The 288358-nt window shown below is 44.8% G+C and overlaps 11 protein-coding genes, 1 long non-coding RNA gene, 1 other non-coding gene and 2 pseudogenes across 17 annotated transcripts; 12 read left to right on the top strand and 3 right to left on the bottom strand.

Annotated features, from left to right (window-relative positions):
• The first annotated feature begins 5360 nt into the window (after positions 1–5360).
• On the top strand, positions 5361–9678 carry CD1D (CD1d molecule). 3 transcript variants are annotated; one of them, XM_038586406.1, is made up of 6 exons: positions 5361–5585; positions 5724–5844; positions 7469–7747; positions 8084–8362; positions 9268–9370; positions 9469–9678. In XM_038586406.1, the coding sequence occupies exons 2-6, from the start codon at positions 5802–5804 to the stop codon at positions 9488–9490; spliced, it is 726 nt and encodes a 241-aa protein (XP_038442334.1). In that variant the 5' UTR covers positions 5361–5585; positions 5724–5801; the 3' UTR covers positions 9491–9678. The 3 variants fall into 3 exon arrangements, with proteins under 3 accessions (XP_038442334.1, XP_038442333.1, XP_038442335.1); XM_038586405.1 differs by having other exon boundaries at positions 5361–5844; XM_038586407.1 differs by lacking the exons at positions 5361–5585; positions 5724–5844 and adding an exon at positions 7110–7367.
• Positions 9679–32831: 23153 nt separating this feature from the next.
• Positions 32832–34354, top strand: LOC100687704 (T-cell surface glycoprotein CD1b-like). Its single transcript, XM_038585940.1, is given in 6 exon segments — positions 32832–32835; positions 32991–33095; positions 33098–33345; positions 33488–33545; positions 33914–33929; positions 33931–34354. Coding segments are annotated over 6 exon segments (519 nt in total). The 3' UTR covers positions 34019–34354.
• Positions 34355–35999: 1645 nt separating this feature from the next.
• Positions 36000–36884, top strand: LOC111089995. Its single transcript, XR_005385853.1, has 3 exons — positions 36000–36050; positions 36520–36610; positions 36754–36884. It is a non-coding gene; the product is annotated as an uncharacterized LOC111089995 (long non-coding RNA).
• A 4394-nt stretch (positions 36885–41278) lies between these two features.
• Positions 41279–44758, top strand: LOC608848 (T-cell surface glycoprotein CD1a). 3 transcript variants are annotated; one of them, XM_038586403.1, is made up of 6 exons: positions 41279–41551; positions 41946–42212; positions 42901–43179; positions 43377–43655; positions 43989–44079; positions 44223–44758. In XM_038586403.1, exons 1-6 carry the CDS (start codon positions 41506–41508, stop codon positions 44317–44319), a joined length of 1059 nt encoding a protein of 352 aa, XP_038442331.1. In that variant the 5' UTR covers positions 41279–41505; the 3' UTR covers positions 44320–44758. The 3 variants fall into 3 exon arrangements, with proteins under 3 accessions (XP_038442331.1, XP_038442332.1, XP_038442330.1); XM_038586404.1 differs by having other exon boundaries at positions 41282–41508; positions 43377–43520; XM_038586402.1 differs by having other exon boundaries at positions 41285–41508.
• A 14684-nt stretch (positions 44759–59442) lies between these two features.
• On the top strand, positions 59443–183319 carry CD1A8 (CD1a8 protein; the record flags this gene model as incomplete). Its single annotated transcript, NM_001128838.1, is given in 6 exon segments — positions 59443–59503; positions 170539–170805; positions 171483–171761; positions 171957–172235; positions 172568–172658; positions 183309–183319. Coding segments are annotated over 6 exon segments (988 nt in total), but the record flags the coding sequence as incomplete, so codon positions are not given.
• Positions 60426–62716, top strand: LOC610726 (annotated as a pseudogene).
• LOC100687567 lies at positions 72325–75451 on the top strand (annotated as a pseudogene).
• CD1A6 (CD1a6 molecule) lies at positions 113796–116717 on the top strand. The gene is given in 6 exon segments (NM_001128837.1): positions 113796–113856; positions 114446–114712; positions 115378–115656; positions 115824–116102; positions 116436–116526; positions 116672–116717. Coding segments are annotated over 6 exon segments (1023 nt in total).
• A 15928-nt stretch (positions 183320–199247) lies between the features above and the next one.
• On the top strand, positions 199248–202130 carry CD1C (CD1c molecule). The gene is given in 6 exon segments (NM_001128836.1): positions 199248–199308; positions 199560–199826; positions 200795–201073; positions 201287–201565; positions 201893–201983; positions 202109–202130. Coding segments are annotated over 6 exon segments (999 nt in total).
• Positions 202131–210571: 8441 nt separating this feature from the next.
• On the top strand, positions 210572–214125 carry CD1B (CD1b molecule). The gene is given in 6 exon segments (NM_001130830.1): positions 210572–210635; positions 210829–211104; positions 211692–211970; positions 212192–212470; positions 212805–212898; positions 214104–214125. Coding segments are annotated over 6 exon segments (1014 nt in total).
• An 8082-nt stretch (positions 214126–222207) lies between these two features.
• LOC119868097 lies at positions 222208–222311 on the top strand. The gene has a single exon (XR_005385866.1). It is a non-coding gene; the product is annotated as a U6 spliceosomal RNA (small nuclear RNA).
• Positions 222312–232360: 10049 nt separating this feature from the next.
• On the top strand, positions 232361–235785 carry CD1E (CD1e molecule). The gene is made up of 6 exons (XM_038585936.1): positions 232361–232517; positions 232825–233121; positions 233731–234009; positions 234212–234490; positions 234828–234924; positions 235044–235785. The coding sequence occupies exons 1-6, from the start codon at positions 232457–232459 to the stop codon at positions 235207–235209; spliced, it is 1179 nt and encodes a 392-aa protein (XP_038441864.1). The 5' UTR covers positions 232361–232456; the 3' UTR covers positions 235210–235785.
• Positions 235786–246092: 10307 nt separating this feature from the next.
• On the bottom strand, positions 246093–247040 carry OR10T2 (olfactory receptor family 10 subfamily T member 2). Its single transcript, NM_001388903.1, has one exon. The coding sequence runs from the start codon at positions 247038–247040 to the stop codon at positions 246093–246095; it is 948 nt and encodes a 315-aa protein (NP_001375832.1).
• Positions 247041–264030: 16990 nt separating this feature from the next.
• OR10K2 (olfactory receptor family 10 subfamily K member 2) lies at positions 264031–264975 on the bottom strand. Its single transcript, NM_001313839.1, has one exon. It carries the CDS (start codon positions 264973–264975, stop codon positions 264031–264033), a length of 945 nt encoding a protein of 314 aa, NP_001300768.1.
• Positions 264976–276671: 11696 nt separating this feature from the next.
• OR10T1 (olfactory receptor family 10 subfamily T member 1) lies at positions 276672–277616 on the bottom strand. Its single transcript, NM_001388902.1, is given in 1 exon segment — positions 276672–277616. A coding segment is annotated over 1 exon segment (945 nt).
• Positions 277617–288358: the final 10742 nt, after the last annotated feature.

The raw sequence follows: 288358 nt of genomic DNA, 5'->3' as shown, positions 1-288358 counted from the left end.
GTGAGAAAGCAGCCATTCAAGACATGTTTTCCTCCCTCTTTTCGGTTAACCTGTGAACTTTGTTCCTTTTCTTTTCTTTTTTTTTTTTTTTTTAAGATTTTATTTATTCATGAGGGACACAGAGAGAGGCAGAGACACAGGCAGAGGGAGAAGCAGGCTCCACGCAGGGAGCCCGACGCGGGACTCGATCCCGGGACCCCGGGGTCACGCCCTGGGCCGAAGGCAGGTGCTCAACCGCCGAGCCGCCCAGGGATCCCCCTTTGTTCCGTTTCATCGGTGGCTAACACGCGTGGATTTCCAGGCCACTTGAGCCGCAGACCATGAAGGGAAGAGCCCGTGAGATTAGAGCTTTATCACCGAAACAAGGAGTCTTAGAATCACAAGACCCCCCCGCCCCCTGCGGTAACTTCTTTTCCAGCGTGTCTGGCACGTGGTCATGCAGGTGCAGGACGGGCACCGCTCCGGGCCCAGCTCACACACACACAAAATCAGACCGTCTTTTACCGAGTCCCCGTAGCGGCTCTAAGGTCCTCCCACTCTTGTGTCGAGCTACGTTGTGCCTTCGGTGACTTTCGCACCCGGGGCCTAACGCCACCTGCCAGAGCAGCCCGCCGGGTGAACGAAGGACGCGGGAAGGATCTTCAGACACGGGCTGGTCTGGCGAGCTCCCTAAATTGCTCTTTGTTTTGATGATCTCAGACTCTTCCCCGTTTTGAATGACTCCTTTTGGACAGGATGTCACTGCAAATGCTCTTCTCCAACCAACCAAACAGTATCCAACACCGTGGTGAATAGTCTCCGGTAACAAAACACAGTTAGGTAATAGGGGCTGCCCCCCCGACCCGCCGCACCCCAGCCCGGGGTTCAGAGACTTGTACGTTTCACCCGAAGATGATAAACACACAGTCAAGCCCAGACCTGCCTGTGTGAAAGAGAAGCCCCGAACCCACCACAGTAAGAGGGAGGGACGGCAGCAGTTCACGGGCGCGCGGGTCCTGCTTACACCTACGTGCTGGCAGCTGGCTTTGCTCTGCCCAGGCAGGGACCGGAGACGTGGCTTGGGATCGTGGAAGGTAGAAATTTGTGAGATGGGTCCCCTTCATGATGCTGGCTCCTCTAATAGGTGTAAAATCTATGACAAGGGGCCAAGAAAACCCTGCTATTGACCCCAGGAAGTGATGAGAAAGCTCACTAGGGCTTTGTGTAAAATCAAAAAATATATATATAGGGCAGCCCCGGTGGCGCAGCGGTTTAGGGCCGCCTGTAGCCCAGGGCGTGATCCTGGAGACCCTGGATCGAGTCCCACATCGGGCTCTCTGTATGGTGCCTGCTCCTCCCTCTGCCTGTGTCTCTGCCTCTCTCTCTCTCTGTCTCTATGAATAAATAAATAAAATCTTTTAAAATATATATATATATATATATATAAATCATGCTGGAGAAATTACCCTCCAGGCCTGCGATATGCGCTGATTTGAGGCCTGATATCATCCACCAGGACAGTGAGCCTCATACTGAGGAATTACATAAGAACTGATGGGGACCACTGGCATTCCTAGGACCTTGCCAGCAGCAAAATGCAAAACAGTTCTCCATGAATTTCCCCTGCAATCTAGGTCAGATGGGACGCTCACAGGGAAACAATTATAAAACCTCAATGGAAGCGTACGGACGGAGAGGAGGACCTAAGAACAAGTGCACGTTAAGTTCGTGGAAGAGTCAGCAGTTACAGTAAGAAAATTCACGTCCCAAGAGCTGCAGGTAACGAAATAAGGCAAAAGATAATAAAACAAGTATGCCAAAAATGTAAAATCAGCTAAAATGGGGGGAAAAAAAGGAAGAGAAACCCTCACAAAAAGAAGAACAGTATGATGAAAACAGGAGGATTTCCTCAAAAATCAGATGGACCTAATTTAAGAACTTAGGAACCAGTCTCCAGTATTAGCAAGTCAGTGAATAAGTCAGTAGCACAACCGAGATAGTTGAGTTGGTGACGTAGAAGGTGGTCCCCAGAAAAGTACCCAAAAGTGCAGGAAGGGAGGGAAAAGGGAGGAAAGAATAACTGTGAGCCGAAGAGACGTGGGGGAGAGCAAGAAACTGCAGCGGGTTTGTGCTGGGACGTCTAGGGCGGACTTGCAGGGGCCCTGGAGAAGCAGCCCTGAAAATATAATAACTGGGAGCCTCAGAAACGGAAGAAATACCTGAAAGCACCACCTAAGGAAGCACGAGGGCTCCCAAGCTGGATGGCTGCAGTGCGGGGTCCTTGCACACATGGCTGCTGTGAACACGGGTCTCGGTGTGCCCGGGTGTGCACTGGGGCTGATGGTGCCGTCGGGTGTGCATGGGTGTGAACGGGGGCTAGCGGTGCCGTCGGGCACACACGGGTATGCACGGTGTCCACCAGGGCTGGCGGTGCCATCGGGTGTGCACGGGTATGCACTGGTGTGCATGGGTGTGCATGGGGGCTGGCGGTGCTGTAGGGCACGCACGGTGTGTATAGGTGTGCACCGGGGCTGGCGGTGCTGTAGGACGCACAAGGGTGTGCATGGGTGCACACTGGGGCTGGCGGTGCCATCGGGCGCGCAAGGGTGTGCATGGGGGCTTGTGGTGCCGTTGGGTGTGCATGGGGGCTGGCAGTGCTGTCGGGTATGCACGGGAGTACATGGATGTGCACAGGGGCTGGTGGTGCCGTCGGGCATGCACGGGTGTACATGGGTGTGCACCAGGGCTGGCTGTGCCGTTGGGCATGCACGGGTGTGCACCGGGGCTGGCGATACCGTCGGGCACACACGGGTGTGCACGGTGTGTACTGGGCACTGGGGCTGGTGGTGCTGATGGGTGTGCACTGGTGTGCATGGGTGTGCACGGGGGCTGGCGGTACCATCAGGCGTGCACAGGTGTACACGGATGTGCACGGGGACTGGTGGTGCCGTCACAGGCGTGCACAGGTGTACACTAGTGTGCACGGGTGTGCACCGGGGCTGGCGGTGCTGTCAGGTGTGCACGGCACCCGCGGGGTAGCCATGGGCCAAGGCTGCGCAGATCCGGTCTGTGATCTGTGACCCCAGCTGTGAATGCGGGGACCCTGCTTCACCACCGCCTCGGGCGGGGACCAAGGGCTCACCCCTGGAGCACGTGAGGAGCGTGCGCAGGCAGCGTCCACACTGGCCCGGCTCCCACTGTGCCCGTGCTGCTGCTGGCGGCGCTACCTGTACTGATGGCTGAGCAGTGGGATGGGGGACCTCGGGGCCCAGCTCCCCTTCTGCCTCCCGCCCCGCCGTCTCGGCCCCAGGGTCCCAGACCCTCACACCCTTACTCACATTCCTCTCCTGGGTGGGAAAATCCCGAAAATCCGCTGGCCCTCCCCTGACCTCCGTCGCCAGCACAGTCAGGGCCTGCCGGGGGGTCTTAGGGGCGAAGGTGCGAGGTTTGGTGGGAAGAACGTGACGCTTGGGAAGAACGCAGCCGAGCTAGGGGCCCAGCGTCCCCACTGAAACCCGCGGAAATCTCGCACCACTTAGCCCAGCAGTGAAAGGTGAGTTAATACCACCCGTCTTCGTTCTCTTTAAAAAAATATTTGCGCGCCTGGGACGGTTGTAGGTGCTGAAGACCGCAGGGGACATAACGGGCAAGACACCTTTTGGAGCCTTTAGCAGGACGGGTAAGTCACCGCTCAGACGGCTCAGAACGCCGCGGACTAGACGCGCTTAGTGACATTCTTGCCCGATACACATGCATCGGGACCTGCGGTGCGGCCGGCAGTGTAGTGGCCACTGGGCACCGTGTCGAGTCAGACCAGGGCAGGAGGTGAGAACGGAAAGGAGCCCTTTGATTTCTGAGAGCGACACGCGGGCGCCAGTTCTCGGGGGTCAGAGCGCCCACGACACTCGGGTGGAGCCTGCCGGGGTCGGCTCAGGTCAGCGGCAGGCCCAGCGCGGGAAGGAGCCCCGGGGGGCGCGAGAAGCCCCCCGGGTGGTCCCGGGGCCTCCTCCCCCCTCACCGGGAGGCCGGGGTGGAAGTCAAGCCGCAGACCCAGGTGCCCGGCCGGGCCTCCAGCGCTGGTCCTGTCTGTGGCCACTGTTGGTCAGACCCTTGTGATCCTCGGAGCGGCCTCCACCCTGCCCCGGCCGTGGTGGCCTGGGGTCACGGACCCTCGAGGCTGAAGGAAACCACAGGAATCCTGTCACCTGGTATCATCCTATCTCCTAGTAGGACGTGCCACCCCCCCCACCCCCCCCAATGCAGCCCTGAGAAAAAGAAGTCCTGGGCCAGGGGTTAGCAGACCTCAATCGGAGTGCTGGCCCACGTTGCTGTGGCCAGGCCGCTCCCTGGCCCCCTGGGGGTGATGACCCTTCTCTCCAGCAGTTGTTATGGGGGGCACGCGAAGTGGCCCATGTGACGGCTCTTGGGGAACCAAAAATGCTCTAGAAGCGAGGGTGGGCTTGATCTGGGGGCTCGGATGGTAGCCGGTTCCCAGCACCGGGGGAGCACTCTGGCCCCTCCTCCTGATGACGCCCGTGCCCTGCTTCTGTGACCCCAACCTGTGGGATGGGACCTGGCCTTGCCCCCCAGGGTCCTCCGGTGACTCCATGAGTCTCCTCCAGAAGGAAGCGGCTAAAGCTGTCGTGGCTAAACGCATCCGCCTCACGCGACCTTTGGAAAATTCGTTGGCGTATCTCCTCCATAACCCCGATCTCTGACGGTCATGCTACCTGGCTTTTGTTTCTGATAAAAAAAAAAAAAAATCACAAACAGTTCTTGAGTCAGAAAGGATGTTAGCACTAGAAAATTCGAGGATGCAGATAAACTATAAACAGATTCTTCAAGTTTGACAGGAGGCTGGACGCTGGGAGGACGCTAAGTGAGGCACCGCGCTGGGATTGGGAGAGCCTTGATCCTTTTACTTTTCCGCCTCCTCTCTGGGCTTCCAGCCACTATTTGGTCAGTTTCACAGCTTCATTCAGTCACTCTCCCCGTGCAGCACAAATAATTTTTTGGAAGATTGTATTTATCTATTTGACAGAGAGAAAGCACAAGCAGGGGGAGCAGTAGAGGGAGAGGGAGAAGCGGGTTCCCCTTCGAGGAGGGAGCCCGATGCCGGAACTCGATCCCAGGACTCTGAGACCATGACCCGAGCCGCAGGGAGGTGCCTAAGCAGCTGGGCCTCCCAGAAGCCCTCAAAATAATTTGTCCGTGTGGTCTCAAAGTGTTCTGGGGCCGCACTGAGCGCCCCGAGGCGGGCTGGGTAAGGGCTGCCTCCCAGACACAGCCCTGTCTCTGGAGGACTGTCCCTGCACCCCGCAGGCTCCGCGGGGGCCGGGAGGGCTGGGAGAGAGACAGAGCTTGGCCCTCTTCTTGTTGTAATTACCAGCAGATGTGCGCGGGGAGCGGGGAGTGACACAGCTGGCAGCGGAGAGGGGCCCCTTAGGGTCTTCCTGTCTGCCTTTGCTCATTCAGGGAGATCCGGGAAGACCCCTTGAGAAAGTGACCTTTGAGCTGAGGTCTGAGTAAGAGAAACTACGCATCAGAAGGGGGTGACAGGAGGAGCGGGCCTGGAGCTTTCCAAGTGGAGGAAACTCTACAAAGAGGTCAGGCATGAAGAAGCTTTGCATGTTGGAGGAACTGAAAGCCTGGTGGCTGGGCCAGGCACGGAGCAATGGGAGGGACACAGCAGGGCCACCGAGGTCAGGCCAGGCCCCATCCACCTCCGTGGTCTTTATCTTAAGAAACCTACTTCCGGAGATGCAGCCGCAGGTTAGGGCGGTGGTGGTGGCGCTGGAAAGGTAGAGGAGGACACACTCGAGATGCTTCCAAAGACGGGGGCTGGAGGAGTTGCCCAGGATTCAGGTAAGAGTAGTGCGGGGCTGGGAGGTGTCGGGGCGTCTAGGTTTGGACCTGCCAGAGGGGCCTGTCCTCACTAGCGTGGACGCTCTGGAGCCCCGGCCGGTTGTTCAGGGCCACTGGGAGCCGTGGGGGCCCTGCTGTCCCCGTGCAGTCGTAATGGGCTTTTGGCCTTTCGGGCAGAGGCTCACATCTGGAGGGTGACCGGAGGAGGGGCTGGAGCAGACGGGGCAGGTGGAGAGGCAGGGGGTGAGCGGGAGGGGCAGGGGGGCAGGAGGGAAACAGGAGCCTGGATGGGGGGGAAAGAGGGGCTGGGGACACTGAGGGGGATATTGATGAGATTGGGGGGTGCGAGGTGGGGGCAAGGAGATTGGAGGGGCGGGGGATTCAGATGTTGGAGGGGGAGGATGGGGGCGGGGGACGGGAGCTTGGGGGGAGGATGGGAGCTTGGGGTGGAGGATGGGAGCTTGAGGGGGGAGGATGGGGTGGGGGATGGGAGCTTGGGGGAGGATGTGGTGGGGCATGGCAGCTTCAGAGGAGGATGGGGAGGGGCATGGGAGCTTGGGGGAGAGGATGGGGGCAGGTGCTGGGAACTGGTGGGGGATGGCAGCTTGGGGGGAGGATGGGGCGGGTGCTGGGAGCTGGGGGAGGATGGGGCAGGGGATGGGAGCTTGGGGGGAGGATGGGGACGGGGGATGGGGGCTTGGGAGGAGGATGGGGATGGGGGATGGGAGCTTGGGGGAAGGAGGGGCGGGGCCTTGGGGTTTGTGGGCTCGGATGGGGCCAGAGATGTGAGCTTGTGGGCTCGGATGGGCCGGGGATGGGGCTCTGGGGGAGGATGGGCCGGGGACGGAGATTGGAGGAGGGGACGGGGAGGGGCGTCGCGGGGGGCGCGGCCCGAGGAGCGGCTTTAAGAGCGGCATCCTGCCGGGGGGTGCGGGGGAGGGCTGGGGCGGAGGGGCCGTCCCGCGGGGAGGGCGGCGAGGTGGGCTCCCCAGCCCGTGCCCTGGGCGCTCCGCGGCCGCCGCTGGGTGGGGGGGTCGCCCCGTGGGTCGGGGGAGCCCTGGGGGCGCGCGGGGCGGCGCGCGCGGGGGGCGCCGGAGACCCAGGGTCCCGGGGCCCCCGACGGGCCACGGCGCAGGTGCGGATCCCGCGCGGCTGGTGGCTGCTGTGGGCCGCGTGGCTGCCGCTGGGCGCCGGCGATCCGCCCGCCGCGCCCCGGTCCCCGTCCGCGCCCCCGTCCCCGTCCGCGCCCCCGTCCCCGCCCCCGTCCCCGTCCCGGCTGCGCTGCCTGCAGGTGTCGGTGTTCGCCAACGGCAGCTGGGCGCGCACGGACGGGCAGGCTTGGCTCGGGGAGCTGCAGGCCTTCGGCTGGAGCAACGGCTCGGACGCCGTCCGCTGCCTCCGGCCCTGGGCGCGCGGCGCGTGGGGCGCGGGGAGGTGGCGCGCGCTGCAGGAGCAGCTGGGCCTGTACCGCCGCAGCTTCACCCGGGACGTGCGGGAGCTCGTGAAGATGCTGCAGCTGCGCTGTGAGCCCCCGGCCCCGGCGGCCGCCCCCTCCCCGGGCCCCCGACCCGCACCCGCACCCGCGCCCGCGCCCTGACCTGGTCCCCGCCCCGCCTGCTCGCAGACCCCTTGGAGATCCAGGTGTCCGCCGGCTGCGAGGTGCGCCCCGGGAACACCTCCGAGGACTTCTTCCACGCAGCCGTCCAGGGGGAAGAGATCCTGAGTTTCCAAGGGTCTCACTGGGTGCCCGCGCCCCAGGCCCCGCGCTGGGTGCACAGGGCCACCAAGGAGCTCAACAAGGACCAGGGGACCAGGAGGACGGTGCGGGAGCTCCTCCGGGACACCTGCCCCCCGTTTGTCAGAGGCCTGCTGGAGGCAGGGAGGTCGGAACTGGAGAAGCAAGGTGAGCCTGCCCCTCACCCCTGCCTGCACCCCGGTGCATGGGCGCTGGGGCCAGACTCTGGGGTCACCGGGGAGTGGGGTGGGGGCCTGAGGCTGTTTACTCCTCCTGCAGAGGCTCACTCAGCACCCCTGGGGTCCCAGGAGCTGAATTAGGTAGACAGTGGGGGTCAAGCAGGGTCTCTGCCCAAAGAGACCGGGGAACAGTTAGAGCAGTACACCTCACAGGGCTCTGCAGGGGATCCCGGAGGATCTGTGAGGGGCTGTGAGGGAGAGTCAGGAGGGCCTCCACCCCAGCGGGTCGCCACCTTGAGATCCCCCGCTTCCTCGTTGGACACAGAGCGACCCGAGGCCTGGCTGTCCGCGGGCCCCGCTCCCGGGCCTGGCCGGCTGCGGCTGGTGTGCCACGTCTCCGGCTTCCACCCCAAGCCTGTGCGGGTGACGTGGATGCGGGGCGAGCAGGAGCAGCGGGGCACCCGGCGAGGCGACGTCCTGCCCCATGCTGACGGCACGTGGTATCTCCGAGTGACCCTGGACGTGGCTGCCCGGGAGGCAGCCGGCCTGTCCTGCCGGGTGAAGCACAGCAGTCTAGGGGGCCAGGACATGGTCCTCCACTGGGGTGAGGAGGGGCTGGGGCCCCACTGTGCACGAGGAGGGGGGTCTGCGAGCATCCAGAGGGGCCTGGGCCACAGGTGGGTTTGGACACACAGGACAGAGGAGTTTCCAAGATGAGCCCGCTCCCCGCCAGGAGGGCAGCCACTTAGAGGAACAAAGTCTGCACAGGAGAAGGGTCGGGATGGGGCACCGTCCACCGTGGGTGGGGGCTCAGTCGGCGGAGCGTCTGCCTTCAGCTCAGGTCGTGGGATCATAGGATCCAGCCCTGGGTGGGGCTCCTGCTTGGTGGGGAGCCTGCTTCTCCCTCTCCCTCTGCTGCCCGCCCCCCCCCCCCCGCTTGTGTTAATGCACGCTCTATCTCTTTCTCTTTCTTTCTCTTTTTCTCTGTCAAATAAATAAAATCTTAAAAAAAAGGGGGGGGGGTTGAGATAAATGTCCCATATTTAAGAAAAAAGAGACCAAACAATTTGCAGGTCCAGAAGTAGGTGTCAAATAAAGAATCCCAGGAGGGGTCCCTCCCCCAGAGAGGCAGGGTTGAGGGCTCCCTGACTGTGCCCCGCCTTGGAGGCCCCTTGTCCCCAGCTCCTTTGAAACCGGTGCCATTCTTCTGAGTTTAGGGCTGAAGGGACGGGCACTGAGCTGGGTCGGGTCCGCTGGCCCTGATCCCGCGGGGGGAGTGGAAGAGCTGACCCAGGTCGGCCTGGCCGCTGGGGTCCTTCCTCTGCGCGGGGTCCCGCCTTGTGCTCCAGCGCGGGGTCCTGGCTCCTAGGCCCGGAGACGAGACGGGCTCCCTGGATTGCAGAGGAACAGAGTGGGCGCTCCCTGGGGGGAGGCGGTGAGAAGTGCTTCGACACCCTCCTGTGGGCGTAGGAAGGGGTCCTGGGGTGAGAGCCTGTGATCCCCACGCAGGGAGGAGCCGCTCCTCCGCGTGGCTGGTCGCCGTGGCCGTGCTGGGGTCCCTCCTGGTGATCGGGTGCCTTGGATGCTCAGCCGCCTGGTGCAGGGCGCGCCGGTAGGTGTCCCCTTCCTGACCCCCCTTCCCTCAGCCTCTCTCCGTTGCCTCGCCCCCTGCGCCCCCCTTAATGCCTTCTCCCCCCTACACCTTCTCAGCTCCTATCAAGACATCTTGTGACTGTGCTCGCCGCACCTGCCCGTGTGGGACTCAGGACCCCAAGGGCCCAGGACGTGGGCGCAGCGGCTGAGGGTGAAGAAAGGCTGCCTCGGGGACACAGGACACTCACAGGGCAGCTCGCATCACGGCCCTTTAACAGTCTAAGGTCAAAGCTCTTTCTCAGTAAACTGCAAGTTTCTAAGCCGCAAGGGGTTCTGTAAACCAGGGCGTGCAAAGGTCCGGGGGCACGCAGGGAATGCCGCGCGAGGCCGTGTGCGGCCGTCAGTGTCGGGTGGCGCCCTCGGCCGCGAACTGGGAAGCGCTCGCGCCCCAGGAAGTCGGAGAGGAAGGGGCGCATGAATAGAGGAAGAGCCTACATTTTCCAGGGGAGCCGATGGCTAGGTTCTCGCGCGAGCCCGTTAACACGCGCACTCGAGCTCTTCCAAGACGTGTGCCCCGCGCCGCGTTCCCCTGGGCGGCTCCCGGATGGCCGCGGGCGGGCTCAGAGTTCGGGTCTCTTTTGGAAAAGAGCTGGTCCTGAATGACAGGTTGGTAGTTCGGGGGCACAGCTGCTTCTGCGAATCCGGCTTTAACAAGGGGGACATGTTCCTCTTTCAGAGAAAGGCTGTGGGAAACGGGGGTGTCTCAGGGTTTATTTGCTGTAACTGATTTGCGAAGGGGAAATGGGAGCGGGTTAGGAAAAAACAGAACAAAACAAAGTTACTCTGGGTGGGGCGGTTTTTCCCAAACGGCCACTTTGTTGAGATTGGAGGAAGGGAGTCCTGAAGGAGTCAGCTTGGGCCGGCTGCGCTGGTCCCGCCCAGTTGGGGACCCTCGAGTGTCTCCGGGAAGTGGGGCTAAACTTTGGAGAGTGTTTGCTGGAGAGAATTAGGATATTCGGCCTCTTGTACGCTGGGCCCGCAGGTGGAGCCTTGGATGTGGGCGAGGACCTCCCGGCTCCCAGGGCCCTGGTTCCCAGCTGCCTTCTCCTGACCGGGACCCCGTCTCGGCCCTACTAAGTGAGGGACGGGAGCGGGGCCCCCGGAACGTGTGTCTGAACAGGCCTTTGGGGGGTTCTGACATTCAGACGCGGCGCCTTGGCTTTGGGGAACGCGGTGCCACGGATTCCTCCGACGGCTAGTGGGGCCCCGGGCCTGGGCTTAGTCGGTGGGGGGGGGGGGGGCTTCCTGGAAGGGGAGGCTGGAGGCGAACCAGCAAGGGCCTTGGCTGCAGGGTCCTCCTGTGTCAAGTGGAAGCAGGATCCTGACTCAGGCGCCCGGCCTTGGACCCCCAGCCTGCAGAACGGGGTATAAGCCACCCCTTCCTGGCATCTGGGCACAGCACCCGGCGGGAGACGACAGGTGACCTCCCGGGGGTGGGGAGCAAATGTGGACCAGCGTGTGGTGTGTAACGCCTTCACAGCAGGGACCTGGGGGCGCCTGGGGGCCCCGTGGGCCGGCGCCTGCCTTCAGCCCAGGGCGTGACCCCGGGGCCCTGGGATCGAGTCCCACATCGGGCTCCCTGCATGGAGCCTGCTTCTCTGTCTGCCTGCGTCTCGGCCTCTGTCTCTCGTGAATAAATAAAATCTTTAAACAAAAACAAGGACCACCCCCCCTCGCCCTGTTACCGTCCCTGATACCACCTGACCCAGGTGCCCGGTTGGCTCATCCTCCTCCCGCCGTGGAGGCTGTGGACCCTCCCGGTGGCCGGTGCACACTCAGGCCGCACGTTCCAGTCCCTTCTGAGATCGGTGGGGGTGGGGGGGCCCTGCCCGAGGGAGGGAGGGGCTGCCCCAGGTCCCGGCCAGCGCAGTGGGTCTGAGAGTGGGTGCCCACCCTGCCAGGCCCCTCTCACCTGGAACGCACAGTAGGTACACGGATGCCCGCCCTGCCAGGCCATCCTCCCACCTGGAACACTCAGTGGGTGTACGGGTGCCCACCTTGCCAGGCCCCTCCGCCCCCCCGGGCTGGGAGCGCACAGTGGGTGCGCAGGTGCCCACCCTGCCGGGCCCTGCCACCTGCCCAGAGCACCTGGACACGGCCCTGTGCCCTCAGCCGGGCCATAACCTTCCCATGCCCTGTCTGCACGACACCGGCGCCCCCAAGGATCACTGGCACGTTGTCCGTCGGTCCGTCCGGGAGCCCACTCCACCTGCAGGGCCTTGCCCGGCCTATGCTCGTGCCCCTGCCGTGTCTGCAGAACTGCTCCAGCGTGCGCACCGACTGCAGGCCGCGTGTGGCCCTCTCGGCCTCCACCTGCTCCGACGACGCCTGCGCTCTAGCCCTGGAGGGGCAGGGTCACCTTTCCAGCCGTGCCTCCTTGCACATTCTTCCCCGGCCCTGCAGTTTTCCGTAGGGTCTTCTTTTTATCTTAGTTACCGTCTTCTCACGTTTACCGATTCTACTAACCCCCGTCTGTTTTGCTCATGCTGTGGTTTCTGCTTCCTAACTGGACTCGGGTGGGTGCCCGTGGTGCGTCTGTGACCATATGGAGGCCTTGGCGCGCTCTCCGAGGCTGTCCCTCACCTGACCCTTGCTCTTAAGTCTGGCACAGAGTCGATGGGCTTCGCGGTGAGGCCGTGGCTTCCCCTCCCAGAGCTTCCCTGCCAGGCCATGCTGGGGTTAGGAGGCGACCCGGTGATAAACCAAGCAGGGCAGGCGTGACGGGGCACAGGCTTTTGAGGGATGTACCGTTTGCTGTGCGTGCACAGCCCCGGCTTCCAAGCGCCACCTCCCGGGATGGGCCTCTGTTCTGCGGAGGCCACGGGGACCCTCCCGTGCGACTGTCCACTCCTCAGGCTCCCTGCCCCGACGGTCTCCCCACGGCTTCTGCGCCCCCTGCCCCGTTGGCTCAGTGCGGCCGCTGCCGTGGGGCGCTGCGCGGGGAGGCTGGGCCCTCCGGCTGCGGTTTCCAATTCAGACTGGCTTCCCCCAGGGCTTCTGTGATCCTGCTGCACCGTCCCTAGAAGGCTCTTCTACATTTAGTCCCTTGGCTTTTCACCCTGCACCTGACCGTCTTTTCTATTTCCCTGGGAAAGTCAGGATTATCCAGGAATGAGTCCCACATCTTCCTCCTTCTGGCTCACGGGGTGAGGGGCTTTCCCCTCACGTCTATCAGCGGACACACGTCCACCTTTGCTAAGCTGGACCCTTCCACCTGGCCTTTGTGCAGCACAGCCCTGGGGCTTGTGCCTGGTGTCTTGACCCTGCGGGCTCCCCACCTTGAGCGCACCCCTGTTCCTAGACGGCCTGGGACATTTAAAACACAAGCAAAAAAAAAAAAAAAAACCCTAAAAATAAATAAATAAATAAATAAATAAATAAATAAATAAATAAATAAATAAATAACAAACCATAAGTGGAAAAACTTTGTGGGCCCAAACTCATTTTTTTTTTGGAAAAATTCTGAAGTTATGTATCTGGATAATATTTCATGTTTGAACGCATGTCTTCATTCCTTTCCTTGAGATTTTACTTTTCGTTCTTACCCACGCACGCAAGGTGCCCGTGCATTCCCGTGTGCCCCAGGGAAGAATGTTGCAGAACGGGGAGACAGGAACCCCAGGTTGCGTCGCCGAAGGTTCAGTGATGGCAGACGGTGTAGGACGTGGCAGGTTAGACTGGAAGATCTTCGCAAGCCAGAGCAAGGTGTGTGTGAGGGCTCTAGCTGCCCGTGACACGTGTGCCAGGGCAGCGGCAGGCCCCGGAGAGAGTGACCAGGGGGCAGTCCTGGGCGGTGGAGCGGGGAAGCTGTGACACATGCTTGTGACTGTGGCACCGAAAGGTCAGGACGGACACCGGATCTGAGAGGCGGTGCGGGAAGCGAGGCGAACATTTGAGCCTCGCTTGTCTGCGTGGCTCAGGGGACAAGCACCGGGGGTTGTTGGATTCGGGTCAGGACTCCGGGAACCGCGGCAGAGACTGGGGAAAGCTGAGGTTCTGTGTCCCCCCCCCGCCCCCGCCAAGAGGAGTGAGGCTCAGACCTAGAAGTTAGAGGTCGAGCATGGAAGCCAAGCAAAGTGCTGTGCGCTCAACCTGCAGTCGAACATGTACACCTGCCACCTGTGGGTTGCGAAGCATTGTCTGCAGCCGCGTCAGGGATGACCCCCAGCCCTGAGCCAGGGAATGTTGAGCCCCCCGCCGGGCCTGTGCTGGACAGTGTGTCTGACGTCGGGATGCACACGGACATCCCCGTGGGTTACGACGTGCTCCGTGTGAAAGAGGCCTCCGAGGGAAGCCTCGTTTGCGTGCGGACACGCAGCGGCTGCGGGCAGAGGAACCCGAGGGGGAAAGCAGCCTGGTCAGAGCTTCCTGAGAAGATTAATTTCAAGCTCTAGCTTGAAATGGAGGGAAGTGGGAAGTCACATCCGCGGCCTGGATCTCGGATTCCAGATTTCAGCAGCGCCGGCCACATCAAGGCCTGACAGCTCCGGGATGGCGCTGGCCTGGGGGCAGTTTCACCTTAGAAATGTAGAGTCCACTCCCGGGAGCGCATTTTGGAGGGTGCAGAGTCGCACGCCCTGCGCTGCACTTCAGACGTTTAAGGTCGTGGTGCTGGCAAAAGAGAAACGGGAAGTGGGGCCAGTTTCTTGCTGGGCAAAGAGCGCTCGACACAGAGAATGTGCTGGGAGGCCCGGGCCAGGCCGGGTGAGCCGTGAGGAGCCCGAGTTGAGATGCCGGCCTCGTGGCCTTTGGAAAACCAAGCAGAAGTCCTCTTCTCTCGAGCCCGAGACCCAGCTGGCAAGGCAGAGGGACCCTTGTGTCCTCTATAGATGTGACGAGAAGAGCTAAGCTTAACTCTTCCTGCAGATGGTAAGACCTTTCATACATGGAAAATCCAAGCAACAATGTGGAGAAAGGGGAACCCTCTTGCCCCGTTGGGCTGCCCCTCCGACCCTGGGTCAAAGCACATCAGGTCGCCACGGCAACCCCAGTGACGTCAGAGGCCTGGCATGACGTCACGCTGTGGCCCCACGGGGGAACCCACCAACCTTGCCAGCTTTTTTGAAGAAGGAGGACTGTATGGGAGACTCTGCTGTGTTCTAGCTTTGGAGGGGACGATGTGAGCTGGTGCAGCCACTCTGAAAACTGTGTGGAGGTTCCTCAAAGAGTTAAAAATAGACCTGCCCTACGACCCAGCAATTGCCCCGCTGGGGATTTACCCCAAAGATACAGATGCAGTGAAACGCCGGGACACCTGCACCCCGATGTTTCTAGCAGCAATGGCCACGATAGCCAAACTGTGGAAGGAGCCTCAGTATCCATCGAAAGATGATGGATAAAGGAGCTGTGGTTTATGTACACAATGGAATATTCCTCAGCCATCAGAAACGACAAATACCCACCATTTGCTTCGACGTGGATGGAACTGGAGGGGATTATGCTGAGTGAAGTAAGTCAATCGGAGAAGGACAAACATTATATGGTCTCATTCATTTGGGGAATATAAATAATAGTGAAAGGGAATAAAGAGGAAAGGAGAAAAAATGAGTGGGAAATCTCAGAAAGGGAGACAGAACATGAAGACTCCTAACTCTGGGAAACGAACTAGGGGTGGTGGAAGGGGAGGTGGGCGGGGGGTGGGGGTGACTGGGTGACGGGCACTGAGGGGGGCACTTGATGGGATGAGCACTGGGTGCTATATGTGGGCAAATTGAACCCCAGTAAGAAAAAGAAAAAGAAAATCCAAGCAACGGTATTTGACAGAGCAAAAAACGACTTGCATTTAGATGGGAATTTTTGTCATGGGGACAAGGTAAGTGTATGCAAATCAAAGCTATTCTCTCGGGAGGTGGGCGGGGAGTGGGGGTGAATGGGTGACGGGCACTGAGGTGGGCACTTGACGGGATGAGCACTGGGTGTTATTCTATATGTTGACAAATTGAACACCAATAAAAAATAAATTTATTAAAAAAGCTATTCTCTCTATTAGCAATAACCAACTAGACCTGAAAACGGGAATAAATAGTCCATTCAAAAAAAATGACAGAATTATAAAATTCTTAGGAAGAGATTTCACAAAAATGGTACAGACCCCAAATGAAGAAAAGGCACGGAGTCCTCTGAGGGGCAAAAGACACGTTCTGAATGAATGGAAACATACAGTCTGTTCTTGGTTTAGAAGAGTTAAAATAGGGATCCCTGGGTGGCGCAGCGGTTTGGTGCCTGCCTTTGGCCCAGGGCGCGATCCTGGAGACCCGGGATCGAATCCCACGTCGGGCTCCCGGTGCATGGAGCCTGCTTCTCCCTCTGGCTGTGTCTCTGTCTCTCTCTGTGTGACTATCATAAATAAATAAATAAATAAAATTAAAAAAAAAAAAAGAGTTAAAATAATCAAATATCAATCCCCAAGATGTGTAAGCTAAATGACATTCTTGGTATTAAAATAGCCAAAAATGTGAAAAAAAAATGGTCTGAGTATGGGATCTGCGGTACTAAATGTTAAAACTCAGAGGCAGTGTCATCAAAATACGGTTATGGGCAGTGGGGGTGCGTGTGGGGGGACAGGACGGATGTGAACCTGGACAGAGATTCTAACTACAGTAGAGCGAATACAAATCATCAAACTGGCTAAGACTCTAGCTTTTAATTATTCCAACCACTAAAAAGCTATTAATTTTGTGACATGAAAGAGGTGCTAATTATTGGTACAATGGCAATCGTATTACAATATACAAACATATCGAATTCAAGTGTTACATACCTTAAATGAAGGCTATGTTTTGTGTCAGACGTGTTTCGGAGAAAATCTAATCAAATCATGAAAAGCTAAGAAGAAAGGACTCTGGTGATAAAATTGAGCAATAGTTGAGTAGAGGAGTAAAATAGGCAAAAGATTTATGCAATCTGAAAAGAAACCAGAGTATAGAGGAGTAAAAGAGGAAGGCAGGGAAAGGAGAGAGTTCCTGTCACTGCAGAAGCGTGATCAATGAGGGCGCTGGCTCTCCGTCTAGGAAAACCATAATATTGGAAATCTCCCTCGCAGCGTAAATAAATTCCAGATATATTAAACACGGAAGTTTTGAAGTCTTTTTTTTTTTTTACCAAAATAGGAACAAGTAAACTATAAAATAAAATAAATAAAATAAAATATGCATTTTATTTTAAATATATAAATGAAATATATTTATAAATATAAATTTGAATATAAATTTAAAAATTAGAGTTTTGTATGGCAGGAGACAGATTGGGGAAAATATCTATATTAAATCACAGATGGCCTTGCACAGTGTTAATAATGGGAAACACCTCTTACTCATTTATAAGAAGCAGCTCAGAGCTCCAAGAGTAACAGGGCAGACTCGACGGGTAACTCATAAAGAGCAAATCTGAACTGGGTAACAACCATAAAAAGAAATAACCAGCGTCGTAGTTGTCGTGGGACCGCAGGTACAAGGAGCTGGCCTTCTCCGCAGACTGGCAGCCGGGAGGAGACTAGACGTGATTTTTCAGAACAGCCCTTGGGAAAGCTCTTGGACAAGGTCTCGTCACAGGAAGAAACCGTAGACGTCTCGCCCCACAGATGCACCCCTGAGACTATTTTGGGAAAGCGAAGGAAGCAGCCCGGAGGCTGCAGGCGAATGCGGTCCCGCAGAGAAGGGTGCAGGGGGCCGTGGGCTCCCCAAGGCGAGCACCGTGCAGACACCGATGCGGGCTCGGGGGGTCCTGGACCGGGACAGGCCGATCACAGAGTTCGGCGGCCGAAGCAAAACCGAAGTTGACTTGTGTCAGAAGATCGACATCCCCAGGTAGGTGCCAAGGGGGACCCACGAGGAGGGCGGGGACGCGGGCTTCCTGTGAAGTGCCACCGGTGTAGGCACCCCGAGCGCAGGGCCGGGCCTGGAAAGGGGACGGTGGTTTCTCTGTAGGAGGACAGGGCGGCGCAGCTGTGTGGCCTCGTGTCCCCGGGAGCAGGGCCAGTGCGATGGGCGGGAGGCGGCCACTGTGCTGGTGACCGCGGCCTCCTGGGCTCGGCAGGCCGGGGGTGGCTGGGTGGCCGCCACCGACGAAGCCACGCGGTCTGTTGCCGTCCACTTGGCTGGGTCCCGGCAGCATCATGAGAATTCAACTTACTTCTCTGAACTTCCCCTTCCTTTCTTCATGGGGATGACGACTCACACGTGTGTGAAGCTAAGAGGGACTCAAACACCAGAGCGCCACAGGAAGCAACGAAGCGCCGATGTGCTGTGGCTCCTTGGCCAGCTTTCCATTCCCTAAGGGAAGCTAAACTACCATGCCTTGGGGGGGGCACCCCAGCGGGGAGCAACAGGATGACGGTTTACGGTAACACGGGGTGGCTCGAAGCAACAGGGGGACAGCGGGCCGCGACTCTGACAGCACCCAGTACTCTCCGGAGACTCTGCACCATTTTGACCATTGGCCGTCACCCCCGACGGAGCCGCAGCCCTTGGGAAGCTCTGCGATCCTCTCGAGGGGAGCTCCTAAGTTCATGACAGAAAAATGGAATCCACGAGGCCACGCTGAGGTTTATATGTGACTGTATTCTTTCTTTCCTTTCTTTTAATCAAGCAGATCGAAGCTAGAGGTGAACCAGAGCAGTCGTAGGAAAACAACAACAACAACAACAACAAAGAGATTATCCTTTTCTTTGCAATTTGGATATGCTGCAAACACGATGAGCAGCTTTCTGACTGGGATCGGAAAGGAGGTGGAAGATCCTTGTTACCATCATAACAGTAAGAATTAGACATTATAAAAGGGGTATTTATCTAGGAAGCTATTGAAGAGATGTGGAAGCAAGAAAACGCCCAACGGACTGATCTTCAGAGAGAGGTCACCTTACCCGTGAGGAAGGAAGCAACACTGGAGAAGAAAGCTTGGCAGCGTTCAGAGAGACGAGGAAGCGATGTCGGGGGCGGGCTGGGGTGCTGGGGTCTCGAGACTCTCAAATGCAGCAATAATTTACTTGACCTAAAAATTCTCCCTAGCTTCCCAGTCTCCTTGTGCTGAGAAAAGGGGAAGTGCGGGTGGGACCGTCAAATAGAAAAGAGTCTAGTCTCACGTCTTCTTGTGATTTTACCCTGTCTCAAAAGATGAAACGTGTCTAACTCCCGCCAGGCTCCAGGATTGAATATTGATGAGACCAAAGAAATCAGACTTGGCGAGAAGCACTGTAGCTCTGGGAGGACAGGATGGTTGAAAGGCAAGGTCAATTTTAAACACTTGCCTAGGCTAACGTTCATGTTATACTTAAGACAATCGGAGCAGTCACCTCCTCACTTCAGCAGCCCTGCACTGGAAAGAGATTGCATGTTCTTAGAAATAAAAACAAAGCAAAAGAGCTGAATTATTATTTTTTTTATAAATTTACTTTTATTGGTGTTCAATTTGCCAACATACAGAATAACACCCAGTGCTCATCCCATCAAGTGCCCCCTCAATGCCCATCACCCAGTCACCCCCACCCCCCGCCCACCTCCCCTTCCACCACCCCTAGTTCGTTTCCCAGAGTTAGGAGTAAAAGAGCTGAATTATCAAGACCCCATGGTATCTATGTACAATGTAGAACATCATAAAACAAATGGAAGGTATTAGAGGAAAATGGGACACATTAAAAAAAGATATCAAGAGAAAGGGATCCACTGATAGCCGAGATGTTGAAACTAACAGGAAAGGAGTTCGAAACTAGGACCAGCAATAAGTTTGGCTCGGGGCACGGCCGTGGGCTATCTCTGGCCCTCAGGTAGGGATCACGGCTCCCCTCAGAGTGGCTGGCTCTGCATCACTTTCTCCTCCTGGGTTCCACTAATGACTCCCTCTACTTGGCTAGTAGGGCCTAGAGCTGGTGATGGCTCTGTGGCCACTAGCTTCAGGTTACTTTACTTGAGGTTCACTTACACTGCATCCATAGTCCTTTATAAACCTCTCTCTTCAAAGGAAAACACATAATATATATTTAGAAATTTAAACGTCAAGATAAAAAGAATGTGTGAAAATGGGGAATCTCATAGATTACTGGAAAACTTTTAAAATGTACAGAACTAGGGAATCCCTGGGTGGCTCAGCGGTTTAACACTTGCCTTCAGCCCAGGGCATGATCCTGGAATCCTGGGATGGAGTCCCAGGTCGGGCTCCCTGCATGGAGCCTGCTTCTCCCTCTGCCTGTGTCTCTGCCTCTCTCTCTCTGTCTGTCTCTCATGAATAAATAAATAAATAAAGTCTTTTAAAAAATGTACAGAAAGTGTTGTGAGAAAAGCATAGTGTAGGATCTTAACAACAGAATAAACACTACGGAAGAAGGAGTTAGTGATGTGGAATAAAGGACCACAGAAATGATCTGAAATAAAACATTGGGGGAAAGGGCTGATAAGTTAAAATAATTGAACAGCACCTTTGATTTGTGTTATAATCATTGGATAGAGGCAGGAAAACTATTTTTAGAAATAATGGCCCAATTTTCCCCAAGACTGATGAAAGAACATCAGCTCGAAAATTCAAACATCCTAGCAGTCCCAAGCAGGATACACTCCAAGGGAACCACACCAGCATATGTCCTCATACACGCTGAAATCCAAAGAGAACGAGAAAATCCTAAAAGCAGCCATGAAAAAAGACACTGCGTACAAGGACAAACGTAAGAACGACATCTTCCCAGTAGAAATAAAAGCTGAAGGGCAAAGAATGGTATCTTCAAGCACAACCTTCAACTTAAAATTTTATGGAATGCTAGATACATTCAGCAAAACTATCCTTCAAACATAAAGACTAAGTAAAAATATTTTCTGATAAATGAGGGCTGAGAGGATTACTGCCAGTGGACCTATTAAGAAATGCTACTGTGAGTCTTTTAGGATGAAGAGAAAAGATACCAGGTATAAGCTTGGAAAAACTGAAGGACCAGGGAGATCTGGGAATAGTCTATAACAGAAATACCTCATAATGATAATATTATGATCAATTCATTAAGAAGGCATAAAAGTCCAGTCAATGCACCTGATAACAGAGTTTCCAAATTCTTGATGGAAAGATTGGTAGATCCTCAGGGAGAAAAAGATAAATCATGATTGGAAACTTTAACACACTGTATCTATATTATTATTTATATTATTATTTATATTATTATACTATTACTATTATTCATATTATTATTTATTTATTGTTTATATACACACATTGTATTTATTAATACAATAAATGAACAAAAATCAATAAGGGCATAGAAGATTCGAGTATAACACCTATTGAACATTACACCTTGCTCATTCAGGATATATGTTTTTTCCCCGGCACATGAAACAAGTATCATTGTAGACCTTGTGCGAGGCCATAAGTGGTCTCAGCAAATACCAGAGAATTGGAATTCCTCGGAATGTATTCTCCGATCATAACGGAATTGAATTTGAGATAGATAGTAAGAAGAAATTTTAAAAAATACCCAAATGTTTGAAAATTAAGCAGCACAATTCAAATAATTCATTGGTTAATGAAGGATTCAGAAGGGAGTTTAGGAAGTTAGGAGTTTAGAGTCAAGCAGACTCTCCACCGAGCGCAGAGCCCTCCTCAAGGCTCAACCCAAGACCCTCGACTACCACCTGAGACCGTGACCCGAGCCGAAACCAAGAGTGGGACTCTCAACTGACTGCGCGACCCGGGTGCCCCTGCTTTATTTAAATTTTAAAATAAATGTACGTGGTGGTGAAACCAATACAAAAGAAAATCGAGTAGTGAACAAGACCGCATAGAGCAACATTCAGGTACGTGCAGTTTAATCTGGGAACGTTGCATTTTGGAAGAAACAACAGTTACGAAAGGAAACTCACAAAAATAAATCCTTTACAAGTGAAATTTAACATTTGAGTTGCCAGTTAGTTTTTACCACATATAATTGTTTCATAGGAAAAAGTGTCAATCCAATGAATATACTTTCAATAAGCTATAAATAAAATTGGGAACAATAGGAATCATTTCATTGCCGCTTTAGAATAAGGGAATTAGGTTGGACTAATGGAAGTTACTTGGTATACTTTCTCCTAAATCCTTAAATGTGCAGCCTGAAGTAGAATGCCTCCCCAAAGCTGGAGAAATTAGGACGTTTAGGTTACAAAGGTGACACAGATATCTCATTTAAGGCTGACTGCAACTGTGGGAAAAAATGGGGGTGGGGGGAGTAGCCCAGAGTGAGATAAAACCCTGCACTTACAGCAGAGTCTGACTACAAAGCTCCCCACATCAACGTAGTTTACTTACAAGGTACTGCGATGAGTTGTCTGGTCTTTTAAGAAGTGTTGGGTTAAGATAAGGTCCCAACCAATGAACAGATGTCACTGCAGGTGACTGTGCACACCAGGCACCGGGTTTTGAATTCAGATCAAGTGCGTCTGAGCAGCAGAGGAGTGGGGGGCGGTTGGGGGTTGGGGGCTGGGGGTTGGTGTCAGGGGTGGGGTCCCCCCCCCCCCCCCCCCCCCCCCCCCCCCCCCCGCAGACACCACCCAAGCCTGGGAAGTCGATGCCCCTGGATGTGTGTAGTTCACCACTAGGTGTCACTGGGTGTGAGTTACTGAGCAGACTGGCGCCTGGAAGGCTCCCCATGAAAGAAGTTGACTTTGTGTGTCGATTATCTCTTTTCTTTGTTTGCTCCCCAAATCCTGAAGGTTTCAGGGGCCTCCTGCATCCTGCCTCACAGCTTCTCAGCCCCGCCCTGAGAACCAACTGCAGCTGCCTTGCTTATCTCCTGCATTTGGGCGCTAAGGCTTTTCTCAGGATGTGGTTGGGACGCCTGTGAGAAGCTGCTTATCACTAGTGGATGCAAGCGTGGGGGTAATTCAGGCCCCACGGGGTATCCTGGGCCAGTAGGGGGAGGGGGGCTGGTACGTGCTCCCCTTGCACCCTCAGGCGCACCATAGAGGATCAGGGCTCCCTGTGACCCGTTGTACTGGCCTTTCCTTTCCTGGTCTAACTCCCGGGGTTCCACCGCTAATGCCTGGCGTCATGTCTTAACCTATCAAGCTTTTTGTGAACCTGAATCTTCATTTCTCTTGGGACCGTATGTGGAATTGGAATCGCTGGGTCACAGGTCACACATTGTGCATTTGACGGATACTGGTTAACAGCTTTTCGCGGTGATCCACCTTCCATCGTCCCCACATTCTCACTTATATTTGGTGCTCACTTTTTTAATTTAAGCCATTCTGGTGGGGATGTAGTGTATCCAACTGTTGTTCTAGTTCGTGTTTCCCTGTTGACTAATGGTTCTTAACCTATTTTCATATGCCTGTTAGCCATTTGGATTCCGTCTTCGGTCAAGGGCCAGTTTAGGTTTTAGCTATTTGTGTGTGTGTCTAGGGGAGGAGTCAGTCATTTTCTTATTGAATTGAATTCCTCTATAATTTCTGTACACAAGTACTTTGTTGGATTCGTGATTGCGAATATCACCGGAGGCTCTGCTTTACTTTCTACTCTCATAAAGTCACATTTGGATGAGGAGGATTTCTTTTTGACAGCACACGGTTTGTGGATGTTTTTCTTTACAACCATCATTATCTAATCCCATAAATTATTCACTCCTATGCTGAGGTCACAAGATTTTCTCCTTAATCTGTGGTTCTCAAATATAAGTGGAATCCTCCAGAAGGCATTTTAGAGCACAAATTATTGGGTTTGTAATTCTTTAGGTCAGGGAAGAGGTCCAGAAATTTGCATTTCTTATAATTTCCAGATGATGCTGTTTCTGTTGGTCTGGGGTCATCACTGAAAACCACTGTAGTATTTTACCTCTGAGAACCTGAACTATTTAACCTTTTACATTTAGATGCACAAAATACCTGAACTGATGTTTGCGCCTGGTGTGAAATACGGTAACGCTATGTTATTTGTGATGTCAGTCACTTGACTAACACCACCGATATGTAGGACCAGGTACCTTGGCTGTATGTATGGATCTGCTTCTGAACTCATTGTTCTGTTGCTGTCTTCTGTAAGCCTATCCTTTTGCCAATGAAATGTAATAAAGTAATTATTTTAGATTTTTAAGATATCTTAATATTCATGAGAGTGACTCTTCCTTTTTCCTCTTCCTCAAGTGCATCTAGTAGAAGAGGAAATATGTTTGTTTTTGCATTCGATTGAAAAACTGGAATTATGAATACAGCCAGAGCCCTCCCCCTAGTAGCCCAGGATGCCCTGTGGGGCGTGAATTTCCCCACACTTGCAGTGCTGAGCATTCCCTAGTGATTAGATCATAGATGTTGATTTAATCCTAAACACCAGAGCAGCAATTTATTTTTTATTTATTTATTTTTTTTCAGAGCAGCAATTTATTAATAAAAAGACAATGCAGAGTTACAGGCTTTGGGGAGGTTAAAAGTCACTTTCACAAGAGAGCAATAGTCTCTGCAGTCTAGAAATCAATGACAACCTTGTTTTTTTTTAAAAAAAAAACACACATTATTGGGGTGCCTGGGGGGCTCAGTCAGTTGAGTGACCGAGTCTCGGTTTTGGCTCAGGTCATGATCTTACAGTCATTGGTTTGTGCACCGCATCAGGCTCATTGCTGAGCTTCGGATTCTCTCTCCCTCTCCACCCTGTTCTCTCTCATTCTCTCAAATAAAGAAATAAAATTTAATAAATCACATTTGAAAGTGAAGAACATTTTGAAAAGTGAAATATCCAGGGTCATGGGCTGCGCTGTGTCTCCCTGTATTTGCATGTTGAAGCCCTATCTCTAGTGTCTCAGGATGATACTGCATCTGGAGATAGGGTCTTTAAAGAGTAATCAAAATGAGGCCATGGGGGTGGGGGGGGGGCCGGTCTACCCTGGATAGTGTCCTTAAAAGAGGAAATTTGGACATAGAGGGACTCCAGGGGTGCCCTGAGGAAATGTGATGTGAGGACACAGGGATAAGGAGGCCATCTGTCTACAAGCCTGAGAGAGAGGGCTCAGATGGAACCAAACCTGCCGACACCTTGGTCCTGGACTCCTGGTCTCTAGAAATGTTAGAAATACTTGTTTGAGCCCCCCTGTCTATGGTACTTTTTCATCCAGCCCCAATAGACTAACACAAAGTTTTATTTTAAAAAGTTAGGCATTAAGCAAGAGGAAAAGTAAGCAAACATAGAGCAGTCCTTGAAGGATAATATTAAATCCTTAGGTAGCATTTTCAGATCTTTTTATGGAAAATTAAAGTCTTCTTAAGATAATTTTTGTAGGGGCAACTGATGACTCGGTGTTTGAGCCTCTGCCTTTGTCTCAGTTCATGACCTCAGGGTCCTGGGGTCAAGACCCACATCGGGCTCCCCGCAGAGAGCCTGCTTCTCCTTCTGCCTGGGTCTCTGCCTCTCTCTGTGTGTCTCTCATGAATAAACATAAAATCTTTAAAAAATGATAGTTTTTGTAGAAGATAATTTTAAGTAGAAATTTGAGTAAACATACAGCAAAGAGTATCTTCACATACTTTCTATCTGATAACAAGAGTCCTGCCCCCTCCCCCCCAAAAAAAACCAATATTAAATGCAATCAGTCCATCTCTTTTGTTACCTACTGCACCCACTGAGTTTTTAATTACAGTGGTTAGAGGTTTTATTCCTAGAAGGTTAATTTGCTTTAAAAAAATCTGTCTGAAGGCAAGGGAAACAAAAGCAAAAATGAACTATTGGGACTTAAGATAAAAAGCTTCTGCACAGCAAAAGAAACAGTCAATAAAACTGCAAGACAGCCTACAGATGGGAGAAGATATTTGCAAATGGCGTATCAGATAAAGGGCTAGTGTCCAAGATCTATAAAGAACTTATTAAACTCAACACCAAAGAAACAAACAATCCAATCATGAAATGGGCAAAAGACATGAACAGAAATCTCACAGAGGAAGACATAGACATGGCCAACATGCACATGAGAAAATGCTCTGCATCACTTGCCATCAGGGAAATACAAATCAAAACCACAATGAGATACCACCTCACACCAGTGAGAATGGGGAAAATTAACAAGGCAGAAAACCACAAATGTTGGAGAGGATGCGGAGAAAGAGGAACCCTCTGCACTGTTGGTGGGAATGTGAACTGGTGCAGCCACTCTGGAAAACTGTGTGGAGGCTCCTCAAAGAGTTAAAAATAGACCTGCCCTATGACCCAGCAATTGCCCTGCTGGGGATTTACCCCAAAGATTCAGATGCAATGAAACGCCGGGACACCTGCACCCCGATGTTTATAGCAGCAATGTCCACAATAGCCAAACTGTGGAAGGAGCCTCGGTGTCCATCGAAAGATGAATGGATAAAGAAGATGTGGTTTATGTATACAATGGAATATTACTCAGCCATTAGAAACGACAAATACCCACCATTTGCTTCAAGGTGGATGGAACTGGAGGGTAGGATGGTAAGCGAAATAAGTCAGTTGGAGAAGGACAAACATTATATGGTCTCATTCATTTGGGGAATATAAGAAATACTGAAAGGCATTAAAAGGAAAAGGAGAGAAAATGAGTGGGAACAATTAGAGAGGGAGACAGAACATGGGAGACTCCTAACTCTGGAAAACAAAGGGTTGCAGAAGGGGATGCAAGTGAAGGGATGGGGTAACTGGGTGACGGGCACTACGGGGGGGGGCACTTGACGGGATGAGCACTGGGTGTTACACTATATGTTGGCAAATTGAATTCAAATAAAAAATGTAAAAAAAAATAAAAACTTGTTGGGATGAAAACAAAAAATAAAAAATAAAAAAATCTGGTATTTTTTGATAATGTGTATTTCTTTCCTGGTATTATTTCTTTTTATATCTTTATGCTTTTAAAATATAATTTCTAGGCAGCCCAGGTGGCTCAGCAGTTTAGCGCCGCCTTCAGCCCAGGACGTGATCCTGGAGTCCCCGGATCGAGTCCCACGTCGGGCTCCCTGCATGGAGCCTGCTTCTCCCTCTGCCTGTGTCTCTGCCTCTCTCACTCTCTCTCTCATGAATAAATAAATAAAATCTTTAGAAAAATATAATTTCTGGTATGTATGATTTCTTGAGGGATCTAATGTGTTATTTGTCTGCCGACTTAACTTCATGATGAATTATTTCTCTCTGTGCTAATTCAGGATTGTGGTCTCTTACTGGGAAAGGCTTAATGTGTGTGGAATCCTTTCAGCTTGTGTCGAGGGTGGTTCTCTTGAGATTAATTTTGCATTAGGGATCCCTGGGTGGCGCAGTGGTTGGGCGCCTGCCTTTGGCCCGGGGCGCGATCCTGGAGACCCGGGATCGAATCCCACGTCGGGCTCCCGGTGCATGGAGCCTGCTTCTCCCTCTGCCTGTGTCTCTGCCTCTCTCTCTCTCTCTGTGTGACCTATCATAAATAAATAAAAATAAAAAATTAAACAAAAAAAATTCACCAAGGGTCACAAGGGTGTTGCAAACTTGGAATCGTCCATTATTTTAATTTATTGGATCGTGTACTTCAGGGTCACACGCATAGAATATTTGTGAACCACAATGTCCCTCTTGTGATTAGTGATTCTTAGAATGAGGAACAAGCAAATAAGGAAGCCAACACTCAGGGAATACACAGATGGACAAACTTCCTCTTCTGTACATCGGGGTGGGTTTCTTCTGGTCCTTCCTGTCACTGAGAGGTCACAGCAGAAACTCTCATGGCAACTTTCACCAGTTTGGTTGGTCTCAGGCCTTGTCTCCTGATCCAAGCAGGGAGACCAGAACAGCCAGCCCCCAGGGGACCCACGCAGTGCCGTGTATGCTCACGTGCCCTGTTTGCCATGCCGGGTTCCCATTTCTTCTGTGTCATTCTCTGTGGGTTTCCCTTATTTCATAATGAATGGAGCTCTGCTTTCAAAAAGAACTAAAGCCTTTTTTTTTTTTTTTTTTTTTAATTTTTTTTTTTTTTTTTTTTATTTATGATAGTCACACAGAGAGAAAGAGAGAGAGGCAGAGACACAGGCAGAGGGAGAAGCAGGCTCCACGCACCAGGAGCCCGATGTGGGATTCGATCCCGGGTCTCCAGGATTGCGCCCTGGGCCAAAGCCAGGCGCCAAACCGCTGCGCCACCCAGGGATCCCCCTTTTTTTTTTTTTTTTTAATCTTGCATTTCTGGGTGTTTGTATTATGTATCTCTTCAAGTTATGGAGCATGCTGTCTTGCCAGGAATAGAATCCATATCTATTCTGTATATCTGCTCACAGGATCCCAAGGGTCACGTGAGAGAACAGTGCTTTAGGTTTGAAAGTAAGTCTGGAAGGAAGGAAGAGGTTGTATTGAATGGATGGGGAGTAGGAGGAGATGGAGGGGATGACCCGGGAGCTGAGTTGAACGCCATGGGGACCTGGCTGCAGAGCAGAGTGGGGAGGAGCAGAACATGTGTGTGGGAGGAGACAGGGACACAGGACGACATGTAGAGTGCCGGAGTGCCGAATGGTGCTAGAAAATATTCAGTTCCTTCAATCCTGTCATGTTGTAGATGAGGAAACTGAGACCAGATGCCAATACTTTTTCTCCAATTCACTGTGTCCAGTGGCTATCCCAGCCAGGAGTTTTCTTGACACTCAGTCCAAAGCTCTTTTAGTAAAAGGGATGTGATGGGAGAGGTGAGGAGCACCCAGAGCAGATGCAGACAGAGGTGCTGGAGGTCAGACGGACAGGAGACACACTGGACGGAGAGTGTGGGGGGAAGGAGAAGCTCAGTAAAGGCACATGGTTATTAGTGAACTCCTCCAGCTGAGAAGTTGAGGTTTCTTTTGTTTGAGGGGCACTCAAGGGGCTTCCTGGGGAGGTGGATCATGTCTGTGTCCTGAAGAAGGAGGAATTCAAGGGCTGTGATGGTGTTTGGGGGGCACCCAGCAAGGGCTGTTAGAGAAACTCGAGTGTGCTCAAGGCCTGAGCACAAATGAGTCAGTAGGAGGGTCCAGGGTGATCAGGGGAAATGGAAGATGCCCTGCTCCCCAGGGGAGGTTTGAACACCCCACCAGCTCACCTCCAATCACCTTCCAGAGTTCTCCATGGGGGGATTCCTGTGTCCAGGGAGTACACGGTTGTCGGTGACCTGACAGCCAGCCCTTCTCCTCCACAGTCGGCTCTCTCTTGAGAAGCTCCTCTCCTATCTCTTCCCTCAGAATTTGACCTCTCCAACCTACCCGAGAATACCTGCAGGAGTGGAGCTGGCTGGTGTTGGGAGGAAGAATTTCCTCTTCACTGCATGAGTCTTCTAGCTGGACTAAGAATCAAACTGACACGGGACAGATTAACGGAATAAAATCAAATTTAATTGTATATCCAGGGAAGCCACACGGACATGGAATTCCAAAGATGGTGAAGCAACATGCAGTTACGTGAGCTCAGGAGAGTCCTGGGGGCTGAGGATAGAAAGGGGAGGAAGACCACTAGTGGGAAGGTGAGGGGGACACGTTGGAAAACAAAGGTGCTCTCTTGTGTGGATACGTTTCTTAGGTAAAGAGGAATCTCCGCTGGTAGCTCCCGTCCCGGTACAGTCTCTGCTTTCCAATGAAAATTTAGACAGTTGAGAGAGAGACAAAGCACTTTTCATGAATTTGCTTGATTTTGCTTTCTTTTAACTCACGATACTATTCATGCCGAGGTGGCCCATCCTAGGGCAGCCTGCCCTTGACCTCTATGCTGAGAAAGCTGTAGATCCTCAGGGGAACCATGACTCATGTACCAGCTGCTTCCTGCACCCCTGATTGGAGTCCTCTCTGCCCACAGTAGCCGAGCTCTAGGCCACTTCAATTTCCAATCTTCTTCTTCTTCTTCCTTCTCATTCTCTTCCTTTCATTACCGGAAGCTGCCCTTACCTCTTGGTGAGCATCGAGCCAAGAGACACAGCAAGCCGAAGAGTAAGACAAGGAAGGGCTCTACTTGCAACAAACAAGGAGAACAAGGGGATCGTTCCCAAAGCAGTGTCTCTGCAGACAACAAAATTGAGGAAGTTTTAAGTAAGGGAATGCATACATTCTCAAGCAGGGGCTTGCCCAGTGGGGAATTCAGCATGGAACTGGGGAAAAATCATCTGAAGGTGACAGTGGTCAGGTCAGTCACGAGATCCACGGGAGCGGGCATCACCAATTCTCTGGCTGCAGTAGGGCCAGCATCTGGGTGCCCCAATAGGTTTAGGCCCTGCAGAGATGACTCAAGAGTGTGTGCCAGGTCAGCCCTCATTTTTGAACCAGCCCTGGGAGTTTCCCCACTGATTTAGTGTGATGTGAGGTTATCTCCTGGGCTATCTCCTGACTTGATGGTGGCTCTTCTTACCTTCTTTCACTGGCTGGCTAGTGGCTGAAAATGACTTTTCCTATGCCAGAAAAGCTATATTTGCCTTTTTTTTTTTTCTAGAGACCTCTAATTCTGCTTGTTTATACTCTGTCTTCTGGGTCCTTCTCTTGCATCTGTTATGCCCTTTGGTATCCCTGGCCAGTTCCAGACACTTTGTTGTCAGAGCTGCACTCCTCATTTCATTATCACTCTTCCTTCTCCTTCCTTCCCAAACCCATCCACCCACTCCCACTATCCCACACCAACCTCAAGAGTGTAAGCACTGGACACTCACAATATTCAGCCTTGAGCATAAAAAAGCATTTGTGAGTCCTCATAGTTAAAGAGTGATGGTGGGGGGAGTTGCTTTTAAAGGCCTTCCAATATCAAACTTTTGCTTTCTTTGAAGTCTTTACTGTTCAACTTGTCATAGTGCTTCTTGTTCTTGTTGCTGTGGCTTTTGCTCATTTAATGTGCAAAATGTCACTCTTCCTCGGGCACAAGGGCTCAAATGGCAAATGCAGACTCTCTTAGGTGCCTGGGGGCACCACCCCCCTGCTTTTATTTGCATGTGTTTAATAATTTTTGATCAAAATGCAGACATCTCAGGAGAATAAGACACTGAGGTACATACGATATATTTTTTTCTTTTTTGCCATGGCAATGTGTCTTCCTGTTCTTTTGCTAAGTGTTGTGTAGGGGGATCAGTCCCTCTAGTCGAGGTACCTGGGTTTGTGCTGATTGTTTCCACAGTCCTCATATTTCTCTTCCATTACTTTCTTTGTAGGGTTGAGCTGTTTGCATGAGGGTTTGATACTTATCAACTGTGAGTATTACATTTGGGTTCTGCCTCAGGTTGATTTTTTTTAAAAGATTTTATTTATTTATTTGAAAGAGAGAGAAAGCATAGGAGCAAGTGAGAGGGGCAGAAGGAGAAGCTCCCCGGTGAGCATGAACCCAGACGCAGGACTGGATACCAGGACCCGGGGATCATGACCTGAGCCAAAGGCAGACACTTCACTGACTGAGCCACCCAGGCACCCATGATTGATCTTTATAGGGACCAACAGCAGGCCATCCCAAAATGGGCCACATTGACATAAAGGTTATTTTGAGTTAAAAGCAATAAAAACCCAGCATATTAAAGAAAAGTCTTGACCTCCCCTTCACTTGCATGCCAATATCAGGAAGGGAGTTATTAACAAATATTCCTCTTTACCTAAGAAACTTATCTGCATAATAGAGCAGCTTTGTCTTCCAAACCTCTCCTCTCACCTTCTACTAATGGTCTTCCTCCCCTTTGTATCCTCAGGCCTCTATGACTCTCCTGAGCTCACAGAAGCTTCATGTTGACTTATTGTCTCTGGAATTCCATTTCTGTATGGATTCTCTGTACAAATGCAATTGAATTTAATTTTCTCCTGTTAATCTGTCTCATGTCAATCTGATTGTAGTCTAGCAAGAAGGACTGTGAAAGGCAAAGAGCAAGTTCTTTCTCCTTGACATCTTCATCCACTTGCCCCTTGACCAGTAGAGCAGCTCGTGGTAACCTGCTGGCTAGCCTGCTTGGGACAGAGAATGGGGCACCAGCTCTGTTCTGGTCCAGTCTGATCCTCAGCCAGGTGCTTTGTTTTTCAGTTTTGGGATTGGGCCTCCTAAGGTTTCCTGTGTTTACCTCAGTAGACTGAACCTCTTAGTTTGGGACAGGGGGAGGGACAGTCCCTCCCTCACTGTCCCTCCCCCTCCAGCTGCACTGTGGTTACACCTGTGCCCTGAGGCAGTGGGGCTCCCTGTCCTTTCCACTTTTGGTTAAGTCTTCTTTCTGTTGGGAGATAGTGGTCTTCCTGCCCTTCTCAGAGAACACCTGCTCTCAGGCCTTAGACTTGTACCAGGAAAAAGCAGTTCCCAGACCAGCAGTTCCTGGTCTGTATCCTGGATACCAACCAGTCAAGAGTCCTTGGTGAGGTTGATAGAAAGAAGACTAGAGATACAGAGAATTTTTAGTCTGTCGTTCTCAGGGCTCCTGGTACTCAGGCTAGCCTTCAGTCATTTGTTAACAATTTCAGCAGGTTTATTCTTTCTGACCTATAGAGCATCTTGCATCTGTCCCAAGCAAGCCAAGGATTGCATCCCCTATTTCTCTGGAGGTGACTGCCTTTCCCCAGATTTTGGGTTAACAAGTTGCCCTGATCCTTTGGCTCTTGTCAACAGACAGGATTTTTGATCATTCAGCTTTTCAAAATTTTGACGATGGGAGTGCACTCTTTCTATATTCCAATCAACTTTCCAAAAAATATTATCTGTCTAACATTAACCTGAGATTACTTCTGTTTACTTGTTAGCCAAGAAATAACAAGTAAAATAGCCAAACACATTTATCCAGGTGATGTAAAGCACAAACAAATATTGAAGTGTCATAAAACACTTAAGACCATCATGAAAAAGGAAGGTTAGCATGTCCAGCAGAGGTCAGCTCATGATAAAAGAAGCATGGAACATTAAACCAGGAAGAGTAAGAAGGGAATCTGGATACATGATTTTAGAACATTCTACTAACTTCAGTTGCCTCAAATTCTCGTGGTATTGAATGATAAACAATAGGAGATTTACAGCTGGACTCTATTTAAATTTCATAGTTATTAGCATATGGCTTTATTCTCAAGAAAAAATGGGTAAGATTGTCATTTCATCAAGTAGAATTATAGCTAATACTTTATGATGGTTAAAACATTTTTGTGTTGAACATCTCCATAGTAACTGGATCTCAGAACCGAATTATTCAATTATTCATAAATAATCATTGAGCACCTACCACTTGCCAGGCCCTCTGTTATGTGGTCATGAGGGGGGGAGAAACACTTGAGGCCAACCAGCAAGTCAAGATTATGAAGGGCAAACATGAGCAAGAGTCATCACTTTAGAAATATTGTTTCAAGCAAGCTTATTTTTGTTAGAGTGCGCATGAGTATCTGCAGGTATGTTTGTGTGGGATAGTGTAAATGTGCATATATATTGTGTGTGTGTATTTGTGTATTCATGTGCCTGTGTACCCTGGTGGAGTGGGTGCTACCATTTACCAAGGGATGGGAGTGTCAGCCTGGTTCCTTCCTTAGCAACTTGGGCCCCAGGGCCCTGTGCTCTCCTGAAAGATGGGTACGAGGCTCAGGCTCTTGGGCAGCACGTGTCTCCTGAGACAACTATGGCTTCCCTGCTCCCCATATTTTGGTTTCCATCCCCGGCACCTTGTTCTCCATTTTCTCTTTCCCATTGTCCTCCTCTTCCAAAGTGAATCTATTCTTTTCCCACAGACTTCCAAGAGCCAATCTCCTTCCAAATCATCCTGACCTCATCCTTTTATAACCATTGCTGGACGCAAGATCTGGGCTCTTCTTGGCTTGGTGAAGTTCAGACTCATTCTGGGATAGCAAGAATGGTGCTTCCATTTTCATGTGGCCTTGGTCCACTGGTCACTTCAGCAAGGAGCAGCTCACAGAGCTGGAAAGGATACTCCATACAAACTCCATGAGATTTCTTCAGATAATTCATGACAGTGTCAGTGATGGGCAGCTTGAATGTGAATTCACCACCCTCGAGGGTGGGATAGAAGAGGCAGGTCTGTGTGTGTCCTTGGATCCTTCCTCATCAAGGAAAGAGCCTCCACTGGCTTCTTAACCTCATCATGAAGCTGAATCACACCACTATGGGCAGAGCGTGGAGCCAGACCCTGATTCCTGAAAAGCTTCACATCTTCTGCTCCATCCCACTCCTCTCATTGACCACAGGCTGGGCTCTCCTGTCCCACTAGTTCTCCTATGACCACCCGTTTCCCTGGCCTCCAACCAGGCACCTCTGGTCCTCACTCTGTGACTGACTCCTTGACACTGCTTTTCTCCCCATTGTGTCCCATCATCAATGTCTGTCTATGTGACCCTATGCCCCACTGCTCTACCTTCACCCTAGATTATTTCTCACGTAGCTCTCCCACTGAGCCCTTCCCTATTCTCTGTCCACACCCTTCATGCCCCTCTTTCAACATTCTTTCCTCAAGTATTCAACTCTTCCTTCACCTCCAGCAACCACCATTTTGTCTGAGTCTCCCCTCAAACCAAATTTGCTCCATTCCCTCCAATTCCCTGAATTTCTCCCTCTGCTTCCACCATCCATGGCTTCTGCTCATCTCATTTCATCCCCTTCACCCTCCCTGTTCTGTAACACTGTCTTTCTTGCCCAGATCCCTTCCAAGTACAATGGCAGAAGCTGTGAGCTATATGTTGGGGAACCATCAGTAGGCTTTGCCCAGATTGTTTACCAAGGATCAGATTTCCTGAGCTTCTAGAACATGTCATGATCCCATCTCCAAATGGAGGAAGTAGGGCTCAACAGGTCTGCAAACAATTGACTCAGTTCTATATCATTCACAAATTAGTACACACACTCCTCTATGACACTTGCCCTGGGTTCCTGCTGAGTCTCTCTGAAGCAGGGAAGGTGAAACTCCAGCTACAAGGTCAGTCCTGCTCCCTCCCTCCAAGTATTCTGCATTCTACACTCAGAAATCTGCACCATGCCCTCAAATTCAGGGTAAGAAAGAGCCATGAGAGAGAGAGGATGATGGTGACAGTTCTAGAGGTGGAAAGGTGTGTCTATCCAAAGTGATGGCATTCAAATTGGCAAAGAAGAAGTCAAACTCTCTTCTTCTCAGATGACATGATACTGTACATAGAAAACTCAAAAGACTCCTCCCCAAGATTGCTAGAACTCATCCAGCAATTCAGCAGTGTGGCAGGATACAAAATCAATGCCCAGAAATCAGTGGCATTTCTATACACTAACAATGAGACTGAAGAAAGAGAAAGGAAGGAGTCAATCCCATTTACAATTGCACCCAAAAGCATAAGATACCTAGGAATAAACCTAACCAAAGAGGTAATGGATCTATACCCTAAAAACTACAGAACACTTCTGAAAGAAATTGAGGAAGACACAAAGAGATGGAAAAATATTCCATGCTCATGGATTGGCAGAATTAATATTGTGAAAATGTCAATGTTACCCAGGGCAATTGACACGTTTAATGCAATCTCTATCAAAATACCATGGATTTTCTTCAGAGAGTTAGAACAAATTATTTTAAGATTTGTGTGGAATCAGAAAAGACCCCGAATAGCCAGGGGAATTTTAAAAACGAAAACCATAGCTGGGGGCATCCCAATGCCAGATTTCAGGTTGTACTACAAAGCTGTGGTCATCAAGACAGTGTGGTACTGGCACAAAAACAGACACATGGATCAATGGAACAGAATAGAGAACCCAGAAGTGGACCCTGAACTTTATGGTCAACTAATATTCGATAAAGGAGGAAAGACTATCCACTGGAAGAAAGACAGTCTCTTCAATAAATGGTGCTGGGAAAATTGGACATCCACATGCAGAAGAATGAAACTAGACCACTCTCTTGCACCAGACACAAAGATAAACTCAAAATGGATGAAAGATCTAAATGTGAGACAAGATTCCATCAAAATCCTAGAGGAGAACACAGGCAACACCCTTTTTGAACTCGGCCACAGTAACTTCTTGCAAGATACATCCATGAAGGCAAGAGAAACAAAAGCAAAAATGAACTATTGGGACTTCATCAAGATAAGAAGCTTCTGCACAGCAAAAGATACCATCAACAAAACTCAAAGACAACCTACAGAATGGAAGAAGATATTTGCAAATGATGTATCAGATAAAGGGCTAGTGTCCAAGATCTATAAAGAACTTATTAAACTGAAGAGCAGAGAAACAAACAATCCAGTCATGAAATGGGCAAAAGACATGAACAGAAATCTCACAGAGGAAGACATAGACATGACCAACAAGCACATGAGAAAATGCTCCGCATCACTGGCCATCAGGGAAATACAAATCAAAACCACAATGAGATCCCACCTCACACCAGTGAGAATGGGGAAAATTAACAAGGCAGGAAACCACAAATGTTGGAGAGGATGTGGAGAAAGGGGAGCCCTCCTGCACTGTTGATGGGAATGTGAACTGGTGCAGCCACTCTGGAAAACTGTGTGGAGGTTCCTCAAAGAGTTAAAAATAGACCTGCCCTACGACCCAGCAATTGCCCTGCTGGGGATTTACCCCAAAGATACAGACGCAGGGAAACACCAGGACACCTGCACCCTGATGTTTCTAGCAGCAATGTCCACAATAGCCCAACTGTGGAAGGATCCTCGGTGTCCATCGAAAGATGATGGATAAAGAAGCTATGGTCTGTGTATACAATGGGATATTCCTCAGCCATTAGAAATGACAAATACCCACCATTTGCTTTGACGTGGATGGAACTGAAGGGTATTGTGCTGAGTGAAGTTAGTCAATCGAAGGAGGACAAACATTACATGGTCTCATTCACTTGGGGAATATAAAAAATAGCGAAAGTGAATAAACGGGAAAGGAGAAAAAAATGAGTGGGAAATATCAAAAAGGGAGACAGAACATGAGAGACTAACTCTGGGAAACGAACTAGGGGTGGTGGAAGGGGAGGTGGGGGGGTGGGGGTGACTGGGTGACGGGCACTGAGGGGGGCACTTGATTGGATGAGAAATGGGTGTTGTGCTATTCTATATGTTGGCAAATTGAACACCAATAATAATAATAATAATAATAATAATAAAAAGACATTAAAGAAAAAAAGGCCCATCTCTGAGGAGGGATGGGACAAGTGAAAGGAGGATGGGTGGTTGGTCAGGGAGAGGGTGATGGGGCGGAGAGGTCCTGGGAGGTACAGCTCAACCCGGGGTGGACGGGAAATGACACCCTCTGTGCCCAACCCCACAGAGCAGCCCCCCTCCTTGGATTTGGTCTTCTTGGTGGTGATCGTGCCTCTGGTGCTCCTGGCAGGCCTGGTGTGGTGGCTCTGGAAGTGCTGGTGAGTCTCTGGAGCCCCCTTCCTGCTCTTTCCCACATGTCTCCCCACCTTTCAGTGTGTCCTCAGCCCTCCTGCGGCCATGCCTTTCCCCCCTGCATCCTCCCCTCCACCTGCTGCAGGGGGCCTCTTCCTTGTTCCTCCAGGAAAACACACTTGAGACCTCAGTGCACGGACTTCCTTCTGGAGAGAGATCTCAGCAGCCCAGGCCCCGGGATTTACCTAAACCCAGCTCATTGGTCATGTCCTGGTAACTCTGCATGTAAATTTCTTTCAATTCCGCTTATTGACCAGTTCTCAATGTAAGCGCAGTGTGATTTAGCGTGGTTTGTTGTTCTAACATGGTTCTGGAACTTAAATCTCAAAATGTAACTCAATGTAAAATGAAGTCCCAGCAACCTCCATGAGTCACAGGCATCAGATGTCACTTCCTCCAGTGAGCCCTCCCTGTTTCACAAGTTGAATCAGTTTACATTATAAGAATTTCCACCACCTTTATTTGAACTTTGGCAATTCTATTCCTGCCCCTCAGCCCTTATTGCCCCTCATAGGTCTCTTTATCCCTCTAATTTTTATGATTTTGAAGCAAAGTCTATGTCTTTTTATTATTTGTATCCTTAGCAAGGAGTCTCACTTGTGGGGATCCCTGGGTGGCTCAGTCACCTGCCTTCAGCCCAGGGTGTGATCCTGGAGTCCCAGGATCGAGCTCCACATCAGTCTTCCTGCAGGGAGCCTGCTTCTCCTGTCTGTGTCTTTGTCTCTGTCTCTGTCTCTCTCTGTGTCTCTCATGAATAAATAAATAAAATCTTTAAAAAAATGAAGGAATCTCACCTGCATGAAACATGTCCTTAATAAAAATCTGTGTTGAAGGGTGCCTGGTTGACTCAGTTGATTAAGCATCTGACTTCAGCTCAGATTATGATCTTAAGAACCTGGGATCAAGGGCTGTGCCAGGCTCTGTGCTCAGTGAGGAATCTGCTGGATATTCTCTCTCTCTCTCTCTGTCTCTGTCTCTCTCTCTCTCTCTCTCTCTCTCTGTGCCCCTCATTTGCTTGTGCTTTATTTCTCTTTCTCTCAAATAAACTAATAAAATCTTGCAACTCTCCCCTCATGTTGAATTCATGTTAATGAAATTCATAGGTTTTCTTTTGCTTTTGCTTCCTGACATGTTTGTAGTAGTGGAAATATTTGGTGATGTTCATGTTATAGATGTTCTCATGTGGCCAAGGTCTTCATGCTTTCCCTGTTCCGGTTGACATCTCCAGGTCTTTTAGTAGAAACAAGCTTTTCTGTGAAGGTTTCTGTTCTACAGGTTTCTGTAACTACAGACACCTACTGGACTGGACCTGCTGCTCCAAGTATCCTGAATTAAAAGAGGAATGCAGGATGCTTGCTATTTGTATGGCTCAGAGACAGCAGCAGAGCTGTCACCCTGGGGATTTCTGGCAATATAGGATCTTGGCCTCAGGTGAGACTCTCTCATTGCAGATGAAAGGACTCAAAGTAAAGTGGCTTAGTCACCATAGGAGGGCACATACAGCTCACATTTCAGACACACTTGAAGTGCCAGATTCTGAAAAAGAGGGGCCACTGAACTGAAGGTCACTACAGAACCTCCTCTTCAGTAGGGTACTGCTTTAAAAAAAAAATTATTCATGAGTAACACACAGAGAGAGGCAGAGACACAGGCAGAGGAAGAAGCAGGCTCCCTGCGGAGAGTCCGATGTGGGACTCAATCCCAGGACCCTGGGATCATGACCTGAGTCAAAGGCAAATGCTCAACCACTGAGCCACCCAGGCATCCAGAGGTCACTACTTTCAATAGCAAGAGACATAGCTAACTTTCCTGACACACAGAAACAGAGTTGGACAAAATGAGGAGGCAGAGGAATATGTCCTAAATGAAAGAACAGGCCAAATTCACAACAAGAGACCTAAGTAAAAAGGAGAAAAGTAATACACCTGATAAAAAATTTAAAGTAGTGGTCATAAAGATACTTGCTAGACCTTAGAAAAGAGGAAATGACCTAAGCGAGATCTTCAGCCAAGAGATGGAGAGCATAAAAAGTATCCAATCATTCCTGAAGAACTCAATAAGTGAAATTAAAAATACATGGATGAAAACAACAGAATAGAGGAACCAGAACAGATCAGTGATCTGAAAAACAGGGTATAAAAAGCAATTAAGTTGAAGAAGGGAGAGGGGAAAAACAAAGTAAAAATAGGCTTAGGAAACTCAGCAACCTGATCAACCATAAAAATATTTGCATTATAGATCACAGAGGGAGAAGAGAGAGAAAGGGGTCAAATAATTATTTGAGAAAATAATAGCTGAAAACTTCGCAAAACTGATGAAGGAAACAGAAATCAAGAGTTCAGAGGTATAAAGAGCCTCCAGTAAAATCAACTCAAGGAGTCTACACCGTTAATTCAAATGGCAAAAATTAGTGATAAAGGAGAATTTTAAAACAAGCAAAAGAAGAGAAGAAAGTTGGGCAGCCCCGGTGGTGCAGCGGTTTAGTGCCGCCTGCAGCCTGGAGTGTGATCCTGGAGACCCGGAATCGAGTCCTATGTCGGACTTCCTGTATGGAGCCTGCTTCTCCCTCTGCCTGTGTCTCTGCCCCTCTCTCTATATATCTATGAATAAATAAAATCTTTAAAAAAAAAAAGGAAATGAGATATCTTACTGTTGTTTAAAAAAAAAAAAAGAAAGAAAGAAAAGAAGAAAGTTACATGCAAAGGAAACCCATAAAAGCATCAACTGATTTTTCATTAGAAACTTTGTAGGCTAGAAGAGAGTGGCATGATATATTCAAAATAGTGAAAGGAAAAACAAACAAACAAAAAACAAACCCTGCAGCCAAGAATATCTATCCAGCAAGGCTATCATTTAGAATAGGACCGATACAGAGTTTTCCAGACAAACAAATGTGAAAGGAATTCATGACCACTAACCCAGCCCTGGAAGAAATGTTAAAGGGGAGTCTGAGTGGAAAGGAAAGCAAAGACCAAGGAAAATAAGATGATAAGAGTAAAAATATCCATAATTATTAGTCAAGGGACTCACGAAATAAAAAGATGCAAAGTACGACAGCATATTTAAAAATTTGGGTCGAGGAGGGAAAGGAGTAAGGAGTGGTTTCAAATTTAAGTGACTTTAACTTAATATTGATAGTTCTCTACGGAAGCTGTTATATACAAAGCAAATGATAAACACAAACCAAAAATAAAAATTAATAATAGATATGCAAAAAAATAAAGAGAAAATAATCCAAGTATATCACAAAAGAAAGTGAGTTAACCAAGGGAAAATATAGCAAGAAGGCAAAGGAGCAGAGAACCACAAAACCAGTGATAGACAGCAATAAGTCCAACCCGTCAATAATCACATTGAATGTAAGTGGACTAAATGCTCCAATCAGAAGACGCAGGGTGATGGGATGGGTAAAAAAACAAGACCCATCTACATGCAAAACCTAGAAAAGATTCATCTCAGACCTAAAGACACGTGCAGATAGAAAGTGAACGGATGGAGAAGCATTTATCAAGCAAATGGGCAGCCGGGGCAGCAATACTTGTATTGGACAAAATGGACTTTAAAGAAAGACTTTAGCAAGAGACAAAGAAGGGCACTATGAGACGGTTCAGGGACGATCAAGAGTGCCTGGGTGGCTCAGTGGGTTAGGCGTCTACCTTTGGTTCAGGTCATGATCCTGAGTCCCAGAATTGAGCCCTGCTCAGCAGGGAGCAGGCTTCTCCCCTCCCCCCACCTTGCTCATGCTCTGTTTCTCTCACGTGTGCAAAGTCCTGTGGTCTCTATGATGCCTATTGGTTCCTCACTAAGAATAATGGAGGACTGGGGGTTGCTGAGACTCTTACACAGGCAATCATGGGGGAATCTGGACAAGCAAACAGAGCGACTGTTAAGAAGAAATCCCAGCCTCAGATGGGTGACAGTGTCTGGTCAGACCAAGTCCCCAAACTTTGCTTATTCCCTAACCAACTGCAGTTCCCACCTCCCCCAGAAATAAGTTCCCACCGGCCCCATCCATTAGTGAGGGATTCTCTGGTTTGGCCCAGGGAGGTTCTCTGTCACATGTGCTCTCTCCATCCCCTCGGAGGGGAGGTCATCCGCATGGTTAGACCCCCTGCTCTCCCCGTTAAGGGTAAGGGACCTTCCCTGAAACACTCCTTTCTCTTCATTTCTCTTCATTTGCCAACTTCCTTCCTATGAAACCCTCCATTTGCACCACTGCTCAGAGCTCCCCTTACCTGCCAGGTGGGAGGCTGCCCCATTCTTGAATCACTTAATAAAACCAGGTGGATATTCAGATTTTCCTGGCTGATTAGTTTTTTACTACAAGCAGTGAGAAGTCAAAGATGTGAAGGAACTGGGGTGGGGGTGGGACGGGAAAGGAAATACCTGGCGGCGGGGGGTGTCACAGGGCAGGAGGGACAGAGGGACAGCAGGTCCAGGGCTGGTGCTGGGAGCTGGGTGTTTTCCTGGGTTACTGTCTGGGTGAGAAGAAAGGGCTGAGAGGTGGGGCCACTATTCCAGGCCACACAGGACTTGTTCTGTAGCATCCGAATGAGGGGGCGGGGGCGGGATGGACGCTGGTGACAGGGAGAAGCTGGAGGCCAAGGGCAGGCAGAGCAGGAGGGGAAGTGAGACTGAGTAGGTGTCCAGGGCTGAGGGAGGAGCACATTTGCATTGTGGCAGAGACTCAGGGAAGGGTTGTGTGTGGAGAGGAAGTCAGAGGAGAGGGGCTGGGAGGGGGTCGGTGTGTGAGGACAGACGTCAAAGAGCCACTTTGCAAGAGAAAGAACATCTGCAAACACGATGCTCTTCCTGCAACTTGTGCTGTTGGCGGTTCTCCTCCCGGAGGGTGACAGCGAAGATGGTGAGAGCTCGGGTCCTGTCTAATGGCTACAGGACCAGAGAGTGTGAGTGTGTGTGTGTGTGTGTGTGATTCTGAGTCTGTATACTTGTGTGTATGTGTTTCTTTGTAGGTTCTTTTGTGTTAGTGTGTTTGTGCATATGTCCTTCTGTGCAATTGTCCCTGTGTGTGTGCACGGGTGGTATGGGTGTGTGGGTTCCCCAGCACATACCTGAGCAGGGAGAGAGTCAGCCTGCTTCCTTCCCGAGCATCCCCGGCCCCAGGGCCCTGTGCTCTCCTGAAGGATGGGTGCGAGGCTCAGGCTCTGGGGCAGCACGTGTCTCCTGAGACGCCTATGGCTTCTCTGTCCTCCAGATTCTGGGTCCGGTCCCGGCCCCGTAGTCTCCACTCCCTCTCTTCCCAATGTCCTCTTCCTCATTCTATCTGTCCTTTTCCCACAGATTCCCAAGAACCAGTCTCCTTCCGAGTCATTAGAACCTCATCCCTCTACAACCGTTCCTGGACACAAAATCAAGGCTCAGTTTGGCTGGATGATGTGCAGATTCATGCCTGGGACAACAAGAATCGAACTTTCGTTTTCCGGTGGCCTTGGGCCCAGGGAGACTTAAGCAACGAAGAGCGGATGGAAGCAGATCAGTTATTCTATTCAAACTATATTTTTTATAATCTGGTTTACCATGACCATGTCAGCCAATGGCAGCTTGAATGTGAGTTCAGGTACCTAAGAGAAGGTGGGAAGGAGGTGGCAGATGTATGTGTGTCTGTCCTTGGATCCTTCTTCCTCCAGGAAAGAGGCTCCATTGGCTTCTAAACCTCATGTGTCCCCATCACGAAGCTGAATCCCACCAGTGTGGGCAGAGGGTGGAGCCAGACCCCGATTGTTGAAAAGCTTCACATCTTCTGCTCCATCCCGCTCCTCTCATTGGCCACAGGCTGGGCTCTCCCGTCCCACTAGTTCTCCCACGACCACCCCTTTCCCTGGCCTCCAACCAGGCAGCTCTGGTCCTCGCTCTGTGACTGACTCCTTGATCTGTGTGCTTTTCTCCCCATCCTACCCCAGCAGCGATGTCTGTCTATGTGACCCTGTCACCCCCTGTGCTCCCTTCACCCTCGGTTGTCTCTAGCCCAGCTCTCCCGCCAAGCCCTTCCTTTTTTTATGCCCACATCCTTCATGTTTCTCCTCCAACTTTTGCTCCTTCCTCTATCAATCAGCTCTTCCTCTGCTTCCAGCGACCACCACTTCCCCTTTGTGTGAGGCTCCCCTCAAGCCAAACTGTGCTCCATTCCATTCAATCCCCTGAACTTCTCCCTCTACTTCCGCCGTCCATGACTTCCATTCATGTCATTTCATCTCTTTATTTCCCCCTCTCCTGTAACTCAGTCATTTCTCCCCAGATCCCTTTCAGGTACAGATGGAAATAGGCTGTGAGCTGCGCATTGGAGAACCTTTCTCAGGATTCATGAGGTATGCTTATCAAGGTACAGACCTTATACACTTCCAGAACACGTCATGGAGGCCATCTCCAAAGGGAGGAAGTAGGGCTCAACAGGCCTCCAGCGTATTCAATCAATACCATGAAGACAATGAATTCACACATGAGCTCATCACTGGCTACTGTCCGCGTTACGTCTTGAGTCTTCTTGATGTGGGGAAGGCGGATCTCCAGCGACAAGGTCAGTCCTGCTCCCTCCCTCCAAGCTTTCTGCATCCTGCGCTCAGAAATCTGCACGATGCCCTCAAATTCAGGGTAAGAGAGAGTCAGGAGGGAGAGGGGTGATGGTGATGGGCTTCAAGAGGCGGAAAGGTGTGTCTGTCTAAGGTGATGTGAGCACCTCCCCTCAGTCTGTGAATCCCTGTCATGTCTCCGCAGTGAGGCCCGAGGCCTGGCTGTCCGCTGGACCCAGCCCTGGGCCTGGCCGTCTGCAGCTGGTGTGCCACGTCTCCGGCTTCTACCCCAAGCCTGTGCAGGTGACGTGGATGCGGGGCGAGCAGGAGCAACAGGGCACCCAGCGAGGTGACGTCCTGCCCCATGCTGATGGGACATGGTACCTTCAGGTGTCCTTGGATGTGAAAGCCAAGGAGGCAGCTGGCCTGTCCTGCCGTGTGAGACACAGCAGTCTAGGAGGCCAGGACATGGTCCTCCACTGGGGTGAGGAAGAGCTGGGGCCTGGTTGGGCAACATGGTAAATGGTCATCCATCAGAGCTGGGAGCCTGATGAAACTTTTGGGAATCTAGGGACTCTAGAGCAAAAAGAAGACAATATTAGTAACCGAAAAAATGGAAGAGCTGTGGGGAGGGTCCTGCAGATGTGGGAGGATGCAGAGGGTTAGGTGGAGTGTCCGTCTCTGAGGAGGGATGGGAGAAGTGAAAGGAGGAAGGGCGGTCAGTCAGGGAGAGGGTGACAGGGGCAGAAAGGTCGTGGGAGGTGCAGTTCAACCCGGGGTGGACGGGAAATGACACCCTCTGTGCCCAACCCCACAGAGCAGCCCCACTCCGTGGGCTTGGTCTTCCTGGTGGTGATCGTGCCCCTGGTGCTCCTGGCAGGCCTGGCGTGGTGGCTCTGGAAGCGCTGGTGAGTCTCTGGAGCCCCCTTCCTGCTCTTTCCCACGTGTCTCCCCACCTTTCCGTGTGTCCTCAGCCCTCCTGCGGCCCGTGCCCTCCCCCCTGCAGCCTCCCCTCCACCTGCTGCAGGGGGCCTCCTCCTTGTTCCTCCAGGAAAGCCCACTGGAGACCTCAGTGCATGGACTTCCCTTCGGAGCAGGAACCCAGCAGCCCAAGCTCCAGCACTTACCTAAACCCAGCTCAGCACTGACGTCCTGGCCACTCCCTGTGGCCAACTCTTCCTTAGTCCTCCTTATTGACCTGTTCTCAGTGTCAGCTCAGTGTGATTTAATGGAATTTCCTGTGCTGATTGGTTCAGTATCTTAAGTCTGAAAATTTAACTCCGTGTAAATGACGTCCCAACAACCTCTATCCATTACAGGCATCGTAAGTCCCTCCCTCCAGTGGGCCCTCCCTCAGTCAGAAGTGGAGGCAGTCTACATGGTGATAATTTCCACCACTTTAACCTGCATTTTGACAATTTTATTCCTGACCCCCAGGCCTTGCTGCCCCCATTGTGTCCCTTCCCTTCTAATTATTGGATGTTTGACAGCAAAGTCCATGTCTTTTTAGTATTTGTATTCTTGGCAAAGAGAGTCCCTTGTATGGAATATGTCCCCAATAAAATTATGTGTTGAATTTGTTCTAAATTCATAGTTTTTTTTTCTTTTTCTTTTGCTTCCTGACATGGTCGTAGTAGTGGAAATGTTTCATGCCTTTTTTTGTTAATCGTCTTGTCACCTGGCCAAGGGAGTTCATACTTTCTCTGTACCCATTGACTTCTCCAGGGCCTTAGGCTGAATCAAGTTTGCCTGGGAGGGTGTCTATTATTTAACCACAGACACCCATTGGACTGGACCCTTTGCTCCAAGTATTCTGAATTAAAACTGGAAGGCAGGATGCTTGCTGTGGGGGGGTGCTCAGGGGCAGCAGCAGAGATGTTACCTATAGGGTCTTGGGCTCAGCTGAGACTCACTGGACCACAATTTCTGCTTTTGCAAAATCAGCAGAGGATTTCCAGGGACCTAAATGTGATGCCTGAGACGGAGCAGGGCAAGTGTGTCCCTGGGGAAAAGGGGTTGCTCCAGGAAAGAGAGCCGGAGCGTTGCGGTCAGGGATGAATGTGGACCCAGCGAGGAGCGTGCACACAGTGCCTCCTGGCATTCCCGGCTGCGGAGTTCCAGTCCTGAAGACAGAGACGGAGTGACAGTGAGCCATTGCTCTGGGGGGGAAATGAGGGGTTGGGTTCCTGGATCCTCTGTCCACAGCGCCTGCCATCTGAAGACCACACAGCCTGGGTAGTCTTGGACTATTTCTTGTAGTCACCTGTTTCTGTTTCAGGCCAGCTTCTCTAATACGTGTATATATTTGTAAATAGTTAATTGTATGGAGTATTTCCCTGTACTGAATAACCAGCTCAGAAGTGTGTCACATTTCCAAGTTGGGGTGCTGTGAGTACCGTGATCTTTGGCTTCAGACCCACAGCTGTACTCTCCACAATGGTTTTAGACACAAACAAACAAGAAGTAGTCATGGTCCCATGAATCCATGAATATAGCTCTTTCCCCCCCTTTCTCGTGGCATCATCACAGCATCATAGTGGTTACTTTAGCCTTTTGGGATGGATCCACATAGACTTCAAGTATGTCCTGTTCCTCTTCCTGGATTTACTGCATTGTTGACTCTCGTCCCACAACTCTGCATCAGGAGTCTGAGCGAGCTTTACATACTCAAGTATTTTGTCATGAGACACATCCCATCTTCTGCTTGGGAACCCCAGTCAGCCCTGTAGCTCTGGGCTGTTTTAAGCACTGATATCACCTAGAAAGAGCACATAAATGCAGAAAATTGGCACCCAAGGGACCATGATCAAGACCCATGTTTACAGTGTGGGAATTAACAGGGGAATCAGAGCGGCACCTGAGGTGGATGACACGTCAGGCTACTCTTTGTGTCCATGAACAGTGGTGGGTTCATGTGTCTGGGGCTGCAAATCGATGTCCCCAGGTAGGTCCATCAGCACAAACAGAGTCCACGAATAATGAAATGGATGCTTTGTGACCCATGACCCTCATGGCGGTGCAAGTGGAGACATCCATGGCTACACTTCAGTATCTCTAGATTTCATTAATTAACTCAACAAAACTTTCTCAATTCCTGTCCATGCAGCAGGAATCTTTGAGTGTCAAGTAGTGGACAGGAAAGGTCATCATTGTTTTAGGAGCTTGAATATTTGCTTTCCTGATTTGATCCTGGTTTTCATTTTTGTTCCTCACAAGTTTGTTACCGCAGCAACTTATGCGGGTTGAGCTAGGGGAAAGGGACTTAGTTCTAGTTTGTTTAGGGGCTGAGGGATGGTGATCCAAGGTCAGAGAATGTCCAGAGGGACCATGTGCCTGCTCCCAGCCCTACAAATGTGGGCTTTTCTGGAGAATAACGCACAGAGGAGAGGTGGGAAAGATGAAAATCTGGGAATTGGGAGAGAAAATCATGGGGCTTTTGGAATCTTTTCACATGGATCACAATGCTTGGCTGTGGGACCCTGGGTGGCTTAGAGATTGAGTGTCTGCTTTTGGGCATGATCTTGGAGTCCTGGGATTGAGTCCCACATCGGGCTCCCAGGGGGGAGCCTGCTTCTCTGCCTTCCTGTGTCTCTGCCTCTCTCTGTGTCTCATGAATAAATAATAAATATTTTTTAAAAAGAATGCTTGGCTGTTTCTCTAACTTGCAATCTACCTCGTCTCCCTTGTATGGCCACCATGTGGATTTTGCTTGGTTGGCTCCACCCTCATGGGTATCCCTGGGCTCTGATCACCTGGAGGCCATCAGGGGAAAGCATCCTTGACAATGAGACAGGCTGGAGGATGGACAGGTAGCCTCCAGGTCAGGCCAATCACCAGACAGATGCCACTTGTATCACACAGAGTGATGATTCAGGGCCAGGCACCCGCTCCAGGTGGCGTACCTGCTGCAGGAGCCTGATTGCTGTGGTCAGTGGAGGGGAAAGAGATGCTCTCTCTTGGCCTGGATGATAAGGTCAGCGTTTGAAGCCTGAAACAAGTACAATCCATTTTTCAGCACCAGAGAAGCAAGCTCGAGGATGAAGCCTGCCTGCAAGAAGGCAGAGAAATTATACAGATGACATTTGCCCAGAGGTTAGACCCCGAGTGTTCTTACTGGAAGAAAGAAAAATAAAAGAAAAGAAATAGAAAGAAGAGGGTTAAGATGTAAAGGGTGGCCAAGGTAACTGGGTTGGTTATACCTCAATTGGTTACTTCATTTTATGTTTTTAAAAAGAAAGTAGTTATTGCCCAGCAAAAAAAAAAAAAAAAAAAAGTATTCAAAGATGTGATAATGCTACATTAAACATTAAGTTTTTGTGATTTGCTTCAGTGGAGGTTTTCTGGACCAATCCTGCATTTTCCTTCTGAAATGCTGCACGCCTCACGGGAGGCAGGGCAGGTACGGACGTGAGCATGCAGGTGCGGCTCCCTGGATGCTCCATGTGCACCAGGCTCCTGGGATCTTCAGGCCAGCCTCTCTGAGAAGTCGTTGGAAGACTTTCTCAGGAGGACCTTCGTTCATGTGGTGTCACAGGCTCTGCTGCACCTGTTAGAGCTGGTGAGGGCCCCCATGGCCCGTGGTGGCCCCCACCTTCTTCCCTGGGCGGCTGGAAAGCTGCACGCTGTCCACAGATACAGTTTTCAGGTGTCATCATCCTCCAGTGAGTCTGAAAACAGCAGCAATAATGAAACCAAAGCATCAGAAAAGCAAAGGCAGACACACAGACCCGCAGAAAGTGTTGGAACCCCCACGACCCTGGGCTCCCCAGTTCCATCAGCCAATGTTTCTTGCAAATATTTCTTTCTTCTTTTCTTTTTTACTTTTTTTAATAATAAATATATTTTTTATTCGTGTTCAATTTGCCAACATACAGAATAACACCCAGTGCTCATCCCGTCAAGTTGAAGATATTTCTTAATCCTTTTTTTGCCTGTTTGTTTTTTTCTTCATGTGACCTTGTCTTGTGACACTCTTACCCGTCTTGCATATTATCCTGACATCTGGATAAATCCATGTCCTGGGTGTTTTCATGGATTTCTAACAGACTACCGGTCGGGAATCAAGGTGCAGGGTCTGCTGCGGGTTACATGATCAGTGAATACTTATACTCTAGGGTTTCCTAGAGACGAAGGGGCAAGCCGGACCACCATGAAATAAGCCAGCAAGTATCATGGCTTGGCAGTTAAACACTCAACATGCAAAGAGTTTTCATAGATTTCCTTCAGATCCAATGCATCAGTTCATTCATTCGTCTCTCAGCTTTTACTATTTATGTGGTAAACATATTCTTTCAGAGAAGTTCCACCATTTACAGGAAGCAGCTCTGTGTGCAGATATTTAAGATATAAAGAGCGGCGTCTGGGTGGCTCAGTTGGTTCAGCATCTGACTCTTGATTTTGGCTCTGGTCAAGATCTCAGGGTCTCAGATCAGGAAACATGTCGGGTTCCCAGCTCAGCGGAGAGTCTGTAATTCTCTCTCTCCCTCTGCCCCTCCCTTGACATTTGCTTTCTTTCTTTCTCTCTCTCTCTCTCTTAAATAAATAAATAAATAAATAAATCTTTTTAAAAATAAAGATATAAAAATAATCTCTTCCTCCGAGCTTTCTCTTCCCCCCCCCCAATGTCTACATGTAATCACCCAAAGTCAAACTTCAGAACTGTTAAATATGCAAATTCAACTATGTCTATGTGAAGATCTAATTGACTTTATTAAATGCTGCATGAATCGGGCAGTCCTCCATCTGGCATGCGGGTGGGCACTCAGAGGAGCTGTGAAAAATGGAAAATTTTTGTAGAAAGGTGGGGGTGGCCAGGGAATTAATAGTACAACAGCTCTGGTCCAGGATTCAGGCTTGTTTTCTTGGGGAAAAGCAAGAGGTCTTATCATGCATATGACCTCATCTGCCCGTGGGGGTGGAGAGGACCCAGGTGACAGACTGAACAGTTCTGCTGGAAAGAAAAATTTCCTGCCTGACTGGTTAAGGCCACATTTCTGGGGGAGGTTGAAACTGTAATTCGATTGGGTTTGAAGTCCCAATGTGGGAACTTGGCCTTGTGTCACCATTTTGGGTCTCTGATTTTCTTTTTTGTAACAATTAGCCTCTCACCTTACCTGAGACATGTGATCTAATTTTCATGCATTAAGTGCTACTCTCAGCTCCTGCTTGCAGCTCAGTTTTGGCTGCTGCTTGTGTAGTAGCTGTAGGTCATGACGTTTTCATTTAGCCTCTGTGATAACAGAGCATGGTTTCGGGGTCATGTTCTTTAGGTTGTTATTTTCCTCATTGCTAGATGTTCCAGGCTAAGGGAGGTCAATTGCCTGGTGGTTAGCAGCTGTGAACACACATTGAAGCTTTGGAGAGAATACAATGCACCGGAGAGTTGAAGATTGCTACAAGCATTATAAATCGCAATATTTGGAGTTTACTTTTATTCCTGGTCCCCAAGACCTAAACCAATAAAAATCAGATAAGTCAAAAGAAAGATCCCGAAGAAAGTGTCACCCTTCTAAAGCCACTGTCTTGTTCTTAAGCAACTGAGCTTCAGCCTCGCCAGAAGTGTCCTTCCTGGCCTAGCAGGTGATGTCAGAATTAGTACAAATAGACTTTGGCTAGAGATTTTAGGGAACTTTGCTGCACTGCTATTGCTTTCGCAGCAGATTTTGCAGTAATTTAAACAATTAAGGAGCAGTGTTTGATCACAGTCTCATTTCTGTTTATCCTTAACCAGGGAAATAGGGATCTGCTACATGGAGTCAAGGAGGATCCTATTCAACTCAACAGTATGCATTTAGGGGAGCGACCAATGAGATGGTTTATTTTGCTGGTAAGAAGTTAGGGGCATGTTAGATTATTTCCTGGCCTGAAATAAATGAGGTCTCTGCTCCCAGCAATGACCTGGGAGATGTAGACCAGGATGACAGTGCCAGAGTAGAGGGAGTCTACTTGGAGGTCAGCTACCGCCCCCCCTTCCCAGTCAATTGCATCCAAAGGCCGAGCATTCTACAGTTTTATGGGAGTGTCAGTGGTCAGGAGCACTTGGGTGAGTCCCTGTCATTGGGACAAGGGCTGCCTTCCTCTGCTGATATTTTAGAATACAACTCACCAGGCCCTAGATTGTGACCCACACGTTCCTTGGAGTTAGGACTGGGGAAAGCTTCTTCTTTTTAAAAAAATTATCTTCTGTTTGTTTCTTTATTTGTTTTTAGAGAGAGTGTGCAAGCAGGGTGCGGGGCATAGGGAGAAGGAGAAAGAGAATCTTGAGGAGGCTCCAGGCTCAGCACGGAGCCCCATGCAGAGCTCAATATCATGAGCCGGAGATCGTGACCTGAGCTGAAACCAAGAGTGGGAGGCTTCATGGACCGAGTCACTCAGATGCCCCAGGACTGAGGAAGCCTTCTTTAACCTGCAGAGGACAGGCTTGAGCATCAGTCATTAGACACTTAGGTCTAACATCACATATCATTGTACCACCTGCGTGAGACAACAGGAGACCAGCAAGAGGTCGTGCACCAATGGAATTTCTAGAATTTGTAAGGTCTTTGTTGAGGATCCTGTGGTTGTCCAGCAAAGTGAGTGCCTTGGTCACTGGAGAGGGTGGAAAGTACACCCCACATGGAAAACACATTTCAACAGTTTGTTGTAGTTGTTCTGGTTTCTTTTCCCAAGATTGCCTCATCCAAGCAGCAGCGAGAGGCTTTACTGCATCCAGAAAACACACACACACACACACACACACACACACACACACACAGCGATACGAACATGTCGATAAGCTGTACTGAGGGGCAGTTTAAAGGCGTCCAGTTGCAGGTGTGAAAATTACATAGAAGTCTCTACACCAATGTCTATTCATAATTGGAGGCATCTTAAGTGTATCAGTGTGGGTGAAGGAATGCAAACACCAAAACTAGGGGTAGGCAGGGAGCCAGGATGAACCAATGACCTTCATGGGGCTTCCCAGAACCCAGAACCCTGAATAGATTGAATTTGAAACCATTATTTCATCATAGTAATTTTTTTTTCAGAAGTATGGTTGCCATGTCACAAGGGCATGAGGATGTCAGAAGTCTGGCAATGAGGGTCAATCTTTCCAGAAGCAGAGCGTACGTGCTATATTTGTACAGACAGAGTCTTGAAAGGCTCTGGTATTATTGATTTGACAATACTTTCCACGTAAACTACATACTAAATAGTCCTAATTAGTTTAACAAATCTTTTCAAATATCATGACCCCAAAAGACCCTACCCTTCCCTTCCTTTCCCTTCCCTTCCCTTCCCTTCCCTTCCCTTCCCTTCCCTTCCCTTCCCTTCCCTTCCCTTCCCTTCCCTTCCCTTCCCTTCCCTTCCCTTCCCTTCCCTTCCCTTCCCTCCCTTTCCCTTGAATTTGATTTTTGGAAGTTTTTGTTTTGTTTTTAAAGATGTTATTTATTTATTCATGAGAGACACAGAGAGAGAGAGAGAGAGAGGCAGAGACACAGGCAGAGGGAGAAGCAGGCTCCAAGCAGGGAGCCTGATGTGGGACTTGATCCTGAGACCCCAGGATCACGCCTTCGGCCAAAGGCAGGCGCTAACAGGGATACCCCTGATTTTTGGAAGTTTGTTAAATATATCAAAAAGATTTTAAAGCACTTACGTAAATAGAATCAAGAATCTTTAAGAGGTAAATATTTAAAAGGTAAAAAAGTTATACAATCTTAGCACAAGCAAGCTGAAAGCCCAAGAAAGCCAAGGAAACAGAGAGAAGACCAAATTTTAATTTTGTAGGGGCTTAATTTTTAAATTAAAACTTATTTTTATTTTCTATTTTTTAAAGATTTTATTTATTCATGAGAGACACGGAGAGAGAGGCAGAGACATAGGCAGAGGGAGAAGCAGGCTCCATGCAGGAAGCCACCCTGATGTGGGACTTGATCCTGGGACTCCAGGATCACATCCCGGGCCAAAGGTGGCACCAAACTGCTAGGCCACTGGGGCTACCCTAAAACTTATTTTTAAATAAATTTATTTTAATTCTACCCAGCTTGATTGCATACTATTACTTCTTTTTAAAGCTACCGATGAAGGATTGTTGGGGAAAAAAAGCAGGCAAGGCCAAGCCCCCCACCAAAGCAGAAACCACCCTTAAAAGGATTTTACACCATCCTTGAAGGAGCCCTCCACCCTTTCCCACAGGACAGATGACAACCTGATTGGTTGACAGGCTCAAGGACGGTTAATCAGATTAAAACAGCCACTCCAAGAAGCCCATAAAAACCCCTAGATAAAGTCCGGGGGCATCCTTCTCTGCTCTCTTCCCTCTTTGGGAGCTTTGTAGTATCACTTTACTTTCTTTCTCTTTTTCTTTTTTCTTTTTTCTTTTTTTTTTTTAATTGGAGTTCAATTTGCCAACATTTAGCATATCACCCAGTGCTCATCCTGCCAAGTGTCCCCTTCAGTGCCCGTCACCCAGTCACCCTCACCCCCTGCCCACCTCCCCTTCCACCACCCCTAGTTCGTTTCCCAGAGTTAGGAGTCTCTCATGTTCTGTCTCCCTTTCTGATATTTCCCACTCATTTTCTCTCCTTTCCCCTTTATTCCCTTTCACTATTTTTTATATTCCCCAAATGAATGAAACCATATAATGCTTGTCCTTCTCTGATTGACTTATTTCACTCAGCATAATACCCTCCAGTTCCATCCACGTCGAAGCAAATGGTGGGTATTTGTCGTTTCTAATGGCTGAGGAATGTTCCATCGTATTCATAGACCACAGCTTCTATCACTTCACTTTCTATCTATCTCTCAATAATCCTTGCTTTGCTGCCCACCCCTATTGGTCCGGTCTACCTCTCATTCTTCCAAGCAACATGGCCCAAACCCGTAGGCACTAAAGGGGAAGAAATCCTGTAACACTACCTTTCCCACAAACCTTCTACAATTTCCTTTTTTATACTCTATTTTTGTCCTGTGTTTCCCTTCAGAGAATTAGCCCCATTTTAGGACAAAATAATTTTCTTTTCCCTCAACCAAAACATGCATTTCCATTCCTTACACCCCTTCTGACTGCAAACACACCCTATTTTCCTGGTATATGAGGATATTTCCCTCACGATTTCTAGTAGCTTTCATTACATATATTACTTAGAATTTTTTACCTTTCTGAAATTTCATTTCTGCCAAAAACTAAGAGGAGAGCCATTGTGAACTGTCTGTTATATCAACATTTTTAAAAAAAATTTGCTGATTTATGAAGACATTTAAAATTTCTGGAAGCATGTCTCACCCGAATTTTGCAGTGCAGCATTGGCATACCCACATACTCTAGTTTTTTTTTTTTTTTTTTTTTTTTTTTGTAGTAAGCCCAATGTAGAGAAGCCTGTGTTTAATTATGAATGTTCTAGGATTTTGTCTTATCTGGAAATGATCTCGATATTTAATGGTCTGAACTTAATTATTTGACTTAGCAAAACTTTTTTTTTAAAGATTTATTTATTTATTCATGAGAGAGACACACAGAGAGGCAGAGACGCAGGCAGAGGGAGAAGCAAGCTCCCAGCAGGGAGCCTCATCCCAGGACCCTGGTATCATGACCCAAGCAAAAGGCAGACACTCCACCACTGAGCCATCCAGGTGTCCCATGACTTAGCAAAACTTTTTAAAGATCTTTAAGTTACCAAGGATTTTGGAACTATTTAGTTATTTTTATTTTATTTTATTTATTTATTCATGAAAGACACAGGTAGAAAGAGAGGCAGAGACATAGGTAGAGGGAGAAGCAGGCTCCATGCAGGGAGCCCGACGTGGGACTCAATCCGGGGTCTCCAGCATCACGCCCTGGGATGAAGGCGGCGCTAAACCACCGAGCCACCCGGTTTAGCTGCCCTTGGAGCTATTTAGAGCACAGGGGAAGGGAGGTAAAAATAAAACAAGACAAAATCAGAGACAGAGACAAACCATAACCATAAATTAAATTTATAATTTAATTTAATTTAATAAATAAAACTGAGAGTCGGTGGAGGGGAGGGAGGTGGGGGGACAGGGTACCTGGGTGGTGGGCATGAAGGAGGGCCGGTGATGGGATGAGCACTGGGTGTTATATCCACTGATGAGTCACTGAAATCTACCTCTGAAACTAATACTACGCTATATGTTAATTAATTGAATATATATAAAGCTTTTAATCTTATTCACATCTATTTATTTTACTTATCTTTAACAGTTATGTTCAGATTACCCACTAAACTTCATGAGGCATCAGAGGAAGTCAACATTCATGTACGTTTTGTTGTAGTTGTTGATGGATCTTACACAAGTTAAGGTAAACTTATTCGGTTAGTCAAACAGGCAAAAGGGTAATATTTAACGCTGAGAATTCTAAACACGTGTTTGATTTAATTAATCCGTTAATCTCAAACTAGCTTTCATGTTAAATATTTTTACATTCACATGAATAACATTTGGGTCCATTTCTATTATTTTGAGTTTTAGAATGCCCAATCCTCATACCTGCAGGCCTTCAAACCCACTAAATAGCTCTTTAACAAATTAATTTTAGCAAAGTCTCCCTGAGACGGAAACACATTTCCAACTCAGATATGAACATACAAGACAGATACAGAATTGACAGCTTCTGTTTTAAAATCACTGCCATCAAAAAATAAAAAAGTAAAATAAAATAAAATAAAATAAAATAAAATAAAATAAAATAAAATAAAATAAAATAAAATAACTGCCATCATGGAGGAGCAACATTCACCACCTCTATAAGTTTCACTTGAGGTATTTTTTGTTTGTTGATTTGGGTTTTTCTTTTTCTCTTATTTCTTTTTTTGGGGGAGGGGCAGATGGAATGAACAAACTTGATTTGTCTACATGGCAAAGATTTTTTTTAAGTATTTTTTTTGAAAGACACAAGATTAATATTTATCTTTGTCATATCAGTTTTTACTTATTTGTTTATTTTTTAACTTTAAAAAATATTGTATTTATTTACTTAGAGAATGAGCACAAGCCGGGAAAGGGCAGAAGGAGAATCTGGGCAGAATCCACACAGAGCACAGAGGCAGAGGCAGGGCTCAACCTCCTGACCCTGCGATCTTGACCCTGAGACTTGAGCCAAAGTCAGGAGTCGGAAGCTTAGCCCATTGAGCCTCCAGGGCACCAGGGAAGCCCTTTCTCCCAGGGCTTTCCGGTCTTCTTTGTACTTGACAAGGATTATCTCTCTGGAATTTGCATTTGAAAAGAATTCCTGGAGATCTCCCGGCAGAACTCCTTGTATTTATAATTGGGAGACCCTGGAGAAAATACAGGCAGCCCTTTCTAGAAGGACTTTGGATCTTTTAAGGTCAGAATGTTTAGAATGCATGTAAGATGTCCCGGTTAAAAAAGGACTGTTGGTCTTTGACTTGCTTTTGGAACCACGCTCCTGGCCCCGTAGACTAGAGGTGTTGAAAGAGGAAGAGCTGTTTTTAGTTTCCCAAAGAATTTCCAAATTGCCTGACAAATATCAAAGGACTGACACATCCGTCCACCTGTGAGAAAGTCCTCTTTTCCTCTGGGGACCTTTAGCTTAGGAGAGGAGGCCTGAAGTAGTTTCCCTCAGCTCTGAACATCAGCTTTTACTTTGGCCAAAGTTCTGATGATGGATTTATGACATTTTTCAACGTATCCTAGCAGGACGTGGCTGGGACAGCGGTAAAGGGCGCTGGCAGCGCAACCTTATGGAGCTGAGAGGCATCTGCAGAAATCCTCCCTTTACCAGGCCTGGAGGCACCCCAAAGATCACCAAGGAAAGACCCAATAGGAGGGGATCCCTGGGTGGCTCAGCGGTTTGCCGCCTGCCTTTGGCCCAGGGCCTGATCCTGGAGTCTCGGGATTGAGTCCCATGTCGGGCTCCCTGCAGGGAGCCTGCTTCTCCCTCTGCCTGTGTCTCTGCCTCTCTCTCTCTCTCTCTCTCTGTTTATCATGAATAAATAAATAAAATCTTAAAAAAAAAAAAAAAAAAAAAAGAAAGACTCAATACCCCGCGTGTCCCAGGCAGCAGGAAGTCAAACCGTGATCTTAGGACGTCAAAGTGGATGAGCGGGAAGGAAATAGTTATTTTGAGAAAGGATTAGTAGTCAATGGGTTTGGATTTGGAAAGAAAGGGCTAATGCGAACTTGTATTTATTTCCCTGTCTGCTGGGCTCAGGAAGTAATCGGTTTAAAACAACTCTGGAGGACCCTCCCTCGGGTGAAGGGACTCCCTTCGCTCAGTCTTTGACCAAAGAGTCTGAGGAGCAACACCTGTAACCGCAGGAGGTTTTGTTTGAAAGGGTGGGGCCTCTGCGGAGTGGAGGGTGATTGAGATGAAAAATTGGGCTGGGAGTCCTCAGGTGAGGAAGGGTGGAGGGGCAGTAGGAGCTATAACAAGGCTTCCTTGTTTTAGACTTTTTATCAGCTTTTTGTAAGGAATCTTTTGATGAGACCATTTTTGGAATCCTGCCTTTTCCTGGAATTCCCCGCATGCCATGGCATCCGTTTCTGTTTATTGAATTTGAGGACTCTGATGTTCAAGTGCAGTTACTAAGTGAACAACACGCTCTGATTGGAAGGTTCCCCTAATGCCCACTGTAATTCTAGGTCATCATTCTGGACTTAACAATTTTCTAATAGGAAGAACCTCATGGAGAACTGTCTCAGACTCTTGCCCCCGACCAGCAGAGCTGCCCTTGGTACCCGGCTGGCTCCCTGCTTGCGATAGGGAGTGGGGCACCCGCTCTGTTCTGGTTCAGTCTCATCCTCAGCCAGGTGCTTGGTTTTTCGGTTTCAGGATTGGGCCTCCTAAGGGTTCCCACCTTTCTCTCAGCAGATGGAGCCTCTCCTCTGGGACAGGGTGTGTTACTGGCCCTCCCTCCCTGTGTCCCCGGACCCCAAGCTGCACTGTGGCTTCACCTGTGCCCTGAGGCGGTGGGGCTCCCTGTCCTTCCCACACCTGGTTAAGGCTTCTTTCTGTTGGGAGATGATGGTCTTCCTGCCCTTCTCAGGCAGCAGGGCTCCCGTAGCTTCAGGCTTATACCCGGCCTGGAGAAAGCAGTTCTCTGGTCTGTATCCTTGATTTCCACCTGGTGTCAGGAGCACCTGGAAAGGTCTAGGAGTGTGGACGAAGCCTGGAGATACAACAGTTTTCCCAGATCTTTGAATCTCAGGCTCTCAGTGAGCAATTTTAGCTGAATTACTTTTTCTGTCTTAGCATCTGGCGTCTGTCTCAAGGAAGTAAGGGTTTGCATCCCCTTTTTCCTTGGAGCAGTCTGTCTTTCCCTACATTTTGGGTTAACAAGTTGCTCTGATCCTTCAGCTCTGATGGATTCAAGAGACATGATTTTGATCATCAAGGTCTCATAAGGTTGAATGTGGGAGTGAGCTCTTTCTAGATTTCTATGTTCCAATCTTAACTTTCCAAAAATCATGATAATATTAGGCTGAGATTGTTTCTGTTGACTTGTAAACCAAGAAATAACAAGAAAAATAGTTCAAACACATTTATACCAAGTGAGGGAAAGCACAAACAAATATCGAAGAGCCTTTGAACACTTCAGAACACCATGAAAGACGAAGGTGGGCATGTCCAGCAGAGATCAGCTCATGGTAAGACAAGCATGGAGTATTCCAGCAGGAACAGTAAGAAGGGAATCTGGGTATATGATTCCAGGACAGTCTAATGACTTCACTTGCTAAAAATTCTCATGGTTTCTTATAACAAGGAATAGGAGAGATTCACATTAGGACCCTCTGTGGAAACTTGCTGATTATTAATATATGAATTTATCCTAAACACAACTGTATAAGACTGTCATCTCACCAAGTAAGAATACAGCTAATAACATTGGGATGCTTAAAAAAAATTTTATGTTGAATGCTGCCATAATATTTAAGCATAACTGGATCTCAGAACTGAACTATTCAATCATTCGGAAATAATTATCGGGCACTTACCACCTGCCAGGCCCTCTGTTATGTGGGGGTCATGAGGGGATAGAAACACCTGAGGCCAAGCATGAGGCAAGATTATGAAGGGCCTACATGAGCAAGGGTCACTGCTTTACATAATACTGTTGTCAGCAGGCTTGTTTTTGTCTAGAGTGTGTATATTATGATAAAACTCAGCGCACCAAAATGAATATTATTCAGTTCATGTTTTATTCTTCCCAAGTAGAATAAAAGCTCCTTGAATACAGCCTGCCCTGTGCACACTGTACCTTCACGAGGGCAGCACAGCGTTTGGGTCCAGGCAGGTGCTAAGTGGCTGGTGGTGAGTGAATATGTATTAATGCCAGTCAGATGGAGGGGGGACTCTTCAGATGTTTCCATGTCCTGTGGTCTCCGTGATGCCTGCTGATTCCTCCCGAAGAATAATGGAGGACTGGGGGTTGCTGAGGCTGCTACACAGGCAATCATGGGAGAATCAGGACAAGCCAATAAAGCTATTGTTAAAAAGACAGTCATAGGCCCAAAATGGTGCTTCAGGCCAGGCTGAGTCCCCAAAACATGCTTAATCCTAACCCAACTGCAGTTGCCACCTCCCCCAGAAATGTTCACCTGTCGGTGAGGAATTCCCTGGTCGGCCCTACTCTGTTCCATGGACCCTCTCCACCTGCCAAAGAGGAGAGGTCATCTGCATGGGGAGAGCCCTGCTCTCCTAATAAAGAGGTGACCTTCCCTGAAACATTCCTTTCTCTTCTTGCCAACTTCTTTCCTATAAAATCTTCCCAATTTTCAGACCTCCTTTCTACTTACCAGAAGGGATGCGACCTGATTCTAGAATCACTTAATAAAACCAGTTATATCTTCAATGGTGAGAAGTCAGAGCTGGGGTGGGGGTGGGACTGGGAAGGAAATGGGGGGTGGGTCACAGGGCAGGAGGGACAGAGAGACAACAGGTGCAGGGCCGGTGCTAGGAGCTGGGTGTTTTCCTGGGTTACTGTCTGGGTGAGAAGAAAGGGTCTGAAAGGTGGGGCCACTTTCCCAGGCCACACAGGACTTGGTCTGTAGCATCTGAATCAGGGGGCGGGGGCGGGATGGACGCTGGTGACAGGGAGAAGCTGGAGGCCAGAGGGGAGGCAGAGCACGAGGGGAAGTGAGACTGAGTAGGTGTCCAGGGCTGAGGGAGGAGCACATTTGCGTTGTCGCAGAGACTCAGGGAAGGGTTGTGTGTGGAGAGGAAGTCAGAGGAGAGGGGCTGGGAGGGGGTCGGTGTGTGAGGACAGACGTCAAAGAGCCACTTTGCAAGAGAAAGAACATCTGCAAACACGATGCTGTTCCTGCAACTTGTGCTGTTGGCGGTTCTCCTCCTGGGGGGTGACAGCGAAGATGGTGAGAGCTCGGGTCCTGTCTAGTGGCTACAGGACCAGAGAGTGTGAGTGTGTATGTGTGTGTGTGTATGTGTGTGTGTGATTCTGAGTCTGTATACTTGTGTGTATGTGTTTCTTTGTAGGTTCTTTTGTGTTAGTGTGTTTGTGCATATGTCCTTCTGTGTAATTATCTCTCTGTGTGTGTGCTCGGGTGGTGTGGGTTCCCAGCACAGACCTGGGCAGGGAGACAGTCAGCCTGCTTCCTCCCCGAGCATCCCCGGCCCCAGGGCCCTGTGCTCTCCTGAAGGATGGGTGCGAGGCTCAGGCTCGGGGGCAGCACGTGTCTCCTAAGACGCCTATGGCTTCTCTGTCCTCCAGATTTTGGGTCCCGTCCCCAGCCCCGTAGTCTCCATTCCCTCTCCTTCCCAATGCCCTCCTCTTCCTCAGTCTATCTGTCCTTTTCCCGCAGCCTTCCAGGGGCCAGTCTCCTTCCAAGTCATCCTGACCTCATCCCTCTACAACCATTCTTCAACACAAAATCAAGGCTCAGCTTGGCTGGATGAGCTGCAGACTCACGGCTGGGACAGCAAGATGGGCGCGTTCATTTTCCTGTGTCCTTGGTCCACGGGCAACCTAAGCAACGAGGAGCTCATTATAGCGGAAGAGTCCTTCCATTCAAGCACCATTCAACTTCCTCTGTGTTTTCATAACTACTCCAGTGACTGGCAGCTCGAATGTGAGTTCAGTTCCCTCTGGGTGGGATGGAGGAGGCTGGTCTGCGTGTGTCCTGGGATCCTTCTTCCTCCAAGAAAGAGGCTCCATTGGCTTCTAAACCTCATGTGTCCCCATCACGAAGCTGAATCCCACCAGTGTGGGCAGAGGGTGGAGCCAGATCCCGATTGTTGAAAAGCTTCACATCTTCTGCTCCATCCGGCTCCTCTCATTGACCACAGGCTGGGATCTCCCGTCCCACTAGTTCTCCCACGACCACCCCTTTCCCTGGCCTCCAACCAGGCAGCTCTGGTTCTCACTCTGTGACTGACTCCTTGATCTATGTGCTTTTCTCCCCATCCTATCCCAGCAGCGATGTCTGTCTATGCGACCCTGTCACCCTCTGTGCTCCCTTCACCCTCGGTTGTTTCTGGCCCAGCTCTCCCGCCGAGCCCTTCCCTATTCTCTTCCCACCACCTTCATGTCTCTCCTCCAATATTCAGTCCTCAGTCACTTACTTCCTCCTCTGTATCCACCACCACTTCCCCTTTGTGTGAGCCTCCCTTCAAATCAAACTTACATCCATTCCCTGCAATCCCCTCATCTCCAACTTTTGCATCTACTGTCCTGGTTTCCACTCATCTCATTTCATTTCTTTTTTTCCGTCTCTCCTATAATTCACAGTCTCTCTTGCCCAGATCCTTTTCAGGTACAGGTGACATTAGGCTGTGAGCTGCACTTTGGGGAACCATCAGTAGGATTCGTGCGGTTGGCTTATCAGGGGGAAGACCTTATAAGTTTCCAGAACAAGTCATGGTGGCCATCTCCAAAGGGAAGAAGTAGGGCCCAGCAGGTGTGCAGACAAGTCAACGAATTGGACCATGATGACACTGAACTCACACATGAGCTCATCACTGGCCACTGTCCGCGTTTCGTCTTGAGTCTTCTTGATGCGGGGAAGGCAGATCTCCAGCGACAAGGTCAGTCCTGCTCCCTCCCTCCAAGATTCTGCATTTTGTGCTCAGAAATTTGTACTCTTCCTTCAAATTCAGGGTAAGAGAGAGTCAAGAGGGAGAGGGGATGATGGTGATGGGCTTTAAGAGGCAGAAAGGTGTGTCTGTCTAACATGATGTGAGCACCTCCCCTCAGTCTGTGAATCCCTGTCCTGTCTCCACAGTGAGGCCCGAGGCCTGGCTGTCCGCTGGCCCCAGCCAGGTCTGGCCATCTGCGGCTGGTGTGCCATGTCTCTGGCTTCTACCCCAAGCCTGTGCGGGTGACGTGGATGCGGGGTGAGCAGGAGCAGCAGGGCACCTGGCGAGGTGACGTCCTGCCCCATGCTGACGGGACGTGGTACCTTCAGGTGTCCTTGGATGTGAAAGCCAAGGAGGCGGCCGGCCTGTCCTGCCGTGTGAGACACAGCAGTCTAGGAGGCCAGGACATGGTCCTCCACTGGGGTGAGGAAGAGCTGGGGCCTGGCTGGGAAAGGGGGCATGTTTTGTCCCACAGAGCAGTACAGCCAGATGAAACCTTTGGGAATCTAGGGACTCTGGACCAAAAAGAACACAATATCAGTAATTCAAGAAACAGAAAAGCTGAGGGTGAAGGTCTTGCAAATGTGGGAGGATGTGGCGATTTGGAGAAGGGCCCATCTCTGAGGAGGGATGGGAGAGGATAGATGAGGAACAGCGTTCAGTGAGGTGGAGGGTGATAGGGCCGGAGAGGTCGTGGGAGGTGCAGTTCAACCCGGGGTGGACGGGAAATGACACCCTCTGGGCCCAACCCCACAGAGCAGCCCCACTCCGTGGGCTTGGTCTTCCTGGTGGTGATCGTGCCCCTGGTGCTCCTGGCAGGCCTGGCGTGGTGGCTCTGGAAGCGCTGGTGAGTCTCTGGAGCCCCCTTCCTGCTCTTTTCCCGTGTCTCCCCACCTTTCCGTGTGTCCTCAGCCCTCCTGCGGCCCGTGCCCTCCCCCCTGCAGCCTCCCCTCCACCTGCTGCAGGGGGCCTCCTCCTTGTTCCTCCAGGAAAGCCCACTGGAGACCTCAGTGCACGGACTTCCCTTCGGAGCAGGAACCCAGCAGCCCAGGCTCCAGCACTTACCTAAACCCAGCTCAGCACTGACGTTCTGGCCACTCCCTGTGCGCAACTTTATTTCACTTCTGTTTGTTGATCAGTTGTCAACATAAGCTCAACATGATTTAGTTGGATTTGTTGTTCCTATTCGTTTCGGGAATTAATTCTCAAAGATTTAACTCAATGTAAATTGAAGCCCCGGCAACCTCCGTGGGTCAGAGGCCTCAGATGTCACTTCCTCCAGTGAGCTCTCCCTGAGTCAGAAGTGGAAGCAATGGTGAGAATTTCCACCACACTTTACTCCACTTTGGGGATTCTATTCCTGCCCCTCAGCCCTATTGCCCCGTTGGTTCCCTATTCCCTTCTAATTTTTATGATTTTGAGGCAAAGTCTATGTCTTTTTAATAATTGTATCCTTGGCAAGGAGAGTCCCCTGTATGGATTATGTCCCCAATAAAAATATCCACTGAATTTGTGCTAAATCCATAGTGGGTTTTTTTTGTTGTTGTTGTTTTTTCTTTTCCTTCCTGACATATTTATAGTAGTTGAAATGCTTCATTCTCTTCTTTAAAGGTCCTTTCACCTGAATGAGGCAGTTCACACTTGACCTGTTCCCATTGACCTTCTAGGCCTAAGTTGAATCAAGTTTGCTGGGAGGGTGTCTGTTATTTAACCACAGACACCCATTGGATTGGACCCGTTGCTCCAAGTATTCTGAATTAAAAGTGGAAGGCAGGATGCTGTGGGGGGGGGGGGCGGGAGGGGGGCTCAGGGGCAGCAGCAGAGATGTCACCTATAGTGTCTTGGGCTCCGCTGAGACTCACGGGACCACAATTTCTACTTTTGCAAAGTCAGCAGAGGATTCCCAGGGACCTAAATGTGATGCCTGAGAGGGAGCAGGGCAAGTGTGTCCCTGGGGAAAAGGGGTTGCTCCAGGAAAGAGAGCCGGAGCGTTGCGGTCAGGGATGAATGGTGACCCAGCAAGGAGGGCGCACACAGTGCCTCCTGGCATTCCGGGCTGTGGAGTTGCAGTCCTCAGGTCAGCAAAGGTGAGCCATTGTTCCTGGGGAGATGCTCAGTGGGCTCCTGGGAGACTCTGCTCACAACACCTTCCACCTGATGACCACACAGCCTGGTTTCACGTGTTTCAGTTTTAAGACAGTTCCTCTAATGCATACGTGTATTTGTACACATTTTATCGTATGGAGAATTTCCCGATACTGAATTACCAGCTCAGAAGTGTGTAACATTTCCCAGTTTGGGTACTTGACTGCCAGTGTCTTTGGCATCAGCCCCACAGCTGTGCTTCCCACAATGTTTTTATTTTATTTATTTTATTTTATTATTTTATTTTTAAACATTTTATTTTTTTATTCATAGAGACACAGAGAGAGAGAGAGAGAGAGAGAGAGAGAGGCAGAGACCCAGGCAGAGGGAGATGCAAGCTCCATGCAGGGAGCCGGATGTAGGACTCGATCCCGGGACCCGGGGTCACGCCCTGAGGTGGAGGCAGTGCTAAACCCGCTGAGCCACCCGGGCTGTCCCCCACAATGTTTTTAGAAACAAACAAGATATGGTCATCATCTCACCAATCCATGATCATAGCTCCTTTCCCCTTTCTCGTGGCATCATCACAGGATTCTCGTTGTTACTTTAGCACTTTCTGGGGTGGATCCACATGGACATCATGATTGTCCTGCCCCTTTTCCTGGATTTACTGCACTGTAGCTTCATTAGCACTGAGCTCATGGCCACAGCTCTGCACCGGGGTCTGAGCAAGCCCGCTGTACACACGCATATTGTCTGTGAGGCACATCTCACCTTCCTGTGCTTAGGTCATCAGTCAGCTCCGGGGCCCTGGGCTTCCGGCACTTTTTAAACAGTGACATCACCTAGAAGGACCATGCAAATGAGGAAACATGGCGGTTCACCAATGGACCGTGAACAAGATCCACGTTTACAGTGTGGGAATTAACAGGGGAATCTCAGAGGCACCTGAGGTGGGTGACACGTCAGGCCACCCTTTGTGTCCATGAACAGTGGTGGGTTCATGTGTCTGGGGCTGCAAGTCAACATCCCCAGGTAGGTGCATCAGCCCAGAGTCCACGAATAAGGAAATGGATGCTTTGTGACCAATGACCTCCATGGCAGTGCAAGCGGAGACATCCACAGCCTGACTTCAGTTACTCTAGATCTCGTTAATTAGCTAAAATAATCATTCTCAAGCCCTGACCTTGCAGCAGGGACATTTAGTGGACGTAGTGGGGAGAAAAAGGTCATCACTGCCTCTGGAGTGTAAAAGTTTTGCTTTCCTAATGTGTTTACCTGTTTCATTGTGTTTCTATCTAGTTTCTTCTTCCTTCCCTCCTTCATTCCTTTCTTCCTTCTCCTTTTCTTTCCCCATTTGCTCTCTCCCTTCCTTTTCCTTCCTCCCTTCACTTCCCATTCCTTCCTTCTTTCTTTTCTATTTTATCCTTGAATTTGATTTTCGAAAGTTTCTCAAATATATCGTTTTAAATTAAAAGGAAAAAAAAAACATTCACACAGAAGAGATTCGACTTATCTACTTTGAAGAAATATATTAAAGAAAATGGAAGGTTAAAAAAAATCACACCCCAAATATGGTTTGGCAAATGTTTTCTTAAATTTTAAATTAAGAGGAAAAAAAGAACTCATTCACACAGAAGAGATTCGACTTATCTGCTTTGAAGAATTATATTAAACAAAATGGAAGGTAAAAAAAAAAAAAATCGCACCCCAAAAATGGTTTGGCAAAATATATCAAATGGAGTTTAAAAGACTTGCTTAAATAGAATTAAGAATCTTTAAAAGGTAAATGCTTAAAAGGTCAAATAATTATGCAATCTTAGCATAAGCAGACCAAACATCCAAGGAAACTGTCCTTTCAAAAGAAGACTGAATTTTAATTTTGTATGGGGTTAATTTTGATATTAAAACTTATTTTTTAGCAAATTTATTTTAATTTCACCCAGCTTGACCATGTATTATTCTTTTTAAAGCTACCATTCCCACAAGCCTTCTACAATTTTCTTTTTTATATTTGATTTTTGTCCAATGTTTTTCTTTAAAGCAGTAGCCTCATTTTAGACAAAATTGCTTTCTTTTCTTTCAACAACAAAAAAATGCATCTCTCTTCCTTACACTCCTTCTGACCACAAACACATCCTATTTTCCCTGTGTATGAGGATATTCCCTTTGTGATTTCTAGTAGCTTTCATTATATATATATTACTTAGAATAATTAACCCTTATTAACTTTCTTTTCTACTGAAACCTAAGAGGTGAGCCATTGTGAAGTGTCACATTGGATTTCTCAAACGTCTACATTTATGAAGACATTTAAAGTTTCTAGAAGCATGTGTCACCTGAATTTTATAATGCAACACTGACATACCCAAATATTTTAATTTTTTTTGTACTAAGCCCAAAGTAGAGAAGCCTGTGTTTAGTAATAAATGCTCTAGAATTTTGTCTTATCTGGAAAAGATGCAGACATTTAATGGCTTGGACTTAATTCAGTTAAGCCAAAACTTAGCGAAACTTTTGAGATTTTTAAATTACCAAAGACTTTGGAACCATTTGAAATCTACCTACAACCCTTTTTACCTTATTCACATCTATTTAGTTTACTTGTTCTTAACAATTATGTTCAGATTACCCACAAAACTTCAGGACGCATTAGAGGAAGTCAACCACCATTTATGTTTTGTTATTGTTATTGACGACTCTTACCCAAGATTAGGTCAATTTATTAGGCTGGAGAAACGGGTAGAAGTGTTATAGATAATGTTGAAAACTCTAAACGCGTTTGTTTTAATTAAGCCATCAATCTCAAAGTAGCTTTTATATTAAATATTCTTCCATTTACATGAGCCTGAACAACATTGGGGTCCATTTCTATTATTTTGAGTTTTAGAATGCCCAATCCTCATACCTGCAGGCCTTCAAACCCACTAAACAGCTCTTTCACAAATTAATTTTAGCAAAGCCTCCCCAAGATGGAAACACATTTCCAACACAGGTATAGACACGCATGAACACACAAGACAGATACAGAATGGACAGCTTCCGTTTTAAAATTACTGCCGCCGTCAACCAGGTGCAACATTCACCCCTATAAAAGTTGCACTTGAGGTGTTTGTTTGTTTGGGGTATTTTCCGTAGAAGAAATAAATGAACATGATTTGTCTACACGGCAAAGATTTTTTTAAAAGGGGGTGACTGGGTGACGGGCACTGAGGTGGGCACTTGACGGGATGAACATTGGGTGTTGGTGTTATTCTATAAGTTGGCAAATTGAACACCAATAAAAAATAAATTTATAAAAAATAAAATAAAATAATAAAATAAAATAAAATAAAATAAAATAAAATAAAATAAAAAAGGTATTTGTGGCAAAGACACTTAAGATTTGTATTTGTCCTTGGCAAGTCCAGTTTTAAATGGGCTTTCCGGTCTTCTTTGCACTTGACAAGGATTATCTCTCTGGAATTTGCATTTGAAAAGAATTCCTGGAGATCTCCCGGCAGAACTCCTTGTATTTATAATTGGGAGACCCTGGAGAAAATACAGGCAGCCCTTTCTAGAAGGACTTTGGATCTTTTAAGGTCAGAATGTTTAGAATGCATGTAAGATGTCCCGGTTAAAAAAGGACTGTTGGTCTTTGACTTGCTTTTGGAACCACGCTCCTGGCCCCGTAGACTAGAGGTGTTGAAAGAGGAAGAGCTGTTTTTAGTTTCCCAAAGAATTTCCAAATTGCCTGACAAATATCAAAGGACTGACACATCCATCCACCTGTGAGAAAGTCCTCTTTTCCTCTGGGGACCTTTAGCTTAGGAGAGGAGGCCTGAAGTAGTTTCCCTCAGCTCTGAACATCAGCTTTTACTTTGGCCAAAGTTCTGATGATGGATTTATGACATTTTTCAACGTATCCTAGCAGGACGTGGCTGGGACAGCGGTAAAGGGCGTTGGCAGCGCAACCTTATGGAGCTGAGAGGCATCTGCAGAAATCCTCCCTTTACCAGGCCTGGAGGCACCCCAAAGATCACCAAGGAAAGACCCAATAGGAGGGGATCCCTGGGTGGCTCAGCGGTTTGCCGCCTGCCTTTGGCCCAGGGCCTGATCCTGGAGTCCCGGGATTGAGTCCCATGTTGGGTTCCCTGCAGGGAGCCTGCTTCTCCCTCTGCCTGTGTCTCTGCCTCTCTTTCTCTCTCTCTCTCTCTCTCTATCATGAATAAATAAATAAAATCTTAAAAAAAAAAAAAAAAAGAAAGAAAAACCCAATACCCCGCGTGTCCCAGGCAGCAGGAAGTCAAACCGTGATCTTAGGACGTCAAAGTGGATGAGCGGGAAGGAAATAGTTATTTTGAGAAAGGATTAGTAGTCAATGGGTTTGGATTTGGAAAGAAAGGGCTAATGCGAACTTGTATTTATTTCCCTGTCTGCTGGGCTCAGGAAGTAATCGGTTTAAAACAACTCTGGAGGACCCTCCCTCGGTTGGAAGAAATATTTTGCTGTGGCCCTTTGCTCGGTCTTTGACCAAGGAGTGGAAAAAGTACACTTTCAAGTGCACTTCTTCAATGAACGCTGTCTGATTGGAAGGTTCCCCGTAGCGCCCACTGTCAGTCTAGGTCAGTTGTAATACGTACACTTACCCTGCTCCATGACTCCAGCTTCCAGGACTGAGGTTCTTAGACATGAGCTGAGCAGTGTAGTGCCCAAGACTGCGAATCCGAGAAACCACCGAGGAGCCAATACCCATGCCAGCGCACGAGGGTTTACTTGCAAGCTCGAGCTTGGGTCCAAGTATACCCGACACAGCGGAGTAGGGACTTGGATCCCGAAGTGGGTTACAGCTGGGTTTTTTATGGGCTGGTCTAGGGGATTTTCAGGAGGGGGGGGAGGAATTTTTCAAGTTCTGTTTACATTCTGATATGGGGCTTTCATGGGCATTGAGCTCTGTTCTCATTCTAATATGGGACTTTCTGCCACGGGTGTGGGCTCTGTTGTCTTTCTGATATGGGATTCCCTGCCAAGGGCAATTCTGTAGTTTTTCCTGTAAAGTTCAGCTCTTATTCATGGGGGCCTAAGATGGCTGTACTGGTGCTAATGCTAAACGTGAGGTGGAATGGCCTTAATTTTTCTTGGCCTCCACAAGCAGGTGCTCCTGAAGGTGACATGCTTGACTGTTTAGAATTTAAGGACCTCATGAAGCCTCTGGGTTTCCTAGAGCTGCAATAATAGCTACAAAGGACGGGCCATGGGGTTGGGGTTGTGCATGGGCTACGGTGCACCTCATTGCTCAGTTTTCTTGAGGTTGGCAGGTGACCGAGTGTCAATCCGACCCATCTGGTGACCAACTTCTGTCTAAGGAACCTTCTGGGGGGTGGCGAGGGCTCTAACAGCCTTTCAGTGCTCCAATGCTCCCAACTTTGGGGCTGTTTGACCCCTGAGATCCTTCTAGCAACTGCCTTCATTTACACACACCAAGACAACAAACATGCACCTACCTATAGGATCAGTTCTGCATCTGGCCATAAGAAGGCCCCAAGCACCATCAACTCCCCTGCGACCTTGTGGAAGCTGTGCCCCCAAGAGTTTGGTCTCAAAGGCTAGGGGTGTGGCTTTGGGCAGACCGTTCTGGCAGCTCTGTGTGCTCCAGGGAAGGCTGCAGGTCCGGGTGGCTCCAGGCGTAAGCGTCTGCAAGCTCCAGCTGACCCTGCCTGGAAAAGAAAGCCAATAGGATTGGGAATGCCAGCGAACGGGGCTCCGGGCCAGGAGCTTACCTGCGGTCCTTGGGAAGGTGGGAAACGCAGTGGGGTTCAAGGGTGCCTGGGGTCCTGCTGTGTTTCTCCAGGTCCCTCAAGGATGCTGGAAGCTCACTTGGGATCCCACCGATACCACCAAATCTACTAAATAATAAAATTCAAACAAGTACTTTTGAAAATCTAATTGACTCTATTGAATGATTCATGAATCAGCAGGACCCACCTCTGAAGTAGGGAGGCACTAGGGGGAGTTGTACAATATGAAATATTTTATAGGCCAAGGTGAGGCCAGGCAGCTATTAGCAAAAGAGAAGGAGCGTTCCAACACCCAGGCCTGCTTTCTAGGCGGAGGAGCAAAGGGTGTTATCATGCACATGACCTCATCTACCTTTTGAGTGGAGAGGACTCAGGTGACGGACTCATTGGCTCTGATGGAAAGAAAAATTTACTGACACTGACTGGTTAAGGCTACATTTCCGGTGGGGTTCAGTTAGTTAGGATGGGTATGAAGCCCCCGTGTGCAGACTCCGTTCAGGGCATCATTCTGGACTTAACAATTTTCTAATAGGAAGAACCTCATGGAGAACTGTCTCAGATTCTTGCCCCCGACCAGCAGAGCTGCCCTTGGTACCCGGCTGGCTCCCTGCTTGCGACAGGGAGTGGGGCACCCGCTCTGTTCTGGTTCAGTCTCATCCTCAGCCAGGTGCTTGGTTTTTCAGTTTTGGGATTGGGCCTCCTAAGGGTTCCCGCCTTTCTCTCAGCAGATGGAGCCTCTCCTCTGGGACAGGGTGTGTTACTGGCCCTCCCTCCCTGTGTCCCCGGACCCCAAGCTGCACTGTGGCTTCACCTGTGCCCTGAGGCGGTGGGGCTCCCTGTCCTTCCCACACCTGGTTAAGGCTTCTTTCTGTTGGGAGATGATGGTCTTCCTGCCCTTCTCAGGCAGCAGGGCTCCCGTAGCTTCAGGCTTATACCTGGAGAAAGCAGTTCTCTGGTCTGTATCTTGGCTGCCAGCCTTTCAGGAGCACCTGGTGTGGTCAATGGAAGAAGTCTAGAGATAAGGATAATTTCCTGATACTGTGATTCTCGGAGTTCCAGGTACTCATGCCAGTCTTTAGTCATCTGTTGACAATTTCAGTGGAATTATTTGTTCTGACTTAATTATTTTTTCTGAGCATCTGTCATATGTCCCCAGTAAGCAAGCATCCCCTATTTCTTTTGAAGAGTCTGTCTTTCCACATATTTTGATTACCACGTTGCTCTGATCCTCTGGCTCTGATGGATTCAAGAGACAAGGTTTTGATTATCCAGCTCTTAAAATTCTTAACTATGGGAGTGGGTTGTTTCTATATTCCAATCATAACTTTCTAAAAAAAAATCTGTTTAGCATTAGCCTGAGATTACATCTGTTTACCTGTTAACCAAGAAATAACAAGTCAAATAGCCAAACACATTTATCCAGGTGATATAAAGCACAAACAAATATTGAACTGTCATAAAACCTTAAGACCATCATGAAAAAGGAAGGTCAGCATGTCCAGCAGAGGTCAGCTCATGAGAAAACAAGCATGGAAGAGTAAGCAGGAAGAGTAAGAAGGGACTCTGGACACATGATTCTAGAACATTCTACTAACTTCACTTGCTTCACAGTCTCATGGTTTCTTATAACAAGTAATAAGAGTTTCAAGCAGGACCCTCTGTGTAAACTCCATAATTTTTGCATATGACTTTATTTTGAAAAAAAAAATTGGTAAGATTGTCATCTCATGAAGTAGGAATGCAACTAATAATTTTGTGATGCTTACAAAATTTTTATGTTGAATATCTTCAGGGTTTTGAAAGTAATTGGACCCCAGAACTGAACTATTCAATCATTCAGAAATAACCATTGGGCACCTACCACATGCCAGGCCCTCTGTTATGTTGGGGTCGTGAAGGGGGAGAAATGCCTGAGGCCAAGCAGTGAGTCAAGATTATGAATGAGCAAGGGTCACCACCTTAGAAATATTATTTCCAGCAGGCTTCTTTTTGTCTAGATTGTGTGTATTATAATAAAGCTCAGCACACCAAAATGAATAGTCTTCATTTAAGTGTTATTTTCCTAAATAAACTAGGAACTCCTTGAAGAAAGTGACTGTGAACACTGTATTTTCATGAAGGCAGCACAGTGCTTGGATATAGGCAGATGCTAAATGTCGAATTGGTGTGCGAGTAGATATTAATGCCAGTCAGATGGAGGGGGTATTTTTCAGATGTTTCCATGTCCTGTGGCCTCAGTGATGCCTACTGGTTCCTTCCTAAGAAAATGGAGGACTGGGGGTTGGTGAGACTCTTACATAAGCAACCATGGGGGGATTTGTACAAGTAAATAGAGTAATTGTTTCAAAGAAACCCATAAGCTGAAAATGGCATCTCAGGCCAGGCCAAGTCCCCAACCCTTGATTAATCCTTAACCCAACTGCAATTCCAACCTCCCCCAGAAATGTTCACCATCAGTGAGGAATTCTCTGGTCAGCCCCAGTGAGTTACTCTGTCACATGTGCCCTCTCCACCCCACAAGGAGGGGAGGTCATCTGCATGGTAAGACCCCCTGCTCTTCCATTTAAGGGAATTTGACCTTGCCTGAAACACTCCTGTCTTTTTTGTCAACTTCCTTCCAACAAAAACCCCCCATTTGCACCACTCGTCAGAGCTCCCCTCTATCGGTCTGATGGGAGGCTGCCCTACTCTCGAATCACTTAAGAAAACCAGGTAGGTCTTCAGATTTATCTGGATGATTTTGTTTTTTAACTAAAGCAATGAGAGGACAGATATGTGAATGAGTTGGAAGGTTGCTGGTGAGACAGGGAAGGAAATACCTGGGGGGGGGGGAGTCCACAGGGCAGGAGGGACAGAGAGACAGCAGGTCCAGGGCTGGTGCTGGGAGACGGGTGTTTTCCTGGGTTACAAGGAAAGGGTGAGAAGAAAGGGCCTGAGAGGTGGGGTCACTTTTCCAGGCCACACAGGACTTGATCTGTATCATCTGAATCAGGGGGTGGGGGCGGGATGGGCACTGGAAGAAGCTGGAAGGGAGAAGCTGGAGGCCAGAGGGGAGGCAGAGCAGGAGGGGAAGTGAGACTGAGTAGGTGTCCAGGAGGAGCACATTTGTGTTGTTGCAGAGACTCAGGGAAGGGTTGTGTGTGCAGAGGAAGTCAGAGGAGAGGGGCTGGGAGGGGGTCGGTGTGTGAGGACAGATGTCAAAGAGCCACTTTGCAAGAGAAAGAACATCTGCAAACACGATGCTGTTCCTGCAACTTGTGCTGTTGGCGGTTCTCCTCCCTGGGGGTGGGGGGGGGTGGGGGGGGGTGGGGGGGTGACAGCGAAGATGGTGAGAGCTCCGGTCCTGCCCAGTGGGCGCACGTGTGTGTGTGTGTGTGTACATGTGTTGGCGTGTCTGTATGTGTGTTTTATTATGCGCATGTGTGTATGAGTGTGATTGTGTGCATGTCTGTACATGTTTCCCCGTGCCTGTATGCTTGTGTGCATGTGATTGTATGAATGTTCTTTTGTGTTAGAGTGCATAAATGTATGTGTTTGTGTTGATGTGTAGGTGTGTTTCTGCATGTGTACATGTGTGCACTCATGGTGAGGGTGGGGGTACATGTGTGCACTAGTGGTGTGGGTTCCCCAGCACATACCTGGGCAGGGAGTGAGTCCGCCTGGTTCCTCCCTGGCATCCCCGGCCCCAGGGCCCTGTGCTCTCCTGAAGGATGGGTGCAAGGCTCAGGCTCGGGGGCAGCACGTGTCTCCTGAGATGCCTATGGCTTCTCTGTCCTCCAGATTTTGGGTCCCATCCCTGGCCCCTTAGTCTCCACTCCCTCTCTTCCCAATGTCCTCCTCTTCCTCAATCTCTCTGTCGTTTCCCACAGGCTTCCAGGGGCCAGTCTCCTTCCAGATCATCCTGACCACATCCTTCTACAACCGTTCCTCAACACAAAATCAAGGCTCAGCTTGGCTGGATGAGCTGCAGACTCCCGGCCGGAACCCCAAGACTGGCAGTTTCTTTTACCGGCAGCCTTGGTCCAAGGGCAACTTCAGCAACAAGGAGCTGATGAAAGCAGAAAACTTATTCCATACTTTCTCCATTAGATCTCCTCTGCTTTTTCATGACCATTTCAGTGACTGGCAGCTCAAATGTGAGCTCAGTTCCCTCTGGGTGGGATGGAGGAGGCTGGTCTGCGTGTGTCCTGGGATCCTTCTTCCTCCAGGAAAGAGGCTCCATTGGCTTCTGAACCTCAGGTGTCCCCATCACGAAGCTGAATCCCACCAGTGTGGGCAGAGGGTGGAGCCAGACCCCGATTGTTGAAAAGCTTCACATCTTCTGCTCCATCCTGCTCCTCCCATTGACCACAGGCTGGCCTCTCCCGTCCCACTAGTTCTCCCACGACCACCCCTTTCCCTGGCCTCCAACCAGGCAGCTCTAGTTCTCACTCTGTGACTGACTCCTTGATCTGTGTGCTTTTCTCCCCATTTTATCCCATCAATGATGTTTAACTCTGTGTTCCCTGTAAGCCACAGCGCTCCCTTCACCCCACATTGTTTTTACCCCAGCTCTCCCGCTGAGCCCTTTGCTATTCTCTACCCACACCCATACACCCATCATGTCTCTCCTCCAACATTTGTTCTTTCCTCAGTCATTCATCTCTTTCTCCAACTCTGTCAAACAGCACTTCTCCTGTGTGAGCCTCCCCTCAAACCAAAGCGTTTCCCTCTAATCCCCTGAACTTCCCCTTTGCTTCCACCATCCAAGGGTTCCACTCATGTCACTTCATCTCCTTCACTTGCCGTGTCCTGTAACTCACAGTCTCTCTTCCCCAGATCCCTTTCAGGTACAGCTGGTATTAGGCTGTGATTCTCACATTGGAGAAGCATCAGTAGATTCACCAAGATGGCTTATCAAGGATCTGATCTCCTGAGCTTCCAGAACATGTCATGGTGGCCATCTCCAAAGGGAGGAAGTAGGGATCAGTAGGTCTCTATTCAACCAGGGCCATGTTTCCCATGAAATAGTATGCAAGCTCCTCAATGAGATCTGCCCCCCGATCCTGTTGAGTCTTCTTGATGCAGGGAAGGCGGATCTCCAGCGACAAGGTCAGTCCTGCTCTCTCCCTCCAAGATTGTGCATTCTGCACTCAGAAATCTGCACTCTTCCTTCAAATTCAGGGTAAGATGGAGTCAAGAAGGAGAGGGGGTGATGGTGATGGGCTTCAAAAGGTGGAAAGGTGTGTCAATCCAAAGTAATGTGAGGACCTCCCCTCAGTCTGTGAATCCCTGTCCTGTCTCTGCAGTAAGGCCCGAGGCCTGGCTGTCCGCTGGCCCCAGCCCTGGGCCTGGCCGTCTGTGGCTGGTGTGCCACGTCTCCAGCTTCTATCCCAAGCCTGTGCGGGTGACGTGGATACGGGGTGAGCAGGAGCAACAGGGCACCCGGCGAGGTGAGGTCCTGCCCCATGCTGATGGGACATGGTATCTCTGAGTGAACCTGTATGTGGCAGCCTGGGAGGTGGCCGGCCTGTCCTGCCAGGTGAGACACAGCAGTCTAGGGGGCCAGGACATGGTCTTCCACTGGGGTGAGAAAGAGCTGGGGCCCAAGTGGGAAAAGGGGGCAGTGGTCTTTCAGCAGAGTTGGGGAGCCTGATGAAATATTTGGGAATCTAAGCACTGCAGACCAAAAAGGACTTAAAATTAATAATTCAAGAAACGGAAGAACTGAGGGTGAGGGTCTTGCAGATGTGGGGACATGGGGAGGTTTGGATGAATGGTGTATTTCAGAAGTGGGATGGGAGAAAAAAGTGGAAGAGAGAGGTTGGTTCAGCAAAGAGGACACAAGTAAAGAGGACCAAGGAGTACAGTTCAACCCGGGGTGGACAGGAAATGACACCCTCTGTGCCCAACCCCACAGAGCAGCCCCACTCCGTGGGCTTGGTCTTCCTGGTGGTGATCGTGCCCCTGGTGCTCCTGGCAGGCCTGGCGTGGTGGCTCTGGAAGCGCTGGTGAGTCTCTGGAGCCCCCTTCCTGCTCTTTTCCCGTGTCTCCCCACCTTTCCGTGTGTCCTCAGCCCTCCTGCGGCCCGTGCCCTCCCCCCTGCCGCCTCCCCTCCACCTGCTGCAGGGGGCCTCCTCCTTGTTCCTCCAGGAAAACACCTGGAGACCTCAGTGCACGGACTTCCCTTCGGAGCAGGATCCCAGCAGCCCAGGCCCCAGGACTGACCTAAACCCAGCTCAGCACTGATGTTCTGGCAACTCCCTGTGTGCAACTTTATTGAACTTCTGTTTATTGATCAGTTGTCAATATAAGCTCAGCGTCATTTAGTGGGGTTTCTTGTTCTGGTTGGTTCTTGAACTGGAGTCTGAAAGTTTAACTCAATATAAAATGAGGTCCCAGCAACCTCTATGGGTCACAGGCATCAGATGTCACTTCCTCCAGTGAACCCTCCCTGAGTCAGAAGTGGAAACAATCTCTGCCCGGTGAGAATATCCACCACTTTAACCTGCACTTTGGCTAAACTATTCCTGACCCCAGGTCTTGTTGCCCCTTTTCCTTTGTAATTCTTAAAATTCTTGAAAGAAAGATCATGTCCTTTCTATATTTGCATCCTTGCCAACGAACCTCACCTATATGGAATTTGTACTCAATAAAAATATATGTTGAATGTAGGACAAATTCATAGTTTTTTTTTTTTTTTCTTTTGCTTCCCAATATGTTTGTAGTTGAGACATTTGATGCTTTTTTTTTTGTAAAAGTCCCCTCACTTAGCTAGTGTCTTCACTCTTTCTCTGTTCCTGTTGACATCTCCAGGTCCTTAAGTAGAAACAAGTTTGCCTGGGAGGATGTCTATTACTTAACCACAGACACCCATTGGACTGGACCTGTTGCACCAAGTATTCTGAATTACAAGTGGAAGGCAGGATGCTTGCTGTGTGTGGGGCTCAAGGGCAGCAGCAGAGATGTCACCTTGGGGCTTGATAGAGATATAAGGTCTTAGGCTCAGCTGAGACTCACTGAACCACAATTTCTACTTTTGCAAAATCAACAGAGGATTCTCAGGGACCTAAATGTGATGCCTGAGAGGGAGCAGGGCAAGTGTGTCCCTGAAGGGTAAAGAGAAAATCCAGAAAAGGGAACATTTACCTCTCAGGAATGAATGGGGATCCATCAAGGAGGATGCATATAGTTCATCCTGGCATTTGTGGCTGGTGTATTCTAGTCACTGGAGACCGGGAGTCAGTGACAGTGAGCCGGTGCTCCTGGGGCAAAATCGAGGTTGAGTGTCTGGGGGACTCTGTTCACAATGCTTGCCAACTGATGACTACCCATCTTGGTTTCATGTGTGTTTCTGTTTAAAGACAGCTTCTTTAATACATATGTATATTTGTAAACAATTTATCATATAGAATATTTCCCTGGACTGAAATACCAGCTCAGAAGTGTGTAACTTTTCCAGCTTAGGTACTGTGAGCACCGGTTTTTTTTGCCTTCAGCCCTGTTGCTGTGCTGCCCGTGATGATTTTAGGAGCAGACAAATAAGAAATGGTCATTATCTCAGGAATCCATGAATATAGCTCCTATTCCTCTTTCCTGTGGTGTCATGATAGCATCCAAATGTTACTTTAGCACTTTCTTGATTGGCTCCACATGCACATCATGAATGTCCTATTCTTTTTCCTGGATTTACTGCATTGTTGATTCATTAGCACTGAACTCACGGCTCACAGCTCTGCATCAGGAGCCTGAGTGAGCCTTAGCTAAGAAGGTGTTCTGTCTGTGAGGCACATCCCCCCTTCTTGTACTTAAGAACACCAGTCAGCCTTGCAGCCTTGGCTTCAGACATTTTAAACACTAAAATCACCAAGAAAAAGCACATAAATGCAGAAAATGAGGCATCAAATGGACCATAAATAGGACTCGTGTTTACAGAGTGGGAATTAAAACAGAGAGGCACAAGAGCACCTGGTTCAGCCTCAGCTAGGATCACCTGAGGTAGGTGCCCCTTTTGGCCACTCTATGTGTCCCGGAGTAGCACTCAGCACAATGGTCTGGAGGTTACAAATCAATATTAGTAGGTAGGCCAATCAGCACAGACAGATTCTGTGATAATGAAGATGGACTCCCTGTGACTGGTGACGCCCATGGCAGTGCAAGTGGAGACATCCATGGCTAGACTTCAGTTACTCTAGAATTCATTAATTAACTCAAGGAACCATTCTCAAGCTCTGACCATGCCGCAGGGACATTTTGAGTGTAAAGCAGTGGGGAGGAAAAGGTCATCACTGTTTTAGAAGCTTGAAATTTTTTGCTTTCCTGATTTGATTATGGTTTTCATTGTTGTTTCTATGGAGTTCGTTAGTACAGCAACTTAAGTGGGTGAACTAGGGTAAAGGGATGTAGTTCTAATATGTTTAGGTGTTGATAGAAGGGCCCAGAGCAGAAGAACCTCCCAAGGAACCCAATACAGGCACAGGAAGGCACATGTGGACATTTCTGGAAAATAACATTGACATAGGAGGGGTGGTAAAGGTGAAAATTATGGAATGAGGGAGTGGAAACAGTGATACTTCCCCAATTTTCTCTCCTGGATTAGGCCAGCTGGTTGCTTCTCTAGGTCCCAATCTACTGAGTGATCCTCACATTGCCACTATGTTGTTTTTGGTTGGTTGACTCTACCCTCATGTGTAGCCCTGGGCTCCAATCAGCCTGAGATCATCAGGAGACAGACAGAAGGATGCACTGGTAACCTCCAGTTCAGGCCAGTCATCAGACAGATCCCATTTGTCCTCACCCAGGTTGATGGTTTGGGGCCATCTGCTCCAGGTGGCATAGGTCACACAAAGCCTGATTTTTATGGTCAATGACAGGGGAAAGAGATGCTCTCTCTTGTCCTAGATTATATTGTGCAGAGTATAATGCTGGAAACAACTACAATCCATTTTTCAGCAACAGAAGCAAGCCTGAGGCTGAAATCTGTATGCCTGAAGGTAGAGACATCGTATACATGAAATTTGTTAAGAGAGTAGATCCCAAGTGTTTCACTACAAATACATAAAAGAAAAATAAAGAAGGAAGCAGGTCAGGAGGGAGAAGCTTCATTGGCAGAGTTGTAAGAGGATCCCAGACTTGCTTATCGCTTGAAAACAGCTAGATAAATATCTAATAATTTTGAATTCCCAGAAATTAATCTGAGGATTGAGAGAACAAACTGCACAACTTAGGGAGAGAAGAGGCCACATCATGGAAGGTAGGGGGCACAGAATCATGGTTTGGGTAGATACAAATCACAGGTGCTATGGAAGGGTAGGAGTCCTGGTTGTGGATGGAGGAGAGAAAAAGAAAGAGAGGGAGAGAGGGTTAGAGAGGAGCCCACAGGGGATCACACAATGAAAACAGTTCCCCAATGCCACCTACTGGGAAAAAGAGAGGGACTGATTTCATGAGTTATTACAACCAGTAGGGATAAAAGACTGGAATTTTAGAAGTTGACACTTTGGCCGGTGTGGGTCTGGCAGGTGCTGTTGTGCTCCTCTGGAGAAGGAGGACAGTAACCCAGGGACAGGTGGCACAATCTAAGGATTTCCTGGAACATTCAGGAGAAATAGTTCCCCTTTCTTGGAGTACATCTGGGGGAGGTGGCTTTGCATACCCAGGGACAAAGAAACTGGCTAGCGCCATTACCCTCCTCTGTCCCAGAACATAGGTGCAAAGACATTCGCAGAGAGGGACCTACCTGGACACCACTTATTTGCTGTACTTTACTCCAAACTCCCAGCCCCTGTGTTTTGGTGTGACTTCCTTCTGGGATAAACCTGCACCAGTCCCAGCCCAGTGAGACCCTCCCCCAAAGAATCAGTGGGAGTCTGCACCATGCCAGTTCCCTGAAGTTTGGAATTTCAAAATCCAGCATCCCTGGGATAAAACATAGAGGCACTGTGCTGTTGGGTGGGAGATGGTCTGGACACAGTTAGGGTAAATGCAAGGATCTGAGGGGCACCAGGGACATTAAAGAGGAAATTGTTTGCTCTTCTGAGAGGGCTTCTCTAATAGCAACAGGCATGGCTCCCCTCTCTGGGAATGAGTGATGGGCCTGGGGCCATTTTCCTCCCCCACCACTCAGCATAAACTTTTATTAAGTAGCACAGTGCCAACAGTAGTGGCCTAAACCACTTGCACCAAGTCCTTGCCCCTCTGCACTCTGCAAGTGCTACTTTTCTCAGGCAAGTATTTCTGAGAAGCAGGTCAGTAGGCTCATTCCCCTGGAAGACCAGCAGAAACCTTCACATGCACCACATCTACTGACCACAGAGTTCTGCACAGCTTCTGTTCTAGCGGAAATTGCATCAGGTCTCATTTAACAAGCTGACCAGAGCACACCTTGTAAAAACTCACCACACTCTGGACAAGGTCCAAACATTGCTCACTGCAGCCTAGGAGATCCTCTGCAGACAACTGACCAGAGGGAAAGAGCAGTGAAAACACAGCAGCAGAGTGCACACAGCACACAACAGAGATCTCTCCTGAAGCACCAGGTCCTGGACAGTATAAGATCAATTATTAATAAAGCCATTACTCTCATTAGCAGGAAACACACAGGCTTTTAATAACACAGAGAAGAAGACAGAGACCAAATTGCCAAAATGTAGGAATTCATCCCAAAAGAAAGAACAAGAAAAGGTCAGGCAGAGATCTAATTAAAACAGATAAGTGATATACTTGATGCAGAATTTAATCATAAGAACACTAGCTGGGCTTGAGAAAAACACAGAAGACATCAGGAAATCCCTTACCACAGAGATAAAGGACCTAAAAACTAGTCAGGTTTAACCAGGTATAACCGAGATTTGAGACTGAATGTAGTGACCACAAGGATGGAAGAAGCAGAGGGATGAAGAAGTGGTATCGAAGATAACATCATGGAAAATAATGAAGCTGCAAAGAAGAAGAAAAGAAAAATGTTTAACCACAAAGATAGACTTAGGAAAGTCAGAGACTCCATAAAACATAATTTTTGTATCTTAAAGTCTCAGAAGAAGAGCAGGAAAAGGGGGCAGAAGGCTTATTTGAACAAAACATCTGTATTTTTGTAACCTCTGGGTAAATACCTAGCAGTGCAATTGCTGGGTTGTAGGGTGGCTCTATTTTTAACATTTTGAGGAACCTCCATATTGTTCTCCAGCATGGCTGAACCAGTTTGTATTCCCATCAACAATGTAAGAGGTTTCTTTCCTCTTTCTCTGCATCCTTGCCAACACCTGCTAGTTCTTGTGTTGTTAATTTTAGTCATGGTGACAAGTGTAAGGTGGTATCTCATCATGGGTTTGATGCGTATTTCCCTGATGACGAGTGATATTGAGCATCTTTCCATGCGCCTGTAGGCCATCTGGATGTCTTCTTTATAATAATGTCTATTCAGGTCTTTCACCCATTTCTTAACGGAATTATTAGTTTTTTGGGTATTGAGTTTGATAAGTTCTTCACAGATTTTTTTTTAAAAGATTTTATTTATTTACTCATGAGAGACACACACAGAGAAAGAGAGAGGCAGAGACACAGGCAGAGGGAAAAGCAGGTTCCATGCAGGGAGCCCGACGTGGGACTCGATCCGGGGTCTCCAGAATCCCACCGGGCTGAAGGCGGTGCTAAACTGCTGAGCCACTGGGGTTGCCCTCTTCACAGATTTTGGATGCAAAACCTTTATAAGATGTATCATTTGAAAATATCTTCCCTCCAAAGGTTGCCTTTAGTTCTATTGTTTTTTTTTTTTTTTTCCGTGCAGAAGCATTTTATCTTGATGAAGTTTGCTTTTGCTTCCTTTGCCTCCATGACATGTCTAGTTAGAAGATGCAAGATGAGCACTGGGTATTACACTATATGCTGGCAAATTGAATTTATTTATTTATTTATTTTTAATTTTTATTTATTTATGATAGTCACAGAGAGAGAGAGAGAGGCAGAGACACAGGCGGAGGGAGAAGCAGGCTCCATGCCTCGGGGAGCCCGACATGGGATTCGATCCCGGGTCTCCAGGATCGCGCCCTGGGCCAAAGGCAGGCGCCAAACCGCTGTGCCACCCAGGGATCCCTGGCAAATTGAATTTAAATAATAACAACAACAATAAAGATGTTGCTATGGCTGAGGTTAAAGAGGTTGCTGCCTGTGTTCTCTCGGATTTTGATGGCATTCTATCTCACATTTAGGTCTTTCATCCATTTTGAATTCATTTTTGTGTGCAGTGTAAGAAAGTGATTCAGTTTCATTTTGCAAGTTGGTGTCCAGTTTTCCCAACACCGTTTGTTGAAGAGACTGTCTTTTTTCCATTGGATATTCATTCCCGCTTTGTCAAAGATTATTGAACATATAGTTCTGTGTCCATTTCTGGGTTTTCTATTCTGTTCCATTGATCTATGTGTCTGTTTTTGTGCCAGTACCACACTGCCTGGAGGAGTACAGCTTGAATTCCTGAATCATGATGCCTCCAGCTTTGCTTTTTCTTTTTCAGGCTTGCTTTGGCTATTCGGGGTCTTTTGTGCATCCATACAAATTCCAGGATTGTTTGTTCTAACTCTGTGAAAAATGCTGTTGGTATTTTGATAGGGATTACATTAAATGTGTAGATTGCTCTGGGTGGTGTAGACATCTTAACAGTATATTTCCTTCCAATCCATGAGCATGAAATACTTCTTCATTTCTTTGTGTCCTCTTCAATTTCTTTCATAAGTGTTCTGTAGTTTTCAGAGAACAGATCCTTTACCTCTCTGGTTAGGTTTATAGGAATAAAGGTATAGTATGATTTTTGGCGCGATTGTAAATGAGATTAATCCTTGATTTCTTTTTTTTGCTGATTCATTATTGGTGTATACAAATGCAGCAGATATCTGTACATTGATTTTTTTTTAATTTTTTATTTATTTATGATAGTCACACACACACAGAGAGAGAGGCATAGACATAGACAGAGGGAGAAGCAGGCTCCATGCACCGGGAGCCCGACGCGGGATTCGATCCCGGGTCTCCAGGATCGTGCCCTGGGCCAAAGGCAGGCACTAACCCACTGCGCCACCCAGGGATCCCTGTACATTGATTTTATATCCTATGAATTAACTGAAATCATATATCAGTTCTAATAATTTGGGGGAATTTTTCAGGTTTTCTACATAGAATATCATGTCATGTGAAAATAGTAAAAGTTTGACTTCTTCCAGACCAATCTGAATGCCTTTTGTTTCTTTTTGTTGTCTGATTGCTGAGGCTAGAAATTCCACTATAGTGTTAAATAACAATGATGAGAGTGGATAGCCCTGGTACTGATTGTACAGGGAAAGCTCTCAATTTTCCCCCACTGATGATTATAATAGCTGTGAATATGTCATATATGGCCTCTATTATGTTGAGGTTGTTCCCTCTATCACTACTTTGTTGAAGATTGTTATAATGAATGGATGTTGTACTTTGTCAAATGCTTTTTCTGCATCTCTTGAGGAGATGGTTCTTATCCTTTCTTTGTATTAATATCCTGTATCACATTGATTCCATTGTGCATATTTAACAACCCCTTCAGCCCAGGAATAAATCTCACTTGATTGTGGTGAATGATTCTTTTGGTGTTAGATTTGATTCATTAGTATCTTGTTGAGAGTTTTTATATTCATGTTTATCAGGGATGTTGGCCTGTAATTCTCCTTTAGTGAGGTCTTTGTCTGTTTTTAAAATGCAGGTAATGCTGTCCTCATGGAATGAGTTTGGAAATTTTCTTTCCATTTCAATATTTTGGAAGAGTTTAAGAAGTATAAGTATTAGGTCTAGCAGAGATATTAACTTCCAATGAGGGTTCCAATGAGCTACACTGTTCCTAAGGACAGTCCAGAAAATGGCACAATCGTGAGAGACACAATTCCCTGTCCCCACCCAAGGAAAAGTGTGGGTTTGCACTGCCAGAGTCCCTAAAATTTGGAGTTTTGAAACTCAGTTGAGCGCTTGAGATAAAATACAGGCAGAATCAATATAGGGTTCTGATAGAAACCAGGGACACAGAAGGGTGATTGATTGCTTTTTTGTGAGGGCTTATTGAAGAGTGGAGGCTATAACCTCTCCGGTCTGGAGCTAGAGAGCAAGGTGCAGCCATTTTCATCCCACCCATCAGTGCTGAATCTCTTAGGGAGCAAAACAGCACCATCTCGTGGAGATCTGAGCCACTTACACTAAGCTCTACCCCACAGGAGGTGGGGAGGGGGCAGGAAGGCGCCCTGGAGGTACATCTCCACTAGGGCAAGTCCACCTGAGAATCAGTGCAGTAGGCCCCGACCCCAGAAGATGAGCACTAATAACTCACTTGCACCAAGTCTATGGATCACAGAGTGTTGCAAAGCTTCATCTCTAGGGGAAGTAGATCTAGCTTTCTTTTTATTTTCTTTTTTATTATTTTTTCATTAAAAAGTAGTTTATTTATTTATTTGAGAGAGAGTACGTGGAGGCGCCAAGAGAGAGGAACAAGCAGACTCCATGCTGAGCAGGGAGCCTAACATGGGGTCTGATCCCAGGACTCTGGGATCATGACCTGAATGCTAGGCAGCCACTTAACCAACTGAGCACATAAGCACCCCTCATTTCTTTCTCATTTTTAAATTCCATTACTTATTTCTTATTAAATTTATTTATTTATTTATTTGACTTTATTTTCTTATTTGAGAGAGAGTTCACAAGAGGGGGAGAGGGCAGAGAGAGAGAGGGAGAAGTAGATTCCCCACACAGTAGGGAGCCCAACACAGAGCTCGATCCCAGCACCCTGGAATTTTGACCTGAGCTGAAGGCAGTGTTTAACTGACTGAACCACCCATGTCCTCCTTTATTTTTTTTTCTTTTTCTCCTTTATTATTAATTTTAATTTATATATAATTTTATTTTTGGATCTAGCTTCTTTTAACAAGCAGACTAAAACACACTCAGTTTTTTTTTTTCTTCTTCTTCTTTTTCCTTTTCTGGACAAAATGACAAGATGGAGATATTCACCCCAAAGGAAAGAACAGGAGATAGAACTGATAGTCAGCGATTTAATCAATATAGGTACAAGTAAGATGTCTGAGCTAGAATTTAAAATAACAATTATAAAGCTACCAGCTGGGCTTGAAAAAAGCATTGAAGCCACTTACTGCAGAAATAAAAGAACTACTGCAGAAATAAAGGAACTAAAATCTAGTCAGACTAAAATTAAAAATGCTATAACCAAGATGCAAATCCAAATTAATGCCATAAAAATGTGGCTGGATGAAGCAGAGTAATGAACCAGTGATATAGAAGATAAAATTATGGAAAATAATGAAGCTGAGAGGAGGGAAAGAATGATAACAGGTCACAAACATAGACTTAGAGAATTCAGCAACTTATCAAACTGTAATAACATTTGTGTCATAGGAGTCCTAGAAGATGAAGAGAGAGAAAAGGGGCCACAAATTTTATTCAAGTAAATTATTGATGAAAACTTCCCAAATCTGGGGAAGGACACAGACACCAAAATCCAAGAAGCACAGACAAGACAAATCCAATTAAATTCAACAAAAGTTGACCATCGCCAAGACATACCATAGTAAAAAAGTCCTTAAACTATAACAGAAAACAGATCAGGTTTGCAGCAGGTCCATCCACAGAAATCTGACAGGCCAGAAGTGAGTAGCATAATATATTCAACATCCTGAATGGGAAAAATGTGCAGCCAAGAATACTTTATCCCATGAGTCTGTCTTTCAGAATAGATGGAGATCAAAAGTTTCCCAGACAAACAAAAGCTAAAGGAGTCTGTGACCACTACACCAGCATTGGAAGAAATATTAAAGGGGAATCTTTGGGGAAAAAAAGGCCAAAAGTGACAAAGACTAGAAAGGCACAGAGACCATCGTCAGAAACGCTAAATTCACAGGAAACACAGTGGCATTAAACTCATATCTATCAATAATCACTCTGGATGTAAATGGACTAAATGATGCAATCAAAATGCATAGGATATCAGAATGGATAAAGAAACAAGATCCAACTATTTGCTGCCTATGAGAGACTCAGTTTATTTATTTATTTTTAATTTTTTAAATAAATTTATTTTTTATTGGTGTTCAATTTGCCAACATATAGAATAACACCCAGTGCTCATCCCATCAAGTGCCCCCCTCAGTGCCCGTCACCCAGTTACCCCCACCCCCCGCCCACCTCCCTTTCTACCACCCATAGCTCGTTTCCCAGAGTTAGGGAGACTCAGTTTAGACCTAAAGACACCTGCAAATTGAAATTAGGGGGATGGAGAACCATCTATCGTGCTAATGGTCATCAAGAAAAAGCCGAGTAGCCATACTTATATCAGATAAACTAGATTTTTAAGCCAAAGACTTAACAAGAGATGAACAAGGGCATTACATCATAATAAAGGGGTCTATCCATCAAGAAGATCCAACAATTGTAAATATTTATGCCCCCAAATTCAGAGCACACAGGTATATAAATCAATTAATAAAAATCATAAAGGAACTCATTGATAATAAGAAAATAATATCAGGAGACTTTAACATCCTGCTCACAGCAGTGGACAGATCACCTAAGAAGAAAATTAACAAGGAAACAATGACTTAGAGTGACACACTGGACAAAAGGGACCTAATAGACACATTCAGAACGTTTCATCCTAAAGCAGCTGAATACACATTCCTTTGGCGCGCACACGGGACAATCTCCAGAATGGATGACGCACAGAGTCACAACTCAGGCCTCAACATGTACAAAAGATCAAGATCATACCATGCATATTTTCTGACCACAACTCTATGGAACTCGAAGTCAACCACAAGAAAACTTTTGGAAAGGCCACAAGTACATGGGGATTAAAGAACATCCTACTGAAGAATGAATGGGTTAACCAGGAAATTAAAGAAGAAAAAAAAATTTCATAGATGCAAATGACTGAAAACATGACAATCCAAAAATATTTGGGATGCAGCAAAGGCAGTCCTAAGAGGGACAGTATATTGCAATACACGCCTACCTCAAGAAACAAGAAAAGCCTCAAATACACAACTTAACCTTACACTTAAAGGATGTGTGCTTTTGTCTTCATGTGTCCGTGTCTTGTGACACTCTTACCCGTCTTGCATATTAACCCTGACATCTGTTTAAATCTCTGTCCTGGGTGTTTTCATGGATTCCTAACAGACCACTGGTCAGGAATCGAGGTGCAGGGTCTGCTGTGGGTTACATGATTGGCAAATATTTATACTCCAGGATTTTCCTAGAGACGAAGGGGAGAGCTGCTCCAGCATGTAACAAACTGGGAAGTGTTATGGCAATGACAGTTATATACTCAAAATGCAAGAAGTTTTCCATAGATTTATTCCTGACACAGTAATTAATTCATTCATTCATCACTTACTCAGCTCTTCCAATTTGATGGTAACCACTCTGAAAGTGGTTCCAACAATATGAGAAGCAGCTCTGCATCCAGGTATTTAAGATACAATGAATAATCTCTTCTTCCAAGCTCCTTCCTTTTTTGATTTGTACATTTAATCACCCAGAGTCAAACTTCAGAGCTCTTCAGTGAGAAAATTCAACCATGTGTATGTGACAATCTAAATGGCCTTATTAAATGATCCACAAATCAGGCAACTCCCCACATGGCACACAGGTGGGCACTCAGAGGAGCTGTGCAAAATGGAAGGTTCTTGTAGAAGGAGGGTGGGGCTGGGGAGTTAGTAGCAAAAGAGCCCCGTTCCAGGAATCAGGCCTGTTTTGCGGGGGAGGGGGAAGAAAGCAAAGGGTCTTGTCATGCACATGACTTCATCTGCTTGTGGGGGACAGAAAGGACCCAGGTGATAGACTGACTGGTGCTGATGGAAAGAATAATTTCCTGCATGATGGGTTAAGGGCAAATTTCTGGGGGAGATTGAAACTATAATTAGATGGGGTATGAGGTCCCAGTGTGAAGCCCCAGTGTAGGAACTGGGTCTAAGAAACACCATTTTGGGCCTGTGATGTTCTTCTTCTAACAGGAAGAACCTCATGGAGACCTGTCTTCAGACTCTTGCCCCTCCACCAGCAGAGCTGCTCTTGATACCCTGCTGGGTACCCTACTTGGGACAGAGAGTGGGGCACTGTTCAGGTCCAGTCTCATCCTCAACCACGTGCTTTACTGTTCAGTTTTGGGATTGGGCCTCCTAAGGGTTCCTGCCTTTCCCTCAGCAGATGGAGCCTCTCCTCTGGGACAGGGTGGGACAGCTCTGGGACAGGTTACTGTCCCTCGCTCACTGTCCCACCCCTCTTGCCCCTGCCGCTGCCCTGAGCTGCAGTGTGGCTTCACCTGTGCCCTGAGGCAATCAGGCTCCCTGTCCTTCCCACACCTGGTTAAGGCTTCTTTCTGTTGGGAAATAGTGGTCTTCCTGTCCTTCTCAGGCAGCAGGTCCCCTGTAGCTTCAGGCTTGTACCCGGCCTGGAGAAAGCCGTTCTCTGGTCTGTATCCTGGATTCCAGTCTGTCAGGGCCCCCAGTGAGGTCAGGGGAAAAACCTAGATATACAGAGAATTTCTTGGGTCTGTGACTTCCCGTGGCTCCTAGTACTCACGCTTGGCTTCAGTCATTTGTTAACCATTTCAGCAGAATTATTCTTTCTGGTGTAGAGCATCTGGCATCTGTCCTAAGTAAGCAAGGCTTTGCATACGATGTGGTGACCTGACAAAGTGGAGGATGGTGGCTCATGTGGTGAAAGAATTTACCCAAAGCAGAGCAAAGGAGACAAGTTTATTGATTACACAGCCAGGGAGTAGCAGACAGGATGGGAGGGAGAGACCGTCTGCCAGGAGGCAGTGGAGGGGGCTGTGGTGAAGGGGGAAGGTGAGCAGGTATGGAAGCATAAGGAGTTTCCTTTCTTGGTACCTGTGTCCAGGAGTAAGTAACCTGTTGGTTAGCTATGGCCTAAGCGTATTTTTAGGGGAGTTGCCTAATGTGGGGTCACTGTGGACCCTTCTATCTTACACAGGTTTCATTTCTACAATCAAGTTGGTTTCCTACAAGTAGCCTCCACTTCCCCCCAACACATTAACAATGACAAATCTTTGGCATTTGAGTGGATGTCTCACCTTCAGATGCTTCTTCTTGCTAAATGGGGGGTATAGAGAGGTTCCTACAGAACTTCTCAGTCCATCGGGGCTTCTCTACAATCATAGACTGGAGCATGGTGTTATATTAATGTGTTTATACGTGATTTGAGTGACATTTCCTAGTGGCTGGTCTATGGGATTAGGGGGAGGAGATCCTCTCATGGTATGGGCTGGAAACCATGTTGAACCATCATTTGTATATGGAACTGTTGGATTTTAGACAAGGTAGATGTATTTTTATTTATTTATTTATTTTAATAATAAATTTATTTTTATTGGTGTTCGATTTGCCAACATACAGAATAACACCCAGTGCTCATCCCATCAAGTGCCCCCCTCAGTGCCCATCACTCATTCACCCCCACCCCCCGCCCTCCTCCCCTTCCACCACCCCCCTAGTTCATTTCCCAGAGTTGGGAGTCTTCATGCTCTGTCTCCCTTTCTGATATTTCCTACCTATTTAGAAGAGGTAAATTTAACAAAGAGATGAAATGGAGGGGGACCAATAATTAGGACTATGAGTACTGAGTCCAGGGGCTCTAAAAAGGGGAGAAGCCAGGAGAGCCATGATCAGGTTTCTTCCCAGGAAAACCATCCTTATGTTGCATGATCCTGGAGGGAGGAAGCCAAAAGATTAGGATGAGGACAAGGATAACCCCAAAGGAGACATGATTGTATTGTGAGAGCAGGATATCAAGAGGGTGTAGGTCCAGGTACGTTACAATTTCTCACCAGGTAAACTTGGAGAGGTCACCCTGAATGAAAATGTCAAGATTGAGGTCTTGGAATTGGGAAGGAGAAATCATGAGGATGTCAGGAGGAAAATATTTAGGAAAATTTTAATATTTTAGAATGATTGAATGCAAGAGAGTGCAAATTGGCAATGGGCCTGATGCATGGGCCTCTAGACCTCTAGGTGTGCATCACCTGAGTCTCCTTTGGGACAAGCAGAGATCTCCATCTGGCTTGCAGCTCTACTTGCCGGAGGGCTCAGAGGACAAAAATGCCAGCAGAAGGAGGTCAATCTCAGAAATGCAAAGGTTAGTTTGTACCTTTGTCATTATGTCCTTTCCACGTAATGGAGTTGGGCAATCAGGTAAACAAGAAAGGAGTGGGTAAAAGTACTGTTAAGCTAAGATCAAATGAAAGGGGAATGAAAGGTCTCTTCTTTGGGTGCTCGTCTATGAAGGTGACGAGGTCCAAGGATAGGAGGGTGACCATGTGTATTTTATATGAGCAGACTAAGTGGCTCCCGAATATAGTAGAAATTCAATTTTGTCTCATGCTACACACAGTATTAGCCGAGGCTCCGCTGTAGTGATGGAGAATATGGGAGCCTGCACAGTATTGGGCCCTGTCAGTCAAAGGAGAGGAGATCATCCTCCTCTGCTCCTTTGGGCTCCTCATAATCAAGGTATAGAGCTATGGGGTTGCCCAGAGTAGCCTTGGTGTGAGCTCATTGATAACTTGTGATGGCCTGGACTTAGATCTTTTGGGCCTGGGATGGCCTTCCTGCACATGGGAAGAAGGGGCATTTTCATTTCCAGCGCCCTGGTTATTTGCACACCAGACAAGGCCCTGATGGAGGGGGCAGTAGACACTACTGGGTCAGATGCCCTGATTGGCAAAAAAACAATGGAGCCTTAGAGGTCCTCCTGGGACATGGGGAGACTTAGTGGCTTGTACCTTTAATGGCTTTTGACTCTGGGTGGACTCAGAGAAAGGCAGGGAGCTGGCGATAGCTGCAGCCATACTTTGGTCCTGGCCCTTGTCTCTGTTCCCTTTCAGCCCTTGAGTCTACTTTTCAGTTATTGAAGACCTTGAAGGCCATATCCAGAAGTACGGGGACATGGGTCTGAGGTCTTTGATCCAGTTTCTGAAGGTTTGCCTTTCATCACGGGAGACCTAGCTAATAAAATGCATTGCTCATATTGCCATTACATCTTGGACCTCAGGATCTAGGTTTCTGTATCTCCTCATGGCCTTTGCTAAGCAAAAATGAAATAACATGGGATTTTCACTTTGGCCTTGGGTTATTTCTTTACATAATTTACAGATTTTGTGACTGCTTTTTATACTCTCAACCAGGCAAGTTTTCATGTAATCCTGAATAATTTTACAAGGGTCATCTTTCTGATAATGCCATCTAAGTTCAGCATTTGGGTCCCCTATGCCCCCACCAGGGCAGTCGTGGGAATGAGTGTGGGCCCCATCAGCCCAGCTCTGAATCAAAGACCAGATATGGTTTTTCCCTCATGAGGGCAACACATGTAAGGATGATATGAATGTCCTGCCAGGTGAGATAAAAAACAGTTGTGAGGTGTTTGAATTCCTTAGTGAAGTGGGAAGGATCTTGGCTAAAGGAGCCAAGATTTGTTTCTATCTGAGACAGATTGGACTTTGGAAAGGGGACAAAGACCCTAATGGTCCCTGCATTCCCATTCTCTACCTGGCAGAGGACATGACATAAGTCAGGTCCTCAGGTTCATAGTTAGTGGCAGACTGGATAGCAGAAAGAACTGCTACAACACAACACCTAAGAGACCAAATATTCTAATTTAAAAAATGGACAGAAGACATGAATAGACATTTCTCCAAAGAAGACATGCAGGTGTCCAACACACGGATGAAAAGACGCTCAACATCACTCATCATCAAGGAAATGCAAATCAAAACCACAGTGAGATATCACCTCACACCTGCCACACTGGTTTAAAAATTCAAAAAAAAAAAAAAAACAACCACACACACAAGAAACAAGTTTTGGACATGATGTTGAGAAAAAAGAACCCTCTTACACTGTTGGTGGGAATGCAAACTGGTGCAGCCACTATGGAAAACACTATGGGGAATTCCTCAAAAAACCAAAAAACCAAAAAAACACCATCCCCCCCTCCAAAAAAAAAAAAAAAAACAGAATTGCCATACTATCCCACAATTTTGCTGATGGATATATTTTTTGTATTATTAGATATTTACCCAAAGAATATGAAAACACTAAAATGAAAAGAAACATTCACCCTGATGTTTACTTCAGCAGTCAAGTGTCCAACAATAGATGAATACAAAAAAAAAAAGATGTGGTATGTACACACAATAGAATATTATTCAGCCATAAATATGACTACAACCTTGCCATTTGCAACAACGTGGACGGAGCTATAGAATATCATGGGAAAGGACATAGTCAGAGAAAGACAAATACCGTATGATTTCACTCATATGTGGAATGCAAGAAACCAACAAAATGAACAAGGACAAAACAGACTCTTACCCATAGAGAACACACTGCTGGTTCCCAGAGGGAGGTAAGTGGGGAGATGGGGGAAGCAAGTGAAGGGGATTAGAAGTGCACTTAGGTTGATGAGCACTGAGTAATGTCTAGAATTGCTGAATCAGTATATTGTACACCTGATACTAATACAATACAGTATGTTAACTATAGTGGAATTAAAAAACAAAAAAAAAAACCCAACCAAACCAGAAAAAAAACTAACTTAACACACCAAAATGGAGAGTTCTTGGTTCTTCTTCCCAAGTAGACTAAAAACTCCTTGAATACAGTGCCTGCCCTGCGCACACTGTACCTTCACAAGGGCAGCACAGTGCTTGGGTCCAGGCAGGTGCTAAGTGGCTGGTGATGAGTGAATATATATTAATGCGAGTCAGATGGAGGGGGAACTCTTCAGATGATTCAATGTCCTGTGGTCTCTGTGATGGCCACCGATCCAGAGATATTAATTCTTCACCATCAATCAGGAATTCTCTAGCTTGCACCAGGGAGGTTCTCTGTCGCGTGGACGCTCTTCACCCCTTGAGGAGGGGAGGTCATCTGTATGATAAGACCTCCTGCTCTGCCAGTTAAAGGAAAGTGACTTTCCCTGAAACACTCCTTTCTCTTCTTTTGTCAACTTCCTATGAAAACCCCTTGCGCCACTGCTCAGAGCTCCCCTGCACCTGCCAGGTGGGAGGCTGCCCTATATTTGTTTTTTTCTTTTTTCTTTTTGTAAAATTATTTTTTATTGGTGTTCAATTTGCCAACATATAGAATGACACCCAGCGCTCATCCCATCAAGTGCCCCCCTCAGTGCCCATCACCCAGTCACCCCCACCCCCCGCCCACCTCCCCTTCCACCACCCCTAGTTCGTTTCCCAGAGTTAGGAGTCTCTCATGTTCTGTCTCCCTTTCTGATATTTCCCACTCATTTTTACTCCTTTCCCCTTTATTCCCTTTCACTATTTCTTATATTCCCCAAGTGAATGAGACCATATAATGTTTGTCCTTCTCCGATTGGCTTATTTCACTCAGCATAATAACCTCCAGTTCCATCCACGTTGAAGCAATTGGTGGGTATTTGAATCACTTAATAAAACAAATAGATCTTGAAATTTACCTGGTTGATTTTGTTTTTTACCACAAGAAGTCAGAGATGTAAAGAAGCTGGGGTGGGGGTGGGATGGGGAAGGAAATACCTTGGGGGGGGTCACAGGGCAGGAGGGACAGAGGGACAGCAGGTCCAGGGCTGGTGCTGGGAGCTGGGTGTTTTCCTGGGTTACTGTCTGGGTGAGAAGAAAGGGCTGAGAGGTGGGGCCACTTTTCCAGGCCACACAGGACTTGTTCTGTAGCATCCGAATCAGGGGGCGGGGGCGGGATGGACGCTGGTGACAGGGAGAAGCTGGAGGCCAGAGGGGAGGCAGAGCAGGAGGGGAAGTGAGACTGAGTAGGTGTCCAGGGCTGAGGGAGGAGCACATTTGCATTGTGGCAGAGACTCAGGGAAGGGTTGTGTGTGGAGAGGAAGTCAGAGGAGAGGGGCTGGGAGGGGGTCGGTGTGTGAGGACAGACGTCAAAGAGCCACTTTGCAAGAGAAAGAACATCTGCAAACACGATGCTGTTCCTGCAACTTGTGCTGTTGGTGGTTCTCCTCCCGGGGGGTGACAGAGAAGATGGTGAGAGCTCGGGTCCGGCCCAGTGGCTTCAGTTGTGTATATGAGTGTGTGTGTGTGTATGTGTATGTTTTTAAGTGCTTTTGTGCATCTGTGTGTTTGTGCATGTGAGGAACTGGGAGTATGCATGTTTGTATATCTGTGTTTGTATATGCATATGGGTGTGCATGTCTGTGTGTGGGTGTGTGTGCTTGTGGCATGTGTTTCCACACATACCTGAGGATGAGAGAGTCAGCCTGCTTCCTCCCCGAGCATCCCCGGCCCCAGGGCCCTGTGCTCTCCTGAAGGATGGGTGCGAGGCTCAGGCTCTGGGGCAGCACGTGTCTCCTGAGATGACTATGGCTTCTCTGTCCTCCAGATTTTGGGTCCCGTCCCTGGAATCTTAGTCTCCATTCCCTCTCCTTCCCAATGTCCTCCTCTTCCTCAGTCTATCTGTCCTTTTCCCACAGTCTTCCAGGAGCCAATCTCCTTCCGGATCATCCTGACCACATCCTTATACAGCCGTTCCTGAACACAAAAATCAAGACTCAGCTTGGCTGGATGAGCTGCAGACTCACGGCGGGGACCCCAAGACTGGTGCTATCAGTTTCCTGCAGGCTTGGTCCAACGGCAACTTCAGCAATGAGGAGCTGATCAAAGTGAGAACTTATTCTACACATACACCATTAGAACTATTTCAACACATCACAACCATGTTAGTCGATGGCAACTTGAATGTGAGTTCTGTTCCCTCGGGATTGGGTGGCAAGTGGCAGGTGCGTGTGTGTCTCCCTGAGTTCCTTCTTCCTCTAGGAAGTGAGCTCCACTGGACTCTGAACCTCACGTCTCTCTGCCAATAAAGGTTCACACTCATCTGGACAGAGCATGGAGCCAGACCCCGATTCTTGAAAAGCTTCACATCTTCTGCTCCGTCCCGCTCCTCTCATTGACCACAGGCTGGGCTCTCCTGTCCCACTAGTTCTCCCATGACCACCCCTTTCCCTGGCCTCCAACCAGGCACCTCTGCTCCCTCACTCTGTGACTGACTTCTTGAACTGTACTTTCCTCCCCATTGAGTCCTATCAGCAATGTTTGTCTACATGTTCCCCCTACCCACCCCCCGCCCACTGCACTCCCTTTACCCTAGATTGTTTTTCCCCACCTTTCCCCATGAGCCCTTCCCTATTCTTTGCCCACAAGCTTCGTGGTTCTTCTCCAAGATTTGCTCCTTCCTCAATCATTCATATCTCCCTCCTCCTCCAGCGACCACCACTTCCCTTTTGTCTGAGGCTCCCCTCAAGCCAAACAGTGCTCCATTCTTTTCAATCCCCCAAACTTCTCCCTCTGCTTCCACCATCCATGGCTTCCACTCGTCTCATGTCATCTCTTTCACTCCCGCTGTCCTATCACTCACATCTGTCTTCCCCAGATCCCTTTCAGATTCAGCTGGTATTAGGCTGTGATTCCCACTTTGGAGAAGCATCAGCAGGCTTCCTGCAGTTGGCTTATCAGGGATCTGATCTCCTGAGCTTCCAGAACATGAATGGAGGCCATCTCCAGAGGGAGGACGTAGGGCTCAGAAGTTCTGCAGTCTATTCAACCAGGACCATGTTTCCCATGAAATAGTACGCAAGCTCCTCAATGAGATCTGCCCCTGGATCCTGTTGAGTCTTCTTGATGCAGGGAAGGCGGATCTCCAGCGACAAGGTCAGTCCTGTTCCCTCCCTCCAAGCTTTCTGCATCCTGCGCTCAGAAATCTGCATGATGCCTTCAAATTCAGGGTAAGAGAGAGTCAAGAGGGAGAGGGGGTCATGGTGATGGGCTTCAAAAGGTGGAAAGGTGTGTCTGTCTAATGTGATGTGAGCACCTCCCCTCACTCTGTGAATCCCTGTCCTGTCTCCACAGCGCGGCCCGAGGCCTGGCTGTCCGCTGGCCCCCGGCCCCGGTCTGGCCATCTGTGGCTGGCGTGCCACGTCTCCAGCTTCTACCCCAAGCCTGTGCGGGTGACGTGGATGCGGGGTGAGCAGGAGCAGCAGGGCACCTGGCGTGGTGGCTCTGGAAGCGCTGGTGAGTCCCTGGAGCCCCCTTCCTGCTCTTTCCCAAGTGTCTCCCCACCTTTCCGTGTGTCCTCAGCCCTCCTGCGGCCCGTGCCCTCCCCCCTGCAGCCTCCCCTCCACCTGCTGCAGGGGGCCTCCTCCTTGTTCCTCCAGGAAAGCCCACTGGAGACCTCAGTGCACGGACTTCCCTTCGGAGCAGGAACCCAGCAGCCCAAGCTCCAGCACTTACCTAAACCCAGCTCAGCACTGATGTCCTGGCAACTCCCTGTGTGCAACTTTGTGTTTCTGTGATGCTTAATGATATATTATCCATGTAAGCTAAATGTAGTTTAGTGCGATTTGTGTTCTGACTTGGTTCTGGAACTTAAATATCAAAATTTAACTCAGTACAAAATGAGGTCCCAGCCACCTCCAGGTGTACCGGCATGAAATGTCACTTCTTCCAGTGAGCCCTCCTGATTCAGATGTGAAAGCAGCCTCTGCCTGGTGAGAACTTCCGCTGGTTTATCTATTCCTGACCCCCAGCCTTTTTTACTCTCACTTGGTCCCCTTTCTCTTCTAAGGATTCTTGAAAGCAAAGTCCATGTCTTTTAGATATTTATATTCTTAGCAAGGAGTCTCACCTGCATGGAATATGTGCTCAATAAAAATATGTGTTGAATTCATGACAAATTCATGGGTTTTTCTTTTCTTTTGCTTCCTGGCATATTTGTAGTAGTTGAGATGTTTGATGCTCTTCATGTAGAAATCTCACTTGGCCGATGAATTTCACACTTTCCCTGTTCCTGTTGACACCTCCAGGCCCCTAGAAGAAATCGGATTTCCTGTGAAGATTTCTATTATTTAACTATGCAAATCTACTGGACTGGGCTTGTTCCTTGAGTATTCTGAATTAAAAGAGAAAGGCAGAATGGTGGCCCTTGCTGGTTGTGGGTCTCAGGGACAGCAGCAGAGATGTCACCCTGGGGCTTGTTAGAAATGTAAGGTCTTGCCCTCAGCTGAGGCTCAGTGAATCAGAATTTGCATTTTAGCAAAATCAGCTGGGGGGTTCATCTCATGAATCCATGAACATAGGTCCCTTTCCCCCTTTCTTGTGGAGTCATTGTAGCGTCTTAGTGTTACTCTAACACTTCCTGGAGTGTCTCCACATAGACGTCATGACTGTCCTGTCCTTTTTCCTCAATTTGCTGCATTGTTGTCTCATTGCCACTGAACTCATGGCCCACAGCTCTGCATCAGGGGCCTGAATAAGCCTGAACGAGCCTTATCTACACAGGCATTTTGTCATGAGGTGCATGCTACTATCGTCCGCTTAGGAACTCCAGTCAGCCCTGCAGCTCTGGGCTTTGGGGTTGTTCTAAACAGTGGTATCACCTAGGAAGAGCACATAAATTCAGAAAGTGTGGCTCCAAAGGAACTGTGAATAAGACACGTGTTTACCACGTGGGAATTAACACAGGTACATAGAGTAGCACCTGGGTCAGCCTCACCTGGGAGTAGGTATGGTGGGTGACACATGTCAGACACACCAAGTGCCCATGAATAGCAGTAAGAACATGCATCTGGTGGTTACAAATCAATGTCCACAGGTAGGCTGATCAGCACAGAATCCATAAATAATGAAATGGCCCCTTGGTGACTGATGACTCCCATCACCGTGTGAGTGGAGACATCCCTGGCTAGAAGTCCGTTTCATTAATTAACTCAACAAACCATTCTCAAGCTCTGATCATGCAGCAGGGCCAATCTGAGTGTCAAGTAGTGGGGAGGGAAAGGCCATCACTGTTTTAGGAGCTTGGAAAGTTTGTTTCTCTGATCTGATAATGGTTTCCATTATTGTTTCTATCCATTTAATGCAGCAACTTATTTGGATTGAACTCGGGGAAAGGGAACTAATTAGACTTAGTTCTACCTTTTTTTTTTTTTTTTTTTTTTTTTTTTTTTTTTTTTTTAGGGCTGAGAGTAGGGCCCAAGGCTGGAGAATGTCCAGAGGGACCACATGCTTGCTCGCAGCTCTGTACATGTGGACATTTCTGGAAAATAATGTTGAGATAGCAGAGGTGGAAAAGATGAAAATATGGGAATTAGGAGAGAAAATTATGAGAACTTCTGCAATCTTCCAATCTTCCTGCCTCGATCAGACTACTTGACCATTTCTCTAACTTCAAGTCCATCTTGGCACCCTTGTATCGTCACCATGTGGATTTTGGTTGGTTGGCTCTAAATTATGGGTATCCCTGGGCTCTGATCACCCGGAGGCCATCAGGAGAAAGCATCCTTGACAATGAGACAGGCTGAAGGATGGATAGGTAACCTCGAGGTCAGACCAATCACCAGACAGATGCCATTTATACCACACAGAGTGATGGTTCCAGGTCAGGCACTGGTCCAAGTGGCACAGGTCACATGGAGCCTGATTGCTGTGGTCAATGGAGGGGAAAGAGATGCTCTCTCTTGTCCTGGATAAGTCAGGGTTTAAAGCCTGAAACAAGTACAATCCATTTCTCAGCACCAGAGAAGCAAGCCCGAGGATGAAGCCTGCCTGCAAGAAGGCAGAGAAATTATACACATGACATTTGCCCAGAGGTTAGACCCCGAGTGTTCTTACCAGAAGAAAGAAAAATAAAAGAAAAGAAAGAGAAGGAGAAGTTCCTGATATGAAATGTTGGCCATGTTAATTGGCTTGGTTGTGGCCATCATGTCACCATGTATGCATACATCAAAACCTCAAGTGGTTACTTCATTATATGTTTTTAAGAGAAAATGACAAAGTAGTCAAACTTGTGAAGAATGCTACAAAAAAGATTAATTTTCATGATTTGCTTCAAATCAAGTTTCTTAACCATTTCCTTCTGAAATGCTGCACGCCTCACGGGAGGCAGGGCAGGTATGGACGTGAGCGTTCAGACGCGGCTCCCTGGATGCTCCATGTGCACCAGGCTCCTGGGATCTTCAGGCCAGCCTCTCTGAGAAGTCGTTGGAAGACTTTCTCAGGAGGACCTTCGTTCATGTGGTGTCACAGGCTCTGCTGCACCTGTTAGAGCTGGCGAGGGCCCCGACGGCCCGTGATGGCCCCCGCCTTCCTCCCTGGGCGGCTGGAAAGCTGCATGCTGTCCACAATTAAAATTTTCATTTGTCATCATCCTTCACTGAAACTGAAACAGAAGTAACAGCAAAACCAAAGCACCAGAAAAGCAAAGGCAGACACACAGACTCACAGAAGGTCCTGGAGCCCCCACGACCCTGGGCTCTCCAGTTCCATCAGGTAATACCTTCCTTGTGTGGTTTCAGCCCAATAAGGTGGATTTCTATCCTTAGTGACTGGAAGCTCCCCTCTGATGGATGTGGGTGTGGCTTCTGGGGATGCTGGGCTAATGTCTCTCTTCCTTGCAACATTCTTCTCACTGCCCTCCTCCTTTCTTTCAATTTTTCAAAATATTCCTCTATTCCTTTCTTTGCTTGTGTGCTTTTGTCTTCATGTATCCTTGTCTTGTGACACCCTGACCCCGTCTCGCATGCTCACCTGACATAGGGGTCAATCCTTGTCCTAGGTGTCTACATGGATTTCTAACAAGCCACTGGTCAGGAGTTGAGGTGCCTGTTCTGCTGCTGATCAGTGACCGGCAGAAATTTACACTTGGGTTTTCACAGACACAAGAGGACAAGCTGCCTGCACCCCATCGGCTGCAGTCCCCTCTGAGAGCGTGCCTGTGTGAACCCTGCTAACACCGCAGCTCCCAGCCCCATGCTCCTCCGAGCATCTGCCCTCCATCACGCTCTTGTTGGGAGCCCACCCAAAGAGGTGCCACAAGGCTGGGGTGTGCAAGCAGCTCTGACAGGGGCCACACCACTCCAAAGGGAGTCCTGCCTTGGGCGTGGGGAAGATAACCTCACAGAACATTCTTACTGTGGCCCCAGATGTGGGCTGGTGGCTGAAAGCTGGTCTGATTGCAGGGCCCTCCCACCAAGGAAAGCTTCTCAGGGGGCAACACAGGGAATGTGCCCTAGGTTGGTGCTGCTTCATCTCTGGCAAATGCTTGGTCTGACACAACTGAAGCCCAAGGAGGCCCCAGACTGGCCCACTGATGCCACAGGGAACAAAGCCTGCCCACAACAGGCAGTGGGAGTCATTGCAGATGAGGGGACTGAAGGCCAAGCAGCTCAGTCACCACAGGAGGGCACATGCAGGCCACATATGAGACACCCCAACGGGCCACATTCTGATGAACAGGGGACACTGCACTGAAGGTCACCATAGGACCTCTTCTTCATAAGGTCAGTACAGTCAAGGGATGGAGACGTAGCTAACTTTCCTGACACACAGAAACAGAGTTAGACAACGTGAGGAGACAGAGGAATATGTTCCAAATGAATGAACACAACCAAATCACAGCAAGACGGAGTGGGAAGGAGATAAATAGTATGCCTGACAATTAACTTATTTATTAGGATTTTTTTTCAAATTTTTACCTAAATTCTAGTTAGTTAATATATAGTATAATACTGGTTTCAGGATTAGACCTCAGTGATTCATCACTTACAAATAACAGCCAGTGCTCATCACAGGTGGTCTCCTTAACACCCATCCCCTTTCCACCTTCTTCATCATCCCTCAATTTATTCTCTATTGTTAAGAGTCTCTTACGGTGCCTCCCTCTCTTTTTCCCCCTTCCCAAATGTTCATCTGTTTTGTTTCTTAAATTCTACACACAAGTGAAATAGTATTTGTCTTTTTCTGACTGCCCTATGTCACTTAGCATAATACCCTCAAGTTCTACCCATGTCATTGCAAATGGCAGCATTTCATCCTTTTTAATGGCCGAATAATATTCCATTGTCTATATATGCCACATCTTCTTTACCCATTCATCCGTCATTGGATATCCAGGTGCTTTACATAGTTTGGCTATTGTTGATAATGTTGCTATAAACATTGGGGTGCATGTGCCCCTTTCAATCTGTGTTTTTGTATCCTTTGAGTAAATACCTAATAGTGCAATTGCTGGCTCATAGGGTAGCTTTATTTTTAACTTTTTGAGGAACCTCCATCCGTTTCCCAGAGTGGCTGCACCAGCTTGCATTCCTACCAACTGTAAGAATGTTCCCCTTTCTCTGCAGCCTCACCAACATCTGTTTCCTGTGTTGTTAATTTTAACCATTCTGACATTTGTGAGGTGGTCTGTCATCATGGTTTTGATGTGTATTTCCCTGATGATGAGTGATGTTGAGCATATTTTCACATGCCTTTTTTGGAAAAGTGTCTATTCATGTCTTATGCCCATTTCTTAACTGGATTATTTGGGGATTTTTGGTGTTTTTTCTTTTTTCTATGAAAGATTTTTTTTGTATATTCTTTTATTGGAGTTTGATTTGCCAACATATAGTATAACACTCAGTGCTCATCCTGTCAAGTGCTCCCCTCAGTTCCCATCACCCAGTCACCGGATCCCCCCACCCCCGCCCCTTCCACCACTCCTTGTTATTTTCCCAGAGTTAGGAGTCTCTCATGTTTTGTCTCCTTCTCTGATTTTTCCCACTCATTTTCTCTCCTTTCTCTTATGATCCCTTTCACTATTTTTTATATTCCCCATATGAATGAATGATACTGTACATAGAAAACCCAAAGACTCTACCCCAAGATTGCTAGAACTCATACAGCAATTTGGCAGTGTGGCAGGATACAAAATCAATGCCCAGAAGTCAGTGGCATTTCTATACACTAACAATGAGACTGAAGAAAGAGAAATTAAGGAGTCAATCCCATTTACAATTGCACCCAAAAGCATAAGATACCTAGGAATAAACCTAAACAACAAGATAAAGGATCTATACCCTAAAAACTACAGAACACTTCTGAAAGAAATTGAAGAAGACACAAAGAGAGGGAAAACTATTCCATGCTCATGGATTGGAAGAATTAATATTGTGAAGATGTCTATGCCTCCCAGGGCAATGTACATGCTCAGTGGAATCCCTATCAAAATACTATGGACTTTCTTTAGAGAGTTGGAACAAATCATCTTAATATTTGTATGGAATCAGAAAAGACCTCGAATAGCCAGGGGAATATTGAAAAAGAAAACCAGAGTCAGGGGCATCACAATGCCGGATTTCAAGTTGTACTACAAAGCTGTGGTCATCAAGACAGTGTGGTACTGGCACAAAAACAGACACATAGATCAATGGAACAGGATAGAGAACCCAGAAATGGGCCCTCAACTCTATGGTCAACTAATACTTTTTTTTTGGTGTGGAGTTTGATTAAGTTCTTTATAGATTTTGGATACTAACCTTTTATCAGATATGTCATTTGCAGATACCTTCTTCCTTCTGTAGGTTGCCTTTTAGTTTTGTTGCTTGTTTCCTTCACTTTACAGAAGCTTTTTATCTTTTTTTAAAAAATTAATATTTTAGGGATCCCTGGGTGGCGCAGCGGTTTCGCGCCTGCCTTTGGCCCAGGGCGCGATCCTGGAGACCCGGGATCAAATCCCACGTCGGGCTCCTGGTGCATGGAGCCTGCTTCTCCCTCTGCCTGTGTCTCTGCCTCTCTCTCTCTCTCTCTCTCTGTTACTATCATAAATAAATAAAAAAATAAAAAAAATTTAATATTTATTTATTCATGAGAGACACACAGAGAGAGAGAGAGAGAGAGAGAGAGGCAGAGACACAGGCAGAGGGAGAAGCAGGCTCCATGCAGGGAGCCTGTCATGGGACTCGATCCCAGGTCTCCAGGATCAGGCCCTGGGCTGAAGACTAAACCTGGGCTAAACCCCTGAACCACCCTGGCGGCCCAGAAGCTTTTTATCTTGATGAAGTTACAATAGTTCCTTTGTTCCTTTGTTTCCCTTGCCTCTGGCAACGTAGATAGCAAGAAGTTGCTACAGGCTGAGGTCCACGTGGTTAGTGCCTGTGTTCTCCTCTAGAATTTTGATGGTTTCCTATCTTGCATTTAGGTTTTTTTTATTCATTTTGAATTTATTTTTGTGCACAGTGTAAGACAGTGGTCCACTCTCATTCTTCTGTATGTTGCTGCCAGTTTTCCCAACACCATTTGGGAATAGACTGTCTTTTTCCCAATGAATATTCTTTCCTGCTTAGTCAAAGATTAGTTGATTGATCATAGAGTTCTGTGTCCATTTTTGGGTTTTCATTCTGTTCCATTGATTTACATGTCTGTTTTTCTGCTAGCACCACACTGTCTTGATGATCACACCATTGTAATATAGTTTGAAGTCCAGAATCATGATGTCTCCAGCTTTAATTTTTCTTTTTCAGGGTTGTGTTGGCTATTCAGGTTCTTTTATGATTTTCATACAAATTTTAGGACTCTCTCAGGTCTGTGAAAAATGCTGATGGTTGCATTAAGTGTGTAGATCGATTTGGGTAGTATGGGCACTTTAACAATATTTGTTTATCCAATCTGTGACTATGGAATTTCCCCATTTATTTGTGTAATCTTCAATTTCTTTCATAAGTGTTCTATGGTTTCAGTGTACAGATATTTTACTTCTTTGGCTAGGTCTATTCTTAGATATCTTACGGTTTTTGGTATAGTTTTAATGGAAGTAATGGAATCAATTACCTGATTTCTTTTTCTACTGCTTCATTGTTGGTGTGTAGAAATGCAACAGATTTCTGTACATTGATTTTATATCCTGTGACTTTGCTGAATTAATATATTAGTTCTAGCAATATTTTGGTGGAGTCTTTCAGGCTTTCTACATTGAGCATGTTCTCCACAAATAGTGAAAGTTTGACTTATTGCCCATTTGTATTCCTTTTATTTTGTTTTGTTGCCTGAATACTGAGCCTAAGACTTCCAGTATTATATTAAATAGTACTGGTGAGAGTGGACGTCCCTGTCTTGATTCTGACCATAGAGGAAAAGCTTTCAGTTGTTCCTCATTGAGAATTATATTAGCTGTGGGTCTTTTGAATATGGCTTTTGTGATGTTGTGGTATGTTCCATATATCTCTACATTATTGAGGGTTTTGGGTTTTGTATTGTTTTGTTTTTTTGCAAGAAAGGATGCTGTATTTTGTCAAATGGTATTTCTGCATCTATTGAGGGGATCATATGGTTCTTACACTTTCTTTTATTGATGTGGCGTATCATGTTGATTGATTTGCAGATTTTGAACCATCTCTGCAGTCCAGGAATAAATGCCACTTGATCCTGGTGAATAATTCTTTTAATGCACTCTAGGATCCCAATTTACTAGTATCTTGTTGAAAATTTTGCATGCATGGTCATCAGGGACTTTGGCCTGTAATTCTCCTTTTTAGTGAGGTGTTTGGTTTTGAAACCAAAGGTAATGCTGGCCTCCTAGAATGAGTGTGGAAGTTTTCCTTCCATTTCTCTTTTTTTTGAAACATTTTGAGAAGAATAGGTATTAACTCTCTTTTAATAGTAGAATTCTCCTGGGAAGCCATCTGGCCCTGGACATTTGTTTGTTGGGAGATTTCTGATTACTGATTCAATTTCTTTGCTGATTATGGGTCTGTTCAGTTTTTCTATTTCCTCTTGTTTCACTTTTGGTAGTGTGTACTTTTCTGGGAATTTGTCCATTTGTTCCAGATTGCCCATTTTCTTGGCATATAATTTTTCATAATATTCTCTTATAATTGTATTTCTGCGATGTTGGTTGGTATCACTCCTCTTTCTTTCATGATGTTACTTATTTGGTTCCTTTCTTTTTTGTTTTTGATAAGGCTAGCTAGGGGTTTATTTGTTTTACTAGTTCTTTCAAGGTATCAGCTCTTAGTTTTGTTGATCTGTTTTTGTTTGTTTCTATACCATTTATTTCTGCTCTAATCTTTATTATGTCCTTCTTCTGCTGGCATTATACATTCTTTATTGTTCCTTTCTAACTCTTTTAAGTGTAAGGTTAGGCTATGTATTTGAAGCTTTTCCTGCTTCTTGAGGTAGGCCTGTATTGCAATATACTTCCCTCTTAGGACTGCCTTTACTGCATCTCAATGGTTTTATACTATTGTGTTTTCATTTTCATTTGCTTCCATGTATATTTTAATTTCTTCTTTAATTTCCTGGTTAACCATTCAACTTTAGTAGGATGGTCTTTAGTCTCCATGTATTTGAGGTCTTTCCAATTTTTTTCTTGTGGTTGACTCTGACTTTCATAGTGTTGTGGTCTGCAAATATGCATGGTATGATCTTGATCTTTCTGTATCTGTTAGGTCCATCTGGTCCAGTGTGTCATTCAAAGCCACTGTTTCCTTCTAGATTTTCTGCTTAGATAATCTGTTCACTGCTGTGAGATGTTAAATTCCTCTACTATTATTATAGTATTATCAATGAATTTCCTTATGTTTCTTATTAACTGATTTATGTATTTGGGTGCTCCCAATGTGAGGGCATAAATATTTACAATTGTTAGAACTTCTTGATGGGTAATCCACTTAAGTATGATATAATTCCCTTCTTCATCTCTTGTTACAATCTTTGGTTTAAAATCTAGTTCATCTGATAAAAGTATGGCAATTCTGGGGCTTTCTTTCTGTGTCCATTAGAATGATAGCTCGTTCTCCATCCCTTCACTTTCAATCTGCAGGTGTCTTTAGGTCTAAAACGAGTCTCTTGTGGGCAGCATATAGATGGATCTTTTTTTTTTAAAATCTATTCTAATGCTCTATGATTTTTATTGGAGTTTTTAGTCCATTTACATTCAGAGTGATTACTGATAGATATGAATTTAGTGCCATTCTGTTACCTTGGTGTTTCTGATGATATTCTCTTTCCCTTTGTAGTCTTTGTTGCTTTTAGTCTTTTTTCACCCAATCAAAGAGTCCCCTTTAATATTTCACACAGGGCTTGTTTGGTGGTCATAAACTCCTTTAGTTTTTCTTTATGTCAGGGAAACTATCTCTCCTTCTATTTTGAATAATAGTCTTGCTAGATAAAATATTCTTGGCTGCATATTTTTTCCATTTGCATGTTGAATATATCCTTCCATTTTCTTCTAGGGTGCCAAATTTCTTTGGACAGATCTACTGTTTACCTGATCTGTCTTCCTTTGTAGTTTAAGAACTTTCCACCCCCTTTGATGCTTTCAGAATTCTTTCCTTGTCTGTGTATTCTGTGATTTTGATTATTATTTGTCTTGGTGATGGCAGGCTTTTGTTGAATTTAATGGGAATTCTTTGTGCTTCTAGGATTTTGATATTTGTTTCATTTTCCAGATTAGCGAAGTTTTTAGCTATAATTTGTTAAAAAAAATGTATGCCCTTTTTTCTTTCTTTTCTTCTTCTGGGACTTCTATGATATGAATGTTACTACACTTTAAGGAGCTGATAAGTTCCCCATGTCTACATTCATGACTTAATACCTTTCTTTCCCTCTTTATTGTAGCTTTTTAAAATTCCCATAATTTTATCTTCTGTATATTTCACTGGTTCACTCCTCTGCTTTTTCCATCCTTGTTGTCATTGCATCCATTCATTTTTGCACCTCTGTTATAACATTTCTTATTTTGGCCTGACTAGTTTTAGTTCTTTTATTTCTGCATTCTGGGATTCTCTAGTGTCTTCTATGCTTTTCTTAAGGCCAGTTAGTTTCCTTATTATTACTGATTTAAATTCCGGTTCAGACATCTTATTGTTCCTATACTTTCTTTTGGGATGAATTCTTTCATTTTGTCATTTTCTCTGAGACACACTTTTTTCCTTAATAAAGCCTGTTGTATTTGTAAAGCCTGTTGTATTCTTGCTTCTGAAAGTAATGGCTATATTAAGAAGAGGTCACCCCCCAAAAGTAAGCTAGATCCTAGGTATACTTTGATCTCTTTGTCAAAGGAAGGCAGACAAAATAATAATAATAGTAATAAAAATTTAAAAAATGAAAACAAAAATAATTTTTAAAAAAGGGAAGGAGGATGTTATGTACATTTAGGTATGCTTGTTAAAATAATCTAGATAAAATTTTTAAAAAGAAAGGATAAAAATAAAAATGAAATTAAATAAATTTTTAAAAAAGGAAGCTAGATTCTATTTCCTCTAGATATGATGATTTGCAACACTATGATCAGTAGATTTGGTGTGTGTGAAGGGTTTTTGTTGGTGTTCAGGGGTGTGCGGCCTGCTGTGCTGCTTCTCTGGCAGACTTATCTTAGTGCAGATGTACCTACAAGCCGTAGGAGGGTGGATTTTGGTCAAAGAGGCAACAGCTTCCACTGGGTGGCACTGTTTTACTCATTGAGTTGTGGGTTAGTGCTGATAGGTGAGTTGTGGGTCAGTGCTGATAGGTGGTGGTGTTAGTGGTGGAAATGGTGTTGCCCTGCTTTCTCGTCTCCAGAGTGGGAAGTTTATGCTGGTCACTCTTTTTTTTTTTTTTTAAAGATTTTATTTATTTATTCATGAGACACACACACACACACACACACACACACACACAGGCAGAGACACAGGCAGAGGGAGAAGTAGGCTCCATGCAGGGAAACCAATGTGGGACTCGATCTTGGGTCTCTAGGATGATGCCCTGGGATGAAGGTGGCATTAAACCTCTGAGCCACCCAGGCTGCCCCATGCTGGTCACTCTTAAAAATATTATTTATTTGAGAGACAGAGAGAGAGAGAGAGAGAGAGAGAGGGAGAAATCATGATTGGGGGTGGGTAGGGGTAGAGGGAGAGGGAGAAGCGGGTACCCTGCTGAACAAGGAACCTGACATGGGGCTCTCTCACAGGACTCTGAGAGAATTACCTGAGCCAAACACAGACACTTAACCAACTGAGCCACCCAGGTGCCTCTACACTGGCCACTCTTTAAGAAGCCCTCACAGGAAAGCAATGACTTCTCTTTTGTCCCTGGCTTCTCCCAGATTCTTGACTTCACTGTTCCTGCATCTGAACTGCCCCCTTCGCAGGTGGAGGCACAACACTCCAGTGTTTTATCTCAAGTGCATGGCTGAGTTTCAAAACTCCAAATTTTAGAGATCTGTGCTGTGTAGACCCTCGCTGATCCTGTGAGGAAGGGTCTCACTGAGCTTTTGCCATTTTCCAATTTCTCTTAGAAATTGGTTGTCTGACACAGTGTTTCAGAGTTTATGGTAAAATGCACCCCAAACATGGCACCAGGTTTGCTGCCCTCAGACAGCATCTCTATTTCTATGCTAATGACAGGCATCCACTGGGTCTTTTGTCCACAGATAGGTCATACCACCTCGCTCAAATGCACCCTAAGCAAGGAAAGTCTTTCTTCCTGTGTGATGCAGTGGATTCTCAGAATATGCTGTCCATTCTGGGCCTCTGCCTTCCTTTCCTGCTGGCACACTACCAAGCCCATTGGTCATGACTCTGGTGAGGGTGCAGAACTCCAAAATCTCAAACTTTCCACTCCAGTGCTTATAGAAACTTGTGGTGGTCAGTCCGTCTTCTTTTCCCAGTCAGTGGTTTTGGGGAAGAGTTCTTCATGTGAGATCCCCTGTGGACACCTTCACTCTTTTTCTCTCCCTCTCTCCTTCTCTCCCTGATCAGGGCTCCCTCCCCTTCTCAGCACCTACAGTTCTTCCCCCACTCCCACCAAATTGACTCTTTACAGCTCTTACCTTCACAATATGGCTGCTTTCCTAGTTCTAATTGTGTACTTTTGCTCTTTCTGTCCTCAAATTGATTTCTTGTATGTTCACGGTGATTTGGTACTCATCAGACCGCATTCAAGGGAAGAGCCAAATTCAGACCCCCCCCCCCCCCGCTCCCCAGCTATCTTAATTCTTCCCTGATAGAAAATTTAAAGTAATTGTCTTAAAGATAGCAACTGGACTTGGGAAAACAGTGAAGAATTTTAGTAAGACCCTCAACAAAGGGGTAGAAAACATAAAAAAAAGAAAAAAAATCAGAGATGAAGAACTCAATAAATAAAATTAAAATATGCTAGATAGAATGAATAGCAAGCTAGGGGAAGCAGAATTGATCAATGAGCTATAGGACAGATAATGGAAAGTAATCAAGCTGCACAGGAGAGGAAAAATAATACAAAAGAAACACAGACTTAGAGAACTCAGAGACATCATCAAGCATAATAACATTTATACTATCAGGATTACAGAAGGAGAAGAAAGAGAAATGGGGCAGAAAATTTATTTGATGAAATAATATCTAAAAATTTCCCAAATCTGGTGAAGGAAATAGAAATCAAGAATCAGGAAGCACAGAGAGAACCCCCAACAAAATCAACCTAAGGAGGTCCTCAGCAAGACACATAGTAATTAAAATGGCAAAAAAAAAAAAAGTGATAAAGAGATAATTTAAAAGCAGCAAAGGAAAAGAAGGCAGTTACATACAAGATAAGCCCTATAAGGTTATCAGCAGAGTTTTCAGCAGAAACTATAGGCCAGAAGAGGCTGGTATGATGCACTCCAAGTACTGAAAGGATGGACGCCTGGGTGGCTCAGTGGTTGAGTGTCTGCCTTCAGCTTGGGTCATGATCCCGGGGTCCGGGGATCGAGTCCCACATTAGGCTCCCTGCGTGGAGCCTGCTTCTCCCTCTGCCTGTGTCTCTGCCTCTCTCTCTCTCTCTCTTTCTCTGTGTTTCATGAATAAATAAACAAATAAATAATCTTTAAAAAAGTACTGAAAGGAAAACAAAACTAAACGAAGAACCATTAGAGCCAAGAATATTCTATCCAGTAAGTCTATAATTCAGAAGAAGAGATAGTTTCCCAGACAAACAAAAGTTGAAGGACTTCATGACCACTAAACCAGCACTATAAGAAATATTAAAGGGGACTGTGAGTGGAAAGGAATGGCAAGACCAAAATGAAAGGAAGCATGAAAGCAGTAAAAATAAAGATATCTATAAAATCAGTCAAAGGACTCACAAAATGAAAAGATGTAAAAGAAGTCACCACATACCTAAAATGTGCGTTTGGAGGGAAAGAGAAATAAGGTATGGATTCAGTGTTAAGTGACCAATAAGTTAATATCGACTGCTAAGGGCAGAAGCTGTTATATACAAGTTAAATGATATCCATGAATCAAAAACTACTAATAGACATGGAAAATTTAAGAGATAAGAATTCAAGTGTATCACTGAAGAAAGCCAGCTAACCATGAGAAAAGAGAGCGAGAGGAGAAAGGAACAGAGAACTGCTAAAATAACCATAAACACATAAAAAATGTTGATAACTACATACCTATCAATAAATGCATTGAATACAAATGTACTAAATTCTCCAGTCAAAAGTGTGATGGGTGGATAAAAAAGCAAGTCCTATCTCTCTGCTGCCTACAAGAGATTCATTTCAGACCTAAAAACACATGCAGATTGAAAGAGAAGGGATGGAGAATTGTTTATCAAGCAAAAGATGTGAAATGAAAGCCAAGGTAGCACTATTGTATCAGAAAAAAATAGACTTACAGAAATACTGTAACAAGAGGCAAAGAATGACATTATAAAATAACAATGAGAATAATGAGCAAAATATATAATACTTTTAAATATTTATGCACCCAACATTGGAGCACCCAAATGTATAAAACATCTAATAACGTAATGGATATAATCCACAGTAATACAATAATGGGGGGGACTTTAACACCCACTTACATCAATGGACAGACCATCAAAGCAGAAAATCAACAGGGAAACAGGCAAACTGAATCCAACAATGGATTAAATATTAGCAAATTGAATCCAAAGATACATTTAAAAAGTCACTTATGATCGAGTGGAATTTACTCATGAGATTCAAATGATGTTCAATATTCACAAATCAATCAACATGATTTATGCCATCAACAAGAGAAAGGATAAAAACTGTATGATCATTTAAATAGGTTCAGAAAAATCATCTGACAAAGTACAACTTCCATTGATGATAAAATCCCACAACAAAATAGATTTAGAGGTAACATAACTCAACATAATAAAGGTGATATATAAAAAACCCGAGCTAACATCATACAAATAATGAAAACCTTTTTCCCTTAGGTCAGGAATAAGACAAGGATGTTCACTATCACTACTTTTATTAAACATAGTACTGGAAGGCCCAGCCACAGAAATATGACAAGAAAAAGGGGGATAAAAAGGCATCCAAATTGGCAAGGAAGAAGTAAAACTTTCACTATTTTCAGATGACCCGATACTACATATAAAAAACCCTAAGGACTTCTCCAAAAAACTCCTAGACTGATAAATGAATTCAGTATGGTCACAGAATATAGAATCAATGTAGAGAAATACCTTGCATTTGTATACACTAATAAAGAAGCAGAAGAGAAACTAAGAGAAAAACAATTCCATTTAAAATTGCACCAAAACTAATAAAATACCTAGAAATACACTTAACCAAAGAGGTGAAAGACCTGTACTCTGAAAACTATAAAACACTGGCGGAGAAAATTGAAAGTGACACAAAGAAATGGAAAAATGTTCCATGTTCATGGTTTGGAAGAACAAATATTGTTAACATGTCCATATTATCCTAAGCAATCTATAGATTTAATGCAGTGCCTATAAAAATACCAACAGCATTTTTTTTTATTGGAGTTCAATTTGCCAACATATCACCCAGTGCTCATCCCATCAAGTATTTTTCACACAACTAGAGCAAACAATCCTAAAATTTGTATGGAACCACAAAACACACTGAATGGCCGAAAACAAAGCTAGAGGTGTCACAATTACAGATTTCAAGGTATCCTACAAAGCTGTAGCAATCAAAACGGTATGAAACTGGCACCAAATAGACACATACATCAACGGAACAGAGGAAAGAGCCCAGAAATAAACCCATGATTTTATGGTCAATTAAACGTTGCCAAGGGGGCAAGAATGTGCAACGGGAAATAGAAAGTCTCTTCAACAAGTGCAGTTGGGAAAACTAGACAGCTACATGCAAAAGAAAGAAGGTTGATCACTTTCTTACACCATAGACAAAAGAAGCTCAAGGTGGAATAAAGACCTAAATGAGGGGCTGAAATTCCATAAACATCTTAGGACAGAGCATAGGCATTAAGGTCTCAGATATTGGCCATAGAACATCATTCTAGATATGTCTCCAGAGCAAGGGAAACAAAAGCAAAAGAACCTATTAACTACATCAAATTAAAAAGCTTCTGAGAAGCCAATGAAACAATCAATAAAACAAGGAGTGAATGGGTGACGGGCACTGGGTGTTATTCTGTATGTTAGTAAATTGAACACCAATAAAAAATAAATTAAAAAAAAAAAGACAACCTAAGGGATGAGAGGATCTGTTTGCAAATAATATATTTCATAAAGGGCTACTATCCAATATATATAAAGAACTTGTACAAGTCAACACCTAATAAAACAAATAATCCGATTTTTAAAAGGATGGAACACATGAATAGACGTTTCTCCAAAGAAGACACCCAGATGGTCAACAGACATAAGATGCTCAACATCACTCATCATCAGGGAAATGCAAATCAAAACCACAATGAAATATCACCTCACACCTGTCACATTGATTAAATACAAAAAAAAAAAAAAAAAAAGAAAATACACAAGATATAAGTGTTGGAGACTCCTAAGTGGTTCAGGCGTTGAGCATCTGCCTTTGGCTCAAGGAGTGACCCTGAGGTCCTGGGATTGAGTCCCGCTTCAGGCTCCCCGCAGGGAGCCTGCTTCTCCCTCTGCCTGTGTCTCTGCCTCTCTCTCTATGTCTCTCATGAATAAATCAATAAAATCTTAAAAAAAAAAAAGGAAACAAGTCTTGGGGATGATGCGAAGAAAAAGGAACCCTTGTACATTGTTGACGGAAATTCAAACTGGTGCAGCCACTATGGAAAAGAGCATGGCGGTTCCTCAAAGCATTAAAAATAGAATTACCAGAGGACCCAGTTATTGTGCTACTTGATATTTACCCAACGAATGTAAAAACACTAAAATGAAAAGATATAAGCTCCCTGATGTTTCCTCTAGCATTATTTACAACAACCAAATTATGAAAACAGCCCAAGTGTCCATTTATGGATAAACAGAGAAAAAAGATATGATAGGCGCACATGATGAAATATTACTCAGCCATGAAAATGACTAGAATCTTGCCATTTGCAAAACATGGAGCTAGACAGTATGATAGTGAGTGAAAAAAGTCATTCAGAGAAAGGTTAATGCCGTATGGTCTCAAATTCACTCACATGTGGATTTTAAGACACACACAAAAAAGGAACAAAGAGAAAAGAGACAAAGGAAAAACCAGACTCTTATTTATCTATAGAGAACAGACTATTGATTCCCAGAGGGGAGGTGGGTGGAGGAGACGGGAAAACAGGGGAAGGGGATTAGGATTACATTTATGTTCATGAATGTTGACTAATGTATAGAATTGCTGAATCACTGATTTTATACCTGAAACTAACTCACATGGTATGTTAACTATAGTGGAATTGAAAAAAATCCCAAAGAAAAAATAACTCTGCAAAACAAAAAGGTGTAGTTCTTGGTGTTTCTTGGTTTTTCTTCCCAGGTAGACTCAATGCTCCTTGAATACAGTGCCTCATCACTCCCCTGTGCACACTGTACTTTCATGAGTGCTTGGGTCCAGGCAGGTGCTAAGTGGCTGGTGGTGAGTGAATATGTACTAATGCCAGTCAGATGGAGGGGGGACTCTTCAGATGTTTCCATGTCCTGTGGTCTCTGTGATGCCTACTGGTTCTTCCCGAAGAATAATGGAGGACTGGGGGTTGCTGAGGCTGCTACAATCATGGGGAATCTGGACAAGCAAATAGAGCATCTGTTGAAAAGAAACCCTTGGGCCCTAATGGCACCTTGGTCCAGACCAAGTCCCCAGATCTGGTTTAATCCCTAACCAACTGCAGTTCCCACCTCCCCGAGAAATAAAGTCTTCACCATCAGTGAGGGACTCTCTGGTTTGGCCCAGGGAGGTTCTCTGTCACATGGGCCCTCTCCATCAACACGGAGGGGAGGTCATCCGCATGGTTAGACCCCCTGTTCTCCCCGTTCAGGGTAAGGGACCTTCCCTGGAACACTCCTTTCTCTTCTCTCACCAACTTCCTTCCTATGAAAACCCTCCATTTGCACCACAGCTCAGAGCTCCCTTTACCTGCCAGGTGGGAGGCTGCCCCATTCTTGAATCACTTAATAAAACCAGGTGGATCTCTGAATTGAATTCTTTGGTTGGTTTTTTGGCACAAGCAGTGAGAAGTCAGAGATGTGAAGGAGCTGGGTGGGGGTGGGACGGGGACAGAAATACCTGGGGGGGTAGTGTCACAGGGCAGGAGGGACAGAGGGACAGCAGGTCCAGGGCTGGTGCTGGGAGCTGGGTGTTTTCCTGGGTTACTGTCTGGGTGAGAAGAAAGGGCTGAGAGGTGGGGCCACTTTTCCAGGCCACACAGGACTTGTTCTGTAGCATCCGAATCAGGGGGCGGGGGCGGGATGGACGCTGGTGACAGGGAGAAGCTGGAGGCCAGAGGGCAGGCAGAGCACGAGGGGAAGTGAGACTGAGTAGGTGTCCAGGGCTGAGGGAGGAGCACATTTGCATTGTGGCAGAGACTCAGGGAAGGGTTGTGTGTGGAGAGGAAGTCAGAGGAGAGGGGCTGGGAGGGGGTCGGTGTGTGAGGACAGACGTCAAAGAGCCACTTTGCAAGAGAAAGAACATCTGCAAACACGATGCTGTTCCTGCAACTTGTGCTGTTGGTGGTTCTCCTCCCGGAGGGTGACAGCGAAGATGGTGAGAGCTCGGGTCCTGTCCAATCTGTGCACGTGTGTGCGTGTGTGTGTGTGCGTGCATGTGTGTGATGTGTGTAAATGTCCTTGTGTGCCTCTAAGTGCACATTTGATTATGTGTATACATGTGTGAGGGCATGAGTGTGTCTGGCAGTCTGTGTATTTGTGATGAATGTATGTCTTGTGTGTCTTTATGCAAGTGTTTTAATATGTGTTTGTGTGTGTGTATGTGTCTCTGTGTCTGTATACTTGTGTGTTTGTATATATTTGTTTGTGTAAGAATGTGTGTACGTTTCTATGTGTGTGTTTTTGTGTGGATGTGCATGTGTGCACTTGTTGTCTCGGTTCCCAGCAGAGACCTGGGCAGGGAGACAGTCAGCCTGCTTCCTCCCCGAGCATCCCCAGCCCCAGGGTCCTGTGCTCTCCTGAAGGATGGGTGCGAGGCTCAGGCTCTGGGGCAGCACGTGTCTCCTGAGATGCCTATGGCTTCTCTGTCCTCCAGATTTTGGGTCCCGTCCCCGGCCCCTTAGTCTCCATTCCCTCTCCTTCCCAATGTCCTCCTCTTCCTCAGTCTATCTGTCCTTTTCCCACAGCCTCCCAGGAGCCAGTATCCTTCCAAGTCATCCTGACCACATCCTTTTACAACAGCTCCTGGACACAAAATCTTGCCTCAGCTTGGCTGGATGAGCTGCAGACTCACAGCTGGGACAGTGACTCTGGCACTTTCTTGTTCCTGTGGCCTTGGGCCAAAGGCAAATTGAGCAAAGAGGAGCTGATTGAACGGGAAAGGACATTCCATACCTTCTCCATTAGATTTCCTCTGATATTTCAGGACAGTGTCAGTGACTGGCAGCTTGAATGTGAGTTCAGTTCCCTCTGAGTGGGATGGAGGAGGCTGGTCTGTGTGTGTCCTGGGATCCTTCTTTCTCCAGGAAAGAGGCTCCATTGAACCTCATGTGTCCCCATCACGAAGCTGAATCCCACCACTGTGGGCAGAGCGTGGAGCCAGACTGTGATTCTTGAAAAGCTTCACATCTTCTGCTCCGTCCCGCTCCTCTCATTGACCACAGGGCCCTCCTGTCCCACTAGTTCTCCCACGACCACCCCTTTCCCTGGCCTCCAACCAGGCACCTCTGGTCCTCTCTCTGTGACTGACTCCTTAATCTGCTTTTCTCCTCATTCAGTCCTATCAGCAATGTCTATCTATGTGTTCCCTGTACCCCACTGCTCTCCCTTCATTTTAAATTGTTTTTACATGAACTTCTCTGCTGAGCCTTTCTCTTTCCTCTGCCCACATCCTTCATGTCTCTCCTCTAACATTCATTCCTTCCTCCATCATTCACCTCTCTCTTTCCACCTCCAGCTACCACCGCTTCCCCTTTATCTGAGCCTCCCATCAAATCAAATTCTATGCAATTCCCTCCAATCCCCTGAACTTCTCTACTTCCACTATCCTAGGCTTTGCCTTATCTCATTTTAGTTTTTTCACTCCCCCTGTCCTGTAATTCACAGTCTCTCTTCCCAGATCCCTTTCAGGTACAGATGGCAGAAGGCTGTGGCCTGTACTTTGGGAAACCATCTGTAGGATTCATGCAGATTGCTTATCAAGGATCAGATCTTGTGAGTTTCCAGAACAAGTCATGGTGGCCATCTCCAAAGGGAGGAAGGAGAGCTCAGCAAGTCTGCAAACTGTTAAATCAGTACCATGTGGTCAATTTAAGAATACATTCACACATCAGTGACTTCTGTCCCCATTACCTGTTGGGTCTTCTTGATGCAGGGAAGGCAGATCTCCAGCGACAAGGTCAGTCCTGCTCCCTCGCCCCAAGAATTCTCTATTCTGCACTCATAAATTTGCATTATTCCCTCACATTCAGGGTAGGAAGGAATCAAGAGGGAGAAGGGATGATGGTGATAAGTCTAAGGGCGAAGACCTCCCCTCAGTCTGTGAATCCCTGTCCTGTTTCACAGTGAGGCCCGAGGCCTGGCTGTCCGCTGGCCCCAGCCCCAGGTCTGACCATCTGCGGCTGGTGTGCCATGTCTCCGGCTTCTACCCCAAGCCTGTGTGGGTGACGTGGATGCGGGGCGAGCAGGAGCAACAGGGCAGCTGGCGAGGTGACGTCCTGCCCCATGCTGATGGCACGTGGTATCTTCAGGTGTCCTTGGATGTGAAAGCCAAGGAGGTGGCCGGCCTGTCCTGCCGTGTGAGACACAGCAGTCTAGGAGGCCAGGACATGGTCCTCCACTGGGGTGAGGAAGAACTGGGCCCAGCTGGGAAAGGGGCAGGGGGTCCTTCACCAGGGCAGGAGAGTCAGAAGAAAAATTAGGGATTCTAGGAACTCCAGGCCAAGAAGAACAAAAAATCAGTAACCCAAGAGATGGAAGAGCTGAGGGTGAGGGTCCTGCAAATGTGGGAGGATGCGGAGGGTGAGGTGAAGTGTCCATCTCTGAGGAGGGATGGGAGAAGGGAAAGGCAGAAGGGCGGCTGGTGAGACGGATGGTGACAGGAGTGGAGAGGACCTGAGAGGTGCAGTTCAACCCAGGGTGGACGGGAAATGACACCCTCTGGGCCCAACCCCACAGAGCGGCCCCACTCCATGGGCTTGGTCTTCCTGGTGGTGATCGTGCCCCTGGTGCTCCTGGCAGGCCTGGCGTGGTGTCTCTGGAAGCGCTGGTGAGTCTCTGGAGCCCCCTTCCTGCTCTTTCCCACGTGTCTCCCCACCTTTCAGTGTGTCCTCAGCCCTCCTGCCACCCGTGCCCTTCCCCCCTGCAGGCTCCCCTCCACCTGCTGCAGAGGGATTCCTTTTTATTCCTCCTAGGAAAACACACAACAGACCTCAGTGCACGGACTTCCCTTTGAAGTGAGATCCCAGCAGCCCAGGCCCCTGGACTGACCTCAAGGCAGCTCAGCAGGGATGCCCTGGCAACTCTCTGTGTGCAACTTTGCCTTTGATTCCTGCTTAATGATCAATTGTCAATATAAGCTAAGTGTAATTTACTGGGATTTGTTGTTCTAACTTGATTCTGGAGCTTCAGTCTCAAAATTGAATTCAGAGCAAAATGAAATCCTTATAACCTCCCCAAGTCCCTGGCATCAGATGTCACTTCCTCCAGTGAGCCCTCCCTGATTTATAATTGGAATCAGTCTCTGCCTGGTGAGAATTTTAACTCACAATTTGGCAGTTCTATTCCAGATACCCATGGCTTTTTGCCACTATTAGGTTCCTTTCCCCTTTCTAATTCTTAGGCCTCTGAAGAGCAATGTCCATGTCTTTATGATATTTGTAATTTGGTAAGGTGTCTCACATGCATGAAATAAAAATCCCGGTGAATAAATGCTAAGTCCATAGGCTTTTCTTTTTCTATTACTTCCTGAAATGTTTGTAGTAGTTGAGATGTTTGATGCTTGAAGGATGGACAGATATCCCCCACTTCAGGCCAATCATTGTATAGATTCCATGTGACCTCACCCAGTGCGATGGTTTGGGTCCAGGCATCTGGTCCAGGTGGCACAGTCACACAAAGTTGATTTTTTGTGGCCAATGTTTGAGGCTCTCTCTTGTCCTGAAGGATACGATGTGAGGTATAAGCTTGAAAAACCACAATCATTTTTGCACCACAGAAGCAAGTCTGAGGAGAATTTGCTACTCAAGAAGACAGGGAAATTGTATACATGAAATTTTCCAAGGGGGTAGATCTGAAGTGTTCTCACCAAAAGAAAGGTAATTAGAAGAATGGAAAAAGAAACCAGAGGGTCGGCGGGAGGAGCTAGGATGACGGAGTAGTAAGCAGATTACAGGCTTGCCTCATCCCTTAAACTCCGCTAGATAAATATCAAAGTATTCTGAATACCCAAGAAATCTATCTGATGGCTGACGGAACAAACTACACAGCTAGAGAGAGAGAGAAGAGGCCACATCATGGAAGGTAGGAGGTGCAGAGACATGATTTGGGGGAGAAATGGATTGTGGTTTCTGCTAGGGGTAGGAGCCATGGTCATGGAGAGAGGAGAGAGAGAGAGAAGTGAACATGGGACCACACAAGGAAAAATTTCCAGAAAGCCAATGACTGGGAAAATAAGAGGCCCTTATTTTTCTGAGATTTTGTAGCCAACAGGGCTCAAAGACTGGAATTTTGGAGGTCCACATTATGGCTGGTGTGGAGCCTTGAAGGGATTGCAATGATCCTGTGGAGAAGCCCAGGGGCACACAGCGTGATCTGAGGTCTGTTAGGATGCACTGGGAGCGATGTTGATCCTTCTCGTAGTGCACCTGGGAGAGATGCCGTTGCCTCTCTGGGTACATAAGGGACAGCAGGTGCCATTAGCCTCCTGCACCCTTTAGTGTAAGTGCAGCAACACTGGCAGAAGGCAGATAGCCCGGACACTAGCTATTTGCTATGCTTTACGACAAACTCCATGCTCCTGTGCTTTGGTGCAACTGCCCATCTGGAACAAACCTGCACCCCTCTCAGTGCAGCAAGACCCTCTCTGAGATGACCAGTGTGAGGCCCTGCCATGCCAGCTCCCTAAAGTTTGGAGCTTTACATCTCAGCTAACCTGCCTGGGATAGAACACAGGGGTACTGTGCTGCCTGGTGGGCAGACAGTCTACACACAAGTAGAGTTAAGGCATTGATCTGAGAGGCATCTGGGGACACATGAGGGGAGATTGTTTGCTCTTCTGGGAATTGGAGAGTGGTGGACATGAACTCCCCTCTCTGAGGATGACAAAGGGGGCTGGTGCCTTTCTCTTACCCCACCCTTCAGCCTAAACTAACGTCAGTAAACATTACAACACCCACAGTGGAGGCTTGAGCCTCTTGTACAAAGACCCACCCCCCCCGTGCTTTGCAGGTGCAACTTTTCTTAGGCAAGTGTACTTGAGAAACAGAGCAGCAGGCATCTCCTCCAGAAGACCAGCAGATCCTCCACATGCAGCACAGCTACTGACCACAGGAATTCTGTAAATCTTCATTTCTAGTGGAAATAGGATCTGGCTCTTTTAAGAAGCAGATCAGGGCACACATAGTTAAAACTCACCATACTTTGGGCAAGGTCCAAAAATATCCACTGCAGGCAGGGAGAAACTCTTCAGAGGAATGACCTAAGGGAAAGAGTAGACAAAACACAGAAGCAGGGTGTGTACATCATACACCAGAGACACTTCATGAAGCAATAGACACTGGATGGCATATGACCTCTTCTTTAAAGAGTTATTACTCTCAGGAACAGAAACATAACGGGCCTTTCTAACACAGAGAAGACAGAGATTTAGATAAAATGCCACGATAGAGGAATTCATTCCAAAAGAAAGAACAAGAAAAGGTCAAAGCCAAGGATCTAATGAAAACAGATATAAGTAATATGACTGATCAATAAGTTATAACAACAATCATGAGGATACTAACTGGGCTTGAGAAAAGCATAGAGGACAGCAGGAAGTCCCTTACCACAGAGATAAAATAACTAGATACCAGTCAGGACAAAATTAATAATGCTATAACTGAGATTTGAAACTGACTAGATGTAATAACAACAAGGGTGGACAAAGCAGAGGAATGAAGAAGTGACATAGAAGATAAAATTATGGGAGCACCTGGATGGCTCAGTCAGTTAAGTGTCTGCCTTAGGCTTGGGTCATGATCCTGGGGTCCTGGATTTGAGCCCTGCAACAGGCATACTGCTTAGTGGGGAAACTGCTTATATCTCTCCCTTTGCCCCTCCCCCATAAATAGATAGATAGATAAATAAATACATAAATAAATTTTTAAAAGAAGATAAAATTATGGAAATAATGAAGCTGAAAAGAAGAGGGAAAGAAAAATATTGGGTTATGAATGTAGACTTAGGAAACTCAGTGACTTCATACAGCATAAAAACATTCATATCTTAGGAGTCCCAGAAGAAGAAGAGAGGGAAAGGGGGTAGAAGGTTTATTTGAGAAAATTATAGGTGAAAACACCCTCTTTCCTAATCTGGGGAAGGAAACAGACATCTAAATCCAGAAGGCCCAGAGAACTCCTATCAAAACCATCAAAAGCAGGCCACCATCAAGGCATATCATAGTTAAATTTGCAAAATATAGAGATAAGGAAAAAATCCTAACAGCAACAAGAAAAAAGAAGCTCCTAACTTACAAGGGAAGGCAAATAAGGTTAGGAGCAGATCTGTCCACAGAAACTTGACAGGCCAGAAGAGAGTAGCAAGATATATTCACCACGTTGAATGGGGAAAATATGCAGCCAAGAATACTACATCCAGAAAGGCTGTCATTCCGAATAGAAGGAAAGATAGAGAGTTTCCCAAACAAAAACTAAAGGAGTTTGTGGTCAGTAAGCCAGCCCTGAAAGAAATATTAAAGGACTCTGAGTGGGAAAGAAAGACCAAATGCAACAAAGACTGGAAAGTAACAGAGAAAATCTCCAGAACCAACAACAAAACAAGTAATAAAATGTTACTAAATTCTTATGTATCAATAAACACTCTGAATCTAAATGGACTAAATGCTCCAATCAAAAGACATAGGGTGTCACAAAGGATGAAAAATCAAGGCCATCTACATGCTGCCTACAAGAGGCCCATTTCAGACCTAAAGACACCTGCAGACTGAAAGTGAGGGGATGGAGACCATTTATCATGTAAATAGAGGTCAAAAGAGAACCAGAGTATCCATACTTACCTCAGACAAACTAGATTATAGAGCAAAGACTGTAACAAGAGAAATAAGAAGAGCACTATATCATAATAAAGGGGTCTATCCAACAAAAAGACCTAATCAATGTAAATATTTATGCTCCCACCTTGGGAGCGCTCAAATGTGTAAAGTAATTAATAACAAACATAAAGGGACTCATTGATAATAATAGTAGGGGACTTTAAAACCCCACTTACAGGGACGCCTGGGTGGCTTAGCAGTTGAGTGTCTGCCTTTGGCTCAGGGCATGACCCCGGGGTCCTGGGATTGAGTCCCACATCAGGCTCCCTGCAGGAAGCCTGCTTCTCCCTCTGTCTATATCTCTGTCTCTCTCTGTGTGTCTCTCATGAATAAATAAATAAAATTAGAAAAATAAACCCTCACTTGCAGCAATGGACAGATCATCTAAGAGAAAGTCAACCAGGAAGTGAAGGCTTTGAATGACACACTGGGCCAGATGGACCTAACAGATACATTCAGAAAATTTCATCCTAAAGCAGCAGAACACACATTCCTTTGGAGTACACACAGGGCATTCTTCAGAACAAATCACATACCAGGTCACAAATCAGATCTCAATAAGCACAAAAGATTGAGATTATATGACATATTGTTCAACCACAATGCTATGAAACTTGAAGTGAATCAAAAGAAAAAAATTTGGAATGACCACAAATACATGGAGGTTAAAGTACATCCTACCATAGAATGAGTGGGCCAACTAGGAAATTAAAGAAGAAATTTTAAAAATTTAAAAAATTTTGGAAGCAAATGAAAATGAAAACATAACAGTCTGAAATGTTTGGGGTACAACAAAGGCAATTTTAAGAGGGAAGTATATTGAAATACAGGCCTACCTCAAGAAGCAAGAAAAATCTCAAATACACAACCTAATCTTACACAAAGAGGAACTAGAAAAAGAACAACAAATGAAGCCTAATGCCAGCAGAAGAAGGGAAATAATAAACATTAGAGCATAAGTAAATGATATAGAAACAAAAAAGACTGAGAAACAATAGAACAGATGAAACCAGGTGTTTAGTCTTTAAAATAATTAATAAAATCGATAAACCCCTAACCAGACTTATAAAAAATAAACGACTAGTACCCAACTAAATAAAATCATGAAGAGAGAAGAGAGATCATAGCCAACACCACAGAAACACAATAACATAAACACAGAAACATAATAAGAGAATATTATGAAAAATTATATGTCAACAAATTGGACAATCTAGAAGAAGTGGATAAATACCTAGTAACAAATAAGCTACCAAAACTGAAAGAAAAAAGAGGAAACTTGAACACACTCATAAGCAGCAAAACAATTAATTAGTAATAAAAAATCTCCCAAGAAACAAAAGTCCGTGGCTGGATGTCTTTGCAGGGGAATTTTACCAGACGTTTAAAGAAGAATTAACAGCTATTCTTCTCAACATGTTCCAAGTTATAGAAATGGAAGGAAAACTTCCAAACTCCTTCCATGAAGCCAGCGTTACCTTGATTCCAAAACTACACAAAGACCCCACTGAAAAAAGAGATTGAGGATTGATGCTGGCTTACATCAACATCCCGGATGAACACAAATGCAAAAATTCTCAACAAAATACTATCAAATCAAATCTAACAATACCTGCACCCCGATGTTTCTAGCAGCAATGTCCACAATAGCCAAACTGTGGAAGGAGCCTTGGTGTCCATTGAAAGATGAATGGATGAAGAAGATGTGGTTTATGTATACAATGGAATATTCCTCAGCCATTAGAAATGACAAATACCCACCATTTGCTTCAATGTGGATGGAACTGAAGGGTATTATGCTGAGTGAAATGAGTCAATCGGAGAAGGACAAACATTATAGGGTCTCATTCATTTGGGGAATATAAATAATAGTGAAAGGGAATAGAAGGGAAGGGAGAAGAAATTGGTAGGAAATATCAGAAAGGGAGACAGAACATAAAGACTCCTAACTCTGGGAAACAGACTAGGGGTGGTGGAAGGGGAGGAGGGCGGGGGGTGGGGGTGAATGGGTGACAGGCACTGAGCGGGGGCACTTGATGGGATGAGCACTGGGTGTTATTCTGTATGTTGGCAAATTGAACACCAATAAAAAATTAATTTATTATTAAAAAAATAAAAAAATAAAAAAATAAAAAATAAAAGTCATTCACCACAATCGAGTGGGATTTATTCCTGTTCTATATTTACATATCAATGAACACGATGCACCACATTAATAAAAGAAATGATAAGAACCATATGATCCTGTCTTTTAGATCTGTCTTTGAAGCAGAAAAAGCATTTGAGAAAGTACAACGTCCATTCATGATAGCAATCTTCAACCACGTAGCAACAGAGGGAAGATACCTCAACATCATAAAGGCCATACATGAAAGACACAGCTAATATCATGCTCAGTGGGGGAAAACTGAGAGCTTTACCTCTACAGTCAAAATTAAGGCAGGGATGTCCACTTTCACTATTATTATTTAACATAGTACTGGAGGTGCTGGCCTCAGCAATAGGGGTGGTGGAAGGGGAGGAGGGCAGGGGGTGGGGGTGACTGGATGGCGGGCACTGAGGGGGGCACTTGACGGGATGAGCACTGGGTGTTATTCTGTATGTTGGCAAAATGAACACTAATAAAAAATAAATTTATTAGTAAAAAAAAAGAAAAGAAAATGAAACAAAAAGCATCCTAATTGGAAAGGAAGAAGTCAAACTTCCATTATTCTCAGAGGACATGACACTCTATATAGAAAACCCAAAAGCCTTCACCAGAAAAATTGTTAGACTGACACCTGAATTCAGTAAAGTCCCAGGATACAAAATCATTGTACAGAAGTCAGTTGCATTTCTAGACACCAATAATAAAGCAGTAGAAAGAGAAAGAAATCAAGGAATCAGTCCCATTTACAGTCCCCGGGCTCTCCAGTTCCATCAGCCAATACCTTTCCTGTGTGATTTCAGCCCAACAAGGTGGGTTTCTATCCTTAGTGACCGGAAGCTCCCCTCTGATGGACGTGGACAACGCCCTTGGGGACGCTGGGTTAAGGTCTCTCTTCCTTGCAGCGTTCCTCCTCACTTCTCTCTTCCTTTCTCTCGATGCTTGAAAATATTCCTCTATCCCTTTTCTTGCCTATTTGTGTTTTCTTCATGTGTCCTTGTCTTGTAACACTCTTATCCTGTCTTGCTTATTAAACATGACATCTTGAGCAATCCCTGTCCTGGGTGTTTTCATGGATTTCTGACGGATCACAGGTCAGGAATCAAGGTTGCTGCTGCTGATTAAGTGACTGGTAGAAATTCATCTTTCAGGGTCTTCCTAGAGTTGGAAGAACAAGATACACCAGCATGTAATAAACTAAGAAGTGTTCTGACAGTGACAGCGAAATACTCAAAATGCAGGATTTTCTGCAGAGGAAATCCACTGATGCCTTGGATCATCCATTCATTAATTCACTCGTTCCTCACTTATTCAGCATTTCCTATTTGTATGGTAAACATATTCTCTAAGAGTGGTTCCAACATGAATGAGAGGAAGCTCTGTGTCCAGATATTTAAGGCAAATGAATAATCTCTTCCTCCAAGCTTGTTCATTTTTTGATGTTTACGTTTAATCACCCTGAGACAAACTTCAGAACTGTTCAATAAGAAAAATCAACTACATATATTTGAAGAACTAATTGGCTTCATTAAATGGTGCATGACTCACACAATACCCCATCTGACCCACAGGGCAGTACTCAGAGGAGTTGTACAGAATGGAAGGTTTTTATAGAGGGGGTGTGGGGCCAGGGAGTTAGTAGCAAAAGAGAAAGATTGTTTCAGGGACAGGTCCGTTTTCTTGGGAGAAAAACAGGTTTTTTTTTTTTTTTTTTTTTTTTTTTTTTTTTTTTTTTATCATGCACATGACTTCATCCGCCTTCAGGGGACAGAGGGGTCTCAGTAGACAGATTCATTGGCTCTGATGGAAAGAAAAATTTCTTGCCTGACCTGTTAAGGCTACATTTCTGGGTGAGGGTGGGGGTTGGGGTGGTAGTGATTGAAACTGTAATTAGATCGGTAGGAAGCTCCAGTGTGGGAACCGGGTCTAAATGACACCATGTGGACCTGTGACTTTCTTTTTCTAGTAAGATGTGCCTCATGGGGACGTATCTTCAGAGTCTTGTCCCTCCACTAGCAGAGAAGCTCTGGGTACCTTGCTGGCTACCCTGCTTGGGGCAGAGAGTGGGGCACTAGCTCTGTTTCTGATCCAGTCTCATCCTCAACTATGCGCTTTGTTTCTCAGTTTTGGGATCATTGAGCACTTACTTACTGGGCCCTCTTTAGATTTTGGGGGTTCATTTTAAGAGGGATGTATGTATATCTAATGCCCCAAACCAACAAATTAAGTCATGATTTTAAGTGAGCAAACATCAGTTAAGGGTCATTTTTAGAAAATATTATTTCAAGCAGTTATATTGTTGGGTACAGCCTATACATTATCATAAAACTCAGTACATGAAGTTCTGGGGAAGAAGGTACTGAGAAGGGCCCTACAATCACCTCTTCCCAATGAGACGACACCTGTATCAGTGTAAATAATCTAGAAAATGACCCAAAGACTGCCGGAACTAACTCTCCACAGCTAAGTGTAGAAGAGAGGCCACATGGACCTGGCAGGATGGGTGGAGATGCAATGAAGAGAGCCTCCACAGGGCATACATGATATACATAGGAGACACCCCTAAAGTGTCAGGCTCTGGTAAACAGGAGACTCTGCCCTGCAGAGCACCACAGAAACTCTTATTCATAAGGACATCACTTTTAAGAGCAGAAGATGTAACTAACTTTTCTAACATGGAGAAAAAAGAAAAGAGACTTAAACAAAAAGAGGACACAGGGGAATATGTCCCAAGTGAAAGAATAGGACAAAATCACAGTAAGAGAAAGAAGAGAAAAAGAGATAAGTAATATGTCTGATAGAGAACTTCAAGTAATGATAATAAAGTTACTCCCTAGTCTTGAGAGACAAATAGAGGACCTCAGTGAGACCCAAAACAGAGAGATAGATAACATAAAAAGGAACCAACCAGTGATGAAGAACTCAAAAAATGAAATTAAAAATACACTATATGGAATGAACAGGAGAATTGAGGAAGCAGAATAGATCAGTGACCAGGAAGACAGGATATAGAAAGCAATCAAGTTGAATAGGTGAGAGAGAAAGAAAGAGAGAGAGAGAGAGAGAGGGAGAGAGAGATAGAGATAGAGAGAGAGAGAGAGAGAGAGAGAGAGAGAGAGAGAGAGAGAAATACAAAAGGAAAATAGACTTAGGGAACTCAGTGATACCATCAAGCATAAAAGCATTATACATCACAGAAGGAGAAGAACGAGAAAAAGGGCAAAAGTTTATTTGAAGAAATAATGGCTGAAAACTTCCCAAATCTGGTGAAGGAAACAGAAATCAAGAATCAGGAGGCACAGAAAGCTCCCAAGAAAATCAATGCAAAGAGGTCCACACCATGATACATATTAATTAAAATGTCAAAAAGTAGTAATGAAGGTGAATTTTAAAACCAGCAAGAGAAAGTTACATGCAAGGGAAACTCATAACCCATATCAGCTGAGTTTCAATCAGAAATTTTGCAGGCTAGAAGAGAGTGGCATGGTATATTCAAAATACTGAAAGGAAAAAAAAATCTCCAGGCAAGCATACTCTATCCAGCAAGACTATCATTCAGAACAGAGAAAGAGAGAGATAAAGAGTTTCTCAGACAAACAGATGTGAAAGGAATTCGTGACCATAACCTAGCACTACAAAATATGTTAAAGGGGACTCTGAGTGGGAAGGAAAGGAAATACCACAGGAAAGAAAGCAGAAAACCAGTAAAAATAAAGATATCCATAAAAATCAGTCAAGGAACTCACAAAATAAAAGACTGCAAAGTAGGACACTGTATTTCAAAAATGTGAGAGTAGGGAAGGGAGAGGGATAGAGAATGGCTTCAAACTTAAGTAACAGTAACTTAATGTTGACTGCTACATAAAGAAGCTGTTATATACAAACCAAATTATAACCTCAAATCAAAAATTAATAATAGATATGTAAAAAATAAAGAGAAAGTATCCCAGTATATCACTAAAGAAAGCCAATTAACCAAGGGAAAGAGAGGGAGAAGAGAAAGAATAGAAAACTTCAAAAACAGTCATAAAACAAGTAGCAAAATGGCAATAATTATATACCAACCAATAATTACATTGGGCAGCCCAGGTGGCTCAGTGGTTTAGCATCACCTTCAGCCCAAGGTGTGATCCTGGAGACCCGGGATCGAGTCCTACTTCAGGCTCCCTGCATGGAGTCTGCTTCTCCCTCTGCCTGTGTCTGTGCCTCTCTCTCTCTCATGAATAAATAAATAAAATTATAAAAATCAATTAAAAAATAAATAATAAAATTAAAAAAATAATTACATTGAATGTAAGTGGACTAAATTTTCCAATCATAAATCATAGAGAGATTGGATGGATAAATAAATAAGACACATTTCTATGCTGCCTAGAAGAGACTCATTACAGACCTAAAGACACATGCAGATTCAGAGTGAAGGGATGGAAAATCATTTATCAAGCAAATAGTTGGGAATGGAAGCCAGAGTAGAATACTTGTATTGGAGAAAATAGGCCTTAAAAGAAAAACTTTAAAAAGGGAAAAAGGATAATATATAACAATAAAGGGAGCAATCCAACAAGAAAATATAACAGTTATAAATATTATGCACCCAACATGGAAGCACCCAAATACATAAAGCTGCTAGTAACCACCAAAAAGATAATGAATAGCAATACGACAATAGTGAGGGACTTAAACATCCCACTTACGTGGATGAACAGACCATCCAAGCAGAAAATCAACAAGGAAATTGCCTTTAATGACACATTGGACCAGATAGATCTGAATATTTCAGAACATTCCATCTGAAGACAGCAAAATACACATTCATTTCAGGTGCAGGTGGAACATTTCCAATAAAAAATCCCATATTAGGCCACAACACAAGTCTCAACAAATCCAAAAAGATCACCATGATACCACTCATCTTTTCTGACCATGACAATATGAAAGCAGAAATTAACCACAAGCAAAAGATAGAAAGAGGACAACTACAAAGTGGTTAACTAACATACTGTTAAATAATGAATGGATCAACCAAGAAATCAGAGGAAATAAAAAAATACGTAGAGACAAATGAAAATGGAAACACAATTGTCCAAAATTTTGGGGATGGAGCCAAAGTTGTTCTAAGAAGTAATTTTATTTTGTTTTATTTTGTTTATTTTTATTTTTATTTTTTAAATAAATTTATTTTTTATTGGTGTTCAATTTGCCAACATACAGAATAACACTCAGTCCTCATCCCATCAAGTGCCCCCCTTAGTGCCCGTCACCCAGTCACCCCACCCCCTGCCCAACTCCCCTTCTACCCCTCCTTGTTCATTTCTTAGAGTTAGGAGTCTCTCATGTTCTGTCTCCCTTTCTTATATTTCCCACTCATTTTTTCTCCTTTCCTTTTCACTATTTTTTATACTCCCCCAATGAATGAGACCATATAATGTTTGTCCTTCTCTGATTGACTTATTTCAGTCAGCATCATACCCTCCAGTTCCATCCATGTCGAAGCAAATGGTGGGTATTTGTTGTTCCTAATGGCTGAGTAATATTCCATTGTATACATAGACCACATCTTCTTTATCCATTCATCTTTCGATGGACACCGAGGCTCCTTCCACAGTTTAGCTATCGTGGACATTGCTGCTAGAAACATCCGGGTGCAGGTGTCCCGGTGTTTCACTGCATCTGTATCTTTGGGGTAAATCCCCAGCAGTGCAATTGCTGGGTCGTAGGGCAGGTCTATTTTTAACTCTTTGAGGAACCTCCACACAGTTTCCCTGAGTGGTTGCATCAGTTCACATTCCCACCAACAGTGCAAGAGGGTTCCCCTTTCTCTACATCCTCTCCAACATTTGTGGTTTCCTGCCTTGCTAATTTTCTCCATTCTCACTGGTGTGAGGTGGTATCTCATTGTGGTTTTGATTTGTATTTCCCTGATGGCAAGTGATGCAGAGCATTTTCTCATGTGCTTCTTGGCCATGTCTATGTCTTCGTCTGTGAGATTTCTGTTCATGTCTTTTGCCCATTTCATGATTGGATTGTTTGTTTCTTTGGTGTTGAGTTTAATAAGTTCTTTATAGATCTTGGATACTAGCCCTTTATCTGATACATAAGAAGTAATTTTATAACAAAACAGGCACAACTCAAGACAGAAGAAAAATCTCAAACAAACAGCCAAACTTTACAACTAAAATAGATAGAAAAAAGCAAATAAAACCCAAAGGCAGTAGAAGGAAGGAAATAATAAAGATTAGAGCTGAAATAAATGATATAGAAACAAAAACAATAACCACAAAAATAACACAGCAGATCAATGAAACGAGGAGCAATTTCTTAGGCAAGATAAAAAAATTGATATTTAACCAGACTCATTGAGAGAGAGAGAGAAGAGAGAGAGAGAGAGAGAGAGAGAGAGAGAGAGAGAGAGAGAGAGAATTCAAATAAACAAAAGCAGAAATAGAAGAGGAGAAATTTCTGGCATCACAGAAATACAAAGGATTGTAAGAGAATATTATGGCAAATTATATTCCAAGAAATTGGACTACCTACAAGAAATGAGTAGATTCCTAGAAACATATAGCCTCCCAAAAATGAAGTGGGAAGAAATTGAAAATTTGAACAGACTAATTACCAGCAATCAAATGGAGTCAATAATGAAAAAACTCCCAACAAACTAAAAATCAGGACTAGATAACTTCAAAAGTGGATTTTATCAAATAGTTAAAGAAGAGTTAATACCTATTCTTCTCAAACTATTAAAATTAGAAGAGGAGGAATGCTTTCAGATTCATGCAATGAGGCCAGTATTACCCTAATACCAAAATCAAATAAGAACACTATAAAAAGAGAAACTATAGGCTAATACTGCTGATAAAAGGATGCAAAACTCCATAACAAAATATTAGCAAACCAAATCCAACAATTCATTAAAAAAAAATCATTCCTCACAATCAAATGAAATTTGCTCCTGAGACACAAGTGTGGTTCAATATTCACAAATCAATCAACATGATATATGACATCACCAAGAGGAAGGATAAAAACTGTATGATTATTTCAATAGATGCAGAAAAATCATCTGACAAAATACAACATCCATTATGATAAAATCTCTCAACCAAATATATTTAGAGGTAACATACTCAATATAATAAAGGTCACATATAAAAACCCCACAGCTATCATCATATTTAATGGCTAAAAACAGAGAAGTTTTGGGGTTCTTGGGTGGCTTAGTTGATTAATTGCCTGACTTTTGGTTTTGGCTCACGTTGTGATATTGTGGTCATGGGCCTGAGCCCTGTATCAGGCTCTGTGCTCAGCATGCAGGCTGCTTCAGTTTCTCTCTCCCTCTCTTTCCCATTCATTCTCACACTATCTCTCTCTCATAAATAAATAAGTAAACAAACAAACAAACAAATCAAATCTTAAAAAAAGAACAGTGAACTTTCCCCCGAAGGTTAGCAATAAAACACGGATGTCCACTCTCACCACTTTGGCCCCAGTCAACATAGTATTGAAGTCCCAGACACAGCAATCAGACAAGAAAAGAGAATAAAAGTCATCTTTGGTAAGGAAGATAAGGAAAGAAGCAAAACTGGTAAGGAAGAAGCAAAATATTCTTCTGCAAAAAATATTTGCAGAAAACCCTAAAGACTCTCCCCAAACTACTACAACTGATAAATGAATTCAGTAAGTCTAAGGGTACAAAATTAATATAGAGAAACCCTTTATATTTCTATACACTAATAATTAAGCAGCAGAAAGAGAAATTAAGAAAACCATTCCATTTACAATTGCACTAAAAATAATAAAATACCTAGGAATACACTTAACCAAATAGGTTAAAGGCCTATACTTGGAATCTATGAAAACACTGATGAAAAATGTTGAAGGTAACACAAAGAAATGGAAAGATATCCCATGCTCCTTGATGGGAAGAATTAATACTGTTAACATATCCATACTACCCAAAGCAATCTGCAGATTTAATTCAATTCCTTCAAAATACAAAAGCTTTTTTCACAGATTGAGAGTAAGTAATCTTAACCACAGACGATTGAATGGCCAAAGCGAACTTGAAAAAGAAAAACAAAGCTGGATGTATCACAATTACGGATTTCAAGTTACCCTACAAAACTGCAGTAATCAAAAGACTACGGAACTGGCACAAAGTAGACACATACATCAATGGAACAGAGTTCAGAGACGAGGGAAAAATAAACCACGATTTCCTGTTCAATTAATCTTTGACAAAGAAGGCAAGAATACGCAATGGGAAATAGCCTTTTCAATAAATGGTACTGTGAAAACTGGACCACTACATGTGAAAGAAAGAAAGTTGACCACTTACTTTTTATTTTATTTTATTTTTTTAAATAAATTTATTTTTTATTGGTGTTCAATTTGTCAACATACAGAATAACACCCAGTGAGTTGACCACTTTCTTATACCACAGACAAAAGTAAACTCAAAGTCTATAAAAGACCTAAATGTAAGGCTTGAAATAATAAAAATCCTAAAAGAGAGCAAAGACAGTAAGGTCTCTGATGTTGGCCCCAGTAACATTTTTTCCAGATATGTATCCACAGGTAACGGAAACAAAAGGAAAATCAAACTGTTGGGACTACATGAAAATGAAAAGCTTTTGGACAATGAAGGAACCAGTCAAGAAAGGTAAAAGACAACCTATGGAACGGGAATATTAATTTGCAAGTAACATATTCCATACGGGGTTAGTATCCAAAATATAAAAGGAATGTGGACAATTCAACATGTCAAAAATCAAATAATCCAATTAAACAATAGACAGAAGACATGAACAGACATTTCTCCAAAGAAGACACCTAGATGGCCAACAGACACATGAAAAGGTGCTCAACATCACTCATCAGGGAAATGCAAATCAAATCTCAATGAGATATCACCTCACATCTGTCAGATTGGTGTTATATATATAATATATATATATATTATATATATATATATAAAGAAACACATACAAGAAACAAGTGTTGGAGACGATGGAGAGAAAAAAAGAACCGTTGCACGCTGTTGGTGGGAATGCACACTGGCGCAGCCACTGTGGAAAAGAGCATGGAGGTTCCTCAAAACGTTAAAAACAGAGTTACTTTATGACCCAGTGTTTGTACTACTTGCTATTTACCCAAAGAATATGAAAACACTAAAATGAAAAGATATGTGCATTCTGATGTTCACAGCAGCATTACATTCGACAGCCCAATGTCCATAGACAGACGAACCAAGAAAAAAAGGTGTGGTGTGTATGCACAATGGACTGTTAGCCATAAAAATGGATGAAATCCTGTCAAGTGCAACAACCTGGATGGAGCTAGAGAGTATGATGGGAAGTGAAGTAAGACAGCCAGAGAAAGATAAATCCCATATGGTCTCACTCATATGTGGAATTCATAAACAAAATGAAGAAAGAAAAAAGAAACAAAGGATAAAACAGGCTCTTGTGTGTAGAGAACACATGGCTGGTTCTCAGACGGGAGGTTGGTGGGGGAAGGTAAGCAGGTGATGGGATTAGCATTACACTTAGGTTCATGAGCACTAAGTAATGTGGGGAATTACTGAATCACTATATTGTACACCAGAAACTAATTTAATGTGGCATGTTAACTATAGCAGAAAAACCAACCAAACAAAGAAGAACTAACCGAGCACACAAAACTGTATAGTTTTTGGTTTATGCGTTTTTCTTCCCAGATAGACTCAATGCTCCTTGAATACAGTGCTTGCCCTGCGCACACTGTACTTTCATGAGTGCTTGGGTCCAAGCAGGTGCTAAGGGACTGGTGGTGAGTGAATATGTACTAATGCCAGTCAGATGGAGGGGGGACTCTTCAGATGTTTCCATGTCCTGTGGTCTCTGTGATGCCTGCTGGTTCCTCCCAAAGAATAATGGAGGACTGGGGGTTGCTGAGGCTGCTACAATCATCGGAATCTGGACAAGCAAATAGAGCATCTGTTGAAAAGAAACCCTTCCCTTGGGCCCAAATGGCACCTTGGTCCAGACCAAGTCCCCAGATCTGGTTTAATCCCTAACCAACTGCAGTTCCCACCTCCCCCAGAGAGGGAAGTCTTCACCATCAGTGAGGGATTCTCTGGTTTGGCCCAGGGAGGTTCTCTGTCACATGCGCCCTCTCCATCAACACAGAGGGGAGGTCATCTGCATGGTTAGACCCCCTGCTCTCCCAGTTGAGGGTAAGGGACCTTCCCTGAAACACTCCTTTCTCTTCTCTCACCAACTTCCTTCCTATGAAACCCTCCATTTGCGCCACAGCTCAGAGCTCCCCTTACCTGCCAGGTGGGAGGCTGCCCCATTCTTGAATCACTTAATAAAACCAGATAGATCTTCAGATTTTCCTGGCTGATTAGTTTTTTGGCACAAGCAGTGAGAAGTCAGAGATGTGAAGGAGCTGGGGTGGGGGTGGGACAGGGAAGGAAATACCTGGGTTGGGGGATCACAAGGCAGGAGGGACAGAGGGACAGCAGGTCCATGGCTGGTGCTGGGAGCTGGGTGTTTTCCTGGGTTACTGTCTGGGTGAGAAGAAAGGGCTGAGAGGTGGGGCCACTTTTCCAGGCCACACAGGACTTGTTCTGTAGCATCTGAATCAGGGGGTGGGGGCGGGATAGACGCTGGAAGAAGCTGGAAGGGAGAAGCTGGAGGCCAGAGGGGAGTCAGAGCAGGAGGGGAAGTGAGACTGAGTAGGTGCCCAAGGCCAAGGGAGGAGCACATTTGCGTTGTCGCAGAGACTCAGGGAAGGGTTGTGTGTGGAGAGGAAGTCAGAGGAGAGGGGCTGGGAGGGGGTCGGTGTGTGAGGACAGACGTCAAAGAGCGACTTTGCAAGAGAAAGAACATCTGCAAACACGATGCTGTTCCTGCAACTTGTGCTGTTGGTGGTTCTCCTCCCGGGGGGTGACAGAGAAGATGGTGAGAGCTTGGGTCCGGCCCAGTGGGCACACGTGTGCGTGTGTGTGTGTGTGTGTGTTTAAGTGCTTTTGTGCATCTGTGTGTTTGTGCATGTGAGGAACTGGGAGTATTCATGTTTGTATATCTGTGTTTGTATATGCATATGGGTGTGTATGTCTGTGTGTGGGTGTGTGTGCTTGTGGCATGTGTTTCCACACATACTTGAGGATGAGAGAGTCAGCCTGCTTCCTCCCCGAGCATCCCCTGCCCCAGGGCCCTGTGCTCTCCTGAAGGATGGGTGCGAGGCTCAGGCTCTGGGGCAGCACGTGTCTCCTGAGATGACTATGGCTTCTCTGTCCTCCAGATTCTGGGTCCCGTCCCCAGCACCTACCCATTCCCTCTCCTTCCCAATGTCCTCCTCTTCCTCAGTCTATCTGTCCTTTCCCACATACTTCCAGGAGCCAATCTCCTTCCAGATCATCCTGACCACATCCTTTTACAGCCGTTCCTGGACACAAAACGTAGGCTCAGCTTGGCTGGATGAGCTGCAGACTTACGGCTGGGACAGTGACTCTGGCACTTTCACATGCATGTGGCCTTGGTCCAGGGGCAATTTCAGCAACAAGGAACTGATGGAAGAACAAAGATCATTCCATACATTCTCCATTAGATTTCCTCTGATATTTCAGGATCATTTCAGTGAATGGCAGCTTGAATGTGAGTTCAGTTCCCTCCAGGGTGAGATGGAAGAGGCTGGTTATATGTCTTTTGTGTCCTGTCTTCCTGAAGGAAAGAGCCTCCACTGCCTTCTGAACCTCATATCTCTCCATTTTGAAACTGAGTTACACCTTTTAGGGGAGGGGGTGGAAGCCAGACCCCGATTCTTGAAAAGCTTCACATCTTCTGCTCCATCCCACTCCTCTCATTGACCACAGGCTGGGCTCTCCTGTCCCACTAGTGTCTCCCATGAACACTCCTTTCCCTGGCCTCCAACCAAGCACCTCTGGTCCTCACTCTGTGACTGACTCCTTGAACTGTACTTTTCTCCCCATTCTATCCCACCAGCATGTCTACCTATGTGTTCCCTATACCCCATTGTTCCTTGACCGTAGATTGTTTTACCCCAATTTGTTGATGAGCCCTTCCATATTTTCTGCCCATACCTTTCATGCCCCTCCTCCAGCATTAACTCCTTCCTCAATTATTGACCTCTTCCTCTGCTTCCAGTGACTACCACTTCCCCTTTGTGTGAGCCTCTACTAAAACCAAGCTTTGTTCCATTCTCTAAAATCCCCTGAACTTCTCTCTCTGCTCCCATCATCCTTGGCTTCCACTCATTCAATTCATCTCTTTCAATCCCGCTGTGCTGAAACTCACAGTCTCTTTTCCCCAGATCCCTTTCAGGTACAAGCAGCAAAAGGCTGTGAGCTGCACATTGGAGAAACAGCAGTAGGATTTATGTGAATTGCCTATCAAGGGGAAGATCTTGTGAGTTTCCAGAACAAGTCAGGGTGGCCATCTCCAAACGGAGGAAGGAGGGCTTAGCAGGTGTCCAGACTATTCAATCAATACCATGTGATCAATGTAAGACTGCAAACACACATCAGTGACTCCTGCCCCCCGTTCCTGTTGGGTCTTCTTGATGCAGGGAAGACACATCTGCAGCGACAAGGTCAGTCCTGCTTCCTCCCCCAAGAACTCTACAATCATAAATTTGCATCATTCCCTCAAAGTCAAGGTAAGAAGAGAGTTGGGGGAGAGAGACAATGATGGTGGCAGATTTCTAGAGGCAGAAAGGTATGTCTGTCTAAAGTGATAGGAGGACCTTCCCTCACTCTGTGAATTCCTGTCTTGTCTCCACAGTGAGGCCCGAGGCCTGGCTGTCCGCTGGCCCCAGCCCCGGGCCTGGCCGGCTGCAGCTGGTGTGCCACGTCTCCGGGTTCTACCCCAAGCCTGTGTGGGTGACTTGGATGCGGAGTGAGCAGGAGCAACAGGGCACCCAGCTGCCCCATGCTGATGGGATGTGGTACCGTCAGGTGTCCTTGGATGTGAAAGTCAAAGAGACAGCTGGCCTGTCCTGCTGGGTGACACACAGCAGTCTAGGAGGCCATGGTCCTCCGCTGGGGTGAGAAAGAGCTGGGCCCGGCTGGGAAAGGGGGTGAGTGGTGCTATAGCAGAGCAGGAGCCTGATGAAAAATTTGGGAATCTAGGAAATCTACACCAAAAGGACAAAATATAAGTAATCCATGAAATGAAAGATCTGAGGGTGAAGGCCCTGTAAATGTGGGAGGATGCATAGGGTTAGGTGAAGTGTCCATCTCTGAGGAGGGATGGGAGAAGAGAGAGTTGGAAGGGTGGCAGGTGAGGCAGAGGTTTTCAGGAACATAGAGGACCAGGGTGGTGCAGTTCAAGCCGGGGTGGATGGGAAATGACACCCTCTGTGCCCAACCCCACAGAGCAGCCCCCCTCAGTGGGCTTGGTCTTCCTGGCAGTTATTGTGCTCCTGGTGTTCCTGGCAGGCCTGGCGTGGTGGCTCTGGAAGCGCTGTGAGTCTCTGGGGCCCCCTTCCTGCTCTTTCCCACGTGTCTCCCCACCTTTCAGTGTGTCCTCAGCCCTCCTGCCACCTGTGCCCTTCCCCCCTGAAGCCCTCCCCTCCACCTGCTGCAGAAAGATTCCTCCTCTCTTCCTCCCAGGAAAGCCCACTGGAGACCATAGTGCACTGTCTTCCATTTAGAGTGAGAATCCAGGAGCCCATGGACCAAAATATACCTAAACTCAGCTCAGTGGTGATGTCCTCGCAATCTTCTGTGTGTAACTTTATCTTTCATTTGTGCTTAATGATTAGTCGACAATAAAAACTAAGTGTAATTTAGCTGGATTTGTTGTTCAACTTCATTTGCAACTTAAATCTCAAAATTGAACTTAGGGTAAAATGAATTCTCAGCAACTTCCATGGTTTGCAAGCATCAAATATCATTTCCTCCAGTGACAATTCCCTGTTTCACAAATAGAATCAGTGTATTTTTTTAAATTTATTTTTTATTGGTGTTCAATTTGCCGACATATAGAATAACACCCAGTGCTCATCCCATCAAGTGCCCCCCTCAGTGCCCGTCACCCAGTCACCCCCACCCCCCTCCCACCTCCCTTTCTACTACCCCACGTTTGTTTCCCAGAGTTAGGAGTCCCTCATGTTCTGTCTCCAGAATCAGTGTATTTTGTAAGAAATTCCACCACCTTGATGTGCACTCTGTCTAATTTATTGCTGTCCTGCAGCCCTTGATCCCTCCTATAGTTTCTTTTCCCTTCTAACTCTTAAGCCTCTTCAGGGCAAAGTCCATGTCTTTTAAATATTTCTACCTTTGCAAAGTGTCTCATTTGCATGGAATAAGTTCTCAATAAAAATATGGGTGATTCAGGATGCCTGGGTGGCTCAGTGGTTGGGCAGCTGCCTTTGGTTCAGATCGTGACTCCAGGATCTGGGATCGAGTCCTGCATTGGGCTCCCTGTAGGGAGCCTACTTCTCCCTCTGCCTGTGTCTCTGCCTCTCCTCTCTCTCTCTGTGTCTCTCATGAATAAATAAATAAATCTTTAAAAAATATTGGTGATTTATGCCAAATTTATAGGTTTTTCTTTCCTTTTGGTTAGTGACATGCTCCACATAGACCTCACAAATTTCCTGTTCTTTCTCCTGGATTTACTGCATTGTTGAATCATTACCACTGAACTCATGGCCTGCAACTCTGCATCCCAAGCCTGAGAGGGCCTTATGTACACTGGTGTTTTGTTTGTGAGGAGCATCCTACCCTCTTGTGCTTAAGAACACTAGTCATCCCTGTAGCTCTAGTTTCAGGGCCATTTTGAACAATGAAATAACCAAGAAGGAACATGTAAATGCAGAAATTGCAGCAGAATGGCCCAACCAGAAATTGGGCCATGAATAAGACGCATGCTTACAGTGTAGGAATTAAAACAGGAAGGCAGAGAGGCCCCTGGTTCTGCCTCAACTGGGAACATGTGTGATGGGTGACATATGTTGGGCCAATCTAAGTATACCATGAACATGGTGAGCATGTGTGTCTGGGACTACAAATCAATGTCTGCAGGTATGTCAATCAGCACAGACTCTGAATAATGAAGATAGATCCTTTGTGAGTAATGACCCTCATGGCAGTGCGAGTGGAGACATCCATGGCTAGACTTCAGTTATTTTAGGTTTCACTAATTAACTCAAACCATTCTCAAGCCCTGACCATGCAGCAGGGATACTTTGAGTGTCAAGGAGTAGGGGAGGAAGAAGTCATCACTGTTTTTGGAGCTTGAAAGTTTTGCTTTCCTGCCTTGATTATAGTTTTCATTGTTTCTATCCAGTTAGTACAGCTTCTTATTTTAATTGAACAAGGGAAAAAGCACTTTGTTCTACTTTGTTTAGGGGTCGAGGAGGGGAGCATCCAGAGGGGCCAAGTGTAAACAGCCACTTCTGCACATGAGGATATTTCTGGAAAATGACATTGAGATGGGAGAGGTGGCAAAAGTGAAAAGACAGGAAGGGGGGAGAGCAAATCATGGGACTTCCACAATCTTCTCACCTGGATCAGACTGTGCGGCTGCTTCTCTATGTTCCAGGCCTCCTTATCATCCTTGCATGACTATCACGTGGTTTTTGGTTAGTTTACTCCAACCTCATGGGTATCCCTGGGCTCTCATCAGCCTGAAGCCATCAGGAGAAAGCATCCTTGACAATGAAACAGGCTGAAGGATGGACAAGAGGTAACCTCCAGTTCAGGCCAATAATCAGACAGGTGTCACTTGTCCTGACCCAGAGTGATGGTTCAGATCAAGTCACCTGCTCCAGCTGGCACAGATCATACAAAGCCTGATTTTTGTCACAAATGGAGAAAAATGAGATGCTCTCTCTTTGCCTGGATATTAAGGTTTGATGTATAAAACATGAAACATCTACTGTCCATTTTTCAGCACCAGAGAAGCAAGTCTGAGGATGAAGTCTGCCTGCAAGAAGGCAGAGAAGTTATATATGTGAAATTTACCAAGAAGGTAGATCCCAAGTGTTCTCACCACAAGAAAGATAAAGAAATGAAAAGAAAGAAGAAGGTTGTGATGGAAGAGCTAAGATGGCAGAGTAATAGAATGGTCTAGGGCTTGCTTCATCCCTTGAACATAGCTGTATAAATATCATATCATTCTGAATACCCATGAACTCAATCTGATGATCAAACAAACTGCACAACTAGAGGGAGAGAAGATGCCACATCATGAAAGTTAGGAGGGGTGGAATTGTGGTTTGGGGAAGAAACAGATCACAGGTGTGGTGGATGGGAGGAAGCCGTGGTCACAAACAGAGGAGAGGGAAAGAGAGAAGAGAGAGTGCAGAGCCTTCAGGGGATCACAGAAAGAGAACTCTTCCCCGCCTCCATTGTCTGGGAAAAGGAGTGGGGCTGATTTTCATGAGTTGCTACAACCAGTGGGGCTTAAAGAGTAGAGTCTTAGATTCCTACTACTGGCCAGGGTAGAGTTGGTGGGCACTACAATGCTCCTATGAAAAAGGAAGGCAGAAGCCTGGGGGCAGACAGCATGATCTGAGGATGCCCTGGGATACACAGGAGAGATGCTTAGTCCTTCTTGGAGCATATCTGGGAGAGGTGGTACTGAATCACCAGGGACGCAAAAGCCAGGGGAGATCACCATTACCTTTCACCACATCAGAGCATGGTACAGACACTTGCAGAGGGTGCCCTACCTGGACACCAGCTATTTGCTGCCCTTTAGTCCAAACCATAAGCCCCTGTGCTTTGGTGTGACTGCTGTTCTGGAACAAATCTGCACCAGTTGCATCCCGATGAGACCTTCCCCAAGGACCAGTGGGAGCCTGCACCATGCCACCCTAAAGTTTGGAGCTTTAAAACTCAGCCAGACTTGTTGAGTTAGGACACAGGGGGCACTGTCCTGTTGGGTAAAAGATGGTTTGGACACAGACAGGGTGAAGGAAGGGATCTGAGGGACACCTGGGACACATGAGGGAAGATTGTTCACTCTTCTGGGTATGCTTTCTTCAGGGAAATAGTACAGGATCTCCTGTCTATGGATGAGGAAGTAGGCTGGCACCACTTCCCTCTCTTGCCCTTCAGCATAAGCTAAATTCAGTAAGCAGACAATGATAACAGTGGTAGCCTAAACCACTTCATCAATCCCTCCCCCTGAGCTCTGCAGGTGCCTATTTTCAGACAAGTGTGCCCAAGAACCAGGGTAGGGAGCCCTCCCTAAAAGACCAGCAGTAACCACAACATGCATCACATCTACCAACCACAGACTTCTGCAAAGCTTCATTTCTGGTGAAAGTTACATCAGGTCTCATTTAACAAGCAGACAAGGGCACACCTAGTTAAAACCCACCACACTCTGACAAGCTGCAAACACTCCTCGCTGCAGCCTAGGAGATCTTCTGTAGATGACTGATCTGAGGGAAAGGGCAGCCAAAACACAGCAGCAGAGTGCACACAGCACAAGAGATACTTCCTGAAGCTCCAGGCCCTGGACAGTATAAGATCTATTAATAATAATGCCATTACTCTCAGGAATAGGAAACACAACAGGCTTTCATAACACAGAGAAAAAGACAGAGACCTAGACAAATTGTCAAAATGGAGGAATTCATCCCAAAAAGAAGAACAACAACAAAAAAGTCACAGCTAGGGAATAACTGAAACAGATAAATAATATGTCTGATCCAGAATTTAAAGTAACAATCTTAAGGATACTAGGTGGGCTTGAGAAAAACACAGAAGACACCAGGAAGTCTCTTACATTAGAGATAAAAGACTTGAAAACTGGTTGGGCTGAAATAAAAATGCTATAACTGAGATTTAAACCTGACTGGATGTAATGATCACAGGGATGGAAGAAGCAGAGGGATGACAAAGTGATAAAGAAGATAAAGTTATGGAAAATATTGAAGCTGAAAAACAAAGGGAAAGAAAAACAATGGTTCAGAAACATAAACTTAGGGAACTCAGTGGCTCCTTAAAACACAGTAACATTCACATCATAGCAGTCCCAGAAAAAGAGAGGGAAGGGGGGGGGCAGAAGATTATTTGAGCAAATTAAAGCTGAAAATTTCCCTAATCTGGGGAAGGAGACAGATATCCAAATCCAGGAGGCACAGGGAACCCCCATCAAAATCACCCAAAGCAGGATAACACCAAGATATATCATAGTTAAATTTGAAAAACATAGAGGTAAAGAAAAAATCCTAACAGCAGCAAGAAAAAGAAGTCCCTAACTTACGAGGGAAGACAAATAAGGTTAGCAACAGATCTTTCCATGGAAACATAGCACACTGGAAGAGGGTGGCATTAAATATTCAACATCCTGAATGGGAAAAATCTGCAGCCAAGAATACTCGATCCAGCAAGGCTGTCCTTCAGAATAGAAGGAGAGATGAAGAGTTTCCCAGACAGAAAGGAGAGAAAATGAATGGGAAATATCAGAGAGGGAGACAGAACATGAGAGACTCCTAACTCTGGGAAATGAACAAGGGATAGTGGAAGGGGAGGTTGGTGGGGGGTGGGATGACTGGGTGATGGGCACTGAGGGGGGCACTTGATGGGATGAGCACTGGGTGTTATGCTATATGTTGGCAAATTGAACTCCAATAAAAAAAAAAGGATGGGAAAATTCTTCAAATATTTGACCATAATGGTATAGTTTTATATTGGATTCCAAACTTAAACGTGGATGGGTACTTGTCATTTAGTTGTGAAATCCACCAACTTGCCTGAATACAGCCTTTTCACATTTAGGCAGTAAACTGTTTGATAGTGAGATTTGAGCCAATGTTTTATAATAAATTGTATTGATAAATATGTTAAAAAATGTTTCCCAGACAAACAAAAAGTAAAGGAATCTGTGACCACAAAGGCAGCCCTGCAAGAAATATTAAAGGGAACTCCTTGACTGAGAAAGAAAGACCAAAAGTGACAAATACTAGAAAGAAGCAGAGAAAATCTCCAGAAACAATGACAAAACTAGTAATAAAATGGCACTAGATTCATATCTATTAACAATCTCTCTGAATGTAAATGGACTAAATGCTTCAATCAAAAGACATAGGGTGTCGGAATGGATGAAAAAACAGGACCTATCTATATGCTGAGAAAGAGAGATTCATTTTAGACCTAAATACACCTGCAGATTGACAGGGAGGGGATGGAGAACCATCTATTATACTAATGAACATCAAAAGAGAGCAGGAGTAGCCATATATCAGTTTATCAGATAAACTAATATTTATTTTATTTTATTTTTTTAATTTATTTTTTATTGGTGTTCAATTTGCCAACATATAGAATAACACCCAGTGCTCATCCCATCAAGTGCCCCCCTCAGTGCCCGTCTAAACTAAAATTTAAAACAAGGCCTATAACAAGAGATGAAGAAGGGCACTATAACATAGCAAAGGGGTCTATCTAACAAGAAGATCTAACAATTGTAAATATTTATGCCCCCAAATTGGGAGCACAAAATATGCAAAAGAATTAATAACAAAATTACAGGAACAGATTTATAATAATACAATAATAGTAGGGGGCTTCAACACCTCACTTACAGCAATGGACAGATCATTAAGCAGAAATCAAGAAGGAAATAATGGCTTTGATTGACACACTGGCCAAGATGGACTTAACAGACATATTCAGAAAATTTCATCCTAAAGCAGTGGAAGACACATTCCTTTGGGCTGCACACGGGACAACCTCCAGAATAGATCATAAACCAGGTCACAAATCAGGCCTTGAGAAGTACAAGAAGGTTGAGATCATATGATGCATATTTTTCAATCACAATGCTGGGAAAGTTGATGACAATCACAAGAAAAAAAATGGAAAGACCACAAATACATGGAGGTTAAAGAACATCCTAGTAAAGAATGAGTGGGTCAAACAAGGAAGAAATCTTTAAAAAGGAAGCAATTGGAAACGAAAACATGACAATCCCAAACTTTTGGGATGCAGCAAAGTAGTCATAAGAGGAAAATATGTTGCAATACAGGCCCACCTCAAGAAGCAAGAAAAATCTCAAATATGCAATGGATCTTACACATAAAGGGTACGGAAGATATGGTGTATTCACACAAGGGAAGATTTACTCCGGCATAAGAACGAATGAAATCTTGGCATTTGTCATGTTGGGAGTGGAGCTAGAGGGTATTGTGCTAAGCTAAGTAAGTCAGTCAGGGAAAGACAAATACCATAGGACTTCACTCATATGTGGAATTTAAGAGTGAAACAGGTGAACATAGTGGGGAAAAGAAAGAAACAGAAGGCAGTCATAAAGGACGCTTTTCACTACAGCAGTTAAACGGAAGGTTGCTGGAGGGGAGGTGCGCGGGGATGGGTTAAATGGGCGGTGGGTATTAAGGAGGGCGCTTGTTATAGTGGGAACTGGGTGTTGTATGTAACTGATGAACCACAGACTACTACTCTTGAAACTACTACTACTACTACTACTACTACTACTACTACTACTAATTCTAGAAACATATAAATCACCAAATCTGAAACAGGAAGAAATACAAAACTTGAACATATGGAAAACCAGCAAAGAAATTGAATCACTAATAAAAAATCTCCCAACAAAAAAAGTCTGGGCTCAGATGGCTTCCCATAGGAATTCTACTAAATATATACTTAGCTATTATTAAATTTTTATTTGAATTTTATTTAGCACATACTGTACTATTGGTTTCAGGCATAGAATGCAGTGATTTATCACTTAGATACAACACGCAGTGCTCATGACAAATGCCTGCTTTAATACCCATCCCCCCCACCTAGCCCATCCCCCAACCACTGCCTTCATTAACTCTCAGGTGCTCTCCAACATTAGAGCCTCTTTTTTTTTGGTATACTTTTTTGTTGCAGTTCGATTTGCCAACATAATATAACACCCAGTGCTCATCCCATCAAGTGCCCCCTGAAGTGCCATTCTCACTGGTATGAGGTGGGATCTCATTGTGGTTTTGATTTGTATTTCCCTGATGGCCAGTGATGCGGAGCATTTTCTCATGTGTGTGTTGGCCATGTCTATGTCTTTCTTGGTGAGATTTCTGTTCATGTCTTTTGCCCATTTCATGATTGGATTTTTCCTTTCTTTACTGTTGAGTTTGAGAAGTTCTTTATAGATCTTGGATACTAGCCTTTTATCTGATACATCACTGCAAATATCCTCTCCCATTCTGTAGGTGTCTTGTAGTTTTGTTGACTGTTTCTTTTGCTGTGCAGAAGCTTCTTATCTTGGTGAAGTCCCAATAGTTCGTTTTTTGCTTTTGTTTCCCTCCCCTTCATGGATGTATCTTGCAAGAAGTCACTGTGGCCAAGTACAAAAAGGGTGTTGCCCATGTTCTCCTCTAGGATTTTAATGGATTCTTGTCTCACATTTAGATCTTTCATCCATTTGAGTTTATCTTTGTGTCTGGTGTAAGAGAATGGTCCACTTTCATTCTTCTGCATGTGGATGTCCAATTTTCCCAGCACCCTTTATTGAAGAGACTGTCCTTTTTCCAGTAGATAGTCTTTCCTGCTTTGTTGAATATTAGTTGACCATAGAGATGAGGGCCCATATCTGGATTCTCTATTCTGTTCCATTGATCTATGTGTCTGTTTTTGTGCCAGTACCACACTGTCTTCATGAGAACACCTTTGTAGTACAACTTGAAATCCGGCATTGTGATGTCCTCGGCTCTGGTTTTCTTTTTCAATATTCCCCTGGCTATTCGGGGTCTTTTCTGACTCCACACAAATCTTAAGATCATTTGTTACAACTCTCTGAAGAAAGTCCATGGTATTTTTTAAAAGATTTTATTTATTTATTCATGAGAGACACAGAGACAGAGAGAGAGAGAGAGAGAGGCAGAGACACAGGCAGAGGGAGAAGCAGGCTCCATGCAGGGAGCTTGATGTGGGACTCGGTCCCAGATCTCCAGGATCATGCTCCAGGCCAAAGGTAGCGCTAAACTGCTGAGCCACCTGGCTGCCCTCCATGGTATTTTGATATGGATTGCATTGAATGTGTACATTGCCCTGAGTAGCATTGACATTTTCACAATATTAATTCTTCCAATCCATGAGCATGGAATATTTTTCCCTCTCTTTGTGTCTTCCTCAATTTCTTGCAGAAGTGTTCTGTGATTTTTAGGGTATAGATCCTTTACCTTTTTGGTTAGGCTTATTCCTAGTTATCTTATGCTTTTGGGTGCAATTGTAAATGGGATTGACTCTTTAATTTCTCTTTCTTCAGTCTCATTGTTAGTGTATAGAAATGCCACTGACTTCTGGGCATTGATTTTGTATCCTGCCACACTGCTGAATTGCTGGATGACTTCTAGTGGTCTTGGGGTGGAGTCTTTGGGTTTTCTATGTTTTCATGTCATCTGTGAAGACGGAGGGTTTGACTTCTTTTTTGCCAATTTGAATGCCTTTTATTTCTTTTTGTTGTCTGATTGCTGAGGCTTGGACTTCTAGTATTATGGTGAATAGCAGTGGGGAGAGTGGACATCCCTGTCTTGTTCCTGATCTTAGGGGAAAGGCTCCCAGTGTTTCCCCATTGAGAAGGATATTTGCTATGGGCTTTTCATAGATGGTTTTTAAGATTCTGAGGAATGTTCCCTCTATCCCTACACTCTGAAGAGTTGTGATCAGGAATGGATGCTGTATTTTGTCAAATGCTTTCTCTGCATCTATTGAGGGGATCATATGGTTCTTGTTTTTTCTCTTGTTGATGTGATCTATCATGTTGATTGTTTTATGACTGTTGAAGGAGCCATGCATCCTGGGGATAAATCCCACTTGATCATGGTGAATAATCTTCTTAATGTATTGTTGGATCCTATTGGATAGTATCTTGTTGAGAATTTTTGCATCTGTGTCCATCAGGGATGTTGGTCTATAATTCTCCTTTTTGATGGGGTCTTTGTCTGGTTTTGGAATCAAGGTGATGCTGGCCTCATAGAACGAGTTTGGAAGTATTCCGTCCCTTTCTATACTTTGGAACAGCTTTAGTAGAATATGTATTATTTCTTTAAACATTTGATAGAATCCCCCTGGGAAGCCATCTGGACCTGGACTTTTGTGTCTTGGGAGGTGTTTGATGACTGCTTCAATTTCCTCCCTGGTTATTGGCCTGTTCAGGTTTTCTATTTCTTCCTGTTCCAGTTTTGGTAATTTGTGGTTTTCCAAAAATGCATCCATTTCCTCTAGACTGCCTAATTAATTGCCTATAGCTGCTCATAATACGTTTTTAAAATTGTTTGTACTTCCTTGGTTGTGATCTCTCCTCTTTCATTCATGATTTTATTAATTTGAGTCTTTTTTCTTTTTAATAAGACTGCTAATGGTTTATCTATCTTATTAATTCTTTCAAAGAACCAACTCCTGGTTTTGTTGATCTGTTCTACAGTTCTTTTGGTCTCTATTTCATTGAGTTCTGCTAAAATCTTTATTAACTCTCTTCTTCTTCTGCTGGGTGTAGGTTTTATTTGGTGTTCTCTCTCCAGTCCTTTAGGTGTAAGATTAGCTTGTGTATTTGAATTTTTTCCAGTTTTTTGAGGGAGGCTTGTATTGTGATATATTTCCCTCTTAGGACTGCTTTTGCTGTATCCCAAAGATTTTGAACAGTTGTATCTTCATTTTCATTAGTTTCCATGAATCTTTTTAACTCTTCTCTAATTTCCTGGTTGACCCTTTCATCTTATAGTAGGATTCTCTTTAACTTCCACTAGAGGTTTCTTCCAAATTTCTTCTTGTGGTTTAGTTCTAGTTTCAAGGCATTGTGGTCGGAAAATATGCAGAGGATGATCCAAATCTTTTGGTTGGTTGAGACCTGATTTGTGACCCAGTATGTGGTCTATTCTGGAGAAAGTTCCGTGTGCACTTGAGAAGAATGTGTATTCAGTTGCGTTTGGACGTAAAGTTCTGTAAATGTCTGTGAAATCCATCTGGTCCAGTGTATCATTTAAAGCTCTTGTTTCTCTGGTGATGTTGTGCTTAGAAGATCTGTCATTTTCAGAAAGAGCTCTGTTAGAGTCTCCTACTATTAGTGTATTATTATCTAAGTATGTCTTTACTTTGGTTAATTGATTGGTATACTTGGCAGCTCCCACATTAGGGGCATAAATATTCATGATTGTTGGGTCATATTTTTGGATAGACACTTTAAGTATGATATAGTGTCCCTCTTCATCTTTTACTATAGTCTTTGGGATAAATCTTAATTTATCTGATATGAGGATGGCTACCCTTGCTTTCTTTGGAGGACCATTTGAGAGGTAAATGTTTCTCCAACCTTTCATTTTCAGGCTGGAGGTGTCCTTAGGTCTAAAATGAGCCTCTTGTAGACAGCAAATAGATGGGTCTTGCTTTTTTTTTTTTTTTTTTTTTTGGGTCTTGCTTTTTTATCCAGTCTGAAACCCTGCGCCTTTTGATGGGATCATTAAGCCCATTCATGTTCAGAGTAACTATTGAAAGAAATGAATTTAGTGTCCTCGTAATACCTATTCAGTCCCTGTTTTTGTGGATTATTTCTTTGGGCTGCCTCTTTCTTTTACAGGGTCCCCCTTAATATGTCTTGCAGAGCTTGTTTGGTGGTCACATATTATTTCAGTTTCTGCCTATCTTGGAAGGTCTTGATCTCTCCTTCTATTCTGAATGAGAGCCTTGCTGGGTAATGTATTCTTGGCTGCATGTTCTTCTCGTTTAGGACCCTGACTATATCCTGCCAGCCCTTTCTGGCCTGCCAGGTCTCTGTGAAGAGGTCTTCTGTTAATCTAATATTTCTTCCCATATAAGTTAGGGATCGCTTGTCTCTTGCTGCTTTAATGATTTTCTCTTTATCTTTGGAATTTGCAAGATTCACTATTATATGTTGAGGTGTTGAACGGTTTTTATTGATTTTGGGGGTCATATTCTCTATCTCCTGGATCTGATTGCCTGGATCTGAATTTACCTCCCCAAATTAAGGAAGTTCTCAGCTATGATTTGTTCAATACACTTTCTGGTCCTCTGTCCCTGTTGGAGCTTTCTGGAACCCCAATTATACGTAGATTTTTCCTTTTGAGGCTATCATTTACTTCCCTTAATCTTTCCTCATGGTCTTTTAATAAATTTTCTTTTTTTTTCCTCAGCTTCCTTCCTTGCCATCAACTTGTCTTCTATGTCACTCTTTCTTCCACCTCATTAACCCTCACCGTTAGGACCTCCAATTTGGATTGCATCTCATTTAATTGATTTTTAATTTTTGCCTGTTTAGATCTAAATTCTGCAGTCATGATATCTCTTGATTCCTTTATGCTTTTTTTCCAGAGCCACCAGTAGCTTTATAATTGTGCTTCTGAATTGGCTTTCTGACATCGAATTGAAATCCATATTCTGTAACTCTGTGGCAGAGAGTACTGTTTCTGCTTCTTTCTTTTGTGGTGAGTTCTTCTTTCTACTCATTTTGCTCAGTGCAGAGTGGTTGTATGACCGAGCTGAGTCAAGAATATCAACCACGACCTAAGTAAATTTTACCCTAGATGATTCTGACTAGGTCAGAGACCTGAAATTGAAAACAAAGATCAGAATGAAATAAAACAAAAGTACCACTAAACTGAAAAACACATTTTAAAACAAAGTAGTAATAAAAGGCCACGAATCCCAAAGAAGAATAAAAAAAAGAAAAAAAGATACAAGAAGAGAGAAAAAGCAAAAGTTAAGAAGAAAAAAGAAAAAAGAAAGAGTAGAAAAAGTGGGGGGGGGGGCTGGGAGATGGTGGTGGTGAAGAATTTGTAGTGGAGGAAGAATGTAGTCTACCTGAGGGGTCCTAGAGGGTGATCCTCTTGGTTCTGAGTTTATTAAGGTCTGTATGTTAGAATATGCTCAAATTTATATAAACCAGAAATACTTGTAGAGAGCCCCAACATTGACCACAAAAACATAAATGAGATAAAAGAGGGGGGCAGTATGGGAATGAAGAGAGAATATAATCTCACAGAATGAACCAGCACAGTGTTGTACTTGGTCTGGGTGCATGCTGGTCATGTTTTAGAAGGTATTACCTTCTGCCATTGGAGAACAAAATGAGACACAGAGAACAAAAAATACAAAACAAAAAAGTATATCTTGTGTATCTCCAAAACTGAATTGAGTATGTTGAAGGCAATCTAGAAGTGGAAAATATATCTAGGACCCGTAATTGTAGATATGTGAAAGTCAAAAAGGAAGAAACTTAAAAATGAAGAGGTGGTAAAATATTGTAGTTAAGGTGGGAAAAGAGAAAAAAATTGGAAATTTATAGTCTGATATAAAAACGAGTTGTACTGGAAAAAGGGGAAAAAGTCGGAAGGGCACCCTCTGGTTCTATATGCTGTAAATCACTGGACTTCTGGAACTTCCCAGGGCTGTTTGGTCAAGAACTTGCTCTTCCTCTGTCCTTCCAGCTGGTCTTCTGTGGGATGGGCTGCTGTCTGATTCTCAGGTGCGTGCACCTGGGTGAGCTGCCCGCCCCCCCTGCCAGGTGCCGGGCTCAGTGAGAGCTGTGTATCCCGGGAGACTTCTGTTCCCTGGGGCCGCCCCCTCCCAGGCACAGGGTGACACCAGGATGAACAACCACACGGTGGTTGGCCAGCTCTCCAGCTGGGCGGCCAGCTCTCCAGCCCTAGAGTCAGCTCCCGCAGTAACTCCCTCAGCTCCCAGTGGACACTGGCCTGGATGCTCCCGGGGTGGCGGGGGGCGCTGACCTGCACAAATGGGGGGTGCCTGGGGGCAGGAACATCCTCACTGTCCTGTGCCCTCCCCCATCCCCTGGGGGCACCTGGTGGCAGGAGGGTCCCCCAACCCGGTGGGAGGGCAGGATCCTGGGCTGTGTCCCCCGGCGCCCTGGGATCCGGGACCTGTACTGCTGGAATCATGCTCCCGAAGGCAGCAGGGCGCAGCCTCTTCCCCCGGACCCCCCCCCCCCCCCCCCCCGCCGCCGCAGCTTCTCCCCGAGGCCCCCCTGGTGTGCGCTCCAGCCCTTACCCAGACCAGCTGCGGTGTGTGGGTGCGCTCCCTCTGGGCGCCCCTCCTCTAACAGGTACCCTGGGGACTGGAGGTGACCCCGCCCCCCCTGCAGTCCCGCCCGAGTTCTCTGATGAGAACCTTTCCCTCCCGGAAGAATCCAGTGCAAAGTTAAAGTTCCCACCTCTCCGGGGCGGGGCTCTCCTGTCCCCGAGGCCCCGCCCCCTCGGCCCGGTTCTTCATGCCCCACCCTCACTTGATTCTTTTTTGTCTTATTCTTTTCCACCTTCCCACCTTGTTAGAAGCGAAAACCCTTCTCTCTGTAGCATCTGTCTGTTCTCTCTACATCTTAGGTCGGATTTGCAGGTGCTCAGGATGGTGTGAAAGTCATCCAGGTGAGCTGGGGGCCAGGTGTGGTGAGGACCCTGCTCCTGCGCCAGCTTGCCCCACCATCCACATTCCAGTCTCTGATGGTCTGTTTTCCTCTTTCCCTTCATTTCCCCCCTTATCATATGTTCATCTGTTTTGTCTCTTAAATTTCACGCCTGACCGAGATCATATGGTGTTTGTCTTTCTCTGATGGACTTGTTCCACTTAGTATGACACCCTCCAGCTCCATCTACCTTGCTGCAAATGGCAAGATTCCATTATTTTGATGGCTGAGTAAAGTCCCTGGTATCTACAGCACATCTTCTTTTTTTTTTATTTTTTATTTTTTTTTATTTTTTTTTATTTTTTATTTATTTATTTTTTTTTTAAATTTTTATTTATTTATGATAGTCACAGAGAGAGAGAGAGGCAGAGACACAGGCAGAGGGAGAAGCAGGCTCCATGCACCGGGAGCCCGACGTGGGATTCGATCCCGAGTCTCCAGGATCGCGCCCTGGGCCAAAGGCAGGCGCCAAACCGCTGCGCCACCCAGGGATCCCTACAGCACATCTTCTTTATCCATTGATCATTGATGGACATCTGGGCTCTCTCCAGAGTTGGTAATGCTGCAGTAAGCTTTGGGGTGCCTGTACTCCTTTGATTCTGTGTTTTTGCACCCTTTGGGTAAGTACCTCGTAGTGAAACTGCTGGATCACAGGGCAGCTCTATTTTGAACTTCGTGAGCGATCTCCAGAGCGTCCCTACTAGTTTGCATTCACACCAACAGGCTGGAGGGCTCCCCTTTCTCCACATCCTTACCAAAAGCAGGGTTCCTTGTGTTGTTGACTTTAGCCATTCTGACAGGTGCAAGGTGGTTCTCATCATGGTTTTGATGTGTATTTCCCTGACGTTGAGCATCTTTCTATGTGTCTGTTAGCCATCTGGGGTTCTTCTTTGGAAAAGTGTCTACTTAGGTCTTTCACCTGTTCCATAACTGGATTATTAGTTTTTTTTGGATGTTGCATTAATAAGTTCTTTATAGATTTATTTATTTATTTATTTATTGGAGTTCAATTTGCCAACATTTAGCATAACACCCAGTGCTCATCCCATCCAGTGCCCCCCTCAGTGCCCGTCACCCAGTCACCCCAACCCCCTGCCCACCTCCCTTTCCATCACCCCTTGTTCATTTCCCAGAGTTAGGTGTCTCTCATGTTTTGTCACCCTCACTGATATTTTCACTCATTTTCTCTCCTTTCCCTTTATTCCTTCTCACTAATTTTTATATTCCCCAAATGAATGAAACCATACAATGCTTGTCCTTTTCCGATTGACTTACTTCACTCAGCATCATACCCTCCAGTTCTATCCACGTCGAAGCAAATGGTAGGTACTTGTAGATTTTTTTTATAGATTTTGGATAGTGACCCTTAATTAGATATGTCATTTGCAAATATATTCCATTCTGAGGGTTGTCTTGTAGTTTTGTGGTTTCCTTCACTGTGCAGAATCTTTTTATCTTTATGAAATCCCAGTAGTTCATTTTCAGTTTTCTTTTGCCTTCAGTGATGTGTGTAGTAAGAAGTTGCTGTGGTCCAGATCACCGAGATTGCCACCTGTGTTATCCTCTAAGATTTTGATGATTTCTGATCTACATTCAGTTATTTCATCCATTTTAAATTTATTGTCATCTATGCATAAGAAAGTCACCTAGATGGACAGTTCTGCATGTGGCTGTCCGATTTTCCCAGCATCATTTGTTAAAGAGACTATTTTCCCATTGGATATTCTTTCCTCCTTTGTCAAATATTAGTTGACCACATAACTGTGGTTCCATTTCTGGGTTCCTGGTTCTGTTCCTTTGACCCATGTGTCTGTTTTTGTGCCAGTACCATACTGTCTTGATCACTATAGCATTGTAATAAAGCTTGAAATCTGGAATTGAGATGTCTCCATTTTTGTTATTTCTTTTTCAGGATTACTTTGGCTATTTTGAGTCTTTTGTGATTTCAAAAATTTTGTCTTTTGTGATTTCAAAAATATTTGTTTTTGCTTTATGAAAAATGCTGGTGGTATTTAGAAAGGGATTGCATTAAATGTGAAGATTACTTTGGGTGGTGTAGACATTTTAATAATTTTTGTTATTCCAATCCATGAGCATGCAATGTTTTTCTATTTCTTTGTGCTCTCTTTAATTTCATTCGGAAGTGATCTGTAGTTGTCAGAGTACAGATCCTCTACTCCTTCAGTTATGTTTATTCCTAGGTATATCTTATGCTTTTGGTACAATTGTAAATGGGATTTACTCCATGATTTCTTTTTCTGCTGCTTCATTATTGCTGTATAGGAATGCAAAAGGTTTCTTTTTTATATTTAAATTCAATTAATGAACACATAGAGCATCATTAATTTCAGACCCAGTAGAGTTCAGCAATTCTTCAATCACATTTAACACCCAGTGCCCGACACATCACATGCTCTCCTTAATGTCCATAATCCAGTTACCCTATCCGTTCACCCACACCCCTCCAGAAACCATCAGTTTCTTTCCTATAGTTTAAGAGTCTGTCATTGTTTCTTTACCTCTCTGATTTCTTCCCATTCTGTTTGTCCCTCCCGTCCTGTATGATCCTCTGCACTGTTTCTTATATTCCTTATATGGGTGAAACTGAATGATAATTTTCTTTCTGGGATTGACTTACTCCACTCAGCATAATATCCTCCAGTTCCATCCATGTTGATGTAAATGGTAAGATTTCATCCTTTCTGATGGCTGAGTAATATTCCATTGTATATACACCACATCATCTGTCAAAGGACATCATGGCTTCTTCCGCAGTTTGGCTATTGTGGACATTACTGCTGTGAACATCCGAAGGTGCCCCTTCAGATCACTCCACTTGTATCTTTGGAGTAAATACACCGTAGTGCAATTGCTGGGTCATAGTGTAGCTCTATTTTTAGCTTCTTGATGGGCCTCTATATTGTTTTCCAGAGTGGATGCACCAGCTTGCATTCCCACCAACAATGTAAGAAGGTTCCCCATTCTCCACACCCTCACCACTACCTGGTATTTCCTGATTTGTTAATTCTAGCCATTCTGACCAGTGTGAGGTGATATCTCATTGTGGTTTTGATTTGAGTTTCCCTGATACCAAGGAATGTGGAACATTTTTTCAGGTGTCTGTTGACCATTTTTAGGTCTTCTTGAAGAATTGTCTGTTCATATCTTCTGCCTATTTCTTAACTGAATTATTTGTTTTGGGGGTGTTGAATTTGATATGTTCTTTGTCGACCTTGGATACTAGCCCTTTATATGATGTCATTTGCAGATATTTTCTCCTGTTAAATAGGTTGCCTCTTAGTTTTGTTGACTATTTCCTTTGTTGTGCAAAAATTTTAATCTTGATGATTCCCAAAAGTTCATTTTTGATTTTGTTTTCCTTGCCTTTGGAGATGTGTCTAGCAAGAAGTTGCTGTTCCTGAGGTCAAAGACATTGTTGCATATGTTGTCCTCTAGGATTTTGATGGATTCCTCTCTCACATTGAGGTCTTTCACCATTTTGAGTTTATCTGTGTATGGTATAAGAAAATGGTCCAGTTTCATGTTTCTACATGTGGCTGCCCAATTTTCCCAACACCATTTATTGAAGAGATTGTCTTTTTCCATTGGATAGTCTTTCCTCCCTTGTCAAATATTGGTCGACCATAGAGTTGAGCGTACATTTCTGTGTTCTCTATTCTGTTCTATTGATCTATGTGTTGGTTTTTGTAACAACACCTACTGTCTTGATGATCACAGCTTTGTAATAGCGCTTGAAGTCTGGCATTGTGATGCCCCCGCTTTGGTTTTCTTTTTCAACATTCCTCTGGCTATTTGGGGCATTTTCTTGTTTCATACAAATTTTAGGATTATTTGTTCTAGCTCTGTGAAAAATGTCAATGGGATTTTGATAGGGATTGCACTGGGTGTGTAAATTGCTCTGGGTAGCATAGACATTTTAGCAATATTTGTTCTTCCAATCCATGAGCATGAATGTTTTTCTATCTCTTTGTGTCTTCCTCAATTGCTTTCAGAAATGTCCTGTAGTTTTTAGAGTATAGATCCTTTATCTCTTTGGTTAGGTTGATTTCTAGGTATCTTATGGTTTTTGGCACAACTATAAATGGGATCCAGTCCTTAATTTCTCTTTCTTCTGTCTCATTGTTAGTGTATAGAAATGCCACTGACTTCTGGGCATTGATTTTGTATCCTGCCACACTGCCGAATTGCTGTATGAGTTCCAGCAATCTTAGGGTGGAGGCTTTGGGGTTTTCTATGTACAGTATCATGTCATCTGTGAAGAGGGAGAGTTTGACGTCTTTTTTGACAATTTGAATGCCTTTTATTTCTTTTGTTGCCCGATTGCTGAGGCTAGGACTTCTAGTACTATGTTGAATAGCGATGGTGAGAGTGGACATCCCTGTCTTGTTCCTGATCTTAGGGGAAAAGGTCTCAGTTTTTCTCCACTGAGAATGATATTTGCTGTGGGCTTTTCATATATTGTTTCAAAGTATTGTTGTATGAAAATATGTAGGGAATGACCCCAGTCCTTTGGTACTAGTTGAGACCTGATTTGTGACCCAGTATGTGATCTAGTCTGGAGAATGTTCCATGTGCACTTGAGAAGAATGTGTATTCTGTTGTTTTAGGATGAAATGCTCTGACTATATCTGTGAAGTCTATCTGGTCCAGTGTGTCATTCAAAGCCCTTGTTTCCTTGTTGATCTGCTTAGATGTTCCGTCCATTGCTGTGAGTGGGATGTTAAAGTCCCTCTACTATGGCAGCCCAGTGGCTCAGTGGTTTAGCGCTGCCTTCAGCTGACGGCCTGATCCTGGAGACCCGGGATCAAATTCCATGTCGGGCTCCCTGTATGGAGCCTGCTTCTCCCTCTTCTTTTTTTTTTTTTTAATTTTTATTTATTTATGATAGTCATACAGAGAGAGAGAGAGAGAGAGAGAGAGAGAGAGGCAGAGACACAGGCAGAGAGAGAAGCAGGCTCCATGCACTGGGAGCCTGATGTGGGATTCGATCCCGGGTCTCCAGGATCGCGCCCTGGGCCAAAGGCAGGCGCCAAACCGCTGCGCCACCCAGGGATCCCTGCTTCTCCCTCTTCCTGTGTCTCTGCCTCTCTCTCTCTCTCTCTCTCTCTCTCTCTCTGTCTCTCATGGATAAATAAATAAAATCTTAAAAAAAGAAAACACATCTAAAGTACATAGCCAGGCCCTGGCACATAGTAATCATTCAGGAAATTAAAGTCCCTGTACTATTATATTAGGATCAATGTGTTTCTTTAATTTTGTTATTAATTGGTTTATATAATTAGTTGCTCCCAAGTTAGGAGCATGAATATTTATAATTGTTAGATCTTCTTGTTAGACCTTTTAATTATGATATAGTGTTCCTCTTCATCTCTTTTTATAGTTGTTGGTTTAGAATCTAGTTTGCCTGATATAAGGATTGTTACTCCAGCTTTCTTTTGTTGTCCATTAGCATACAAATCTGGAGGTGTCTTTGGGTCTAAAATGAATCTCTTGTGGACAGCATACAAATGGATCTTGCTTTTTAAACCCAATCTGATACCCTGTGTCTTTTGAGTGTAGCATGTAGTCCATTTACATTCAGAGTAACTATTAAAATATATGATTTTAGTGCCATTGTATTCCCTGTAAAGTCACTATTTCTGTAAATTGTCTCTGTTTCTTTCTGGTCTATGTTACTTTTGGGCTCTCTCTTTGCTTACAGGATCCCCTTTAATGTTTGTTGCAGGGCTGGTTTAATGATCACAAATTAGTTTTAGTTTCTGTTTTTCCTGGAACTCTTCATCTCTCCTTCCATGCTGATTGACAGCCTTGTAGATAAAGTATTTTTGGCTGCATGTTTTTCTCATTTAGTATCTTAAATATATCACCCCAGTCCTCTCTTGCCATGCAGGTTTCTGTCGATAAATCTGCTTCCAGTCTAATGTTTCTTCCCACATAGGTTAAGGACCTCTTGTCTCAAGCTGCTTTCAGGATTTCTCTTTATCTCTGAAATTTGCCAGCTTCACTACTATATGGCAAGGTGTTGACATATTTTTATTGATATTGAAGGGAGTTCTCTGTGCCTTTTGGACTTGAATACCTGTTTCCTTCCCCAGATTAGTGAAGTTCTAAGCTATAATTTGCTCAAATGTATCTTCTGTCCCTCTTTCTCTCTTTCTTATTCCTCTGGGACCCCAATTATTCTAATAGTTTTGCTTTATGGTACCACTGATTTCTTGAAGCATTCCTTTATGATCCAGTAGTTGCTTTTCTCTCTTTTCCTCAACTTCCTTACTTTCCATCATTTTGTTTTCTATGTCACTGACTCTTTTTCTGCCTCATTTACGCAAGCCATTAGAGCATCCATTTTATATTGCATCTCAGTTAAAGTATTTTTAATTTCAGCCTGATTAAATTTTAGTTCTTTTATTTCTGCACTAAGGAATTCTCTAGTGTCTTTTATGCTTTCTAAAGCCCAGCTAGTATCTTTATAATTGTTATTCTGAATTCCAGGTCTGACATCTTAATTATATCCATAGATTAAATCTATGACAGAGTATTACCTCTGGTTCTTTCTTCTGTTGTGAATTTCTCCTTCTAGTCATTTTGTCCAGAGAAGAATAGATGAATGGGAGTAAAAAATAAAAAATATCAACCGCTTCCTCAGCAAAATATACATTAGACAAATCTGAAGAAATCAGAAACCAAAAAGAGGGGAAAAAAGAATATAATCTAATATGTGGAAAAATAGGGTGATACACTTGGTCTTGGGTATATTTTGGTCTGTTTGTTAGAAGACACTAGTCCCAAAATTGTAAGGAAAGAAAAAACTTATATTTATACAAAAATAAATTCGAATATAGTGAAAGGAAGCCAAAAATGAAGAATATTCCTAGAAAATGTAAATAAAAATGAAAATTTAAAAATGTCTTTAAAAGAGTTGATGAAACAAGAAACTAGTTGATAAAGATAAAAAGGAAAAGAGAAAAAAATTCAAACCGAAAGACTAAAGAATCGTAAGAAAAAATCTCGAATTCTATATACTATTTTCTCCTAGTACAAGAGTTTTTCAGTTCTGGGTGATCTGTAAATTTGGTATTAGCCTGATGTTCCTGTTGGTCTCCTGGGGAGGGGCCTCTTGCACTGATTCTCAGGTGTCTGCCTGGGCAAAGTTGCACCACCTCTTGCCAGGGGGCTGGGGCAGGGTAACGTGCTTTGGGTTGCTCTATGTGGCTTTCATTCCCTGAAGGATTTCCAAGCTGCCTTGGACGAAGAAAAAATTAAAATAACAATGGTGGCACCCCAATCTCCAGCCTAGAGTTGAAAGATCGTGGCCTCCGCTCTCCACTGCACCCTCAGGGATAAGCAGGCAATCACTTTTGTGTGTGCCAAACTGCAGACTCCTAGATTGCACAGCCACACCAGTCCTCTTTGGGGAAGGAGATGGGTCTCATTGTGGTTCTACCACTTTCTGGGCCCCTGTTCTTAGAATGATCACTGGATCATGCACACAGCCCTGCTGTTTCTTCTGGGGACAGGAGGGTCTTGCTGCATTTCTATCACTTGCTGGGCCCCTGCTTGGACAGCAGTTGCCTGATGGTGCCACAGTTTGTGGTTTATGGCAACAGAAAGCTGAGAACCCTCCCCTGGCTCATTGATGGTAGCCAGCTTCTCTGCTCCAATGCTTAGGAACTGTGCTGCACTCAGGCATCCCTGCTCTTTCTGTGACCCCAGGGATCCTGAGACTACATTGTCCCACTTAGGATTTTGCCCTGCTTTTCCACCTGAGCACCTTTCAGGCAGAGTGCTGTCCCTCCACAGAGCAGACTTCTGAAAGTTCTAATTTTGCACTCGCTGCTATATCACCTCCCCTAGCTGCCTTAACAGTCTCCCTCCTCCGCCACCCCCCGCAGTTTACCTTCTGATATATCCACTCACCTTCACGTATCTGCACCTTCCACCTTGCACAAAGTGGTCACTTTTCTATTTGTAGAATTGCCGCAACCCTTTTCTTAGATCTCAGGTCGAATTGACAGGTGTTTAGAGTGATTTGATAGCTAGCTAGCTGAATTCAAGGGACCAGATGAAATGAGGTCCTCTACTCTTCCATCATCTTCCCTCCTAGAAATGCAACAGATTTCTGCATGTTGATTATATATCCTGCAACTTTGCTGAATTCTTCTATCAGTTATCATTTTTTTTTTTTTTGGTGGAATCTTTTAGGTTTTCTACACAGAGTATCATGTCACCTCCAAATAGTGATAGTTTGACTTCTTCCTGGTCAATTTGAATGCCTTTTAATTATTTTTGTTGTTTGATTGCTGAGGCTAAGATTTCCAGTATTGTGTTAAATAGGGATGGTGAGGGTGGACATTTCTGTCTTGTTCCTGACCTTAGGGGAAAGGATCTCCGTTTTTCCACACTGATGATGATATTAACTATTTGTCTTTCATATGTGGCCCCTATGATGTTGAACTATGTTCCATCCATCCCTACTTTCTTGAGAGTGTTTTAAAAAGTATTTTATTTATTTATTTATTTATTTATTTATTTATTTGAGACACACACACACACAGAGGCAGAGACATAGGCAGAGGGAGAAGCATACTCCCTGCAGAGAGTCTGATGTGGGACTCGATCCCGGGCCCCTGGAATCACACTCTGAACCAAAGGCAGGTGCTCAACCACTGAGCGCCACCCAGGTGCCCTGTTGAGAATTTTTATCAAGAATGGATGCTGTGCTTTATCAAATGCGTTTTCTGCAGCTATTGAGAGGATCGTATCATTCATATCCTTTCTTTTATTAACATGGTGTATCCTACTGATTAATTTGTAGACATTGAACCACTCTTGCAGCCCAGGAATAAATCTCAGTTGATCATGGTGAATAATTCTTTTAATGTACTGGTGAAAATGATAATGAAAATTTTTGCATCCATGTACACCAGGAATATTTGCATGCAATTTTTTTTAAGTAGGGTATTTGTTTGGTTTAGGAATCAAGGCAATGCTAGCTTCATAGAATGAGTCTGGAAGTTTTCCTTCCATTTCTACTTTTTGGAACAGTTTGGAAAGAATAGGTATTGACTCTTTTTTAAATGTTTGGTAGAATTCCCTTTGGAAGTCAACAGGCCCAGGATTTTGTTCATTGCAAATTTTTTGATTACTGTTTCAATTTTTTTGCTTGTTGTGGGTCTTTTCAAAATTTCTATTTCTTATTTTTTCACTTTTAGTAGTTTGCAAGTTTCTAGGAATTTGTCCATTTCTTCCAGATTTTGCAGTTTGCTGGAGTGCAGCTTTTCATAGTTTTCTATTGTAATTGTATTTCTGAGCTATTATTTGTGATCTCTCATCTTTCATTTGTAACTTTATCTATTTGGATCGTTTCTCCTTTTTTTTTTTTTTTTGCTAAGTCTCTCTAAGGGGGTTTATCAATGTTATTAATTCTTTTGAAGGACCAGTCTTTAGTTTTGTTGATAGGCTCTAATGTTTTGCTTTCCTTTCTTTTTTTCTATGTCATTTATTTCTGCCATAATCGTTATTATTTCCCTTCTTCTGCTTTCACTAGCCTATCATTACTGTCCCTTTTGTAGCTCTTTTAGGCATAAATTTAGGTTGTGTCTTTGAGGCTTTTCTTGCTTCTTGAGGTAGGCCTGTAGTAGAATATATTCCCTCTTAGAACTGTCTTTGTTGCATACCAAAGGTTTGGTTACCAGTTTCCATTTTCATTTGCTTCCATGAAATTTTTTATTTGCTCTCTATTTCCTGCTTAACCCATTCATTACTTAATAGGATGCTCTTTAACCTCTATATATTTGTGGTCTTTCCAAATTTTTTCTTGTGGTTGACTTCAAGTTTCATAGTGTTGTGGTCTGAAAATATGCATCATATGATCTCAATCCTTTTGTACTTGTTGAGGGCTCATTTTGATCAGGTACATTATCTACTCTGGAGAATGTCCCATCTGCATTTGAGAAGAATGTGTATTCTATTGCTTTAGGATGAAATGTTCTGAATATATCTATTAAGTTCATCTGGCCCAGTGTATCACTCAAACCCAGTGTTTCCTTGTTGGTTTTCTTTCTTTGTTTTCTTCTTTTTTAAAGAAAGTATCTGGAAGGGGGCAAGAGGGTGGAGGAATAGGGTCCTCACTCACCTGGTCCTACAAACTTACCTAGATAACCTGCAAAACATCCTGAACACCTATGAATTCGACCTGAGATTTAAAGAGAGAACAGGTGAAATGCTACAGAGAGAAAAGTTTCTGCTTTTAACAAGTCAGGAAGATGAAAAAAAAAAGTGGGGGAGGGTAACTGAGTAGCCAGGCTAAAGCAGAGCAGTGAAAGCGTCTTGGGCAGGAAAGCTCAACCACTGCGAAGCGGGAACTTTAAAAATCCTCACCAGAGTTTTCCCTGATGGAAAAGTGCTTAGTAGGGAAATCAGGGAAAATCTCAGGAGGGGTAGTGAAGCCTCAAGATTCCAGGAGTCACTATAAGAGGAGGGGTGCCCTGGGGAAATATCACAGAAAACTGCGGTCCATTATTGGTAAAAGGCTGGAGGGCCACAAACTCTCTGGGGCATTTGGAAGAAGCCAGTTGGTTAGGCGGACCACCTCTGGGTGGAGGTGGCTGTCCTCCATTCCCTTTGGGAGAGGTGGTCCCCAGGAGCGCTAGTCTAGTGGCACAGGGCCCTGGATCCCAGTGTGCCAAAGCAGACAAAGCCAGCGATCCTGCATTCCCCTGGGACTGGCAGAAGCAGGGAGGGCACAGGACAGTGAGAACTCTCTGCCCCTGGGCACCCTGCAAGCTGTCCAGATCAGTGCACCTGCCCTTGCCCCGGGAGCATCTAGGCCAGCGTGGATGGGGAGACTGTGGTTAGTTACTCACAGGGAGCTGCCTCCAGAGCTGGAATTCTGGCCGCCACCATTGTTGTTTTTCTTCCTTGTTTCACCTTGTGTCTGGGAGAGGCGGGGCCTCCAGGGAACACAGGCCTCACAGGAGAAAGCGCTCACACTGAGCTGGGGGCGGGGCAGCTCTCACCAGCACAGACACCTGAGAATCCACACAGTGGACTCTCTCCCAGAAGATCAGCTGGAAGAACAAGGGAAGAGCAAGTTTATTGACTAGGCAGTGCTGGAAAGCTCCAGGACCAAAGGAAAATTGAAGGAAAATAGTATGTAGAACTAGAGGGTCCCCCTTTTCTTTTTCTTCCCCTCCCCTTTCCCATTATGACTCATTTTTATATCAGACTAAAAATTTCCAATATTTTTTCCTTTCCCACATTGGCTAGAGTATTTTACCAGTTCTTCATTTTAAAGTTTTTTTTTCCTTTTGACTTTCATATCTCTACAATTACACGTCTTTGATATATTTTTCACTTCTGGATTCCCTTCAACGTATTCAATTTAATCTTGGTAGATATATGAAATATAGGTTTTTGTTTTTTGTTTTTTTCTGCCTTGTTTTGTTCTACAATAGTGGAAGTTAGTGCCTTCTAAAACATGACCAGCATGCACCCAGAACCAAGTGGAATGCTTTCTGGTTTATTCTGTGAGATTATATTCTTTCTTCCTCCCCATTCTGCCCCTTTCTTTTATCTTGTTTATGTTTTTGTGGTAAATATTTGGGCTTTATATAAGTATTGCTGATTTATGTAAATTTGGGATTGAGCATCTTCTAACATACAGAACAAAATATACTCAGAGCCAAGAGTATCACTCTCTAGGACCCCTCACGTAGACTAGGTTTTCTCTCCACTACCACTTCCTCACCACCACCATCCTCCACCCCCACTTTTTTCCTCTTTTCTTTACCTTTTTCTTTTTTCTCCTCCTTTGTGATTTTTGGCCTTGTATTTTTACTGCTTTGTTTTAAATTTTGTTTTTCACTTTAGTGGTTCTTTTGTTTTATTTTGTTCTGTTCGTTTTCTTTTATTTTCTCGTCTCTGACCTCTTCAGAATCATCTAGGGTGTATTTTACTTAGGTTGTGTTTGATATTCTTGACTCAGCCTGCTCATACAGCCACTCTGCACTGGACAAAATGAGTAGAAGTAAGAAGTCACCTCAAAAGAAAGAATCAGAAACAGTACTTTCTGCCACAGAGTTACAGAATTTGGATTTCAATACAATGTCATAAAGTCAATTCAGAAGCACAATTATAAAGCTACTGGTGGCTCTGGAAAAAAGCATGAAGGACTCTAGAGACTTTATTACTGCAGAATTGAGATCTAATCAGGCTGAAATAAAAAATCAATTAAAAGAGATGCAATCCAAACTGGAGGTCCTAACTGCTAGGGTTAGTGAGGTGGAAGAGAGAGTGAGTGAAATAGAAGACAACATGATGCTAAGGAAAAAAATTGAGGAAAAAAGAGAAAAACAATTAAGAGCCCATGAGGAAAGGCTTGGGGAAAAAATGATAGTTTGAGAAGGAGGAATATACATATAATTGGGATTCCAGAAGAGGCTGAGAGAAAGAGCACCACAAAGTATATTGGAACAAATCATAGCTGAGAACTTCCCTAATCTGGTGAAGGAAACAGGCATTCAGATCCAGGAGATAGGATGACCCCCAAAATAAAAAAAAAAAAAACTGTTCAACACCCCAACATGTAATAGTGAAACTTGCAAATTCCAAAGATAAAGAGAAAATCATTAAAGCAGCAAGAGACAAGCAATCCTTAACTTATTTGAGGAGAAATAGTAGATTATCAGCAGACCTCTCCACAGAGACCTGGCAGGCCAGAAAGGGCTGGTAGGATATATTCAGGGTCCTAAATGAGAAGAACATGCAGCCAAGAATACGTTACCCAGCAAGGGTCTCATTCAGAATAGAAGGAGAGATCAAGAGCTTCCAAGATAGGCAGAAACTGAAAAAATATGTGACCACTAAACCAGCTCTGTAAGACATATTGAGGGGGACCCTGTAAAAGAAAGAGGCAGCTCAAAGAAATAATCCACAAAAACAGGGACTGAATAGGAACAATGACACTAAATTCATTTCTTTCAATAGTAACTCTGAATGTGAATGGGCTAAATGAGCTCATCAAAAGATGCAGGGTTTTGAACTGAATAAAAAAAGCAAGACCCATCTATATACCGTCTACAAGAGATGCATTTTAGAATTAAGGACACCTCCATCCTGAAAATGAAGAGGTAGAGAACCATTTACCTCTCAAATGGTCATCCAAAGAAAGCAGGGGTAGCAATCCTCATATCAGGTACATTAAAGTTTATCCCAAAGACTATAGTAAAAGATGAAGAGGGACACTATGTCATACTTAAAGGGTCTATCCATCAAGAAGACCTAACAATCATGAATATTTATGCCCCTAATGTGGGAGCTGCCAAGTATATCAATCAATTAATAACTAAAGTAAAGAGACACTTAGATAACAATACACTAATAGTAGGAGACTTGAACATGGCACTTTCAGCGAATGATAGATTTTCTAAGCAGAACATCACCAAAGAAATAAGGGCCTTAAATGATACACTGGACCAGATGGATTTCACAGATTTTTACAGAACTTTCCATCCAAACACAACTGAATACATATTCTTCTCAAGTGCGCATGGAACTTTCTCCAGAATAGGCCACATACTGGGTCACAAATCAGGTCTCAACCGATACCAAAAGATTAGGATTGTCCTCTGTATATTTACAGACCACAATTTTTTGAAACTAGAACTCAATCACCAGAATAAATTTGGAAGAAACTCAAACACAAGGAGGTTAAAGAGCATCCTACTGAAAGATGAAAGGGTCAACCAGAATATTAGAGGGATGCCTGTGTGACTCAGTGATAGAACATCTGCCCTTGGCTCAGGGCATGATCCTGGGGTTCAGGATCGAGTCCCACATCAGGCTTCTTGCAGGGAGTCTACTTCTCTCTCATCCTGTGTCTCTGCCTCTCTCTCTATGTCTTTCATTAATAAATAAATAAAATCTTTAGAAAAACCCCTGGGAAATTAGAGAAGACTTAAAAAGATTCATGGAAACTAATGAAATGAAGATACAACCATTCAAAATCTTTGAGATACAGCAAAAGCAGTTCTAAAAGGGAAGTACATTGCAATACAAGCCTCCCTCAAAAAATTGGAAAAAACTCAAATACACAAGCTAAACTCGTACCTAAAGGAATTGGAGAAAGAACAGGAAGTAAAACTTACACCAAGCAGAAGAAGAGACATAATAAAGATTCGAGAAGAACTCAATGAAATAGAGACCAGAAGAGCTGTAGAACAGATCAACAAAACCAGGAGTCGGTTCTTTGAAAGAATTAATAACATAGCTACATCTCTAGCCAGCCTTCTTAAAAAGAAAAGAAAAAAAGACTCAAATTAATAAATCATGAAAGAGGAGAGATCACAACCAATACCAAGGAAGTACAAACGTTTTTAAAAATGTATTATGAGCAGCTCTATGTCAAAAAATTAGGCAATCTAAAAGAAATGAGTGCATATCTGGAAAACCACAAATTACCAAAACTGGAATAGGGAGAAATAAAAATCTGATCAAGCCAATTACCAGCGAGGAGACTGAAGCAGTCATCAAAAACTTCCCAAGAAACAAAAGTCCAGGTCCCGATGGCTTCCCAGGGAGATTCTATCAAACATTTAAGGAGGAAATAATACAAAAAAAGGAAAACATACCTATTCTACTAAAGCTGTTCTGAAGGATAGAAAGAGATGGAATACTTCCAAACTCGTTTTATGAGGCCAGCATCACCTTAATTCCAAAATCAGACAACGACCCCACCAAAAAGGAAAATTATAGACTAATATCCCTGACAAACACAGATGCAAAAATTCTCAACAAGATACTAGCCAATAGGATTCAACAGTATATTAAGATTATTCACCATAACCAAGTGGGATTTACCCCTGGGATGCAAGGCTGGTTCAACACTAGTAAAACAATCAATGTAATAGATCACATCAGCAAGAGAAAAAACAAGAAGCATAGTATCCTTTCAATAGATGCAGAGAAAGCATTTGACAAAATACAGCATCCATTCCTGATCAAAACTCCTCAGAGTGTAGGGATAGAGGGAACATTCCTCAGAATCTTAAAAGCCATCTACAAAAAGCCCACAGAAAATATCCTTCTCAATGGGGAAATACTGGGAGCCTTTCCCCTAAGATCAGGAACAAGACAGGGATGTCCACTCTCACCACTGCTATTCAACATAGTACTGGAAGTCCTAGCCTCAGCAATCAGGCAACCAAAAGAAATAAAAGGCATTCAAATTGGCAAAGAAGACGTCAAACTCTCCTTCTTCTCAGATGACATGATACTGTACATAGAAAACCCAAAAGACTCCACCCTAAGATTGCTGGAACTCATACAGCAATTCGGCAGTGTGGCAGGATACAAAATCAATGCCCAGAAATCAGTGGCATTTCTATACACTAACAATGAGACTGAAGAAAGAGAAAGGAAGGAGTCAATCCCATTTACAATTGCACCCCAAGCATAAGATACCTAGGAATAAACCTAACCAAAGAGGTAAAGGATCTATACCCTAAGCCCTACAGAACACTTCTGCAAGAAATTGAGGAAGATGCAAAGAGAGGGAAAAACATTCCATGCTCATGGATTGGCAGAATTAATATTGTGAAAATGTCAATGCTACCCAGGGCAATGTACACGTTAAATGGAATCGCTACCAAAATACCATGGACTTTCTTCAGAGAATTGGAACAAATCATCTTAAGATTTGTGTGGAATCAGAATATTCCCCGAATAGCCAGGGGAATATTGAAAAAACAAATCAGAGCTGGGGGCATCAAAATGCTGGATTTCAAGTTCTACTACAAAGCTGTGGTCATCGAGACAGCGTGGTCCTGGCACAAAAACGGACACAGATCAATGGAACAGAATAGAGAATCAGGAAGTGGACCCTCAACTCTATGGTCAACTAATATTCAACAAAGCAGGAAAGACCATCCATTGGAAAAAAGGCAGTCTCTTCAATAAATGGTGCTGGGAAAATTGGACATTCACATGCAGAAGAATGAAACTAGACCATTCTCTTACACCATACACAAAGATAAACTCAAATGAATAAAAGATCTAAATGTGAGACAAGAATCCATCAAAATCCTAGAGGAGAACACAGGCAACACCCTTTCTGAACTTGGCCACAGCAACTTCTTGCAAGATACATCCACGAAGGCAAGAAAAACAAAAGCAAGAACGAACTATTGGGACTTCATCAAGATAAGAAGCTTTTGCACAGCAAAAGAAACAGTCAACAAAACTACAAGACAACCTACAGAATGGGAGAAGATATTTGCAAATGATGTATCAGATAAACGGCTAGTATCCAAGATCTATAAAGAACTTATTTGACTCAACAGCAAAGCAGGAAAAATCTAATCATGAGATGGGCAGAAGACATGAACAGACATCTCACCGAAGAAGACATGCACATGGCCAACAAGCACATGAGAAAATGCTCCGCATCACTGGCCACCAGGGAAATACAAATCAAAACCACAATGAGATCCCACCTCACACCAGTGAGAATGGGGAAAATTAATAAGACAGGTGACAACACATGTTGGAGAGGATGTGGAGAATGGAGAACCCTCTGCACTGTTGGTGGGAATGTGACCTGGTGCAGCCACTCTGGAAAACTGTGTGGAGGGTCCTCAAAGAGTTAAAAATGGATCTACCTTACAATCCAGCAATTGCACTGCTGGGGATTTACCCAAAGATACAGATGCAGTGAAACGCCGGGACCCCTGCACCCCGACGTTTATAGCAGCAATGTCTACGATAGGCAAACTGTGGTGGGAGCCTCGTTGTCCATTGAAAGATGATGGATAGAGAAGATGTGGTCTATGTATACAGTGGAATATTCCTCAGCCACTAGAAATGACAAATACCCACCATTTGCTTTGACATGGATGGAACTGGAGGGTATTATGCTGAGTGAAGTAAGTCAATTGGAGGAGGACAACAATTATATGGTTTCACTCATACAGGGAATATAAGAAATAGTGAAGGGGATTAAAGAGGAAAGGAGGAGAACCGAGTGGGTAAAAATTAGAGAGGGAGACAAACCTTGGGAGACTCCTAACTCTGGGAAATGAAGAAAGGGTTGCAGAAAGGGAGGTAGGTGGTGGTGGGGTTGGGGTAACTGGTGATGGGTGCTGCGGAAGGCACTTGATTGTATGAGCACTGGGTGTTATAGCATCTGTTGGCAAATCAAAGTCCAATAAAAACAAATTTTAAAAAAAAAGAAAGTCTCTTCAACAAATGGTGTTGGGAAAACCAGGCAGCTACATGTAAAGGAAGGAAATTGGACCTCTTTTTTACGCCATAGAAAAGTAAAGTCAAAGTAGATTAAGGACCTAAGTGTGAGACCTGAAATCATAAAAATCTTAGAATGCAGCAGAAGCAATAAGGTCTTTGTCATTAGCAGTAGAAGCATTTTTCTAGATATGTCTCCTCAGGATAAGGAAACAAATTAAAATAGAAAACAAAATAGACAAACACAAAACTGTTGGGAGCACATCCAAATAAAAAGCTTCTGTACAGCAATGGAAATAATCAACAAAACTAAAAGACAATCTCCTGAATATGAGTAGGCATTTTAATAACATATGTGGTAAGTGAATAGGATGCAAAATATATAACGAACTTGTACATCTCAACACCTAAGAGAGCAAATAATCCAATTAGAAATGGACAGAGTACATGGATAGCCATTTCTCCAAAGAAAACATGCAGAAGTCCAACACACAGATGAAAAAATGCTCAGCGTCACTCATCATCAGAGATATAGAAATTGAAAACCACAATGAGATGTCATCTCACACCTGTCACACTGGATAAATTAAAAGCAAACAAGACAAAAACCATGAAAGAAACAAATGTTGATGAGTCTGTCGAGAAAGAAGAACACTTGCCCACTGTTGGGAGGAGTGTAAACTAGTATGTCCACCATGGAAAGCACTACGGAGGCTCCTCAAAAAAATTAAAAACAGAATTACTATTAGATACGGCAATTTTACTACTGGATTTTTTTGTGTGTTATTGAATATTTACCCAAAGAATGTGAAAACAGTTCATTGAAAAGAATCATGCCTCCTGATGTATACTGCAGCCTTATGTACTAAGTGGGCAACATACGGAAGCAACCCAAGCATCCATAGATAGATGAATAAAAAGAAAAGCTGTGGTATGTACACACAATGGAATATCACTCAGACATAAAAATAACTGATCTCTCCACTAGCCACATGAATCGAACTAGAGAACATGATGGGAAGTGATGTAAGTCCATGAGATCAAGACAAATACCAAAGGGTCTCATTCACATGTGGAATTTAAAGAACAAAACAAAAGAACAAAGAAACAAGTGACAAAAACAGACTCTTATCTACAGAGAACACACTGCTGGTTCCCAAAGGGAGGTGAGTGGAGAAGGTGGGGGAAACAGGTGAAGGGGGTTAGGATTCCATTAACATTGATGAGCACTGATAAGGTATAGAATTGCTCAATCGCTCTATTCTACACCGGAAACTCAAATAACATTGTTAACTAGAGTGGAATTAAAAAAATAACCAAACAAAGAAAACCTAACCCAGCATTCTAAAATGTATATTCTTAGTTTATGCGTTTTTCTTCCCAGGTAGACTCAATGCTCCTTGAATACCGTGCCTGCCCTGCGCACACTGTACTTTCATGAGGACGGCAGAGTGCTTGGGTCCAGGCAGGTGCTAAGTGACTGGTGGCAAGAGAATATATATTAATGCAGGTCAAACTGAGGGGGTATTCTTCTGATGTTTTAAGGACTGGAGGTTGCTGAGGCTGCTACAATCATGGGGAATCTGGACAAGCAAATAGAGCATCTGTTGAAAAGAAGACCCTTCCCTTGGGCCCAAATGGCACCTTGGTCCAGACCAAGTCCCCAGATCTGCTTTAATCCCTAACCAACTGCAGTTCCCACCTCCCCCAGAAAGGGAAGTCTTCACCATCAGTGAGGGATTCTCTGGTTTGGCCCAGGGAGGTTCTCTGTCACATGGGCTCTCTCCATCCCCACGGAGAGGAGGTCATCCGCGTGGTTAGACCCCCTGCTCTCCCCGTTAAGGGTAAGGGACCTTCCCTGGAACACTCCTTTCTCTTCTCTCACTGACTTCCTTCCTATGAAAACCCTCCATTTGCACCACAGCTCAGAGCTCCCCTTACCTGCCAGGTGGGAGGCTGCCCCATTCTTGAATCACTTAATAAAACCAGGTGGATCTCTGAATTGAATTCTTTGGTTGGTTTTTTGGCACAAGCAGTGAGAAGTCAGAGATGTGAAGGAGCTGGGTGGGGGTGGGACGGGGACAGAAATACCTGGGGGGGTAGTGTCACAGGGCAGGAGGGACAGAGGGACAGCAGGTCCAGGGCTGGTGCTGGGAGCTGGGTGTTTTCCTGGGTTACTGTCTGGGTGAGAAGAAAGGGCTGAGAGGTGGGGCCACTATTCCAGGCCACACAGGACTTGTTCTGTAGCATCTGAATCAGGGGGCGGGGGCAGGGGCAGGATGGACGCTGGTGACAGGGAGAAGCTGGAGGCCAGAGGGGAGGCAGAGCAGGAGGGGAAGTGAGACTGAGTAGGTGTCCAGGGCTGAGGGAGGAGCACATTTGCATTGTGGCAGAGACTCAGGGAAGGGTTGTGTGTGAAGAGGAAGTCAGAGGAGAGGGGCTGGGAGGGGGTCTGTGTATGAGGACAGACGTCAAAGAGCGACTTTGCAAGAGAAAGAACATCTGCAAACACGATGCTCTTCCTGCAACTTGTGCTGTTGGCGGTTCTCTTACTGGGGGGTGACAGTGAAGGTGGTGAGAGCTCGGGTCCTGCCCAGAGGGCGCACGTGTGTGTGTGTGTGTGTGTGTGTGTGTGTACATGTGCTTTTGAGTCTACCTGTTCCTGTGTGTCTCTGTGCATTTCCCTCAGTCTGTGTGTCTGTAAGTCTGTGTGTCTGTTATGTGTGTCCATGTGCTTGTGTGCATTCGAGTACGTGTATATGTACGTGTGTACCGGTGCCTGTCTGGTGTCCGTGCACATGTGTGGGTAAGTGTCTGGGTGTCTCTAGTGTAGATGTGCATATGTGGGTGCGCATGTGTGATCCCTGTGTGGTTGTGTGTGTGCAATTGTCTCTGTGTGTGTGCTCGGGTGGTGTGGGTTCCCGGCACAGACCTGGGCAGGCAGAGAGTCAGCTGGGTCCTTCCCAAGCATCCCCGGCCCCAGGGCCCTGTGCTCTCCTGAAGGATGGGTGCGAGGCTCGGGCTCAGGGGCAGCACGTGTCTCCTGAGTCGACTACGGTTTCTCTGTCCTGCAGATTTAGGGTCCCGTCCCCGGCACCTTAGTCTCCACTCCCTTTCCTTCTCCAGGCCTTGCACTCTCAAAGCTTATGTCCTTCCCCACAGATTCCCAGGAGCCGATCTCCTTCCGGATCATCCTGACCACATCCTTTTACAACAGTTCCTCGACGCAGAATCAAGGCTCAGCTTGGCTGGATGAGCTGCAGACTCACGGCTGGAACAACAAGACAGGAGCTTTCCGTTACCTGCAGCCTTGGTCTAAGGGCAACTTCAGCAACGAGGAGCTCCTGGAAGTGCAGAACTTATTCTACACATACACCATCCGATCCCCTTCCACATTTCATAACCACATCCGTGACTGGCACCTTGAATGTGAGTTCTGTTCCCTCGGGCTTGGGTGGCAGGTGGCAGGTGCGTGTGTGTCTCCCTGAGTTCCTTTCTTCCTCTAGGAAATGAGCTCCACCGGACTCTGAACCTCTTGTTTCTCTGCCGTATAAAGGTTCACACTCATCTGGGCAGAGGATGGAGCCAGACCCCGATTGTTGAAAAGATCCACATCTTCTGCTCCATCTCGCTCCTCTCATTGGCCACAGGCTGGGCTCTCCCGTCCCACTAGTTCTCCCACGACCACCCCTTTCCCTGGCCTCCAACCAGGCAGCTCTGGTCCTCGCTCTGTGACTGACTCCTTGATCTGTGTGCTTTTCTCCCCATCCTATCCCAGCAGCGATGTCTGTCTATGCGACCCTGTCACCTCCTGTGCTCCCTTCACCCTATCTAGCCCAGCTCTCTCGCCGAGCCCTTCCCTTTTTTATGCCCACATCCTTCATGTTTCTCCTCCAACTTTTGCTCCTTCCTCTATCAATCAGCTCTTCCTCTGCTTCTGGTGACCACCACTTCCCCTTGATGTGAGGCTCCCCTCAAACCAAACTGTGCTCCATTCCTTTCAATCCCCTGAACTTTCCCTCTGCTTCCACCATCCATGGCTTCCACTCGTCTCATGTCATCTCTTTCACTCCCGCTGTCCTATCACTCACATCTGTCTTCCCCAGATCCCTTTCAGATTCAGCTGGTATTAGGCTGTGATTCCCACTTTGGAGAAGCATCAGCAGGCTTCCTGCAGTTGGCTTATCAGGGATCTGATCTCCTGAGCTTCCAGAACACGTCATGGAGGCCATCTCCAGAGGGAGGAAGTAGGGCTCAGAAGGTCTGCAGTCTATTCAACCAGGACCATGTTTCCCATGAAATAGTACGCAAGCTCCTCAATGAGATCTGCCCCCGGATCTTGTTGAGTCTTCTTGATGCAGGGAAGGTGGATCTCCAGCGACAAGGTCAGTCCTGCTCCCTCTCTCCAAACTTTCTGTATCCTGCACTCAGAAATCTGTACTGTGCCCTCAAATTCAGAGTTATAGAGTCAAGAGGGAGAAGGGGTGATGGTGATGGGCTTCAAAGGCAGAAAAGTGTGTCTGTCTAACGTGATATGAGCACCTCCCCTCAGTCTGTGAATCCCTGTCCTGTCTCCCCAGTGAGGCCTGAGGCCTGGCTGTCCACTGGCCCCAGCCCCGGGTCTGGCCATCTGCGGCTGGTGTGCCACGTCTCCGGCTTCTACCCCAAGCCTGTTTGGGTGATGTGGATGCGGGGCGAGCAGGAGCAGACAGGCTCCCAGCGAGGTGACGTCCTGCCCCATGCTGATGGCACGTGGTACCTTCAGGTGTCCTTGGATGTGAAAGCCAAGGAGGCAGCTGGCCTGTCCTGCCGTGTGAGACACAGCAGTCTAGGAGGCCAGGACATGGTCCTCCACTGGGGTGAGGAAGAGCTGAGGCCAGGCTGGGCAAAATGGTAAATGGTCATCCATCACAGCTGGGAGCCTGATGAAACATTTGTTCTGGTGGCTCCAGACCAAAGTGGACTAAAATACTCAGTAATCCAGAAATGGAAGAGCTGAGGGTGGGGGTCCTGCACATGTGGGAGGATGTGGAGGGTTAGGTGAAGTGTCCATCTCTGAGGAGGGATGGGAGAAGGGAAAGGGGGAAGGGCAGTTGGTCAAGGAGAGGGTGACAGGAGTGGAGAGGAGCAGGGAGGTGCAGTTCAACCCGGGGTGGACGGGAAATGACACCCTCTGTGCCCAACCCCACAGAGCAGCCCCCTTCCATGGGCTTGGTCTTCCTGGTGGTGATCGTGCCCCTGGTGCTCCTGGCAGGCCTGGTGTGGTGGCTCTGGAAACGCTGGTGAGTCTCTGGAGCCCCCTTCCTGCTCTTTCCCACGTGTCTCTCCACCTTTCCCTGTGTCCTCAGCCCTCCTGCCACCTGTGCCCTTCCCCCCTGCAGCCTCCCCTCCACCTGCTGCAGAGAGCCTCCTCCTATTTCCTCCAGGAAAGCCCATTAGAGGCCTCAGTGGAAGGACTTCCCTTCGGAGCAGGATCCCAGCAGCCCAGGCTCCAGCACTTACCTAAACCCAGCTCAGCGCTGATGTCCTGGCCACTCCCCGTGCACAACTCTGTGTTCATTTCTTCTTAATGATCAGTTGTCAATATAAGCTAAGCATAATTTAGTGAGTTTTGTTGTTCTGACTTAGTCCTGGAATTTAAATCTCAAATTTATCTCTGAATGGAATGAAGTTCCAGCACCTACATGGATCGAGAGACATCAAATGTCATGTCCTCCAGAGGGCCCTCCCTGCTTCACAAGTAGAAGCCGTCTCTGCCTGTTGAGAATCTCTACCCCCTTTTCCTGACCTTTTGTAAAACTGTGTTTCCCAGCCCACTCCTCATTACTTCCAGTTATGTTCCTTTTCTCCTCTAATATTAGGATTCTTTTTTTTAAATAATAAATTTATTTTTTATTGGTGTTCAATTTGCCAACATACAGAATAACACCCAGTGCAATATTAGGATTCTTAAGAACTAAGTCCATGTCTTTTTAGTATTTGTATTCTTGGCGAGGTGTCTCACTACATGGCATATGTCCTCAGTAAAAATCTGTGTTGACTCTATCCCACAGTTATACGTTTTTCTTCTTTTGCTTCTTGACATGTTTATGGTAGTTGGGATGTTTGATAATCTTCCTGTTAAAAGTTGTCTCCTGGCCTAGGGAACTCACACTCCTCTGGGTCTTTGCTGATGTATCTGAGCCCTTGAGGAGAAACAGTTTTGGCTGTGACCATTCCAGTTATTTAACTGCAGACACTTATGGGAGTGTGGCCTGTTGCCTATTTCTTGTGGTTGATGGCAGGGGAATGAGATGCTCATTCTTTTCCTGGATGATAAGGTCAGGGCAAGAAACGTGAAAGAAGTACAACCCATTTTTCTGCACCAGAGAATCAAGCCCGAAGATGAAAGCTGCCTCCAAGAAGGCTGAGAAATTGTATAGATGAAGTTTTGCATAAATATCAAATCATTCTGAATACCCCAGAAATCAACCTGAGGCCTGTAGAAAAGTGCACAGCTAGGGCAGTGAAGAGGGCACATCATGGAAGGTAGGATGTCCAGAACTGTGATTTGGAAGATATATGGATTGTGAGTGCTGTGGAGTGGAGGGAACCCTGGTCAAAGACAGAGGAGAGAGAGAGAGAGAGAGAAAGAAAGAGAGAGAGAGAGAGAGAGAGAGATCAGAAGATCACACAAGGAAAACAGTTCTCCAAAGCCAATGACTGGAAAAACAAGAGGGGCTGATTTTCATGAGTTTTTACAACCAGTCGACTCAAAGACTGGATGGAGTTTTAGAGGTCTCACCACTCAGACACGTAGGAATATATTTTGCCTATAGATCAAGGTGGTGGCTGCACCCACAGGAACAAAGGAATAAAGGGATGAGAGCTGAAGAAGGTAAGGTGGCTGAGTCAGCCAAGGTCCCTAAATGATCCTAACTGAGTCTGTAATGTGTACAGATTTGCCCTAGATGAGCTGCCGCTGGAAGATTTCCTTACATTGGAAATGGGAACCTCAGAGAGACAGAGTGGGAAAGAGGAGAAAAAGGTATTTTTCACCCTCATATGCGTGGACCGTCTGACCTGCTTGCTGTCAGACTTTCAAACCGACCTGGAGAGCTGCACTGGCCAGACATGTTCAGTTGTCTGGGAATTACCAGGGGTAGGTTGCAGAAAGGCCAAAAGGCAAAAGGAGAGGGATAGAAGGATCCCTCTGAAGGGCAAGAGGGTAAAATCCGTCACCCTTTGGGCAAGGGAGGTCTGCTGGTTCCTCCAGTGGCTTCGGATATTCACCAAGAAGTGACCTTGGCTACAGGTCATCAGTTCTCCAAGAAGTAACTGGAGTTAGTCCATTAAGGGCAAGTCTCAAGAAATTCCGAGAGAATCTGGCGAGAGCCCAGAGCCAGCCAGGTCTTCTCATTCAGGCCACCACATCTGGGCTGATCCAATAGGGTGGAGGGCAGTGGCACAAGAGATAGAATTAACAAAGAAGATAGAAATTTATTGAATAAACTGTCAAGGAGCTGTGGGCAGGACAATAATGGAGTGACTGGGAGGAGGCAGTGAGGGGCAGCTGCAGTTAAGGGGAAGGTGAGCAGGTATGAGACCATAAGGAGTTTTCCCTTGTTGGTACCTGGTCTGGGTGTAACTAACCCATTGGTCAGCTAAGGCTAATGGGTGTTTTGAGGTGGGTCACCTAATGGGCCTATTTATATTCACCAGGAGGTACAGGGTCACTGTGGGCTCTCCTACCTTGCTTAGGTTTCTGTTGCTCAGGTTCATTGCCTAAAAGTGGCCTGTATACATATCCTGTTGCCTGGGGGGACTTTGTATTTCCCTAGATTTTGGGTTAACAAGTTGCCCTGGTTCTTCAGCTGCCTGATGGATTCAAGAAAAGTGATGCTGATTATCCAGCTTTTGGTAATCTTCAGTATGGGTGTGATTTCCTCCTAGCTTTCTATGTTCCAATCCATACTTTCTAAAAAATATTTCCTTCCTTTCATTAGACTGAGATTATTTACGGTTATTGGTCAACTAAGAAGTAACCAGGTAAATAGCCCAAACACATATATCCAGATGATATAAAGCATAACAACATATTGAGGAGCCTTTAAATACTTAGGAACACCATGAAAGAGGAAGGTCAGTTGTCCAGCATAGGCCAGCTCACGATTAAACAGAATGGAACATTTCATTAGGAACAGTAAGAAGGGAATCTGGATCTGTGAATCCAGAATGCTACTTAATCCACTTGGTACAAATTCTCAGTGGTTTCTTACTTCAAATAATGGAAGATTTGCAGTAGGACTCTGTGTGTGAACTTCTTGATCATTAGCACACGCTTGTGTCCTAAAGGAACCAGTGTAAGATTCTCATTTCCTCAAATAGGGTTAAAACTAGTGTTTGCTGATCCTTAATGGCAAAAAGTAGTGATAAAGGAGAATTTTAAAACCAACAAAAGAAAAGAAGACATGCAAGGGAAAGCCATGAAGCTGATTTTTCAGCAGAAACTTTGCAGGCTAGAAAAAAATGGCATGATGTATTCAAAGTACTGAAAGGAAAAACTGCAGCCAAAATTACTCTAGCCACCAAGACTGTCATTCAGGATAGAAGGAGGGATAAAGAGTTTCTCAGACGCTTAAGTGTTAAAGGAATTCATGACCACTAACCCAACACTGCAAGAAATGTTAAAGGGGACTCTGAGTGGAAACCAAAGATCAAAAGGAAAGGAAGCATAAAAGCAATAAAAATAAGGATATTCGTAAACGTCAGTTAAGGGACTCACAAAATAAAAGGTTGTAAACTATGACAAAATATACCTAAAACATATGTGAGGGTCAGGAAAGGAATAAAAGGTGCGTAAAGTGACCTTAACTTGATACTGACTGCTATATACAAAAGCTGTTCCATACAAACCGATTAATAACTAGAAATTGAAAATTAGTAATATGTATGTAAAAATTCAAGAGACATAATCCACATATATCACTGAAGAAGCCAACTAACCATTGGAGAAAAGAGCAAAAAAAGAGAAAAGAACAGAGAACTACAAATAGAGTCATAGAACAAGTAACAAGGGGACAATAAGTACATACCAATCAATAATTGCATTGAATGTAAATGGATTAAATGCTCCAATCAAAAGACATAGGGTGATGGGATGGATAAAAAAGCAAGATCCATCTATATGCTGCCTACAAGAGACTCATTTCAGACCTAAAGGCACATGAGATTCAACTGAAGGGGTGGAGAAACATTTATCAAGCAAATGGCTTTGAACTGAAAGCCAAGATAGCAATGCTTCTATCCTACACGATGGACTTTACCAGAAAGACTAACATGAGGCAAAGAAGGACTCTATATAATAATAAAGGGAACAGTCCAACAAGAAGATATAATAAAGGTAAATATTTATGTGCCTAACATGGGAGCGCTCAAAAACCGGTAACAAACACGAAGGAGGTAATCCATAGTAATGCAATAATAGTAGGGGACTTTAATTCCCCACTTGCATTGGTAAACAGATCATCCAAGCAGAAAATTAACAAAGAAACAATCACCTTGAGTGATGCATTGAGCCGGATAGATAAATGATATTTCAGACCATTCCATCCTAAAACAGCAGACTACACATTCTGATATTTCTATGCACTAATAGTGAAGCAGCATAAAGAGAAATTAGGAATATTGACCAATTTCAATTGCACCAAAAGTAATGCAATACCTAGGAATACAGTTATCCAAAGAATTGAAAGATTTGGATTCTGAAAACTATAAAACATTGATGAAAACATTGAAAGGGACACAAAGAAATGGAAAGACATTCCATGTTCATGGATTGGAAGAAGAAATATTGCTGACATATCCATACTCCCCAAAGGAATCTACAGATTTTTGTAATCCCTTGAAACTATCAATAGCATTTTTTCACAAAGCTAGAGCAAACAACCGTAAACTTTGTATGGAACCACAAAATAATCTGAATGGTAAAGCAATCTAAAAAGAAAAATAAAGCTGAAGGAGTCATAATTCCAGATTTCAAGTTATACGAAAAAGCTGCAGTAATCAAATATTATAGTACTGACATAAAAGTAGACGCATAGATCCATGGAACAGAGGAGAGAGCCCATAAACAAACCCATGATTTTATGGTCAATTAAACTTTGACAAAGGAGGCAAGAATATACAATGGGAAATAGAAAGTCTCTTCAACAAATGATGTTGGGAAAACTGGATACTAAATGCAAAAGAATGAAACGGGATGACTTTTTTATACCAGACAGAAAAATAAATTCAAAGTGGATTAAGGACCTAAATGTGATACTTAAAGCCATAAAATCCTAGAAGAGAGCACAGACATTAAGGTCTCAGACATTAGCATCATTTTTCCAGATATGTCTCCAGAGGTGAAAGAAACAAAAGCAAAAATGAACTATTGGGAATATATCAAAATAAAATTCTTTTGTACAGAAAGAAGAATCAATAAAGCTAAAGGCGATCACTGAATGTCAGTAGGTATTTCCTAATTACATACTCAATAAAGGGCTACTATCCAAAATATATAAAAATCTTGTACAACTCAACACCACAAGAACAAATATAAGGAAAAAAATGGGTAGAAGACATGAATAAACATTTCCCTAAAGAAGACACCCAGATGGCCAACAGACACAGGAAAAAAGGCTCAACGTCACTCATCACCAGGGAAATGCAAATCAAAACCACAATGAGATATCACCCCACACCTGTCACATTGGTTGAATTCAAAAGTACACAAGAAACAAGTGTTGTAGAGGGAGTGGAGCAAAGGGAATTCTTGTGCACTGTTGGTGGGAACGTAGACCGGTGCAGCCATGGTGGAAAACAGTGCGGTGGGTCCTCAAAGAATTAAAAACAGGGCAGCCCGGGTGGCTCAGCGGTTTAGCACCGCCTTCGGCCCAGGGTGTGATCCTGGAGACCCACACCCTGGGATCGAGTTCCACGTCGGGCTCCCTGCATGGAGCCTGCTTCTCCCTCTGCGTGTGTCTCTCATGAATAAATGAATAAAATAAAAAAAATTAAAAACAGAATTATCATCTGATTCAGTAATTCTACTATTGACTATTCACTCAAACAAAGTAACAGCACTAAATGAAAAGAAACATGCACCTCAATGTTACTCCAGCATTATTTACCGTAGTCAATGTATGGAACCAGCCCAGGTGTCCATAGAGAGATGAACACGGAAGAAAGAAAAAGGTGTGGTATCCATGCTCAATGGAATATTACTCAGCCATAAAAATGACTGAAGTCTTGCCATTTGCACCAACATGGATGGAGCTAGAGAGTATGATGGTGAGTGAAATAATCAGAGAAAGATTAATGCCATATGATATCTTCATACCTGGAATTTTTTTAAAAAAATTATTTATTTTTTTCATGAGAGACACAGAGAGAGGGGCAGAGACACAGGCAGAGGGAGAAGCAGGCTCCATGCAGGGAACCCGACATGGGACTTGATCCTGGACCTCGGGGTCACGACCTGGGCCAAAAGCAGATGCTCAACCGCTGAGCCTCCCAGTGGCCCCCTGCATATGAGGAATTGAAGAAACAAAGAAAAGTAACAGAAATAAATGACAAAGTTAAAAACAGACTGCTATCTATAGAGAACACACTTCTGGTTCCCCGAGGAGAGGGGAGTGGGGATGGGGAATAGGTAAAGGGGAGCAGGGTTGCTCCCACACTGAAGAGCACGGATAATATATAGAATTGCTGAACCCCTGTACTGCACACCTGAAACTAATCGAACACAGTATGTAAGCCATCTTGAATCCTAAAATAGACGAAATGAACAAGGGAAAAGGAATTCGGCCCCCCCAAATTTATACTTCCTGGTCTACGTGTTTTTCTTCCCTAAAAACTCTTTGAATACAGTGCCTGCCCTGTGCACACTGTACCTTCACGAGGGCAGCACAGCGCTTGGGTCCAGGCAGGTGCTAAGGGACTGGTGGTGAGTGAATATGTACTAATGCCAGTCAGATGGAGGGGGAACTCTTCAGATGTTTCCATGTCCTGTGGTCTCTGTGATGCCTGCTGGTTCCTCCCAAAGAATAATGGAGGACTGGGGGTTGCTGAGGCTGCTACAATCATGGGGAATCTGGACAAGCAAATAGAGCATCTGTTGAAATAAACCCTTGGGCCCTAATGGCACCTTGGTCCAGACCAAGTCCCCAGATCTGGTTTAATCCCTAACCAACTGCAGTTCCCACCTCCCCCAGAGAGGGAAGTCTTCACCATCAGTGAGGGATTCTCTGGTTTGGCCCAGGGAGGTTCTCTGTCACATGGGCCCTCTCCATCAACACGGAGGGGAGGTCATCCGCATGGTTAGACCCCCTGCTCTCCCCGTTAAGGGTAAGGGACCTTCCCTGGAACACTCCTTTCTCTTCTCTCACCAACTTCCTTCCTATGAAAACCCTCCATTTGCACCACAGCTCAGAGCTCCCTTTACCTGCCAGGTGGGAGGCTGCCCCATTCTTGAATCACTTAATAAAACCAGGTGGATCTCTGAATTGAATTCTTTGGTTGGTTTTTTGGCACAAGCAGTGAGAAGTCAGAGATGTGAAGGAGCTGGGTGGGGGTGGGACGGGGACAGAAATACCTGGGGGGGGTAGTGTCACAGGGCAGGAGGGACAGAGGGACAGCAGGTCCAGGGCTGGTGCTGGGAGCTGGGTGTTTTCCTGGGTTACTGTCTGGGTGAGAAGAAAGGGCTGAGAGGTGGGGCCACTATTCCAGGCCACACAGGACTTGTTCTGTAGCATCTGAATCAGGGGGCGGGGGCAGGGGCAGGATGGACGCTGGTGACAGGGAGAAGCTGGAGGCCAGAGGGGAGGCAGAGCACGAGGGGAAGTGAGACTGAGTAGGTGTCCAGGGCTGAGGGAGGAGCACATTTGCATTGTGGCAGAGACTCAGGGAAGGGTTGTGTGTGAAGAGGAAGTCAGAGGAGAGGGGCTGGGAGGGGGTCTGTGTATGAGGACAGACGTCAAAGAGCCACTTTGCAAGAGAAAGAACATCTGCAAACACGATGCTCTTCCTGCAACTTGTGCTGTTGGCGGTTCTCCTCCTGGGGGGTGACAGCGAAGATGGTGAGAGCTCGGGTCCTGCCCAGTGGGCGCACGTGTGTGTGTGTGTGTGTGTGTGTGTGTGTGTACATGTGCTTTGGAGTCTACCTGTTCCTGTGTGTCTCTGTGCATTTCCCTCAGTCTGTGTGTCTGTAAGTCTGTGTGTCTGTTATGTGTGTCCATGTGCTTGTGTGCATTCGAGTACGTGTATATGTACGTGTGTACCGGTGCCTGTCTGGTGTCCGTGCACATGTGTGGGTAAGTGTCTGGGTGTCTCTAGTGTAGATGTGCATATGTGGGTGCGCATGTGTGATCCCTGTGTGGTTGTGTGTGTGCAATTGTCTCTGTGTGTGTGCTCGGGTGGTGTGGGTTCCCGGCACAGACCTGGGCAGGCAGAGAGCCAGCTGGGTCCTTCCCAAGCATCCCCGGCCCCAGAGCCCTGTGCTCTCCTGAAGGATGGGTGCGAGGCTCGGGCTCAGGGGCAGCACGTGTCTCCTGAGTCGACTACGGTTTCTCTGTCCTGCAGATTTAGGGTCCCGTCCCCGGCACCTTAGTCTCCACTCCCTTTCCTTCTCCAGGCCTTGCACTCTCAAAGCTTATGTCCTTCCCCACAGATTCCCAGGAGCCGATCTCCTTCCGGATCATCCTGACCACATCCTTTTACAACAGTTCCTTGACGCAGAATCAAGGCTCAGCTTGGCTGGATGAGCTGCAGACTCACGGCTGGAACAACAAGACAGGAGCTTTCCGTTACCTGCAGCCTTGGTCTAAGGGCAACTTCAGCAACGAGGAGCTCCTGGAAGTGCAGAACTTATTCTACACATACACCATCCGATCCCCTTCCACATTTCATAACCACATCCGTGACTGGCACCTTGAATGTGAGTTCTGTTCCCTCGGGCTTGGGTGGCAGGTGGCAGGTGCGTGTGTGTCTCCCTGAGTTCCTTCTTCCTCTAGGAAATGAGCTCCACCGGACTCTGAACCTCTTGTTTCTCTGCCGTATAAAGGTTCACACTCATCTGGGCAGAGGATGGAGCCAGACCCCGATTGTTGAAAAGATCCACATCTTCTGCTCCATCTCGCTCCTCTCATTGGCCACAGGCTGGGCTCTCCCGTCCCACTAGTTCTCCCACGACCACCCCTTTCCCTGGCCTCCAACCAGGCAGCTCTGGTCCTCGCTCTGTGACTGACTCCTTGATCTGTGTGCTTTTCTCCCCATCCTATCCCAGCAGCGATGTCTGTCTATGTGACCCTGTCACCCCCTGTGCTCCCTTCACCCTCGGTTGTTTCTAGCCCAGTTTTCCCGCCGAGCCCTTCCTTTTTTTATGCCACATCCTTCATGTTTCTCCTCCAACTTTTGCTCCTTCCTCTATCAATCAGCTCTTCCTCTGCTTCGGTGACCACCACTTCCCCTTGATGTGAGGCTCCCCTCAAACCCAACTGTGCTCCATTCCTTTCAATCCCCTGAACTTTCCCTCTGCTTCCACCATCCATGGCTTCCACTCGTCTCATGTCATCTCTTTCACTCCCGCTGTCCTATCACTCACATCTGTCTTCCCCAGATCCCTTTCAGATTCAGCTGGTATTAGGCTGTGATTCCCACTTTGGAGAAGCATCAGCAGGCTTCCTGCAGTTGGCTTATCAGGGATCTGATCTCCTGAGCTTCCAGAACACGTCATGGAGGCCATCTCCAGAGGGAGGAAGTAGGGCTCAGAAGATCTGCAGTCTTTTCATTGAATACCATGTTTTCAGTGAAATAGTCCACAAGCTCCTCTTTGACTCCTGCCCCCGGTTCCTGTTGGGTCTTCTCGATGCAGGGAAAGCATATCTCCAGCGTAAAGGTCAGTCCTTCACCCTCCCTCCAAGATTCTGCATCCTGCACTCAGAAATTTGTACCAGTCTCTCAAATTCAGAGTGAGATGGAGTCAGGAGGGAGAGGGGTGATGGTGATGGGCTTCAAGAGGCGGAAAGTTGTGTCTGTAAGGTGATGTGAGCACCTCCCCTCAGTCTGTGAATCCCTGTCCTGTTTCCGCAGTGAGGCCCGAGGCCTGGCTGTCCGCTGGCTCCAGCCCCGGGCCTGGCCATCTGCGGCTGGTGTGCCACGTCTCCGGCTTCTACCCCAAGCCTGTGTGGGTGTCGTGGATGCGGGGCGAGCAGGAGCAGCAGGGCACATTGTATAGCGATATTTTGCCCAATACCGATGGGACGTGGTACCTTCAGGTGTCCTTGGATGTGAAATCCAAGGAGGCAGCTGGCCTGTCCTGCCGTGTGAGACACAGCAGTCTAGGAGGACAGGACATGGTCCTCCACTGGGGTGAGGAAGAGTTGGGTCCGGCTGGGAAAGGGGCACGGGGTCTTTCAGCAGAGTTGGGGAGCCTGATGAAAAATTTAGGTTGCTAGTGATTCTAGTCCCCAAAATTAAAATATCTGTATCCCAAGAAATGGAAGAGCTGAGGATGAGGGTCCTGCAAATGTGGGAGGATGCGGAGGGTTAGGTGGAGTGTCCATCTCTGAGGAGGGATGGGAGAAGTGAAAGGAGGAAGGGCGGTCAGTCAGGAAGAGGGTGACAGGGGCAGAAAGGTCGTGGGAGGTGCAGTTCACCCTCTGTGCCCAACCCCACAGAGCAGCCCCACTCCATGGGCTTGGTCTTACTGGTGGTGATCGTGCCCCTGGTGCTCCTGGTAGGCCTGGCGTGGTGGCTCTGGAAGCGCTGGTGAGTCCCTGGAGCCCCCTTCCTGCTCTTTCCCAAGTGTCTCCCCACTTTTCCGTGTGTCCTCAGCCCTCCTGCGGCCCGTGCCCTCCCCCCTGCAGCCTCCCCTCCACCTGCTGCAGGGGGCCTCCTCCTTGTTCCTCCAGGAAAGCCCACTGGAGACCTCAGTGTACGGACTTCCCTTCGGAGCAGGAACCCAGCAGCCCAGGCTCCAGCACTTACCTAAACCCAGCTCAGCACTGACGTCCTGGCCACTCCCTGTGGCCAACTCTTCCTTAGTCCTCCCTATTGACCGGTTCTCAGTGTCAGCTCAGCATGATTCAGGGGGATTTATTGTTCTGACTTGGTTCTGGAACTTAAATTTCAAAATTTAACTCAGCATAACCTGATGTCACAGCAACCTCATGGGTCACAGACATCATATCCTCCAGTGAGTCATCCTTTCCACCAGTGAGCCAGCCCTGAGTCAGAAGTGAGGCCGTCTCTGCCTGGCGACAATTGCCACCACCTTTTCCCTCACTTTGACAATTCTATTCCTGACCCCCATCACTTGTTGCCCCCATCAGGCCCTTTTCCCTTCTAATTCTTAGGATTCTTGAGAGCAAAGTCCATGTCTTTTTAATATTTGCATCCTTGGCAAGGAGCCTCAGCTACAGGGAAAATGTCCTCAGTAATAAAAACCTGCGTTAAATTCATGTTAAATTCTTAGATTTTTCTTCCTACCATGTTTGTAGTAACTGAGATGTTTGATCCTCTTCTTTTTTTGTGGGGGGGGGGGGGGGTTTGATCCTCTTCTTGTTAGAAGTCTTGTCACCTGGCCAGGGGACTCACACTTTCTCTGTTCCTGTTGACACCTCCAGGTCTCTATGTAGAAACAATTTTTCTATTAAGATTTGTATTATTTAACTACATAAACCTTTTGGATGGATTGTTTTTCCAAGTATTCTGAATCAAGTAGAACGGTAGGATTCAGGTTCTTTTTTTTTTTCTTTTAACCATTTTATTTATTTATTTTATTTTTTGTATGATTTTTTTATTGGAGTTCGATTTGCTTACATATAACATAACACCCAGTGCTCATCTCGTCCAGTGCCCCCCTTGGTGCCCGTCACCCAGTCACCCCATCCCCCCCCCACCTTCTGCCCCTTCCACCACCCCTTGTTCCTTTCCCAGAGTTAGGAGTCTCTCATGTTCGGCCTCCCTCTCTGATATTTCCCAAAAAACATCAAAAACCTGAATCCTGAGAGAAAATGAGTGGGGAAAATGAGGATTCAGGTTTTTAATGTTTGTTGGGCTCAAGGCACCAGAAGACCTACCACTCTGGGTATTTTAAAAATAAAAGGTCAGCTGACTTCCTGAATGACAATTTGCATTTTAGCAAAATCAGCAGTTGATTCGCAGGTGCATAAACATGATGATGCCTGAGAAGGAGCAGGGCAAGTATGTCCTGAAGGGAAAGGAGATGCTCCAGGAAAGAGAACAGGAATGCTGTGGTCAGGGATGAGAGGGGACCCAGCAAGGTGAAAGCACACAGCGCCTTCTCGCATTCCTGGGCGCTGTGTCACAGCCGCTGAGGACCTGGAGTCAGCGGCACTGAGCCAGTGCTCCTGGGGCAATGCAGGGTTCGGGTCCTGGGACCTCTGCTCACAGCACCTGCCACCTGCTGACTACGCAGCTTGGTTTCAGGTGTGCCTGTATGAAGACAGCCTCTTGGGGGCACCTCGTTTGAGCGGTTGAGCGGCTGCCTTTGGCTCAGGTGATAATCTCAGGGGTCCTGGGATGGAATAATAATAATAATAATCCAGGTTCCTGCTGAGCAGGAGATCCGATTGTCCCTCTCCCTCTGCTCCTTCCCCTGTTTGTGCTCTGCCACTTAAATAAATAAAAAATCTTTTTAACAAATAAAGACAGCGTCTTTAATACATATATATTTGTAAACTATATATTGAAATTCCAGCTCAGAAGTGTCTAACATTTCTAGGCTTGGGTACTGTGACCACCAGCGTCTTGCAGCCCCACAACCGTGCTACCCAGGATGGTTTTAGAAAAAAAAAACAAACAAGAAACGGTCACCGTCTCATGGATCCATGAGCATAACCCCTTTCCCCCCTTTTCCCTTGGGGTCACCATAGCGTCCCAGATGATACTTCAGCACTTTCTGTAGTGGCTCCACATAGTCGTCGTGAATGTCTATTCCTTTTCCTGGATTTACGGCATTGGTGAGTCATTACTCATTACTCATTACCATGGTACCTCATGACCCACGAGTCTGCATCGGGACCTCAGTGAGCCTTACTCACTTACAGGGTTTGTGTCTGCGAGGCACATTCCCCCCTTCTTACACTTAGGAACACCCGTTAGCCCTGCGGCTCTGGGCTTCAGAACGGTTTTAAACTGTGAAATCACCTAGAAAGAGCTCATCAATGCAGAAACTGTGGCACCAAATGGACCATGACTAGGACATGTGTTAACAGTGTAGGAATTAGCACGGGAAGGCAGAGGGGTGCCTGGTCCTGCCTCAGCTGGGATCACCCAAGGTGGGGGACACCTGTTAGGCTCCTCTAGGTATCTGTGAATGGCGCCGAGTGCATGTCTGGGGCTACAAATCAACGTCAGCAGGTAGGTCCATCAGCACAGAGTCCATGAATAATGAAGATGGACCCTTTGTGACTGGTGGCCCCACGGCAGTGCAAGTGGAGACATCCACAGCCTGCCTTCAGTTACTTTAGGTTTCATTAATTAACTCAACAAACCATTCTCAAGTCCTGGCCAGGCAGCGGGGATATTCTGAGTGTCAAGTCGTGGGGAGGAAAAGGTCTTCCCTGTTTCTGAGCTTGAAATTTTTGCTTTTCCTGATCTCATTATGGTTTTCATTGTTGTTTCTAAACCAGTTTGTTAGTCAGCGACTTATTTGCATTGAACTAGGAGACAGAGACTTAGTTCTAATTTGTTTAGGGGCTGAGAGAGGAGGCCAGGGTAGGAGAACTCCCAGAGGGACACGTGCATGTTCTCAAATGTCTCAAATGTCTACATGTGTAGACATTTCTGGAAAATAACGTTGAGGTGGGAGAAGAGGAGAAGATGAAAATATGGGAAGGGGGGAGAACACATCACAGGACTTCTGCAACATTCTTGCCTGGATCAGGCTGCTTGGCTGTTTCCCAAAGTTCAGTCCACCTTGCTCCCCTCGCATGGGCACCATGTGGTTTGGGTTGGTTGGATCCACCCTCATGGGTATCCCTGGGCTCTGATCATCCTGAGACCATCAGGAGAAAGCATCCTTGACAATGAGACAGGCTGGAGGATTGACAGGTAGCTTCCAGGTCAGGCCAATCACCGGACAGGTGTCACTTGTCCTGACTCAGAGTGATAGTTCAGGGCCAGGCACCTGCTCCAGGTGGCACAGGACACACGAATCCTGATTCCTATGAATATTAAAGAGGAAAAAAATGCCCTTTATTGGCCTGGAGTATGGGTATGGGTATGAAGGGTCAGGGTATGAAGCCTGAGACAAGTACAATCCATTTCTCAGCACCAGAGAAGCAAGCCTGAGGATGAAGCCTGCCTGCAAGAAGGCAGAGAAATTATACACATGACATTTGCCAAGAAGGTCGATCCCAAGTGTTCTCACCACAAGAAATAAAAACAAAAGAAAAGAAAAAAGAAAAGTTCTGGGAGTGAGGTGGTGGCCTGGTTGAGGGCATGATATCACCACGTACATATACACCAAACTTCCAGTGGTTATTTCAGTCTATGTTTTTAGGAGAAATGTCAATTAAACTGCTCAAACATGTGATGAATACTATATAAAATATTAATTTTCATGATCTGCTTCAATGGAGGTTTTCTGGACCAATCCTGCATTTTCCTTCTGAAATGCTGCACGCCTCACGGGAGGCAGGGCAGGTATGGACGTGAGCATGCAGGTGCGGCTTCCTGGATGCTCCATGTGCACCAGGCTCCTGGGATCTTCAGGCCAGCCTCTCTGAGAAGTCGTTGGAAGACTTTCTCAGGAGGACCTCCGTTCATGTGGTGTCACAGGCTCTGTTGCACCTGTTAGAGCTGGTGAGGGCCCCCATGGCCCGAAGTGGCCCCCACCTTCCTCCCTGGGTGGCTGGAAAGCTGCACGCTGTCCACAGGTATAGTTTTCAGGTGTCATCATCCTCCAGTGAGTCTGAAAACAGCAGCAATAACGAAACCAAAGCATCGGAAAAGCAAAGGCAGACACACAGACCCACAGAAGGTGCTGGAACTCCCACGACCCTGTGCTCCCCGGTTCCATCAGGTGATACCTTTCCTGTGTGGTTTCAGCCCAACAAGGTGGATTTCTATCCTTAGTGACTGGAAGCTCCCCTCTGGTGGACATGGGTGTGGCCTCCGGGGGATGCTGGGCTAATGTCTCTCTTCCTTGCAAAGCTCTTCTTCGCTTTCCTCTTCCTTTCCCTCGAGTCTTTAAAATATTCTTCATTATTTTTCTTGCCCAGTTTTCTTTTTCCCTCGTGTGTCCTCATCTTGCGACACTCTTACCCTATCTTGTGTGTTAACCCTGACATCTGGATCAGTCCGTGTTCTGGGTGTTTTCATGGATTTCTAACAGACCACAGGTCAGGAACGCGGTGCTGGGTCTGCTGCTGGCTACACGACTGGCAAGTATTTATACTCCAGGGTTTTCCTAGAGACAAGGGGACAAGCTGCTCCAGCATGTAATAAACCAGGAAGTGTCATGGCAGGAAGTTAACCAGGAAGGTAAATATTTAAGATGTAAGACATTTTCCATGGATGACACAACCCATCCATCCATCCATCCATCCATCCATCCACTCATTCTTTCATCACTTACTCAGCATTTCCTATTTGTGTGGTAAGTACATCCTCTGAGAGTGGTTCCAACACTATGAGAAGCAGCTCTGTGTCCAGGTATTTAAGATATGAGTAATCTCTTCCTCCAAGCTCTTTCCTTTTTTGATGTCTACATTTAATCACCCAGAGGCAAACTTTAGAAATCTTTGTAGCTTCTCTGTTCTAGCTTTTGTCTTTGCCAAGTCGTGCTCTACAAAGTCTCTGAAAACCTTATCTTTCCTTCGGCGGAGACAGAGCTTTCCCCTCTCCCTATAAGCGTTCCTCTTGGTTTCCTTTTTTTTTTTTTTTTTTTAAAGATTTTATTTATTTATTCATGAGAGTCACACACAGAGAGAGGCAGAGACACAGGCAGAGGGAGAAGCAAGCTCCATGCAGGGAGCTCAAAGTGGGAATCGATCCCAAGACTCCAGGATCACACCCTGGGCCAAAGGCAGATGCTCAACCACTGAGCCACCCAGGCGTCCCCCTCTTGGTTTCCTAAACAGAGTCTCTATTGCAGCCACAGTGGGCTCATGTTTAAGAGAAGGAAATGTCCACTGGGAGGAGCTCCTCATGGAAGGTTCGAGAGTATAGTACAAACGGGAGGCCAGTTTGTGATTGGACAGGGGAGAAAGGAGAAGCTGAAATGTAAACTTTCTGGATCTGGCAGTTGGAAGGAGAGTCCGTCTTGTCAGATCCACGGGCAGACAGGGAGCAGGTGAGGGAGTGATGGCAGGCCCTCGTGCTGTGCACATGCGGTGGGTGCTGGGCATTGTGCCCCCACTCTGCATCCCTAAGTAATTTGATCAAGTTAAAGGGTGAGATATTTTAAAATGTGAAGTTGTGTTGAACAGGAAAAGTGTGTTAAGTTAGTATTTGATGTTTTCCTAATTTATTCATTAGATCCTAATTTTGTTACAAACTTTTTAATGGCATGTATGAGCTTTCTTTTTCTTTCTTTCTTCTTCTTTTTTTTTTTTTAGTCCGTCTAGAGATGTGACCAGATGACTACAGTCAGCTTTGTACACGAGAGAAGAGTTAGCTCATCACTGCATGCTCACTTTTACGAATCATTATGTGTACTATTTATAATAGTTTCATTATGAATCCTTTAATTTCTAACTCTTTTAATTGTTAGTGGTCAGCTTTAAAAAAATCCTCTTCTTCCCACATGAGAGGAAGTTTAGTTGGCCAAGTCCACAGTAAGCTGTAAGCGTTCAGGCATTTCTCCTTTCTAGAAAGATTAAAAGTGAGCCTGGGAGCAAAGATGAGCATCTGCAGTAAAAAACAAGGGAAAGGACGTTTCCTCTCGGATGAGGGCTGGGCACGTCTGCGCACAAATGCAAGCTTCCTCATTACCAAGAAGGTTAAACCAATGTAGCTTGGATCAGGACAGTTAGAATTAGCCTTTCTTGCTGTGAAATCCACTTTCTGTGTGACTTTAGTTTGGGGCTAGGAACACTCACTGGTGAATTTGAACATGGGTACGGTCTCTATGTTTCAGAAATAATTTGCGTATGCTTTGTCCCATTTTTTTTTGTGGTGACTTGTAACTTCAGGCCTTGAGCATTTATAACAGGATTCAGACCTGAACTGTGAGCCCGGTGTGTATCTGGCCTCACACCTGTCTGTTTCTGTGTTTGTGTAATTTTTTAAAAATATTTTTATTGGGGTTCAATTTGCCAACATATAGGATAACACCCAGTGCTCATCCTGTCAAGTGCCCCCTCAGTGCCTATGTTAGTGCAATTTAAAATATTCCAGATTTTTAAACAGTGGTCACTCCTTAGTGGTTTTCACGGTCATTGTTTTTACACTACTGAGCACATATTCTCTTTTCCTGGCTTAAAATGATTGCGAGGTGACAGGTATCGGGGGAATTTACTGTTTCAAAAGCACTTATTTGTAAGCAAGAAAGACTAAAAGCATAGGAGTTAAGATTTTAATTAGGAAGCTAGGAAAAGAGCAAAATCAGTAAAAATTTAGAAGGTAAAAAATTCATTTAAAAGCACTAAAAGTAAAACAAAAAAAATTATAAAGGTGACTGACAACACTAAAGCACGGCCTCTTGAGAAAATTAATCAAAATATAAAACCTCTGTCAGAACTGGTTGAAAGAGTCATAAGCATGAGAAAAGCAGACATATTATAGGAATGACATACATTGAATAAGAACATGTTATTTATGATTTATATCAACATATTTGTTATAGATTTTTTATTTTAAAAAATCCTAGAAGAGGGAGAGTCTGAATGCCTGCACTGTGCTCACTAAGGAATAGGAGTGAAGACCAAAGTTCCTGCTGGTTCCTGCTAGGTACAAACTACAGGTGTAGCAAGTAATTATACTCCAGATGCATCGTTCCAGGCAGAGGAAAGGACAGAAAACAATCTCAACTAATTGTCCAAAATCTTCATGGTACCCAAACCAGCAAGGCTTTTTCCAGAAATAAAAAACAATTATTAAAATAGTGACTATCTGTTAACCTCATTTTGCATACTTACAGGGAAATTAGGTCTATAGACTCAAAATATTTGCCAACAGAAACCAGCATTAGATGAAGTAGGATTTGCCAGGAATGCAAGGATTGTTTACCATTAAAAATCTCAATAGAATCACTTACTTTAACAGATTAAGAAAATAAAGCCATATAATCATCTCCAGAATCACAGAAAAAGCATTTGAGGTATTTATTTATTTATTATTTTTCTTTTTTTAATAATAAATTTATTTTTTATTGGTGTTCAATTTGCCAACATACAGAATCACACCCAGTGCTCATCCCGTCAAGTGCCCCCTCAGTGCCCGTCACCCATTCACCCCCACTCCCCGCCCTCCTCCCCTTCCACCACCTCTAGTTCATTTCCCAGAATTAGGAGTCTTCATGTTCTGTCTCCCTTTCTGATATTTCCTACCCATTTCTTCTCCCTTCCCCTCTATTCCCTTTCACTATTATTTATATTCCCCAAATGAATGAGACCATATAATGTTTGTCCTTCTCCGATTGACTTACTTCCCTCAGCATAATACCCTCCAGTTCCATCCACGTCGAAGCAAATGGTGGGTATTTGTCGTTTCTAATGTCGTTTCTAATATTCCATTGTATACATAAACCACATCTCCTTTATCCATTCATCTGTCGATGGACACCGAGGCTCCTTCCACAGCTTGGCTATTGTGGACATTGCTGCTAGAAACATCGGGGTGCAGGCGTCCCGGCATTTCACTGCATCTGTATCTTTGGGGTAAATTCCCAGCAGTGCAATTGCTGGGTCGTAGGGCAGGTCTATTTTTAACTCTTTGAGGAACCTCCACGCATTTGAGGTATTTAAATGTCCCTTCTGATAAAACCTGAACAACCCAGAATACAGGGACACATGGCTGCAAATAGCCTGTATGACACATATTTGATTCCGAAGGTTTGAAATCATTCCAGTGAAAATCAAGGACAAGATGCCTACTTGCTGGAATCTTTGCTTTTCTGTAGAATACTACGAACTCTCCTTAATCCAGCAAGGCAAGGGATATAAGGAGGCATGAAAACAGAAATTATTATTATTATTTTTTTTTTATTTATTTATGATAGTCATACAGAGAGAGAGAGAGAGGCAGAGACAGAGGCAGAGGGAGAAGCAGGATCCATGCACCGGGAGCCCGACGTGGGATTCGATCCCGGGTCTCCAGGATCGCGCCCTGGGCCAAAGGCAGGCGCTAAACCGCTGCGCCACCCAGGGATCCCTGAAAACAGAAATTAAATAAAAATTATTATTATTTACAGATCATATGGTTGTATATGAGGAAATTAAAAATAACTAAAATACTGGGAGTGACGAGAGTTCAGGAATTTATCTAAATAAAAAAATTAACATGTAAATAAAAATTGTAAGGATTTCAAGAGATGATATGATTCCTACCTAGAAACTAGTGGAATAAAAAGCAAACAATTATAGCTAACGTAAAAATGTAGCAAGTTTTTAAAAAAGATTATTTATTTATTTATTTATTTATTTATTTGAGAAAGAGAGAGCATGAGCACGGGGGACGAGCAGAGGGACAAGCCGACTCTGCACTGAGCATGGAACCCAATGCAGGGCCGAAACCAAGAATCTGACACCTAACTGACTGAGCCACCCAGGCGCCCAAAAATGTAGCAAGTTCTTTAGGCACAAAATATATATTAAAAGAATCAGCAACACTTTTTTATACATGCAACAAGGACAAATAAGATGAAATTAGAAACCATTTATAACAGCATCAAAATCTATGCAATAGCTAAGAATTGGCTAAAGAAAGGATGTACAAGAATTCTACAGAGAAATATAAAAACTATTAAAGATCATAAAAGTATTTCTAATTAATTGGAGTAGTATGGAAGGAATTATTATAAAAAGTTACAGTTCTTTTTAAGTCATTCTATTTCAGCAAATTTCTAATTAAAATTTCAGTTGAACTCTGGGAAATGAACAAGGGGTAGGGGAGGAGGGGTTGGAGTGACTGGGTGACGGGCACTGAGGGGGGCACTTGATGGGATGAGCACTGGGTGTTAAGCTGTATGTTGGCAAATTGAACTCCAATAAAAAAATAAAGGCAAATCAAAAATTAAAATAAATTATATGGCATATATATTTAAAAAAATTAAAAAATAAAATAAATGAACTAACTAAAAACAAAAACAAAATAAATAAAAAATAAAAAATAAAATTCCAGTTGGATTTCTGGAGGTACATAGTAAGCTTATTTTCTACATTATGTAGAAGAATAAATGGGAAAGGAGAAAAAATGAGTGGGAAATATCAGAAAGGGAGACAGAACATGAAAGATCCTAACTCTGGGAAACGAACTAGGGGTGGTGGAAGGGGAGGTGGGCAGGGGGTGGGGGTGACTGGGTGGCGGGCACTGAGGGGGGCACTTGACGGGATGAGCACTGGGTGTTATTCTGTATGTTGACAAATTGAACACCAATAAAAAATAAATTTATTAAAAAAAGAATAAATGATTACAAATATCTAAGTCATTCTTGAAAGAGTAGAGCAAAGATTCATTGACAATGGAATAAAGTTGCAAATGCAAAAGACAATACTACAAAATCAGTAGCATTTACCAAAGCAGAATGTTTTTATGATCTATAGGCGGGGAATTATTACTTAAAGTAAGTTCCCAAATTGGGCACTGCAGAGGCTCGGTGAGAAACGGCCTGTGGCGGTCGCTCAAGCACCCTACGTGTAACGTACTCAGTGCCGGGTGAGCAGCGGGGCCGGAGGGGGGCCTGAGGGGGGCCGAGGGGTCCCTCCCTCCCAGCCTCAAGCTCCAAGGGCTCAGTCCCTCCCAGGGACCTAGAACCCAGTCGGGTCCTGCCTGGCAAGGGTCCTGAGCTCTCCACCCTTCGGGAACAGCGATGGGCACGTCCATGAGGAGTGGCGGCAACACAAACCATTCCTCTGTTTGCATATTTTCTTGCTTCAGAACCACAAAGGGTGTAAGATGGATGGACTTTTTGGGGAAAAAAAATTAAACAAAAACTATAAAAGCTGTTAAATTTTACTTTGCAAAATTAAGGCTTTCTTATTAACCAAGCATCAACAGAACAAAATTAATGGTGGATAATTGAGAGAAATATTTGGAATTCTAAATATACATACATATATATATATATGTATGTATATTTAGAACACTATGGGAAAGTGTTTAGAACAGAGCTCGCTGAGATATGTTCATAAATAAAGCACATAGTATAATACGTTTTGTGGAAATCCAAGTTGTGTACATCAAAGCACCGCATTTTCTGAGGTGCCTGGGGGCTCAGTGGTTGAGCGTCTGCCTTCGGCTCAGGTCAGGGCATGACCCCAGGGTCCTGGGATTGAGTCCCACGTCGGGCTCCCCTGCATGGAGCCTGCTTCTCCCTCTGCCTGGGTCTCTGCCTCTCTCTGTGTGTCTCTCATGAATAAATAAATAAAACCTTTTTTTTTTTTTTTTTTTTTTAAGCATCACATCTTCTAAGAACACATAGAAACAGAAGGACAGCACGTTACGCAGCAAAACGTGGGGAGAAGGGAGTGGGGATGAGAATAGAGAGGCTGAGCTGGGATAAGAGGTTGCTCCGTGGATAAAACACCGGGGGAGCAACATGACAATATATGATGTCGTGTAACACACTCCCATTTCTAAAAATTATTTTTTAAGATTATTTATTTATTTATTCACAGAGAGAGAGAGAGAGAGAGAGAGAGAGACAGAGACCCAGGCAGAGGGAGAAGCAGGCTCCATGCAGGGAGCCCCACGTGGGACTTGATTCTGGGTCTCCAGGATCATGCCCTGGGCCAAAGGCAGGTGCTAAATCGCTGAGCCACCCGGGGATCCCCCCACACTCCCATTTCTAACCACAGAAGCAAAACATGTGCAGCATCAAAACCGTCTGGTTGCAAACGTCAGGGTTTCTGTAATCACCCAAAGCTACGGGTGGGAGCCACCGTCTACGCCTTGCCTCCAGGTGGCAGTGGACAGTAAACCAGAGTGTGTCCTTGTTCCTATGACATCGGGAGTCCCCCAAATCAAGTGGCCAGCAGACCCACGCTTACGTCCACAGGAAGCTGCCGGCGAGGCACTGAAATTATTCACAAAAACATGCTCGTGAGACCGAGGATCAGCGGTGAGAATAGCGCAGCCACAGAGTCAAGGGGGGACACGGCTGCTGAAGGAGGGTGGAGTGGAGCGGAGGGCGGGAGGTTTGGGGGCCCGAGGGGCCGTCCCTGGGCCTAGGAAGGTGCAGGGCCCAGCCATTTGAGAAAGCGCAGCTCTTGCCGTCCTCAGACCACACGGCAGTTTCTCCCGGCGGTTCTTACGAGGACCAAGCTGCGTGGTGCTGAGAACAAGGCTCTGGGGAAGCTGTGTCCCACGGGTGGCACCTGTTGCCCGCAGGTTCACGGGCTCCTGACCTAAGGAACCTGACTATCAGCCCCCGCGGAAAGTGGCCTCTGCGCAGCAGCCTCCGGGGCGCCCAGGGTTGGCCTGAGAGGCTCCAGGGGGGTCCATGCGGCCCACGGGGGACCTGCTTCGTGGGCTTCAAGCAGCGGTGGCTTCTAGGCCACATGCTCTAACCTCCACCCCACCTGCCACGACCTCACGCCACCTGTTAGAGCGGCGGCCGGACACCAGCTGAGTTGCAGTGGAGGTGACAGCTGGACGCGTCTCGAAGGCTTGCACACGTGCTCAGAGGTGGCCACGAGGGTCCACGGAGACTGCTGCTGGCCCCGTGGAGAGCCCCGATTCCTCCTGAGGTGAACCTGAGGCTCTGCTCCAAGGCAGAGGCCCTTGCAGCCCAACTCTGTACCATCCTGCTCGGCCAGGAGGCCAGACCTGGCCCGACCTGGCCCAACCTGGCAACAGGTGCCAGCCCCGACGTGGCTCCAGCGTGTCCTGAGGGGAGTAGCCACCGTCGTAGGGCCTTGAGTTGGTTCCGGGGACGTTACCTGAAATTGCTTGCCAGCCACACACCTACCCACCACCTGGGCCTCCACGGGAGACCCCACCGCTGTCTCTCAAAGATGCTTGCTCGACAGTAAATCAACCCCCCAAGCATTAGATGTTAGATGGGGGCACAGAGCTGCATCCTCAAGCAGAGTGACCCAGGACCGCCCAGCTTCAGCGAGGGGACCGCAGCGGTAGTAGGGGCTGTGCCCACCTTCGTCCTGCCCCCGCATCTCTGGCTTCGAGGTGGCTCGAAGGAAGGGTCTCCGAAAACTACCTTTAAGTATGAGGTGACCTTCAGAAGGAGGACCAAGCATAGAAAGACCAGACATGACACAAAACAAAACAAAACACTCAAAAACCCCCCAAACAAAAGAGGAACCTACACACCAAGTCCCGAGGTAGCAGAAGCCACAACAGCCCGGAACAGCCCACTTCCAGTTTTTTCACTGGAAAGAGCTAAGCCACGATCACTTGAAAGATGCTGCTAATGTGACCTTTTAGTACAATAAAAGTCAAAGGTCTACTTCCAAAAACATCCCATAAATTGATGTCCGTAGCCCTGGCCTGTCATGTTTTAGTGCGATTAGTACCGTAGGCAGAATGAGATTAGAATTCCAGGTCAATGTGCTTAATTCCTTGTAACTGTCACAGGGTTAAGGGATTTTTTTTTTTTTTTTTTTTAAGAAAAATTGAAGTGATGATGTCACTAAGAAGGGGGCCATCGATGCAAATTGCCATTTTTAAATTTCGACTCCAAATCTTATGATTCAAAGTCAGTCTTCGCTTTGCATAAGAGTGTGGGACTGTAAAAACTGCTCACGCAAGCTGTGAGCTTGCAAAAAATATCTGGTTTCTGTTTTGCAAAAGAAAAGGACCCTTCATATGTCATGACGCATAGAAGCCTACGGTCAAGGCATAAGCAGCGCCGGAGGGTCCAGGGGTCACTCACGGTGGTGGCGGGTCCTCAAGGAACGGGGGAGATAAGCAGGAGGGGGGACAAGGGAGGGAGGCCGGGAGCTCAGGCGAAGGGCAAGGAGACAAGTGTGGACACAAGATGGAAGGTGACACGCGAGACACGGGAGAAGAAGGGAAAAGTTCTGTAAATAGAAATGAACGTGATCCGAGCCCCAGGGAGATGATGGCAAAGTGAGAGGGCGTCAGGCTCTGTCCCTCAGACGTGAATCATGCAGGAACCGGCTGCAGGGGCCCCTGGGGGTGTCCCTGGGGGTGTCCCGGCCTCGGGGCTGCGGGGGTGGGCAGCCAGGTAGTCTACAGGGGCCCCTAGGGGGTGTCCCTGGGGGGGTGTCCTGCCCTCGGGGTTCAGGGGGGCAGCCAGGGCGTCTGCAGGGGCCCCTGGGGTGTGTTGTCCTGCCCTCAGGGCTGCGGGAGGAGGCAGCCAGGTAGTCTGCAAGGGCCCCTAGGGGGTGTCCCTGGGAGGGTGTCCTGCCCTCGGGGCTCTGGGGAGCAGCCAGGGCGTCTGCAGGGTCCCCTGGGGTGTGTCCTGCCCTTGGGGTTGTGGGGGGCAGCCAGGGAGTCTGCAGGGGCCCCTGGGGGTGTCCCTGGGGGGTGTCTTGCCCTCGGGGCTCTGGGGGGCAGCCAGGGCGTCTGCAGGGCTGGGCCGCCGGGGCCTAATATGCACAGACCCTTGAGACCAGAGGTACAAGATACTGGCCTGTCCCAGGGCCAGTGCACAGCGGCCTTCCCGACATGTGCTCAGGTGACCTTTCCTGGGGGGGATGGGGAGGGAGCGCCCTGGTTCTGCGGTGTCTCCTCTTGTCGGCCTCCCTGCTGGCATCCTGTGTAACACGGCCACCTGCTCAGGGGTCCCACCTTCGAATAGAACCCCGCAGCTGCGGGTGGGGGGGGGGAACTTAGGGCTGCTAACATAGGAATGTTGGGGGGGGGGCTCACAAATAATCCCTCTACAATAAGACCAGTCCGTTCGGAGTTCGATGCCAGCAAAATTCCCTGGATGGCTCACGAAAGGGAAATTCTCCGGAAGCTTTTGCAGCGGTGGGGCTGACAGTTTGCTCATCCTAACGCTCCCTGTCTGTACCTCCTTTGGTTCTGAGCTCAGGAGTGGGAGAGAATGCGCGTCACCCTGTGGGCCCCTGGGCGAGGCTGGGTCGGGCTGGGCTGCAGGCCCGGGTACACCTGAGCGTCTTAGCCACACGCAGCACCGTTGATTCCCGACGGCAGCGAACCACACGCGGCCTCTCGTTGGGGCTCCGACCCCCGGTGGCGGCTCCCTGCCCGTGCGGGCCGTGGGGTGCAGGTGCCTCATGTCTGCAGCACCGCACACCCCACTGCCCCGACCTGCTGTGAGAGCGGAGGGCTGCGTGTTTCCTGCGGGCCGCGGGGGGCGGGGTGCTAACCATCCAGCACCGTGTGGGCTGGGGTCTGGGACCAGAGCTTGCCACTGGCAAGAAGATTCAGGCAGCGAGGGGACCTGGGGCGTGAGCACGATCCGGGCAGGGCCGCTGGCTTCCGGAGGAGTCTGTTTCTACCCGTGGCCGTCGTAGAAAGAGCCCGCCGACCATGACTTGGTCGCCGTGTGACAAACATGAAAGAGGGATGGCCGCACGTGGGATTTCATGACGTGTCCGTCCCCTTGCCCTCAGCAAACTCGGGAAGTTATTAAAGGGCGCTGTCATAAACCCACGGCCCTGGCATGAGCTGCTTACAACCATCCACCTCCAGCCGCCCCTCGACGGGCACCTGCGTATCCTCGAGCATGAACAGACCCCGCTCTTTCTTCCTGACAATGTATTTTGCTCTGATCGCCACACCTGCCATCGGCGAGGACGTGCCAGGTCCCCCCTTGCACGTGTCCCCTCAGAAGGCTGCACCCGTGACCCCCCGGCCCTCCCTGGCACAGCGCCCACCGCAGCCTGGGGCTGAGAAGTGAGCCTCTCCCAAGTGTTCCGATTGCAGACGCTCCCGGGGCGGGGAGGTCACCACGCCTCCCCGGAAAGGCTCGGCTTTGGGTCCGGGACGCTGGACGCTGAAAGGACAACGGTCTCGACGGCTTTCAACTGCTGGTTTAAATACCCCTGCCCGTCTCTATATGTTACCCATCAACACACTTGGTGCCAAGCATGTGTTGAGGGACTTTCTCAAGTGCATGAATATATGAATTAGAGTCACCAGGAGGGCAGGGGACTTTTGCACTGCGCTGTGCCCCGTGAGGGGGCCGCCCTTCCACCGCCCGGGGCAGCGGAGGGCCCCCCACGGTTTACCAGATGCCCAGGGAGAGGCTGAGGACTGGAGGAGGCAAATCCTCCTGCTACAAAGGGGACCAGCAAGACAGGTGGACGGCTACGGGGTGAGATGGGAAAGCGGGGAAGAGGCGGACCCAGTGTCCAGACAGGAGGCGGGGTGGGGACACTGAGGCAGAGCCGCATGGAGAACCCGGAACCCTGATCTCTCAGGACGAGTGAGGCTGGGCGACGCACTGCAGTGTGTGTCTTGTGGTTGTCGCCATGCGACACGAGGCCCCGACAGGTGCAGGGACCTTCCAGGGCTCGCGGAGGGAAGCCGGCAGTGGAGAGGCTGGTGATATGGGAGCAGCGGGCCACCAGGCAGGAGCCACTGCTGGTCTGAGCTGGAGGGGAAACGAGAGCATGAGTGGGAGGTTGAGGGAGCCACAGACCGTCTTCTGTTTCAATGGGTGCTTGCGGGGAGGAGCACGGCGTCCTGGTGCGAGAAGGAAGTCAGGACGGAAGTGCTGGGGCGGCTCTGCTGAGAAGGCAGGGAGCGGGGAAGCATCTGCAGGTGACATGCTGCCTCTGGAGTGTATCCTGCTGGCCGCTCTTCTCCTGCAGGGTGACAATGCGCAAGGTAAGAGCTCGCCGGCCGCCCAGTCCCTGGGGCCTGGTGGGACATCCCAGCTGCTCCCAATACAGACAGCGACTCTCAGGTCACCAGAGTGCTCACACCCGGAGGGGTCCTGTTTACTCCTTGATGGGATGGTGGTGAGTTGGGGACCGTCACCAACCCAGTCACAGCTCATCTCCCCCCCCCCGTCTCTGTCTCTCTGTCTCTCCCTGTCTCTCTCTCTACCTGACCCGCTACCCCTCTACTACCCACAGCCATCCAGGAACACCTCGTGTTCACTATCATCCAGATCTCATCCTTTGTCAATCAGTCCTGGGTGCAGCATCGGGGCTCAGGGTGGCTGGGTGACATGCAGACTCACGGCTGGGACACCGACTCTGGCACCATCATTTTCCTGCACACCTGGTCTAAGGGCAACTTCAGCGACGAGGAACTCCTAGATCTGGAGTTGCTGTTCCGCGTCTACCTCATTGGATTAACCCGGGAGGCCCAAGAATACGTCAGTCAACTGCACTTCACGTGTAAGTTCAATCCTAAGGGAATTAGGAAAGTTCCTAAGGGAACCCCCCTCAGGAGGTTCTCCGATTTCTGGGGAGCATCCTCACCCCCTTCTGGACCACTGCCCATTATTCCTGCTGCACTGTAAAAATCTTTGTGCATAAACTTCTTGGGGGTCATTCCAGATATCGACTCCTCAAGATGTCGTAGACTCTCACTTTCTCAGATTCCTTTTTTCTTGTGCATTTTCATCTTTCCCCAGTGGTTTCCCTTCTAAGGCCTAAAACATGGATACACACAACCGTCCCCCTCTGCGCCTGACTCCCTTAAAGTATAATCTCTTCCCCCATTGGGTGTCTCCCCAAGTCTATGTCCACAACTTGACAACCCTATAATTCATATATTCATGCACTTGAGAAAGTCCCTCAACACACGCTTGGCACCAAGTGTGTTGGTGGGTGACATACAGAGACGGGCAGGGGTATTTAAACCAATGCTTGAAAGCCGTCACAGGCCCAGCAACCTGGACACTGAAAGGACAACGGTCTCAATGGCCACCTTCCTGTGTGGTTCTTTGTAAATTTTGTTCCTTTTGACTTGTATTTGTTTCAACATAGCTTCCTTCTTTATTTTCACCTCTTTCCATCTGCAAAGAGAGGCAGAGACACAGGCAGAGGGAGAAGCAGGGTCCCTGCGGGGGACAACCCTCAAGGCCCACGTCACGGGACCTTGCAGCTCCAGACACCCAACCGCTGAGCCATCCAAGCTTCCCAAGTTGTATTAGTTTTTTTTATTTGAATTTATTTATTTATTTAATTTTTATTTATTTATTTATTTATTTATATTTATTTATTTATTTATTTATTTATTTATTTAGTATTGGTTTTTTTAAATTGACTCAGCCCACATTCCAAGATCAGGATGCTTTATATAAAACTCCTATATCATTTCTCTCAATTTTCCCCACAAATCTGTTTCTCCTTCTTCCTAGATCCTTTTGAAATACAGGTGGTCGTTGGCTGTGAGCTACATTCCAGTGGCTTTTCAAAAGGCTTCTTGCGGTCAGCTTATGAAGGATCAGATTTTGTGACTTTCCAAAACATGTCCCTGGTGCCATCTCCAGGAGCTGATAGCAAAGCCCAGAGCGTCTGTTATCTCATAAACCAGTACGAAGGCATCAAGGAAATAGTGTACAGGCTCATCACGAACACCTGTCCCCGATTTGTCTTGGGTCTCTTCGATGCAGCAAAGGTGGATTATAAGAGGCAAGGTTCGTACAGCCCCTTCCTCTAAGATTTTTCTACACAGTTCTTGCCCCTTCCCACCGTCCCTATCCAAGTTGGAATAAGGAAGAGTTCAAGAGGGACAAGGTTTGCTGGGCTCATGTTCCTAAAGCAAGATAATACGCACGTGCCGATGTGGTTAATAAGCCCTAAGCTGTGTCTCAGAGCCCCCCTCTGAATGTGCTTCATGCTCCCCACAGTGCGACCCGAGGCCTGGCTGTCCACGGGCCCCGCTCCCGGGCCGGGCCGGCTGCGGCTGGTGTGCCACGTCTCCGGCTTCCACCCCAAGCCTGTGCAGGTGACATGGATGAGGGGCGAGCAGGAGCAACAGGGCACCCAGCGAGGCGACATCCTGCCCCATGCTGACAGCACGTGGTATCTCCGAGTGACCCTGGACGTGGCTGCCCGGGAGGCGGCCGGCCTGTCCTGCAGGGTGAAGCACAGCAGTCTAGGGGGCCAGGACATCGTTCTCTACTGGGGTGAGGAAGACGGGGTCTGGAGGTGTGCGACGGGGGTTCCTGAGCCTAGAGGCTGGGGCAGAGGACGGTTTCTGGAGGCCAGAAGTAGGGCCTGTAACAGCAGGAAGGAAGAAATACAAGTGATTTCAAGGATGTGAGGATGGAGCGCAGGGAGCCTCAGATGTAAGGGACTTGGGGAGGGATGGGTGCCTTTCCCTGAGCAGGTGTGAGGACAGCGACCGGGCTGGTTGGAGATGGTGCGTGTAGCCAATGTATGTGTCAGTGTGGATGGAGTAGAACTGGCGGTGGGTCACCCACGACACCCGTGTGTCTCTCCAATGCCCACAGGACATCACGTCCCCGTGTACTTGATCCTGCTGGCCGTGACGGTGCCCCTAGTGCTTCTCATAGCCCTTGGCTTGTGGTTTCGGAAGCGCTGGTGAGTTCCGTTTTCTCCTCTCTTCCCGCTACCTTATTTCGCGTTCCATTTCCACCTGTCTTAGCGTCCGTGTCCTGACCGCGCCACCTCCAGCGCACCCAGTGTCTCCCGTCTCTCTTTCCCAGCTCCTATCAGGACATCCCGTGAGCTTCGTCACCATGCCTCCCCCAGCGGCTCGGGAGCCTCGGACAACAGACTGATGATACCCTTCTTTCCACCCTCCGTGTAATTTTTTTTTTTTCCTGTTTCTGCGTTATGACCCCTTGTTCACACAAACTAGCTCAGTTCTGTGACTCCGTATGGGACGCCTTGCTTGTAATCTCCGTTTGGTCCATAGTCCTGCGCTTTTGAAGCCCATTCGGCTTCACAGCCTCCAGGGTGCTCCCTTGTCCGTACCTGGGAAGCCCTTCTTCAGCTCTGCTACACGGGCACCTCGCTTCTACCCCGCACGCCGTTACTCAGGTCTTTCTTCCCCTTCCAACGTGCAAGCTCCTTTGGGACGATGACCGAGACGAAGGTGCGTTTCCTGCGTGCAACATATGCTCAGTGAGAGTCAAACCCAAATAACCCATATCCAAGTTCGATTTCCTGACGTGGTTGCAGTATTGGGAGGACTGACGTTTCCCTTCACGTTCCAGAGTGTCCCCGGCCCAGAAAGCCCACATTTCTTTAGCTCCCTCATTTTCTCCCTAACACGTAAGTGCAGCTTTGCTCCTTGCCCTGCTTACTTTGTAAATACAATGGGGCAACTCTCTCCAACTTACTCTAAACAAGAAGAGAGACTGAACAGGCCACATCTGCAGGGCAGGGGAGCAGGCGTGTTTCTCGATGGTTAACAAAAAGGAAAAAGAGAACTGGTCCCCAGCATTAGGATGGGATCAAGGCAAGGGATGCATGTGGAAGACAAGCCCCTATCTATCTCAGACACCCTCATCTGGATTTTGTTTCCTTTAAGTTTCATTCACGAGCTCAATACTTGTCAAGCACTGAATCTGAGACAGGCACACGCACCCGTAAATCGGTGGGGACCGTACCCCCCAGCCTGGAGGTACAATGCCTACTTCTTCCGTCTACGTCCTTCGTCCTGGGTACGTCGTTTTGTTTCTTTTTAGGAATTCTGAATCAGTTCCATAGATAAGTTGATGCATTTTACTGTACGTAAATTCTACATTTACGTACAGTAAAATGCGTCAGTTTTAAGTGCATAGTTCCGCTCTTTTTGAAAGATGTGTACAACCATGCAAGCAAGACCACAATCAAGATGCAGCACAACCCATCACCCTGATACCTCTGCACCCATTTGCAGCTAAACTGTCAACGGGGCACCCCTGCAACTACTGGCATGCTTACTGTTATAGTTAAGCTTACACTTGTCTTTTCTGTATTTTTTCTTTTTTTTCTTTTCTATATTTTTATTAAAATGAAATCACCTGTATGTACTCTTTGTATCTAGGTGTTTTCCCCCCAACCTAGCATATGGTTGTAGGTCACTCAACATTCCTTGTTATTGCCCAATTGATTGCATGTATGAATAAAGCACTTTTTTTCATTCACCTCTTCTTTGATGGTTATTTGTTCTGTTTCTAGGTTGAGGTTCTTTGAATAAAGTTGCTTTGTTTGTTCCATTACCTGCCTGGACTAATTCTGTGGATTCTGGGTGCCCTGACGTTTGCCCTGCTCTCTCTCTCTCTCTCTCTTTTTTATTTAATCGAGGTGACAATTGGTATATAACATTATATTAGTTCCAGGTGTACAAAATAATACTTGGGTCTTTGTCTACACTGCAAAGTGGTCACTGTAAGATCTCTTTTCTCTCCTCCCTTCCTATTTTCCTCCCTCTGTCCCACCTTCCTCTGAGTCACTCCTATCTCTACTTCCTAGATGGGATGCCGCCCCATTCATGAATGATTTAATAAAGCCAAGACATCTTCAGATTCACTTGGTTGAACTGTGTGTTTTAGCAACATGTCAAACAGGTAAGGAGGTAAGGTTTACACCCTTTGTTGGGGGGACGCGTGTGGATTGGAGCGCACGTTCACCATTCAAGCAGCTTACAGACCTGCCCTGGCTTCTACTTTGCGCAAAGCTTCACGTCTGGCCAGGAAGAAGCAGGTAACCGTGGCCTGCTTTGCTCTCTCCTTAGTTTGTGTGCAACCTTCTGCGTCTCTAGGAGTACTCGAGAGCTCATCAAGGTCCACCGTGGATGACTCACTTCCCCACTGTCTATGAAATTTCAGCTGCTCTCTTCTTTGCTTCGAGTGGAATTGCAGCTGTAGGCAGCAGACATGTAGATCTTTGACTCTTGCTACCCTTTGCTATTGTTTCCTACAAGCTCCCTGGGCATAGGGCTTCTCTGTGGAGTTCCACATTGGGTCTATGCTTCTGGTGGCCTCAACACTACAGGTCCTCAGTCTCCACAATCACACCAGGGATGGAAGGAAGCAGCCATGTGTTCAGTCACCCCATTGCTCTTGCTGACGCTAAGGCAATGTTTGAACAAAGTGCTTCTCCATCTGTTGCACGCCTTTGGTCTTTTTCCAGAATTCTGAAATGGTTTATTTAGAAAATTATGTCCAGTATTATCCCTGGTATTTGGGGGAAAGCATGTGCTGAGCCCCTCACCCAGCCATTGGGGTGTCCTGCTCCACGTAGACATGTTGTAACATTATAAATAAAACCAACAAGAGTCTCAGTTCCTAGTCATTGAAAGCAAAGCACAACAGTATGCAGTATGGAAACAGCTCCTCCAGAAATTCTGTTGTTAAAATCTGAAGAGCCTGGAAGGAATGAGAGATTCTAGAATATTAAGCAAAAGCAAACCAAAAGAAAGGGTAGGAGGTGTCAAAGATGCGAGAGCTCCTTGTGGGTGCCTACTGGCCCACTCTGTTCCTGGGTGCATCTTCGCGCTCACGCGGACTGGAGGGCCGGGGCGGGGACATCAGACCTGGGTCAAGGGCGAGAGCTTCTGGAGGTCATCCTTGTGCAGATGCTCAGCAGCTCTTGGGACTCCCAAGAAAGCCCTGGGCTCCTGACAGGGTGTGACGGTGGCATCATGGTTTCTGGGGGTCACACTGTGTTGTCAAGAATCCCACAGCAGTGTTTCGACCCAGGCCGGCACCCAGTCTGCCCACGTGAACTGAGAGCCACTCTGGGCTGCGCTGGACACACAATGGCCAACACCATGAGGTCCAGCCCTTACACCTGCCAGATCCCTGGGGTAATGGTCGCTCTTCACAATGGTCTTGCTGGTGACATCGATGTTCCAGCCTCTGCATGACACTGATGGGCAACTGTGCTCCCAGATGCTGCTCTGTGTGCTCGGACTTGCTGTGGAGCCACTTGCCCAACCCCACGGCCACCAGCTCCTTTCTGCAGCCTTGTCAGCGTTGGCTACCACTCCATCTATCTGGACTTCTCCAACATGTTTGTTCCTTAAAAAAAAAAAAAAAAAAAGGTCAGCCACTTACAAAGCCCAGAATCCAAGACTGAGCCGGGTCTCGGCGTATGGCTTCCATATCATATTTTCCCGTTATAAGGGACCTGAGAGCCGGGGGGAAATGGCAGAGTTTGTACCCGAGTCTGGAGCTGCTCTGCTGCACCAGGAAGGGATGGAGAGCTCAGGGAGGAGGGGGTGTTGGGAATTCAGAAGCAGGCTGACATGGAAAGGATCCCAAGTCACAAATGGGACTCAGAGAAAACAATGGCTAGGACAGAGTCCATCATTTTCTTTTCTTTTCTTTTCTTTTCTTTTCTTTTCTTTTCTTTTCTTTTCTTTTTTGTATTTTTCAAATTGGAGTTTATTTGCCATTGCAAACACGTTGACATTCGTGCATCTATTGCAGAAAAAAAATGACTCATTGGTTACCTGGGAAGCTACACAAACAATTCATTCTCTTGAAGACTGGTACATAAATGGGAAAAATCTCATACTTATTCTGTCTTTGGTTATCTCAGCGTAATGAGATAGTTATTTAGGAGAATATATCTTTGTAGAAATATTTTAACTAATAAAGAAGGTACAACACCTTTGCATTTCCCCAGAAGAAACACCACATTTAGGCCAGTTATTGTCACGGTGTGTTCAGGTGTACCCGGGAGCCCCTGGCCCCCTTCCGGAGGCTCTGTGAGCTCAAGACTATTCTTATAACAACACTATGATGATATTTTAGTGTACATCGCTTTCCAGAGACTATGGGCATGTAATGTCGCATCAGATTTTATTTGGAAGGAGATATGAAAATTTAGCTGCCTTCTATTAAGTCAGAAGTTAAAGAGAATGACAAAAGGTATTTTAAAAACCTACAAAGCCACTATTCTCATTATGTTTTTTTATTTTTATTTTTTTATTTATTTATTTTTTCATTATGCTTTTTTAAAAGACACATTCATTTTGTTTTTAAGTCAGTAAAGAAACACCTATCTTAAAAATGTATTCGTGTTTACGTCGAACATAATAACTATCTAAAACTCCATCTCTCTTATGTCACCAGGGGGCATGTAAAGTGGGACATCTGCCATGAAAATGGTTTGGCAGTTCCTCAAAAGGTTAACCATAGAATTAACCATTTGGCCCAGACTTTTCACCCCTAGATATATCCTGAAAATAGATGTTCAGGGACACCTGGGTGGCTCAGTGGCTGAGCGTCTGCCTTTGGCTCAGGTCATGATCCCGGGGTCCTGGGATAGAGTCCCGCATCGGGCTCCCTCCATGGAGCCTGCTTCTCTCTCTGCCTGTGTCTCTGCCTCTCTCTCTGTGTCTCTCATAAATGAATAAAATTAAAAAAAAATAGATATCCAGACAAACATTTGTATGCAGACGTTCACAGCAGTGTTGAAGAGGAAGAAACAACCCCAATATCCACCAGTGAAAAAATAGTGACCCAAAATGTGGTAGACTCAAACAACGGAACATTATTCAGCCACAGAAAGGAAAGAAAAAATAATACAATGTGGGTGAACCTCAGAAATACGACGTTTGGTAAAAGAAACTAGACACAAACATGCTCATGCCGTGTAATTCCATTTATATGAAATGCTCAGAATAGGTAAGTCCTTTGAAATATTAGGAAGATTATCAGTTAACAGAGAATCGGCACGGGGGCGGGATGAGGCGGGGGGACTGGGCAACGGGTATGGGATATTCTTTTGGGGTGATATGCATGTTTTGGAAGTTGTTGGAGCTAGTGGTGGTGCCACAGTGTAATGTACTAAACGCCACCGAACGGGAACACTTTAACACAGTTATTCTTTTGAATAAGGATGTTCTTCAAAAACAAAATAACAAATAAAAAATAAAACAGTTAATTCTATATTGTGTTTCGCCCCAACAACAAAACAGATAAGCAATTAGATATTCGCACTATAATGCGAAACTCCAGAGTCTAAGTATAGGATGTCCCACTTTGGAAAAGAACGAAAGGAAAGATGGAAAAATCTCTGGAAAGAAAAATCGCCTACAAAGTAATGACAAATGTGGTAACAGAAGTCTCCTCTTCAACAGCAAATGCAAGAAAATAGTAAGTTAGAATTTGACATTTGAATTTGAAATCCAGACAGACCTGGACCTCCGTCTGCTCTTCCGATAAAAGGGTTGTAGGGACCCCACCATGTGCTCTCTTAAAAGACAGACAACGGCAGAAACCAAAGTGAACCTACAGGAACAGAGTCATGTTAGGAAGCAAAATAAAGCAAAACAAAAATACGAAACCCACAAACATGCAGTTTGGTTTGAAAGCCAAGAAGGCAAAGATGCAGTGGGTTTTCCAGTCTGTCTCAAACGTTTAAACCTCTGTGACCTAGTCCGGGGGAGGCCAGGGTTCATTGTCCCTGGAAATACCCCTCAGAGCTCAAATTTAAGGTTCTTTCTGACTCTTACGAGTCTGTGGGTCCCGGGCTACAAGCCCATCAAGGTTCCTGAGCTTAACAGCGAGTCTGTGAACTGACTTCCAGGTTTGGGATACGCTGGGACAGGGGGTCGGAATTCCGACAGTGATGAGACAGCGCTGAGCCGCCACACGTGCAAACAGGAGGTGCTCAATCGGTACCTGGGGGATAAGTGAATGAGCTCATAAACGAACAAGTAGGTCAAGGCACACTTGCCATTTTTGGGTCTGTTGTTGACGTTCATTCTTCGGTTGAAATCATGAAATTCAGGGCAGCCTGGGTGGCTCAGCGGTTTGGCGCTGCCTTCAGCCCAGGGCGTGATCCTAGGGACCCGGGATTGACTCCAGGTGGGGCTCCCTGCATGGAGCCTGCTTCTCCCTCTGCCTGTGTCTCTGCCTCTCTCTCTCTCTCTCTCTGTGTTTCTCATGAATAAATAAATAAAATCTTTAAAAAGAAAAAAAAGAAAGAAATCACGAAATTCGAGCAATTCAGTGGGCTGCCCGGCTCCATCTCCTGTGGCTGCTGAGAGCCCGGGGCTGCTCCCAGCCCAGATGCCAGCTGGGTGCCAACTCATAGGCCGCCTGTGCTTTGCTGGAGGGGCCCCTGCTGGCCCCGCGTCTGCAGAAATCTCATGATTGGCTCCAAGAAGCTTCTCTTCTTTGCTCTTGGGGTAGAATTTGAGGATATTTGTTGTATTTCTAATTCTGGGATCTTGGAGGAAGGAATCAGAGGGGAGTTTTCACCTGTTAATCCTGTTCTCTCTTCTTTTCACCCGTAAAGGGGGGACCCTGTCTTCTGAGCTCCTTGATCAGCGTTAACCGGCCGATTGATTGTGTGTGTCCCCCCCCCGCCCCCGGCGTTTGGTTTTGGAGGCTTGGGCCATTCGGGAGAGGAGGCCGACAGCCTGCGCGTGGAGTAGCTGTGTAACCAAGCTCCGGGTGTGCCTCTTGCATCCACGCCTTAGGTCTGGTTTGCACGGAGCAGGGGTGGTGGTGGTGACAGCGACAGTGTCGGGGGCACGGGGGAGGGGGGCACAAGAACACCTGTCAGGTGCTGACCCTGCAACGGAGCCTGTAGTTCTCACGTGGGCTTTGAGTGAGCTCCAGGAGCCGTGGGTGCTCACGCTGACGCTGGCTTCCCCGCCACGGCCGCCGGCACTGCCTCTCCTGCCGCCACCTCGCCCTCAGTGGAATACTAGTCACGTAGGAGAATTAATCTGCTCATTATGCTCACACACCCCTAAATTCTTAACACTGGTGCATGCCAGCGAATTGCCAGCACACCCAACCGAGTCTTGGGCGCTCTGTCTCAAACTCAAGGCTTACAAAGAAAAAAAAAATGACAATGTCAAGTAACGTTAAGCCTCTGCTGTCCTCTGGCTGTGACCTAAAAAGTGAATTAGCTTGTAGGAGGTATTGGATTCCAGGAATATTGTTCTGACTTACATACTTTGCAATTTGGACTTTGCAATCGGTGTTGGATAAAGGCTGCTCTTAACACCGGGAGCTGTTTATTTCCAGGCATAGAGATCGTTACAATCCTCATTTTGCGTTTTTTTTTTTTTAATCTACATAAATGGATCGGTTACTGAAGGCTCCTTATGCTTGGAATGATTTACCACCACCTTTCTGCTAGACGGTATGTAGATCTATGCAAAATTGTCATTTTTTTTCCTGATTGGAGAAAAATCAAAGAATCATCCTTGCAGCTAATATTGATTAGAGTCCAAATATTTCACTCAGAAGATGCTCAGTGTACTGTTGCAGCCTGCCAGGGGCATCCCAGAGAAGACGGGGGATGGCATCTTAGGACTAGCACCTCTGAGCATTTGGTGAAAAGCGACAAGCACCCTGCTCACCTAGTAATCTTTTGTTTGGTGTCACAAAGGCCAAAATGTTGACCTTAGGGATGTTGCCAGAGGAGGAGGAGGAGGAGGCCCTATTGCTTGTGAACCTTCTACAGAGAGCTATGCTTGACTGACTCCCCAAGTTCTCCGGACCTCAAGGTTAGTTACCCCGTGCTCCAAAGCTTGAGAGCGACTGAAAGGAGACCATTCGCTGGTAGAAGATGTCATTTTTACCCTCAAAACTGGCTATGGCATGAGATTGATCGCTTGCATCACGCACAGCGGTATTTGTTGCATTGGGCTCTGCATCTGTAGCACCGCAGTCGGGTGGGGTGGTGTTCGCTGGCCTTGGTGTGAGTGACGGTCAGCATACACCACCTCCCCCAACCCAACCGCCCTGCCCAGAAATGAGAATGTGGGTTAGAGGGACGAGTCAAAGGCGTGAGATGAGCCACGGGGGCCAGTGTGGACGCTGCGGGAGGTGAGGACACAGGGCCCGAGCAAGGAGGCGGGGAGAAGGCTGAGCCGCGTGGATGGACCCAAAGCATCCCTGTAGAGTGGAGCTAGCCCAGCAGTTGTCTGACGTCCCCCTCTTGTTGGAGGTTGTAGGGGTGCAGACCCGGCAGGCGAAGTGACCTTCCAACCACACTGGGCGTCTTCCCAGGCGCTAAGTACGAAGGGAACCGAAGACAGGAAGCAGCTGGAGGCCGGGGAGATAAGAAAATCAACGCTAGAGTCAGGCTGGGGGGAACTGAGAGTGAGTGGGAGGCTCGGGCTGTGGGAGGTGCAGCTCTTGTGTGCCGGGGGCGAAGAAGTGGTGGGCCCAGCGGCCGAGGGTGGCAGCCCACTGTCCGGGGAGATGCGGCTCCTGCTGCTGCTGCTGTGGCCCACGGCTCTGTACCCGGGGGGAGGCGGCGAGGCAGGTGGGCACCCGGCTGCACCTGCCCGGGCGGTGTCTGGATGTAGCCAGGGAGGGTCGGGCTGCTCTCGGAGGGGGGCAGGGGCCAAGGCCCTGGAGACTCCTGTCTCGGGCTCTCTGCGGGACCCAGAGGTTCCAATTCTCCGTGTGTCATGGGCCCCGACTGTCCCTCCCCTGCCCCTCTGTCGCCCTTCCAGCGCCTGCAGACCTTCAGGGGCCCACCTCGTACCGTGTCATCCAGATCTCGTCCTTTGCCAACAGCAGCTGGGCACAGAACCAGGGCTCGGGGTGGCTGGGCGACGTGCAGATCCACGGCTGGGACGCCGACGCTGGCAGGGCGGTTTTCCTGAAGCCCTGGTCCAAGGGCAACTTCAGTGACGAGGAGATGGTCGAGCTGGAGGAGATCATCCAGGTCTACCTGACCGGGTTCATCCTGGAAGTGCAGGACCACGCCCCGGAGTTCCAGATGCAATGTGAGTCCAGGCCTCTGGGGTCGAGGAGGGGGCTCCCAGGGCCTTCTCTCCCCCTGCTCTAGGCGGCTGCTCCCTGGGAGCTCCCGCCCACCTGCCCTCCCGCGCTCCATCTCGGAAGCAGGTGCTCGCTCTGACTCCACACCCCACACAGCCTTCCGGGTTCTTCCTGCTGCCGTCTCTAACATCTCCTGCTTGGCTTGGACACGACTTGCTCCCTCAAACCCCAGCAAGGAGCCCCACTCCCCTGCCCCGAAGCCCGGGTGACCTCCTCCTCCACTGCCCCTCCTGGGACCTCCCGCGCGGTCCCCCTCCTGGGCCCCCTGGACGGCTCACCCCAGCCCTCGCACTCTGCCCCCCTCCCTTCCTCCCACATGCATTAGCACAACTGCGTCTCTACCATTACTGACGTGCATGCCTCCCCTGGGTCTCAGCCTTCTGAAAAATCCCTGCTTGCTGTAATGAGGTTTTGGCCCCTTATTTGACACCTTAGACCTTTCGCATCTCCCGAATCCCAAATCCCAGGTTCTTCCCCCATCTCTTTCTCATTTGCTTCTTCATAATTTTTTCTCTATTTTCCTTCCATCCAGACCCCTTTGAGATCCAGGGTGTAGCAGGCTGTCAGCTGCACCCCGACAGGGGCACGGAGAGCTTCTTGCGGGGAGCCTTAGGGGGCCTGGACTTCCTGAGCCTCAAGAATCACTCCTGTGTGCCCGCCCCGGAGGGCGGCAGCAGGGCGCAGCGCATCTGTGAGCTCATCCTTCAGTATGAAGGCATCCGGGATATCGCGGAGAAGCTCCTCTTTGAAACCTGCCCTCGGTTTCTCCTGGGCCTCCTCGACGCTGGGAAGGCAGAGCTGAGGAGGCCAGGTTAGTCCTGTCCCCGGCCTCCACCCCCAGAGGCTTTTCCATTCCAGTTCCCACCACTTGTTTTAAATTCAAGAGTAGCAGGTGCCTGGGAAGAGAGGGGCTTAATCGATTTGGCTTCCAAAGGAGGAGAAGGGGTCCCTGTCCCAACTTGTGAGCTTCCCAATCCCTGGGCTCTAGAGCAGAGTCACCGTCTGACACCTCCCTGCTGCCTCCTGCCCCAGTGCGACCCGAGGCCTGGCTGTCCGCTGGCCCCAGCCCCGGGCCTGGCCGGCTGCAGCTGGTGTGCCACGTCTCCGGCTTCTACCCCAAGCCTGTGTGGGTGACGTGGATGCGGGGTGAACAGGAGCAGCAGGGCACCCGGCGAGGCGACGTCCTGCCCCATGCTGACGGCACGTGGTATCTCCGAGCGACCCTGGACGTGGCAGCTCAGGAGGCAGCCGGCCTGTCCTGCCGGGTGAAGCACAGCAGTCTAGGGGGCCAGGACATGGTCCTCCACTGGGGTGAGGAGGGGCTGGGCACAGGGAGTGGGTCCACTAGCATCCAGGGGGTGCTGGCCGTGAGCAGGGCTGGACAGATGAGAGGGAGAGTAGAGGAGGGTGGGGCTTAACGACGGAAGGGGTAGGGGAAGAGGAGGGAAGGATGGAGGGAGGGACAGAGGGGGACAGGGTGAGATGGCAGGGACGAAGAAAGGGGTGGAGGGAGAGGGGGATGGAAAGATAGAAGGAGGCAGAGGGAGGGATGGAGGGAGTGTACCCCAGGAGCAGGCAAAGGAAGGCGAGAAGAATCAGAGAACGGGTTTTGAAGTGACTTCCTGTGTCCTTTCCTAATTTCCAGGAAACTCCATCTCCATCGGCTTGATATCTTTGGCAGTAATATTGCCCGTCTTGATCTTTCTGATAGGTCTTCCGTTTTGGCTTTGGAGGCGCTGGTGAGTTTTTATTTATTTTTATTTTTATTTTTATTTTTTTGAGTATTTATTTATTTATTTATTTATTTATGTTCAATTTGCCAACATATAGAATAACACCCAGTGCTCATCCCATCAAGTGCCCCCCTCAGTACCCATCACCCAGTCACCCCTCCCCGCCCCCCCTCCCCTTCCACCACCCCTAGTTCATTTCCCAGAGTTAGGAGTCTCTCATGTTCTGTCTCCCTTTCTGATATTTCCCACTCATTTTTTCTCCTTTCCCCTTTATTCCCTTTCACTATTTTTTATATTTTATAAGGGTAGGTTTTAGGTCTTATGACGAAGGTTTACCACCATGGAAACAATAGATTTACATAAAGACGATGGGATTGGGGAGTAAGGGAAGAGGGTCTGGTGGAAAGACTGAGGTAATGCGATGTAAATCGATAAAATGGTAGAAGGAGTGGATGTGTAGACCAAAAAAAAAAAAAAAAAAGATTAAAAATAAAAACTCTTTAATATTTTTTATATTACCCAATATAATATCCCCATTTTCATTCATTTGGGGAATATAAAAATATTAAAAATATAAAAATATTTAAAAAGAGTTTTTATTTTTAATCTTTTTTTTTTTTTGGTCTACACATCCACTCCTTCTACCATTTTATCGATTTGCATCGCATTACCTCAGTCTTTCCACCAGACCCTCTTCCCTTACTCCCCAGTCCCATCGTCTTTATGTAAATCTATTGTTTCCATGGTGGTAAACCTTCGTCATAAGACCTAAAACCTACCCTTAGAAGTATGGACATTCACATGTTCGTGCAACCAATTTCTAGAGCTCATCTCATCTTGGAAAACTAGAACTCTGTACACATTGAACAACCCCTCCCCAGCCCCTGCTCCCCACTATTCTATACTCTGTCTAGGAATTTGACACCTCTGGGGACCTCATTTAAGTCATACGTTTATGCGTTGTCCTTTTGTGATTGGCTTATTCCTCTCAGCACAAGGCCTCATGGTTCATCCACGTGTCACAATTTCCTGTGTTCTCAAGGCCGAGTCATGATTTCCATTGCACGAACAGGACACAGGGTGTTTACTATTCACCCGTCGACGGACACCTGGGCTGATTCCACATTTTGGCGATTTGTGTATATCATTGCTATGAGCATGGGAGCACGAGCGTCAACTCTGCAGTTATTTTTTGCTTGTGTTCTTCACAGGTCCTATCAGAGTATCTCATGAACCCTCGCCATCTCATGAACTCTTCTTCCATTTGGGATAAGCACTCGGAAGCCCACAAATTCAAGTTGTCAGCCCTGGGAGCCGGGGAGGGGTCGATAGCATCTTATTTCACTGAATAATCCTCCTATTCAATAGTATCAGAGTTCCTATAGGATGTAATGCAAATCACTAGCTCTAACAGGAAAATAAGAGAAAACCATGAGTTTATTATGAGGTGGTATCAAGAGTAGGATTCTCCTTGACTTCCTACACATGAGTGTGGGAGAGAATGTGTCTCAAAATAAATGAAATATGATATACTGGGACACCTGGGTGGCTCAGCTGTTGAGCATCCCCCTTCGGCCCAGGGCGTGATCCTGGAGACCCAGTATCGAGTCCCACATCAGGCTCCCTGCATGGAGACTGCTTATCCCTCAGCCTGTGTCTCTGCCTCTCTCTCGGTGTCTGTCATGAATAAATAAATAAAATCTTAAAAAAAAAGAAATATTATATACCACTTACTGGTGATGTCCTTTTGGCTTCTGATGTTAGACCTTTTTTTTTTTTTCTGCTTCTGCTGAAATGTCATTTGTCAAGTAGGCAAAGTATCATTATGCTGGGAAGGTTGCGTTCGCAGAGATGCTGAGCAAGTTTACCATAATGTCTCCGACTCTACCTGGTTGACCGTCGAGGCGCAGCTGAGACGCTTCTTCTTCCAGGAAGCCTTCCTTAGTGCTACAGTGGAAGTGACTCTCCCTTGTCTGGTGTCACTTCACTCTGTACCCCTGGCATTGAGCTATTTCCGGGTTTCTGCTCGTTTTCCTTGCAAACTCCTTGAGAGCAAGGCCTGCTTCAGGTCAATCTCTAGCATGCATGAGCTCTTCCGTGCACAAGCATTTGCTCAGTGAAATAGTCTGAGTTGATAGAATTACCTCATTAATGGTCTTTTCCAAACTTATAGCCTTCCCTATCCCCAACCCCTTCCTTGAGATTCTGGATTTTCTTCTTTCTAAGGTATTTCTCACTTAGCAAAAAAATACCATGCTCCACTCTTTTCTGCCCTGAAGCCTTCTATGGGAAATCGCTTGTGTCCGTGCTGTGATTTAGCCCATCTGCAGAGTTTCATCTGGATGGGATCCTGCTCCTCACATTTCCAGTGGGAAAGAGAGGCAGGATGGAGGAGGGATGATGATGATGCAGGTGGGCTGTTAAATATTCACTCGAAAGACTCAAGAGAGCTTTCAAAAAATATCTGTGCTATAGCAATTCAGTTGTATTTTGATTTACGTTTGCTGATTCTTTTGCTTATTCCATAGTTTTTTTAGAAACCTCATTTAAGAAAAAAACCAAACTCAGTTTGATTAAAATAGCAGGAGGAGGAAAGGGAGAATTTGAGGGTATTTGTTATAGGACTTTGGGAAGGGAGACTAGAATGAGCAGAGACGTTGGAGAAGCCAAAGGTACTGAAAACAATTCTCCCAACTGGAAATTTGAGGAGAATATGAATTTCAGGATTGAGGAAGGTTAGGAGATGGCTGAAATAAATGTACAGCTTCCTCCCCTCTCTGTTATCAGAGCTGGTGAATTTTCCAGGATGCGTTAAACTCCACCTTCCCTTAGAGCAGAGGCGGCCTCAGCTATCACCCGGGGCTCTGATGAGTGTGTTTTTTGGAGTGTGGACTATGAATCAGCAGCTGGAATGGTACCTTTGAGCTTGTGAGCAAAGCAGCCTACCCTAGACCTATGGAGTCAGGAAATCCAGGAATGAGAACCAGAAATCTGTATTTTTAACAAGCCTTTCTGATTATTCTGATGTACAATTAAGTTTGAGGAAACCGTCTCTAAATAGTTCTCAACATTCACTCTATTGACCTTTTGGGCCAGATCTTTCTCTGTTATGGAGAATTGTCCTGTACATTAAGATGTTCAGCATCTCCGTCCTCTACCCATTAGATACCAGTGACACCTCCCCAGTTTTAACAACCAAATGCATCTTCAGACCTTGCCAAATGTCTCCTATGGGGCAAAACTGACTCCAGATGAGAATCAAGGTGTACGATAATGAACAGAATTCCATCCCCCTGCTTAGTTAGAATAATCGGTTCATGGTGCACACGTGACCTAATTTGGTCCAAACCACCTGAAGCTTGACTTTCTATTTGGTGGTTGAGGAAGAAGGGGCTCTCTCTTGGTCGGGGTGGTACAATGTCTTCAAAGCTCGAAATCGCTGTGGAGTTTTGTTCCAGAAGTAAAGCTGACCCAGGAATGAAGTTCACAAATAAAGTAGAACAAATAAAAACAGTTATTTAAGGATCTAATATATTTCATTTCTCCCTTTGAACTGGCTGGGCTAGAACTTTAGTTGCTTGAAAATTCTAATACCCCATGATCTCTGATGTCTTGCATCGGCTCCTTTATTTTCTTCTTATACTTTTTATTTACCCTCCTTGTCTCCTCCTTTCCCCAAGTCATCCCTCCGACGTGGTTTCTTGGGTTTATGACTTTCCTCTGATTGTCCTTATCTGGAAAACCTTAATTAATGCTTCTATGATTTAACTATGACTTCTGGGTGAATGGCCTTCAGAATTAGATCCTTAGTGTCAAACACAAGGACTTTCCAACTCCTTTTGTGTGAGAATGTGTGTACGTGTGTGTGTGTGAGTTCTGCTAACATAGAAAAATATGTTTATTTTATTTATTTATTTATTTATTTATTTATTTTGAAAAATATGTTTAAAGTAGTTTCACCTTGCTTCCAGTAGCCAAGTTTAGTTAACTTATTCAGTTTAATATTTTATCTGTAGATCCTTTTGGATTTTCTATACATAATCTTCTGACATCTCTAAATATGAACATTTTAATTGTTTTTTTTTGAAAATTTTAATTGTTTTTTAATCCTTCCATCTTTTGTTGTATTTCCTCTCCCAATTACACTGATTGTGACCTCCAGGAAAAATGATGCATAGAATTATTGAGAGCTGACATTCTCGTCTTTTAAAAAAATATTTATTTATTTGAGAGAGAGCAAGAGAGAGAGAGGGTAGGGAGGAGGAGAAGAGGCAAAGGGAGAGAGAATCCTCACTGAGCACGGAGTCATGAGTGAGGCTCAATCCCACGACCCTGAGATCATGACCTGAGCCTAAACCAACAGTCAAAAGTTAACCAGCTGTGCCACCCAGGTGTCCCTTCATCTTTTTACTTTTATTAGATAAGAATTATCCAGGAGTTAACATTAGTTATGATAATTGCTGTGTGCTCCAATTTACTTTTTTTTTTTTTAAAAATCAGATTAAGGACATTTTTTCAAATTTAATAAAAACTTTTTCTAGTCATTATTATTATGGATAGTTGTTGAAGTTTATTAGGTGCTTATTCTGCATTTCTTGACATGACAAGATGTTTTATATCCTTTTTCGCCTGAATGTTATGAATCACACTTATTGATTCTCAAATGGTAAAATAAAATTATGTTCCTATAAATCATCTTGTCATAATGTATGTATGTGGATTCAGTTTGCAAGTATTTTGCTTATAATATTTTGTTCATTTAATTTTTATAATTTCCTTGTCAGGATTTTTTGCCTCATAAAATGAGTTGAGAAATCTTTTCTCTGTACCTATTCTCAGGGAGTTTTGTGTTATTTTCTTTTTCCTTAAGTATTTGGTAAAATTTATCATTGAAGTCTAATATTTTGGGGGTTTTTTGTTTGTTTTTTGGTATGGGAGAGATTTTAAGTTTCACTGCTAATTTTTAAAAGTACATGTAGGTTTATTCAAATTGTCTCTTTCTTTTTGTGTCGGCTTTGATGAGTTGTGTTTTTCCAGGATTTATCCAATCCAGTTTCTTACCACCTTGTTCATAATATTCATATCATTGTTATCATCTTTCTACAATATCTTGTAAATTTGTTCCCTCTTTTGTTTGTTCTTTCTGTTTCTTATATTTACAGGGTTCATCAATTGTATAAACTTTTCAAAAACTAACTTTTGGCTTTGCTGGTTCTATGAGCATATAATTTTATCATTTCCTGCCTTCCACTGTCATATGCCAGAGATATTGTGGGCTTACTTTCAGACCACCGCAATAAAGCAAATATAATAAAGCGAGTCAAATTAATGTTTTGGTTTCCCAATGCATATAAAAGTTACATTTACAGTATGCTGTAGTCTATTAATTGCAGTAGCATTATGTCTAAAAAATGTACATAGCTTAATCGAAAATATTTTATGGCTAAAAAATGCTAAGCATCATCTTAACTTTTAGCAAGTAGTAATCTTTTTGCTGGTGGAAGGTCTGCCTTCATGTTGGAGGCTGATGACTGATGAGGATGGTGGTTCCGGAAGGCTGAGGTGCCTGCGGCAATTTCTTAAAATAAGACCACAATGAGGTTTGCTGCTCCAATTGACTCTTCCTTCCACGAATGGGTTCTTTTCTTTTTTTTTAAAAAAATTTTACTCATTTATTCATGACACACACACACACACACACACACACACACACACGGGGAGGGGCGGGGCAGAAGGAGAAGCAGGCTCCATGCAAGGAGCCCGATGTGGGACTCGATCCCAGGACTCCAGGATCACGCCCTGGGCTGAAGGCAGGTGCCAAACCGCTGAGCCACCCAGAGATCCCCCCATGAATGGTTTCTTGGTAGTATATTCTACTGTTTGATAATATTTTACCTGAAGTAGCACTTCTTTCAAAATTGGAGTCAATCCTTTCAAATCCTGCCACTGTTTTATCAACCAAGTTTATGAAATATTCTAAATCTTTTGTTGTCATTTCAACAATCTTCACAGAATCCTCACTAGGGGTGAAGAACATCTCAAAAAAGCATTTTCTTTGCCCATTCATAAGAAGCAACTCCACATCTATTAGAGTTTCATCATGCAAGTGCAACAATTTAAATATAATAACTAAAACGTTTGAAATATTGCATGAATTACCAAAATGTGACATAGAGACACCATGTGAGTAAATGCTGCTGAAAAAATGACACCAACAGACTTGTTCAATGTGGAAATGCCAAAACCCCTTCAATTTGTAAAATATACAGTATCTGCAAAGTGCAATAACATGAAGTGCCATAAAATGAGGTATTTTCTTTGCATTTAATTTGTTGTTAATAAGTATTTTGATCACCAAATTCCAATGTGTAGGGGGAGGGGGTTTCCCACACACAAACCGAATAAGAAAGTCTCTGACACCCGTGGGGAATTCTACAATTCAACACAATTTTGTCTACCTGGACATAGCATCAGATCCCACCTGTCAGACTTTCAGTCCTTCCGAGACTGCACATCACACTTGAGGTACCAATTGCAAATTTAGGTGATCACCTGTGCTTCTAAGCAGCCAACTATATAGATGGGAAGTTCCTATGACCTCCTCCTTGGGTTTGATCCATTTGCTCCTTTTTTAAAAATTTCTTTTAATTTTAAAATTTTTATTTTTTATATTTTTAATTGAAGTTCGATTTGCCAACATATAACATAACACCCAGTGCTCATACCAGCAAGTGCCCTCCTGAGTGCCCGTCACCCAGTCACCCCATCCACCTGCCCACCTCCCCTTCTGCAACCCTTTGTTTGTTTCCTAGAGTTAGAAGTCTCTCATAGTTTGTCTCCCTCTCTGATTTTTCCCACTCAGTTCCCCTCCTTTCCTTTTGGTCCCTTTCACTATTTCATATATTCCACGTATGAGTGAAATCTTGTGATTATTGTCCATCTCTAATTGACTTACTTCACTCAGCATAATACCCTCCAGTTCCATCCACCTTGAAGCAAATGGTAGGTATCCATCCTTTCTAAGGGTGAGTAATATTTCATTGTATCCATAGACCACATCTTCTTTATCCATCATCTTTCGATGGGCACCGAGGCTCCTTCCACAGTGTGGCTATTGTGGACATTGCTGCTATAAACATCGGGGTGCAGGTGTCCCGGCGTTTCACTGCATCTGTATCTTTGGGGTAAATCCCCAGCAGTGCAATTGCTGGGTCATAGGGCAGATCTATTTTTAACTCTTTGAGGAACCTCCACACAGTTTTCCAGAGTGGCTGCACCAGTTCACATTCCCACCAACAGGGCAAGAGTGTTTGTCCACATCCTCCCCAACATGTGTTGTCCCCTGTCTTGTTAATTTTCCCCATTCTCACTGGTGTGAGGTGGGATCTCATGGTGGTTTTGATTTGTATTTCCCTGATGGTCAGTGATGTGGAACACTTTCTCATGTGCTTGTTGGTCTTGTGTAGGTCTTCTCTGGAGAAATGTCTGTTCATGTCTTTGACATTTCATGATTGGATTATTTGTTTATTGTGTAGTGAATTTCATAAGTTCTTTATAGATCTTGGATACTAGCCGTTTACCTGATAGGTCATTTGCAAATATCTTCTCCCATTCTGTAGATTGTCTTGTAGTTTTGAGGACTGTTTCTTTTGCTGTGCAGAAGCTCTTTATCTTGATTAACTCCCAATAATTCATTTTTGCTTTTGTTTCTCTTGCCTTCATGGATGTATCTTGCAAGAAGTTGCTGTGCCCAAGTTCAAAAAGGGTGTTGCCTGTGTTCTCCCCTAGGATTTTGATGGATTCTTGTCTCACACTTAGGTCTTTCATCCATTTGAGTTTATCTTTGTGTCTGGTGTAAGAGAATCGTCCAGTTTCATTCTTCTGCATGTGGCTGTCCAATTTTCCCAGCACCATTTATTGAAGAGACTGTCCTTTTTCCCATTTGCTCCAAGAACTCAGATAAACATCTTATGTACCAGATCACCAGTTTCTTTAAAAGAATATAACTCAGATGGAAGAATAGCCAGATGGAAGAGATGCATGGGATGAGGTGTGGGAAAGACTCTGGAGCTTCTTTTCATGTCTTTTCCAAGCGTGCCATTCCACTGAGTCTGCATGTGTTCCCTAACCTGGAAGCACTCTAAACCAGTCCTTCTGGGTCTTTATGGAGGCTTCATTACATAAATATGGTTGATTGAATCATTGGCCATTGGCAGTTGATCCAACCTCTAGCCTCTCTCTCCTCCCCAAGGGCCTGGGGCAGAGGGACTGGAAGTTCCAGCCCTCCAATCATAGGGTTGGGTCCAGGGGTTAGGTGCAATCCAAAAGTCACTTCATTAGCATAACAAGTACTCTTACCACTTAGGGAATTCAAGGGTTTTAGGAGCTCTGTGCCAGAAATGGGAATAAAGACCAAATATGTATTTCTTATTATAAACCATAATATTACATTATACTTCTAATTTCTTAATGTAGGTGCTTAAGTAATTTATATTCAGTCATTATTCTCTTATATGTGCTTCCGAGTCTTAAAATTCCCTTTTCGGGGCACTTGGGTGGCTCAATTGGTTGAGTTTCCAACTCTTGATTTTGGCTCAAGTCATGATCACAGGGTCAGGGACTCAAGCCCTGCGTCGGGCTCCACCTGGGCATGAACCTGTGTAAGATTCTCTCTCTCCCTCCACCTTGCCCGACTCTCTCTCTTTTTCTCTGTCTCTCTCAAAGAAGTAAATATAAATTAATTTAAAAATAATAAAGAAAAAATAAAAATTCCCTTTAAGCATGGATGTCACTGCATATCAGAAAGTTTGATAAGCTGCATCGAATTTGTCAGTTCGATATATTTTCTCATCATCATTAGTTATTTAGAATTTGTATTTCTGAGTTTCCAGACATGGACTAATGTCTGGTTCTACTTTCATCATTGATTTTTTTTTTTTTACCTTACTTCCAGTTGTCAAAAAACATTTTGTACTGTTTTAAACTTTTAAAATTTATTCACATAGCTTCATGAACAAATATATTATCATTTTTTTAGCTTCATTGAGGTATAATTGATACACAAAAAATTGCACACATTTATTATATACGTTTTGATGAGCTTGGACACATGCACACATCCACGGTACATTAGTACAGCCATATGTACATAGCCGTCACCTACAAAAGTTTCCTTCTAATTGTGGGTTCATGTGTGTGTGTGTGTTAAGAACACTTCCTATGAGAAAATGTATACGGTTGTTGAATAACTGATGTGCACTTAGAATGAATGTAACACTGTGTGTCATCTATGCTTCTATTAAAAGAAACATTTGTGATGGCTTTGGCAGTACTATACTAAAATTGGAACAATACAGAGGAGATTAGCATGGTTCCTGCCCACGGGTGACATGCAAATTAGTGAAGCATTCCATATTAAAAAAAAATAAAACAACAACGCTTAACATGAAATCTACCTTCTTTAGCATACTTTAAAGTGCACAGTACCATATTGTTAATTGTAGGCACGAGGTACAGCAGATCTGGAAAATGTATTCATCCTGTATGATAGAAACTTTACATGCATTAAAAAAAAATTCCCTATTTCCCCCTCCCCCCCAATCCCTGGCAACCACCATTCCATTCTCTTCTCCTGTGGGTTTTGATGACTTTCAGCGCTTCATGTAAGTGGAGTCACTCAGTTTTTGTCCTTCTGTGACTAGCTTATTCCATCCTGCATAATGTCTTCTAGGCTCATCCTTGTCACAAATGACGAGATTCTTTCTTTTAAGGTTGAGTAATTGTCTTTTTTTTTAATAAATTTATTTTTTATTGGTGTTCAATTTAAGGCTGAGTAATATTCTATTGTATGTATATACACCACATTTTCTTCATCCATTCATCTGAATAAATGTTTCATGTGCACTTGAAAAGAATATATATTTTTATATTGGTAAATTCTTGAATTCTAAGTGTATCAGCTGAGTCTTACTCATTAAGTGTGCTGTACAAATATTAAATATACTTGCCGATTTGCTTTTTCTGTCACTCAGAAAGGTATACTTAAATAATTCTCAGAGCACCTGGGGGCCTCAGTGATTGAGGATCTGCCTTCGGTTCAGGTCATAATCCTAGAGTCCCGGGATCGAGTCCCACACCGGGCTCCCTGCATGGGACCTGCTTCTCCTTCTGCCTGTGCCTCTGCCTCTCTCTCTCTTTCTGTGTCTCTCATGAATAAATAAAAATCTTTAAAAAATATATATCTACCATTATTATACATTTGAAAATATTTTCTATCAGGTTTTGCTTTATAATTTTGAGAACGTAGGCTTAGATGTGAAGGAGTTTAGAAATGTTACATCTTCTCCGTGATGAATTTCCTCCTTTACAGGCCCCGCTCCCTTGCCTGTGTGGCCACTTTGTCACCACTTAAATGTCAGCCTTCTACGAGCTTCCTTGTGACTCGTGTTGTCAGACTGTATCTTTCCCATTGTTTTAGTCTCAAATCTTCTGTTTACTTACCTTCCTGGTATTTCTCTTATGAGCAGGATATGATATCTTCATGTTCTATTCAGTTTGACAATCTTTGTCTTCTAGTTAGTCTACTTATTTTCAGGATTATTACTGAGATTTTGGGTTTAAATCTAACCTTTGCCATCTTGCTCTTGTTTGCCTCCTCTCTGGTCTCTTTTATATTCTTCCTCCTCCCTGCCTCCCTGTCCACTTTTTGGAGTAAGTATTTTAAACTTAGATCCTTTCCTCAGTTAGGCTGGTTGGTATCACGGTCTTTTATAATGCTTTTATTGGTTATTCCAGAAACATTGATTTCCATCTGAAGCTTATCAAATGTATTATAAGTTGGCATTTTGCCAGTTCATGCTAGCGCAATGATCCCAGAACACTTTTACCACATCTGTCCCTCTCCTGATTTATGTGCTACAGTTGCTGTATATTTCAATATATTTCACAGAGTAAAGTTAACATTTTAAATAAATTCAAAGTTAAATTTATCCAACACAATAAGCATTTATTTTGATTTATTTGCCCTTTTCTGCACTCAATGTGGCAGTTAGTGTTGGGGGTAGCAGGGTCAGTTGACCCTATTCGAACCAGGAATTGCAATCATTCAAGTATGGATTTCAGTCCCTACAAGGTCTGCTCTATTTTTTCTATTTCTGATTCACTTGCACCCCTTGAATAGAAGGCTTTAGAATGTAGGCTTTTAGGGTCTCAACCTAGAGTCTGTGCTGTTTACCAGGGCTTCTCTCCCAATTAGACCTAAATTCCAGTGTTTGTCTCCTTCAGCCCCTGACTCTGTGGAAGTCTCTGCTCAGCTTCTTGACCTCCTGGGTGCCACTCTTGGGAATGGCAGGTGCCTGTCAGGGAAAACATGGTCCCAAATGCTGACTTTCATCTCCCAGGACTTCTTTGCTTTCCTGGATCATGGACTTTCCATTCCTCACTGCCTTGAGAGTTCTCAGATGTCTTTAAATAGACGATATTTTTCAAAATCTAGTTTTACCAGCTGTTCCTAGCAGGATAATTTTCCCTAAATGATGTAATTCATCATCGGCAGTGTTATTTTAGAAGTCAATAAAATCATGACCTTGAAAGTACAAAGATTTAGTAATCAGGAAGGCAGATGGAAACTGATTGATTCATGGCATTAGCACATTCATGGGAGACATTGTTTTCTCAAGCTGCAAACATCATCAACGATGATGATGGTGATAGTGATGATGATGATGGTGATGGTGATGATGATGATGGTGATGGTGATGATGATGGTGATAGCCCTAATAATCTTTTTTCAAAGATCTTTCTTTCTTTCTTTCTTTCTTTCTTTCTTTCTTTCTTTCTTTCTTTCTTTCTTTCTTTTCTTTCTTTCTTCCTTTCTTCCTTTCTTCTTTCTTTCAGAGGGAGGGAGAGGCAGAGAGAGAGAGAGAGAGAGAGAGAGAGAGGGAAAGAGAATCTCATGCAGACCCCCCACTGAGTAAGAAGCCAGATGTGGGGCTCAATCTCATGACCCTGAGATCATGACTTGAGACAAAACCAAGAGACTCTGACTAAGCCATGCAGGTGTCCTGGTTCTAATAATTTTTAAATGCTTTGTGTGCTTCTCCCCCCACACCCGCCACATTCCTTGTTTCATCCTTATAATAACCCCATGAGGAATGTAATGTAGTTGATCCCATTTCATATGAGGAGGCTGTAACTCCAGAATTGTGCAATTGGTTTATGTTATATCCACATACAGTAAGATGACCTAATAATACTCTTGTTTCAATTCTTTTTTTTTTTAAGTGACTCTTGGTGAAAAGAACTTGCAACACTTTTCATATAGTATTAGATATATGTATTAGATAGAGACAACTTTAGAGTTTGAGTTGCTCTTGACTTGGGAGGCTGGTTTACAAGGAAAATTAAGGAAATGGGTAACAGAGACAAGGATGGTCACTAACAAGGATTGGAGTAGAGGTGATAGTAGGTCTTAAAAATCCTAGTAAGTATAAAATAAATATGCACAAGCCCTACATAATAAATAATGAATAAAATTTTAAATGGGAGAAAAGAGATACATCTTTCTCCTAGAAGAATTCCAAATTACCTATATAGATATTTCCTTTCCAGGAGGTAGGGCTTAATTATCTGCCCTCATGTGTGGGCTGGACTAACTTCCAATGCACTAACTTCCAAAGTAAAAGAGTAACTTTACAGTGGAAAAAACTGACAGATGACGTTAGCCACATAAAATGGTCAAAGTGCATGCCACCAGTCACAAGTCATGTTGATAGCACATACCCCTAAGACGGTGTGAAGAGAAGGGCATGCCGCCTCCATAGCATTTTTCCTTCAAACCAACAACCCCAGCTTGGGGTTGTTGAGAAAAACATCAGACATCCCTAAAGTGAGGGAAATTCTAGAAGATTTGACCGGTACTCTTCAAAATCAAGGTCATGGAACAAGACAAGACCAAGAAAACTAAGGAGACATGACACGGAATGCAACGTGGTTTCCAGGATTGAAACTTTGAACAGAAAATAGAAATTCCTGGAAAATCTGGTGAAATCTGAGTAAATCTGTCCTTTAGTTCATGATAATTGCATTAATATTAATTTCTTAGTTTCAGCAAATTAATCACAGTTACGCAAGATGTTAATTTTAGGGGAAACCAGATAAAAGATACATAGGAATGCCCCATACCATCTTTGTACTTTTTCATTAAATCTGAAATTGTTCTGAAATAAAACATTTTTAAAAAGCCCTAGTAAATTCCTAAGAAAAGTCTAAGAAGTTCAGAGTTCAGAGCTCCTAAAGCATATTTATTAACTGATAAGATGACCTACACAAGTGTGTGCCTCTAGAAATTGCACTTGCTCTGAGAGCATATACACTCTAGGATAGAAACTAAAAACAAGTTAAAAAAAATCCTGGAGTATGAGCAATAGAAAGAAAAAAATAAATTAGAGATAGATGGACAATATGTTGAATTGAACAGAATAAAAAATGCATAGGCTGAAATTCAGTATTAAACCTATTCAAATATTTTGTCATCAGAAGTGTTCATGAACCTACTGAGAACTGTCAAGTCTCCTGGCTGGAGAGAAGCAGCACACAGGTCATGAGAAACCAGCCTTTCCCAGGGGCTGTTCCATCTTCCATCTACCTAATAGTACAGGGGATAAAGAAAGAGTCATCATCACCCGTAGAATAAAGATGCCATGAATTTGGTAGTGTGGATAGAGACGCGCAGGCCGTTGCGGTGACGACTCCTCCAGTCTCCCTAAATGAAGCACTACGGCTACCATGCCCGTCTGCAGTGGCTTCAGCTTGGGCTGAACTGTGGCCGTCTCCAGGACCCGGGTGTGAGGCGAGCGTCTGGTTGATCTGTGGGCTGGACACATTTGAATCATGGAAAGCTATAGAGATGTGGATAAAAACTGCAAATTATTCCTTGTGCTTTGGACACTAAAACGACACTTTCCAAAAGTTAATTAAATTAAATTAAGTTAAATTAAATTAAGTGGTGTACTCGGCAGTACAGAATGGAACGTCTCCATCACGCAGATCGTTTCATTAGCACTGCGGCAAGATGTGGGCAGCATAACTGAAAACCTCTTGTGCTGCAGAAGTAAAATGCAACTAAAAGTGGAGAGAAGGACAGAGATTTTCATTTGAGGTAAGCACTTTGAGGGCCTCAGCATGCACCATCCTTCTGAGCATGTGGGCCTAGTTCATGTCAAAAGCCAACACTGTCCGGGCACATGAGTCAGTGACGAGGGAGACGGGGCCGGGGAGCTTGCACATGGGTTTTCAAAATGTGGGAGCTACGTGGACACATTGGTGAGCTCATGGAAGAATCACCGCCGTGCTCTTGGGGGACCTAAGGGCAAAGCACCGTAAGGAGCATCATCCGAGCCACGTGGGTTGATGCTGCTGGCATCCTTTTCGTGTCTTTTTACCGTGATGCTCTGAGACAACATGGGCTCTGTTCACTGGAATGGAATTGCTATCTAGGGAAATGTCTTTGCGAAAGAACGAGGCTCAGGGAGAAAATGTCACAGGGATTTCGAATTAGGTGAGGAAGGAAAAGCGCTATCATCTTCAGGCCCCCAGGAGTTAGCCATGAGAGGGAGCTGACTGCGCACAGTTGCGAGATCAAGCATCCGCTGATAGCCTGCAGGTGAAGAAGGCTCAGGAGAGACCTCGTTAGGTTAGGTACCCGTCTAGAGCCGCCTGCACTCCTGTCCACCCTCCTCCTGCAGCTGGCGTGGAATGGCACCTTCAGGGGGAAAGATGACAGTTTGTCACACAAAACCGTGGTTGCCTACCAGGTAGTAAGACCTGATGCTATTTTACACGTTCTGTTAATGTTTTGTTAAGTTCTCGTTTTTTATTACAAAATCATTAAAGTTGTAGATCGGACTCTTCTGCAGGAAAAACAGGAAGGTCGTCAGAGGATTACAGAGTTTCCAGGAGCAGCACATTGACCACTTCCTTACGTTTACACAAATGTGTTCCAATATGTGTTTACTATTTTAAATTGATTCTAGGTGATCCCTCCCCCACCCCCCACCCCCTCAACCATTTTCATTCCTAGGAAGGTTAATTTGTCTAAAGCCACAACTCGTGACGGGTTTCCAGGGAATCTTTCTGTTTGGGTAAGAAGGTTTACAAAAGGGATCTGGGAGTTTGAGGGACAGACAGAGGTGTAGGAGGGGAAATTTCTTCTTAAAAGAGACCTGGCCGCAAATGGTAAGGGTTTTTCCTTTTTTTCTTTAAGTGAAAAATTGTGGTTATGAACTAAGGAAGTTTTGTCAAGCGAGGAGGAAAGATTTCTACCATTTTATGTAGCAAAAAAATTAATGTTATATATTTTTTCCTGTGGAATTTATCTTCATGCTTTCAATTTAGAAGGAATCTCCTTAATGGTTTTGTTCACCATTGTTGGGTTGCTCTCAGGAATTTATTTCTGTTTTGCTCACTTCATTACAGCGGTTTGTGGATTCAGTAACCTCCAAATAGCAAAGTGGTGTGTGGTTAGTTTTACCCATATAACTGTGATTTCTTGTGGAATAATGCAGTTGTTTTTCTCTCTATCCTATTTTTGCTTTTATTTTGGAAATGATCCTAAAATTCCTCAAATTAGTACAGTTATTTGTGACATAAATGTTTGGGTTATGTCATTCCAATCGATTGGAAGGAAAATTCATATATATGTTCATGTGTATGAGTCTTTTTATTTACACTAAACTCTACCTGGACAAGGAGTTTATAGCCTCCTTCCTTACTCTTAATTTGCTCTACTGTTATATTCTCAGCCTCTGGAAAAAAGCCCGGCATATAGTAAGTGTTCAATCAATATTTATTTGATGAACGAAAGAGCTAAATGACCAAACTTCAAGAGACTTGAAGGTTTTCTAAGACACATACAATTATAATACTTACTAATCTAATTTACGGATATAATTTGAAAGAGGGACAGATTTGTAGACATCTACACTTCTGGTTATGGTACCACGTGGGTGACAGGTTCTGTGAAGTCCATAACACCCCCGGGCAACACCCCACATGCTGTGAACCACCCGACACCTCCACCTGGAGCCTCAGTCTCAATATGACCCAGACCGAACTGTGCACCTCAGCACCATCCACTGCAAACTTGTGTTGTCTGTCCCTGCGGATGGCACCATCTGTCTCCTCCTGACCATGCCTCCTAATTTGGTTAATACTGGTCACCCCCATGCTCTCTCTGCTATTCCATCCCTCTCCATCCTCACTGTCCCTGCCTTTGTTCGGATCACTATCACCCTCCGCCATCTTGCTGACACCCCGCTCTGATGCACTCTCCTGTAACTCTCATTGGAGTTTAGGAAATTTTCCTAAATGCCATTTTTAACTAGGTCATGGTCCTGTTCAAAATCCTTCCCTTGCTGGGCAGCCCGGGTGGCTCAGCGGTTTAGCACCACCTTCAGCCCAGGGCGTGATCCTGGAGACCCAGGATCGAGTCCCACGTCGGGCTCCCTGCATGGAGCCCGCTTCTCCCTCTGCCTGGGTCTCTGCCTCTCTCTCTGTATGTCTCTTATGAATAAATAAATAAAATCTTAAAAAAATCCTTCCCTTGCTGGATAAACAAGACAGCTCTTCAGTACAGTCCATGACATAAGGGCTTATCAACTAACTCGTGCTGCCTTTGGTGCCCAAGGCTCAGGACCCACTTGTCTCATGGGACACGTTTTAACACTAACTTTCTAGTATGCTGTACCATGTGGTGAGACAAATACTCTTTTCATTACTATTTAGCCAAGATATGTAGGATCTTATGCTTTTACTTTTTAAGGTAAAATTTAAAATAAATTTGTCAAATCCACCTGACTTTCTGCAGAACTAGGAGGCTGGTACTCAGAATACACCCCACTGTCCTCCACATTTCTGTGTGTGTGATGCCACAAATTGTCCAGGTTCTTGAAAGAACAAAGAATGTACAATTGGGGGGGATCTAGCTGCCCCCGTATCAGATAGGCTTATGTGGTGCCTGTGCCTCCCTAGGTGGACGCATGACTCCCCTATGAGAGCAGGCCCTGGGTCACCAGCCTACACCCAAGCACTCCTGCAGCTAGAAGCTCACCGGCTCTCTAACCTGTGTTAGAAAGAGCACTGGATATTATTCTATATGTTGGCAAATTGAACACCAATAAAAAATAAATAAAAAAATAAAAATAAAATAAAATTGAGTTGTCACTAAAAAAAAAAAAAAAGAGAAAAGAAAGTGACTCTATCGAGTATCATCAACTCTTGTGTATGTCACCCACATTTTGCAGACATGCTCTTCGGTGTGCCTGGTGTTTCTCCTGAGTGTGTCCTATGCTCAGCATGTTGAACCCATTTCACCTGTCCTTTTTTTTTTTTAAATAAAGATTTTATTTATTTATTTGTTCCTGAGAGACACAGAAAGAGAGAGAGGCAGAGACACAGGCAGAGGGAGAAGCAGGCTCCATGCAGGGAGCCCGATGTGGGACTCGATCCCAGGACCCCGGGGTCACGACCTGAGCTGAAGGCCAATGCTCCACCGCTGAGCCACCCCGGTGTCCCTGAAAGACTTGAAAACTTCTCTTCCTCAATTGGATCTTTTCAGCATTTTCCAGCATGATAATGGATTCATGTGGTTTTTTGTAACACACATTTTTAAACATTTCAGGTGTTTTGGAGATAGGAGCTAAAGGTTCATGCTCTCTGTCACCTCTATGTAATCAAGTTTTCTCCAAATGTCATGATTTAACTGATTTTTCTGATTCCTTTTTGCATTGTGTTCTTGAGCAATAAGAGATGATTTGAAATAAGCCTATTTCTCTCTTTCTTTTCATTTCCCCACCCAGGTTTTGGTGAGGTAATATGGAACGTGATTCTTCTATTATTAACTCTTTTTTTTCTTAAATATTAAAGAAATGTATTAAATTTTACAAGTACATTTTAAGCAATTATTGAAAATTGACTATATCTTTTTAACATACTTTGATACTGACATTTCTTACATCATTTCTTGGGTGTTTCCTTTGGGTTAATTCTTGCTTTTACTCAGACAACTGGTTTCATGAAGGAGCATATTCTTTGAGGTTTTGAGTGTTCAAATATGGATTAATTTTGGCCTCATCAGAGAATGATAATTGGCCTGAGAAAAAACTTTGGGATGATCTTATCACCTCAGAATTTTGAAGTATTTCCCCATGGCCTTGCGTGCGAGGTATCTGAAGTCAGTGTCATTCTTCTTTGAAAGTAGCCAATTTTGTCTGATTTTTTCTTTACCCCTAGAATTCAGAAATAGTACCAGGATGAGAGGGAGTGTGGGCCTTTTCTAAGAATTGGTCACTATTCTCTGAGTCTTCTCTGTAGGAGAAGTAGAGGTTTTAGGTTGAGCTTGTTTTGTTTCCTCTGAAGGACTTCTTGGCACCAGGTGGGTTCCGATGCAGTGTTGGCTGGATGAACACAGGAGAACCAAACAAAGGAACCGGTATTCCAGCTGGCTGCACGCTTCCCCAGCAAGCATCCATGAAGAGAACAAAAATAAAGGCTTTAGACAGTAGCTAATTCTCTCAGCCACACGCCAGGCCCCTAGTGCTCCTTCCCTGCTCCAGTGGACCTCCTTTGGGTCAGACATCACCCAGGGGATACCCGTGCTCCCAGGCCATGAACTGAGCACCCTTTCCACCCAGAGTGAGGCCTGCCCACAGACTTCTAGATTAATTGGGGATGGGGAGGATCCAAGACTCCTGTGTGCTCCCTCCAGACCCACTCCTATCCTTCAAGTGGGAATTACCTGCCAGCCAGCTCCCCACTGCCAGGGCAAGCCCACCCTCAGACCCCTTCAACCCTAACAGGTGGTCTGGGGGAAGAAGCTGGGCCCAGGAGCCTTTTCTTAGATTATCAGTCCACTTGCATTGTCACGGACACTCCTTGTCATGGTGGGGGTACAGCTGCTCTCTGGACGCCCCGTGTCTTCGGACAATGGCTTGAGAAGAACAGAATGAAGAGACAGAGGGGGTGAGAGGAGGGAGAACAAGTAAGGGAGCAGGAGGGATGAAAGCAGTCTTGAGAGGGAAGAATGGGTAAGTAGAGAAGAGAGTCACGGAGGATCACAAAGAGGGAGAAGGAGCTGCAGCAGGAGGAGGAGGCCGCTAGAAAGGCCATGGGCTCCATGACCCCTTCCATCCTCTCTCTTCACAGAAGGGGACATGAGAACCCAAGCGTGCACCCCATTTCTCCAAGGCCAGACGGATCTGCATTTTCCAGCAAGACCACAGACTGTAGACTTTGTCCTGAGCCAGGACTCCTCTGACAGCGGGTGTGCAGAGCGGAGGTCTGGGGGTGCAGGGGGAACATCTGGAAGCTAGGGAGTGGTGGAGAGGGAGGGGGAAATGAGAGCCCCGTGGGCCTGCCCTGGGGAGGCAGGAGGGTTTCTCTGACAGGGAAGTGGGCAGAGGGTGAGGTTTGCCTGTCTGTGGCAGGGGAAGTCAGACCGCACTGGAGAGTTCGGAGCACAGTGGCATCTGAGGCCTGTTCGGGGCATCCTGCGAGCGACTGAGCTGCAATGCCGCTCCTGCTGCTCCTGCTCTTCGGGGGACTTGTCCAGCGCGGGGCAAGCACAGGGGGTAGGAAGGGCCCTGGGGAGGATTCCTGAGGCTGGGTGCATCAGGGTGATGTGCTGGGAGGATCCGCGGGAGGAAGTACTGCTCCCACAGGATGCCCTTGGAGTCCGCGGGTCAGGCTGGCTCCAGGCAGAGTACCTTGCCCCGTCTCCTTTCCTCTTGCTGGTTTTGGGGGGGACGAGGCTGGCCCGGGGAGAGGGGTAGGCTGTGGGAATGTGTGCAGGCTGTGGGACTGACCCGGTGTTCCGCTCCTGTGTGCACCCCCCTCACCCATCCTTGGGGCCTCTCTCCACATGGCCTGGCCTCTCAGCATCCCAGGGTGCAGGACTCCCTCATCCAGCCACAGAAGAGCCCCCCTCCTTCCGCGTGCTGCAGACGTCCTCCTTTGCCAACTACAGCTGGGCGTATACGCAGGGCGGGGGCTGGCTGGGCGAGCTGCAGACGCATGGCTGGGACAATGTCCGGGACACAATCCGCTTCCTGTGGCCCTGGTCCCGGGGGAACTTCAGTGCAGTGGAGCTAAAGAATCTGCAGAGCCTGTTCGCGCTGTATTTCCACGGTTTCGCCATCGAAGTGCAGGCCTTTGCACGTTATTTTCAGTTTGAATGTGAGTTCATTGTTCCACGCCGATGTTTGCCAGGAAGCTCCAGCCCTCTTCCTAAGGGGCTTGGACTTCAGCCAGTCTTCCTGACGTGTCCCCTGCCCCCCTTTGGCTCATGCTCTCTCCTGCTTCACGTTTCGCCACATCCCCACCCCAGCCACCCACCCAGCACATACACAGAGGGGCCTGCAAGTACCCACCTCTTCATACCGCTGTACGCATCTTCGTGCTCTGGATCCTTGCAATGGTTGTCTCCTCGTGATCTGCTCACCCCCCGGACCCCCGACATGGCCTTTCCCAGCCAGGACCCGGCCGTCCCTTCTCCTACCAGCCCCAGCCTGTACCTCACCATTCCCAAGTGAGCCCTTCTAGCCTGGCCCCCAGCTTTCCAACACCTTCCCATCTAGTCTCTCTGCATCAATTATTCCTCATTATTCCTAAATACCTTCTCATCGTCCCATTTTCTTTCCACAAATTTCCTCCCCTTCCCCACCCAGCTCCAGCATGCTATGTGATTCCAGAGCAAATCTCCCTTCCCTTGACTCCCTTTATTCCTAGATCTTCCCTCCCTTTAATTGTTTCCACACGGCTTCTGTCCTCCTCGTCCGCCCTCAGACCCCTTCGAGCTCCAGATGTCAGCTGGCTGTAGACTGCACACTGGGAAGGCCTCGGAAAGCTTCTTGAATGGAGCGTATCAAGGCTCAGATTTTCTGAGTTTCCAAGGAAACTCCTGGTACCCATCTCCAGGAGCGGGGAGTCGGGCTCGGAAGGTCTGTGAGATGCTCAACAGGTACCAAGATATTAAGGAAATCGTGAAGAGCCTCATCGGCTATATCTGCCCTCAGTTCCTGGCGGGGATCCTTGAAGCAGGAAAAGCAGAGCTGGGGCGACAAGGTGAGCATCCCCAGGGCTTTGACCTGCATGGTCCACTCCTGACCATCCCTTTGAAACATACACTGGGAGGCCAAGAGTCGGATGTGCGGGTTTAGGGTTGTTTCTTAGACAAGAGAAGGAAGTGAACTCCAACTGTTAAGAGCACCCTGTCCCTAAGCCTGGTCCCAGGGGCCCCTAAGCGCCGTGTGTACTCCCCCCGCAGTGCGACCCGAGGCCTGGCTGTCTGCTGATCCCAGCCCTGGGCCTGGCCGGCTGCGGCTGGTGTGCCACGTCTCCGGCTTTCACCCTAAGCCTGTGCGGGTGACGTGGATGCGGGGCGAGCAGGAGCAGCGGGGCACCCGGCGAGGCGACTTCTTGCCCCATGCTGACGGCACGTGGTATCTCCGAGCGACCCTGGACGTGGCGGCCCGGGAGGCGGCCGGCCTGTCCTGCCGGGTGAAGCACAGCAGTCTAGGGGGCCAGGACATGGTCCTCCACTGGGGTGAGGAAGGGCTGGGGCCCCTTTCCTGAGTCCTGGGGTGCGAGGCAGGTGTGGGGAGAAGAGGACAGAGGTGGATCAATCCGAGCGAAGAAGGGCAGAGAATGACCAGGGCTAAACTTCCAAAATGGGATGAGGGGATTCAAGTACTAAAGAGAAAAGGTGTTTGGTGATTTGGGAAAGAGATGGGGCGGGGACAGCGTTGGGGACACGGACTCAGGAAGAACTGCGGTGAAGTCTTGAACACGCAGAGGGAGAATCTGGGAAGGCCTGTCTGTGGAAGGAGAAGCACTGATGGTGACAGAGCCCTGTTCGCTGACATCCTGGTTTTGTGCCCAAGGAGGTGGAAACTCAGCCCTGCTGACCCTCAGCGGTCTGGCAGCCGTGGTCACCCTGCTCGCGCTGCCCGTGGTGCACACCTGCTGTAAAAAGCGCAGGTGAGCCTCTTCTCGTCTGTTTCTTCAACTCTTCATCAGCTCGTTCTTCTTTCCTCCACCTCCCCGCATTCTCTCTGACGTCCCTTCATTGAGATAAAAATCCTCTTCTTCGTCCACAGCTCAAATCGGAAGGCCCCTGCACCCAGTCCTGACTCTCCCACGGGCACCAACACCCCCAAGCCCAGGACGTCTGGACACCAGCTCTACACGCCACAGGAATCATGGGTCAAAAATAGATTTTTAGAGAAATTGAAAGCAAGCCTAAATCGACTCTGGCGACGTTAGTTTTACCTAACACGTGAAATACTTTCTGCCTCTTCTTAAACATGGTTCATACCCATAAACAAAGCATAATTTCAATAAAACACCTTATTGTGGCAGTAATCTTCACCCCTTTGGACACTTATTTTATTTTTCCCCCAATCTTCTAGTAATATCTTTTCTGCATGGGCCACAAATTTATTGCTATTGATCTTTCGATCTCTAATTCAGATGCTTCTTTCTCATGGAAGCTTCCCTGGATTGCCCGGTTGAAAGCTCTTCTGTTCTTCCAAAATTGGATGGATCGTTCTAAATACCCTCATGTCTTCCTACTCTGAACAGTTGTTATTTAGATTTTTGCTTTTCTGTTTTTTCTCCGTTGCTTGAAGCCGGATGTCGGTGTTTGTATTTACACCTATGACCAAAAGCCTAACCTGGATTCAGGGCCAGCTTCATGGGCATGTGATCTCTGCAGGTCGCTGTCTCAAAATCCTCACTAACGCTGGGAGATACTGTGTTTTCCCAAATTTTGTATTTGCTCCACAAATTATGTAGCTGGTTCAGAGGAAGATGTTTCTCAGTAAATGCTGACTGAAATAATTTTTTTTTTGTCAAATTGAGTGATGATTTCTTAATCCATTCCCCTTTGACATTGATGAATCACCTGGCTGTGTTCTTATTAAAACTCTTTCTGTCTCCCTGTGTCTCTCACCAGAGGTGAGGGAGGCAGGTGGGTGCTCTGGACTTCACAGTAACCAAGGTATCTGTGAGTCTTCAGAGAAATTCCAAAAAAAATAATGATACAGGAGAGATCTCCCATCAGAGTGAACATGAGACGTGCCCACTTCTTGAGATTGTGTGTGGCCATTCGTCTTCATGTGGCATGAACTCAGGAAAGAAAGTCCTACTTTGAGTGGTTAGGAAGAGGACATGGGGATGGAGCATGGGCAGACCCAAGGCAGAGAATGGAAAGAGCGATCAGATGCTTGGCGTTTACTCTTCTTTATGAGTTTACTTTATTATTATTATTCCTAGCATTATTATTTATAGTCTTCCCTTTACTTTTTAAAATATGGATTTTGAAATTATCGACTTAACTTTGAGACACATCGACTGAGCCTGTCAGAGAGCTGGAAGCTTGTTAAGGTGGAGCATTCATGCAGATGTCCTGCAGACACCTTCCCCTGGGTGGGATCATTGGGCAGATTGTGCAGATTTCTTAGAGGAAACTTGTCAATCTTTATATTGGGCATTTTAAAATTAAGAGAAAGGGTTCCATGACCCCTTACCCAGGCTATAATCCTACCCACGAACAAGGTATTGGGGTCAGGCCTTCCACCACCAAGAGTCCAGCACTTCCTGCATGACATGTTCAGACAGCTCATATAGAAGAGTCCAGGGAGGACGGCGGAACTTTACAGGGCTGTTGGGATGAAGTTCGAGGTCCCCCTCACATGGCACAAGGTCAAAGGCGGTGACTTTTATCAAAATGAAGAGGCTCACGTAAGGACGTCTCAGTTTCTAGCACAAGTGTGCGATGCAAATAGAATTCGGATGTTTCCCATTTAGGTGGACTTCTCCCCACTCCTCTAATTTTTTGGTCACAATGATTCCTGAGCTCCTAAGATGCCTCAGGCTCACTCTCAGGCCCATGTCCAACACCCTCTCCCCCCACCCCCACACCCCCCGTGTATTGCGCTTCCGTGATGCTAGGCTTCTTTCTGTCCTTTACTTGTGCCAAGCTTCTTCTCAGCACAAGGCCATTATTTCAACTCTTCCCTCCACCTGGGGCCATTCTTCATTCACCTTGATCCTCCAAAGATGATTTCAGGGCAACCTTCAGCTCCCAGCTCAGACATCATCCTCATGGAGAGGTCCTTTGTGGTCAGTGTAGCCCAAGTGGCCACTTGCCTCAGTCACATTCTATTCCAATGTTTTTTAGTTATTTATGTTAAATACTGAATTTGGCTGAAATTATCTCATTCGCTTTTATGTGGTTAGTGTCATTTTCACCTGCAATGTAGGCACTGTGACATCATGTATATTATCTGTCTTGAGCACACGTGTATCCCAGTGTCTAGATTGTAGCTGGACATATAGTGGGTGACCAAAATTGTTTGTTGAATGAACACATGACATAAACTTTGACTTTCCACTAAAGATCTTAGAGATACCAGTTTTCTAGTAAGCCACAGGTTTTCAGGAACTGACATTTCCAAAGTGCTGATGTCACTGAGGATGTAAGTGGATTATCAATATCATGGCAATATAGTCATGGACAGCTCTCTCTTTCCCTCAGGTTATTGCCTTTCTAAGAGTGGCAAGAGCCTAAGATGGAGGTAAGAAGGAAGGGAGGAGGGATGAGATTTCAGAAGATCTCATCAGAGTCCTCTATCCTGTGAGTGAGGAGCCCTGTTAACCACAAAGTGGTGCTTTGGGTTTCTCTGCTGCTGAATTGTAGTGATCCCCAGGGAATCTCTTAGGGAAGGATAACTATTGAATAGAGTGATTTTCAGGAAACTCTGGGTTCCTGAACACGATACCCTAACACATCCTAGCTCAACTTCTGACAAGGTCCTGTAGTCGAGTAGTGACCGTATTTTTGTGTGAGGCACAAGGTATACACTCAAAGGAGACAGACCTGGGATACCTACACATATGCATCATCTCCTCTACCCCAAAATTGGCATAAATGGGATCAGAGAGAGGCCTGAGGGTAAAAGACTATGTTATCAGAAATACCAGTTCAACAGGATTTGGGGAAATTCTGCATATTGGTTCAGAAGATTGTCAGAAAATCTCTGTGTCATCCCTGTGGTAGACCTCCAGGCTGGGTAATCTAATGTAACTTAAACTCCCGGGCAAGGAGCAGAGCAAAGTGTGTCACTAATTCATCCCACAAGAGAGGTGTCACCTAGAACTGTTAACTGCGTAAGTCTGGCTGAAGCCCTGGAACACAGGCTTATTCCTCTAGGGGAATAAGGGCCAGGGTGTTTTGAATAGTAAGAGAGTACTTTCCAGTCCTGCTAGCTAGAAAACCAAGGAGGAGATCTGCTTTGCTGGTGGTACCAACCTGGAGCCTACTGTATTCTGTTGTGCACACAAATGCAGTGAAAATACCATGAGGTGATTGGAAAACAGAGATGGAGGCACTATTCTTGGTTGTTGGTGGATTCTCCAGGAGTGGCAGTAATTGTTGGAGGAGGCTGCAGGAAGATTGGGGGGATCGGGATGTGCTGGGCCAAGCTCAGGAGCCATATGCCCTCAGCCAACCATGGCTGAAAGAATGCTCGTCTGCCGTCTTCTACCTGAGAAATGAAGAAAGCTGAGGGTGTGGACAACTTGGTTAAGTGGAGTGATGTCAACTAGGATGAGGATCTAGGCTCCTAAGATATCACCTTCCTCGTGAAGAACGATATTGATGCAGAACATGATCTGGAGCCTGAGTTCACAGGAAAGGTCATGTTGAAGGCTCCTTCAGGTTACTCACAGAGGGGACCTATTGGTTTTGGGGACTTCGACTTTGCTCCTAAGGAATTAAAATTAGTTTATGATTCTCCTTTGTTGACTCTGTCCTCACTCTTACTTTCTTCTGTAAATGGTCCTGTCATTTGATGGTTCTTAACATCTAAACTTTCAGCTCTTTGGTTCATCACTGTTCCCAAATAGTCAGTCAGCAAATCCTTCTTTATAACTTCTTTTACACTCCATTCCCCTTTCCATGACCCTGATCCAGGTGTGAACAAAATGTAACAATCCCATTGTTGATAATGTGATAACGACCACAAACTGACCAGGAGTTCAATTATTATAGCAAATAAGAGAAATACCTATTTTATGGGGGGTGGTGCCCGGATGGCTCAGTTGGTTAAGTGTCTGACTCTAGATCTTGGCTCAGGTCATCATCTGGTGGTTGTGGGATTGAGCCCTACCCTGGGCTCTGTACTCACTGTAGAGTGTGCTTTGGATTCTTCCTCCCTCTCCCTCTGCCCCTCCCTGCTCTCTCACACATGCTCTCTTTCAAATAAATAAATAAATAAATAAATAAATAAATAAATAAATAAATAAATAACTTATTTTATGTATGGTTAAAACTGATTGAATACTAATAGACATTTAAACGGAAACTGCTATATTGAAGACATTCTCCTACATGCTTTATTTTTTTTTAGAGCTTTTATTTATGTATTCATGAGAGAAACAGTGGAAGAGGCAGAGACACAGGCAGAGGGAGAAGCAGGCTCCCTGCAGGGAACCCAACGCAGGACTCGATCCCAGGATCCAGGGATCACTCCCTGAGCCAAAGGCAGACGCTCAACCACTGAGCCACCCAGGCATCCCTCCTACATACATGCTTTATACATATTAATTCATGTGATCCTCAGAACAACTCTGAGGCAGACACCATTATTCCTATTATATAGGTAAAAGACAGAGGTCACAAGACTAGTAAGCACTGTAGGCAATTTTGCTCCCAAACCCCATGCTTAACTACAATACTACACATTCAACAAGTAATTGATGGAAGACTACCTAGTGATAGGTAATGAAATGCAGCAGATACACAAAGTAAAGTCCTTTATCCACAGAACTTCCATGATAGTGGAGGGCAGGTGAAACAGACAGCAAATAAAAATACTTTATGTGAGATAATAATGACACCTGATATAATTTCAACCTGATGTGAGGAAGGGGCTCAGAGGGAGGAGAATGGGCTGTTATTGCATAGACAGTAGACAGAATGAGCCACTCTGTGAAGGTGGCTTTTGAGAGAAGACGTAAAACAAGAACAAGAACCATGCCAGGCAGTGTCTGGGGAAAGAGCATCCATTCCAAGCAAAGGAACTGCAAATGAAAGCCACATTGTACTGGGCATGTTCTTAAAAACTGTTAGACCTTCAGCATGGCTGAACATGCAGTATATGGTGGGGAACTGGTAGGAGGTTAGGCCTTTGAAGAATACTGGTAACCTACTTTTTTCTTGACACAGAAAATGAAGCAAACACCTCCCTTATAGGAAATTCCTCTTTTTTTTAATGTGGAATTTGGGTTCTGGGGCACATATGGCTTTGTAGTGGTAAGCAAAGGTGTTGCTACTAGTGCTTGGGGGATGCTTTCAATATGACAGGTATTAAGAATACTTTTTAAGTCTTTCAATGTACTGAGTTCCAACTGGACTCAAAATAAATAAAAACTTGAAGAGCTACCATTTTCATAAAGGAGAAATGCATACACACGCACCGAATATAAGCTCGTAGTTATTTTTCCTCTTGGATTTGCCTTCCTAGCATCTCATTAATATTTCTAATTTCATGTATCCCACGTTTCATAATTATTTGTGTATTTAATGCATAAATGTACAGAAATATTGTGAATGTTTAAGGTTTGAAGAGTAGTTTGCTGTATTTGTGTTGTAACTAAGATGGCTTCAACCCACTACAAACTTTAAGCCGGTACATGTTTTAGAGAGTTTTTCCATCCACACACAAAAGCTGCATGGAACAATAAAAATATACACATCCACAGGTTGAAATTCAGATTTAGTCCAAGGAAGTAGGCAAGGAACAGAAGTGAAGCCATCCTCCCCTTTGTCCTGTTCTTCTCTGCAGGTCTCTGCTCCAGAGAGTGGCCAGAAATGATGTTTTTTTGGCAGAGTGGGCCCTCAGACAACTAATGTCCTGTAGGTCACTCCGAGGCAGATTCCCTTTCACAGAGTAGAATGGGAACCACTGGGATCTTTGACTTGAGAAGAGATATAATCTGACTTCTTTTGGGTCTTTTTTTTTTTTTAATTAAGCTCTTTAATTATGTGTACACAGCTTTTAGAATGGTAGCATTTTGTAATATTTAGAGATCTTCAAGTTTTATTTTTTAATGCTGACCTTTAAATTATCCTTTTTTTTTTCAAGAACTAGAGGTTTAGAACTCTTGTAAACTGGAAAATGTTTACTGATGATGTTACTAACAAGCACCTCAAAAAGGCAGAAGGAATTCAACATGGGACTTCTTCTTAGGGTTGTCCTATTTTGTTGAGAATAGATAGACTTGGGGACAGGGGAAGCATGGACGTAGAGCTATTTCAAGCCTACTGTAAAAACTCAAGAAGACAATGACCATCGTAAACTACAGGGCTGGAGGTGGAAGGGGCGGGCAGAGACCTGAAGCTGTGTGTTTTGTAAGCAGAACCATTAGAACTGGATGACAGATTCCACCTGCTGTATTATATGTACTAAAAAGATAGGAATGACCCCCAGTTTTTGTTTTGAGGAGCTGGAATTCCATTCAGAATTATAATTAATCAAGAGACGTAAGGCTGTGGGAGGAACAGAGTTGGAGGACAGACTGAGAATTCAGCTTTGGATGTTTAATTTGAAATGCCCGTTAAAATTCAGAATGGAGAGTTTAGACAAGCCACTGGGTTTAGGTCTAGAATTGAGATGTGTCTATGCTGAAGACACTTACTGGAGAGCAGTAACACGTTGGAGAAATACTCCACAATGTTTGGGTTAGCCACACCAACCGATGGTTGGAAGACATTGCTGAGGCTGCTGGTCGGAAGCAAGGATTTTGTGCTGTGGGCAGAAGGGAAGGAGCGTCCAGTTCTTCCTGCTGGGTTGTGAGAGAAGCATCAGAAATGTCACAGAAACTGAGAATCGGCTTGCTCACAGGGGGACCCTAAGCTGCAAAGTTATAGGCCCAGAGATGGACAATATTTCAGTTTTGAATGTTGTGGGTTTCTGAGTATTTTGGAAATATCAGAAGCACAGAGCAATGCCCTCCGAGGAACAGGAGGAGAGCAGGACGCATTGTTACTCCTCCCTAACAAGAGAAGGCAGGAACTGAAAGTAAATATGTAGAAACTTTTACAATTCAATTGAATAATTTTCTGTATATAGATCTAATAGTAAGACAAAAGCAGTTCCTGTACGTCCTTTTAATTTTGGTTTTTAAATAATTCACTTTCATTATGTTTTACAACATCACTGGTATGTAATAAATTTTCGGGAGAATTAGTCTTTCACCTCAAATAAGTTGAAAAGCAAGGACATAGAATATGAGGAGAGCATCTGGCCATAAATAAGAGTGGAACTAAGGAGCAGGACACACAGGCCTTTGTGTGTCACGATGAATTATTGGGATGTGATCTCACAAGACGCCCAATGTGTTTTTAAAAATATATTTAAAAACCCCTTAGAAAAATGTATCTCAAGCATGTGTCAAAATCTACTAATGTACTAACAGGCAAACCAGCAAGTTGTTGGCATAATAAGAAATACGAGTTTCAGGAAGGGTGTGGAACTGGGGGAGTGACAAGTTTGAGAACCAGAATACGTACCAAGTCAGAGTGATTATCATTTCATTTCACAGATTCATAAAAACACGATGGTCAAGTGCATTCTTTATGCAGGAAGTCTATAGAAGGATGATCTGAGATACCAGGTGTGCAGACATATGGTCAGAAGAAGAAAAGCAATGAAGCAACTGATAGAGACCCAGCTTTGTCTAAAACTGGGGTAGCATGCTAGCTAATGGGAAAGCACCTGTGGGGCACACAGAGACCTGCAAGTCACAAGTTCTGATTTTCAACGTTGCCAGGGTTTTCCCCACAAGCTCGTGACACACATCACCCGTTTCTTACTTGAGGATATTTTATTTTGCTTTTCTGCCACAGGAACGAGTGTGTGATCGGGATGAGCTGCAGTGTTTCATCTTAGAAAGATACCGGGTTCCGTAGTGTAAAGGATGGAGTTAAGAGATCAAGACACATTTTCAGTGTTTACTGTGTAAATTGACAAAGGACTCAACCAAAGCAATGGCAGAAGGTAGGTCTCGGTGACACAATCCAACCCCAGCTAGGAGTTAAACAGCACACCGTTGGGGGAGAAAGCCAGTTTGCTTTAAGACAAGGCGATATCACTGTCTGTGGACTTGACTTCACTCTCCTCTGAAACTTAGCGGAGGTCATGCAGTGACCATGGTCATGCCAGTGGTTACAGGACAGCGTTGGGCACAGGGATTAAAGAAAGACAGAGCTGAGACCTGGGGTGTAGATGCGTGAGGAGCTTTCGCTTATGTTGGGACGTGGCTAACATCCCTCGGAGAGTCATGTCATTCGGGAGCCCCTTTGTAGGGGTGTGTGCACCTGTGCTGCCTGTGGGTCCTGTAGGGACAGCTCTGCAAATGGCACCGTACATGGCAGTGAACCAGCCCGCACACAGCTTCTGTCTGGAAACCATTCTGACTCTCTTCTTAAATGTGTGCATACCCGGGGTTACTGAAAACTCCAGCCTAGGTCACCTCAAGAGGGAAGTAGTGTATTACTTGCTAACAAGGCATGTGTGGGATTCAGCTACAGAGATTGTATGACCTTTGTAATGCCATACAACTCTGTAAGATTGTATGGCCTAAAATAGCATTCAAGGACAATTAATCAACTGTCCTTGATCAACATATCAAAATATCATATCAATGATATGTCCATCATCATAGCACAATCCCCCCCACTTTTTTTTTCTTTTTGGGTTACTATGTCTTTATATAATCCATAGGAAAAATAAATATTTTTACATCATTGAAAACATAAAATAGAAGCCCTCTCAGCTGCCCCAAATAGGGTCAGGTAGTTGGTAGACTAATTCAAAAAAAGTCTGGTAGAGCGGAAAATGGAAAGAATGGCCTTTATATAATTGAAATGTTTTATTTCAACTGAATATACACATATTTATAAATATTTTCACTTGGGGATAAGGCTTTTACTTCAAGTGTCGGCCCCTGTGACTGGAGCCCTTTAGAGCATATCTAGCAGAAGCCCACCCGTAATTCATTAGAAAAACTTTCAGGAATTTACAGATGGGCAGGAACTTAAGGACATTTGCAAAATAATCTAAGCAAATGACACTTCTAGGTTTTTATGATTTTCCTTTCTTCTGTGATTTTCTTGGTCATATTTTATTTTATCAAAACACCATCTAGCTATATTACAAACAAATCATCTTTACTGCAATCATACTTCACCAGGCCATGCTACAAAATTACATGTCACAAGCAGAATAATTAGAATAATAAATACAACCATCGCAGGTGGTTTTGAGAACACCCATAGACAATTTAATATGTATGGGCTGAACCACACAGACATCCCAGAAAGCAATATGCTGGACACGCGTGTTTATTATACAGAGGGAATCAGTGGGAGCTTTACACAGAGAAGAGAGCACGCTGTCTAACTTGTTATATAAAATATGTTCCCTGTTTATAAGTAATTTTCACAGTCACACAATTAATGATAACCATTTTTCCTTTGGGTGATGAAACATTATCTTAACAAATCAGGGGATTTTTTATTCTAGTATGGGTTGGGTCACTGGGCAGAGAAAAGGTCTAATTAATAGTAATCGATGCTCCCAGCAAGAAGACAAGCTATGTGCTCACTAGATAATCCACATATTCATAAGAAAAAAAAACCCCTCAGTTGTCAGGATGAAAACTTCAAGGCACATCAGTTCAAAGGGTCTTACATATCATCTGAAATTGAAATAATAGATATAATAAAATAATAAAGTAATAGATTTAAAATCTTAGTGTTTATAGTTCAAATTATTACAGTTGGATGTTAGAGTCATTGTGAAGTTAGCATTATGACCACTGCAGGGTCAGTGAGCTGCAAGATCCAGGCCATTTGAGCCTTCCCAGAGCATTGTGTTCCACTTTATTTTTAACAAAAATTTTTATTGTCAATTTGCCAACATTTAGCATAACACCCAGTGCTCATCCTGCCAAGTCATTGTGTCCCACTTCAGCAGCAAATATGATGTCACTAGTGGTTGTTTTAGGTCCGTTATTAAAATAAAATTATGTCCACTAAAAGTTTGAACACATCACCATGAAAACAAAGCAAAATTACAAACAAAAATTAATGTGTTTAAAAAAAATTAATGTGTTTGATTTATAATTAATATAATAAGAAACTAGTATTAAATTTTGAAAAAAATTCTGGTAATAGTGATCAATGCTTTCATCACTGGAAAACCCAGTTCGTTAGTATTGAAATCTTGCTCTTCGTTTAAGGCCCACCTCAAATTTTCTTTCCCCTCTTCTCATCTCATTTATTCCAAACTTTCTTTTTTTTTCTTCAGCAGGAATAAATATTTGTTCTTTTGGCTCTTATAACTCTTAGTTTATATCCATTTCATAGATCTGATCGCTGTGCATTGTCATAGTTTTCTTTCACTGTTCATGTTCCTGCCTCTCCTTCATCCCTATAAGCTATTAATTTCTCCTTTTAATTTTTCCATTTTACATGGAACCTGGTGCATAGTGGGTTTACTACATAGATGCCTACGCAGATGCCTATGTCCTAGATAAGATGACGCCAGTAGCTTTGGATCCTGTTCTCTATTCAACCAGGAAAGCTAACCACGGCCACATTTTAGTTTGAGTATTGTCCTCCCTTAAAAAACCTTATCCTTTTCTCTTTTTGCCAAGTGTGAGTTGTTTTCCAGTTTGTTTGTTTTGGGAGAGACTGTGAGCAGGGAGGGACAGAGGGAGAAAGAGAGAGAGAATCCTAAGCAATTTCCACTCTCAGCAGGGAGCCCAATGCAGGGCTTTATATCAGAACCCTAAGATCGTGACCTGAGCCAAAATCAAGAGTCCCATGCTCAATCCACTGAGCCACCCAGGCATCCCTGTTTTTTTGTTGTTATTGTTGTTGTTTTTTAGCCAGGCATTGGACAATGTGGCATGTAGACCGACTCATCCTTTTTCTGGAATGGGGAAGAAAGAAAAAGGGAACAGTGGTCTTAGTCTTTGGAAATGTTGACAGCATTGGGACAGGATTGGTAAAAGGCCAGAGAAAATGTTCTCCCTTTGACTTCTGTAGCTTCCCTCAATAATTTTAAGGTTTTTTGTTAGATTACTTTGGTTGCCACAGGCATCCCCAGAACTCTTTTGAGGGCAGTCTTCACCTCCTGATTCCTCAGACTGTAGACAAGGGGATTAAGTAGGGGAGTAACCACAGTATAGGTCACTGCCACCAACTGATCCTTGTCTGAGGCAGACTTGGATCTGGGCCTCAGGTAGATGATGGACGCACAGCCGTAGTGCACGATGACCACTGTGAGGTGGGAGGCGCAGGTGGCAAAGGCCTTCCTTTTTCCCTCAGCCGAGGGGATCTTCAGGATGGTATTAAGGATGAAGCCATAGGAGATGAGAATTAGCAGGAAAGGCACCATGATCACCAAGATGCTGAGGCTGAATAGAGCCAGTTCTTTCACATGGGTGTCTGTGCAGGCCAACTTAATAACAGGTGCCATGTCACAGAAGTAGTGGTTGACCCTGTTGGGGCCACAGAAGGGCATGTCACAGATGAGATTGGTGGCCACCAAAGCAATGAAGAAACCTGTGACTCCAGACAGGGAAACCAACCCCAACCCTAGCCTTTTGTTCATGACAAGTGTATACCTCAGAGGCTGGCAAATTGCCACGTAGCGGTCATACCCCATCACAGCGATGAGAAAGCAGTTGGTGCAGGCAAAGCCAAGGAAGAAGAAAAGCTGGGCAGCACAGGCCACAAAGGAGATGCTCTTGGTGGCTGAGAGCAGGTGGACCAGCAGCTGAGGGATGATGACAAATGTGTAGCAGGACTCAGAAAAGGAAAGGATGAATAAGAAACCATACATGGGAGTGTGTAGAGTCCGGCTGCAGCGGATAACAGCCATGATGGTTGCATTGGCCAGTAGGATTGTCAAATACAGGAGAAGGAAGATGACAAACAGCAGTAGCTGGAGCTCCCCCAGGCTAGAGAAGCCCACCAGGACAAACCGTGTAACCATAGTGGTTCTATTGAAACTGTGCATCTGGATGACTTCTTTCTGTGAGTGAGTTTGGGAGAGACAAAAGGATGACTGTCATTGTAATAAAAACATTTTTCTGATGCTTTCTCTTTCAGTATCATATTTTCAGGCCCAGAATATTGATAAGTCTCTCTCTCTCTCTCCAGGTCTCTCTCTCTCTCTCTCTCAACAAAAATACTCCCTTTGATGACTTTTACAGGAAATTATTAATCTCCAGTAATGGAAGAATGATTAGCAATATTATAGAAATATACAAAGATTAAAAAAAGTAACAAAAGAAGCAACTTCGATATTTCCATAGACTATGTGAGGACATGAGAAAGTCTTCTACTGTAATATGAGAAAAAACAAAATACAAGCCATATTTACAATAAGATACCAAGTCATATTTATGATAAGATTAGAGGTGATTTGGGTTTGCTTTCAGATATATTTTTATATTTTCCAAATATTTAACAATAAATATATTTTAATTTGATGATTCTAAATATACTTCACTGTTACGTATTCCAGAGTATTTCTACCTCTTTTGGGTGGAAAAAAATACTATCCAAACATAAATAAGAATGATTTACTGCTTCTAAATATGATACTATTATTTTTCCAAAATGAAAAAAAGGCTTTTGGAATATCCACATATCTAAACTATGCGCATCATTTATAACATCTGTTAGTGCAGATGATTACTGATAGCATGATACACCTGTCCTCTGACCACTGGCAGTCACAGTGGATGGCCTGCTAGGATGGGGGCAAGCAAGAAAAGCACATGTCACTGGCCAAATGTAATCAGCAAATGTGTGCAACAATGAAAGCAAATACCATTTTTATTTTTTAAGTTCAAGAACAATTCCTGGCAGAGAACAGTCTGAGAATCCAGCTCATCATTTGATCTACATCAGAAGGCATGTTGGAGGGTTTAGAATGGGGACGATGAGGTGAAGAAAAGGTAGATTTCTCATGTTGCGATTGGGAAATGCAATTCCACTATTCCTCTCGAACCGGGCTGTGTGTTGCACTTCTGTTGTCAGAGTCTGCGAACAGAGACCTCAACAACCTTCAAACCATATCTCCAATGCTCTCTCCACATCACACCCTTGGAAATTTTTCTACCAGTGTGTAGTTCAGTTAAGGTACAGAAGGAAGAAGTGGTAATTGCCTCTTGAAAGCAAAATTTCTCAGCGTATAATTTCAAACACTTCCTTTCCTTAATTTTCTAGAGTGCCATTTTATAACACATGCTTTCATTCAGGGGGAGATGGCTAGCATGTCTAAGCCATTTTATTGCTAGAAATGTTAACAAAATAAAAATAACACCTATTTCATAATACAATAACATCCAGAGCCCTAAATCATCTTATTTTCAGAACCAGGTTCAGGATTTAGGAGATACCAGGAATACTTGCACTACTCCACATCCCTCAACTTCTTGGCTCCTCCAATGGCTATAAAGTATAAGGAGAATGTGGGACATGATGAGGACTCAGATACAGAAAAAAAACAGACCATATATATTCTCCAATAAACCTTCCCTGACTATTAGAGTCCACATAGATGCTTTTCCTCCTCCTAATATCTAGAGACCTTGCAATAATACTTATATGGTGAACAAGTTGGATATCATCTTGTGGTACTATATATATATAATATATATTACCATATACTATACACATTCTATATTATGTATAGTATATAGATTATTATATATACCATTTATTCTATACTAAATACTATATGTAATACAGTATATTATACATAATATAGTACATTATACTATGTATTATATATAGTATAGAACATATAGAGAATATAGTCCATAATACATGGTAACACATACACACACCTTCTTTAGACTGTTTCTTTGGGGCAGGGACCACAGCAATGTGTTCTGGATAATCTGCAGCCCCATCACGGTAAAGGCACATAACAGACTCTACAACCAAACCTTAATAAGTGATGGCATGCTTTTGTTCTCCTTTTGTTTCCGAGTTTTCTCATAGACTGTGATTTTTTTCCCCCTAGGATGTGCTCTTTGCTCTTCTACTACAATCTATATAACCCTTAAGTTTTTTAATTATTCATAAAGTCATCTTTTTTTAAAAAACAAAATAGAAATCTATACTGATAAACTTCTAACCTCATTGTCATTACTTATTTCTGAGATTTTTAAGCATTTCAATTTGGTGTAAAGCGTGGTATGCGTGCATATGTGTTTTTGTTTGTATGTATATGTACACTCAAGAGTGTATACTTCTTTCATTTCAAGAAAAAAGCAAATCGAATTCTACTTTGATGCAGATTTTTTTCATAATAATAAAAACTATTATGCAAATACATTCAAATCTGAAATCCTTAGTGGGGGCAGCCCAAGTGGCTCAGTGGTTTAGTGCCGCCTTCAGCCCAGGGCCTGATCCTGGAGACCTGAGATTGAATCCCACATCAGGCTCCCTGCATGGAGCCTGCTTCTCCCTCTGCCTGTGTCTCTGCCTCTCTCTCTCTCTCTCTGTGTCTCTCATAAATAAATAAATAAATAAATAAATAAATAAATAAATAAATAAATAAATAAAATCTTTGAAATCTTTAGTGGAAAATGTTTCTTCAGACAGTAACTGACAAAGGAAACACACTTACCCACTTATGTTTAAATGATTGAGAAAGTTGACATATGACTTTGAGTTTAGTGGCTCAGAGTCCTGTTGGTCTTTTGGATGTTGAAAGAAGTAGCAGTAGAAGGTCACTTGGACAAGCAATGACATCTGTCCTGAAAGATTAAGCAATTGAAAAAAAATGCACCTAAACATTTCATGAAGTGTTTATCTTGACACTTAAGATGCCTAACCTTTTTGAGTCTTAAATAAGAGTCAGAAAATAGCACATTCTCTATTCATATGTCAATTCAGATTCTATAATTAAGTTGGAGAGTATTTATAGCCTTCTGGGATTCTAAGGACTAGGGCCCTCTGAGACTTAGGGGAGCAAATGGGAGAGAGAAAATAAATGGCTGAATGTGGACAAAGGCATCTCATCTAATATCAGAAGAAATAATTCAGGTTGCAAAAAGCTTTCCAACTCTGTAAAGCACTAAAAAGGTAACTAAGTATTCTTTTAGCATAGGGGGAGTTTAGTTACTTTTAAGCAAAAAACGGTACAAAACACTGGGATGTCAAGAGAAACCAACCCTGAGATTTTTCCAACCCTGAGATTTACACGAAGACTGATTTGATAAAGTGTAAGAGGTAAAGGTGAGGGTTGGTGATTATGTAGGAAATCTCTGTCTCACTTCTCTATCCAAAGCCTGGATAAGAAGTCAGACAACTAGGTTTTTAAACGTCCTTCAGGGTCGGATTGTGAGGTAAAGACTTTTATTCAGCAGCCATTCATAGAGTGCAGTGATTCGCAGAGCACGACATTAGGCATTATGGTGATTCAAAGATGAATGGATCACACTGATCATTCTAATTTAGCACAGAAGACAAATACAAGCACAATTACGTACAAGAGGCATGCCGAAGTGTGTGCCAGTGAACATGAGGGCCTCTAGAAAGACAGCACCTCCCAGTGAAGAGCCTCAAACACAACCAGGGCTGAGATTCATCCCATGACTTTATGAACAAAAACACTGGGAATAAGAAAGTGAAGTGGAAACTACTGTTTTATACCAGGATATTCAAGGGAAAAAGATTGAGCATATTTCTGGCAGTAGCCAGTCTGGGTATTCCAGCAAATCATTCTTCCGAAAACAACTAAGTTACTGGGGAAATATTTTTAAAATTTTTCGTAGATTGACAAGATGAAAGTGTCCCAGAAATTTTCAGGTCAAAATCTGAAAGAAAGCAAGAATCTAGAGAGGTGAGTGGAGGGCTAGAAGTCCCTTCCAGAGTGAGGAGATTTACTTAGCTGGAAGGAATGACAAAGCCAAGTTGATGATTTGAGCGAATCCCAGAATGTCACTGATAGAAATGAAAGATCAGCACCCACCAAATGTGGATCAAAAAGTAGATCTTCCTCTTTAAGCTGTAACTCTGAAGGACGGTGCCTTAAGATAAGCATGAGGCAAAACTAAGCGCATGCCTTAGTTCCCTGTTAAGAGGAATAGTGGGAAAATCACCCCAAGGCTGACCAAAGGCATAGGTCAGGGTGAGGAAAATACATTCATTCAAGAGAGGTTGTGAACCGTTGGAGTTCATTCTAATTTAATTCCAAATTTGCATCATTATTGGTTTAAGAAATCTTGAGCTCTGAATTTAATTTGTAGTGGATCTAAAGTGGTAAATTTATAGTGGGTCTACGTGGTAGTCTTTCTAAAGATCTGCAAGACACAAGTACAGATTATCTTTGGAGAAAGAAGACTCTGCCTCGCTCCCAGAAAAGAACAAAATAGAAATTATAAAAAATAAGAACATCTCTTCCCAGATGGTATGATTGTCTACATAGAAAATCCCAAAGAATAGATCAAAAACCTCCTGGAAGTAGTAGGTGATTAAAGCAAGATCACAGGATAATAGAGTTGATATAGAAAAGTCCAGTTTGTGAAATTACAAAATACCAATGAAAGAGATAGGAGATTTCAATAAATGGGAAAATATTCCATGTTACTGGATGAGAAGACCCAATATTGTTAAGATGTTAGTTCTTTTCAACTGGATCTACACATTCCAAGTATTCCCAATCAAAATCACAAGTTATTTTATGTATATCAAGAAACTGACCGTCATGTTTATATGGAAAGGCTGAAAACCCAGAACAGCCAACACAACAGTGCACATTTTTCTGATTTCTGTACCTGTTGTTTTATTTTTTAAACGGATTTTATTTATTTATTTATTTATTTATTTATTTATTTATATTTTTTAATTTTTTTAATAAATTTATTTTTTATTGGAGTTCAATTTGCCAACACCTAGCATAACACCCAGTGCTCATCCCGTCAAGTGCCCCCCTCAGTGCCCGTCACCTAGTCACCCCCACCCCCGGCCCACTTCCCCTTCCACCATCCCTAGTTCGTTTCCCAGAGTTAGGAGTCTCTCATGTTCTGTCTCCCTCTCTGATATTTCCCACTCATTTTTCTCCTTTCCCCTTTATTCCCTTTCACTAGTTTTTATATTCCCCAAATAAACGTACCTGTTGCTTTAACATTCCGGGGCTGTGACCAGGGAGGGACTGCCCCCCTGGGGCTAGAGTATTCCAATTCCAGGAGATAACACTCGGCTTTCCTTAGAGTATGCTTTTCATGTGCAAACTAAACAATCTAGGGCCCATACTCCCCAAATATCTGCTTTTTCAGGCTCTTTACAAGATTCCCCTCTGGTGGTTATCCTAGGGCCAACCATCAGAAACTAGGGATGGCCTTGCACTCAGGAGTTCCCTGAAATGATCAAACTGGCCAGTCCTAAATCTGCTTAGCTTGCTTACCCTGCCTTGCCCATTCCTTTTCATGAAAACAAAAACAACAGCACAAAGGAGGGGATCTTTCTCAGTTCCTCAAACCTTCTCTGCCTGTGACCCAACTCACCTGTATCTTGGCATGGCACCAGTGATGTGTGATCCCGCAGGAACTGTGTGCAGTAAACTATCTATTCAATGGCAATTGTCTCCTGATCTGTTGGCCTATTTGAATAAAAGTAAAGTCTACATTTTAAAATGCATTAAAAGAGAGGAATAATGTTGGAAGACTGATACTACCTGACTTCAAGACTTACTATAAAGTAACAATAAATCAAAACTGCATGATATTGGTGAAGGAACAGACAAATGGAAAATGAAATGCATGAAAAGACATTGAAGAACCTTAAATGCATATTGCTGAGTGGAAAAAGTCCATCTACAAAGGCTATGCAATTCTGGAAAAAAAAAATACTGAAAAGTTGAGGTTAAAACCAATGGAGTCAGAGGACAAAAATACAGTTCATGGACCACCAAGGACTTGTGCCTGAAGAACTTCTCAAGCTTTTGGGTTGAGAAGCACAAATAAGCATGAGTATGAGGCAAATAAGAAGTAGACTGGCTAGCTTTCTCAGAGCCCGAGCCTAGTTTCAAAAAGACTCAAATCCTGATGGACCTGAACCAACATTTCATCTAATACCTGACCTCCATTGGTCCCTACTCTGACCAGTAGATCATGGGGGCATTCCTGGTCTTCTGGGATGTGCATAAATATACAGACAGTATCTAAGGAACCCCCCACCCCCCAAGTCTGGATATTTTCCTGTATCCAGTTCCCAGGAACTTTGGTAAATGATGAGTTCCCTCTGGGAAATACTAAGTCAAGATTTTCAGGATACAATTGTGGCCATGTTGCAGTCTCTTTCCTCAAAATTACCCATCTTTTCTCATAATCAAGGAGGTTCAGGAATTGGTGTAGTGCTGAAATTTAGGTAAGTGGCCATGAATTGCCATACTGGTACCTTGCGCAGTCATCCATCAGGCATAAAATACAATCAAACAGTTTATTGAATGGCTGCTCACCTATTTTATTGCTAGAAATCCCTTGGTCAGCCATTTCCACAGATCTTTGCAGGTCATAACAGTAATTATCACCCTAAACTTCAACTTATATTGTTTATTGCCCACATCTTATCTCTAACAGTTCTGTGTGGCCCCCAGGGTTCCATCCTCCTGAATACTATTACTCTCTCTGACATCGGTGGACCCAATTGCCCATTCCTTCTCATGAAACAAATCAGTTCTCATCATTTCTAGTCTACAATAAGAATTACCATAGAGCTCTTTAAGGATGTTTATATTGCTATTACCACTGCATTTTATAAACACAACCAGGTCTCCTGCGTGATAGTGTTTAGTGGTTGGATGAGGAGGTCGTTTCTAGTTTTTCTATCCCAACACATTCATTTCCCAGAGCTTTTGGATTCCTTGATGATGTATTACAAAAACTAGTGGTATTTCCAATTTGTTAACCGTATGTCAATATTTATTTCAGGCTTCTATTAGTTATTATAGCAGACAATTAATGCCATTGCTGGATGCATGAGTCAACAAATTGAATTCTGAATCCCAGGATTGAAATTGGTGTTTTTTTCTTCTCTGGTCTAAGATCTTTATAATTCTCTCCTGCATGAGGACATGGCCTCCTAACTCCCACTGATACAGATTGGCAGGACTTGTGGGTATTTGTTTCTGTTTTTGTGTGTGTGTTTAAACTACCCCAGAGCAGGCCCTGCACCTTTCTATCCAGATTGCATTGTGATCTGGTTCCCGTTGTAGGCCTAGAAACAAAGTTAGGTGACGGGGCAAATAGCCCAGGTGCAACCACAGTCTTTTATGCAGAGGACGGTTGAGTCCCTTAGATGTGTATGTATGGGGGTGGGGGTGATATCTTTCTCAACAGATAAAGGTGGTTCAGGGGAATTGGAGGATCAAGACCTCAGCCTTACTTAGATCAGTTGAAATGTATCCATCTGGTGTGTCATGTCATAGCTCATTTAGCATAAGAGCTCTGGTCAGGTTGATCCTTCGAAGCTAAATATACCCTCAGGTCGGGGACTTCCCCCTTAATGATAGCTGTCCTAAGACTCTAGGACATGTGGACTCCTGCACATCTGTTAAGAGGACATTCTGGGGATCCCTGGGTGGCGCAGCGGTTTGGCGCCTGCCTTTGGCCCAGGGCGCGATCCTGGAGACCCGGGATCGAATCCCACGTCGGGCTCCCGGTGTATGGAGCCTGCTTCTCCTTCTGCCTGTGTCTCTGCCTCTCTCTCTCTCTCTCTGTGTGACTATCATAAATAAAAAAAAAAAAAAAAAAAAAAAAAGAGGACATTCTGATTTTCCAGACATCTTTTAAATTGTCAATTAATTACTTGTAACTTTGTTTTTATCTGTTTTCTTTTTTTTTTTTTAAATCTGTTTTCATGCTCTATAATTGTGAAAATGCCAGGAGCTTAAAAATTCTTTATGGCCACCACGATTACCGTGCTATCTAAGCTAGAGCATCGGCTTAGTGACCCCTGCCCTGAATCACCAAAACCATCCAGGTTCCACAGCAGAAAGCCATGGCACCACTCCACAACCATCCTGCTGGAATGAGGATCAATGTGGTCAATAACCACCCAGCCAAACAGAATTTATATGATTTGGAGGAAGATGATGATTCCGTAGCTCCCATTCCTAGTAAACTGATGAAATTTGCAGCCCAATGATGAAATTTGATTGCCCAATGCCGTGGCCTCCCTCCATAATTCAAACTATGCCACAGTGGTGCTTACCTGAGTAAGTGAAATGGCATCAGATGTCAGAATGAACTCATTCCTTTACACGCTGGTGAGAGGGTTGTCTGTGTGCTCTTATATAGGCAAGTAACCCAGTCCTGGAACCCCATTTTTTTCCCCAAGCCATTTCTGTTTTCAGTCACTGATCAGCCAAGGTCCCAATGGGAAACAAATGGCACATTAGACTTAAGGAAAATCAAGGCATAGGAGAAATGCATAGACAATGGAGTTACCTGGACTAAGCAGCATCCTAGTTTTTATATCCTTCATAATTATATCCAATCACTGTAATTCACACAGGTCAGCCTTCAGGAGAAGATAAGATGAAGAATCTGGAGTGAATATGTATATTACTTTATTTTTTTAAGATTTTATTTATTTATTCATGAGAGACACACAGAGAGAGAGGCAGAGACACAGGCAGAGGGAAAAGCAGGCTCCCTGCAGGGAATCCAATGTGGGACTGGATCCCAGGACCCCGGGGTCACGACTTGAGCTGAAAGCAGAGCTTAACCATTGAGCTACCCGGGTGCCCCATGAGATTCGCTTTGGGGCTAGGAAATGTAAATGCCGGTGTGGGCCATGTTTAAAGCAGAAGCTTTAAGAACTATGGCATGGATCCACTTGCTCCTTTCCCTTCTACAATGAGAACAGTGGGAGGCAGGTAAGGGCTGTGTCTTCATCCTGGATCCCAGAAAAGAGGTAGCAGAGCCTAATGCATAGGTGTAGCTACCTGATGCTCAAACACAACATGCTCAAGAAATAAACCTTTAGAATTTAGGAATGTTTGTTACTACAGCAGAACCTAATATGATACCCGCCCTCCCCCCGCCCCAAATAGTCAAGGCTTACAAAAACCAAACAGAGAAATACAGTGCTAGCTGAATTAAAATGTGATATTTAGGCTTTATAGCAAAAGACATTACCAATGATAAGGAGTTCGGCTTATAATGCATATTGTTTAATTCATTAGGAAGCTACTATAATTGGACCATATATATATTATATAATGGATATCCTTTATATATATAATATATATATTTAATATTTATATAACTGAAAATTTTAAGAGAACTAAGAAAGAAGTAAGAAACTTCATAGTCATTGTGGAGAGTTTAACACACCTTTCTTGGTGACTGTTATAAAAAGTAGAGCACAGATTCATAAGGATACAGAAGCACTAAACAATGATGCTAAAGCTTTTTATTTAGGAAAAAAAGATAGCAAAATGCTTCATCGAACAATTGCAGAACATATACCCCTTTCACAGGGACAGGGACATTTACTATACACTGGACTGGACGATAAAGTTCGACTCACACGAAGGGATTAAAATCACACAAAACACGCTTTTGCCTACAGTGAGGGTATCAATAATAACAACAAAATAAAACCCCACCAGGGCAGAGATGTTTTTTCATTTTGCTCACTGATCCATGTCTGGTGCTAGAAGAATGAATGGTGTATAACGATCAATACATGTTTGCTGAATAAATAAATAGAAAGTGTAACTGGAAAATCTCCCCTGCATTTGGAAGTTAGGAAGCATACTTCTAAGTAACTACTATTTTAAGAATTGTCTAGTGAGAAAATATCTTTAAAATATTGCATACAAGACTTGAGAAATTCAGCTACAATAGTACTTAGAAGGGAATCCACAGCCATAAAAACCTCTAAGAGAAAGGAAGAGGAATGAAAGCTACTTGCATAGCCTTAAAATCACATGTTAGGAAAAGACCTAGAAACAAAAAGTACAAAAGGGAAAAGAATGGTTATGGTGAAGGTAGAGATTAAGATAGTTGACATAGAAAAGAAACTTAAAATATAGACGATTTAGCAAAGTCAAAAACTGTTCCTCTGAGAAAAACTGATCTGAAAGGTCTCCAGCAAGACTAATCAGAGGCAGAGAAATGCCATGAATATTATTAGAAATGATAAAGGGATTTCCCCCACAGATGCTGCAGAGAATAACAAGTCAGTAAGAACAAACTGGGCAGAAGGTTATATCTATGTCTATGACAGATGAAAATCAGTGAAGTCTCAGTAAAACTCGATCCATTCTGGAAGATATGTGCATTTATTTAAATAAGAAACAAATGAATCATTTATAAGCCACTTGATAATGAACTAGCCAGGCCCAGATGGCCTCAACCATTTCGATGATTCACAAGTTCTTTAGGGAACACGAACAGAGAGTACTTCCCAAGTCATTTTATGAGGCCGGCGTGATCTTGATAGTAAAACTCAGTGATGGCTTATAGAATGTCAGAGGGGACTCTCGAGAGAAGTGGAGAGATCATACGTTGTGTGTTTACACACACACACACACACACACCCATGCATGCACGTGCACGGACACGCACGTCAGCACGTAACAAATATTAGCACATAGCCTGAAAGACAAAACACAATTACCTATATTGAGTTTAACCCCCCAAATGCCAGGGATTCTCCTTTGGACGTCAGAAAAATTGTAATATAATATCCCACCGTAACTGATGAAAGGAAAATGATATAAGCATTCATAACAAGAGCTTATATCAAACTGGAAACGGAGAGCTACCTCTCAATCTAGTTTAAATACAAAAAAGCTAAAGCCAAGTATCAAATCTAATAGTAAAATGTTGTAAATTTTCCCTTTGAGATAAATATAAATAGCCCATTAATGACACTTCTATTCAATATTTCACATGAGACTATGAGAGAATATGATAAAAGGATAAAAAGAAACTAAGGGAATAAAGATCAGGAAAGAAGAATCAAACTGTCATTACCCGCCAATGATGTTATTATGTGTGTAGGACCCCAAAAGAATTTACAAAGAATTTATTTGAATTAGTCAGAATATTTAACAATTTTATTACATTTTTTAAAAGTGGTTTTACAGATCTATTGCATTTACAAACATTCTAACAAGGAATTGGAGGGGAGAAAAAGACTCCGTTTATAAATGCTCAAAATAAAAATAAATCTAAAAAAAGGATATGCCAGACTTCTGCAGGGAAAATTACAAAATCACACTGTGAGCCGTTAGAGAAGGGCTATGTTGAGGAAGACGTGTCAGGCCTGGGCATGTGAGGACACTGCCCCTGATCCAAGCTGGTTCCCGCTGTGATACTAAGGACAAAGGGTTAATACAGAGAACGCAATTCCAACAGCATTTCCGCAGAGTTCACTGCCTTGTATTTATTAACCCGATGTAATCCTCACATCAACGTATATAAATAATATCCTATCACAACTTAGCAGATGAGGAAAGTGATGGACCCAGAGGTTAAGTAACTTGCCTACGGTCACAGAGCTGCTAAGGGAAGGAGCTGGACCCAGGGCTGAGGCTATAGAAGCCACGCTCTGACTCTGTACACTGTGCCCTTCTCCTATGAGTTAAAAAAAAAAATAAAAAGAAAAGAAAGAAAAGAGGGGCACCTGGGGGGCTCAGTCAGTGAAGCTCTGCCTTCAGCTCAGGTTCTGATCTCAGGGTCCTGGGATCCAGGCCTGCATCGGGGTCCCTGCTCCTCTGGGAGCCTGCTTCTCCCATTGCCTCTGTTGCTCTCCCTGCCTGTGCTCAATCTCTCTGCCAAATAAATTCTTAAAAATTTTAAAAAAGAGAGAAGTATGAACTAGTGAAATATTGCGAAAAATGCAAGAACAGCCAATCTAGAGGTGAAAAAAGGCAAAAGAGCTAAATATAAGTAATGGTAAAAATATTAACTAAAGAAAAATAGTTTGTCCCTTTGCCCTTCATTTTGGGCAAGGATGCTGAGACTTGGCTGTATGGATCGCCATGGGGGGTGGAGAGTGGAGAGTCCACACCTTTCTGAGTCACTTTGGCATTAGCTACCTAAAACAAGGCTGATTCCGCTCCTCCACTCAGCCACCCTGCTCTAGTTCCTACTAACGAGATCCCCAGCCGCTGTGGGAGGCACTGATAATACTGGCTATTATTTGGTGACCTAATATGGGCCAGGAAATTCCTTACAATTCCTTTGCGCATGCTGTCTTATGTGATCCTTATGACCTTCTCTAGGTGTTAATTCAGTTGCTTACACAGTTGAATTTTTTTTCTAAAATTTTTTATATAATGGCTATATCTTCTTTTTAAAATTTCTTGTTCACTCATTTTTAATTTTTTTTTCAATTATTTGGCTTTACTTTTATAGTATTAAATTTTTTCTATACTTATATTCTTATAAAGAAGTAATTATTTTTAAAAACGTTTAAATACTTTTGTTCATTCTGCCCTTTATTTTAACTAATAGCTAATTGATATTGTAGAAATCATTTATACACTAAAATCATTTCCTGTTTACCATTTCTGGTTTCATATTTAGAGAGCTCTTCAAGATTAGAGGTATTTACTTAAATTATCTTTTAAATTTACTATATTTAAAAATACTGAAAGCTGATTAATTTTTTTGGAATAAATTGTGAAATAAAAATCTAACTAGCATCCTTTAAATATTAAATGATGTGGAACTTCTTTTAAAATAACCCTTCCTCCTCTGAGGTGGGCACTTGACAGGATGAGCACTGGGTGTTATTCTATATGTTGGCAAATTGAACACCAATAAAAAATAAATTTATAAAAATAAAAAAGTCATAAAAAATAAAATAAATAAATCGTTTTTAAAAATAAAAAAATAAAACAACCCTTCCTTAATTATTTTGCTGCATAATATCACTTTTGGATTTTTCATTCTGTGCTTTGATCTGTGGATCTAATTTGCTTTAATATCACACTAATTTAATAACTGTCATTCATTGTGCATTTTGCTTTTTGGCATAACAACTCTTACCACTGCTCTTTAGAATATCCTTGGATATATATCTGCCATTAGTCTTCCATTAGAAATGCAGGGATGTTAATCACACTATAGAAAAATAGGTATTTGATTGGAATTGATTTGAATGTAAAGATAAAATAAGGACTACATGGTATCTCTACAGAATTGGGACATCTGAGCCTTGTCCATAGTGTGTCTTTATTCTGTATCTCTCAGAAAATGGCTTTCTTTATATCTTAATAAGGTAAAGATTTCATTTTCCTAGGTCTTGACTAGAAATTGTGAAATATATTTCTAGATGTTTCACGAGGTAAATCATTTATTTTTCAGATATTTGCAAACACCTGTTATGTCGAGCTCCAGGAGGAGCACACATGTATCCCAGACCTGCCCCTTTCCTCCTGATAATCCTCATTTACAGGCTAAGGATTTGCTCTGAGACTTTCAGAGCCTGTGCACACATCCAGGGCAGCCAGCACGTCTCTCCACTGCCCTGCTTCCACTCTCTGGAATTCACGTCTCCTACAAATTCATTTTGGGTTGTTGCTCCACTGATGGCTGCCAGAGACGTCTCTTGATCTCTTGCCAAACAGACACAACATCTGCTCTGTGGTTACGTTATCACATCCCCTGGGAAAGATTACTGCATTACATTTGACAGGAGCTCTTTCCACCTGGATAATAAAGATTCATCAGGGGAAATGAGCAACTTTCTTGACTGAGACGTAGCTGGGAAAAGGCAAAAGCAAAAAGCAAAATCACATTCCAAAAGGTTTTCCATAAAGGAAAGCTCAAGATAAAGTGGAATAGTGGGGAAAGTCATCGCAGGAAATGCATAAGGTTTTTTTTTTTTTTTCTTTTTTTGGGGGAGGGGGGGAGATATAGGAAGTCATCTCACGGAGCATAGAATGAGTTTGAATTAACACAGGAAGGGTTGAGTCAGTGCAGAAGGGATAGGGATAATCTGCTAGAAGATGGGGATTTCTGGAACCTGTTTTTTTCCGCGAGCTGATCTCTCTCATCAGTTTAGACACACGTTGCCTGTATTTCTGGTCATTGGGCTCAACACCTCTTTGAGGAGGTGCACTTGTTCCACAGCCACATCTTAATTGCCAGGAGAGGAGGAGGAGGGAAGGACAGGGACAAAAGTGTTCAGGGTGCTCTTTTGAGCAACTGTCTTCTCAAAGGAAAGATATCCTGGCAAGACGTGCAGAGCCGAGCAGGCCCACATAGAATTCCATCTTTTATTTCACAACGGCTGGTCTTCTGAAAAATGTGTGAAACTACTGACATCTCATTAAAGTCATCAAGAGAAATGAGAAAAGCATCAGGAGTTTAGGAAAAAATAATGTGTTGATTTTTTTCTCTGACTGTAAATACCCAATCTGATCAACTCTCAATCTTTGTGAGTATTAATATCGTTATAAATTAATGAGTAGGAAGACACACATTTTCATTTTAAAATAATCTTTCACTGACTTCTGTGGAATGGAATTCCGTGGGGTGAGAGGATCTCTGCTGCCTGAACCGGACTTGTCCTCCCGTAGAGTGAGTGTCTCTGTGGGTGAGGGTGTAGCTGCTGTCTCGTCTGCAGCCTTAACTCACTCTCCTCTAATCTGTAGATATCTTAGGTTGAGATGCTTAAAATTACATTTTCTTGAATAGTGGTTGGCCTGCTTGGTGTTAGAGGGTGTCCTAGAAAATCAGTCCTAATGCATGAGGCCAGCCTGAAGGCCACAGGTCTACTCGTACTGCTGTTTCATTGTGTTACTGCCGAGGTCACAAAAAAATTTCCCTGATCTCTAATTCTGCTCAGTTTAGCCTTTCCCATGATGTATTCATGGACGACAATTTGTTTGAATGGAAAACAAAACAAAACAAAACATGGGTTTATTGTAAGCTCAGCTGGAATAATACCTTAGTCTGAAGGCCTAAGGGGCTTGGCTTTCTCACTAAAGCCAACCCCAGATCTGAAGATCTTACCACTTTCCTGCATGATACATAGGAGTGGAGCTATAATTAACAGGAATGTGTGTGTGTGCGTGTGTGTGTGTGTGTGTGTGTGTGTGTGTAAGAGGAAGAAGGAGAGGATGTTGTTCAGTTCTAATCTATGAGGTCAGGCTCAAGGTCAATTGAATTCTTTCATCACATAAAAAAATAAAAGAGTAAGGATGAAGTGTCCAGAGAGCCATCAAACACACATGATCTTGTAACACACGGTGACCCCACCCACTTATGAGTGTTCTGGTATCTGACTCCAAGTAGCAGAGTCCATGAGTCATGGCAAGACCAGAGGAAAAGGGGGAAGTTTCTTATGACTCCCACCCAACAATCTCTACCTTATTAGGGTGGAGGTTAGTGACACACTATGAGGTGAAGGTCATTCATGTCATCCATAGTTTATCTTTTCCAGATATGTCACCTGGCGTAGTCTTCTGCGGCTGGAGAGAAATACATATGCGTTCCACCCTCAACTAATAAAAAGATCATATCTTCACAGGAAGTCATGTGAGAGCCCTGCAGGGACCTTAAAGGAAGCAGATGATGTGGGCTTGGTATCAATTCGACTCACTAGTGGGCAAGATGTTTTAATTCTGTAACAGTCAGTTTCTCACCTATAAAATATGGATGCTACTGTGTACTTCCAGGCTGCCCAAAGTGCACGTCCAGTAACAACTGTGAAACAGCAGCACATACTGTAGGTTTGAACAATTAGCACATGAAACGGACTCTCACGGGGGTTATCAGTTTATTTCCTTTTCATGAGATCTTGATAGGCTAGGGTCTGAGCTGAGCAACAGGCTTAAGGAAAAGAGAGATTAACTTTGCTTTAGTCTCTGTGGTCTTCAGGCCTTGCTCTCAGCTAGTCTCAAGCTTCAAAGAAATGGAAGAAGCACAGTTGAGTTATAGCCTTGCAGACAAGCTCAGCTTCCCACAACAGATAGGGACTGCGAGTGAGACATCCCGTCCCCTCCCTCTTGTTGCAAGCCCTGGCAGGGATGTGTCATTGATGAGCATCTGGTGGAAGATAAGGGAGAAACGTGGAAGCAAAATGATCCAGTCAGGAGACCTTTATTGACAAGTGCATCTCGGAAGGAAGCGTATAGCCAGGAGGCAACTCTGCCCAGAGCGGAGTGCCCTGTTTGTTTTTACTCCTGCCGGAAGGCAAGAAAACAAAAATGTCTAACACAAATCCTGGTCTCAAATGCACACAAGACTCCAGAGCTGCACAGAGAACAGAAACTGTTTGCTCTTTACACAGGGATTTCTGTTTGCTGAATAGTTCATGAAAAAGGGTTAAGCTTAGCCTGCCTTTCTTGGCCACGCTGTGAGGTTTAAGGGTGTTCTTTTTAACCCATCGTTCTGCAAATATCTTCAAGAGATGCTAGCCAAATTTAGATTTGTGTCAGTGCATAGAAAATTAGAAAAAAAATCAGTTCCCATAATACATTAGAAACACAGAAATGGATAACTTCTTGCATAATTTTCTTGCTTGAACTTTGCTTGTATACATCTTAAGCCCCCAACATCGTCATGCTCACTGTACAAGTGTAATGTCATGTGAGTGTTGTGGTCTGCCAATATTGAAAGACTGAGACTCAGGAAATATCCAGAAAGGGAGAAATATGGAGACAGGAGCTTCCTGGGTCCCTGAAACAGAGGGTCAGGGGCATGCGGTATTTTTCAGGGTTTATTTCCCATCTGGCTGAGACTGAATAATAGTATTTGCCAGAGTCTAGAATTCTGGACACATAAAAGTTGTCCTGTAATAGCCATCCATTATTTTTCCCTCAACTGAAAAAAACCTCATAAGCAATTATGGACATGATTATACCAAGAAGATGTGTTTTTCTCAATTTTATACATGGAAATGAGGGAAATGATCTCTATTCTTGAAAACTGTGCTCTTTTGCTTGATCAATTCTGCTCTGGGAATTTTTCCTTGTACACCTTGCACTTTATTGCTTGGAAAAAGCAAGATCTCAATTAACATTGTGGCAGGAAAATGATTTTTCGCACAGCTCTGTGAAGCGCTGACCTGAACTCTTTATTTCTGAGGCTATAAATCAGTGGGTTGAACAGTGGAGTGAGCATGGTGTAGGAGACTGATATGAGAGCATCCTGGCTTGAGGAGTAGGTGGACTTGAGCCTTAAGTAGATAAAGGAGGCGCAACCATAATGAATGGTGACAACAATGAGGTGGGACGCACAGGTGGAGAAAGCTTTGTATCTGCCTAATGTGGAAGGAAATTGGATGATGGCAGAGATGATGTGAATATAGGATACCAAAATCAGTAGCAGAGGGATAACCAGGACCAATGCACAGAGCATGATAATGACAATCTGACTCAAGTGGGTATGTTGAGATGCCACTTTGAGGACAGGAGGGATGTCGCAGAAGTAGTGATGGAGCTGGTTGGAGGAGCGGAACGGCAGGTAAAACACCAGGGAGGTGATAATCTGTGCAATAGTCAAGCCACAGGCACAGGCAGTGGCCACGAGTCCCACACACACCCGGTGTCCCATGAGCTCTGTGTAGCGCAGAGGGTTACAGATGGCCACGTAGCGGTCATACCCCATGGCTGCCAGCAGGAAGGAGTGAGAGCAGCCGAGGAAGAGGAAGGTGAACATCTGGATGGCACAGCCCACGAAGGAGATGGTCTTCTTCTGGGCCAGCAGGTCCACCAGCATCTTGGGGACGATGACAAAGGTGTAGCAGGTCTCGGAGCAGGAGAGGACGGCCAGGAAGAAGTACATGGGGGTGTGCAGGGCTCTGTCCAGCACGATGGTGGAAATGATGATGGCATTGGTGCCCAGAGTGAACAGGTAGAGGGGCAGGAAGGCGACGAAGAGCAGCCGCTGCAGCCCGGCCAGAGAAGAGAAGCCAAGGAAGATGAACTCCCTCACCAGGGTCTCATTGCCCTGCTCCATGGAAGCTACACCATTCAGAGACAATCCAAAAGAGGAGGAGATAGTGTCAAGATAAACCTCTGAAAACTAGTAGAATCACAAGAGATTGGTCATCATAGAGCAGGTGTTAAGACTTGGGTTCTAAATCCATTATTCCTCCTCCATCCAGTTTGTGTTTAAGATACAAAGAGGTGCCTATAATCAGCCAAGTGCACGTCCAACCTTGCATCTCTATAATTATTCTAACACCACAGTCAAACGGCTCTTGAAATTTCACAGACCCAACTATCCCTTCGTCTCCTCATGCAGGATGCAGCTGTCATTCACATTCATTGTCCCTCACTCTGCTTCTTCCCCAACCTGGCTGTTCGGCTTGCTCGTCCTCACACCTGTCCATACCCTCAGTTGCAGAATAATTCATCTCAATACACTACATTAAGAGGCAACCTTGTCTACGATCCTCAGCAGCTTCGCATTAGCATTCCCCTTATATTTACTCTCTGACTTTTAGTCCCTGTCTCTCCATAGCCTGGATCTGCATTCCCCTTGCCCCTGTTGACCACACTTCCTGGCATGATCATTGGTGCACCTTCACATACTCTTATCACGCTGGCTCTTGCTTTTGAACTTTCTTTCTGGTTCCCAATCTGGGAAAAGTTTTCCAGAATGGAATATACCTCTGCATCCTCCATGTCCACCTCAGAGTCTTTCCTCCTGCAGAGGGAACCCCCATCTTCCTCAGGACCCTCGTTCATTTCCACCACTTCTCTTAACTCCTACTGACACCTCATTGTGCCCGTCGTTCCCGTTTCATCCCACATCTCTTCAATGCATCTTGCCCCTGATGCCACGCTAAACTTCTGTAATATAAATTGTATCATATTGCTCCCCTCAGCAAAATTTCACTCATGACTCTATATTCCAACTCTTTGTGGTTTTCAAGGTCTTGTTTTGGAAACCAAACTATGCTTCTGTGGTCATATCAACCTTTATGGAATGCATCACTATCATGCAGGTATGTTGCATCTCCCTTGCCTCTATTCCTTGCTTATGCTAGCTAACAACCCATTTTTGACTTACAAATGTTTTACCATTATTCTGCAGCCTCAGCCAAATCTGCTTTTTTGGGGAACCTCCTTGATATCTCCCCATAAAGAGTTGTTTCTCCTTCAGAATTTATTGCCAATTTGATATGTTGTTTATTTAATTTTGAAATATTGTGTTGTGTTTTTCTCATCTCTTTCCCATTGGATTTTGTACCCTTGAGAGGAAGATATAAGTTGTATAGATCTTCATCTGAATTCTCTTCAGTATCTAGAACCATTTTAAGTGTCTAATAGCTTCTCGGTAAACAATAATCATACAAATAAAAAAGATAACTTGGCATATTTTTACTTACCTCATGATGTCAATAAGCCTTCGTAGAATGTGCAGAGTAAAAGAATCCTCAGTGTTCTTCCCTACTGAGCATGAGGATTGTATGCGACCAAGGATGCCTAAGGATTTCTGTACCACAAGGAACTAAGCGGTATCTTTCAAACCAAAAAGGGCAGTCTCAGTATACAATACGAATACGGCACTAAAGAGAGCATCCCTGGAATTCCATGTATTCCCAATTCCTTGGACATTTGTTACTCTCTAGAGCATATGAGAATGCACGTAAATGGGAGAGAAATTATAAGGTAGACTTGTGTTTATCCCATTTAAAAAAATATCATTCACAATTATTATCCTAACAAATAACAAGAACAAAAATTAATGGCAATGTACCCTACCTTAGCAGAGAACCCCTAAATCAAGAATATCAGGTGCTACACAAAAAGTATTAAGCAGTGTGATTATGACCATGTGCTGTGTGTTAGGGACACACATATAAATAAGTCCCAGTCCAAGGCCTCCTGGTTCAGGGTGAGGTGTTTGCAGAAGTGATAATTATAAAATGATGTGCAACTGTAATCACAGATTTGCACTTGCAACCGAGACCACCGAGGAGACAAAGCTTTGTACATCCTTGGAAAATAATATGTTTTGCTTATTTCTAGGTTTCTTTCTATCTGTTATAGAAATATTGAACTAAAGCAATCTTGGGGAAATATCATGAGACGGGGCACAATTTAGTCTCTACCACTTTTGTCCAGATGTATAAACAGTTCAGGGAAGCACAGCTACTGTCCTGCCCCTAATGTTTTGTGTTTCCATAGTATCAGCCCCACCCTCATCAGACCTTCTCTTCCTCCACCTTATTCCCCTGGTTCTTTGTTCAATGCCTGACACAGTTTTTTTATTTCCTAGAAGGCATATTTATTACCAGTATACTGTTATCTTTCTAAATCCAGATCCCAGATTCTCAGGATTACTAATCAATTTCCATGCGGATGAGCTCAAATTTTTTTACATGTGTTTTGTAAACACATGCAAAGTTGAGTAATGTAGGAATAAAGCAGGTTTTGAACTTACACAGGGGTCAGCTTTAACTCTGACTCTGGTATATTCTAGTGGATCCTAAATTCTCCAAGTCCCATTTTCTTATTTGTATGGTGAGAAAAGTAATTCCTGCATCCCAGGGCTACAGTGAAAATTCATTGAAATCATATATATTAAAAAGTCTAATTTAGTAAATAGTGAATGTTCAGTAAATACTTCCCTTCCATTACTTTATCATCATTCTGTGGGGGACAGGTCCAGAAATATTGTCATCAGTGAGATAATCAGCATTTAACTCATGGCAAATTGATGAAACTGCCTTTTCCATGCTTTCCAAGGGACGGAAAATTTAAGAGGGGTTATCATTCCCCCAGGGCTCTCCAACCCTGACTGAAGATAATCTGGTTTTCCAAAGAGTCCTGTCTGTGCTGGAGGGAGCAAGGGCTGGACCTTGAAGGATGATGCCAGCCATTTGGTGTCTGGTTGCTCTGCAGGCAGAGTCACCAGTGTAGGTTATTTATGCCTCGTAGAAAGCAAAGGAGTTTTCCTACATTTTCCATTTTGGGGGGTGGGGGAGTTCAGTATGAAACAAATTTAGGAAATAAAATGGTAGTTAATTTTATTCACATATGAATTATAAACTTAGGAGTTTCTAATTACAAATGCTTTTAGTTATCAATGATGTATATTTTATACAACATGTTTTTAGGTATCTATATTTTTAGGTATCAAACTCAACTATTCTTTGAACTCCTAAAGCTAGAATTCATTGTTCATTAATTCTCATATTTTATGATTTCATGATTTCTACTATGTTTTAAACACAGAAAATTGTAAACATAAATAAAATGGCTGTTCCTTTCTCTGAGAAGAGACCATCAAACAGCAGACATATTACAAGTCAGACCATCATAAGCATTACGAAAGAAGTACAAGCAAAATGGCCTGAAAACTTTGAGGAAAAATCAAATCATTTCTGGAAAGCTTTGAAGGATAAACAGTGTTTCTATATCACCTGTAAGCATTTTGATAAAAATATGGGCACTACTGGCTTTACCCATGTAAACATTGTGATTGAGCTGATGACCGCCTTCTTCTTCAGTGTAGACTGGCCCTTCCGAATTGCACGTTGCCTGCTGATTTGTTGAAAAAGCAAACAGAGACATCCTATTTCCAAAGGAAATGCAGATGTTTAGACAGGTCTGTGAAACAAGAGACACTGATTTTTCCATTTCCTTTCTTCTGTTTCTGTACCATAAATTCCATATTAAGGTCACAAAATAACTTCACCCCCAGCGTACTTCAGTTAGTTCTTTGGAAGAACTTCATCCCCACCATTAGTCCACCACTATTCCTTTTGATATTTCCAGGAAGAAAGAAATAGAACACAGTTTTGGTAATAGTTTACCAACCAAATTTTAGAAAGGATTTGGTAGGATAAAGACAGTTTCCCTTTGCAAGACTGGGGAAGGTCTGTAGCATTAGCCCTGTTGCTTCCCTAGGAGGATCTACAAAGAATCGGAATCATAACTGTAATGGTCATAGGAGATCTTAAAGCTCTAGCCCAACGGTCGCATCTGGGAGATGGAGAAACTGACCTTCAGAGAGCACTGTGAAGGCCCCCAAACCAGAAAGCCCCCAAGTGGGTGTTCTAGCAGCAGAAGAGATGTGTTTGTCTTTCAGAATGTTATTACAATCGTGTCGTTATGCCTCCTCAAAGTGTCTATTATGTACATACTAATTCCCTCTTTGTGCATCTCATGTTCTGTTCCTGAGCCCAGCTATTCTCTAGAAGCTTGTGCTAGTGTCTCTGACCGACTCTGATTGTGTGTTCCTGTGGGTTTCTGTGTCTTCCTGTCAATTATCATTGTTTGCAGGGCTCACCAGAGGGACTCACTAAGTCTTGGGACTTGTATTGTAACTGTCTAGACCTCACATTGTACAACCATTTCTGAAAAAGGTCCTTATTCAAGATTTTGTGGGTATATATATACACAATGAGATGTTATTCAGCCATTAAAAAAAAAAAAAAAGAATTCTGCCGTTTGCAACAACAGGAACCTGGAAGACATTATGCTGTGTGAAGTAAGCCAGTCACAGAAGAGCAAATTCCACTTATAGGAGAGAGCTAAAGAGTCAAACCCATAGACACAGAGGAGAATGGTTATTGTAGGGTCAGGGGAGGGAAGGTGCAGAATGGCTGTTCAATGGGTATGAGTGTGAGCCATGCAAGATGAACACGATCTGGAGATCTGCTGCACAGCACCGTGCCTGTAGTTACCACTATGGCATTATGTACTTCACATTTACGAAGAGGTTAGATTTCATGTTAAGTATCCTTGATATAATGAACACAATATTTTGTGGTTAAATATTGTTGAGTGCCCTACTGACTTAAATCAGAACCAAGCCAGTGTCTATGTAAATTGAGAAAGCACAATGAGTCAGCTAACTTTGGATAGGTATAAAATTTATATGCACAGTTTTACAGAAGCTCACTTTAAAGCTTAAAGAGTCCTGGTTCATGTTGTTTGCAGACCACATCCTTACTCGTGGCATTGTCTGATTTTATTGGCACTGCACCAGCACGGTTCCATCACCCTTTGTCTCTTACCTGAGATGTAAAACCATGGATCCCATTGGGAGCTAGATGTTTACTCTCACATCCTGTCCATTGTCCATTTTCTCAGTTTGATAGGGGTTCAGTCCAAGATGATGTCTCTTATTCAAAGATGGACTCCCATCTGCCCTCCTTTTTCCTTACAGAACAGAGGCACAGAGGCTGTTGGAGACAGAAGCCAAGCTGGAGTGGAGAAAAGCAAAAGGTCAAAATGGGACAGAGGCAACTGATCTCTACTCAGGGACAGAGATGTGATGATGGTCTGGGGACTTAGACCCCGACCAAAGGCAACCAGTTTCCTCCTGCCATTTTGTACCAATTGAACAAAGTCCACAACCCACTTCAAACACTGACCACAGAACAGTTGGCATTTCCATTGTATTTATTGGTAGCGGGCGGTTCTTTGCTGGGTCTCCTGATGCCAGAGTCATTGTCATGGAGACGTTGCACTGGGTTTAATTAACAGCTGTGATGATTGTGGAAGATGGAGGCAAGTCACCAAATGCCAAATTGCTCAAAATTGAGGCCAGGTGAGAGGGCTTGGGGAACAGAGGGCTCTCAGCAACTCTCAGATGCAGCATGCAGCAATTTTAGAAAATTTCAGTAATTTAAGTTGATTTCTCAATTTTACACATTACCAAATGGACAAGGAAATTTATGCAGAAAATTCATGATGATAAGTACATTATAAAACATGTTTGATTGGCTTTTGTACTCATAATTAGGGAAGTCTTTCCTGTCATGCTGAGAGGGTGGATTGAGCAATATTGCTTTTTATAGCCAAGGCTCTGATGGGAGTGAGCTGAAAGGACACACATTACACCACCCTGAGAGAGTACATTTTTCTCCCTCTCCCCTCCGTTAACCAAAAAATAAATAAATAAAATAAAAAAATACAGCATACTGTTGCGTGTAGCAGACATCAAACCAATGTGTCCAGAGTGTTGGGTGCATCAGTGGTCAGAGACAACATTACTCTATGATATGAATGACCTCTCAGTTCACATAAAAATGCCATCATATATTTTCTAATCTCCAAAATTTCTAGTTTCCTCTTGTCCTGTGGCCACAAGAGGAATGAGTGCAATCTCAGCATCACTTTCCCACCCTACCTAGGTGGATCTTGAAAACCCCTAACAATGACATGGCACACAGAAGAGAATCATCAAGTATCTGGTAGATGAGGAAATAGCGGTTCTGAGGACAAAAAGGAGAATAAGAAAGAATGGAGAACATGAAGAAGGAGGAAACAAGAATTTAACCTATTTGAATTGGAATGCTGAAGTGTGTTTCATTGTTGATGCCCGTCACTCACTTGCACTACTTTATCAAGGCATTATTGACCTGTGGAAAGCTGTGTATATTTAATGCAGGTATCTTGTGTATTTGGGGACAAATACACACCCATAAAATCATCACCACTACCAAGGTCATAGACTTATCCATCAGCTCCCAACATTTCTTCCCATCAATATTATTATCATTCTTCTTATTATTGTTTTGTGGTAAAAACACCAAACAGGAGATTTATCCTTTTAGCCAGTTTTAAGTACACAATATTATATTGTTAGCTGTGGTACTACGTGGTAGAGTAGATCTCCAGAGCACATGTTCCATAACTGAAATTTTTACCCTTGAACAACTTCTCCACATTTTCTGCTCCTGCTAGCCCATGGCTACCACCATTTATTCTCCATTCTCTCTGATGAGTTTGGCTATTTTAGGTTCCACTTAAAAAGAGATCCTATAGTATTTGTCCTTCTGTGACTGGTTCATTTCACTTATCACAATGTTCTCCACACTCATCTTGCAAATGATAGAATTTCCTTTTTTCCCCCTCTTTTTAAGGCTGAATAATATTCCATAGTATGTATTTACTCAGAAGTGGGATCGCTAGATCATGTGATAGTTATTTTTAATATTTTAGGCAATTCCATTCTGTTTTCATAATGGCTATTCCAAGTACAATTTCACCAAAAGTGTGCCAGAGTTCCCTTTTCTCCACTTCCTTGCCAATACTTACCTTTTGTCTTTTTGATAAAATTCATTCTTTTAAACATTTAGTCTAGGAGTGAGATGATATCTCACTGTGCTTTTCATTTCCATTTCCCTGATGATAAGTGATGCTTAGCAATTTTCCATATACCTCTTGGGTTTTTGTGTGTTTTCAAAGTGGGAAAAGGACAGTATTTTCAACCAAAGTGTTGGGAAAAACTGGATATCTTCATGCAAAAGAATGAAATTGGACCCATATATTGCAACATACACATCAATCAAATCAAAATAGATTAAATAATTAAACATAAGACCTGAAGGTATAAACTTCTCAGAGAAAACAGGGAATGTTAACTTGATACTGGTCTTGGCAATAATTTCTTGGATCCCACACCAAAAGCACAAGCGACAAAAGCAAAAGTCAAGTATAGCAAACTAAAATGCTTCTGCACAGCAAAGAAACAGTCTGCACAATGAAAAGGCAACTTACAGAACAGGAGAAAATTTTTGCAGAGTTTGTATCTGATAAGCAGTTAATGTCCAAAATACATAAGGAACTCACACAGCTTAAATGCAAAGAAAAACAAATAACTCGATTAAACAAAGGGTAAAGTACTGGAGCAGACATTTCTCCAGAGAAGATATACAAATGGCCACCCTTACTATCTTTATTGTTTTCCAGTTTTGGCCTCACTCTCATCCAGTTGCTTCACTTTAAAGTTCAGAGGAGAGCAGGTGACACGTATTAATCAGTCAGTCACTGGGTTCCCTCTGGCTTCAGGGTTTGGTTCAGGGTGGGTATGTGACTCAAGTCTGGACAAGCAGGCACAGCAAGATTCAGTGCCTTAACTTTCGTTTTGACATTTGAAGAAGTGAATTGTCTCTTCCTTTGGACTGGATTCTGCGAGCTGGAGGTGTCAGAGACTGTTGAGCTTAGGCTAAAAACAAAGCCAAGACTGAAGAAGCAGCACTTTGAGACACATCTCGAAGACTATTTGAGGATGACTGTTGGAATCTACATCAACCTGTGCCCAAAACCATTGCAACACTGGACTTTTCAGCTTACATGACCCAATGGGTTTAGTTTTTGATAATACCAGTTTGAGTTGGATTACTTTTAATTTGTAACCCAAAGAACCTTAAATTATACGACCTTGTCCCCTTCCAGGATGGATTGAGATGATTTAAGGGTGTGCTGTGCAGGCAAGTATAAATATATTAATAAGAAGAAATTGGAGCAAAAGTAAAGTAACGATATGTTAATAAGGTGAATTTGGGAGGAGTCATTTGGAAGGAGGAAAATAGAAATGTATACCCTGAGGCCAAATACATGTATTAATCTTGGACTCAAATTATGCAGTAAAATTTATACTGGTAATTCTAGAGACAATGAAAACAACTAAGAGCCATGTTGTTCACAGACATAAAACATGTGGGGGATGTGATTTCCAATATAGAAGTACTGATTGTTTTAATGAAGCCAGAAATTGCTATTGGATATCTAAGCAGAATGCAAGAAGTTCTGCAAAACAATATGAAAACCTCAGACGTACTACCTAAATGGGAAGCATAGATTTATTTACTTGGTTTCAGCCCACCCAGGTCATGAGTCTGGACTGAGACATTCCAGACCCTCTCCCAGGGTATTTTCCATTCCACAACCCCTTCAAGGCTCATGTGAGGGAGGGATGACAAAGGGATGACATCTCCGTCCACTTGCTGTCTCTCCTTGCCCTTCCATACAGCAGATGTGGGGCACCTCCCATCCCTTTCACCCATGTAGCCCACCACCCACCCTCCCACCCACAAGATCATAAATTCTTAAATAGTCTAGAAAATGTATTGCTTGACCCTCAACACTTAGTTCTAGTATCCAACTGGAGTTGATTGTGTGTATGATATGAGATAGAGATAGTTTCTCTTTTTTCTCTTGTGGATATCCATTGATCCTGCACTATTTTTGTAAAGATTCTTTTATTCCGAATATAACAGAATGCACTTGAGTCCAGTGTCACCTTTGCCAGAACCAGACAAATATATGTAGATTAGACTATTTCTGAGTGATGCTTTCTCTTCCATTGTTCACGTTTATATTTTTGCACCTTCATTATGCTATATTTTTTTAAATGTAACTTAAGTATAATTTTGGTGATTGGAAATGTAAGTCCTCTAGAATAATGCTTTTTATTTTCTCTTGTTTTGTTTTTATTTGATTTCAATTAACATATACTGTTTTATTAGTTTCAGAGGTAGAGTTCAATGATTCATCAGTCTTATATCCAGTGCTCATTACATCCTGTGCCCCTGTGCCCTCCTTAATGTCCATCACCCAGTTACCCCATCCCCTACCCACCTCACCTCCAGCAGCCCTCAGTTTGTTTCCTACAATTAAGAGTCTCTTACAGCTTGTCTGATTTCATCCCTTCCCCTATAATCTTCTGTTTTATTTCTTAAATTCCACTTAAGAATGTGATCATATGGTGATTATCTTTCTTTGACTTTTTTTTTCACTTAGCATAGTTCTATCCATGTTATTACAAATGGCAAGGTTTCATTTTCTTGATGGCTGAGTAGTAGTCCATTGTCTATAATATTCTACATTTTCTTTATCCATTTATCTGTTGATGCAATTCTGGGTTCTTCCCATTGTTTGACTATTGTGGACATTGCTGCTATAAACATCGGGGTATAAGTGCCCCTTCGATTCACTATGTTTGTATCTTTTGGGTAAACACCTACTAGTGTAACTGCTGGGTCATATGGCAGCTCTATTTTCAAATTTTTGAGGAGTTTCCATACTGTTTTCCAGAATGGCTGCACCAGCTTGCACTTCTGCCAACAGTGTAGAAGCGTTCCCCTTTTTCCACATCCTACCAACATCTATTGTTTCCTGAGTTGTTAATTTTAGTAATTCTTACCAGTGATAGGTGGTATATTTTTGTGGTTTTGATCTACTGATCTAATTTAATCAATAAATCTATCATTCTGTCCATCCTTTTTTTTGCCATAAATGCAGCAATTTTGATATGTAAAATATGGTAAATCAAGTCAAGTCACCTTTGGATAAACCCAATTTGTTCATATAATTGGGTTGAACTTGGCTGCCTTAATCTAACCTACAAAGCTCTTCCTACAGGATTCTGTTCTCCTTATCTTTATCACCTCTGTCACCCCAGAGGTCTATTTTGGGTACATGGAGCACTTAAAAGTACGCAGCTGAGCCATCTAATCCTTCTCTGAGTCTGTGCACCTGCCCAGAACACTCTTCATTCCTTTTTGCTTCCTTAGTTTCCACTTATTTTTCAGATCTCAATGTCAATATTACCTCATGAAATCCTTTTTGATTTCTCAAAGATTGAGGTAGATCCTCACACATATACAGCCATTACTTCCCAAACTATTGTCATACTGCATTCTAATGCTTTTTAGTTTGTAGTGTTTTTCATTTTAGTTACTCTCACTGTGCCTATTGAGTGACAGCTGCCAAATAATTATTTGTTAGATAAATGAATAAAAGTAGAAAACACACTCTGAGTCAAGCATACAGAATAAATCTTTATTCAATAATGCATTATGTAAATATTAAAGGTACCACTGAATATCTGGAAAAAATCCATTCCATTTTGTGATTATTTACAATTACAGGGAAATTAGAATAACTCAATGACCTGTCTTTTATCATCATTTATTAATTTAACAAAGATTTTTGAAAGCTTTGTGTGTGCTAAAATGAATGGCTAAGAAATGAATATTTCTGAAATTATTATATATAATAAAGGTTTTTTTTTGAAGCACATCTTTAACAAAATTCACAATAAATTCAGGGGAATTTGTATGAGGCACTAAAACAGGTAACTGAAATTTGATCATTTCTTGTAAAGGGATTGAAAGACTCTTTCCCTACAACACTGACTTTACTACTTTGCACACAGTAGCCAAATTACTTGCCCACCATATCTGTCATTTAGTACAATACTAGTTTATGGAAGAAAGAGGAAGGTAGAGTGAAAGGGAGTAACATTTTGTAATGCCTATACCCTCAATCAGACAAACATGGTATTGCATGGCATCTATGACTACTTTACTGAGTTCTTAAAACACACAATGGAAGAAGTATTGGGAGTCTCAGGTTACCCAGTGGATAACTGACCACAAGAGAGGGTAACCCTGGCTCATGGCATTTACCTGGAAAATGATCCAACTCAAGACCCAAACCCAATTCCTGTCAGTCAAAGTCTGCATTTTCTACTCTAATATCAGTCTTTTAGAACTTGAATTCCCTCCTCATTAATCCATGGGAAATTCATTCTTTTTATCTATAAATAATTTATTATAAACATTTATTTGTAAACCTCAAAATATAGAGAAAAGTATTTTGGAACTTAAAAGTCCTTTGCCATTGTGTCTTTCAGTGTGAGAAGAGTATCAGCCCCTGGGCATACTCAGAAGGCGAATGCGTCAGTTGTAGCATCAGCTGAGAGAACCTAGATTTCCAGTGCATGAAAATAGCATGACTGCAATGCTTGAGAGTTTCCACATTCACATAACTTTCTGGGGACCACTGGGTAAAGCCTCCATAGCAGACATAACAACCATAAAGACTTCCCAATAAAAAGAACCAAGGTAATTGAAGTCCTCATTTCTTCCCCAAAGATAACTTTGCTCACTTACCAACTCATCATACAGTTTTGGGGAATGAGTACCTGCTGAGAACCTTACTCAGTGCAGTCTTGACTTCTTTATTTCTCAGGGTGTAGACAAGGGGGTTAAGCAGCGGGGTGATCACAGTGTAGGTCACTGCCACGAGCCGGTCCTTTTCTGAGGAGTACAGGGATGTGGGCCTCAGGTAGATGAAGGAGGCGCAGCCATAGTGGACGATGACCACTGTGAGGTGGGAGGCGCAGGTAGCAAAGGCCTTCCGCTGCCCCTCGGCGGATGCAATCTTGAGGATGGTGGAGACAATGAAGACGTAGGAGATGAAGATCAGCACTAGGGGGACCAGCAATACCAGAATGCTGAGGAAGAAGATGACCATCTCCTTCACGTTGGTGTCAGTGCAGCCTAGTTTGATGACTGGGAAAATATCACAGAAAAAGTGGTTGATCCGATTGGAGGCACAGAAGGGCACACTAAACACCAAGACATTAACAACCACAGAGATCAGGAAGCCACAGCAGCTGGAGGCTAGGACCAGTTGCACACAGGTGGCTCTGCTGACAACAAGCGTGTAGTTGAGAGGGTTGCAGATGGCAACGTAGCGGTCGTAGCCCATTACGGCAATGAGAAAACAGTTGGTACAAGCCAAGCCCACGAAGAAGTAGAGCTGAGCAGCACACGCAGGAAAAGAAATAGTCTGACTCGTGGAAAGCAGGTTGGTCAGCATTTTTGGTACAATGACCAAGGTGTAGCAGGTTTCAGAGCAGGAGAGGACAAAGAGAAAGAAGTACATAGGGGTGTGCAAAGTCCTGTCCAGACGGATGACAGTCATGATGGTGGCATTGGCCATCAGAGTGGTCAGGTAAACCAGGAGGAAGAGGAAGAAGAGAAGGATCTGCAGATCTCCCAGGTTTGAGAAGCCGATAAGGATGAACTCCGTAATCATGCTCTGGTTCTGTCTCCTCATTGGTCAGTGGGAATCAGATTCAGACATCTTGAAATCGTGAACAGAAAGAATTTGACAAAAGGGACCATATTTGTGCTTCTGCACAAAGCTGAAAATCCTGGCTTGAAAAAGCGAGTAGCTAACCCCTCAGCACAGGATCATAGGATGGGGAAAGCAGGAAGCACCAGGAGAAGTGACCTAAGATATGTCCCAATTCAAGGACATCTGAAGGTTCACATGCGGTGTGTTGAATCAAGAGGAGATTTAGAGCTCATCTCAGCTAATCCCGTCATTTTATGGAAAAAGAAATGGAGGCTTGAAAGGATCAAGCCATGTGTTTAACCCACATGAGAGCAACAACCCTCAAAAATCACTTACCTGAGAAGCTACCTTATGAGAATCTAATTCAGGAAAAGACAAAAACCAATGAAAAGTGATCTGTCCAGCCCCTCCTATGTTTGGCTCAAATAGCGTTTGCTTAGATGCAATCAAGTATCTTCAATTATTATTATTGTTAAAAGTGTGGAGATTTATTTATGATGAAAATCAGTCATGAAGCTTTTGGGAGAGGCATAGAATGATCCCACATGTTGGGGATTTCCTGATTGTGATTTCATGGGAATGTGAGCTTAAGAGGCTAAGGAGAGCTCAACCTCAGTGTAGACAGAGATGAGGTCTCTGTTCCTCCAGAATGTTCTAAGAACGACTCTCCCCATTATATGTGGGAAGATCTGCCATTTGACCCGAGAGCACGTAGTGCTGAAAACTTCCCACTAGCCTGAGACAACCAGACAATCTTTATATTAGAAGAAGCTCAGGAATCTCCTTCCTCCATTTGCACCCAATTCTGTGAACTTTTTCTATAAACCTGGGCAATGTGTCTAGTCCCCAGAGTCAAAATCCAGTTATAAGAAATCCCCGACGCAGCGAGGGGCTCTCTTGTTAGGTGTCTTGATTGTTGAGAACCTTTGGATTCGAAGATGAACCCGATATGTCTCCATGCTCACTCGCCCTTAGCTCTGCAAGTGTCCCCTGCAGACCTGCAAGGGGTTCTTTTGCAGCCATCACAACCCTTTAGTTATTGGAGCAGTGGTCATATCCCTTTAGGGGTCTCATCTTCCTCCTGACTAACACTCTTAGTTCTCTCAATTATTTCTCACGACATCATGTCTGGAGTTCTGTGTCCTGATCATCACCTCAGGCATTTTACTCCTGAGCATTACAACACAATTGTGGCCTCAGCTGTACACAAGTGGCTCAGACACGGTCATCACACATCACTAATTCTGTCCCTCTGTCTTTATGATTAACATTCCATCTTTTTCTACTGTTCTGAATCCTCCACAGTTAATATTTATCCCTGCTACACAACCCCAGCTTACTATTGACCTTCTGGAAGGCTTCTCTGAGTAGGTAAAGGCTTCGATTACCGTGTGTGTCTACTTCTGCATCCTTTGTTCAGGCCTGTGTGTTGGAATGGAAGCACAGAAAGCCCGACAAGGTCACAGGTCTTTGTCTCTGTCTTTCCCCCTGGATGCTGATGCTCTGACCCACTTCACCTGTGCATAGGAAGTCATTCTGCCTCTGAGTCTTTCCCTGGAGCCCAGAACTTTGAAGAGTGATTGACAGATAACATTGCTTAGAGGAAAGCCTGGTGCTGCTGCCACAATGCAAGGGAAACACTTACATTTAGAGGCAGAGTTCCTGCCCAATCCCAGGTTTCTTTCTGTGTCCTGTCCCTTAATAAAGGGAGAGTCAAACAGCCAAACTTTGTAAGAACCTCAAGCAGTGTTTTCTTTCTGGAAATGATTGGGGAAGGCCAGGAGCTATGAGTCTTTAAGAGGAGGGAAAGCTCTGTTTTCTGGATGGGCTGGAGCTAAGTAGACAGCCTCCATCTCACCAGCCCTGTGTTCCTGGAAGCAGAGGCACCAGAAAAATCCCTGGGTCTTATAGAGGTAGGGAACTCCAGGGGATTGGGGCCTTGGAGGGAAGTACTTTTTGGATCCGGGCATGAAAACTTGAAAAAAAAAAAAAGAGAGAATCAAATAAAGTATGTACTTTACTTGATCTGTGTACAGGATGGGTAGCTTTGAATCCTATGATTTTTTTTCACAGTTTGTTTTGGCTCAAGGTTCCATTTGCTGAATGAAGTCTAATGAACGGTAACTTCCCTATTCATTGGTCTTATACTTCCTGAATATGGATTAACTGTTTTAAGGGATTACATAAAGGCCTTCCTTGACAAATATCAATGTTTTCGCTTCTTCCCAGTGTGCTAGTTGAATAAACTAATAATTATTTTCTAAATCTCTCTTGCTTCATGCATCTTGACTGTGTTTGCATTCCAAGAGGGCACATGTTCTAAACTTTTCTACATTTCTTTGCTTAGGTTCATCTTTTGAAAGACGCAAATTAAGGGCAGCCCTGGTGGACCTGCGGTTTACTGCCTCCTTCAGCCCAGGGTGTGATCCTGGAGACCCGGGATCGAGTCCCACGTTGGGCTCCCTGCATAGAGCCTGCTTCTCCCTCTCTGCCTGTGTCTCTGCCTCTCTCTCTGTGTGTCTCTCATGAATAAATAAATAAAATTTTTTAAAAGATGCAAATTAATTCAGACTTTCATCTATGCATTCATTAATGCTTCTATGCATTTAATCATCATGCACTGAGTACTGATGTCATTCCGGGCAGTCTACTGATTGTTTGTGGGGAAGGTAGAACAAAGAGTAGGGAGACATAGCCCATGATGGTGGTGTTCAGAGGCCACATACACAGAGCCTCCTGAGGCACATGGGAATCCATGTCTATCATGGATTTACCCAAGGTCTTCTGAAGAAAACCTATTGGAATGGGATCTGGGAATGTTTTGAACTTGGTTCCAGTGATTTCTTTTCCTCTTAGCAAATTTACAGCTACAGCCCTTTGTCTGAAAAGAGTGTGATGTTTAGAAGGAGAGTTGGAGAATTAAGGCAATGAGGGCTAAGACCAAGGCTTGCTGAGGACACTGTAGCATTACCATCTCTCAGGATCTAAACAGTGCATTTCAGACTCCTCAAATGCCCCTTACATGTCTCTCCCTTCAAATAGAATGTCTCTACCTCAAGGATTCAGGATTTTTCTGCTATGTAACAAGGAAGAAAACATGGATTTCTTTCTCATGTTTTAAGTTTTGATTCTGAGAATAAAAAGGTTCTCATGGATAGAAGTGTGCTATGGGCTAACGGAAACAGGGTCTTGTCAGTGTCGATCTGATTTATGAAGAAGAGGACACAGATACTTAAAAGTAGAAACTGTTTACATTGATGGGTTATTTTTGCGAGAGGGGGCAAAGGACTCTGCCACAAGGCTTTCTTGCTACTCACTTCCATACTACAGCTCTGATCTTAAGAGCAGCTTTGTGAGCAGCAGCTGGGCACCATCAGTATCCATTCATCGCTGCATATAGGTTCTGTGAGCTCATCGTTGAGGCCACATTATGTTCACTTACAGAAGGAATCCAAGGAGAGCACAGTGATCCTGATGAGCTGAGTAGATTGGTGGTAAGTGAAGAAGCTAGAAGAAGTGAAGCAGCTATACTCTGAAAACAGAATCTCAGGGAGGTTGGACAATTTAGGGAAAGTATATGTCACCCTCTGTCACCACACCAGGTTATTACAACATTGCTGATTCCATTCCCTGTGCTGTGCTTTTCATCCCCATAATCTGTTTATTTTATAACTGGAAGTTTGTACCTCTTAAATCCCTTTGCTGATTTTGCCCATCCTCCACTCTGCCCCTCTCCCAACCACTGTTTTTGTCTGTACTTAGGAGTCTGTATCTGTTTCTTCTAGTTCATTTGTTAGATTGCTTTACTAGAATCCACATATTAAATAATATTTTTCTAAATAAATCACACAAAGGGAGCACAATTTAGAAACAGATGAACTAGATATCAAGACATGCTAGAGCAACGTTGACCCAGTAATGGTGGCATAAGATTGAACACTAGAATCAATGAAACGGAATGAACAATATGGATGTAGCACAAGGCATACATATATGGCTGATGGATTACCAACAGATTTGCTAAGGTTTTTCAGTGAAGAAAGGATAGTCTGTTTAATGTATTGTTATGGAAATATTGGATGTATATATTAAAAAGTACAAATCTTGCCTTTGCTAAAAGTCATATACAATTTAACTAAAAAATGTCAAAACCATACAAATTTCAGGAAAAAATAATATATACCTTGAAGTCGACAAATATTTTTCACCCAGGAGACACAAAACACGAGTATTGAAAACCCAACAGTTCCACAAATGAATAAACTGTGGTGTATTTGAAAATGGAATACTATTACAAAGTAAACAAAATACTCATAAATGCAGCAACACGAGGGAGCCTCAAAAAACATTATGCTTAGTGAAAGAACCAAGATACAAAAATGAATATGATGTTTGACTTCATTTTTATGAACTTAAATTTTTTTTTTTTTTTTAATTTTTATTTATTTATGATAGTCACAGAGAGAGAGAGAGAGAGAGGCAGAGACACAGGCAGAGGGAGAAGCAGGCTCCATGCACCGGGAGCCTGACGTGGGATTCGATCCCGGGTCTCCAGGATCGCGCCCTGGGCCAAAGGCAGGCGCTAAACCACTGCGCCACCCAGGGATCCCCATTTTTATGAACTTAAGAAAAGAAAAAAGCATATGAATAAAAGGCAAGATTAGTGTTTTCTGGGGGCCGAGAATGGGTGGATTGACCACAAAAGGATAGAAGGGATCTTTAGAGGTTGTACAAACATTCTACAACTAAACCGAATAGATGACCTTGGATGTATGCATTTTTCAAGACTCAACAAACTGTACATTTAAATTGGAAGCATTTTAAAGTATGTAAATTAAATCTCTGTAAGGTTAGTTTTCAATAAAAAAGTACTTTAATAAAAATAAAAGACTAAGTGGAATCCTTTGAATTCAAAGACCAAATGTAATATTTGAACCAAGTAGCCTTATAGACCTATGAAGAAAAAGAATTAAAAGAACCATAAGAAAATGTTATAAGTACAAAATTTCCAAAAGTTGAATAAGAATATCTCATAAGTCTATTTATAATGCTGTAATATACTAATATGTAATCAAAGAAACATAAAAGGAGGAAAATAACATTTTTATCTTGACCAGAACTGAACGGTTAAAAAAAAAAAAAAAGGTGTTAATATGTCCTGGGGAAATTGACATATTCACAGATAGTGAATTATATATTTATAGCCTTTGGAGAGTTTCTTGGCCAATATGATGTATATGAGATTTCAAATACAGAAGATTTTGACTGAGCCATTTACATTTATGTATAAAGCTAAAATGATGAACAATTGCTCCAAGGACAATTTCATTTATTTTATTTACAAATCCAAACCTCTGGGAACTCTATTACATCAGTTAAAATGGCATTTATAGCATTATTATAGGTAAGAAAAACAGATCTCCTGTGTCTATTGCAAAAATTGAGGCAGGATTATACATAGTTCTTCTCTGTATGTAAATCAGAATAATCCACTTGAGGTATTTAAACGAATGAAAGATTTGATAAGGGCATTAGAGACTTCTACACGTGTTGAGGCTTGAGAGCTAATGGCAGGAGGGTTGGTCTTGACCTCTAGAATTGAAAGGATCGTAGGGAGCCCCTACCTATGGTGCTGACTAATGCAGGCCTGAGGAGGGATTCTCAGGATATCAAAGCCAAGGGCAAAAGCCCATATCTGCCATCTGACAAGTGCTCCCATAACATGTTCCCATAGAAAAACCCAACTTTCTTCCTCTTCCATTATCTATAGAGTTCTAAGTAAATCTAAAATTCTGGCAAGTGTATGGGTTCCGGACAGTATCCCCTGTTGCTGCCCCAGAATGTGACTCTTTGGCAGGTGGATGATTTTGAGCTGAAGGCACTTGATACCCTGTGAGCTTCAGACATTTATCCTTCCTTAACCACACAGAAGAATCCAAACTGGGGGTATTTCCCAAAATAAGGGTTGCTAACATATACATTTCATCTGAGGGATGCATCTACATGGTAGGGCAAATATCTAATTACCAAACATCTACTCCTGCCCTATGAAGTGCATTCTTTTCTCCTGCTCCCAGAGCCCCACCCTTCTCCTTAGATCAGAATGACATATATACCCCATTTTGCTTCACTGTGTTTGGAATTCCCATGTCTATGGGGATTCTCCATACATTCACCTGTTGATTTTAACTGATTTTCTCCTGTTAATCTGTCTCATGTCCATTTCTTAATCCGGCTAGTTAGACCTTGGAAGGGAGGGAAATAGTTGCTCCCTGACACAAGGAATCTGGACAGACTCCAGGATTTTGACGATTTCTGTCCTTATAGAAGAGTACAGGAGAGACCCTTAGAAGTATTGTATATGAACTGTCAACAAAATATGACCAACACAATTTTCATGCTTGGATGCTCAACAGCCATACATGCCCTTCTTTTCATCTTCACATTTTCAAACAGTAGGAATTAATATGATGCTAATATGCCTCACACAACGAGTATCTGCATCCATCTTCCTAAAAAGAGGAACAGAGTGCCCCAGGTTAAGTATCATTGATGGTCTTCTTTCAAGATTAAATCATAATTCCAAACACCAGCAACACACCTTACAGAGCCTAGCATATTAAGAGAAGCAGGGAATGGTTCAATGTGAAAATATATACGTAATTAAGCAACCAAGAAAATAAAACACAACTACTGCAATCCTCATTTCTGGAATTCATTGCAAGACTGTCATAGCTATTTGTGTTTTTTTTTTCATCTATTGAACATTCTTTTGAACTTAGATACCACCATATTTCCTAAGGCTCTAGCCTTTGGTAACTTTGATTAAGTGAAGTTGTTCTCATCAAAATTTGCCTTTGTATGTGAAGTAATGAAGCATACCCTACCACCCTCCTAGATTCCAGATGTTCTCTACTCCATCCTAGTAGTGTAGTTGTTACCCTATTTTCCTTAAAAATTAGTACCCACAAGATGACAGCAAGAGAGGAAGAAAAAAAGGAAGAACCCAACTACAAAATTGTCAGAAACAATGAACCAAAGGGCAAGAATAAGTCTTTCCCTAGTTACTTTAAATGTCAAGGAAATAAGTCTTCCCAAAGAAAAGACAGAACACCAATAAAAAATAAATTTATTTAAAAAAGGAAAGTCAAAAACAAAAACAACAACAAAAACAAAAATATCCTGTTTCTAAGACACTTTCATTTTTAGGATGCACACAGACTAAAAGTAAACAGGTGGAAAAAGATAATCGATTAAATTAATAACCAAGAATAGGACAGGGCTGGTTTTCTACACAAAGCCAAGACTGACTAGAAGACAAAAAAGGGGGCACTTGAAGGGAAGAGCACTGGGTGTTATGCTGTATGTTGGAAAATTGAACTCCAATAAAAAAATACATATACAAAAAAAAAAGAAATCAAAAACACTGTCAAAAGATAAAAAAGTCATTATATATGATAAAAGTGTCAATTTAACAGGAAGATATCACAATTATAAAAAATGTTCGTTTTACATTAAATCACCAAAATAGAAAAAGCAAATATTGACAGATCTGAAGTGAGAAAAGAGAGCAATAACATAACGGCATGAGACTTCAGTGCCCCACCCTCCGTAAAAGGATCTTTCAGACAGAACATTGGCAGGGAAACAGAAGAATGGAGCAACATCATAGGACCGATGGGCCTGGTACAGAACTTTGTACCCAACTGCCAAGAATACACCTTCTTTTCCAGTGCATGTGGAAAATCCTAGAACGGTGGTGGCCAGGGGCTGCAGGGAGGGGAAATGTAGAGATGATGGTCATGGGAACAGGGGGAGAACAGTTGGGGACCAAGGAGGGATGAGTCCCAGAGGTCTAATGTACACCATGATGAGTGCAGTTAAGAGCTCTGTATTGTGTACGTGGAATGTGCTGGGTCAGTGGGTCCTATGGATTCTCTCTTCACACTCAGATCATAACAAGGTGAGGAGATTGGTATGATAATCATGATAATCGGCTTTACTGTGGTAATCATTACACAATACATACATGTATCAAACTATCATATTATATGCCTTAAATATGTACAATTTTATAAAGTTGGAAAACAGTTTAAAATAAAAAATGAAAATGGACTACAATGTTTTAATGAACTAAAAATCCTATCAGCTCTGTCTTCAAGAAAGTCATAGTCTTAGGTGGAAAGCAAATGATAATAATCTCTGTAACTAAAAATGTAAAAACTTAGAAAAAGTCCATCGAAAGATGAGTGGATAAAGAAGATGTGGTTTATGTATACAATGGAATATTACTCAGCTATTAGAAATGATAAATACCCACCATTTGCTTCAACGTGGATGGAACTGGAGGGTATTATGCTGAGTGAAGTAAGTCAGTCGGAGAAGGACAAACATTAAATGTTCTCATTCATTTGGGGAATATAAATAATAGTGAAAGGGAATATAAGGGAAGGGAGAAGAAATGTGTGGGAAATATCAGAAAGGGAGATAGAACGTAAAGATTGCTAACTCTGGGAAACGAACTAGGGGTGGTAGAAGGGGAGGAGGGCGAGGGGTGGGACGGGAATGGTGATGGGCACTGGGGGTTATTCTGTATGCTGGTAAATTGAACACCAATAAAAAATAAATTAAAAGCTTAGAAAAAGTGGATGTTTCAAAAGTCTGCATTTTTATTGAAATATTTATCTGTGATCCTCATGCTAAAGGAGACTCACAAAAATTATCTATAACTTACAGATCTATAAGCTATATTAAATCTTCATATCAGGGAAATGTTTTAAGAAAAATGAAATCAATCCTTTGGCAATCAATCTTAAAAAAAAAAAAACGGAAAATTAATGACCCTGGCTCGTGCAGCAAGATCCTTTCTGGCTGCAACAAGGTAGACTGAGGTGGCCAAGGCCAAGCCTCCATCTCCAGTTTTGTGTTTCCAGGCAGAGGCGACACTCCTAGGAGAAATAACACCTCTAAACCACCAAGCTCAACCTTCTGTGTCAGTCACTCAGGGTGAAATGGAAGGAGTGGGTTCCAGCTCCTCTCACACTGATTCCCAGACTCAGTCATGCTGGTGCTGGAGAATGGGCACAGGGCACTGTTTGCAGGTGCGGTAGACGCACAGGGCTCCTCAGCGGAGGTCGGACCCTGAGCGCTACTACTGAGCCTTCAGGAGGCCATGTCTTTATTCCGCCAGGACACGCCCTTCAGGTGAGGAGCACACAGAGGGAGCCCGTTTCCCACTGTTATTTACCAAATAATCACATTTTTCTTACTGACATGTGAGGTCACTTCTTTTTTTTTTTTAATAAAATAATTTTTATTGGTGTTCAATTTACCAACATACAGAATAACACCCAGTGCTCATCCCGTCAAGTGTCCCCCTCAGAGCCCGTCACCCACTCACCCCTACCCCCTGCCCTCCTCCCCTTCCACCACCCCTAGTTCATTTCCCAGAGTTAGGAGTCTTTATGTTCTGTGTGAGGTCACTTCTGTTGCTTAAAGGGCACAATTGAACTTTTGAGTTCTCTTCTGTGTCTCTCTGTACTCCTTACCTCTTCTTGCTCCCATAGCACACTTATCCTTCTTATTATTATCACTGAGGCATCTTCTCCTGGGAACACTGAGTCTCTACATTACCCATCTGTTTCAAAAGTATCCTATTTTTTCATGTAAACCTCATAAATCTGACTGTCAGGTTGCCCTCACCGTCCATGCTGTGATTTGGACTGGAATGATATTCATTTTGGATTTGCTTGGATGAAAGTGAGAACGTCAGGGTTAGTCACTCGACTAGAAGATGCTTGTCAACAGCAAGGCAGTCAATGATAGAACTCAACCTCGTGGAAGATGCTTGTTAAGATGTAGGTTTCTGCAGAGCAGCTTAGAGTCACCGATTAGAATTTCTATGGACGAGAACCTGAGATGATGGATTTGAAATTAAGCCCTCTTTTGACCCTTAGAAACACTCAAGTTGAGTACCGCTGGATGTATACAAATTTCCTACTAAAAATTCAGTGAAAAATCCCCACGTGGCCTGTACAACACAGTTCCAATTGTGGTCATGTGTCCCACAGAATCCACTACCTGTGGATGCAGCTTCCAATGCGGGCACGGGCTAATTATGCTCCTGGCTCCTTCTCCCCAGGTTCCTCAGAGAAGGCTGCCTTTGAGAACCTGGTGACATTAATTCTCCAAAGTAGACTTGACTTCTAATTAACCCCAAGACAACGTCTCCAGGAGCAGAAACAGCCTCAGGAGTCCAACCACCACAGTACACGTTTTAATAACCTCCCTGCGTGCTGGTCACCAGCACCTCCACAGACCGTGAGTTTGGCTGGAGGGGCCCATGGGCCTGATGGAGGCAGAGGCTTCCTCTGTTGATGCAGATGAGAGCGTCTACTCCAGGGCACATTCCCTGCCTCCTGCTGTCCTGTGGTCGGTTTCTGAGCTTTGGCTGAGAATCCACTTGGCAAGGGATCCCAGATACTGAGTAGCTCCTTCTGTCTGAATTGAAAGGAGGAAAGCCCTGTGGGTACTTGCCGAACAGCAGGTAGCGGTGGGGTCTAGGGCTGTGTGGGGTGTGGGCCTGAGGGATGGGTCGTGTTGTGGACGTCGAGCCCCTCCAGGAGATCCGTGATGGCAGGTGCAGGAGAGGCAGGGTTGAGAAGAGAACCAGGGGCCACTTTTAACTCAAGGTCTGAGGAGTGTTTGGGTGTGGGCCATAG

This window comes from Canis lupus, chromosome 38, assembly GCF_011100685.1.
Source record: "Canis lupus familiaris isolate Mischka breed German Shepherd chromosome 38, alternate assembly UU_Cfam_GSD_1.0, whole genome shotgun sequence".
Lineage (NCBI taxonomy): Eukaryota > Metazoa > Chordata > Mammalia > Carnivora > Canidae > Canis > Canis lupus.
This window is presented reverse-complemented; position numbering and strand designations above follow the sequence as displayed.

Coding starts and splice junctions, on each gene's coding strand:
- CD1D (XM_038586406.1), top strand. CDS start 5,802: ATGCTTCCAAAGACGGGGGCTGGAGGAGTTGCCCAGGATTCAG. Junction 7,748..8,083: donor GTCGGAACTGGAGAAGCAAG/GTGAGCCTGCCC, acceptor CGTTGGACACAG/AGCGACCCGAGGCCTGGCTG. Junction 8,363..9,267: donor GGACATGGTCCTCCACTGGG/GTGAGGAGGGGC, acceptor ATCCCCACGCAG/GGAGGAGCCGCTCCTCCGCG.
- LOC608848 (XM_038586402.1), top strand. CDS start 41,448: ATGCTCTTCCTGCAACTTGTGCTGTTGGCGGTTCTCCTCCCGGAGGGT. Junction 43,656..43,988: donor GGACATGGTCCTCCACTGGG/GTGAGGAAGAGC, acceptor CCAACCCCACAG/AGCAGCCCCACTCCGTGGGC. Junction 44,080..44,222: donor TGGTGGCTCTGGAAGCGCTG/GTGAGTCTCTGG, acceptor TTGTTCCTCCAG/GAAAGCCCACTGGAGACCTC.
- CD1E (XM_038585936.1), top strand. CDS start 232,457: ATGCCGCTCCTGCTGCTCCTGCTCTTCGGGGGACTTGTCCAGCGCGGG. Junction 232,518..232,824: donor GCGCGGGGCAAGCACAGGGG/GTAGGAAGGGCC, acceptor CTGGCCTCTCAG/CATCCCAGGGTGCAGGACTC. Junction 233,122..233,730: donor ACGTTATTTTCAGTTTGAAT/GTGAGTTCATTG, acceptor GTCCGCCCTCAG/ACCCCTTCGAGCTCCAGATG.
- OR10T2 (NM_001388903.1), bottom strand. CDS start 247,040: ATGCACAGTTTCAATAGAACCACTATGGTTACACGGTTTGTCCTGGTG.
- OR10K2 (NM_001313839.1), bottom strand. CDS start 264,975: ATGGAGCAGGGCAATGAGACCCTGGTGAGGGAGTTCATCTTCCTTGGC.